The sequence below is a fragment of the Amphiprion ocellaris genome, chromosome 13 (genome assembly GCF_022539595.1).
Source record: "Amphiprion ocellaris isolate individual 3 ecotype Okinawa chromosome 13, ASM2253959v1, whole genome shotgun sequence".
In the NCBI taxonomy this organism is placed as follows: domain Eukaryota; kingdom Metazoa; phylum Chordata; class Actinopteri; family Pomacentridae; genus Amphiprion; species Amphiprion ocellaris.
This window is the reverse complement of record NC_072778.1, coordinates 7,989,280-8,275,264: the sequence shown is the minus strand read 5'-3', so window position 1 is coordinate 8,275,264 and position 285,985 is coordinate 7,989,280. Positions and strand designations below refer to the sequence as shown.

General features: G+C 38.8%; 1 protein-coding gene across 2 annotated transcripts; it reads right to left on the bottom strand.

Annotated features, from left to right (window-relative positions):
- Positions 1 to 93,513: 93,513 nt before the first annotated feature.
- On the bottom strand, positions 93,514 to 277,055 carry fstl5 (follistatin-like 5). Of its 2 annotated transcripts, XM_035947209.2 has the most exons (17): positions 276,496 to 277,055; positions 246,335 to 246,476; positions 237,396 to 237,426; positions 231,477 to 231,515; positions 213,385 to 213,633; positions 181,399 to 181,595; positions 175,179 to 175,299; positions 159,855 to 160,021; positions 151,443 to 151,563; positions 134,490 to 134,651; positions 133,184 to 133,318; positions 115,349 to 115,375; positions 115,010 to 115,128; positions 109,067 to 109,216; positions 103,941 to 104,048; positions 102,253 to 102,377; positions 93,514 to 95,970 (listed from the first exon to the last, which is right to left on the bottom strand). In XM_035947209.2, exons 1-17 carry the CDS (start codon positions 276,516 to 276,518, stop codon positions 95,268 to 95,270), a joined length of 2,619 nt encoding a protein of 872 aa, XP_035803102.2. In that variant the 5' UTR covers positions 276,519 to 277,055; the 3' UTR covers positions 93,514 to 95,267. The 2 variants fall into 2 exon arrangements, with proteins under 2 accessions (XP_035803102.2, XP_023124989.2); XM_023269221.3 differs by lacking the exon at positions 231,477 to 231,515 and having other exon boundaries at positions 276,496 to 277,054.
- Between the last annotated feature and the right edge of the window lie 8,930 nt (positions 277,056 to 285,985).

Below are 285,985 nucleotides of genomic sequence, written 5' to 3'. Positions count from 1 at the left end.
TGCACACTTAACAGACTAAGAGACAGCAAATATGTGATTCTCCAACTTGTCTCAGATAGGGATGCAGAATATTGAATGTATGACGATAGTTTCTCACACACTTTGGCCAATTGCCAATCTTGATAAATGCACATATTTTTTGACCTAAGTGCTGAGAGACATCGAGTCTCTTCTGTAATAGAATTAACATATTATTGTGCCTGCCCATTATCGTGATCGCCCACTGTCATGTGTAGGCATAAAATACAATATTTTTCAAATATACATGTTCACTAAGCAATAAAGAATACTACTTCAACTTATATGTAAAACATTAGAATTAATTTAATGTAGCATTTGTGTTTCAGCATCTGTCTGTCAGTGTTAGTTTTGGTCTGACTGTGATATTTTATTTTAAAGCCTCTGTCTGCTAATAATGTGCTAATATCAAACTCAGTCTCAGCTTCAGTGCAAAACTTATAATTAATGACTGACATCAGGTCAGTTATGTATTTGAAGAAATGACAATTATGCTTTAATGTTGTTCTACACAGTTTTAGACCTTACTGTATGTATTGCACAGATACATGTCATTCAGCTTTACTGACTACTACAATACCAAATTTTAACGTTATACATACATATTAGTAACTTAATTTAATACCAAGGCTATCTTAATAATTTACTGCGCTACTTAATTCTTATTGCACCTCCATATCTGTGATGAGATAAGCACTCACTAATTGGCTGTTTCTGCTTGCCCAGATAAATGCCACAGATCAGCAGCCACTGCTGGTTCCACTGAAAATAATGAGCTAATAAAGATAAGGATCATGGGAAAATTGCAGATTGGGGACCACTCATATTCCGTGTGACACATAATATGTTCTATTGTGAAGTATTGATAGACAATTTCTTTCAATGCGAGTTGTCTCAAAATGAAAGCTATGGCATCATTTGAGAGCCTTGAGGTCCATAATATGATGTGTGGAGACCTTGACTGCTGAGACCTTGAGTGCTGCATGAAAAGTCATTGTTGAAAGTCGGTTTAATTCTCAGGCTTCAGTTCATTTCAAGGCTGAAAGGCGGAACGGCAAGTAGTTTGGTAGCAAATTTTTTTCTCAATGTGTTTTCAATTTTATTTGCATAATAAGATGTCTCTTGCACATACTTGCACATGAACTTAGACATGTTTCATAAGCCTCAGGTTAGGCTTTTTTCCTCTTTTTTTGCATTTTACTGACCTATTAGATCCATTAGAAGTCTACTGTATCACAGACTTGCATACTGTAACACAGGACTCCAGACTGTGACCAAAATGGTGGCATATGCAACCTTTCTGTTAGAGTGTGTGAGTTAAAATTTCAAGCGGATTACTCAATCCGTGTGATGAATGATGATCATTTAGCTGTTTTGTTGTTGTTTTAATCAGCATAGGCAGCCATAGGGGTAGAATGTATAGATTTGGTTTCTTTAAAGTTGTTTTTTGGCCTTTCTAGATAGGTTAGTCAGGAAGCAGACAGGAAAGTAAGTAGAAGACCTACAGCAAAGGGCCGTGAGCTGGAATCGAACCCAGGCTGCTGTGTTGGGGACTACAGCCCGTTTATGGGTCCGCGATAAAGCAGTTGAGCTACCTGGACGCCCATAGCTTTGATTTCTTCCATGGCTTTGTCAGTTTGTTCCTGCCTGACACATAAAGCAAGCTATTTAGCTGTTGTATGCTTTTTAACTAAAACTGAGGAAAGAGGAGGCAGAGAGGGAGAGGTCCGAGTCAGACACACCTGATGGTCAGAGTGTAGATGCAGGCAGGAAGATACTGAACCGTTGAACAGGTACAAAGGCTAGCGCAGTAGCAGGGTTGCGCAATCACAATCATGATTTAAGCCTCTAACCACTATATGAAAATGATTGACAGCAGTCTTTACATTTAAAAATGTGCTCCGCTCATAAAAGGCGGTTTTCTTTGCACATAAAGAACCAGTGTCTGTGGATAATCATGTTGGACAATCTGAGAATAGAACACTTTGTCTCACTCTTTTTAAACCTAATGTTTGCTCACAACTGTCTAAGCACACTGCAACCACCAAGCAGCATATACTATAACCTACACTGTGAGGCGTTTAGGGAACATCGGTAAATGTAGTGAACGTTGTCTGTTGATAAGCAAATGTTATAGGTGGGAGGTGCGACTAGTGAAAAAGTTAGTCTGGATAAGTAGCATGTATTGAACGAAGTTGTATCATATAGTGGCAGCATCAGTCAAAGTGCTGCTTTTCCTGTGTGTTGCAGGGATTTGCTTTTGATTGTGATATAGGAAAGTTAAATCAACATATGTTAAATAAAACTTAAATACCTCTCAAGTGACCACCAAGCACTACCTGAGAGCTGGACAAACAAAACTAAAGGTTCTTTTTGTGTATTTCAGTAAAACATGTACTTCCTTAGAGAGCATGGATTCATTTTTAAAAACAATAACATGTAAAACATCAAAATCACATAAAAAAGCATAGACTTCAAATCTATGTGGTTTCATGATTTCAAAATTGCAGAGTAAGATTTCTGCATCACTTCCCTTTACTTTAAGGTGTTTCTGCTGGTTGTATTCTATAGTCTGTCTGTGATACGAACATATCAAATATCACATTTTTGTATACTGCTAAACGGTAAACATGTCATTCTTGAAATGTGTGTCCTTGCTGTTGGCCATAAGCAATGTACTTAGTTTTCGTTATTTTACTGAAATCTAGAGGGAATAGGAAAAACGTCATCACAGAAGGTCATTTAAGGTCTCATATGCATTTCTTGAGTTTTCAAGTAATGCAGTTGCAACCTGCAGATTGTCTGTCGTGCTCCTATTCTTCTCTGTCTTTTCTGTCAAGTCAACATTCACCCTGTGATCACACAGAGTAATAATAGTCATAGACTTTCTTGGTGCAAAGTGATTCAATAGACCCGACAGCGCAACACACATATCAGCAAGCGCTCGATTGGCAGGCAACTCCAATTGAGAACAGATGAATAGCTAACAATTGCCTCCCTTCAAGTAAAGAGAAACCCACGAGTTAAATTGTCTTTCTCTGTAGTGAGCAATGCAGGAAACACCGCAGGAATTTGGAATTAGGAGATATGGGTAAGTGCTAAAGTTTCCACAGAGCTCATCAGTGCTAGTACATGACCTGATGTAGTCCCAGTCTGCTGCCGTTCAGCCAGTCTGGGGCTCAGTTAAGTTACTTCTTCAAAGTTTTCAGGGCAATTGCTCCTATTTAGTGTATCTCCTTTGCAGCGCTTAGATACAGTCCTCTTTAACCTGGCTAATGTTGAAGACATGGGATTCAGAGAGGATAAATAATATAGAGTGTGGTTCTAAAAGAGCAGAGCAGGATTACAGAACAGAGAAGCAGAAGAGCCTCAAGAGTTGTCCTCATAGTGCCTCTTTTGTTTATCCAACAGTCTAAAACTCAAAAATATTCAGTTTCAATAATATAAAACTAAGAATAGCAGCGATCCTCCTTCTCAAAAGCTGGAACCAGCTTACGCTTGGCATCTTTGCTCTCTAAACGATTTGAAACATTAATTATCAAAATGTGTCCACAAATGAATTGATAAATGACTAATTTGGCATGGTGAAACTTTTATTTTTGTGTGTTTGCTCTTTACCCCAGCGCATCGATTTTGAGATTACACATCAACTTTGAATTCAAAGGGCTAATTTTCAGCTGGATTATGATCCATATGAAGGGACAAGTGCAGAAATGAACATCCACCAAAAGCCAAAAGTCAGCACTTTAACTTGATTCATTGTTTCATTTAAAATGCAGTGTGCTAGAGTTTTGCACGAAAGCATTGGAAATGGTGTCGCCATTGAAATTGTAGCCCAGACTATTGTGGATATAATTAGTTAGACTTGACCTGTAGGCTGTAATGAGACTCCTTGAGCAGGCAACATGTGTGTTTGTGTTATGACTGATGCTAAAACTCAGAGTCCAGATTCTACAACAAACGCCTTCTAGCAATGTCATCATTTAAGGTTTTTGTACACACGATATGAGCAAATGTGCACTTGGATGATCGATGAGCGAAAGCCCATACTTAGTATATATGGTTAGTTGACTAGTCAACACAAAACTGGTATATTATTTTATATATATGCTTATATTATAAGCCGAGGAGCTTTTTGAAAACAAGGTTAAGAAGCTAAATGTTAAGATAAACACTGAACACAAATTTGTGTTTTTATCAGCTGTTCAGTCGAGAGATTAGTCAACTGGATTATTCACTTGTCAGAAATTAATTGCCAGTTAATTATTAAATGCATGTTTTTAACCTTCTTTATCATTAGTTTCAATCATATTTACATCATATTGAGCCTTAAACACAGTGAAACATATAATCCAGCAGCCTTCAGACGTATCAAAATACATCAAGCTTAAGCCCCGTGTGCTGCCTGGAGGGGTTCATCACTTGATATCATCTCAAATTATGTTCTGACATCTCATCAGCCTGAATTTTTTAAATGATTTATTATTTAGTGTTTCATTTCTAATTTAGTCCATCTAATCAACTTCATATCCACTCTGCAGAATACAGAAGATATTTAAATTATTATTTTAAAAAGAAAAACTGAAAAAAATACATATTTTACAATTTATTTTTGTTACTTTGCATTAGCCTGTACCTACTAATCCAAATGTTGCATGACTAATCATGTTTTTGATTTTTATGTTGCACCCAACTATAAATGGGTATCTGGTTACATCAAGGGCTGGGCACTAGACGTGACAGTTTAACCTAAAATGTCTTCATTTTAAACTGCTACAAGAAAACTAAAGTGGCTTTACACAATGACAAAACTACTTGCAATTACTTTTAAGAGAAATTAAAATAACTCATGATTACTTAAGCTATGGATAAATGTGGTCTCATTGTAGCAAATGCTGTAAACAGTGGAAATTGCTCTTCACATTTTCTAAGATCCTAAGATGGTAGATCAGTTTTTAGTTTATATTAAAAAAAAAAAAAAAAAAACAAACTTAGAGATGCAGTGTGATGTCATATTTGACAAAGTGGAACAACAAATCCTCACATTTGAGCAGCTGGAAGAAGCAAATTCTTACCATTTTTGCTTGGCAAAAGCCAAAAAAAAAAAAATGATTGCAGAGTCATTTTTTAAAAATTAGCCACATAATGGTTTCACTGTTTATGGTATTTTGTCTGCTAAGCATGCATAAATGTGATGATAAAACTATTTCTCTGCTCATAATAGATGCCAAAGAAAGTCCTAAAGTCACCAAGAATTAGTTTGCTTATTACATGTAGTGTGTGGGGCCATTTAAAGGCTATTTAGTGAAGTTGAAAGTTAAGTGTCAGGTTTTGCTGTAGCAGAATTTCACCTCATGACATTATTCAAAGGTCTGGCTTTATTCCACAGTCATAATTGGCTGGTTAAATGCTTAAAATTGCTGAGGAAATTAGGAATCTCCCAGCCACTATGAGCTGTGAACAAAAAAGTTAAGCTTGCTCCCCTGCAAACACTCTAAACCCCATTAAGAGCCAAAGCCACAATGTGTCTTCTGTTGCAATTTTGTCCTTTATAGCTTCCCCTGTCCTTTTTAAAACTTGCCACATTTCAAAGCAGATGGGTTACATCCCAAGGATTGGCCTGCTGCTATTCATTCTCATTCTCTTTTTTAGCACTTCTTTCCACTCTGGTTGTTCCTACATTGGGGTAATTACCATTCAGCACTCTCCTGAAGGCTCCAACTGTAAAATTCAATCAGCAACCAAGCAAGATTTAACTCCCAAACCCCCATATGTTGAAGCAGTAAAGCCCTGTCCATTGATTTAGCAGTAACATCCTCTTTCTCTTTTGGCTGTGTTCAAACTGCTCTGGCACTGGCTTTTTATATGTGATTCCAAATAATATTGGAAATAGATGGACTTTTTTAAAGGAGGACTGTGGGGAGAGCTAAAGTATAAGGCTCTCTAAACACAGCTTATTGCAGATGATATTTGGGTTTTTAATTTTAAGCTGAAATGCATTAAGCAAAAGATGAGGCTATTTCATAGTAATTTGCTATTAAACTTACCTAACATTGCGGGCATGGTGTGAATTTATCAAACACTTACTTACTAACAGCAGCATTAGAGTAATTTGAAGACGAGAAAAATCAACACAGCACTCCAAATAGCCACGAGTTTAATTTCCAGAGCTTCTGTAAGGGCTAATGGGTATTCTATTGTCTTCACACACCATGTTTTGTTGCTTGAATTAAAATTCCAGCACTGCATTGTTTATGTCAACTCTTTTCACTTTTTCTCCTGTCTCTCTCAACATAAGCCTATTACCCAGGGCCATTTGTGACACACCGAGTCTATTAGAAGTGAGCAGTTAGTATGCTGAAGAGGCTGCTAACAGATATAAACTTATTTCCATTTGTTTTTCTTCTATAGTCGGTTCTCTGTTCTTCACTTCTCTAATTCTGACTTCTACGATAATTCTTTCAAGGCAAACAGCATGGACTTTTGCATAAATGCACTTCTCTTATTTTTTTTCTTGAAAAGTTTTGGGGGAGGAAATGTCATTGTGCCTCTTGCAATATTAGATGTAGTCTTTCATAGCCAGACATTTCTCCACAGTGCTGACTGCACCCATTATCTGGCTATAGGAATAAAAAAACATTCTGGCTTATTTGTATTGCATTTAACCAATCCCACTCGTCTTGGCCATTGTTTTGGTAAACAATGGCCAGTCAGTCAGTTTCAATTGACTCTTTTCTGAAGCCAACTTCAAATGGTCATTTGAGGAACTGCACCTCTACAGTGGCTTAATTTTACTGCTTTGTGATAATATAAATAAAATATCAGCAGATGACAAAAATGGGAAATTTTGACAGCCAACATTCCTGGTTTGAAAACAACTTTATTTATGGTGTTAATTTTATATTTAATATTTCCCTGAAATGGACTTCTGGGTTTCCTGCTTTTGTAGACAGATGTTTGATGCTTACATCCAATTACTTTTCTCACAGATGGACCGTCTGGCTTCTCAAACGCAGGTGTAACCATTAACGTTTTAGGTGGCTGCATTCCATTTCATACGTGTGCCAACACTGAGGCCCTGCCGTTGTGTGCGCTCGCTACCAGCATGCTTCCTAAATGGACCACAGCCATCATTAAGGCTTATTAGTTAACACCTGTGTCAAAGTGTCTGATGTGGAAAAGGACTGGGTTTGAACCACGACTCAGTTTGACAGTGATGCATAATTTTCTCTTCAGTCTCCACCAGTGTCACACAGTCTGTATGTCACATTTTAGATCCCACTAATAGGGTTTTGTTATTGTCTCAGTATTGTTGGAACCATCTTCAGTGCTTAAAATGAGCACATGGGATCAGGCTGGCAAACTGTATTTTTAAACTATAATAATGTTAAGCACCATAATTAGTCTCTTCAAAGGCAATGACTCCTGCTTTGAACTGTGTCCCACTCTAACAAACATTCACTTAACCCAGTGGAGGATTTCAGGTCAGCAGACATTAACAGCTCTATAGAGCACAAACCATGGATTTTAATTGAGTAATTTTTCTTTGTCAAAACATGCATGCAAGGAAAGGCGTTCCCAGGGTGCACAGAGTTGGAGTCAGACAGCATAATCACTTGAGCAGAAGTTGCACCAGATACAGTGTTTGGACGAATGTAGGACGCTTCGGTGCCGCAGATTAGTGGGTGGATTTGTTAAACTGGAGATCCAGCCAGTATCTCATACAGAAGCTTCAGCACTTCAAACGTTTTTAGAAAGATCATATCCTCTTGTAAATGCAGTGAGAAAGTACAATCATCTCTTCCTTAAAGTCCCCTCCAACCTCCCCCCAAAAACGTACCTTACTTTAAAAAGCGCTTTGGAAATAATATCAGATGATGCAAGTAAAGCTCAGTGCAATGAAATTATCCATTACATTACTCATTTCAACCTCATCCAGAAACCTGAAAATAGTTCATGATGAGATCTCTTTGATCTTTAATTAGCAGATCTGATCTGGACAGTGCTATGAATGTTAATTCTCAACCTTTCTACCCCTCCCACAGCAGATACCCTGGCACACCTTTACTTATTAAAAAAAAAAAACTCAATCTGTTCGCTTCTGCTCTCTATTTCACTTCACACAAGGAATTATTAGCAATCTAAGCCAGTTAGAAGATGTTTTTACTGATATAAATGTCAGCAATAACGGATGTATTGCCACAAGAAATGTGTCAAAATAATGAAGAGGCAAGATAAACAGATAAAACAATAATATTTAGCATTCACTTGGAGCTTCTCCTGCCGCACACTGAGCAGCGTTTCCCTCCCTGACTCATTTTAATGAAGAGAACTCCCAGAAGTCATCCTTAGTTACAAGGTAAAATATGTACATCACCTCTGCTAATAGCTGTCAAAATTCAGGCCCTCATGCATAAAATCTGTATATAGAGTGACTGCGTGTAAGAGACAATGACAGAATTCATTAAGAAGGAGATTTTATAATAATTGCTTTTTCTCTTTGACAGATGAGAATGAAAAAAAATGTTTAAATGTGGCAATTTATTTTGATTAATACTTCTTAAACAACTTTTGCCCACAGCTTTGAATCAAATTAGCACCGATGATTTGAAGTAATTAAATGCGATATGATATATATTTTTAATCACATCATATCACAAGCCAAAACTTTTCTGTATTAGCTTGCATGGAATTACCAAAGAGGTTGACTGCAGTGGATTTTTACAGCTAAAACTTAATCAATTAGTAAAAGGGTAGCAAGTTAGATTTTCTTGTGTGGTCTATAGCAGAAAACAACAACAATAATACAACTTCAAGCACTAATAAGGCCAGTTGATCAATACTATTGAACTCATATCTTGACCCATTTAAATGCTTTTTCCACCCATTATAGACTTTCCCTTGGTTAAAAGCCCTTCAAGACAAACCTACATATAGACAAATGCATTGATATTTTTAAAGGAACATTCTTTGATTCAACTTTTTTTTCCTGCTCCCTATTTCTTCTGTGACAGTACGCAGACTGTAATGGACTTTAATGAAAGCTGGCCTTGCTTTCTTTGCACCTGTTTTTAGAAAACACTTTCAGACTCATCTACTTTTGAGAGTTTTTCAGAGATACCTTCTTTTGTCCAAGGATAAGATAGTTTTACCCTTTTTTGCCTTCACCGTCTGATGTAAAAGTAGAGCATGAAGTACTTCTATGAAAGCGGAAAAAAGATCCTGCAGCTCGCTCAGCTTATCAGTCACATACTCACACACTCGTGTCAGGTTATAATTTTCTTTGGCAGTTATCATTTTTCAGACTGTATGTCTTGAAAGTTTTCATGACGTTCTATGACACTGGTAATTCTTGACGAGAAGACTATCAGCTTTTATAGAATTACACTTCTGCAAGCAGCCCTGTCCTCCCAAAACTGTCTTCCGACACAACTAAATTGCTCATCTACATTCTTGAAAGAAACGTATTTTCTCATCAAAAGGTAAATCTGCAATGTTGTGATGTTAATTTGAAACTCATTTCTGATATGTCAAATGAATGTAATCTGGCAGAAAAAGCATTTTCTCCCAAAATGTAACAGAGAATACAGCTCAGTTGTATAGAAATGTAATTTTTGGGAGTCAGGGCTGCTCCCAGCTGCATAGAAGTGAACATGTAGCATTGTTTTTCAGAGTTTCTTTTAAACTTACAGAGTATAAAACGTTTTTAATACTATCACATTTGTGTATAGTGTATCAACAGGAGGGAAATAAATGTCACTGTAGTACTCCTGTAAACAAACCGCAAAAGAACTTCAAGCATTTTATCAGCTTAAATTGATGGAAGAATCACAAAATGGGTAACAATATTCTCTGAACTGAAGAAAATAAATTTCCCATGCCTGGTAAGAGGACTACCTTTCACAGTGCTGTGCTTAGGACTACCTATTGGAAAACTTCCCAGCACAGTGTTGAATTTGACTTTGCATTGAGATTTGGGAGGTGTGCCTATCAATGTTGTGAGTTTGATCTTCGGTTACCCATAACACCCATTCATGTTTTTGTTTATGTCTACGCAGCCAGAATTCTAACTTTAGCCTTCAAGCAACCTAATGCAACCCTCTCTGGAGACTTTGTTATATCGGTGTCTCCATTCAAAGAGAATATGGTGTCATGAATATTGAAAATTTTCTTGTCCTGTCATTTAATGTGACTCACATTCTTTTCAACCTTAAATTCTCTCCAATAAAAAAAAATTATACCAGATGGGAATAAATGTGATGTACACTGGAATAGAGGTAGACTTTAACCATTTTATGTTTTATTCAACTTTGGTAAATGGCTCAGTGATATTGAAAATCTTTCATTGGAGTCCGGACCAAGACAGGCAGCAGGACCAATTAACAGGTTACAGGACATAAAATCATTTAAATAAGGTTTACATGCAAATTAATAATGCAATACAGAATCATAAGATCTCTAAAAACATGTCACAAATCATTAAGGATCAATCACAGGGCTGGTGTGATTCGGTCATAAATGCTTATCCGAATGCGTGTGCCTCCAGGCTGCATAAAGTTGCTTTGAATTAATTTCGTGAAATCAGCTCTTTACGGAGCCCCGGAAGGGACATGGAGGAAAAAAAAAAAACAGAAAGTTTCTTGGGTTCCCGAGAAAGTTTCTCGGGATCAGTTCGGTAAAGTTGGAAAGATATTCACAGATTCGGACTTCCGGCATCAATCACTCTGTTTCAAATCGTTGTAAGCTAGACAATTTGCTACAAGGCCAGTTTTATCAAAAGTCACTGTCTTTCAAGGTGCAGAAATTACATTAGTGTCTATGAGCAGCCGGCTGTGTAACGAGTGAACAGGGACCGTCTGCAAATTGCAAAACCGCTGCAACAGCGAAGAGACACACTAAATAAATATTCATTAACTTAACTTTTATGCACTGTAGTGCCACCAAAATCACTGCAGCCATCAGTTGTCTCCTGCTGGTCATACTACAACTCTTGGTTTGATATTAAATATGTTTTTTCATAATTTTAAGGAATTTTATTGTTTTGTTATAATTCTATTAGTAATAAAATTCAATAACTTCACTCTTATGCATTGCAGTGTCACCGAAATCACTGGAGCCATCAATTGTCTCCTGCTGGTCATACTACAACCCTTGGTTTGATATTAAATACAAAATCTGAATTTTAAGGACTTTTTATTAGTAATGAAATTCAGTAACTTCACTCTTATACACTGTAGTGTCACCAAAATCACTGGAGCCTTCAATTGTCGTCTGCTGGTCATACTACAACTCTTGGTTTGATATTAAGTAAAAAATTTGAATCGCAAAAGTTATTGCGAGATCCTGAGAAAGTTTCTCGAGATCCTGAGAAAGTTTCTTGGGATCCCGAGAAAGTTTCTTGGGATTCTTGCTGTTTTCCTTTTTTCTCCATGTCCCTTCCGGGGCGCCGTAGCTCTTTAAGATTCATGCAATATTTTATTTCTTGTCAGCTGGAGTTCTTAAGAAAAGGTTTGATACTGTATGTGCTGCAAGTTAAGAGTAATTACACTTATTATCTGTTTCACATCTTAATCTGTTATGGTGAATTATAGAGATTTGTGTCGCTTTTCACATGCATAATCATTCAGTGAGGGCGAAAACAAGAAGTTTAAAAGCCTCTAAGAATGAAAACAAACACTGATTCTCTCCAGGTATGGAGCAGAATGTTTCACAGAAGGAAGCTTTTAATTTCAGTTTCATATATCATCAGTAAACAGAGTGAAAATGCCTGACATTTCCACCTTTTGTTTAAATTACGGTGTGCTACAGTAAATATATTCAGTACATCTGGTGAACATTTAGCACCAAATATGCACATATTACATAAGTATTCTACTTTTAAAAATATGTATTCCATTTGATTTAAATATTCAACAAATATTCAGTAAGCACTGTTTCATTTAGTGAGTCTTGCAGAATCAGCATTCACACAGTTGCACACTGCATCTGTTCCTGCTAGAATAAAACTGGGCTATAACCCAAAATGATGTTATATATGATATATACTGGCAGTGTTGTAAAATGCCATTAGCAATCCATACTGTACAATCATTTTGCACACATAGCGCGGTTTTAGATTGAAGCTGATTGCTGCATAATTTCCCTCTCCCCAGATCCAAATTAGCCAGTGTGCATTAGCAGGTAATTGTCGGTTCAGCGGGATGTTGCCTTCACAGGCTGAAGACCTCATAAAAATCTGGAAGCAGCAGTGCCAGGAACGAGATATTAGTCCCCTGCTAGCTGCAATAGGGTACAAATGCTCCTCAACAAAAAAAAGGCTGAATGTGGCCAGGTCTCCCTTAGAGGTAAAGATTTCCCAGGGTAAACTTGACACTCGGTGCAAGCTGTTAATGATCTCTGCTTGTGACCTTATTGTGTCTCTTAGATTTATGTCCCGCTCAAGGAGAAGCGTGAAACCTCATATCTGTTGTGGGAAGTCAACAAATAAACTGTAACTCTGCCCTCTTCACAAGGCCAATGTCGTTTATTGGTACTGCTTCAAAAAAGTGGCATTCAACCAAGAGTGTCTTCAAAAAGAAATATATTTATGAGGCAACGGCACTGAATAAGTTTCGAGGATCCTGCACAAGCTGTAAGAATATTTATTAGTATTTTCCATGTTTGAAGATTACAGGGGGAATGCAAATCCTGAATGCTTTGCCTAAGGTCGTAAGATAGAATTCTTTAGGCTGGGAGCATTGTGTATATATAAAGTTAATGGAGCATGGAGAGGAGGAAAACAGGAAGTGAATTTGCTTTTCTAATGGCTTAAAAGAAAACGTGTGCCCTCTAGTTTTGCAACTGAACGTTAAGCTTAAATAAAGCTGAAGCCAACGGCAACAATCTTCTGCTCCACGAGTAGTCCCAGAAGAGTTGTATGCAGGATGAGGAGCTGTATAAAATGTAAAAAGTGGAGGCTTTTTTACAGTCACAGAGGACAACTACAGTCACTACCTTCGCATAAAGTGTAGTGAAGGATGACAAAAGTGTAACATCAGATCCGAGCGCAAATTAACTCCAGTTTCTGGTCAGTTTCAGCTTGAAGGTTATGCTGTGTCTGTAATGTATCCTGGTACTTTTTTTAGATAACAGTAGCAGTCGATCATAGAAATATTACATGGGCATAATTATGAGCTGATAAAATTGACACAGAAACCTCAAAGATAGTGATATAGTGCAGAAAAGAGACACACTGTGGCTTTAGCACAGACAAGTTCATCAGCTGTAATTTGTCCTATGAGCTAAATATGTGAGTTACAGTTTGAACCAATTCAATGGATCCATATCATAAAATTGTATAAAAAAAACATCCCATGATCTCTTAAACCAAACCATAAACGTTCTCAAACCTTAATAGTAGTAATTTCAGATCAGGAAGTGGTGATATTAGTATTTTTCTGATGATTGTTTAGGGTTTTGGAAACCATTGAAAATTTCCACTTTTTGGAAACATTGTCCCGACAAAGTGAGCATCGGATCAGAAACTTACTACTCAGACTTTGTAGGAGGGCAAAGATCTTCACTTTTTTGTTGTTGTTTAGTTCGGAGGACATGTTGAACCATCCCAAAATTACATTTGTAGTCGAGAAAAATGCAGCCTTATTTACATTTTAGGTAAAATGTATTTCCTGCCGGATGTTTACAATGTGTCACCAATATGTTTCAGATCAACACATCCTTTAAATTTTATTTTGCTGCTTCACTGCCAGCATATAGATTTTCAGCCATCCAATCATATATTAGATGGGGTAAGGCTAATAACCCAGAGTTACGCAGGAATTGAAGGAGGACCTTCAAACGTGTTGTTAAAGGGTCGTATTTTAACTCAAACCGTGATATTCTGCGATACCTAATCATATAGTTCTGGTGCCTAAACTTGATCCAGCTTCTAACCGGTATTTGTCATTTATCAAGTCCCTACCCAAGTGTCATATTTTCTTAAATCGAACCACTTTGTTTTGGTGCCTAAACCCAATCAAATAGCAAGTGAAGATGGAAAGTAAACAAGTGAAAGTGAAATAGAAACAATAATAATGGTCCCACACCGAACACAAGCTTCAAATTTCTGTTGCTGATGATCCCTCTTGCCTCCTCCCGTGGACATTGTGTTGCTTTCCAATTGGACACCTCTTCTCCTATGTCACAGTGTTACTTTTAGTCATGATAATATGTGTGCTTCAAAATAAAATTGTTCCCTTCCAGAAATGAGAATGCAGTTCAGTTGTGTAGGAATGTCATTTTTGGCAAATTATTGTAGACTGTTAATGTTTTTTGTAAAGCTATACTCTGCATTGGATTGTTATCATTATATTACTACTACTAATAATAATACTATTAGATATTATAATGATGTTATTTTATCTAAATGCTATAACACAATATAATTATCCTATACCATTATGACTTGATCTTTTTGACATGATGCAATACATGATAATGTAGTATTTTAACACAAAATGAACTTGTAGACGGTTATGGGACACATTTTAACATTGTCTGGAGTGAAACATGGGTATTAATTATTACAGAGATGAGGTCAAGTTCTGACATGCAAGCTATTGTGTACAGTTTAATATTTGCAGTTTCTGTTTTGGAAACCTTTAAAAAAAAATAAGAAAAAGGGCAAAAAACTACCCATGTGAGTCTTATATTTTCTCCATGCAGGTGCCACCTTGCCGTAATGATCAAGTTATTTGTACAGACCCTTGGTTTCACCCCATACCACAGCCCTCTATGACTGTAAGCTATTGTAATCTTCCCGCTATTCATTAAAATATGAGGGCAGGAAGCCGTGCACGGAAATGGCCATTTGACAGATTTAATGAGGCTGGCTGCGAACAATGAGCCGTTGGGGTCTATAGCAGGCCGATTCACACTTACTCAATTTAATGGGAAATTAAATTCAACTGACAGGCAAAGGTATTAGTGAGAGTTTGTCACTCCCTCCTCCCTTCACACACCGATAAAATTCTGTAAATTAAGTTAGGAGAAAGATTGAAGTAGAACAAAGAAAACAACTTCCTTACAGAGTTGTGTGGAAAGGCTGCAGTGTATGGAACAATGTCAACTGGTTATACTGATGCTATTGTGTCACAGTCCTAAGGTACAGCTGGATATTGTGCTGGAGGAGGAGCACGAAGTTGAAGTGTCATAATTGCATTTCATTATGAAGACAGGCTTCACAGATTAACGTTTTTATTAAATGTTAATTGGTTGTCACACATCTGTTCTTGCTTATGTGAAAAAATATTTAATTTAACAAAAGTGATTGATTGAAAATGGAGCCATATATACGTGAACTTCATTTCCTCTGCTGATCTTCACTTTTTCATATTTCTTAGTAACTGAACAAATTATGCTTTCATTAAAATGTTATCGTGACAGTCAGCAGGGATGAGGCTGAGTGGTTTTATTCCCTCTGATCACCTTGTATTTTGACTGCAGACCCCTTGTGTAGACACCATCAGGATGGAGTAAACTCAGTTATTGGGCATTTGGGCTGTCTGTTACAAGTAAAAGATCAGTTTATTCAACATTTTATATGAAATACATAAGCAATAGACTGCACAGGAGTGTTTAACATGTAGTTGTGTATGACAATAAGGGTTTGAAGGCATTAGGGCTACCATAATTAGTCGGCATGATTGTTGACGTGGGAGCTGAAACTGTGTCAGCATTAATATTTTTAAACATTGTGGGATTTTATTTATTTCAAGTCATAGTAACAAGTTTTTTTGCTCAGTATTACCATGTATTTGTTGCATTATGCTCTTTTTGACTCCAGTCATCGGCCAGCTGCAGTCATCGCTGCAGTTTTAGACAATGGCGGCCACGCTTTGGCATTGTAAAAGATCCCAAAGTTTTCAAAATAAGGGAGCAGTTTAGACGATCATGGTACAAAAAGCTGGTTTGTACACTTTGCAAAGTTTCACTGGCAGACCAAAGCAGCACAGCATAATTCACAAAGAGAAACCACACAGGTGTGTTTTTTTTTTTTTTGTTTTTGCTGTGGTGGTTCTTTCCATCCGTTTGCTTCTCTCCTGCTTTCTATCCTTGCATATACTGTATTGTAATACAGCCAAATTCCCAATGAAGCTGTTCTCATTTTTGTTTTTTTCTGCTTCCAGACAGCTGAATGAGTATCAAATAGAGCCTGAAACACAGCTCATTAAAACTATATGATGACCAGCAATCTGCTGCTCTGTACTTCTAAGATCCTAAATTCACAACTGCAAAGTCGTCCAAAAAACTCATCATCAACAGGAGTTAAAGACGATGGAATGGCTGTTGAGCTGTATTTTCAATTTCAGGCATCAACCAAAATCATAGAACAATTGCACAATGAGTGGAAAAGAAGTTGCTTTAGCCTCTCTGTGCTTGTGAAATAACTTCTGAGCACTTTTTCTATTTTTATCATGTTGGAGTTGCCAGTTTATCTCCACAGTTTTGCAGTTTTGTTCAGATTCTCAATGTCCCGCATTATAGAACGAAATACAGTTTGTGAAAGTTAAATGAGCTTATTCATTGATAAATCGATAGGAAAATAGTCATTAGAGGCCCTAGAGTGTCTTATTAGTTAAATCTAAAACAACCCAGATTAACCCGATGCTTTCAAAAAAACAAACAGCTGGCAGCTTAATCTACAGAAGTGACTCCCAGTAGTCAAGGACAGGACTTTAGCTGACAAATACCGGGAGTCCGTACAGGTGGCAGGATTGGGGATGGAGGAGGGGTAGAGATGGATTTCAGAGGTAATTAGAGATGACATTCTCCAAAGACTGTAGTCAGCATCAAAGTCCCTCTCTCCAAAGGCACCGCTAGTTTCCTGGGAAAAGGTTAGGAAGGACCCCTGAAGGTTTCAGGCGCTATTTCCCTCTTGCCTGTTCTTTAGCGAAGCAGACGGCTGACAACTTGCTGAAACTGTAAATTTTAATTTTGGATCCTTCACTGAGGGAAACATGAAAGTGTCTGACTGATGGAGGTGTGAATGGTGGGTGGAAGAATGAAGGGAAAATCTGAAAGTTTGTCTCTTTTCCAAGAGGTTTATGCTGAAGAAATCATTAATTTGAAACCTGTTGTTCAAGGTTTTTAGAAAATACTCACTGCCACACATGATAACAAGCATTTAAAATGGCAGTAATCATAGAAAGGGTACGTGTTAGGACACAGCATCTGTAGTAATGAAGTTATAGTTTGACTATCTGGTTAGACTGTTTAAACTGTCCAGACTAGTGGTTTGCTCATGATTTGGGTTTACATAAATGAGATGATGTAAATTTCATTAAATATCTTTGTATTTAGAACAAAAACTCCAAGTTCTCTGACACTCTCAAAGTAAAATGACAATTAAATGAATAACTTCCCCACAGAAAACACATCAGCAGTCTCTTGATATATCTTTAGCTGCTTTTTAGTTTTAATTATTCTTCCTTCCACTGAGCCTTTTTTCTTTTCTTTTTTTTTTTTGCTTTAGCTTGCAGAGTCCACATCAACACACAGAAAAATATCTATCCACTTAGCAGAGTTTACAGAGGCATTGCCAATTATCTGTTCCCGTCCACAGAACCATATCAAAGGTTTGTGCTCACTGAGGAGAAAAGGCAAGAAAATGTGTTTGGATGACTCGTCCATATTAATAACAGATAAGACACGGCCGCAGAAGGATCATCCATGGCCACGTTAAGTGTTTGATAAATTCACATTAAATATCAAAGGCTGTGAAGAATTTGACATTTGGGGGGGGGGGGGGGGGGGGGATCTCTGCAACCACTCATTCACCTGCAACTAACAGCAATTTCTTGTCCATTTGAAGACCGAGCTCCTTGACTAACCAATGTTTGATGCATTATTAGAGAAGATACGAGAGTTGAAGCTGGCCCACGCTGAAAAAAATATACTTTATACAGCTTCTTTAAATTACATTCCAAGGATAAGGTCAGTGATCCTTTTGTTGTTGTCAACAAATCCCATGAAAAGGTTGAAAGCCTACAATACGTTTGTGCATTTCTTTGTGCCTTCTGACTTTAGCCCTGAGTTTGTAAATGGTTTCCAACCGACGTCATCAGCGAGATTCACACGCAGGCAGGGGGAAGAAAACCAACAAAAATGGCAGCGAGCTAGTGAGGGGATCAATGCGGAAAGTTGTTTTCGTTCCTAAAACTGTACAAACTGCGAAAGTAATGAGTGTAAACTATCCCAAGAAGGAAACCTGCCCGTTTGCTCAGAGCTTATAATTAGGTGTTAGCTCCAGCAGTCTGGTCAGAGTCGTGAAATTTTTAGAAAGTTGTGGGTATTTTTGCACTGAAAATGCACAAATGAATGCCAGTGTAAAGGTAAAGACTGCTCACACTGTTACTGTGGCCATGGCATTGTGACATTGTCTGTGTTGGGGAGGGTGACAGCTGATAGTGAAGCAAACTGATGGATATGGTTGGAAAATAAATCATATTCTTATGGCTATAATTTTCCAGAAAAAAAACCCATTGTGGCTGATCAATGTTATTGCAATCCTGTACTGAATCATTTGTCAGGATTGAAAATCAGCCTTACAGTATTTGGAATATTTTAATGAAAGAGCAGCTTTTCAATATATGCTAATATGACAAATATAACTAGACTAAGTTCTGACTGTGCCACATTGTATTGTAAGTTGATGCTTTTGAACACACTTAGGTCATTTCTCTCTACGTTTGGAGCTAAGTTTGTGTAGTCTGTGTTAGGGCTTTACAGTATATTGTTTGAGCATTAGTGCAATATAAAGTAAGGCATAAACCTCAACACATCACGCTTTTTTTGCTGCTTGATGCAAAAAGAAAACTTACATGGTTCTTATTTTTTCATGACTCATCCACAGAAGAGATCTGTCCAACATTACACAATTTACTCCAGTTTTCTGAGGTTGTTGACACCACAGTTTGTTTAAACTTTATTTACAAGACACAGTTTGTTGACAGTCTCCACAAGTGCAAAGCAAATTGTGGGAGAAACGGGAGATAATGATTGAAGATTTGGTTGTAAAAAGAGTTTATGGAACTATTTCTGTTACAGAAACGTTGATGTTGACGAAAAACAGGTACTCTGCAGTTGTTGCCGTGTTTGACCATTTAGATTTGTGTCACAAAGCTCTGTAGGGTGAGTACTGCACGAGATTTTAGCGTCATTCAAGAAACTCTCACATCACATGAGAAAATTTCCAAACAGCTTATTTCAGCTTTTTAAAAAAAAAAAACAAAACAATTAAGTTTCAATGCATATGCACTCCCCTAAAAAAAAAAATCACCAGAATCATTTTGCAGTGATTAATTTTAATTATTACAAAATAGAGTTAAGTTATCTGATGAAAATTCTTGTTTTTTTTCATATTGCCATACCTGTTGCAGAAAAATGAAGTTGAGTTAGCTTTTTCCAGCATTGTGTAATTCAAGATGAGTTTTTATTTATCACATGCTCACACAGTATGTGCAGTGAAATGCAAAATGACCCTTCTCAAGGCTGTGCAATAGCAAGAGAAATTATGAAGGACAAATCTTTAAGTCTGTGTTTGCATTATCTTTGCTTTTAGCGATATTTTCTAAAGCGTGTCATGTTCACTAGTTGAGATGATGTGAAAACTCTACAAAATATTGATGTGTGGTTAGAGTTAGAATGAACACATATTTTATTTTTGTGTCTGGTCCTTGACATGATCCATCTCTCGTGGGGTAAGTCAGACACAACTGCTAATGACAACACAGGCATTCTGACATGTCAACCACCATCATCTATACTAACAACACTCCAGGAATTATTTCACACTGAAAATATAACAAATATACCGACACAGCCTCTGAGACACGAGACATAATACCAAAATCCAAACAAGACAAATACTACATCTGCACCCATTATGGCCAAACATCTTTTTTTCATCCAGTTTGTATCCCACAGTCAAGAATCCATATAGAATAGAGTCTGAAAAGTATATACGTTTATGTTTATTAATAAATTAAACTGACTTGACTGTTGGTATCATGGGGCTAATCAAGAACCAGACAAATATAGAATATCATCTTTTTTTCAGGTATTTATCCCATAAAATGTGCTACAGCACATTCTTCAATGGCACATTAAAAGGCAATTTGGTGGGTTATGGATCTGTTGGCCATCACTAAATGAATAGATAATATCAGACATCAAAAAAGATTAAAATTTTTTCCACAAGTTTTCCTGGTTTTCCTTTTGGACTTTCTGTGATTAAGTTAACACTGTGCCTTTGGTATCTACAGGTGTAAAGTCAGGCCTCTCCTTGTAGTCCATGGGCCAGACTAGATATTGGTACCACCTCAGGTGACCAAACCTAAGTGGTACTAAAATGTACATGGGGTTAATGTAAGTACATGAAGATGAATCCCATGGACTATTGTATTTCTCGGTTAACTGGGGCAGTACTACAATTTCCTCCTCAGTATTCCCCTGTATAGGTGCTATTTAAAACAGCTACTCACTTTTTTTTTTTTTTTGCTGAATCTGCTAAAATTATTAAGAATTCCTCGGAAACTTTTAATTATTCCTTTACAAGCTGAGATATTTTAATATCATTTACATGCTCTAATATTTTACAGGATAATATTCAGCAGTTACAATTTGGATTCAGTTTTATTACAAGTTTGGATATTTGCAAAAGTACATTTTGACATGACGGGGCTCGGGAGGGGGCTTTTTAATTGAAGTGCATATTTCCTGCCTGGTATTTACACAATCAGTGAACCGCCTGAGGCACCTTGCCACTGTTTCTCAGTGACATGTCTGCCACTTAGTTTTTTGTTAGTGTGCGTCTTCTTGCAGTATGTGCGGGGACAAGGAGGTGATGATTAAGTAGGCGATGCCGTTTTTTGGAAGCGCATTTAAACTTAGCAGCTGATCAAAGTCTTCCTCTTCCTGATTTATCTTCAAGAAGAAACGGTTAACACAGATTTTCTTGTAACCACACTTGTTTTAGGTGAGATGTACAACTGCAATTACTACATCATGTTGCCCTCTAATTTTTAAGAATGCACACATACATAAAAGCATTCATAATAATCCTGTGGTCCCTACACTCGGTTGCCTCCCTACTCTCATTTTAACGATTTTTTTTCAATGCAAATCATTAAATAATGAAATCGGTGTATTGTGTTCCAGCGAATGATTAATGTCTTATCCTGGACGATGCACATCTTGGAACAACTGTTTTAGAATTACACACTCCATTAAAAGAGAGAAAGAAAAGTGAAGGTGGAAAAGTAAAGGCAGAAAAGCTCTGGCAGAAAGTACTCTTCGCTGTCTATCGGAGTATTCTCAGTGCAGCTCAACAAATACACACTTTGGCACAGCGCAGTCTGAAGAATGGTGATTCAATAGTATTAGGAGACCACTGCATCCCCCAGTTAAATGATACAAAGGCAATAAATACATTTAGTTCTCAGAGTGCTTTCTATCAATTCTTCTAAATTATTGGATTTCTTCATCTTTGCTGTCTGATGGGGAAAAGCATCCCGGCATCAGGAGTCATTTTGTCTTCTATCCCACTGAATATATTGACTCATCATTATATAATGCCATCGATTTTTAGGAACTGCTGACAGAAAAGAACACACAAGCCACAGACGGGTTGTGCGAGTCTCTGTGGTTTCAACTCACTAACTCAATTTGTGACCCAGCAGAGCAACGTGGATATAAATTGTGCTTCTCTGTGTACTCCCTGTTTTGTTTTGTTTTGATGGGTTTTTCTTAGGCTGCTTGATGCTCATATTGAAGTCGCTCTTTTGGGCGCAATGCTGCAACATACTTCTCTCTCATGCCTTTGAAGCTCGGCTCCAGACACCTCTGTGCCAGCCAGGACCCTCAAATGTACCAGCAGACCCCCAGACAAGACCAGAGGGGCTTTCATTTACGGATGTGTCAGTGCTCCATTTTCATTTTCTCGACGAGCCTTTCGCATTTTCTTGTTCCTTACATCACTCCCTCAGAGCTTCACGGTCCACTGGTCTGCTCCTTCTCTGCACTGTGTTTGAATTTAGTAAGGACTCTGACTCAGCCGTGGAGTGTTGGAGTGGATCAGAGGATTTTTGAGAATTACTGCTTAAAGTTACTACCTCGACTGCACACTGTGGTAATGTGTGGCCAGTAGGGCTGGGCAGCATGTTGGAAATCAGTGTCTTCAAAATGAGAATAGGTTTATTGTATCAACAAATACAGTTTATACTAATAAAGTGTATGCTCAGTACAGTGGACAGTGTTCTGCTGTTACAAGTCGATACAACTCATTAGTTAGCTCGTTGTTAGACACCACTGACAGTAAGTGATCATATGTCACAGTTGAGTCAACAATCAATAATATGAATGATGATAAATGATGAGTTTTACAGGAGGGGTGTCTTGTATTTACCCATATCAGAGAGGTAAATGATTATTTCTTTAATAATATTCATGTGTGGTCATAACATTCTTGTTCCTCTAAGGAAACCCAACTTGTAACGCTAGTCTACGTTTAGTCATTTGACTCATTAGTTACCTTTCTGTCTGATAGTTTGCATTGTTTGTGGAAGCATGACAGCAGTGGAGTGATGTGCACGAGCGATTCACAGGAAATTTTGCATGCATTTACTGGACAAATCAGTTTTATCAGGAGCAAGTAAATGGGCTCATAGCATGTAAGTTGTACGTGCAATACAGCTACAAACTAGATCAGTTTTTTTCAGTTGATCTTATTTTCCTTTCGGTTTTGCCCTCTAGACTGGGTTTCCTTTACCATAATAAGGCCTCCTTTACATACTCTGCCAAAAACACTCTTGTGAAGATGACCATCCTCCCCATGTTTGACTACGGCGATGCCATCTATAAAATGGTCCCTAAGTGTGCCCTTAACAGGCTTGATGTTCTCCATCACTCAGCCATCCGTCTTGCCACGGGTGCTCCTTTCTCCACCCACCATTGCAGCCTCTACAAACTGGTGGGTTGACCCTCCCTTAACACCAGGCGACTCCAACACTGGCTCTCACTCATTTACAAGACCCTATCAGGGAAGACACTTCAATACCTCTCCAACCTCCTACATCCCTCCCCTAACAACTACCACCTGAGGTCCAGTGATTTCATAACACTTTCTGTCCCCAAGGTTCGCACTGTCTTTGGCCGGAATTCCTTTCGATTTGCTGCAGCGATTGAATGGAATTCCCTCCAAAAATCTCTGAAACTGCCATTACTTCCATTATCATACATTTTTAAGCAGAAGCTGCAGCAGCCCCTTGTTGACCACTGCACATGCTGAATGTTTTTCATTGGATTTCTAGCATTAATTTAGGGTGTTTTTAATCTCTGTTTAAACACGTGTGTAATTTTTTATATATGTACTTGTTTATTTGTTATCTTTCTTCCTGCTGGGGCCTCTTGCCAGGTCATCATTGTAAATGAGAAATTGTTCTCAATTGATCTTACCTAGTAAAATGAAGAATTAAAAAAAAAAAAAAAAAAAAGGGTCGCCACAGCGGATCATCTGCTTTCATCTAACCCTGTCCTCTCCACCATCTTCTCTCACACCAACTAACTTCATGTCCTCTTTCACTACATCCATAAACCTCCTGTTTGGTCTTCCTCTAAGCCTCCTGCCTGGCAGTTCAAAACTCAGCATCCTTCTACTGATACCTTCACTATCCCTCCTCTGTACATGTGCAACCCATCTCAGTCTGGCCCCTCTGGCTTTATCTCCAAAACATCTAACATTTGCTGTCCCTCTGATGTACTCATTCCTGATCCTATCCATCTTGGTCACTCCAAAACAGAACTTCAACATTTTAATCTCTGTTACCTCCAGCTCTGCCTTCTGGCTTTTCCTCGGTGTCTGTCTTTAAAACATAAATAATCCCCACTGTTTTCTACACCTTTCCTTTCATTCTTGCTGATACTGTTTTATCACACCTGACACTTCTCTTCACCCATTCCAACCTGCTTGCACAAGTTGTCATCTGTAGATACTGATAATTATTGCACCTATTTTTAATAAAGAACACCAAAATTATATATATTCGAACCAACTTATTTAGGATTTTTAAGCACTTTAACCTATTTATCACGGTATACAAGTAATGTTTTTCATTTTAACTAGTGTTGGGCAACGATTAAAATTTTTGATCACGATTGTTACGCGGAAAATTAAATAATGCATAAAAAAGTAGTGTATTCTGCTCTTTTATTTTAAAAGTACTGCTTTAAGAACAAAAAATGCAATCACATTTGTTTTGCAAACACTTTAAACAAATAAATTGCTTTTTAACAGCAGTATTCCCTTTACACAACAGCAGTTAAAGTATTTCTTATAAATTTCAACCTAAACATTAATGTAATCAGATCAAATAAAACCAAAGCTATTTGCCACTGCCAGGGCATTAACGTTTAATCTAGTTTGTTATAGAAAAACAAGTTACCCTCAGAGTCCAGAGCAACTATTATAACATCATAACAAGAACCTTCCCAGCAACAGCAAGTTAACATTTAGAAATCTGTATTCTTATTTTTCTCTGAACACGCACCGGCAGAAACATTTTTCTTTTATCAGGGAGCAGCAGAAACAGTCTATGTTCAGTAACAGGTGTCCCTCTTAGAGAGAGGTGAAGTGGTCGAACACAAAAAAGCACACAGCTGGGACTGACTGTAAGGAAGACTTTTTAATCTGTCCATGTCTTTTTAGATATTCATATATAGGACAGTGGAGAGTGACAGGATTTGTGGGGAGAACAGCAAACGACCGTGGGTCCGACTCGAACCCATGACCACTGCGTCAAGGTCTATAGTATATAGATATATTGTCTCACACACACACACACACACACACACACACACACACACACACACACACACACACACACACACAAAAAAAAAAAACCCTTCCACAGACTGATATCTTCCACGATAGTAATCTGAATGCAGTCTATAGCTAACTGCTTCGCTGTGGCATTTGTTAGCTTGTCTTGTTTTTGTTTATCTGAACTTCTACACGCTGCATCCTACATCGTCTGCCGAAGCCTCCCTCCACTGTTACTTTGGATGAGATGTGATGATGCCTATCCCAAGTACTGATGAGCATCCAGCCCATCCTGTGACCCATAGTTTGTCTGTATGCGTATTCAGAGCTAGTGAGCGACGGACTTTCAGAATAAGGCCCCTATAATAATATAAAACTGCCTTAACGCGTGATAAAATAATTGTTGCCGTGAATTAATTATTGCGTTGACTTGCCCAGCCCTAACTTTAACACAACAATGAAAACACATAAGAAGAAACTTAGACATAAAAACATAGAAATAAAGATAAAGGCGTGGTCTCATCATGATACACAGTCAATTTAAAAGTAGTTAAATGCAGAGGCGCATGGAGGGTGACCAGGGTGAAGCTGTTGTCGACATTGAGGTTAAATTTCCAATTGCTGCTCTATGCTTGGTATCATCAGACAGTGAACCTACACCAGCCTACAAGCACAGCCTCATGTCAAATCTGTCAGCCCTTGGAGCAGGCTGCTGCTGGGAGTGCATCGCTTGTGGAGCTGGAGGTGTTGGGGAAGACTTGGGTTGTGGGTGTTTTTTAGACCGCAAAGCCCGGTACCCACGAGCTGCAGCTTGAACCGTGGGAAGTCTGTGGGTGCAGACAGGTGTAAGGAGAGGAACATCCAGCCACAGACTAGTGCACCTCAGGAGCTCTGCATGGAAGCCAGAAAAGAGCGATGTATGGCATTATCAAGGGAAATGATGAGCTGTTACTAGACAGAAGAGGAGCACACTTGGGATTTGTTCAACTGAACATTTTTGTTATTTTTGGCTCTTATTGCTGTTGCTGGAGTGTCTATTGTACATGTCACTTTTTTGTTTAATCACTCAATCCTAGTATGTAAATTGGGCACATGTGAAAGGGTCACCGGATGATGTGTAGGAGACATGGTTTGGGCTTCACCACTGGAAGGTTGTTGAGTTATTTCTAATGTTTTGTTCATTTTAATTTTCCTCTCTCTTTCTGTAAATCTCCTTAGCTTTAAGGCAAGAATATGATTGAAGAATTTGTTGGGTTGTAACATAAAAACTGGGCTGAATCACCACATTTTCTTGAGCTGCCCTAAGATGGAAATATTTTGGGAACACATTTGGAGAAATATGCAGCATATCCTTGGTCAACAGATCCCAATGACATGCATGTCACTTTATATGGGTGATCTACCTGAAGGAATAACAGGAAACGATAAAAACCTCCCAAAAAAATTAATTGTAGCAGCAAAAAAAGCGATCACTCGTAAATGGTTACAAACCAGCCTACTGACAGTACATAATTGATAGGAAATTATTAAGGAGATTCATGAGATGGAAAGACTGGCCTTCCTTCTGAGACTGAGAAGAGATGTATACATTGAAAGATGGACAAATGGATAAAACACTTGTCAGGATAGGGTTTAAAACTTCTTCGTTTGTATGTTTCAAATGTCATTTACCTTCCCCCTGTGACGTACTTTAACAGTCTTGCAGAATTAGACGCATATTTTGAAGTGATTGTATAAATTTGCCCCTCTACACATTTACCAATTTAAACCAGGACTGAAATTTGTGGATCCTATAGTGTCTGGCAACTTTGTTTGTTGTACTGTATGTTAGTGTTGTTTGTTTTTTGTTTAGCTGTTGTTCTTTCATGCGAGAAAATACTAATAAAATCTATATGGAGTGAGCAGCCATAGAAAGCACTTGTACATACTGTATCTAGCAGCAAGCACAGCATAGTTTGTCCTTTGATTCAGCACTTTGAGCCCTTGCTGACTCTTGCACTCAAACATTAATGCTGAGCATGTAGGTGACAATAATTAAAGTCAGTGAAGGTCACACAGATTGAGATTGGGTTCTCCACTGTCTCTGTCCAAGTTGACCTGTGGTTTGCAAAGTTCCACATCTGGCAGGGACTGACAGGGAACGTGACAGATGTGTCACAGTGAGTATACAGACGAGGAGACAAACACTGTGTTCAGCAGACCTTTGACAACAGTTTGATTTCACGCAGGTCCAAGTTCATTTCTGGTATATTACTGCCTTCATACTGAGCTGAGTTGTCCCTCTTATCTGAAGTGTCTTTTTATTTCCCCCTTCTGAATTTTTTCGCATTTCTTAATCTGTTTCACCCTCTTCAAGTCGTGGAAAATGTTATCAGACAGTCTCTAAGAAATATGAAATCATTCTTCAGTTAGTCACCTAAAATCATTGGTAATAATGCTAACCCATTATCTTACAATAAATGTGGAATACGTTGCATGTGCTTGTTGGATTTCTTCACTCATCATCTTGTTAGAAACTGGTAATACAAGTGTATTTAACGGTAACTTCCTTATTTAAAAGTCATAAATGGGTCACATTATTGGGTCGAATGTACTGTAATTTTAGGTTTGGTGGTCCTCATTCTAAATATAGATTGGGAAAGATTGGAGCTGGAAGGACAGCGCTGCTCTAATTAGCGAACTGACTTAAAGCCAATTCATGGTTTCCGCATCCCTGTTCTTGTCCTTCTAATAGAGACTTTGTGAAAAGTGGACTGTGGGTGTGCATGCGATTACATCTACATGAAGGTACATGTTTTCAACGCTTGCTTTACGCCTCATTTCGAAACATAAAACACCTGGGGATGTTGTGGATGTTTCTGAATAGTTGACTGCAGTTTTTACAGGATATAGCAGCTAGTTACACATTGAGCTGTAGTAACATGTGAATGTGATTACTCCTGAGGTGTGCTGGGCTGTAGCACGAGATTTCTGGAAAATGTAGAAATTGCTGGCGCACCATTGATGGAAGGTACACTACAAATCAAAGCACCCCTAAAATCTGGCAGCCACCACTGCTTTATAGTTCCTATCAATAATCAATAATAATATCATAATCTCCTCACATAGCCTGTCTTCAAACAAAGATGATTTTCGCACCATTTGTTTCCCAGCAGTTGCAGTTGGTGCGCTTTGTGCATAGATTTTGGCCTACACACAGGTGACTTGGTCAGATGACGTAGTTTTTGTCATGCTGGAGTTACGGCAAATGTGGAAAGCATGAATTGGCCTGTACATTTACATATTTACTTGCAAACTAGCTGGCATACTAGACAGTGGTCATGTTTTTTTATAATGTTAAAATGCATTTTACTAACTTGCAATGGGCAATTTCAGACATATTTGCAAGCCTTTTCTTTTGTGACAGTTTGTTTTTATTGTCTGACTCTCAACTCATTGACCCAATATGGCTAATTTTCTGCTGTCAATGTCTTGTTTTCAACATATGAGGATCCACAGTGTATAGAATACCTGACAATGTGATTACTGCTTTCAGGCTCTACCTCACATTCTTCGTTCACATTATTAAATATTGACTGGCAGCACAGAGGCAGATGTGGACATAAAGTACAGAAGAGACCGGTGATTTGTCTCCTGACGTAAACCAGCATGTACCCTGATGTCTGACCACTAAATCAAACGCACTCTTATATGGCTGATCTCTAGACAACACTGGAAGATGAAATTTCATCCTTGACCTTGGAAAAAGTTGTTTACAGTTGAAAGCTGAAATACTAGTGGGCCTGGAGCTAAGACTTTTCTTCTGAGTCTAAAAAAAAATTGATACATCGATATTCTGAGCAAAGAAAATGCACAAGTCTTAAACATTTAGCTCTTTAGACTCCAAAGACTCCCTGCTGTACTTGTATTTGTGTTCATTGAACACAAATACATGTAGATTTAAAAATATTAGCAAAGACAAGTTGCAACATTATCATGAAAGAAAAAAAGAACTTTTGAAATTCAATACCACCACACTATAAATATCTTTCTTAGCAAATAGAACTTAGTATGTGTAGGCTGTTCAACCTATCAAAGGTAAAATTGAATGCAAGAAAACTGGGAAGCATTTGACATAAAGAAGAATTTTCAGATTACATCTGAAAGTTTGTCATGCTTTGAAGACACGCTCGGAGCAAAACAAAGTATACAAATAAAAATAGCATGTATTTAAGTAGGGATAGGTATACATTTTTCATTTTAATCACCCTGCTAACAATGACATCAAAATAAGTAAAACTGCTTCACTTTGAGCTCTGGGACTTTGTTTAATCCTTGCAGTGCTCTGTCCATCTGTTCAGATATCTGCTGCAACATACTGAGCGATCTGTGCAGCGGAACTCGATACTCGTCTTTGAATTCACATAATACATTACTAATCATTATGGTTTTCCTTCCTGTGTGCACCTTAAAACAATTGTGACGGTAGCAATTGGAAAATAATATTGCATGTGGCAGACAGATGGCTTTAAACCGGGGTCATAATCAAATTCGCCACAGTGTAAGATTACTTTGTTTTGATCTCAAAGCACTACCCTGAATAAGGTCACATTCCTGTTGACACGTTGTTAATGAGAACGCTGGATGAAATTGTTGCTTACTGCCCACCTGTGGCTTACAAACCAATCATCTGTCTCTTATGATTATTGAGAAAAGGGCCGTGGTTTCATAATGATGCTCATTCCTTTGTTAAATACAAACACTGGCATAGAGCACTATTGGTCAGAAGGTCCTCCATGTGTTTATTTCTTCACTGTCTGTAAAATTACTCCCCGGAAAAGCTGAACAACAACAAATACATCACAAATTGAAGACAGTGAGGGCCACAATGGAGACATGCTTGTAGATTTTTTTTGGTCAACTAACCCCCATAATTACATTATCACAACTCTGCACTTAGTGATGCCACTAAATAATAAATTGTAATGGTCTGAAAGCTTCATTTTCTGCTTGTATTTTGCAATTCATTGCTGCTCAATTTAAATGAAAATATAAAATTCCATTTTCACTATTTGAATTAGATTTTTTTTTTTTTTTTAGTAACACTCTGATTCCTTAATATTTTTCTACAAGTTCAAGTCTTTACATTTACTTTAGTTGCCAGTATTGAGAACTGATATGAGGACATTTCATTATAGCTCTAACAATGAGGCGTTGTATTATCAAATGCACCCTCCATGACTTTTCTAGTGTGTGAACCCCGAAACTGCTTTGCATGTAGATCGACTTTCCGCAGTGAAACCCTCATTAATCCACTGTGCAGTTAAACTGTCGAGACGTCGGGCTGACGCTGATTGTCCAAATATCTGTGGTGCAGCTGAAGGCCAAAATTCTGCAACAGATGTGCCTTTTCGTTTAGTCTTGCAGCTCTGGGTGATGACGGCTGTGAATCTCATTCTTGGGTTACAATAGGATGAGAAAATGACAAAATTATCTTGAGAAACAATGGCTGATTATTGTTTACAGACCACGAGTTTGAGTCTTTGAGCTTTTTCTTTCACATCTCCAGTGTTTGCTGCAAAGCTGATGCTGTTTCCTCCTTGAACTAGGCTGAGATGGTTCTTCAGATGTAACATCAAATTACCTACATAGGAGCTACTTTTCACACTTGTTCTTGATTGCTTAGCAGAACATATTTTGCAGTCTACTTTGCATTTATCATTGCTTTTCTTAAATATTTCAAAACCGCTGACATTGCTTCTTACCAATCTATATGCTCAACTTACAAGGGATAAGTGGTTTTGGGTGCAGTTGAACTGGAGTGTCAGGCAGATAATTGTATCAATATCCCTACTATACGTTTTCACAAACAGACCCATCTTCAAAGTGTCGTGTGGGTGCCGGGGAATGGCCTGCCTGCACCTCATTATAATTCGTCTATAGTCGGGGGGGGGGATGCTCTGACTTGTTTGCATTTCTTTAAGCCAGTGTTTCTCAAAGTGTGGGTGCGCAGACACATGACAGAGGGGGGCGCGAACAACTGCAGAACTAATTAGCAGAACTATTGTCTTAACATTGGCCTGTTTTTCGCAGCGCACAGCAATACTCTAACTGTGCTGGCCATTTCTCAATACCAAATGCACAAGTCCGTACTTGTCAAGTACGGACGCAAGTCATCTGAAGTACAGACTCCTGAGAACACGAGAACGCATTGTTAATGTGCAATTGGAACACCAGTGTCCTTGATGACGTCACCACTTCAGCTCATGTACTCTGATTATTTTTACCAGGGTTGTCAAACATATGAAACAAAACCGACTCACCAGGTGGTCCATTTCGGCCTGCGGGGTGACTTTACAATATGTAAGAATTTCAGAGAAGACATTAACTGTAGATTGTAAATTTTTAAAACTGTAAATTTAAAATAATTTCTAGACCTAGACAAGTTGTTTTGATCATAAAGTAAAATACTACATTGTTCAGTTCCAGATACCTGTGACTCAAGGTTTTGTACCTTTGTATATCAACTGTGATCTGTCAGTAGCAATACACATATGTAAATAATAAACTGATAAATAAACAACAAATAAACATGATATTGTTGTAATTGAACTTATTTTTCTTAAGAAATTTCAGGATGAAGATAATATTTTGGAAAAAGATAGTTCATTAAATGTGATCATAGTTCATTAAATGTGATCATTCTCAGAATGTACTTTTTTGAGCTAAAAAAAAGGAAAAAAATTGGATTTGTGGTATTTATAGGTCATTATGCTCTGATTTTACTGTACTGTACTATATATATATATATATATATATATATATATATATATATATATATATATATATATATATATATATATATATATATATATATATATATACATACATACATACATACATACATATATATAAACGTTGTATATATACAAAGTTATTGCGGGGGAGCTGAAGATTTTGGCCGTCCGAAGAGAGGCCTGCCCGAAAAAGTCTGAGTACCACTGCTCTAAGCCAGTCACTGTGGTCTTGGGCAGTGCTAAGCCCAGGATGATGCAACAGAGTGATAACGGAGATAATTTTGTTTTAAGCACTATCATTAAAATAGTTTATTGCACAATCCCTTCTTAAAAATGTGCCATTTTCAGGTTGTTGTGTTGTATCTGCTCTCAGATGTACATCACTTTGGATAAAAGCATCTGCTAAATGAATTGTGGAATTGTTTCTTGTACTGAAGGAGATTTTGAAAACCATCAGCGGAAAGGGAGAAGAAAGTTGGAATTGGCAGACTTCTACCCAAAGTATGCCTGCAATAAAGTAGACTTCCCTAGAAGTAATTAGTTTTCACTTATCTGTAAATCTTTTCAAAGCGTTTTTTGTTTTATCACCACAGTCTTCCATGAGCTCCAGTGTAGATCCTATCTGCACTATGTTTACACCTCTGTTCCAGAGGCACAGATGCAGTCAGAAATTGCAGGACCTTATGAATTCTGTCATATACATAATCACACTCTTTTGTATGTGTCCTGTTGTTTATGTGGTTCTTGCTCGAACGCATATGTAATAAGGAAAGAGACACAAACTGTGACTCAACCCTGGTGGTTCTCTTTGATGAATGCAACTCGTGTGTTTGAGCCAGAATGCATAACAGGTGCAAAGCCTCCGTAAATCTCATTCTGTGTGTTTAGGGAAACCGTGACTGGGTGAAGGGAGGTGTGATTAAGACACAGCAAAATTGTAATGGTCTTTTGGAATCCACCCAACAGATTTTAGCTGTATGAATACTTGAAAAACTCCATGCTGGTCAAATAAAAGACGAACCATTTGGTGCATAAAAATCATTCTTATATATTTAAAACATGTAACATTTACAAGATACTGATACAACAGGCATTTAAAGCTAACTTTTCTCAGAAGTGACTTCAGGCTTTTGTACTTTCTCTCTGCCCTATGAGCAGGTTAGTAACCTTGAGCATTACAGCATCATTATCACCAAGCTGCACTCTCATCTCGTCAAGATGCAGAAATCTCATTTACATGGCACATCTCTGGGAGAAGAATTCCACACTGCAATATTGCATCGCAGGACTAAATGGATTTCCAAGTGCCTTCACACATATTACCACATATTTATGTGTTTTATGTAGACGGCAATATTACTGCAGTGGATAGAGTTGTGTGTTATCTATAGGTACTTCAATCAGTTTACTGGTAATGAAGTCGCCAGTGGTTGAGTAATTTATTGGTATGTTTCTCATGCTAATGGTGTTTCGCCTCATTAAGCCACATAGTGGAGGCAGATATTTTGTCTCAGGAGTTTGTTGTACAGGTTTTACTTTGGATGCAGGTAGTAATTTGCCCCTTGTTTTGTTTTTTTGTTTTGTTTTTTTTTAATCTGACATATCAGCATCAGTTACATATGGTTATGGAGCTCATAATTTGTTTTATAATTCATGTTTATTTTATCTGCTCATTGGTAATAACTTACCACAACAATAATGCAAGCCCGTTGTGCCTCATGTCATCGCCGTTGCTGCAGCATTCATATATCAGGATTATATAGTACTCCGCACACAAAAAGCAGGGGGAGTCGATAGTGTAAAAATTCATTACCCTGACAGTCTTTTCCTTCATCTGTAAACAATACCTTTAACCGAATTCTCTGTGAGGAGTCGTGGTCATTAAATCATGAAGCAGCTCTACAGAGGTCATTACTTTTCATGGCTACATTGATGAATGATGGTGTTGTGGCTGGTTGATGAGGTCAGAGAAGGATCTGAATGTGAAAAGACCCCTGAAGTCCTCACAAGGAACAACTTATGTGGAACCTTGTATGCTTAAATGTGTCTTTTTTTTCTTTCGTTATCAAAAGCACAGCTGGTGTTGCCATATACACTAATGACCACTGTAATCTCTCTGCAGAAGAAAATGGTCTTGGCAGGCTTGCATGAACTAAAGGTAATTGCCAGGAAACCAAAGAACACCACTGGATTTATGCTCTGCAGTGTGTTCATGCTCGCTAGCCAAATGAATACTTTGCAACCACCAGTGTGCAACCATCTGCAATTAGTCTGAATTATTACACATATTTAGCAATGCGGAAATCTTCTTGTTCCCACAACCTCATTCCTGCTTCTTTTGTGGTTGTTTATTTTCTCTTTTTAATTGTTTTCACCACTACTGGGGTTTTCCCTTTGTTACCATTTACACTTTCATCTGCACAACACCACTGTGTTGAAAAGAGAAAACAAACTAACAAATAACTAACATTCAACAAAAAGGCTCAAATCCGTGCACTGTATAAGTGATTCAGGTGTTTTCTGACAAGGTTTCTAAGTTCTTTTCCTTTCCGCTGCTGAAAACTGAAACATATTTTTGTGTAGGTGGAACTTCAGGAACTTATGCGAGTCGCTCAGATCAAGGTTCGTCAATAACCCATAAAAGCGTGGTGCAGCGCATTGACTTGTCGTTGTCGTGACAACGTTAACTGTTGGTGAGAATGTCGTGTGTTGCTGCGGTGAGTTTGTGCATTAAAAATACTCCTGAGAGTTTGCCAACAGCACCTAAATGACAGGTAAAGAATGTGTTGAGTTTGTAAATGTAAAAAAAAGGCTCGTATATAAAAGAAAAAACACTCATCTGAGCTCTTCCTTTGTGTTGGTTGTGTTGGCTATATTATAACTGACTTTAAGATATGAAGCCATAGAATTTGAGTGAACAGTGTATGGATTCTGCTATATTTGTCCTGTCTGGGTATCCATTGCTCCCTAGCAACTGTCCTCTGATGTCTTTGTCTGGGCTAAACGTGATAAATAATATGGACTTACGTAACTGAAGTATTTTGTATTGTCAGTTCATGTATAGCTTTATGGAATCATATTTCTTTGAAAAAATATGTACTGATGACACTCAAGGCATTGACATCTTTTGTAATTCATGCTCATGCTTGGACTCAAAATGAGAGATAAAGAATATTACTGTGTCCAAGAAAAACAAAAATCTTAAGTCCCCGGTGTAATAATCCATAGATATTTTATAAGTGGCACTTTTTACACTTTTGTAAATAAGAACATTGTGTTTGTCACTGTTGAATGAAGGAGAAATCTCCTCCAGTCATTTCTGAGAAATGATTTGATTTGATCTGATTCTTAAAAGTTTATTTTGAGCATTTCAACAACAAGAAAAACGGAAAACAACATCAAAAGTCGAATAATTTCCTCAAAAAGGAGTGGGGAGAAGTCGAAACTTACCCAATCCCACCCCTTCTCCTCACACAAATGATTGCAAATCTATTCTTCCTGCTTCTTCAAAATACTCTTTTAATATATATATATATATATATATATATATAATGCAGTATTGATGTAAATCTAAACTTACCGAGACAACAAGAATGGAACTGATTAGAATCAAATCAAAATTAATTCATCCTGCACTTCTTGTGCATCTATATCCAACCCCGATTATTACCATCATTCATAGATGGCTGTCCAGCTGATATCAACTGATACCAATGTGTTGGATACCAAGTGTTAATTTGGTCGACAAATATCCACAATATTTCAAAAATGCACTTTGGCAAAGATCTTTTTGTCCTGATAACATGCAGGGGTGATAAATAGACAAATAAAGTAATTACTGTTGTAATGTAAACTCTTACTCATTGACCTACAGCACCTGTGGAATCGCACATTGCAGCTCCTAATTAAGAAGCTTCTTTTACCGTCCAAAATATCTTTTAAATTGACCTTGTTATAGACACAAATAATGCCTGTATCCCTGGCAACTGTACACGAAGATTGTGACAGCTGTGGTCCGAAAATGGTTAGAAGATAAAAAAATTAGGTCTAAACTGACTCCTGCACACCGTCCAACCTGTAAAAATTGTGATTCATCGATTTAATCGAAAGCTGTTTTGGAGCACAGTTATGATTGCTGCTCTAGTCAGCAGTTAGTTGTTAGTTGTGTTAGGTTCACATTTCTAAGTTTCTGTGCATTATTGAACATTGTTGTATAGTTCCTGTATCATGTGGAGAATGTCAACTGGTTGTGGACAAACAGCCACTTCAGGTGAATAAGGTTGAACTTTTTAGTTGATAGCAACATTTAACTTCCCTAAATGATTACTCCCAATACAACAATTATTTTTTCTATAACAAGTCTTCCAGAGTTTTTTTGATTAAATCAGCACGTGTGATTACTATTATTATAAATCCAAAATGCCCTCTTTTGCGTACATTTTCAGAACAGAAATCTTAACGGCTTCAACCAGCTTCATTTTATTTGTTTTATTCGGTGGATATATGTGAGCCAAAGGTTTTAAAAAAGCTAATTTTAAATATCTCTTTTTTGTATTTTTTCAGAAAACAGAGGATACAGTCAGCATCAAGGAAAAATCTCTCTTTACCGTGTTTTTAGTAATGTCCTAAAAATCAGGCTGTGAATGATATATGAACAAACCCACGTGTAGAAACCTTTAAAATATAAATAGAAATAAAACATTTAATCTATGAAAGAGCTGCTAAAGGGAAAATGTCTGACTCAGAATACGATAAAACCAAATTCTGAGAAAAATAGCATTAGAAGATAAGCATTGTCAAATCCCATATATTATATTAAACACTTCTACTTTAACTGATAGACGTAACGATGAAACTTCTCCACCTGATTGCTTACAATAAGACAATCATTTTTATATTTCAGGCTTTTTAAAATGTATTGTGTAAATATGCAAATTATGTATCTTATGTTAACATTTGCATAACTGCACAATAGATAAAGTACATTAAAATAAACAACCACATGTGCATTGGGGTGTTTTCTCTCCACTAATCTGTAAGACAAGATCTTATGGAAGCTCAGATTGACAAAATTTTTTTGACTGAAACCACCAAAATCTAAATTATTGATATTTGACTGATACACAATTTCATCCAAAGACTAAAAACAAAATCAATACTTGCTGTTATTAACTCTGCTTTGACCATAATTATCTCACACTGTTTAGTGTGTAGTGAACAAAAGAAGTTGAAGAAGAAATATTCATATAGTCAGAAAAAATAAATGAGTCACCAAACAATCTAAATAAAAGCAGCAAGGACAGAAGTGTTTGGTTCTTTAGAGCTGCTCAGTCTGTCTCTCATCAGGGCCAACTGAGAAATTCAGATCCTGTGAAGTAAGCAAGGTCTGTGTCATTGGCTGATGCATTTAACCAAACTAAAAATACCATTGTAGAACTTTTGGAGTGTGTTATGAGTTTAACAAACATTAACGTTTAAGTTTGAATTCTTGAAGGAATGTATTGACTTTGTGAGGTGTCGTTTCTAACCTTGTGGGTAGATGAAAGTTGCATGATTGCATAACTGCCTGAACTCTGAGCTGCAGATTTCCATTTTTATAAATGCCAGTGCCAGAGTTATGCACATTAATCAGCCTCATCAAACTATTTTTGGTTAAAGCAGACAGTCAGACCACATAGCTTATAAAAAGCAGAGCCCTCTCTCATGTTAAGACCAGATGACCTGCGCTGTGTTGTGGTTGTAGTGTGATGGAAAAACATACAAAAAAAAAAAAAACAAACCGCAACACAAGCTTTTTGGTTTGTTTAGCGATAAATACCAACATCTCAGAAAGCCCAATCATTATGTGCATTTAGAAGTAGCGATCATATATCTAAGGGATTTCAGAATAAAGGAAATGTTCCAGTTGAGTATCAGCAAACATTGAATGAGGAAGTTTCATATTCATATTATGCTCATACTGGATTTCTTACATGTTCAATCATCTATTAATTTACTCAGTCAAGAATACTGTTTTTTTTTTTTAACAATCTTTAACTGCATTCGATTCAACAATTTACTGTGATCTTACAGATTTTGCCTGTTTTGTAAAATTACAGATAATATTGAGTAAAATTACAGAAAACGGTATTGAAATACTAAACAGTATTTTTAAAAATAACACAAAAAACCCCAAGTCAAAGCTGTAAATAATGTCCATATCAGGAATCTGTATGTTTAGAAGTGCTTGGCCATAAAATTGCACTTTTTTTTTTTTAATTAAATCACAGATAAAACCAGTAAAAACAGCTAAAACTGAACATAATGTCGACATCAATAATTTATATTTTTGTCTGACTGTGACATTGCCCTGTGTTTAAGTCAGCTACAAATATCATTATTTTACAGATACTTCGTGTTATTGTCTACTTTTATAATTTTTGAACATTATAGTATTTCACAGTTTTTATTGTTTTTGTATTTGGCTCCCTTGCTGTCAGATTTTTACTTTTTTATTTTTACAGAACTTTTTTGCTAGTGTGAAAATGCTAAACAAAGAGCCTTAGGCTGTTGATCAGTCAAAACAAGTAGTTTCAAGAGGTCACTTTGTGCTGTGGCAAATTATGATGGTATTCCTTAACGTCTGATATCTTTATGGATTCGGCAATAAGCTATAAAGTTAGCTACAGATTCGTAGCAGCAATGATTAGTTGATTAATCAACTATTATATATATTGTATTTTTCAGGCAACAATGGCAAACATTCATTGGTTTCAAGTTTTGACTTACATCTATTAACACTGTATTGCAAAAACTTTGTTCCAGCACAAATAACCTCCATTCTTAGCAGAAATTACGTTTCTATTAAAGCAAAATTGCATCCAGTGTGGAACCATTATTCCTACACTTAAGTTTTTTGTCACTCATTTACTTAGTTTAGTTTTCATTCACTGTTGGGTTCAGTTTAGGCACCAAAACTATGTGGTGAGATTTGAAAAATATCATGTTCTGGGGTAAAATATGACCGCTTCACAACCATGTTTGAAGCTTCTCGTCTGTTTGAAAAAGATCTGTTGTCTAGGCACATATTTATAATATGTCACAAACAAAAGCAGCATAGAAAATATGTTTCCTCCAAACATTTTGAAAATAAGGAAATTAAGGACATTATAATGATCGCACTTTGAGCTCCAAATTATATCTTTATGCACTACTTCTCACTTTAACATATTTACATTTTTTATGTTCACCAGAGCTTAGATTTAGATTTTTTATATTTGTCGGAACTGTAGATCTAGGTTGTTATTGTTATTAGGACTTTAGATTTAGAATTTATATCTATTACTTACGAACTCTGTTTCTATCTTGTTGTCAAACTAACTTTTTGTGAACACTGTAATGGAGAGTATGTGAATCTGCAAATCGGATAATGTTCTAAAAACTAAATACCCCCTAGGCATCTAACTGCTTTATACCCTAAATGTATTGTAAATCACACTAATTCTTCTCCCATAAGAAAATAAAACGGGTGCTCTTACTTCAACATTTCTATTTTGCATAAACTAGTCACAGTTCTTTTAAAAAAAAAAAAAAAAAGTACTTCTTAGAATGCATATCAGGGCAATAATTATGTCAACTTGAAGAATAAAGCTGCCTGATACCGTGTTCAGAAATTACCTCTCTGGCGCAGCTTGCAGGATCTGTGGAACTTCAAAATAACTGCCAAGAAAAACAATAATCAGCCAAAACAGTTAAATACAGTTTCCATTAAAAATGTGTCAAAGATGAGATAGTGTTGTTGTGTGCAGAGGGAGACTAACAGCAGCCAATTTATGAGACTGTTCGACACATTGTTGTTCTGCCTCCATTTAACTGACTCACGGTAAAAGACGGTCCAAATCATTCAATGAGTGCAAAAGGCAAAATCCAGAACCTGAGTAACCTTACTGGCACTTACCGAGAACGGTGGCTGACCTTTATTGATTTATCCATCAGAGGGAAATTTCCTGATATTTGGTGCTTTGAGTCCTGCATTAACAAACCTATTTGTCAGATTATTCAGAGAAGATTGCACAAATTACTCCAGGGATAATTATTTCTGTTGGTTGAAATCCATCTGCTTAGTCAAATATAGAGACTGGAGGTGACAGGCTCATGCAGTGTTATGCTAAGCATTTTCTGGGATGCTCAATCAGCGTGTGCTAGGTTCTTTTAAAATAGTTTAATCCAAATTAAACCTTAACTAGATACGATCGATAGCCAGGGTGCTCTGCGCATGCAAAACGTACAAAACAAGAGTAGTAAAAATGGTTTAACGAGACAAATGGCTGTCGATGGAAGTATCGGCTGCTGATGGGATTAAACGCGTCTTTCTAATTACAGCACAGTATCTTTAAACCACAAGGGCACCTCGTTGCCATTCCACCGGGGAAATCAAACTGTGAGAGAGGCTTTTCCTCTGGTGTGTGACAGGGATGCTTCGTATCATATTTTATGTTTTTGTCCTTGTCCTTCACTGTGTCTCCCGACTTTTTGCTACATCTCATCCTGCTTACTGAGATGTTTCAATACTTCCATCTTTGGGTATTCCATGTCCTCTGGAGCTCAGTGGGCAGAGCACTGCACTAACACTGCCGGGATTAAGGGTTTTATTACACATGTGGTTCGATAGATAGGGCATCGACCTGACACTGCCAAGGTTAGGGGTCCGCTGCACAGTGACAACTCATCATAAACATCAGGCTGTATAGATGTTTGGATTTAAGTTGTGCCACAGAAAAAGCTGACATAGGTTCATCTTTCCAAACTCTATATATAATGTAGGTATGCACATAGCTGCCAGGTTACTATGACAACGACTTAATCATATTGTATGGTGGTAAAAGTAACTTAAAATTCCTGTGGTCATTTGCATTGTATTCTATGGAAAGCAGAAGAGATTTCGGAGGCCTGATCAATGTGGAGGAAACGAGAAGTAGAGCAGCCAAACTGTGATTAACCCAGTAAACTATTTAACAGGGAGAAAAAAAAAATCACAGCACCTCTTTTTTCCCTCCAACAATAGTCATCCAGACCTCTGGGTGAGTGGTGCTCTTCCAGTTATCACAACTAAAAATTATATATTTTTTAAATCAATTAACTGTTATATTAATAAATAAACTGATAAAAGACTTACAGTCTGAAGAGATACCTTGTTTTCTCTTTCCAACAGTCCCCATGATATTCAGGTTATTAACATGTGTGACCAACAACAATCATGGAACCCTCACTTGTCAAAAACTGGAACCAACCACCAAATATTTGGTTTAATGGCTAAAATTATTATCCACTCATCAGAAAAACTGCATTTTCTCTTTCTGTTGAACTGGAAACTGTTGTAGCTACAGCATATGTAACATTTAAGACAAAAAAAGAAATTGGTCTTGAAACATTTGTGCATTTAAACACACACACATGCATTTAGCTGGAGATTTCATTAGGCCAGGGATATTTAGTTTTCTAATTAAACATTAGGCATTTCTAGCTAAAATTGCAAGATTAATATATCTAATTTTTGTGAGATACTATTCTAATATTGGGCTGCACAGTGGCTTGGTGGTTAGCACTTTCGCCTTGCAGCTCCTTGGTTCGTGTCCCGGCCTTCCCTGGATCTTTCTGCATGGAGTTTGCATGTTCTCCCTGTGCATGCGTGGGTTTTCTCCAGGTGCTCCGGCTTCCTCCCACAGTCCAAAAACCATAATGAAGATTAAGCGGTGTATAGATAATGGATAAATGAATATTCTAATATCAAACTAAAGAAGTAGAGACAATAAATTCAAGTTTGTAATATCGTCATGTGATAAAAAAATTCTGTTCAATTAAAACTGTAGGTTTGACATGTTTGGACAAGCAAACATTTGGTCCTCTTTCAAACGGTGCCTATAAATAAAGGTGGTATAGTCAAACAACACCACCTGTCTGTGGTCTGCGCCAACCATGTCTACAGTTACTGTGGCCAGACTATTCCATCGCTGATTCATCTGCCCAGAGCACAATTTTCCAAAGAGCCGGGTCTTTGCCGATATGGTACTTGGCAAACTGGTTTTGCTCTAATGTTCTTTTTGGACAGCAAAGACTTTTTCCTGGCACACTTCCCATGCAGGTCAAATTTGTGCAGTCTCTTTCTGATTGTAGACATTATGCACTTTGATACCAGCAGCTGTAAGAGTGCCTGCAGATCCTATGATTAAATTTTGGGGTTTGAAATTGTTCATATGAAATCTATATCGCTTGTAGATGATTTTCCAGTGGACTGATTTATTTCAACTCTTTTGTACATTTTCAAAATCCTTTGCCAGACTCAGACGCATCAACAGACCTTTTTACTAAAGGCCATAAATACCTCTTTGGGTCTTGGCATGAAGACGCAACACACTTTAAGAGCAAAGAAAACATCAGACCCTAGCTGTCAGAGATTTAAACTCCCGAAGGAAATTCTAATCATTGAATCATGACCTGGAATCTGTGACTACAATTTTAGTGACTTTATGATAATTGTAAAAAAAAAAAAAAAAAAAAACTAAAAACGTGTATTTTATGTCTCATTAGTAGTATACCACCTTACCTTATAGCTTTTATTTCAAAGAAAATCAAAGATTTACTCATTCATACATGAAAAGGTCAATGAAGGTCTTTTCTTTTTCTTTTTTACAGTGCTAATAAAAATTAAGTTTCACTTAAGCATGAATTCATGTTGATAGTGAATAAAAGTACACAAAAATGTAGTTGTAAAAAACTGTCCCAAATTGATTCAGCACCCCACTGAAGTGCATAACAAGATCTGTCTTTTGCTTTGTACAATCTGTGTCCAATGTGCAGCAGGAAGAGGGAGACAGAAACGTTGCTTAGTTGTACACTTTCACCCAAGAGCACAGTAGTAAAATGTGTGTGATCTTCCAGTTTTACAGTTAATTTAACAGAAACTTGTGCAGTATCACTGCCAATTCAGTTCATTTTGGGAAAAAAAGGTACAGCAGTCCTTTAATGTATTATAGATTTCTATTTCTTAGCTTGTTTATAAACCTCGGTGCTAAACTGAGTCCTGGATGAATGCATGCCGCTTCAAAATATATTTTTTTGTGCCTCCATGCTGTCAACAGCTGTGGCCGGAGGCATTCTGTTTTTCTATCTGTCCATACTTACGCTCGATGCTCATAAATGTAATATATCAGAAATGCCAGAGGGGAAGTTCATCACATCTTTCACTAATGCCACTTCAATTCAAGGATAAAATACTTTGAATTTTGTGGTCAAAGGTAAAAGTCAGACTTCACTACATGTATACATCGATCAGCAACAACATTAAAACCACCTACCTAATATTTTGTTGGTGCCAAAAAACCCTGACTCCTCCAGGTAAGAATTCTTCCAGACCTTTGAAGGTGTGCTGTGGTATCGCTCACCAAGACGTTAGCAGCAGATCTTTGAAATCTTCTAAGATACACGGTGGGGCCTCTGTGGATTGGAGTTGTTTTTCCATCCCGTCCCACTGATGCCCGATCGAATAGAAACTTGGGGAATTGGAATCCAAGTCAACACCTTAAAGTCAAACCAGTCCTGAACAGTTTGTGCATTGTGGCAGAGAGCATTATTCTGCTGAAAGAGGCCACAGCCACCAGGGAGTCCAGTTGACTGTGTTATATATGGTCCGCAGCAATGTCTAGGTGGGCGTCAAAGTAATATCCACATGAATGCCGACAGCCAAGATTTTATTTCCCGACATAATATTGCCTCGGCTTCACATTGTCTCTGGCGTCTTGCCTTCGTCTGACCTCCTGTCCTCTCTTCCCCATATGCACCAGTTAGACTTGAGGGACCATAGTCATGTCGTGGGTTCTCCTCATGTTCTTACTTTTACCATTTTTGGTAGGTACCATCCCCTGGGTTCTGGATACACCCCATAAGACCTGCTGTGTTAGACATGTTCTTACCTAGTCCTCGACCAGTCACAGTTGATGAAGTTGCTCACATTCTTACGCTTGCCCAGATTTCGTCTTTCCAGTAGATCATCTTCAAGAGTTGACTGTGAACTTGTCGCTTCACATATCCCCTGTTTAATAGGTGCCATGCAGCAAGATAATCAATATTATTCACTTCACCTGTCAGTGGTTTTAATGTTGTGGATGATAAGTATGATTTGAGTTTGGAAGTTCTTCTTCTTTAACACGTTGAATAATGCGTGCATGTTTTTTTTCCCCTGGAGACAGTCTTATCCTGTTTCTTGCACCATCAGTCGCCACAGAGCCATTGGCAATTGGCCGTTTTCTCAAGGCTAACTATGTATTTAATGACCAGTCAATCATGCATCAAAGAGCTAGGTAGCAGCAGTTTTTCCACGCGCTAAAGGTTTCTCCCCGTGGGATGAAATAATGATATAGCGCACCGAAAGCATAAAAGAAAAACATGATAATGAAAGGAAGATGACAAGTCCACCAAGTTACTGTCACAGATTCACTGTTAAGTTTTCTTACATTTTTCATTTCTTATTTTTCCACATATGGCAATAGTCTATGCAAAATTCAATTCACTTCTGTTTGAGTTGTAACATTTATAGTGTGTTATTTTATTAACTGATTAATCATGTCAGTCCTTTTCTAAACAGAAATGGCAAACATTCTTTGGGTTCACTTCTTTATTGTGAAAAGCTGCTGCTTTCTTTGCCGCAAATGATTGGATGCTTCCCAGGTGTTACTTTTGAACTGCCGGTTGAATAGAAAAAGCAATTTCAAGAGATCAGCCTGGACTCTGAGCTGTTGCTGGCATGGAGGCATCCTGTTTCTGTATTGTCCATCCATCTGTCTGCCCCATTTATGAACATTATCTTTTGAACGCCTTGAGGGAATTTCTTTAAATTTGGCACAAACTCTCATTCGGACTGAAGGATGAATTGATTCGATTCTGGCGCTCAAATGTCACAGTGACCTCACAAAACACATTTTTTTTTTGGCCATAACTAAACTAAAGAATTCCCACACTATATATGCATGACAAAAATTCACAAATGGCTGTGGGTTTGGGACCAACCCACAGCCATTTGCTGCATGTCTTTCTCCCACTTTTCTCCCCACATTTCCTGTCTCTCTCTCCACTGTCAACTATAATGAAGGCTAAAAAAACAACCAAAAAAAAAGAACCCAGAACACTTTTCTGCCATTATTCAGTGCCATAGCTCAGGAATGGACTGGGGTCATAGTCAGAATTGGTGGATCTTCACCTTGAAACTGTGGCGTTTGTATAAATCTTCTGTGCTGCCAGGTGGAAGATTAGTGAAGCAGTCAAGTTTTAGAATTTGTAGCTTCTTTGGAGCAACATCCATATTCGAAGCATCGTCTGCTGTCATGACTGCAACTTTGTGTTCTGTCAGAATCAGCGATATCAGTCAAACATCAGTTTTTTTTTTTTTTTTAGTGCTTTCAGTGAACTTAGACACTTTAAAGTCTTCACTATATGTGTTACAATCCATCTCACTAAGGGAAGCAGAAATAACAAAGAAAAAGCCAAATGAAAGTTGCTTAACCAAACTTGATATTGCTTTTTATTACAAATCAGGTTTATAACACAAATTCAATGACAGAGATTATACAAGAGGAGAAAATGAAAGTGGAACCAAAGAAGTTAATACGACAAAAGGAGGACTTTTACCAGAACTTGTTTACCTACATTTACAAAAAAAAAAAAATTTTTCTAAATGAAACCCTGCTTTATCTTTCCTACATTATCCAGAACAAAAAGTACAAAATGAAGTTGCGCCCTTGTGTACTGTTTAACACATTTGACCCAAGACACAGTCCCTAAACTTGCCCCAAGCTCCCCAAATTCAAACAGTTCTCACCACAAACAGGGAGACACATGGCTGAGCTGCACACCACTTTTAAAGCAGCTGAAGAGGTTTGAGTGGAGGTCAAATTGAGTGTTGGTCCAATCAGAAGAGCTGGTAGAGGAGGAGGAAGAGGTGGAACGACGCAGGCAGCAATCCATGGCAGGGACTTGTACAGACATATTTGAACCCACCCCAAAAAAAAAAATAAAAAATAAAAAAAGTCAGTCCCACAAAAAGGACAAGGAGCTCAACAGCCCAGGGCTATAACAGTACATATTTAATGAGCTTGGACAGGCATTGACATAAACATGACCACTTGGTGAGCGTATGCAACCATGAGGCAATACTTCAAGTTTTTTTCTTTCTTTTTTTTTTTTTTTTTTTTTACATTATAATACCATTATATCGTTTTATCAACAAATAGCGCTAATTGGGAAATTTATCCTGAAATGTTTGACAAATGTTTGCTGAATAGCTGCACAGGCCAGCTTTTCTTACTGAAGTACTGTGCCTTGATAAAATGATCCTCAATACTTCTGATGTGCTTTTAAAGACTTACATTTTCAGTTAGCTCAGGACTGAGTGCTGCAAAACAGCAGGAAAGTCATAAAGTACCGGCACTATTGTCCAGCATTTTCTTTTGGACTTTTCAGTGAATTACCGACCATTAGAGAAATACAACATCAAATCACCCTTATTCTTTAACTTGTCACAGGCAGGTTTGCTGAGACACTGACAAGACTTAACACATTATGTGTATTGGTGTTTCAGGGAAGATGTGTGTTTTCCTGACAGTTCATTATTGTAGTGATGTAGGCAACGAAATGTTCACGCTTCCACATGCACATACTTAGGAGAACAAATGCTTTTTGCTATATTTCTCTCTCTTCCTTCCTCACTCTCTAGCTCTTTATGTGTACCTTTTTTCTCAGGCGCATTTCTCACTCAGGGAAGTTATTGATTGAGATTACTCGATCCTCAGTACTTTCATGTTTCCGCACGCTGCGGTGTCCTACAGGACATCTTTGTTTCCTCCACACAAAGACATCCTCATCAGCTCTTCTGTGTTTAGAGATTATCTTTCAGCAGATTTCCCTTTTCGTCTTATCACACAGACAAATCGCTTCCCGAGCAAAGCAATGCGTGAAACGTTGGTTCAAAAATAAAACCCATGATGTTCGGAGGCCACTTATGCTTTCTGGCGTTTCACACTATATAAACAGTACCATCAGTCTCAGCAAACTTTAATTATGATATTAAATACAAAGGGAATATCCCAAAGAGATTGTTCGTGCCAAAAGTCATTAAGTGAAAAGACATCTTAATTAGAATCACTGACATGGTGCAAATTAAAAAGCAACCAAAGAAAAGTCTAAAATTAAGATGGACAGATAAATTCATTTACTGAAGCAGTGACCACAAAATTGCTTTCTAAAGTTTCTGATTAATTATCCAAAATCATATGGGAAAAGGATTTTAACAATCTGTTTGTTTAAAACAATAATAATAAAAAAAAGCAATTTCAGAAAATGATAGCGTCCTTAAAGTCAATCCAAACATGCCTTAACCATTCAGTAACCCGTTATATGCTCTCAATTTAAACCTTGCTGGAGGTAAACATTAAGGTTGAATTTAAAGGTCAGTGTCTATGAGTAAATCAAAGGTAAGTACGATCATAGTTGGAAATCTTCTCGGCTGCCTTGGTTTTGATGGTAGTGGTGTCAGCCCTAGTTGTTTTATGACGAGGCCTAGATTGGGTTTGTGTTGGTGAGTCCTGATTACAACTGCAGCACTGCTCATTTCACAAATGAACAGCTCAGCAGGCACCACACCCTGTTGTCTTACAGATGACACACTAAGACTGCTCCAGCTGCCTAAAGGTCCCACTGTGTGCAGCAGCACCAGCTGGTCTATACATCTTCTGTGCATTAGGGTGTTGTTGAATCAAAGGTATATTGTGTCAGAAAAGTATTATGCCAACAGGATGTGGCAATTTTTAAACATTTTTTTGTATTATAACTGTTTTGGTATTCAGCATTTACATCCAGCAGCAGGTCCCTTTTTAGGGGCAATTCTCATCCAGAAATTTCAACATTTTGCCTCAGGAGTCCTGTATTTCATTGGTACAATAGCTGTTGGACATGTCACCTGCTGCCTATGTTTATTTGCTTCAGTCTAAATGGTATGAGCAGCCTGTTATGAGCTCCCACATCTAATCCACTGCTGGAGTTATTTATACTGCTGTATTGTCACTGTGGATCCATTCTCACCAGGAGTCTGAGCACCAAAAGAGTTGTCATTGTCACATGTCATTATCAGTCCAGCCCTACATGCTGTGTCTTGGCACATTTTACACCAGTAGAAAAGCTTTATTGTTCCCTATCACGTATGCTTCGACGTATGAAAAATGCTGCATCTTTAAAAGCATCATAAAGACAAATCTGATGTGGATTCGACCTTTCAACCTGGCTTCAAGGTGGCCAGCGATGCAGAGCACGAGATAAAGGGAACTGGTTGGAGCTGGGCAGCACTGCATAAGCAGGCGAGTTGGATTCAGAGAGGATGTCTGGGGAATACAAGTCTCCGTTTGTTTCATTAGTCTCCTCCCTTGGCACATCCCATTCCTTCAGGGAATTAGCCTGTTGATAAGAAACCCGCATCAAACCTGCTGCAAAGGATAGAATCCATTTAACCAGCCTTTTGTTTCCGACATTTTTCAGCTGCCATCTGGAAAATGTCATGGCAACCTTATCACAAAAGTCACATGCTGTAGCGCCGACTGTCGGCATCTGACAGAGAGAAGAGTGTTGGAAATAATGTGACATGTCAGTTCATATATGGTCCAATCAGGCTTTTGCCATTTTGCTGAGTTGGTCCTGTAACAGGCTGTGAGTGCTAATGCACTGTTGTTTTTTTCAGGGCCGATACTGATTGCAATGAGACTGTTTAGTGATATTTGGAACAGGCATTAACTGTAAAAACACAAACTGTACACCAAAACACTGTTTTAATCTTTTTTTTAATCTCATCTTTTTTGTGTTCAATTAAAAATTTACTCTTCACATTTATGTTTGTAAGCTATTTCAAGGGACATTAAACTAATCAGATAATGCTGTGGGCGGGACATTGCTTGTGACTACAAGGTGGCAGATAAGGAGAAGCAGCTGCATCAGAGCTAAAATAGCACATTTTTAAATTAATATATTTATTTGGGAATCAGTTAAAAATACCGATAATCATAGAAATGCTTAATATCTTGTCCAGCAAACATCCAGGATAACGATTGATTGAGGAAGACCTCCTTAAGTGGTCCTTGAGTTAAGACGTCTTTGTCCAGATGTCCATGATGGTGGCAGAGGTAGTAAATAATACTCACTGAAATACTAGTGAAGAGGTCATGGTAGGGTTAGGAGTTGAATGAACACCAGTGAAGGTAGTAGTAATTGCTTTATTTGCTGGTATAAAAATGTCAGTAATGGAAGCAGCAACAGGATCGCTAGTTATCATTTAGATGTATTCATCGTGGTGATTTTAGCAACAGCGATAGTAGTAATAATTAAAGGTATAGTAATAGCACTGATAGTTTAATCAGCAATAGAAGTGTTAGTATTAATGTTCTGAAGCTGTATGAGAAGTAAAAGTAGTTACAGTGGGAATGCTATAGGTGGAAACAGAAGTAGTAGTATTTTCATTTTTGTAGTGATATTATAGATGTAGGTTCTTGTAACAATTTGGCATTTAACAATACCATGAGTACTATAATAATAGCAATATCAGCAGTAGGAATAGAAAATGTAGTAGTCTTTCATACTGTGTGCCGTTTGTTTCTCTGTTCAGTGTAGTAGCAGCAGCTTTTAAAAATGCTGTTTTCCTATTTACGATAGCCACAGTGCAACTAAGGGCAATATTAGTAGTAGTGATGGCAGTAGTGGTATTTGTGGTTGTACTGTATTTCACGCTGTCTGGATTTGTTTCTGTCTTTTCTATTATTCACCACACTCTAGTGTGGCGGTGCTATATGTTCTTTCAGCATTTCGCAGGTATGTTGAAAAAAACCAATGCGCACCACAGCCCATGATATCTCTATCTCTGGACATCTCTATTTCAAACAAGTAGCTCTTGAAGACAGCAGCCCTTTATTTTTAGAGTGAGACCTCCTTTCAGCAATTGCAGCATGCCACAGTGCAGCAGACAAGCAATTAGTCCACAAAGGCCAGACAGTTACAGAGATTGCAGCAAGACTTCAAAGAGACCAGGGCATAAATCCTTAAGGGCACAGTATGCATCCCCTCACACATCCCTCGCTGGTTGGCAGTTTGTTATTTTGTCTGCAGCAAGTGCAGAGAACCAGTTGGAATATGTCAGTCTTAGCGTCCGCTGAGGCTCAGACGAGATAAAGTGGCAGAATCGTCCTGCAAACAGAGAGAGAGAGACCTGTCAGTAATTTTGGAGGGAGCCTGCCTCCTCCATGCATTTAGCATTTTCTTTCCTGCAGCAGTGCTGCTGTGAATAGTTAGCCTGTGCCAGGTCTGACCTCCACTGATGTTTTACTCTGAATAGACATTTGCATCTGACTCTGCTGTACACAACAGTTTGTTGGATGGAAATTAAGTCAGCAATAAAATCGTCAGTGAAGTGTTGGCTGGATGGCTTAATGCTGCCTTGGGCTGCCATTGCCTGGAAGGTCATTGACTCACTCATCAGTTGCTGACATGCTTTGTCCAATTGTTGTTCAAATGTTCTGTGAAGAAAGTAAAAATGCAGATGCGAAGGCAACGGGGGAAAAAAAACCCCATCATTTTTGTTTTCTGATTATTCTAAAAACATTCAGTGTCATCTTGCATGAAATCATTAAAGTGTTGGTGTTGTTTGTCGTTTACTTTGAGAAAAAAAAAGAGAACCAGAAGAACTGCCAATGATGAGAAGCTGCTGTGCTCAGCTTCTTGCCAATTGCTTGATTACACTGTTGTTGATTGGAGGAAAAACACTATCATTAGATCAAATTATAATGATTTGTTAAAATTGCAGTCTGATGCATTTTCAAGTGTGTGAGGTGAATTATGTGGCATAAATGTGGCAAATGGGGGGAAAAAATAACTGTATATTTAAACAAAGATGTCTCCAAAAACAAGTGTGGATGACCAAACAACATATTTGTACCACAGACGCAGTGTAATTTAAACCATCTGTGTCTTACACAATACAAAACTGGTCCTGAGTTAGTTTACGTTTATTCCTTGACCGTAAAAAAATGTTTAGATTCATACAATGTTCTTCCTCATGTGAAACAAGTTAGCTTAGCCCCCTTTATCTGTGTTAAATCTTGGCTGAAAAGCAACACAATACTTTAAGTTATCAGAGAATTTAGCAGTTTAGAAAGACATCAATGCAAGAGACCTCAATGAAAATCAATTTCATCAACTTAAACAAATAATATCTGTTTCTACATAATACCCAACATCCTGATCAGAAACAACCAGTTTTAAGAGTTCACTTTTATGTCCCACTGCTGTCATCTTAGCTTTACCTGCTACAGTTTGTACTTTGTTTAAATTTTACCCCCTAACTTTTATTTAAAAAATAATACTTTGTGTCACTTAAAATTTTCCAAAGCATTCCTATTTTCCACATAAACATGGATTGTCTCAATGGTACAGTAGTAGGACTTCATTCTACAACTGCTGTTTTGTATATATATATATATATATATATATATATATTTATTTAGCTGTTATCACAATTAAAACTGCTTTAATCTGAGATAGATGTAAACTGCACTGGGACAACACATAATAATTCCCCATAAGAGCCATACTTGGATGAAGCTTGATGTCTCTGTAGAGAAAGTTACTGTTGCTAATTTCTTTTACATTCATTAAGGATGGATTTTTATCTACTTAGATACACGTTAAATTTGCAATATCCAGTCACACTTTGTCAGACAGTTCTGGTCCGGTAAGATTTTGTCATTAAATCAACCAAACATGACTAGAAGCCTTTGTTAAACACAGCTTTCTAGTGTGTTCCTTATGTGAAATAGGTGAGAACTGTGAAAAGAAACACTGTAGAAAAGAAGCAAATCAATGTATTAAACTTACGTTTTGTATTTTTCACACAGCTCTGGAAAGGCAGTTTAAGGAAAAAATAGATAGGTGATGATAATACATATTTTGTGTCAAGCCAGACCATGTTTTTGAAGAGCTCTCTGGTAACTCTGCTGGTTGGTATCATGTCTTTTGTGAGGTGAAAAGTTGTCACAGCAGTGCTTTTTTTGTTTGGAACCTTTCTCATGTGGTCATGTGGTGGGAGACTAACAAAGACTTTTTTTCCCCCAGTTTTAACTTCACACAGGTTTTAATTTCTTTGGCAGCTGTTGTAAATATTGTGAAAAACATACTTTATTTTTCATAAAGACCATTGACAGAAATGCTGAATTAATCATTGAATTGAAGAACACATGGCCTTGTATATAAGGTCATACTCTCTCTATTCCTGGTATATACACAGTGCACTTCAGTGATGTGTAATCTGTTTGCAGTACTTTGACATAGTATTGTTAAATCGATTAGCAGTCGTAGTGGCAGCAGCAGTGCAGTATTGAGAGAGAAAATGTCTGAGTAAAGGCCGAGGCTTTGCAGATAGCAGAGGTAATATAGTGCTATTATATGAAAAGAAGAAAAAATGAACAGTAATGTCAGAGTGGTCGCCTCAGAACTGAGTGAAAAGTGGTTGCTCTTCATTAGGATGTTGAAAATTTAATCTGTAAAATGTAATTACCCTAAAGTCTGAACCGACCTGTTTAAGATTCTGACAGAATTAAGTCTTTATTTCTTTATATATATATGTAATGTTTTTTCTTTTTTTCTGTACTTTTAGATAAAAATGTGCACCACATTTCACGAGCAAATTTAGACCCAGCTTCTGTTGTTCTTTTGTTCTCCTCCAACTGTCTGATTATCACAGTAAAATTGCCATCATGTGAAGGAGCTACATCCCAGAACGAAAGCATTCAGCACAAAGTGTTGTATTAGAAATTACTACAATTAATTCAGCTCCCCGGGGGCTGATAACTTGCCAGGAAATGGAGCCACTCTAGAATAGAAATCCCATCCGTCACTCTGGGGAGACTTAATGTTGGCGTTTGGGTGGTCCCATTATTTTGACCTTACCTTGAATGTAATTCATCATAAAAAGCACCTGCTGATCAGATAAGCTGTCTGTTTTAGCTCTGAAACATATATATCAAAGCGCTTTTCTGAAGCCACCGGAGCGCAAAATTACAGTTCCAGTTACCTGACACAGCTCTATCAAGTTTGTGATTAGGTGTCCAACCGAGATGTGAACCAATATCCAGCCACGATTGTTCTCGCGGTCACCAGACGGCCCTTGGTTGTTGATGTGCCTCCTTGAAATATAGATGAGTCATGTGTGTCACTAATCATCTGCAACATTTCCGTCGGACTCAGAGCTGATTCAAGGGGCAAGGCGAATGGAAACAAGCCAGTAGCATGCTTTGAATATTTAAAAGGCACATCCTTTTATCCTGTGCTACTATGCAAGTAATTTCTATAACAAAGCTTGAATTTGAAATGTGTTGACCTGATTTTATGGAGGTATTTGTTTGTCCCTTGCGCTTTTCAAATTAGCACAAATCTCTTTTCTCTGAGGTTAACATCTTTTTCCATTACCAAGATGCAGCTATTATGTTGACACCTCATACAAAAATGACCATAGAAGCAGAAAAGGAGAGACTGCTTCCTGACTTACTCCCGCTGAAGCGAATGGTCTTACAGCCGAGCACGGTGTTCCGCTTGACTGGATTTGTCTGCCAGCTTGCCTTTGTCGAAGCCCAGCAGAAACCAGTGGAGAGAATGAAAGAAATATGGAAAGGGAAACCTGGAAAGCTTAGCTCCGCCAGATGCTCACTTGCCACCGAGAAGAGACAAAAGAAAGAGCCAGAGGGTTCAGGGCAGCCAGATCGCCCCTCCTTTCTCTTCACCTCATCTTTCTTCACTATCCTGCTCACCTGCATGAGAGATATACTTTATCGTCAAGAGCTTTAAAGTTGTGGAATCTGAACTTAGTGTGGCTTCCAGAACCCCAGGTTCCCCAGAGGACAGCTAAATGGACAAAATCCTAAAAAATACCATTTGTTCAAAAGAACGAAGACCAAGAAAATACACAGGCAACCAATCATTTGCTAGAAGGAGGTGTTGCACTTTGTAAGTGGTGGTTTTATTTTGTAATTAAACACTGATCACCACATGGACAGACTTTTGAAAAAGGAAGCTTTCATTTATTTAGTGAGGGCAGCATCTGTATTAATTAACTGAAAGCTGTAGTGTCAACAAAGCATTGCGCAGGATGGTGAAGGAGGACTAATAATTAGTTTTCCCTTTGCTTTCTAATAGCTTTTGCTGAAAATTAAAGGAACACCCATATATAAAACGAGCTCAAATTAGTTAATTTAAAAAGTACAACGGCCATTTCTTTGTTCTTCGTCTGACCAACAAAGCTGGGTCTTGCCAGCTAAAATCAAAACGTAAGTGTTCAGTGAGCCAATGCTTTACCAAGTGAAAAGGGATGAGTTCAGAGGACAGGATAGGTAATTAAAGTTTAAAAAAAAAAAAAAACAGGATAGTGAAAGAAAAACAAATTAATTTTGCTAGAAGTCAGAAAAAGTGAGAAAAACAAAAGGAAAAGGGTTCACTGATCAGGTACCCTGAGTTAATGTCAGCCTTAGGAACAGTTATTCTCTTTGTCCATGAAAATGCTTAATTATTTTCATGACTTTTTAGGTAATTGTGGAATGTGAAATGTACCCATCACATTTCTGTTTATAAACTAATCGTTCCAGCAATAATCAGCACTGACCGTCCTCTAGAAGCAAACTCATGTACTGGCGATGATGTGGCCACTGATTGTATACAAATATGGATGTCACTCACACACTTCCTGAAGAAGTCTTTTTAAGCTCAGTGTGGTGCTTTTTGGCTTTGCCTTGTTCCTCCTAACCCCTAACTAATCCAACAATGAGCAAAGAAGTGGAGCTGAGGCACTCACTGCAAAAAAACCTTGGACTGTCGTATGATGACGCCCATTTGTCACTCAAATGTCCATAACTATCCATGATTTTAAGCTTTAGTACAATTAAAATGGTTGAGTTAGACGAAAATCGATTTTCCATACAGTTGTCATGTAGAAAGAAATGAGCTATAGGGACTAAACAAGTTTTTCTACAAGGGTGTGAGCAAGTTTGTTTCTGATGTGAAGCTGGGCATTTTAACATTAGGATCTGTTGACATTGACTCACTTTCTAGTCTCAAGTGGCCATGTGAGAAACTGCAGTTTTTACTCTTATGCATTGACTTCATTTTCAGCCCTGGAGTCTGCTGCTTGGATGTGACCAATTAAATTAAACACACTGCAGAAGAAACAAATAGGTTTTTGATAATCTTCATTTTAAAACTCACTGTTTCCATCTGCTACATTAATTCAGTGATCATGATGTGCTGCCAGCAAATTTCACACAATCCATCTATTGTCTCACTCTGTAAAAGTTATTCACATTAGTTGCACAAACTGAGCTTTAAAATTGGGATAAGGGATCATTGGATCAGACTAGAGTCTTTATCAGATGAAACTCTGATTTGAGGTATTGCAAGAAAAATGTTCAACTGGTGCATCCCCAAAGGAAGGACGTGACTAGGGATGAAGACTAAAAAAGAGAGAAGGAGATGTAATAAAGGGGTAGAAAGTGAAGAGGGGGTGAGAGTAAAGGATGGTAGTGAGGGGAGGGGAGGAGGCACTACAGTGAAGACTCAGAGATCTTGGATGTCTGCCCTGCTATTGCAATGCTGCCAAACCCCCTCTTGGACTTGGGAGCTGCTCAGGCAGCTGAGACAACTGTGGGAGGTTCTGGGATGCTGAGATTCATCTCAACTGAGGGCAAGGATGCTTCTACAGCAATGATGAAGAGGCAGGTTATTGTTTTTTATCTGGATATTATTAGATTATTGTACAAGTGATGCATTTTAAACAGCACATATCTCAACTTTTAGTCAGCTTTCTTTACACAGGAATGAAATTAAAACAATCTGAAGAGATTTAGTTAAGATTTCAGCCTCTCAGTGCAACTGTCAAGTCGGCATTTCTTTATGACTGCAGCATCACTGAGAAGTGCATGATAAACGCTTAAAATGGCAACTAATGATGAATTGTTGCAGTGCTGTTTGCCAAATGTAGTCGCCCAACAAACACACCAGCGTGAAATTCATTTCCAATTCTAGCCAGTGCTAAACGCGCACTAGCTACATGGTGCGATTCAAAAGTTAGTGGACTGTTCGTTGTGCATGTGCACTGAGCGTGTCATGATTACATACATCAGAGTGTGATCACATGTTCACAACATGTGCGAGCAGTATCCATCACTGTTATGGCCATTGGTGATTGTGTACTATCTTGCTTCTGTGGTGGATTCTTTTTGGGCCTTTGCTATAAGTACTTTTTTTTCAGGTTTTTAAGGAAACGCAAAAAACTGAACCACACCACATTGAACCTTGATCTAGCCTATTATACTACAGCAGTAGAACTGTGTGATCTGTTCAACTGAGGATGTAGTTGATTTTACCAGAGGTAGATGATTTAGGCAAAAAAAAAAATGACTTCGACGACAATATAGTGTATTATCAGGTGCATTAAAGACACAGTTCAACCCTCTATGATCTGGATTACAGTTGTGACTAAAACATTTCAAGGTTTTTCCACAACAGTATTTCTTTTGACCACTAACAAATATATTAAACTGCAGTAGATACAGTAAAATAGTCACCCAGAGTCCAGCCAGTTGATTTTTATTTAAATCAATTTAATCTGTGGCTAATTTTGCTGTCACAAATGCTGTGATGTGTATGTAATGACAAAACAAATACCACAAAGCAAATGTTTCTTGTTTCCCACTGAAGTGGTTTATTCAGTTTTTTTCAGTCCTTGTTCACTGGCAACAAACAGCTGCTAAATGTAACAGTATAGATTCAAGTTTTAACTTGGTGTAGAGGGGTTTTACTCTGAAATTGTAAATAGTTTATTCATTTTATTGTGTTGCAGATCGGTTACTTAGATTTTTTTTTTCTACAATATTGGCTCAACAAAGCACTAAAGTGTTTAACTGGAGTCCCATCAAGCCTCAACATTCTTGTCATACATGTTGCACCCAGTCTGATAAGCTTACATTTACACCAGATGAATATACAGAGTGAAAACCTGAAACGCATTCGAATGAAACAACCTAAAAGTAGACAGTCACTCTTCACAGATGCACTCCCTCTGATAAGGGTTTGGAAGTACACATTGCTTTATGTGAGGGGTCACAGGGAATAAATATTGAATAAGTACACCATTATTGGCATGAGAAAAGTTAAGTTTCTAGAAACATTTTGTGCTTTTACACCATTTACATCCTTGTCACTTTTGTGTTCATTTCAATGAGAACAATAGTTGAAAATACAAGTGTACTGCAGCCTTTTACACTATTATAACCCAAATTTAATGTCTCTCACATCCTGTCAGCAGTGACAGTGAGATTCTTTTCTAAAAACCGTTCATTGAAGTTTTTTGAACCAAACATGGCACGTGCATAGAGAATCTTTTTTTTTTTCCCCCAGAAATTATCACTTGTACAGGGCACAGATCCTTTGACAGTTTCTTTTAATAAAGGACAAGGTCACAGACACTGATGTTTCATGAATATCACAGTATCATTACGCATTAATGTAAAGTCCCTCAGACAAATGAATTTTTTAATTGAATATGCTTGCAGAATAGATGGACTCGGCAGAGGTTTATCAGTCACCGTCTCCTCCACTCTGTGTAATGAGTTTCAGTGATAGAGTGGTTTCCAGATCGGCCGATTGAAAAACAGATGTGCGGCCATCAGATTTACTCATTTTTAGCTAGCCCATCTGTCCAGAAAATGTGATCAGATGTCTAACATGCATGTAGTATAACTTTAAATAAGGACATACAGACTAAAAACGCAGCTGCAATTAGATGCCATCACAGAACGTCACACCCAACACTGACGATATTCTCATTAGCTGCAGACACATAAAAGTTTACAGAACTCAAAGTGTACAGGAATTGTCTTGGGAAAAGGAAAGTGAAGTTCAGTTTTTGTTTTTGTTGTTACTTCTCATAATGAGTAATGCACTTTTACAGAGAAATGACTTCTGTTTCTGCTGGTCTATTTTGAGTAGATGATGATAAAACACAAACACACCTATCCTCCAGTACTACTACCACAAAATGGCACTGCTTGTTATAGAATATGCTGGAAAATATTTGAATCTTATTAATTATAGCTTGTTTTTTTGCTATATAGTTCAATAAATGTGTTCTTCTCACTTTATTCACTGTGGGCTTTAAATTGTAATGAAAGAGTAAAGCTATGATTTAGGCAAAGTTATTCTGAATGCATACCGGGCAAAAGGAGAAAGGTACTTTTCTGTGACAACAAAATATTGATGATGAAAACGTTTTGTTGTGCAAGTTGTAATATACTGCAGTTTGTAGTCCCTGGGAACTAAAGTAACATGGCACTGAGAATCAATCATTTATGTTTTAAGCAAAACAACAAGCGAAAATGATACCAGCTCATTTCCAAGTTTAAATCATAATTTACTCAACGTAGAATTTGCCTAACAGCCAGTGTTCTGTCTTTCTCAGAAGCTGCTCTGTTGACAGTTGATTAGAACAGTGAATAGTATGTGCAATTAGACCTTACCAGCACAGACTGCACATATGCTTTAAGTAATTACTTTTGTTTGTGGGCTCACTAAACTGAAATTTTATTGATCTGAGGTAAAGTTGTGATTATGATGAAGTTTCCTGATATCCACAGCGACTACATTTGGTACACAGACAGCCCATTATTTTTTATTGCCCTCTTTATTTTCGGAAACTTCACTTATTCCGCTACTGTGAAAATTGTGTTTGATCTTATTGCAAACTAACCAGAGTGATACGTAACTGCTTTGTGGTGTGACAAAGAGTTTTGGTTGGAAGACTCAATTTACTGAGAATCCAGTTACTAGGTGAAATTTGCAATCAATAAAACATGCTACTTCAAATAGTTTTCCAAAAGAATACTGTCTTGGCAAGCAGTACAAGTTAGGATTTTGTTGACCTGACCATCCACCCCAACCACCTCCCTCCGACATTTTGGAGTGGTGGTATAAAAGAAGTCAAGTTATAAGTGTAGCACAATTTAACCCAAATTCCTAGAAAATCATCAAAAGAAAATGCATGTTTTCATCCGCTACTGTTTGATACACTGAGATAAACAACTGCTGACACTAATCCTCCAGTCTCATGCCATTACAACATTCAGGATGTTGCAGGTAGAATTAAGTTCTAACAAGCAAAACAGTGTAGAAGAGGCGAAATATGCCCTTTCTGTTCGGGCCATTAAAGTCTCCTCATTACTCCAGACAGACCCAATGTTTTTGTCTCTCCAGTTGAACCTTGAATGGCGCTTATGGTCTCTATGTTGTGATGCTGCAACAACCAGCACAAGTAGCACTCCAACTGTATCACAATAACTCTATAAACAGTCTAATTAAACACTCCCCAGCCAGTAGATGCAGATGATAATAATGCTGATGTGGTGAAGGCAGTAATGTCAGTAGTTCAGTCTGCAGTCTTTATTAATTATGGGTGATTCTTACATTATCTGTGATCTGCAGCTGCTTTATACTAGAGGAAAAAAAGCTTCTACTTCACTTCATTAAAACCCTGCAGCCATCCGATGGCAGAATTCAGAATTCACAGTGCCACTGCACGCAGTTTTCCACTGCGCTTAGCTTCCTTAAATCATGTCTGAACGACATCATGCTGCTCCAAAGTAGCCCTCTGCACCTTTACCATATCAGACGTTTTGCATTGTGTTTATGCAAAAGATGTGGGATTACAGCATCTTCATAATCCTGTGCATCATGGGCTCCTTTGCAACTTCAAAATTGGCAGTTCATGTTTTATTCTTAAGAGGTGTTATGAAGCAAATGCTGTCTGTGATCAAAAACTGCATCACCAGGCTATTTTATTATTACTTATTTGTGATATCTTACTAACAGTTGGAACTCTGCACCATCTGCATCTGGCTGCAGGTGTGCAACGTCCAAACAGTATGATTTCTTGGAGAAGTGTCTTGGCCTTTTCTGAGCTGTCGTCACCATGTGCCACTGTAATTTGCAAAGCTAGGAAGCCAGTGATGTGACTGCCTCTGTTAATTATGTCAATTATCCACCACAACCCCTCATTTGCACTGAACTTCAGCAAACCCTTTGCATTTTGTGCTGCTGTATCTGCATGCAGCAAAATAGCAGTCGCACAAAAACAGGTTTCCATATGACACATAATGCCACTTCAGCACCTTTGTTATTTAGAGACCACGCTAATTACTGACATTGCAGCAAAAAAGGTCACCTGTCAAAGGAAAAAGAAAGTGTGATCATGTGTTCTTTTAAGCATGTAAGGCTGCCTTTTTTAAGGTGATCACCAGTTAGTGTGGTATAAGATGAGGTTTCAGTAATTGTTCAACTTATCTTCTGCATTGCAGTTGTGAAAATGCATCAGTCTGTAATTACATGATTTCCTGCCTGATTTAGGATAATTTTTATACTTTCTGTGACAGCATCCATATGGTCAGCTGTGTGAGGGGTTTTATGGTGATGTCTTAGCCAAAGAAAGCACCAAGCAAACACCTACTGAGCCTGGTGAATCCACAATAACAAAAGGTGTCATAAAAACATTTGGAATTACTTGTATGCAGTGAAATGTTTACAATGTGGAGAAAAAGTTTAGAATTCATTGTGTGTGTGTGTGTGTGTGTGTGTGTGTGTGTGTGTGTGTGTGTGTGTGTGTGTGTGTGTGTGTGTGTGTCCGTGTGTTCCTACATCTCAGCATATCTCTGTATTTACATACAATTTAGTATATTGTTAGTGTTAGTATGAGTTGGTGCGGTTCTGTTAATGAATAAGGTCTACCATCCTCTTCTGCCTTTTTTGCCTCCTTGGAAATCCATTTTATCTGCAGTCAGATCCACTTGCTTTAATATACAGAGACATGATCAGGCGCTGCGGTCAGAAATTAGGAAGTTAAAGAAAAAGATGAAAATGGATTTCACGCCCAAGTTGTCAAGTGAATTGAGGATTATAATTTACATGGCTCCTCTTTAATTCATAAACCTCAAATTCAATTAATTCTGCAAATACCATTCAGTAAATGCAATGTAATATTCTCCCGACTCATTAATACGGTTGCAACTGTTCTTGTGAGACGAGAAAGTGTGCTTTTTTCTTTCTTTTTCTTTTCTTTTTTTAAAACGATGCAGGCATGATTACCAATCCACCTTTGTTCTTTGACAAGATTTTAGAAAAAAAGAATCAGCAACTGAAGGCTAAGCGATCAGTGATGGTTGCAGCTTCTTTGTAGCTCATTTTGTATTCTTCAATCGTGCATAGTTCTCATGCCTTATTCATCTCTCTGGCATTCGTACTAGCCAATCTCACATATGAATAGGTACTGTATGAAGTAGGGCTATTAATGTCCCACTGAGTAAAAGATTCACTTTTCTCTTTCCTTTTCAGAAGAGCAGAGTGAGTTGGGAGGAAGGTGTTATACAAATTCATTGTAACCGACGACAGAATAATTTCTGGTGTTTTCAAAGGCTACACACAAAGGAAAGTAATACCTAAAATTGTTGGTATTATTTATCTTTCTAAAGCATGGTTTTAAGTGGCGAGAACAAATTGATAAATGCTGAAAAGGGTGTGCAGTGACCTTCCTGTTTTCTGCATTTTTGAAAACTTGAACTATCTCTCGAAGACAAAATAACATTTCTGCATCAGTCATTAGACATTTTCTAGTCAGCTCAGTGTGTGATTTAACATCACTCCACATCTTACAAAACAAAGCACCAATTAGGGTAACTGCAATGTCTTTTTTAGTGTTTTTGCAAAAACAATGTCATTTTCACATTTTGATACATAGCTTCCTGCTTGCTTCTTTCTTATTCAAGTCATCGTGCTCTTTCTCGGGATTTTAAGCTACAGTCATTTTAGCTAAAAGGATGAAATGTTATTATGGCATACTAAAACTGCAGGCCTGTTGACTAGTTGCAAACAGGATTAGATGGAAACATTGTATCAGTCTGATCTTACATTTTTCCTTATCATGCTTAAAATAAGAGGATTAGCGCAGAGCAATGCTTTCCCTTTATTTCCATGTTCTCTAAATGGATCGACAGTCCCTAAGGATGATGACTTTTTCCTTGTTATATGTATCTTCCTCTTAGCACAACAATCTGCTTGTAGCTATCTGTTAAAAAGCTCTTATACGGGATTGTTTTTTCTATGGCCCTGTCTCCCAATAATTACATTTCCATACAGCTAAGCTGCATTCTCATTTATTTTTTGAAAGTAACAAAATTTCAATTTGACACAAGCATATTTTCTTTCCAAAAGGTAACAAAATACGTGTAAGGACTATGAAGGCATAAGCCAGCAACAGGATTTTTGGTCAGGAGACTAGTTTTGCATCCACTGTGGCAAAGTTCAGGAAAATGTCACACTTTGGTTGACTCTTTCACAACAATAAGACCATGTTCGGAAGTTGGTTAAGTTTAGGCACCAAAATTACTTCATTAGGATTAAAAAATACCATGGTTCGAATACAACCTTTCACACCATGTTTGAAGCCTCTGCTCTATTTTTTTGAGGTTACAATGGGGGGGACAAGTCTAGCACCATCAAATATTTGATAATTGGCTGGAAAGGAGCGACTGTAAAGCAACAAAATAAACAACAAAGATATATTTTCGAATACAGTTTAGTTGCAGAGGAATGTAAATTTAATGGAGACAGGGTTGGTTTTAAAATGAGTAGGCAGAAAACACTAAAAAGTCAGCCAAAAATGGTATTTTCAACAAACTGACGGTGCTAATATTAGCTTGGTAGCTATAGCTGATGAACCTGGGATCAGCCTGGGATGTTTCAGTCGACCTTCAACCTTCAGAAATAAGAAGCTTGATGTTATCCACCTCTTTTACCAAGAATTCCAAGTGCTGATTCTTCCACTTATTTTTGCAATTAGCGAACTGCATATGTGCTGTGCATGGATGAAAAACTTGACATGTGTAGAAAGAGTAACAAAAGGGCATGGGGTTTGATAAGTGATCATTTTTGATTATCAGAATTATGCCATGAAGTTTTCATATTGGCATGATGCTCACATTTTCAGCTGCTTTATTAGTCCAGAGGTTTAATTCAGAGACAGATGTCATCCAAAGCATGTGCGCTATACTACATGACAAGTACAGATATGCACTGTTTTTATGCAGATTCCCTGACACAGTGAAGGGCTGAAATTGGCTGAGGAAATTGGAAGAGCCAAAGCAGCAGCAGAATCTCACGCCTCAGTACACTGCAAAGGTGTCAAGAGACTGAGTTGGCAAAGTCCCGCTTTACATTCAAGGCTGAGTAGGGCCATTTCAACCAAAGGTTATACACTTCATATTAGTTCAATGAAGTGAACAAGTCTAGATAAATGCCTAAAAAAGTTAAGAAAACCACCAAGACAAGTTTTTATTTGAAGTCACTACATACTGCCAGGAGTTTTGCAGCCTTCTGATATTGATTCAGCTGGTGTCTACACCAACTGGAAGGAAGCAACAGCCTGACTTCACTGAGATTTTGTAAGTGATTATAATGAGTTGTCAATACTAGGGCACTTCTGCAAGATCTCAAGGTTAAGTGTCTCCCATAGCCTTGTGGTGAAAAGAAAAATTCATTCAAACTTATCCAGTTTCTCAAGGTTCTTGGCGGGTCAGTTGTTCCCAGCATGTTGGAGAACTTTCTGCAGTTCTTCTGATTATTGAGGCAGTCCTATGTGCTTCTGTGTCCTTGTGTAGTTATACAACGATCACAACTAACATAACGAGACTAAAATAACTATCCCTCTATTGTTCTAATTCCTACATGCTTATAGAACCAGAGTTGTCGCCAATAACTACTATAAGTTATTGTTTTTGCAATGCAGTTTGATTCTACTAATGCAATGGGTGCCTGAAAGGGTCATTTCACATCACCTCGTGCCTACCCCGAGTTCCTGCAGTGGAAAGCTGCCCGGTGTTGGACATTTAGGACCCAAAGGTGTACGTAAAAGGGATAAACTCTCTGTAGAATTCCTAGAACAAGTGAAATAATGCACTGAAGGCCTGCAAAATCTATAGAATACAGTGTGAGTTAACAACCACTACACAAAGAAAAATTAATCACAAAAGAATATTATAAAGTGCTTCTTGGGTGAGACAAAGCAAACAACAAGTTTTGCATAAACTGTGAAGTTATATATTGTTGTTTCAAAAAGGTGATAGGCAATGTCTGTGGAATAATGAAACGGGACAAAGAGAGGAACAGGCAAATGCAAGAGCAACCTTGATAGTTGCTCTCACATTATTCCTTTCTATTTATTCTTGCTGTCAACAGTCACAGCAGTAAAAGCGTTTACAGCGCTGTGGAGTGTTTGGGTAGCAGCAGAATGATGTAGCCATTATTAACATTCCACACATATTTATTACCACCTGAGTATATTTTGTCTCTGCATGAATCGGGCCTCATCTATTGGTAACTAGTTGATATGGACACACTTTAATTCTGTGGTAAAAGTTTGTGAACAACCATATCTGCTGTGTGCATCACAGAAAAGGTGACTGAAGCAAGGTTTTACAATACATACCCGTGTCACGCAGCTAAAGCAAGGAGAGGAGAAGAGGAAATGTTCGGGCTACCAGTGTTGCTTTCATATTTATTAGATTATTCCAAAGCCACACTGCATACAGCAAAACAATTTGTTCCAGCTTCCAGACTGTAATTTGTACCATGTCACTGTCATGGTTAGTTGAATATTGTGCTGCCACTGATTGTAAAATGATATCTGAAGGTGTACATCTACTTTAAGGATGTGTTTTTTTTTTCCTTCATCCAGCAAGATATTTCAAGGAATACAGCCTGAAAGAGAAATTAATGTTGGCCAGATGTCTTTATATGCCCTCTTTATTCTGCATCTTCACCCTACATTGACAAATTAAAACCTCTATTGCCGAAGTCATGAATGATATGTGACTGCTGAAATTTTATCTCATTTTAAGGAGACCATATGGAGGGAAAACAAATGTGTGTGTAGTGCAGGATTTGTTTTTCTTGTATATAGTGTTTAACTGTGTAATGGGGAGTTTTGCTTGCTTTTGGTCTCCCTCTCATTATCTCCGTAAATGGGCTCCCTGTGTGATAATTAAATGCAATTCTGCAGTGGAAAAAATGCAAATGAATGGGACAAACAGAGCAACAAGTCTCGGTACTTCCCCATGGATATGCCAAGTCAGGAAGTGATTCAGAGGCAACAAAAGAAACGGCCCCCATTGTGATAGCAGAAGAGCATTTCATTTTTTCACTCGGTGGAACACAATGAATTACTTCACTTGTTTTGTACAGTGCAAGCCTTCGACATCCCTGCACTTGTTAAGAACAAAATTAAGCAAAGTTGTTCTACTGACAGACTGCAAATGTGAATCTGAATGTGCTATTTCGTGAATGCTGTATATTTTGCACAGTCTCTCACGACTGACTATTTTGACTGACTGCTTTTAATCAGACCCAGTTCTGGCAAGCTACTTTGCACACTGGACACAGTAATGCAGGCAAATGCTGCACCAAATTATTTTTCATATTTCCATAACAATCAAGGTCAGAGTAATAAAATAAAAACACAGACAGCACAGTGTGCATACAAATAATGGCAATCCATCACAGCAAACATGTTCTGCTTTACACAGTCCTCCTTAAGGGCTGCACAGCCTAAAAAAATCACTCTGACAGCTCAGCATGTGAAGAATAAGATGGACAGATTTTGATGTGAAGCTCATCAAGCTGACATGTCAGTTAAAGCAAAGAAAATATGACAGAGCTTATCTTGCTCATGGGTTTGCTGTCTGTCTTGGTTTGGGTCTGAAAAGGTTTGGGCATCGTCTGACACAGGGACTCGTGTAGTGATGAAAGAAACCACGCTGTTCTTACTGTTAACCATATTTCAGTAGATTACAGGCTTGTGAAATGAGAGAGTGCTTCCTCTGAGCTCTCTGGAGTCTTTTAGCATATTTTAATGCATTGTTTTGGTTTTTCAGACTGCAACTTAGCTTTTTTTGTTACAGTCTCACTGCCGTAGCAACAGCATCTTCTGTAGAGGAAGAGGGTTTGCCTCATGCCGAACAGCAGATTTGCAAAGTTAGTAAGCAACAGGTGAGTATCGCAGAGCACTTAGCAGCTGAAAAGACAGATTTCCCTTGTGAGCTGGTGGAGACAGGAAACACTAAGAACAACATTAAATATTGTGTACAGTCATTTCCATTTTTTTTTTAAAGATTCATAAACAGCAAGAATTGAACATAACAATGCTCACATGAAAACGTGTCCCAGAGATTAGCAGCACCCACTGAGAAAATTGCCTCTATTATTGTGCCGATATCTCAGATATTCCAGGAGCATCTGGTAGGTCGATCTCTAACTGCCCTACCTGGGGTATGACGGTGCAACAGCTCTGCTAACTAAGGTCACACCAACCCATTTAGAAACTTAAAAGTAAAATCTTAAAATGACATGGACAGGAAGCCAGTGGAGGTACACTACCAATCAAAAGTTTGGACACACCTTTTCATTTTATGATTTTTCTTTACTTTCGTGACTATCTACATTGTAGAGTCTCACTGAAGGCACCAAAACTACGACTGACCACATATGGAATTATGTAGTAAATTTATTCAAAATAGCCACCCTTTGCTTTGGTTACTGCTTTGCACACTCCTAGCATTCTCTGGATGAGCTTCATGAGGTAGTCACCTGAAATGGTTTTCCAGCAGTCTTGAAGGAGATTCCAGAGATGCTGAGCACTTGTTGGCCCTTTTGCTTTCACTCTGTGGTCCATCTCATCCCAAACCATCTCGATTGGGTTTAGGTCAGGTGGCTGTGGAGGCCATGTCATCTGACGCAGCCCTCCATCACTTTCCTTCTGGGTCAGATAGCCCTTCCACAGCCTGGAGGTGTGTTTGGGGTCATTGTCCTGTTGAAAAATAAATGATGGTCCAACTAAGCACGAACCGGATGACATAGCATGTCGCTGTAGTCTGCCGTGGTAGCCATGCTGGTTCACTGTGCCTTCAGTTTTGAATAAATCCCCAACAGTGTCACCAGCAAAAAACCATCACACCTCCTCCTCCATGCTTCACGGTAGGAACCATGCATGTAGAGACCATCCGTTCACCTTTTCTGAGTCACACAAAGACACGGTGGGTGGAACTGAACATCTCAGATTTGGACTCAGCAGACCAAAGCACAGATTTCCACTGGTCTAATGTCCATTCCTTGTGTTTCTTGGCCCAAACAAATCTCTTCTGCTTGTTGCTTTTTCTTAGTAGTGGTTTCTTAGCAGCTGTTTGACTGTAAAGGCCTGATTGGTGCAGACTCCTCTGAACAGTTGATGTAGAGATGTGTGCCACTAGAACTCTGTGTGGCATTTATCTGGGCTCTAATCTGAGGTGCTGTGAACTTGAGATTTCTGAGGCTGGTGACTTTGATGAACTTATCCTCAGCAGCAGAGGTGACTCTTGCCTTCCTTTCCTGGGGCGGTCCTCATGTGAGCCAGTTTCGTGGTAGTGCCTGATGTTTTTTGCAACTGTTCTTGGGGTTACATTCAAAGTTTATACAATTTTCTGGACTGACTGACCTTCGGTTCTTAAAGTAATGATGGGACTGTCGTTTCTTTTTACTTAGCTGATTGGTTGATGCCATAATATGGATTCTAACGGTTGCCAAATAGGGTTAGAGTTAGGAATAGAGTTCTGCACAATGCAACTGATGGTCCCAACTCCATTATAAAGGCAAGAATTTCCACCAGTTCACCTTGACAAGGCACACCTGTCTAGTGAAAACCGTTTAAGGTAACTGCCTCATGAAGATCATCCAGATAATGCCAAGAATGTGCAAGGCAGTAATCAAAGCAAAAGGTGGCTATTTTGAAGAATCTAAACTATTAAACATGTTTTATATAATTCTATATGTGTTTATTCACAATTTTGATGCCTTCAGTGAGAATCTACAATGTAAATAACCATGAAAATAAAGAAAAACCATTAAATGAGAAGGTGCGTCCAAACCTTGGACTGGTAGTGTAGGCCAACACTAGTGTTGTGTGGTTATACTTTTCAGCTGCAGATGCCAAAGAGACAACTGCTTTATGTCCACATTTACAGAATTACGTGAACCACATGGTAATAAAGGCATGAATAACTCTTTCAAAGCCTTTGAGAGAGAGAAAGAGGGAGAGTTCTTTAACATGTCTAACAGATTGGGCTTTAAAAAATCCAGTTTTGACCTCTGAGCTTATCTGTCTTTCAAATTTGAAGGAGCTTTCAGAGGTCACTCCAAGGTTGTTCGCAGAAAATCGATTGGATGAAGCCGAAGGACCAAGAGTGCTGTCAGGGTCATCCAGAATTTCAGCTCAGCCAAACATATAAATTTCTGTTGTGTTTTCATTGAGACTGAAAAAGTAAAAAGAAATAAAATAAATAAATGCAGATTTAAAGCTACATTCATTTATTTTCTGATAGTACTTTTGCAACCTTAATTTTAAAAACAACCGATTGTGTTTCCTGTCCCCTGAATGGATCTTCACATATTACATAGTAAAGAAAAATACATGTACCCATAAGAATGGCATTCTTTGTTTTTGATCTGTAAAACACACTCCCACAGCTCAGCATTACAGAGCAGCTGTATAAAATTGCAAGGACCTTTAGAGCAGCGCCAGATAATTTCCTGAGGTCTGAACAGACCTGAAGGACTTTTCAGTAATAAATGATGAACGTGCAGCCATCTGAAAGGTACTTCTGTGTTCAATATATTCCCAAGAAAAACTTTAAAATCCCAAGTGAGGGCCCTGTTGTAGGTCGCATACTGCTGAGAAATGCTGCCAGTATTGGCTGGCTCTATATTATTTTGGGAAATATAAGCCTGCGTGCTCCATTGCATTTGAATTGCCTCCAACTCACCTGCGCATTGCGTTCTCCTGGAGGGAATAACTGTTTACTTGTGCCATATGTGGTGTTTTTTCCCTAGTCATAACAAAAACAAATTTATATTAAGCACCATATAAAGTTGTTGTATATTCTCTTTCTAGTTTAAGAACTATTACTTTGGTTGGGGATGTGTGAGAAAGAAGATTAAAACCTTGTTATAGTGTCAAACACCAGTGAAACATCTGACAGCTTTGTGGCTGAAAATGTAAATCAAATGTCCCCACAGATATGAATGCCAGACACACTCAATTTCACCACTTTATCGCATAATGGATTGTAGTTCTGTTCCCAATGCCTGCGCCAGTGCTAGTCCTTCACTTTATGAGAGTAAAGAAACATCAGCCCACCATAAGCATGATATCTAAAGCCTCCACTTGCAGCTGAGATGTGTGTACCAGAGAAATTTGATTTTAAACTCACTTTAGACGTTATTATAGTGGTGCACAGTAATCAGCTATTGACTATTCTTGTACTACATGTACTCTGTCAAACTGAAACAAATTAAACATGTACCTGTAAATTTAGGAAAGTGTACAGAAACAGATGTGATGAGGAGCGATGTTTCTCAGTAAATCATTACCAGAAATTCTCAAGGATTGTAACTCAATAAGAGAGAAATGAGGGATTTTATTTGGAACAGCTTTGTATTAGAAATTCACCCTGTTCTTGTCATTGTGTCAAATTCACCATCATTTATGAAGAACTAATTCCATCAGTTAAACAAGCGAATCATGTTGACTTAGCAGTCTGCTGCTCTCTGTTTCTGTTCTGTAACAGAAAACAATTTTCATTATTAATTAATCCTAGCCACTTTGTCATTTTGAGAGTTGATAGTAGGGAATGTAAACACGAGCGAGTAGTGGGGATGACATGCAGTAAAGGTCTGCAGCCAGAACTGGGAGTATTTAAAGAGATACTATGTGCCTCAGAGTTAACTGATGTGTTGAAATTTTACTTTGTTGTTGAGATTTCATACTCATTTTTGAAATGTAGTTGGGAGAAAAAAAAGAATTTCGGATCCAGAATCAGTGTTGTCATTTTTGTAAAGCTGAAACATGTATTTCACTCTGTCTGGAACTTGAATATATGGCAAGAGAAGGTCAGACAGTGATATGCTCCTCAAGATGTGACTTTATAACAACACTGACAAAGAAACTGAAATGGTCAAGACTGGCCAATACTGTGTGCTCTAATGATCATACTAGCTTACAGATCTCATTGCCAGATATGTTTTGCTCTGTAGTCATGGGGTTGATTAGTTGGTGTCATGTGATCAAAGTATGGGATTCGTGTATGTCTAGGGGCACCATCAGCAGTAATGTAAGCATGTTCATGGAGTGATGAGAAGAAAGCCAAACCAGAAGGTGCAGCTCTTGATGTACCAGTTAGTCTATCTGACAACCCTCAGCTACAGTTTGTAGCTTCAGGTATTGTCGAAAGACTGTAATTGTGAATCCGAGCAGCTAAAATGAGTCTCCACAGTGAGGCGGCTCTGCTCAGAGATGGGGTGAGGAGCTTGGGCATCTGAAAGGAGTTTAGAGGAGAGTTGCTGCTCCTTTATGCTGGAAGGACACGGGTGAGGTGGTTGACGTCTGGTTAGGATGCCTCTTGGGTGACTTCCTTTGGAGGTTTTCCGGGCACGTTCACCTAGGTAGTCATGTATGGATATAAAAATCATTGGAGGGATTGCATTTGTCACATGGCTTGGGATCACCTTGGAAGGAGGAGCTGGATGGCGGTGCTAGGGAGAGGGATGTCTGGAATACCCCGCTCAGCCTGCTGCCACCACGACTCCAACCGATAAGCAGGAAAAAATGGATGGATGTGTATGTATAGAGGACTCTAGCCATTGCCTTGTTTTACGGACAAGATCTGGCGTTGGATTGAATAAACCTTTTTCCCATGTGCAGAGGAATGGTGCTGGGTAGTGCTCATTCACTGACTGAGAAAACCATTTCTTTTCAATACATAGTCATTGGAACATCTGAACATCATGAATACCACAACATGCTTTGTTTTATGTTTGTGTTTGAGCCTCGCAGCTGTGGTTCAGAGTTTTGATTGCACATGCTCTACCAGCTTTACTCAGAATAGCACTAATGTATGTGCTATATGGGTCCAAAATTGTTGAAGCTTTTTTTGCTGATTGTGCCACTGACCACTGCACCACTTAATTTGAATGAATGAGGAACCGTATTATTAACATATGTTGTCTTTGACCCTTCCCCACATAGTGGCCAGACACTTAATGCTGTAATTTCTGCTATTCAAGTCTTTGGTCCTTTGTGGGTTTAAAAAGACGGATGTGGAAGTTCTCAACAGTGGTCAAATGTGATGTACACACAACTCCTGTCCTTTAGTTATACTATCAGACAAGCAATCAGGTGTTAAAATAGTTTTTAATTTACTTGCCTTGTCTTTTAATACTTTAGAAACTAATATTTAGAATCTGGTATCAGTTGTTGCCTGGAAACAGTTGCTGTAAGAATGACACATCAAGTGCTGGGAGGACTGAGATGGGAAGGTATTTTTAAAGTAATGGATTCATAGCAGTCATAAGAAATCCTATTTTTGAAAAGTGGAGTTACTCTCATTATTTGAACTACCGTCAAAGAAAATTGACGGTATCACAGTGAGATACAGCTCCAGTCCAGATTAGTCAGCGCTGCCCACAGCGGTCACCAAGACGAGAAATCTGCAAGTTTTGTAAAACCACAGAGAAACCAATCCACTGTCTATTCATATCGGATACATGCGAGTTTAGATCTCTCTATATATTTTTAACTTAACCAAAAAAATTTTTTGAATTTATTGTAACCAGATGCAAAACAGTCTTCTGCTAAACCTGAGGTAAAGTTGAAGTTGATTATTTGTTAGGAGTAACCTTTCTATCCCTGATCACTAAATTACTGTCTTTTTGCTTGAGAACACAATCACAATGAGGCCCATTTAGTAGCTATTCTGGAGCCCTTTTATCATATCACATCAACCTCTTCAGGCGATAGAGATTCCCCAGTAGATATGTCATTTTTACTTTTTAAATTTATTTTATTTTATTTTAAAATAACTCAGCTATCCACGTGATTCATCAGACCAGTCCACCTTCTTCCATTGCTCCATGGTCCAGTTCTGACGCTCAAATGAACATTGTAGCTGCTGTTAGTGGTGGACAAGGGTCAGTGCAGCCATTCTGCCTGGTTTGCAGCCATTCACCCTCATACACAGCAAGCTGCAGTGTACTGTGTGTTCTGAAGCCTTTCTATCACAGCCAGCATTAGGGATTTCTTACAAAGGTAGGTGATAAAAGATATGGAGGCTGGTTGAAAGTTAACCTCTGCCATGTTTGTTCTTCTTCAGTGAACTAAAATGGAGAAGTGAAGAACATGAAATTTCTCAGCAAAGCAGAAATATTATCATTGCAAAGTGAAGCATCAGGATTTATGAAATGGGAAAATGTAATCAGAAACACTGCAGTTCACATGAGCAAGAGATTCCTAATTGCACTCATCACAGTCTCATCCATGTATGATAATTACACCAAAATAGGACAATTAAAAATGATAATGGTTTATGTTTGAAATGCAGCACAGAGTTGATTCAACAAGGTGGTTTGTAAAATGTGATTAAATCAGGACAGGGCTGGAAAGGCACTAAGAGGGAACTGTAGACATGACTGATAGTTTAAGGAGTCGGGTGTCACACAAAATGTATTTTACTTATTTATCATTTCTCAAGCAAGTGACATGCATTAACATGTCATTGTCATGTATATTTATATGTGAGGCAATGAAATGGATTTCACACTGCAACATATGTAGCAACATTCATATACCTGGAAGGCAGACAGAGGCAAGCCTTGTATGTCCAAGCTTGATGCCAAATTATAACTTTCAGTTTTAGTTACAACATCACAGTGTCAGGCTAACATTTTCTCATTTTGTTAATATCGGTGAGACATCTATAATCTGCATATTATTCCATCAGCTGTCGCCAGCAAGAACATTGTGATTGGCAGCCTGCAGGAGGACGTACATTTGTCACAGGGCTTGCATGTTAGATCTCACAATAAAACAGAAGTTTAAGAGTATGAGTGTTCTTCTGTTCCACATTGTGTCTGCAAATTCCTGTCATTGTGAAGTATTAAGATGGTGTCTAGCGTGGGCGTGAAGTGGGTGCCCTGAACCACGTAGACATAATTTAATAGAACAAACACAATTTGTTCTAAAGACAGAAGCCATGTTGTTATTTGCTAAGTAAGAAGATCCAAGAATCTACAGCCATGCCAGCGACATTTAAAGGTCTGATATGGTAAAAATCCATTTTTATTGTGTTTTGCATGTCCTAAAAACTTGGAGCTATAAAATATAAACTGTAAAAATAAGAAGAAGCTTACTGCTGTCATTTCTCCAGCTGTCTTTTAACTACATAGCCTGCCGGCTTTACAAGCCAGTCAGAATTTTGGAATTTAATTGAATTTGTATGTAGAAACCAATAGGTCTCATGATAAAATGTTATGTATTCCTTCCCCCTCACTGGCTGCTGGTTCTGAGGTAAGCCATGCAGTCCACCAGTTTATTTACATTCTACAGCTGCTTCTGCTCACTTTAAAACATGTCAGCCATAAGCAAAACACATCTAATATCCTGCTGTTGGCTGCAAGAGTGAACTTAAGTGTCTTTATGCACTCCCAGCATTTCAGGAACTAAAGACCCATTGGATTAGTTTATTTATTTATTTATTTGGTTATGCCTCACATAGGGGTGGCAGAAACATAACGCAAACGAGACCCATCTTCCTCATGTGCCAAGCAGCCATAGAAGCAAATTGTGCAGTGATATTTCTTTACAAGATTCAGAGCATTATGTAGTCAAGTTTTCAGCACAGAATGGGCAAATGCTGTAATAACAGCTGAACAAATAAATATGTCTAACAAAAAGTAGATAGCCTAATCAAATAAACAAACCAAAATACAGGATTATTCAAAAAGAATGAACCGATTTCATTACGCAATATTTTAATAAGGAAAAGCAACAGAAAATTCCAGCTAAGTTGCAAGTTTTCTACTCACAATCAACTTTTATTTGATGTTTAAGGTTATCAAATGACATCGAATAACAACAGCGATCAACTCAGTGAATGGTGACATGCTGATACGCGTCTGGGAGGAATTCTCTTATCACTTTGATATTGCCCGTGCTGCAGGTGGTGGCCACATGGAACACTTGTAAGACAGGAAATAAAAGTTGATTGTGAGTAGAATACTTGTGACTTGGTTGGAGTTTTATATTGCTTTTCCTTATTAAAATATTGCGTCATGACATTGGTTCATTCTTTTTGAATAACCCTGTACAATAGCCTTCTTTCCTATCTAATTTAAAAAGCAACACAAATGGCTATCAAGCCCTACCATGCCATTAGATCACCAAAGTCCACCATATGTCTGTCTGCTACAAGTACAGAGCCTGGACGGTAGTGTGGCCGTTTGGGAGGTGAGGTAGCTGAGTCATTTTCTCTGTGCTGACACATCACCATGTTGGCTCCTTTTGTTGTCAGCCATCATCGGTCCTGAGCTGATTCACCAATCAGGAACTGGCACTTGCACACTCAATTTGCATATTAAACTGCACACACATACACACACCCGCCATACATCAGCTGTTAAATGCAGAGAGAACACAGAATGAGGGTAGCGGACGCCACCAGACTGAACAAACTGGTCCGTAAGACCAGTGACATTGTGGCGGTGGAGCTGGACTCTCTGACGGCGGTGTCTGGGAGGAAGATGCTGTCTAAGTTACAAGTCATCTTGGACAATGTCTCCCACCCACTCCACGACATGCCGGTCAACCACAGGAACTCATTCAGTAATGCACTCATCCCACCACGATGCACAACAGAGCGCCACAGGAAATTATTCCTGCCTGTGGATATCAAGCAGTACAACTCCTCACTCAGAGGGTCAGACTCTCTGAGCAAATAGTCAGACTGGACTCAATATTTTGTAAACACAAGCAGTTAACTAATTATTCACTTCTTGAGTTAACACAACATATCTCTGCAATAACACACTATTACACTGTATACAATTTATTGTCTTAGTAAATGCACATTTTTACATGTATTCTTATACTGTTTCTACTTATGTTTATATTTTAGGACATTTTTTCTCCCTATGTTTATCTATTTATTTCGGACTTTTTTATGTTTTTAGGACTTTGTCCAGCAGCAACTGCAATGCAAGCAATTTCCATCCAACTATCTCCGATTTTAAATGATCAAACAGAACACAGTCATAGTCGTAACATATTTTTAATGGTATATGTCACCACAACAATAGAAAATTCTTAGTGCCAACACATTGTACAACTATTACTGCTAATTTTACCATTAGCATTGCTCGTATGCCCACAGGTCAGAGGTCTGTTTAAAATGTATTTTCTGATGGCCTTTAAAAAAATTATGGAAACTTTGACAACTCTCTGAACCCATAAACAAAGACTGGGTGTGTTACTGTCTTTTTTGTTTCCTCATGTGCTTCATTGCAATTTAAATTCAACCTCTGTTTTCAACCGTTTGCTTTTCTCCTTCATGTATATTGCACTTTAATCTGACTAATTTCCCATATGAAGCTGTTCCCACTTATATATTCACTTCTATATTTTTCTGTTGTGAAACAGTGATATAACTGGCAGTCACCTTAGGGACGTGTCCATGCTTCCATTCTGTACTGCGAAATTACTGATTTCATAGAATGATTACTCAGAGGAAGTAGAAAGCAATAGAAAGTCCAGGTGTCACACATCACGTGCACTTGTGCCAGCTGCTGTTTGGTCAACTATTATGTTCTGTGCTGTCAATCACAGACCATCTTCTTCCTGAAAGGTGCATTTAAAGCTTCAGACACTGAAACATCCTGTTTACAACAGGGATAAGACCCAGTTCTACAGGTATGCAGTCATGGGAAAATGAAACAGCTGCAGTATTGTGAGCTAAAAAGAGGACATGCACTTTTTAATGAATTTGCTGAAATGATTTGAGCTTAATTTGAATGCCAGCATGCAAAGCTGGGAAAATTCTATTATTGTTTTGTATGCTAACATTTCATAATTGCACTGAACACCCAGCTGTGGCTGATTGGGATAGTTCCAGTTTTGCAGATATTTGGTCATAAACTGATTATGGTGCTAGTTGAAGTTTGCTTCATAATCTTGGATTTGTGAATGTCTGTACCAAATTTCATGTCAATTTATCCAGTCGTTCAATCATTTCATTGTGGGCCAAAGTGGTGAACCAAAAGAACACATAGATATGCATCCCCAGAGTCTTTGTTAGTGTAGCTAAAAGGTTTTATCTTGTGCAAGTGGCCATTTTGTACATCTCACACTCAACATGTTAGAATCAACTGTACATTGCTACATTTGGCTCAGTCTAAGCTGTAGTTTTGTTTACTCGATGCACAGTTGTTCTTACCTCTGTGCTAACATCGGGTGGGTGTAACTCAGGTGGTAGAGTGGGTTTTCCACTAATTGCAAGGTTAACAATTCATTCCCGAGTGTCCTTGAGAAAGACACTGAACCACAAGTTTCTCCTGAAGTCAGGCAAGCATCTTACAAGAAAGCTCTTCCTGAGCTGGTGTGTTAGTGTGTGTCTGAATGGGTGAAGGAGTAAAACATTGTAAGTACATACCTGTGGACCTTTTAACATTAACCTTTACAGCACTGATTCAGTCCCATATATCAGTGTGCTAACATGATAATGTCATTGTGGTCTTTCTTTTTAATATTAGCACCTCTGGAGACTTTTGATGCTGTTGCAAATTTTATGAGAACAGATAAATAAGATATGATTTCCTGTCTCATTAACTTTGCGCAACCTGCATACGGAGATTTGTCCCCCTATGAAGGCATGTTTCTCCAGTAACTTTTTTCCTGTATGAAAAAAAGACATTGAAATGTAGTCATATTGGTACATATGTTTGAGAAGTGTTAAGAAAATCACAGCATTGATGATCCTAAATTACTGCATTGAGAACGGTGAATTTTCACTTTTTTTCTTTCAATAAGACTGCAAGGATGAATCCTATAGTTTAACAACTAACCAGTAATTATCAGACTGATATTTTTGTTTTTTTTATTTTGTTTGTTTTTGTTTTTGCATCAATGAGGTGTACTTAAACCCAAATAAAGATGTACATCTTGGCAACTGAAAAGCGACCAGGGACACAGTAAATTGTGCACTTGTTAGGACCTTCTGTTATTAATCTGGCACCCTGGGGTCGTTTTAGAATATGGAATGACACAACAACAAAAGGAGAATATTAGCCTGAAGTTGTTTCAACAGTATATTCAATTGCACAAGCATATGGCTTGATTTTCAACTGTGTTTAAAAAAAAAAGGCTGACATTATCTTGCTTGAGTCAGCAGAAACAGCTATTACAATGAGCCTTGAGCTCAAAAAGCCAGAAATGAATTCTTCCAGAGGTGAAAACTATGTTGTGGTGGACGTTTTCTCATCATAAAATTTTTATGCAATATGCAAAGCATTTGTAGATCATATAAAACGCATATTTAGTGGCTGTTAGGCTGTTGTAATTGTGTATATGCTGTAGGCTTCAGTCAACACTTCTGCCTACAGTAAACAAACTGTCTTGACAACTTTGAACTAACGTCTGATCCAGAAAATGCTACGTTCCCCAAAGTTGCTCTTTTACCTCCTTGCTGTTTAGCATTCTGTCTCCACATTACAGCATTGGCATTTATGATTTATTAAAGCTGTATGTTTTAAAACTTGGATAATTTTTTAAAAGCACTTCGGTGTCAGTGAGAAAATATGTGTTCTTTTCTTCGTTAGGTCCATGAAAAATCTCCCTTTCGCTGCAGCACAGTTTTTGCCCAGTAACACTGATATATCCTTGTTGGCTGCAAGCCCAGAATACGAAGATGTCTACATCCAATCGTGCCATTTTCTAATAAAACCACACTGTCTGAATCTTCAGATGTTGTTGATGACTAGTTTTATTAGAAAATATAAATGGAAGTACTCTCTGCCTCAACAGGTTAAATAAAGTCTATATTGTCCATCAGTGAGAGGATACTAACCAATTTCTTTACTGGTTTAAGATCCATAAATGAAATAATGGCAGGAATGTGGCGGAATTGAGAATATAACAACATTGCTGAGCCTAGACTGCAGCGGTGAGACTGGTTCATTTTCACATAATTTATTTTGTTTTCCTCATAAAATGAAAGTTTAGGAACTTTGTATGCACAAAACTTTGCTTTTATTGATCTTGATTTACTTCTAGTTGACAGTCTGTGCCTTTCTCACATTACCCCATGTCTGCTGATCATAGATGATTACAGCATAACAGTCTGTTGCCTCTTCTCCTGCAATGACATTAGAATGTGCTAACAATACCTTTGTGTCAGTTCACTGAGGTGTTGCTGTCAATTGAACTGAAACGGAATAAACTCACCTGTGAACTTCAACACCTTCCATTTAGTATTTATCTCATCAAGTTGCTGTTAAAATGCAATATTCTAAAGTGTACAGACAGCAAAAGTAAGAGTGGAAAAGATTGTTTTGATTTTTTTAACTTTTGTGTAATTTAGTGGTAGTTTTATTTGTGCCCTTCAGTATATTGGAAAGGTGTTTCTTTTTATGTTCTTTAAATGCCCAAAAAGCCCTCTAAGTAGTAATAGTGTTCATAATAAATGTGGTTTATATAGCATCTCTCAGCAAAATGCTGCTCAAAGTGTTACATTTCAAAAAAACAAAACATACAGACATTTAATTAACAGCTGAAATATGAATATTAACTCTTAAAGTAGAGGGAAAACCTGATCTTTTTCTATAAAAGTGAGATATTGAGTGTAAAATAATGTTCAGCTTGTTATTAGCAAAAATATATCTGGAAGCTTTATGTCTTATTTCCAGTCTTATGCTTGTCTGGCTTCATCTCTGTAGCTTCGGTTTGCTCAGCAGGAGCAAGACTGGTGATAATGTGCAGACAGAGAGTTGGATGGTGCAGTACAGTAAACATTACAGATACAGTCGATGCAGCAAAAGCAAACATTCCTGTGAACGTCCTGGTCTTGCTCTTCACCCGAGACTTTTACATAGTGGAGTCGTCCCTCTTGGACCAAAAACCACAGGACTTCTTCTCCTCCGCACACTCAGACTTCCTCTCTTAACAGCTGGCACTTTGGCTGAGAGCCGTCAAGCTGGAGAGAGCTGTATGATGTCTCCACCTGGCAGTGACAGAGCTGCTCTCCAGAATGGTGTCCCTTGGTGCAGGATGCGTCTCGCTGTGTTTGGCAACCCAGGAGACGGGCATCACATCTGGTCCTGTGCTCGGCAACAACAGGCAATGAAAAGTAAACTCTCTTAATGACGACCGGCTGGCCAGCAGCCCGACCCACTAGGGCTTGGGTGTAATGCTGGCCTCCTGCTCTAGTAGAGGGAGTAATCCTAAGATTGGGACCGTTTTATGATTAGCGAAATGGTGAACACATTTCAGGGGTTTTCACGCGGCGCATGAATGAAAACGAGGAAGGCCGCAAACAAAACGTTTTGCAGCATGTTGCACTCTGCTGGTTGTTTTCTCCCAAGGTCGTACTCTTTGGTCTGAAAGCTGTTGTGTCCAGATGGACAGTCGGCTGGGTAGATGATAGATAGTAAATGTTCATATTGGATTTCATTAATGATTGATACGAGACAACGGGGATGCTGCTCAGGGCCAGTTCATACATATATCTGCTGTTTCTAAATGAAATTAAAGTTGAGTCTTTTTTAAAAAATTAAAAGAATAGTTTTTCTTTTTGCATTTTTCTTTTATTAGATACAGCAGTAGAGATAGACAGGAAATGTGGGTGAACAGAACAGGGAAATGAAATGCAGTAAGGCTGGGAATAGAACCAGGAACTCACTGTTAATGACATTTGTGCCTGTGTGTTGTGCCCCTAACCTCTTTGCTTAACCCTTGTGTTGTCCTGCGGGTCAAAATTGACCCATTTTAAAGTTTAAAAGTGTGGAGAAAAAATATATATTTTCACAGTGAAACTTCTGATGTCCACATTTTCAACATTTCAAGCAAATCTCTGAACATTTTTTGGTGGAAAAAAAGAAATGTTAAAAGTGTTTCTTTAAGAACATCCACCAAAAAAATCAACCAAAATTCTGTGAATTTTGCTGGGTTTTGGTTGATTTTCATGTGACTGTTCTTAAAGTAAATATTAGAAGTTTTACTGATATGTATGTAATCACTTTAGATATTTTTAGGGTTTTTTTGAAGATTTTTAATCATTTTTTGAAAATATTTACAAGAATTTTCTTGCCAAATTTGGGGGATTTTTTTTTTTTTTTTAAAAACAAAACTTTAAAGGGAAACTTTTAAGAAAGCATTGGAATTTTCTTCCTGAAGGTTTTGCAAATTTTGAGAAATTTGCGGGATTTTTTTGCTGAATTTTTGGATTTTTTTTCAGACAAGGAAGCAATATTTTTTGGTGCCCGTAAATGAAGACAACAGGAAGGCTTTTTTTTTTTTTTTTTAAAGTATTTATTTATTTATTTATTTTTTGGCCTTTTTCAGCTTTTATTGATAGGTGCAGTTGAAGAGGCAGACAGTAAATAGGGAGATGAGTGGGGGGGAGACATGCAGCAAAGGGCCACGAGCGGGAATCGAACCTGGGCCGCTGCGTCAGGGACCAGCCCCTGTACATGGTTCGCCCGATTAACCCTTTGAGCTATATGGGCACCCACTACAGGAGGGTTACTGTCTTTTCTTATTTATGAGTGTATTAATTGAAAATAGTTGTAACATGACAGTACACACTGCATTAGTGTTCTCCTTAGGGTGTTAGTCTGAGTTGACAGACCAAGCAGAGTCTGGTCATTTGATTAGTCCATTTGTGTGGTCATTAAAAATACACATTAATCATATCTCTTTCATTCCAACAATGGCCTTCCAGACAGGCAACCAGCCGTAGACCAAAGCTGTTAGTTGCTGCTAAGTGACATCTCTAATTTAAGCAGGGAAATGTACATAATGATAATTATTTGTATGAATACAGTATGTTTTATTTCACAATTTCTTTGCATTTTGCAATTATGTAGCATATCAGTGTTGCATACATAGTGCATCTTGTCTTTGCTGGTTAATTGGATGAGCACCCAGAGGAGCAGCTTGGATGTGACTCCATGTTAACACAAAGTCTTAATGGGCTACATCTTAGTTAATGTTTCATACTCATTCCGTTGTCTGCTAACAGAAACAGAACAACGTGTAAGTGAGAACAGCTTTATTGGGATTTGGCTATATGAAATTGCTTTTATTGCTTTTTAAAAATCTGTAGCAGGCAGCCTTAAAAAACTGAGTGACTGTGCAAAAATGAGATTAGTGAATGAGCCCACCAAGACACCCAAGACTTTTCTGAAGGAGTTACAAGCTTCAGTGGCTCAGATGAGAGAGACTGTGCACACAACTACCGTTACCTGGTTTCTTCAGCAGTCAAAGAGAAAGCCAGTAATAAAAAAAGCTCATATTATATCTTGACTGGAGTTAGACAGAAGAGATATGAGAGACTCTGGGGTCAACTAGGAGAAGATTCTTTGGTCTGGCAAGACCTGAATTAACCTTTTTGGCCATCAGATCAGATGTTAAATTGGGTGGATACCAAACACTGCACATCAACACAAACACGTCATCCTTACTGTGAAGCATGGTGGTGGCAGCATCATGGTGTTGGGATGCTTCTCAACAGTAGGCCCTGGGAATTTTGTGAAGGTAAAAGATAGAATGAATGGAGCGAAGTGTAGGGAAATCCTGGAGGACAACCCGGTGCAATCCACAAGAGAGCAGTGACTTGGGAGAAGATTTGTTTTCCAGGAAGACAATAACCCAAACCACACAGCCAAAGATACACAGAAATGGTTTAAAAACAACAAGGTGAATGCTTTAAAGTGGCCGAGTCAGAGGCCAGACCTCTGTTTATTGAGAACTTGTAGCTGGACTTGAAAAAGGGGATGTTCACTCACAGTCCCTGTGCAACGTGACAGTTGTGCAAAGAAGAATGGGGTAAAACTGCAGTGTCCAAAAGTGAACAGCTGATACCTATCCACACAGGGTATGAATGTTGACATTGCAGCCAAAGGTGCATTTACTAAATACTGACTTGTAGAGGTTCGATACTTATTGTGCATTTTATATTTTGAACCAATTAGAATTACTGTTAAGAAATTAGGTTTCACTTTGACATAAACTAGTCTTTTTTGTAAATTCTTAAAAAAAAAAAAAAAAAAAATAGACAAATGAAATTGAACAGGATCCAGTGTTGAAAAGCAATGAAAGGGAAAACAAAAAAAAAAGTGAATACCTTTTATATTTGAGGCTAGACAGACACTGGCTGATACTAGGCAGAATTTGACAGTTCAGAAACTATATACAGGGTGGGCCACAAGTTTCCATACATAGGAAAAATAAACATTTTATGTTGGACAACCGTTTTTATTTATATAATGAGCTCTATATGATTACCATTGTTTCAAAAACACATATATTACTCTGTGTTTTCCACTGTTGATGAACTTGCATTAGCACAGTTGAAGTTATGCTTGTAATGGCGTTGGTGATACGTTCCTTGAGATGATTTATGTTTCATATCTTCACCTGATATACCGTGGCCTTTAAATGCCCCCAAAGATAGCATCAAACGCATCTTCTAGGGTATTTGAAACATTAAAAAAATAAACATTATGCATTTTCCTATGTATGGAAACTTATGGCCCACCTGGTCGATATTGTATGTGTAAGTCCTATAAGGACTTTGAAAATGATGGCGTCATGTCATAAATATGCTAATTAGTGCATGCTGTCATTTAAGCATTTAGCAACTTTTTGAGCTTGCTTTAGCCACTGAAGCTCTGGCTATGTTAGCTTAAACAAGCTAAGTTACCCTATGTGATTGCTTTTTTATGGAGCATTACTAGAGCAGATGCAGTTCTTGCACATCACGAAAGGTAATAACTTTTCAGGATACAAACAGTTTAATGGCCCTTTAGTATAAAATTAAACCAGCTGAAACTCACTAATTTTGAAATGCTGTGTGACGCCATTTGCGTTCTTGCATTTGGTTATCAGTACCTTGTCCATTATCATCTGACTCCGACGAGGTAAGATTTTATAAATTGCACCATTAGTTGAATATTTTCAAGGAAAAAAGTCTAGCATTCCTGCATTCCAGGTGTAATTAATAGCAGTTTTTTCTTATCTCTAAACTTCATAAACCAATTAACTAAATATGTCTGACTTTTGGACCAAAAGAGAAATATTTTGTGAGTTCTTGATTCCTCTTACCCTTAGTTATCAGTACTGTGGATCTTTTGAAGGTGTTGGGTGTCAGATATGTCTCTTTGCATTGAGAATTAGTAAGATTTTGGACATTGTCATGCTGTATGCATTTTCTGTGGCAAAGCTGAATTAATCGGGTAAATAAAATTATACTCAAACTTGCCCAGAGCAAGGAGTGAGTGTTGTGTTATATTTATTGAGTAAACACTGTTCATTTTGATTATGGTGATTGCGTAATTACTTTTCTACAGACTGTTGCATTATGGGTTGTCTGTAGCCTAATGCTACACTCAGACTACAAGATCTCATTTACCCTTGATTCACCCCTACTGACAATCAGAGCAGGAGTCTGTTCTGGGATCTTGGTCTGACCCGATGCTCAACCCAGATTATTTGATAATGTGAGGGGTTTACAGATGTAGTTGTAAATCTTCCCAACTGCTCACTGACTCACCGGAGCTGCCAGATAATATCAAACATCATTGATATTTAGGAATGAAAATCTGGATCAAATCAAGCACTGCTGAACCCTTGAGGCTAACGTTAGCTACCGATGTTAAAACTGAAAAATTTTACCTAAAGTTCTCACTGATAGACAAATCGTGTTGACCACATCTTCCCAGCTATTTCTCATCTCGACTCATTTAGCCTTTTGCTTTAGGTTTCTTATTTTCACTACAAAGTATTTTTACATTACAGCAAGCTGTTTCACCACAGTTTCCATTTTTTTCCATATGTTTTCCCATTAGATCAAGTGAGGTGATGCTCCCTGATCGCTCCTTTTGGCACAATAATCTTAAAAATATCACATATTGTATGGAGTGTTTCCATGTCTCAAATTAGATAGAGAAATATCTGTGAAGTTTCACCTGAAGTGGGTGGTGCAATCCGATTTCAGAATAGGATTTTAACACTCTTGTGGTCAAAGCCTTTTAATGTTGCTAAGCTAGCAAATACTCTCAAGTCCATTTGTAGTGATTCTTTGAGACTCATTGAGCCCTTATGGTGTCTGATTTCTCCAGTTTAATTTCAAGGAGTTTCTAAAGGCTCCTCTAATGTGCTTTGCTGCCACTAAGGAAATACATTTATGAGACTGAAAACGAAGTCATAGCTTCTCCCGATGTGTTCACTGCAGAAGTGAACCAGACAGAAAATACAAATGCATCAAACAGCTGTCACAGATGATGAGCTCAATAAGACAAAACCGACCCGAGAAAACGGTGCCGAAGGAGATGATTCAGAAATGAATCTGCTCACTGCAGTAACTCAGTGGCTACACCCACTGAGAATCTGACCTCAAGATGTCCCACTGAGCTGAAATTTTAGTAAGCAACCAGATGCTGTTACACTGTCAAATGGCTGAGAGGGCAAGAAAAGGTTTAAGTCAAACAAAATTAAGTTTCTGGAGGAGTAAGGACCCCTAAACACCTCCGGCGCATTCACACATCATCACAGAGCCGAGAGAAAAACACGTTTTTATCAAAACATGCATTTTATTTCACAAAAAATGAATAAATTCTAATGTAAGAGGGTTTGTATTGTGATAACTCAAAGTAATCATTAAAGACTTTGGTCTAAATAGAGTTTAGAATCGAATTTATTTAATCAGTGAATTACCTGATCAAAGAGCAGAAGCTGCACACTTCACAGTGCGGACACATAGTGGAAAAGTACCAGCCCCGCAGCAGATCATATCTAGTAAAAGCTGTGCGTGGATCTTTTCAAAAATGTGCTTTTAAGCATTCTGCTTCACATCTGACCTAGAATATACAGACGTGCAGCGAATGTGATCAGCCAGTTGAATTTTCTCCGTGAACCTCTTACATCCTGACAAGAAGTTCAATTTTTACGAGATAATAATACTAATAACAGACAATAGTAACAAGATTTAAAAGGCTGATGTGTGCTGAAGTCCATAAAAAATGCTGGACTGACAACTAACTTTAGTACCACAACAGACAGACTGTGACATTTCTGAGCTGCTACTACTTAATCTTTCAAGCGTTATCTTTTGAGATAATGATACAATTATAGGCTGCTGTCCTACATTTATGTGTGTCATGTATATCTGTTTCTGGCCTGGTGGCATTGATATTATACGTGGACATCACACGCTAGGAAAGGTGTAAAAAAATCTTGAGGGAAACCTTTGAGTTTGACTTTTGGGCCTTTTGTCTCCTTTTTTTTTTTCCCCCGTTACGGGTCATCCTCGAGGAGCTCTTCCTCTGCTGCCTTTTCGCAGCACAGTGAGCAGCAAAAGAACAGACAAGGTGCATGTTAAGTGGAGGTGGTGGCTCCTGTCATGGTCGACCTGGGCGCTATCAGGCGGGATCAGTCGGCTGTGTCTGGATGACAGGACTCTGCCTGCGTCTCCGTCACTGCTGAGTGTCCAGAGGCGTCCTTCGCCCTCGGTGTCATGACAGCCAGCTCAGCATGACAATAGGACAACTAAAGGGGATGAGCCGTCTGCTGTCAGCCGTTTAAACCACATCCCGCTCTGCTGCCGTCGCCATATGTCCAAAATTTTAAATGTGAAAAGCAAATCTCACTCACACATGAATGTATTTTTCAAAAAAATCTCCAGTCAGACTTGTCCATTCGGTAATGATTCAAAAAATGACCTTTAGGAAGTTCTGTTATTTGCGGACACTGGTGTGCAGGTCTTGGAACTCCCTGAAAGAAACACTGGCTTAACAAGCGAAAAGCCGATCTGTTAAAGAGAGAGGAGGACAAGATGCCAGGAGTTTTAAATTTATACTCAACACTAATGAAGCCATTTTGTAAAAGAACATGATGAAATTATTAACTGGTGGATCAACATAAAGATGTTTGACTGACAAAGAGCTGATTTTCATCTACAAGGACTGCAGTGGGGCTGAAAGAATGAATTAATTGTCCTGTCTTGAGCAGAAAACCATAAAGATTTGCAGTGTCTCTTGGGGAAAAATTGGCTGGCATTTTATAGACTAAACAATTAATCAATTAATTGGGCAAATAATTGGCAAATTAATCTTTAATGGGGACGATCGTTAACAGAACATTAATCAGAAAATTCATCACAAACAGAAACAGAAAGATTGTCTGCGTTTTGATGTTTATATCATCATAAATATGATCTGAAGACACCGCCGTGGGCCCTGGGGTTTTTCTCATGCAACATGGCCACAAGACTGGTGATCTGTCACTACACCACTCTGGTCGAGACCGAAATGTCTCTGCAGCTATTTGTTGGATTTGAAGTTTGGTTGAGACATTCACAGTCCCAATCTCCACCCTCAGGCCTAAACACTAAACCCTCACAGACTTAACTGATGTCACAGCTTTAGTGCTTGAGCGTGTGATTTGTGAGGGCTCGAACTGGTGCACACACTGTTGTGACAGCACATGCTGCTTGGAAACAACATGTCGCCGTTGGACTTATGTTTCATTTGCAGTTTGATCAGCTGCTCAGCTACACATTTTGGCGAACCACTAAAAGTCGGTACAGCCGTGAACATCTGTAAATCCAATGCAGCTGTTTCACTGAACATACAAAGAAACCCACAAATGTGCAAAAAATAGCGACAACAGCAAGCGTACATACAAGCTTCCTCGCAGATTTCTTCCCTGCACCAGCTACACTTTCCTTGTGGACATTTTGTGGGACAACTACAGCCCCTAAAGAATGTCTACAGATACGAGGACTCACAAAAAGGGTGCCTAATGTCACTGAAAAGCCCACATCAGAGCCCTCTCATGCACTTGACAATTTGACGGCGGCACAGCCAGAAGCCCTCGCACACTTAGCAAGAACGCGCCTCAGCGTCCATGAGTCCGAGAGCGTGGAGACTGGGATTTAGCCAAAGTCCCCAGAGCGTAAATTTTGTTGACTTTGATGAAAACAGTTTCTTGACTTTTGCTGTAGCACTGCTGTGAGTTTTGGTGGTTTTGGGTGAAATGTCTTGGCAATTATTGAATGCATTGCCATGAAATTTGGTTCAGACAGTCATGGTCCTTTTTATTTATTTATTTTTGCTAAACCCTTAACTTGTTTTGAGCATTTTTTGTGGTTTTATTGAAAGCCCAATAGTGGAAAAAGACAGGAAATATGGGTGTTGAGAGTTGGGGAACGATATGCAGCAAATCGTGCAGTTGGTTCAGGACATTATGGACCTCCCACCCATGTGCCAGGCCCATCCTGATCCTTTGTTGTAGTCCCATTAGCATCAACTTTGTGTTTAGCTAACTAACAGGCTGCACAAAAATAGTGAACTTGTTGAACTTTTTGGTTGGCTCAAGACAGTGTGGACATCACACCCGTGTAGTATGGGCCCTAACCATTTGGCTGTCAGGCTGTCCTGATCCCTTATCACAGTCCCGTTGGCATCAACTTTGTGTTTAGCTAACTAACAGGCTGCACAAAAATAGTGAACTTGTTGAACTTTTTGGTTGGCTCAAGACGGTGTGGACATCATACCCGTGTAGTATGGGCCCTAACCATTTGGCTGTCAGGCTGTCCTGATCCCTTATCACAGTCCCGTTGGCATCAACTTTGTATTTTGCTAACTAACAGGCTACACAAAGATGGTGAACTTGTTGGACTCTTCGTCTTCCACTGTATATTCCTGTAAATTAAATAGCTTAATTTGGTTTTTCACTGTTGGTTAAAAGCAGTTTGAAGACATCTTGGCCTCTGGCAAGTTGCTGCACTCTTTGTGTGCCATTTATAAACTTAAAAAAAATATTTGTCAGGTTGATCGATAATGAAAATAATCACCTCACAGAAAAGCAAAGTGTAGGCATCCTGCAATTAATTCAAAGTGCATGTTTGTTAGTGTAATGAAACCCAGATCTATATATTTACATTTTGCTTACTGCACCAGCGCCATCAGTCCATTTTGTAGCTCGGGCTGAGGGCTTCTTCTAGTGAGAGAAAATCCATTTCCTAACTGCACGCTTCCACCGCCACACAGAAGTACACTGATTATTCTGGAGGCAGAGAGCACGAGAGCAGGTAGGAGAATGCGGGATGAGGACCTACAACTGCCACAAGGTGCAGCACCAGCAGTGGCCTCAATCAGTCATCAGGTGCTTCGCCATGGATGGAGCAGAGAGGTTGTGCTGCTGGCAGGCCCCGGCGGCATGATTAAGGAGCGAGCGGCATGATTATGCCGCTCGCCTTATGAATGGAGTAATAGAGGGAGGCAGGGTCTGGTGCTAAATTCTCCTGATGGAGGTGAGACATGAGTGTGTGGTGGGGAGGAGTCCGAGCCGAGGCCCTCCCATGTGACCGCGAGAAGATAAAGGACTGACAATAGATAATTAAGGAACTGCCAGGACCTCTTCTCTATTCACACGGCTGTTTTATTAAAGGGGATTCAGTAAGGAAGAATATTAATATAAACTACAGCCTGTGTGACTCAGAGATGAATATAAATTGGGACCAGTGAGGGGAGGAATGCATTAGAGAGTGTTTATCAGGAGCGCAGGGGAGCTAGGTGATCATGAGAGTGGGCTCCACACTTTTGCACCGAAGCTCTGCTGTTCTCTGGTGAATACACAAACGCGTGTCATCAGCAACAACGGTGTTCTGAAAGGCTTGCATGTTCACGTATTTATACTGGTGCTGCAGAAAAATCACACAGCTGCAGTGTTTGCACATTAGTCTCCTGGCCGTTGACGCACCAATGCATTTCAGGATTTTTTTAAAGCTTTTAAAACTCTATTATGAGTCTTGTAGTTGATTTTTTAGGTTTTTTTTTATTTCTTTGGGGTGCTATACAACTTCACTGTTAAATGTTGGAGGTTTTGCTTTATTAATAATGGAAATAGTCATATCAACTTATATTTTTATAGTTGCAAATGAAAAATAGGCTTCTATCCTCTCTGCTGAATGCTCGGTCTCTTTGAACTTGCCAGCCAAATACTGCACATTAATTTTACATTTTGGTCAATGCAGTCTTTCTATTTTTAGTGCTGCAATGAATCAATATTTTTGGAGCTGAAATGTAAGGAAAAAATCATTTTAATATATTCTGCAACTGATTGATTATTGGCATCAGACTTACATTTGCTGGTTCCTGCTTCTAAAATATGATAATTTACTGATTTCCTCAGTCTCATATCATACTCTGCCAAGGAACACAGTGGCGTTATGTGACAATCGGCTAACATCTGTCCGTCTGTCAGTCAGTCTGTCTGTTAGCAACATTCCTCAAAAACGAAAAAAAACTGATTTGGATGAAATTTTTAGGGAAGGTCAGAAATGACACAAGGACCAGGTGATTCAATTTTGACAGTAATGCGGCTTATAGTCTAGACCCACGGATTTGTTAAAGATTTCTGTATCACTATGAGATAGTGGTACGGCGTCACTGTAACTATGACAACAACATTGACAATGACATTTGACAAGTTTGAAGACTTTTTCTATTGACTAAACTTTACTCCAAATGGCATCAGAAGTTTCATTATATTCTTTTCACATACCATAATCTTATAAATGTTGGGTTAGTTGTTTGGTCTACACAAAGTCAGAAAATGGTTAAAAAAAAACAAAACAAAAACAGATGTTGATCAATGATATCCAAAGCCCAAGATAACATCTGCAAATGAATGCAAACCAGAAAATATTGTCATAAATCAGAAAATTCAGTTTTTTTCTTACTGAACTTCTTAATTCCATTAGCTGATGGTCAAAGCAGATTAATTATATAACAAATTGATTAATAAATTGCTTATTGCAACTCAGTTTTATAAACAATTTTACCAGTTATCCTGAAAACTTGATAAACTGAAAATGAAAATCAGAATAACTTTATATTCAGTAACATTAGGTTCATTATTTATGACACCGGGCAGCACATTATGTCCCTGAACTATAAATGATCATTAGTGTGTCTCTGAACTGATAATAGATTAACGATAGTAACGATAAATTACTTCTTGCGCTGCAATACTCAGTGAAGATTCAACAGAAAAGTAGTTGTTGACAATTTTTATGAGTCACTTTTTACTTTTTAAAAAAAATGTCCTGCTTTAAAGCGTAAACTAAATTGAAATTATCGACCAATTTTACAGCTTTTCAATGTCTCAAATTATGGTCCAAAAGCAATTTGCAGATGTCATTCAGCAGTGGGAAATAGTGAAGAGTACTAATGACTATTTTTTGACATTTTATACACTCGGTATGTCATCTATTTTATCAGAAAACTAGCTTTTATTGCACAGATTAGTTGCAGACCTTTTCATCATATTTGAAGTGACTTCATTGTGAGAACACAGTAGACTTCGTGGATTATTTGCCAAAATTAAAATGCCAAAAATTTACTGAGTTCTTCTGTAACTTTCCTTATTAGATAGTTTAGAATCAGGGCCCAGAGTAGATTATTTTCATTTACAAATTCATTTTGCAAAGAACAATTGTTTTATCTATATTTTGTGAACAGTTTATTGATCAGTTTCCAATTTTTCACTTTAAAGGACATAATCATTCCCTGCTGTAGTCATTTAGTGTTTGGCGTCATGGTATAAAACATTCTGTTTGTGTTTTAACTTTTTTTCTTTAGACTAAACAAGCCCCTTGAATTCACAACTAATCCAAAAATCTGCAAAATGTTCTGACAGGATAGAAATATTATACCATCAGTGAATGAGCCAGTACATAAAGTCCAGACACTGACAAGTAGAGACTCCACTCTCCTTTGTCATAGACGTGGCTGCATGTGGTGGGTTTTCATATTATCGGTGGAAGAGGCTTATCTGATGTCGGGGTTGTTCAGATGGAAGTACCTCTCCACATGGATTTCAAAGATAAGTGTACAGCCTTATGCAATTTGGAGGATCCTTTTATCCAAAACGCCTGACAGAACCTGCAGCCTTACACATTTTAAAGATAAATAAGCATAGAGAGGAAAATGGGACACATTCCCAGGAAGCGTTACCTGTGGTGAAATACGAACATGCGAGATATAGTTGTTGTTGTTGATTCTGAACACAGATCACTGGAAAGAAAATATTTCACTGATGAGTCACTAAAAGGGCTTCTCTTTCAAGGGTAGGACTTGGATGGAAACTCAGTAAATACAACTGGCTTTAAAGGAAACAGGTCCGACAGTGTGTTCGATCTGACTTTCTTTTCCAGACACTGGCTGACGATGCTGCACCTAAACGTAATTATTGCTTTATTATATTTATTGTTATTCATTTTCCCCATCATCCTAATATTTGTGTTTTTCTGCACAATTTCCTAAAGACTGACTTCTAAAAAATTACTTGTTTGTATATTTAACAGCCAAAAACCCAATGATACTCCAATATTATCAGATTGCAGAATCTGGAATTACTGACCTGTTCCTTTAAAAAAGACCTAAACGAATAACTATTCAATATTGTAGTTTTTGGTTAAACTATTTTCATCAGTAAAACTTAACAGGTCACAGAAAATTGTTCTTTTGATGTAATAGATCACATTTAACAAACAGCCAGTTTAACTTCTGTACTTCCCTTTAAATTTACAACTTAGAATAATTAATAAAACCCATCTCCTCTCGTCTAGAGTCAAAAGTGGCATCTTCACATTTCTGGTTTCTCCCGTTCAACAGCACAAGCCTTAAAGATTTTCAGTTTACGTTCAAAGGACCAACACAAAGAAGGCACATATGAGAAGCTGAAACCAGTGAAGGGAATTGAGATATTATAGCCAAACATATAACAGAGGAGAAGCTCTTCAGCTTCTGCCCTGCTTGTCATTTTCATGCAACACCACCAGGCTGTATATCACAGCCTGCAGGAGAATAGTATGCCTCATCAGTGGTGAAGTACATTTAGTCAATCTTGAGGTACTGTACTTGGAAATTTCCATTTTATGCTTCTTTATTTTTCTGCTGCCAGCAGTACATTTTAGATAGAAACTTTATATTTTACCTGACAGATGCAGTTATTTCACAGGTTTAAGAATTTTCAACCACAGCAAATGCTTATAGAATATGATCTGTTGTTATAAACTAAACTATTTAACACAATATAAAGCTGAAGCAACTGAAATGACCCGCACTTTGATGAAGTGGAAAATTTTGCCTACATGCATATTAATAAATATCCAGTTCTGAAAATACATCAGTCTGAATAATGCATACTTTTCAATAGTTGAAGCATTTTTTTCTTTTTTTAAATCATTTTTTTATCTGCATTCAAATTTTTATGTCAGTAAAGCTGTTACACATTAAGTATCTGAGTATTTTCGAGTGCCTTGGATTATAGTGAGCAAATTTTTTTGCATCATTCATGACCAGATTTCTTAAGCTATCTTATTTTATGGTACCCTACACTTTCAAAGCTTCTTTGTAGGGCTGTCACAAATAACATTTTTAAACTTCAGTGCTTCAGTAGCAGTCGACACTGTTGGGGGAGTTGAAATTGGGTCAGAGACTGGGCGTGTAAAATACTGAAATATTTGGAGATGGTGTAGTTATACTGTATCGTGTTCATTGTTTTCCGAAACCTTGGTGAACTCGTGTCTCATATTGTGTTGATGAACTCTTTTCTCGATCTGTCCAGGTTTTTTGGACCACAGGGTCGACTGTGTAGCTTTGGCTGTGGTCAAACAATAAATGGCTACTTGCATTCTGCTGAGTTTACCTGCAGAATATTTTGCACACTGCCTTTGTCTTGTCATTGCGCAACTTAAAATATTCCCACGCAGGTGGAGTCTTCAGCATATTGTCTTCCTTTTTACCTGCCATGGTGAACTGCAGCATAATATTTACTGCTAATGAGAGTCAGGCGTTCAAGCTGAGATGTGTATCCACATTTTACCAGCACAGTTAAAAAGTGGAAGTACAGTACATGAATGGGCTGACAAAATCTTTTTAGCATGTTTGTCTTTCATGATAAACAGCATTTAGCTTTATAGAAAATTCCAAAAATGCTGTAATGGACCCAAATTCATTGTGGTTCAAATATGTCGAATTTTATTTTCTAAGTAAACGGTACGCCGTAATGATGGTAAGGAGCACAGAGAGAGAAACAAGTGGAAAAAAAGTAGAGATAAACAGGAGAGTAAGGTGTAACAAGGAATTTAGCTCCAGGTGAAACAGTAATTAGTACAGTAATTATATATTCTCAAGTTTATAGTTAAAATGAAATACTGTGTGACTTTTGAAGCAAGCTAATGTGACATTTCTGCAATGTTTTTTTAAAAACAAAAGGTTATACGATGCTCGCACCCATAGAGCGTTTATTTGGGTTTGCATATTTCCTGCCGTAAACCTTTAAGTATTAGAGCTGTATTTTCTTTCTTTGCTTCTTATAGTCATCTTATAAGTCATACTACATTCATGGCTGCAGGATAAATGTACCCGAAGGGATAACAGAGTCTGCGACCTTGTTCTTGTTGCATCTCTTGTAGAATAATAATTGGCAATTCAGCTCCTGAAGGAAAGTTTTTGCTGCGTGATTGTCTGTGCACCAGCAGCTATTGAAGGTAAATTTAATAAGAAAAGGAGTCAATAATACACTTGTGTATCATGATATAGTTTTTTATTGTTGGGTAAAATGACAAGCGTGTTTTCTCTATATAAATAACAATCACATGAAGGAACATACAAGACATGGCTATATGAGGTGAAAGCGGTGTTTGTGATCACAATGTGCTTGCGTACAAGCTGTAGATAATGACAGCTGTGTGTTAGTTTTCATTCTTAAAAAGGAGTGTGCTGATTACTTGCTCTGAGATGATGAACAGAACCTGCATGAGTCTGTACACTCATGAAAAACTAATGGAATCACAGTCAGCCACTATGTACAGGACACAGAGAGAAAAGTCATCATCAGCAGTACAGTCGGGTTTAAAGGATCAACGAAAAGGCTCAAATTAAATTAAAACCAAAATATATACGAGTAAGTCTCAACAGGAAAGACAGAATGACTTTATATAATCTGTACACATCAAAAGTTCATACTAAATTTGAGATACAGTTGCCCATTGTGATTCAGAGTCATAGAGTGCTAGGGTGAAAATGCATAGAAATGTGTCCAGCTTGGAAACGGTTTCATTGACTTGCCAGCTACAAATCTACTGCAAGAGCATTTAGAAAGAGCTGTTTCTCACATTAGAAGCTTATCCTTAAAGACCCTCTACATAATACAACCACAACTACCACACTCCCCAGTGTGCTACCTCATCATCACTTCACATTAAAACATCCACTTAAAACACGCTGTCAAACAGAGCAGACAATGCGTGTTTTCCATTTTTAACTCTACTCTAAGATGCTTCTCTGTTCTTTTGTTTTGGTCCAGGGATATTGAAGTTATGATAGAATTTCTTCACACACGAGTGCTCTATTGACTCTTTGCTAAGGAACATTTTGAAATACTTAAAATTTCACAATGTGTAGTGTATAAAGCTGGTACAATTTAACTAACATCACCACTGACTTTCAGTTTTCTGCTTTGGACTATAAAGGAAAGAGAATAAACTGTATCATTCAAAATCTTCCAAAGCTGGTTATAATTTCAGATCAAAGGTTATAGAGCGCACAACCATAATGAACCACTCAGTCTCCACTTCAAACAGGATGGGATCACAGCAAGGGCTCATTTTAATTAGATTGAGTTGGCTGCGTTTAACGGACAGATACAAGAGAGCGGTAGATTTGTGAGGAACCACACTCACCATAAATGAAGGGGTCAAAGAAAGAGGCGTAGTCTGCATTCACACTGGGAATAATTACGCTAATTCCTCTGATGGAGGGGAATTTTCCTTGAAGGCACAGGGAAAAGTTGGGGATGGGTAAACTAAAATTGAAAGGGTTAATCTGGACTTATACTACATACATGTAATTATATATGTATGTATGCTGATTTACTTCAATTTGTTTTCAGAGTTTATCTACAGCATTCCCACACATTGAATACAACCAAATCATAATGCAAAGTTGTACACATTTACAGAGTCATACCAATTTTCCTGAAAAAATGTTACTAGCGAGCAACTTTGTTGACAGAGAGGCAAACCATCAGGTGAAATTTTAAAAAAATGACTTGGCTCTAAGACAGTATCGATCAATTATGCCCTCAGGGTTGTTGTTTTTTTTTTTTTTCTTTTGTGGATGACAGTCCCTCATCCAATGGACTTACAAATCAATTTGGTTTCTGAATTTGTGGTTTTCACAATTGCGCTCCCACAAAATGAAAGAATCTGCAACAGAATTCAGTGCAACAGTACCTTTGAAGGAAAACAAAGCTCACTGGTTCTTTACGTCACAACTTAAGACTCCCCAACCCACACCACCACGTTGCCTTTCAGGACATCAGTGATCTCGCAGTTGAGCTTGTTGAGGCGTCCATCTAGGATGAAGAGGGACTCTCTGGACGGTGTCATGAGGTACTGTCCAAACAATCCACTGCCTGCCATGACCCTGTTCCTACTGCTCCATGGCCACTCGAATGACTTGGTGGCCTCTTTCAAGCTCTTGATCATCTTGACTTTCCCGGTGCTCAGCTCCACGAACAGAGCGTCAGTTTGACGGCCAGAGCTGCCGAACACGTTGTACTGGTGGACCTCCGTAAAGGAGCGTTGGAAGGCCAGGTCAGACAGATGCAGGTTGGTGTGGATGTCGAAGGGCTCCTGGATCTCTCCCCGCTCTGAGACCGTCTGGATCCTCATCAGGCCATCGCCATCATCGACAGTGACCAAGTAGTGGCCGTCTGGAGACACGTAGGGAGTGCCGGTGACGTCGCGGTTTTGACCAGTAATGCTATCCGTCACACTGTCTAAGATAAGCTGGGGCTGCGTGGTACCGGTGGAGTCTGGCCTGCAGTTAACAAAGTAGTGGCCACCAAGATGGGTGTAGGCTACAGACTTAGGGATGCAATTATACTCCCGTAAACTGATGTTTTTCACGTACGATGTAGTCTCCAAGTCGATCTTGTGGAGGACAGGCTCATTTCGATGAAGGATGAGACCAAATCTGTTGAGAATGAAAAGAGAAAAAAAAACAAAGAAAAATTCAATAACACATTTTTCGCTTGTAAACCTCAAATTAGGATATATTTCTATAGAAATGGCAATGCCTATTGACCGGTCCACCACTTCTTCAAAAACGAATGGCAGTACGTCCATTAGTTGTGATATGTTGGACATTCATTCTCCCCTACTGGTGACTTTGATGATGAACGTACTCTTTAGACCCACAATGTCAATATTAGTGGTATATCACAACAAATACTGAACAGATTGTCAAGAAATTTGAAGCACTAAATCATGGTTTCCAGAGGATTCCTTACTTTTATATAGCCGCACCATCATGTCAAACTTTTTCATGTTATCCACTGAAGTAACTCTTCACCAACTGGTTGGATTGGCACAAACATTCATGCCTCCCAGATGTTGACTACAGACCTATGGCCTTTGTTGATCCCATGAATTTCCCTCTTGCGCCAGCATGGTTAGTTTAAAATGAAATATTGAACTTTAAGCACCCTTAAGGAGACTTGCGATAAACTTAGTGATACCTTATTTTTTCATCCTGTGCTGTTATCAGATCACATTTTTAAATAGTCCAACCTAGTTGTTCTGGACCAACTACAGCATTTTAGTTCTAGTTTTGCATACAGAGAAATAACCAAATAAACATAGTAAACTGCTAGTATTTATACTTTTTTTGCCTCTCAGAACCACCTTCCCAGCTGTTTTGCGTGATTAGGAAAGTAGGACGACTCGTAGGTTCATAGTAAGAGAAATTTTAAAAGAAAATTTAATCATGATTAAGATGACGTCAACGTGAAATAAGAAATGCTGAATGATTTATACTGGCTAATTCTAAAAACTGTTGGACTGGCACATTTTTAAAGGAGTAAAAGTTAAATGTTGCTGAGAGGTCCATTTAAACACTTCAACAGCCAAATTTTAGCCCCGGACAATCTTCATATTTCCCTTATAATTGAGTTATAGCAGTGGTGTGCTGTATGTGGGCATGGATCAGTGGAAATGCTGCTCATTAGAAAAGCCCAAAGAATCTCCTAATGGCACATGGCATTATAGCAGCTGAACAGGGTAGAGGGGAATATGCAAGAAGCAGACGGGCCTCAATTAAATGTGAATGCCAGCTGATCGATGCTGACAGGCACTTCAATCTTGCTGTCATTCATCATCTTTTATGCCTTTTGAACACCAGGCTGTCTGTACCTGTGGACAGAAAAATGGCTGTTTGAAAGCCACGGAGCACATTATCATCACTGTGAAGGGAATCATTGATTCAGAGGTTGTTCTGTCCACTGGGTTCAGGTAGGAGACTGCACTGCATCATAAAGATACCAAATTCTTGTTTGTTTGTTTGTTTCTGCTATTTTTCAGCAGTATTTGTACACAAATTGACCTAAAACGTTCAACAATCCTGAAACAATCCTTACCATACCAAAGGTTTAGCTTTTGTTTTGTCTACTAGGTTCAGGTAGGAGACTGCATTGGATCATAAAGATAACAAAATTAATATTTTTTTTGTTTGTTTCTACTATTTTTAAGCAGTATTTGTGCATAAATTGGCATAGGACATTGAACGATCTTTAGCATACCAAAGGTTTAGCTTTAGGTCTGATTTCTGCAGGAGTTGTTCATGGATGTTTGGCAGTTGTTTATGATCAGATAGCTTTCTGGCGGAGAAGAAATGTGTAAATCTGTGGTTAGCTTATTAGTGGAGTAGTATTTCAAATTAGGGGCTACTGTAGTTTTGCCTGAGACTGTGTTGAGATAAAACCACTGTGCTACAAAGAACTTGTCCACATCTTTCCAGAAATCGATGATCAAAACATAATTACACTTTTTTTTCTCTTTGTGGCTGATGTTTTCTTCTCTTTGTTTTTACTGGAATTTTTTATTGGGTATATCAAAGGATAAATCCAACATGAGCAGTTGTCTCATTTGTATACTGAGCGTTGGTGTCTTATATCTTTGCCATACATAAAGGCAGCTAAAACATGCAGTGTAAGTTATTGCAACTTACATATTTATTAAAAATCATAGTGTGCCCAGTTCAAGAGGTGCCCAAAGAATACCCAGTGTTGTTTTACTGAAGAAAAAAACACACTGATTTATGTAGCTACCTCTGTCCACTGAAGTAGTCACTGCAACCTGTAACTTCGATTCCTATCTGAACATGTGTCAGTGCTTCTGCAGGAAAATCTGAATACTTAGAGTTGAGGACACTTACATGTAAAAGAGTTGCTTTTATAACTGGGGGCTGTGGGGTTCTTTTGACTGGAGATAATCTGTTAAGATGGAGACATGGTAGGATTTGTGCCTCATTTAAATTAAATGTTAACAGTGCAATTTATGGTTAAGCCATCCATTATCCTAATCAGTCCTGCCACTCAGCTATTGTGATTCACTTAATATGGCCATCATTTTGTGTTATTTAGGGTAACACTGATCTTGCAGCAGCTCTTGAGAATTTTCCATTTCATTAAATCATTTTAAAACTAATAATATAAAAACAACTTTTCAGACTATTGTGTCTTTCAATATTGCTTTAAACTCGGCAGAAGAAATAACTCATATTAAGACTCTTGAAGTTGGATTTGTAATTCAACAGTGAGAAGACCGGAGGTGTTTTACTTTCTTGTTAAACTAACCAAATGGGTTTTATGTGACTTAGAAAGCTGCACTTGTTAGATTAAATTCAATGGGAGCCCTCTGTCACGAAACAGGTCGGCTCTTGATCCAACTGTGTCCTTCATGTATTAAAAAATGAGCTCTAAAATGGGCCAGGTGAGAATGTAGAAGAAAATCATTTAAAAATGCATTGTGCAGTTTAAAAGTGAAAACCCTTTTTCATCCGGTGGCAGACACAGCGGATGATTTACAGATCAATATTACAACTCTGCCTGTCAAACAACGCTGAAATTGTTTTGCTATGGATTGTTTTCAATATTGTTGCTGTTGTGACAGATCAATGGCCAGCGCACACATGCCGTGATATATTGATAACATGCTTGGAAGCTAAAGGTCAGCGGTGCATTTTTCTCGCAATGAAATCATTGTTTTTTTACAACAGTGCATTTGTTGTCATGTGTGATAAATTAATAATCAGACATTGTTTGGCCTCACTCTGATGTGAACACAGCTGGGTTGCTTCGTTGGCAGACCCAGATTGTTCACTGCCAAACTGACAGCTGCTGTTTGTCATTTGGACCAGTGATTAATGCATTAAAGATTCTCCCCGCTTCTGCACAACAGGGTTGTGCTCATCTGAAGCTACGTCGCATGTTATCATCTCATCTTCATGTCAGTATTTTCAGTCTGGAAATGGCTGAGTCTGAACACTTAACCCCGAAGTAGCGTCTGCTCTGCAGTTCAGTTAAAGATCCTGAGGGTAGAACTCATGAACAGAGAGCATAACAATGAATGCTGTGCAGTAAAATATATCTATAACACAGCAATTCTTGTTCACCCGTCCTCCAGTGCGAAAACATCGAATCAACATCTCGCTCGACTTGTTTGGCCAGGAGGCAGTCTGTGCAGTGATTAGAAATTTGTGAAAAAGTGATGTGGGCAACCTGAGCTGCAGGGTACTGTAGATGTGGGCATAAATAAGAAATAACAGCTTTTTTTCCCTTTTTTTTTTTTTTTTTTTGCTGACATGTAGAGTTGCCTGACTGTATGTCGATGGTTTTAATGAATGTCAGTCTTCAGACGTTCCTGTTCTCTTTGTAGTTGCCGCTGAGGGAATCCCCAGTCCTTAAATAATTCCCGGAAGTTGTTAATATATGTTGGCTGTTCTCACACTGCTCATGCTGCTAAATCGACTAATCGATGCATTCCTGCCTACAGATGAATGGCTGTATGGCTGCTTGATGTAAAAATAATAAAAATCTAAGCCACAAGGCAGGAGGTAATTTAGGCTTCCTTAATGGTTGCAATGAAGTGTATAGATTCAAAGCTTTTTCTATGCTTGACATATAAAATCATATATTTTCTTGTTAAATATACAGGAGACTGCTTCTGTCTGACTCTGTGCTCTGTGTCCAGCAGTTTTGTGCTAATTGCAGTGTATCATATAATGATTTTGTCTAAAAACAATCAGCGACTAAGCAGTGCATGAAGAAGACAATAGAAATATTGTATAGAAAAGCGCTATGCAGTATAATACAACACTGCTCTAAACTAAATGTAAAAATCTCTCTGTACATTTCAGTTCAGCTTGGGCTACATGACTGGTATGTTCAGCAAATAAATCTGTCAACTTCCAGTGACTTTTGCATATTTTTTGTCAGATTTGAGCTATTTTTTAAATGTCTTTCTTGTAATAATTCATGTATCTACTTTCTTGCCATTTTTTTCATTGGTTTGTACATTCTTGTGCTGAAGTATAGCGATTTATCAAGTATTTTATGGATTAGATTCACCAAAACCAAATCTAAAATTCCAAACCTCTTTCTCATGTATCTTTAGAAATGTCAGGACTGAGTGCTTACCTTTGTCTTATATGATAGTAAACATCAGTAGTGACAGACATTTTCCACTATTGTCTGACATTTCATACACTAAATTACACATAATGTATACCGAGAGAGGACTTTATCCACATTGCACTCTCCTAATATCAGTTATAGCTAGCAGCTTGTGCACAGGATTGCAGCTCTGCCGTAAGAAAGCAATTTAATTTTAATGGTTATACAGCATGCCATTACCAGTAAGCCATTTTAATTAATTAAAAATGCATTAGTTTGTGCTCAGGTATTGTGGTTTAGCTTTTCGCCACGTGAACAACCTTTATAATAAGACGACGTGGCAGCAGCATACAGTGAGCTTATTTTTAAAAGCAGCAAAAACGATGAGCAACCAGCTGTTAAAAGCAGCAGTTTTGAAACACAACATTGCAAAAGTGTGGTCACACTTTGCTGCAATCTTTCTCGCTGGTCTCGGTGGATCTAATTACAGCTGTGCCAGCAACCCCACCCACACCACATCCACACTGGACGGCTTACTCCTCCACTCCAGGAGACCGTTAACATCCTGAAATCCTCCAGACCTCCTGCTTGTTCCTGGCCTCTGCGTGACATTAGCCAAGCGTTTGGGAGCAGCTTCTCTGTATCCATGTTAAGCCCCGGTGTGACAGCTGCTCGTGACATGTAAAAACCGCTGCAGCATTTTGATACGCGCTGCAATTAGCATATCTGTGCTTTATTGTTGATGAACTAAAGCAATAAGGAGCAGGTGAGGTCCCTAATGCCCCCTTTCCCTGGCGACTGTTCTTTTTCAAGTATGTTTTTGCTGTTTTATCTGGATGAGAACAAAGAACTAAAGACTTATGTGAGTGGTGTTAACTTGAGAATGAGACTGCTGCCTGGTTTGAGGAGGCAGTTGTGTTTGGATTGTTTTCTTTCTGATTTGTCTCAGACGCTGCTGAAGCAAAAATGCCAGCAGCAATAAACATTTGAGCTGATTCAGTTTTTAAAATAATTTCCCTTTTTTGAAAGAACAAAGGTTACCTACCTGCATAGCATTTGAAATGAGGTGAAGCTCAGTTGTGGCTGCTGGGGCCAGATGATGGTGATCAGAATTCTGGAGGCTTTACATTTAAAGTTTATTGCAACTGTTGAGCTGCAGCTTTTTGTCGTGACTGAAGGTTTCCTCAGCTCTGCTAATGTTGCCAAGATATTTAAACAGTGCATTAATATTTCTAATTTCCTCTTCTTTTAAATCATATTGTTTACTGCAGCTTTCTCGTAGATGCTCAATCTATTTTGTTATCTTTTAATGCACTTCTATAATCTTAATGTCTACTTTCTGAATATATTTCCTTGCCAATGTCAGGCAACTTGAATTACCTTGTGCAGGAATTGTGCTATACAAATAAACTTTCCTTGCCCTGTCTTACTGGGGATATGTTTATATATTTTACAATACTCCTAGAATTACAAGAATTACAAGACTAAACTGTCAGTGACTGAAAAATTCTCAATGTTTGTTAACAGTTTTTTTTTTAAATTAATATGAGGCAGAATAGCTAATGGAGCATCTGGTTTTTACAGTTATTTTAGGTGATGGATCTGTCTCGTGTGCTTCACAGACGACCACAGGGCCTTTGTCCAATAACACTCTCGCTCTCACACCGTGCAAAACAATGCTCATCCACATTACTGTTGTTGCATTGAGTCCTGAAGAGATTTTAAGTGAATAAAATGCCAATGGGGTGAATTTAATTTGCGAATCAATTTGCATTAGGAGTCCTGTTGCATCACCCTGGATGTACCTGATGTGGTTAATGATGAGGCTGGAGGCGGGAATGAAGAAATCGTCCACCCTGTCGAAGCGCCTGCCGACCGGTTGCGTGTGAACAGTGTGGTGGGAGACTCTTCCACTGGCCTGATTGATCACCTGGTGAATACGACAGAGAAGCAGGTGGGTGTTTAACATGAGCTTGATGAATAGTGCTGTGGATTTCTCCTCATTTAAGTCTTTAATTCATACTCATTTGGAGCTCACGTCCAAGTAGGAAAAACACTTGCACAACTGGTATGTTTTGCTTTTCGTTTTTGCGGAAAAATCTTATCAGCTTTTCCTCTTATTGCTGAGATGTTGGAGCTTCTCAGTGGGAAGTGATGCGTACTGTTGTCCTTGGTGTATAAATAATAATTGTGCATGCATGGGCACATGCAGACATGCGGTTGTGTGTAGGCAGGGTTTGCTTTGATTGTGCCACAATGCACAAAGCAAATTGCCACAGACCAAACTCCACGTTCTGAATTTCTGTGCAAGCGATGACAAGTAAAACCACTAAACACTGAAGCTGTATCAAGACGACTCTTAGAAAAAAACAAATGAAAAATGGTCTCCGCTGCATATTCGTTGATTCTATCTTTGGCACCATCGTCAAGCTTGTGTCATAGTAACATCTAGCACAGTGACACGTTTTTGCTGTTGTATAAAAAAACACATGATGCATCTAGTTGCTGTGTGTCAAAAAGAAATGGTTTTATACACAATAATGATAATCAAAACATTGATCAGTTGATATGTTATCAGACTATAGATGTTTTATTTAAAATCCTGTGTGCTGTTCACAACACAAAGTGCTGAAAATGCGTCACAGTCCAAATACTTAACACACTGTACTCTAAGTGACTATTAATTAGGCCAGCAAGACAAACAAATCAGAAACTGAAGATCCCAGAGAGACTGAGTGACTAATGCATCCATGTCATACTGGAAAATGGAGACCGTGATGCGTTGGAGAAATTCACATTTAATAAGGTGGTTCTTTACAAAACGCACTATGGGAGTTGCTCTGAAAAATTATCTTTTATACCTGTCAAATATCAAAATGCAGCAAGAGGTGCTGAATTCATTGTAGGCTGGAGGAAGTCGGTGTGGTTTATATCACCTTCAATTTCCTGGATTGGCTTTGTGGACAATATCATGCAAATTTTGAATCCCTGTTGCTGATATTATGAAAACATTTCCATGCGGTATTAATTATAATCAACCAGGAGAAGGCGTGAAATTCCTCCATCAGCTCGCTTTATTTACACCAATCTGATCTATAACTAAAAGGAGCCGTTGATTCATAGAAGAATAATCTATGTTTGTAACCAATTAGCGACACTTCAAGTAAAAATGTCAAGCATCTTCAAGTACGAGCTTCTTAACCGTGAGAATTATCTGTTTCATCTCAGAAATTGAATTTTGCACCTTTGATAGAACAAGTATATGTAGGCATCACCTCAGACTGTTGGAAATTTTGATCAGCATTATTTGCAGTGCTGTGACACTTCATTAATCAAGGATGTAATTGGTGTTTTGACCAGACATTTAAAGGACACACAAACAAACCTGACACTGCTTTGACCGTCTGTGTCGCTGCCATTTCACTAAGAACAAAACTCTGCAGCGGAATAAATAATGTTGTGGAATTATAGCCTGTGAATTGTGGGATTTTACCTGCAGAGTGGGGAAGTTCTTCTCCATGTCTCCCCAGCTGAGCAGCCACACCTGGTCGTGAGATTTGTCATAGTGGAGCTTCACAGGATACGGGTCGGTGCTGACCGTCTGAAAGGGGACACACAGCCGAAACCAAACCCAACTGAGCCTTTAGAGACAGCAGGGTCACAGAATAACAATTCAAGGCAATCTAGACTTTGCTTTTGAAGAGATCTGCTCTTTGATGTGCAGTGGTAATGCTTTTGAAAAGTTTTTCCTGCAGACTAATGCATTGTGGGTTGACAGGAGCAAGTCTTCTTTTAACAAGGCAGACTGGAGGTGTGCTTTTTTATGTATAAGGTGTGTTTGGTGTTGAGCTGCATTTCAAATCAAGTGGTGACAGACACAATTGCTTTACCACACTGAAGTAATTGCTTTCAGTCTTTATCCGTTCCTTGACACGCGGCGGCAATATTCCAAGTCAGAACAATAGATGAGTCGCATGTGACAGAGAAGCGCTCCTCATGCATTATGTCCACCTGAGTGCAGATAGACAGCCAGCTCAAAGGGAATAGGGAAAGCGCGGGGAAGAAGAATTTGTGTGGTAGCTTCACTCTCAGCGACAGCATGAAAAAGCAATCATCTTTTTTCAAGAGAATTATTGCAACCCTGTATTCCCACAGCCCCTTTTGACAGCAGCTTACTTTCTACAATATTTGTTTTGCTATGGAGTTCTAATAGTATTGTTTACCTAGGCAAAATATATACTGCATCACTGAGACACTAAACCGCTCCTAAGAGAATTATTGCAAATAAGAAGAGAATATCTGCTGAATTCTAACTAATCTCAGAGCATGTAGTCATCAGAGAAAACAGGTGTTCACGTTGTTCTTCTTCTCTTGACTAACAACTTCTTTCTGGCTGAGGAAGATTATCAAGATCCTCAGCCAATATGCTCTGCTAACTTGAGCACAGACTGCGCATCTGTCAGAGCTGAAGCACGTAGAGCATTACAGCTACTTCAAACATGTATCCGTGCGCACTTTGCAAGTAATTAGTTATAACACGCCAAATACAACTCACTCATTGAAAACTGTTCTCTGGGAATTGAATTATTTACAAATTCCAAAGTGCAGCTTGCTTGTTATTATTACGTGACACGCAACAATCATATTCGTATTTCAATGAGAAAATGGAAAGAAGAGAAACCGAAACCAGAACCCATGTCTCTGTTCCCATTTGAGACGGGTGAGAGCTTCAGGTGGTTAATTAGCAACTGGTAATATAATGCAATGAAGCTAAACCTCCAGGCAGCTGAATAATGAGCTTGTGACAGACTCTGGGACACCAACCTGCTTACTGGCAGGTCCTGAGAGGCTCCAAGCTGTAAACAGCCATCACAGTGTCAGGAACATCTGCAGGGATCTGAGCAACCCCGAATTGTCCTGACACACCCAAAAGCCCACTGACACTGATGATTTAACTCAACACTGCTCACTATAGATGTGTTGAATATTGTCTGTGCCATCTCCTGAGCAAACCTCACACAAATGAAATTTTCTCAGGAAAATAAATGGTGCTGCAAGATGGCAGAGTGTTAGGGAGGGACTGATTCTTATGTCGTCTGTGTGGAAAACTGCAGAGGTTGCCATGTTACAATATCTATGAAAGGTTGCCGAGTGACAGTATCCGGGAAAAGGTGGGTCTAAGGGCTCACTTGGTCACTACATCAGTCTGAAGGTTAAGTGTAAGTCTTGACAGCTGTAGTTTTCTGAAACACGTCAGGTCAGGGGTTAGCAGTCAAACAAAAGGCGACACAGCTGATCTTAAAGCTGAAAAAGGAGCACTTTATATCATTGGTTCAAGTGGAACAGAGCTGTGTTGATGCACTGCCAAGCTTTCAGACAAGAAAGAAACCTAAAAGACTTTGTCCTGTTGAAAAATCAGACATGTGGACAGAGATGAGAAAAGCTCGTAATCTGTTGTCATAACGAGATTTGGTCTTTGGTTCCATTTTATTGAACCTGAAGACTCTTGGATCCTTTCATCCAATCGTATGATTTTGAGTTCATGCAAGTGACCAAAATAATCTAAAGATTCATTGAGGTCTTTAATCTGCACAAAATTGAGTTGAGAAGTCAAAGATATGAAATGTAAACTGAATGTACACTACTGTTCAAAAGTTTGTGGTCACTTAGGAATATCCTTATTTTTGCAAGAAAATCAGTTTTCTTCAATGAAGATAACATTAAATTAATCAGAAATCCAGTCTAGACATTATTAATGTGGTAAATGACTATTCTAGCTAGAAACGGCTGATTTTTAATGGAATATCTCCATAGGGGTACAGAGGAACATTTCCAGCAACCATCACTCCTGTGTTCTAATGCTACATTGTGTTAGCTAATGGTGTTGAAAGGCTCATTGATGATTAGAAAACTCTTGTGCAATTATGTTAGCGCATGAATAAAAGTGTGAGTTTTTATGGAAAGCATGAAATTGTCTGGGTGACCCCAAACTTTTGAACGGTAATGTATATATAGTATTCTATGCTGAGAGACCTGATTTAGAACTGTTGAACTTGATAACCCACCCCGTTGGTCAAGTCCAACAAAAAACAAAGGTCACAGTCCATTCCCACTTTTAAAGTTCAGATACCAGTCAACTTTTGTTTTACAGTTCCAAAATGAAGCTGAATTAACTAAAGCTAATCTCTTACCACTGAAGCTTGTCATTTTATTAACAGCTAAGTAACAGATATTGCTGTTTTTTATTATTGTTTTGTGAGCTATAAACCCAGAAAAAATAAGTCCCTAACAAACGAATGTTTGGCTTTTGCCCCCTCCTTGTTGTGCTGTTACTGTATGTATTAGAGGCACAAACTGGGGCCACAGCACACCACTATTTGTACTTGGCTTCACAGTCAAACTACCTAACAAAGCAAATGGAGTTTTGCTTGTATCGATACTCTTGGAGAGAAAGCTTTTTTAAATTTTTGTTTTGTGTCTACAACCTGTATTTTGTAGGAAAAATCTCCCAACAATCACCTGTAATAATGTGCACAGCACAAATAACATAATTTTGTGTATATTTCTCATTAAAGGATAATTTCAGTTTATTGACCTGACGGAAAGTCCGATTGAAAGTAAAAACAGAAATTAGCTGCCTGGAAGAGCTGTTTTGGTAACTGGGTCAGGGTTTTGACTGGTTTGTATACATGTGCGATCCCGTTTTGTGCAACTCCACATTTCCCCGAATCTCCACAACAGTGTTGGAGAGTGCCATGTTAGCACAACCCGTAAGAAATGTGTCAAACTGAAAAAAAAAACCCAGAATCATCCTTTAAATAGGACCCTGCATCACAGTCGGCTGGCAGAATGCCATATTATACACCTGTTGCCAAGCAACTAAGTGACCGACTCTAAGCACCTCCTTCAGTTGGATGCTGTTGGAGTACCAGCATCTGCAACCCCTGCCTTTTCCTCTCACACTCTCACATGTAATCTACAACAAGTGAGGTCATGTCCACCTGAACCAGCAGAAAATAATCCAGCCACAACCATTTGTCTATTCTAGCAGTGTAACAAACATTGAATGGCTTGAACAAGGACAGAGTTATCTTCACTTCACCAGTGTCTCCAGTCTAGTCTGTGTGGTGAAACAGACACACATGGACTGGAGCAGAAGAAATATCGTGAAGTGAAAGAAAGGAGAGGGGAGCAGAAAAACAGCAGTAGAGCTGAACTGGAATGAGTGCAAAAATAATTACATACATAACATGAACAAAACTTGTTTTTTGTACTAATTGTTTGGTTTGCACTGCACTGTCCTTCCATTTATCAATTTGGGAAGGGTCGGTAGTTTAAAGGGAGGTACTCACACACAGTAACATGTATATGCAGCTTGGATTACAACTAAGGCAAGGTGTGTGACTTCAGTCTGGGCTGGAGGTGTCATTACTTTACTATATATTTATATATCTAACAGCTGTTTGCTTTTATATTAATGCTATATTCATTTTAAAATCGGTCTTTCAGGCTGCTACGTCACAATCAAAAATGTGTGAAGTCCACAATTTAGCCACTAACTGTCAGTAACTCTGATGAATGCTAGCTAACTCTGGATACTTGAGCAGAAATGTGACTTTTACCATCACCTTTGAACAGATGCAGCTTCTTGGTGATGCTGAGCTGACTGCATACATCTTTCTCGCAGCCTAATACAACCTTGACATTTAACTGGATTTATTTACAGCTTTAGAAATAGAAACCCAGTGCACACAATCGGGATACCAAATGTTGCTGTTCTGTATCCCCAAGGGACATCTATTAACCATGGCCTGAGGGTCTGTGTAATTTGAAGCTAATAACTTTAACAGTAACAAAACAAGAAGATTACCAAGGTCGTCCAAGTTAATACTTGTTCAGGAGCAAAACTTAAGCTCAGCCCACTGCTGGCTGTAACAAGGTCTAAGGTCTGTGATCATCTGAAGATAGTGGGTACTGAAACAGATTTAAAGTTTGCATTACTGGGTCAGCAAGCAGTCAGATGTGTTGTAATTTTTATGACTTCTCGCCCAAAACTCACCAGCACCAGTATCAGCACATCATAGCATTGACTCATGTGTATTAGGATCCTACTAAATTATTACTTAAGGAGAATATTTTAGGTTTGAGCATATATATAAGTTGTTTCCAAAAAGTCTGGATAAAGTTCACATTAGGTTTGGTTAACAGTAAGAGCATACGGTTCAATGCTTTTCGAATAATTGCGTTTCTTGATGGAGGATGGTGCTTTGTGTCAAAATGAATTCTTAGGTTATGATTTGATGAAAAAAATGTCCTTCGTTCCTCAAAATCATTCACAGAAACCACCCATATGGAGTAATGATGTATCGAAGGCTGTTGTGAAATATGCTGCTTTCAATCAATGTGGGAACACTGAGGGGGGTGGGGCAGCAACCTTGAGATTTGTTGGCACAGATGGAGGTAGATTTCTGTAAGAAAGAACTTTTCACTTTTACAAAGGCACAAACAAGGAAAGATTGCCTAATTATTTCCCCTTGTCCCTGTAAAATTGTCAAAGCCTCTCAGTGTTGCTGGCAAAACTGACATGAACCTGCTTTTCCAATTTAGCCAGAAAATTACCTGGACAGCCTTCTGAGACTGGATGTCAACTATGAGCACTCGATCCAAGGTTGGCTGTGTCACATAAATAAACTTGTCCTTGACGTTGACCGCTGATGACCACACACACCTCTGAACCGCCTCTCCTGGTGAGGTTGGGCACACCTCCTCCTGCAGAAACAAAGATATACACATGCATTGTGAGCTAATTGTTTTTCATATTGCAAGGAAATACCTTCTCATTAAAAAACAATTACCTCCAAGTAGTCGTTACTCTGTCGCCTGCTACTTGCAGTCTTATCACCTATGCTGATGTGAGTCGCGTTATCTTGGCAACTTAGATAAATGAGCTTTGCGAGGTCCTGCAAAATCTCTGTAATCGCTCCCATTTGTCCACACATAATCCACAGAACAAAGCCTGCAGATGATCTGCGGCTGTTCAGCTCCCGGTTTTGGCAGCTCTCGCCTTCCTGGCCAACAGGAACCTTAACCAGCCTTCTGTCTCTGGAGCTTCCCTCCCCTTCAGTCGCTCCCCAGCCCCCCAAGCCTCCAGGCTGTGCCCAGTCGTCTGTTCCATACTCAGTGGGACAATTTAGGGAGCTGCTGGCCAGCAAGGATGAATGAAGGGCTCCAGCATGGTGGAATGAACTCTTTCTCTCGTATTTACAACCGCAGAGGCAGTTCCTGACAGGTGCCTTCCCACAGGCCAACTCCTCTCAGTTAGAAGGGCATTAGGTAATGAATGAACTTAAATGAACTTCATATCAAGGATGAGGCAGCATTAGTCTAATCTCTACTGCAGACCCCCAGTCATCATGTGTCCTTTATTTTCTCTGCAGAAGCAGGTTAATTTGGATAGACATAAAACAAAAACATCCACCTCGGAGGTTATTTCAGTGTGCAAAAGACTAAAGCATTGGCAGTGCTTTGACTTTTTCTTGGCTCCATAACAAGGTCTTTTAATTCTTTCTAATTACAGTGTCTTTATAGGTTGCGATGTCCAGGTGTAGCACCATCTGTCAGTGTGTTTGATTCAGAAAAGGGTTGGAGAAGTCAGTTATCAAAGCAAGAAATCCCAGCACCTGCTGAAGTAATTGTTGAGTCATTGGTATTGAACCCTGTGACACCCCTGCAGACCTACACTGTGGTCATTTTGTGCTATGAGGCTGTAAATATCTAACTTATTGCACCTTTAAGAGGTGAGAAATCGAACATCTGATGCCCAGCTGAGGGTGTGAATGGAGGCGGCTGTAATCCTCCCTGTGTTTATGTGTGTTGCATATGTCAGTATGTGTGTGGGTGCAGTCCATGGGTGCAATCTATGTAGCTTAGAGCTTCTAAAGAATGCAGATATATGCGGTTCCTTTTGTTATTAAAAATGCCTACACTGTTCAGATACAGCACTGTATATATTTTTTCATGGATCCACTAAAATCCTGCATATGACATTAGGCAGCACTGGAACCATGCCAGGAACTATACAGTGTTTATCCCTCAAACATATACTGTAATAAATGCGACTGTGAAATTATATTGTAAGGATTTCTGCTGTCTATACTCGACATGTAACTTTGAGAAATACGAGCATTCTGATCGCCCCCTGTTAAGCCACTGGATGATTTGTGAGCACCAGTACATTTGCGACACATGAGGTGTTTGTGGAGAGGAAAACTGAGGAAAACAGTGAAGCAGTGACATCAGAGTCAAAAAGAAAAATGTTATGGTGAAGTAGCCGCACAATCTTCATGTATGCTGTCAAGGTGTTTGTCTCCAAACTGCTGTACTCCGCTGAGTGTGGGTCTATGACATCACATGGTTTTGTCCATCCTCTGCATGCCTTCACACCAGGAGTCTTGATTTTTGTGCTTCTCCATGGTTTAATAGACTGAGTAGGTAAATGATTTCTATTTTGTTTAAATGTTTTTTCCTACTTTGTTGAACTGTAGCCTAAGAAAATGAGGTTTAAGTCCCAGTATGAACAACCTGTGGTTATGTTTTAGTCGTTAAACAATACATTTGTAGGGAACACATGGCACCAGGATGCACTATGGGGAGAAGGCAAGCCGTCAGAGGCAGTGTGATGTTTTGGGCAATGTTCTGCTGGGAAACCTTGGATCCTGCCATCCATGTACACCCTTTTCATGCAAACAGTATTCCCTGATGGCTGTGGCCTCTTTCAGCAGGATAGTGCACCGTACCATAAAGCAAAAATGGTTCAGGAATGGTTTGAGAAACGCAACAATGAGTTTCAGGTGTTGACTTAGCCTCCAAATTCCCCAGATCTCAATCCAATCAAGCATCTGTAGGATGTGCTGGACAAGCAAGTCCAATCCATAGAGGCTTCACTTCCAGGACTTAAAGGATCTGCTGCTAACATGTTGGTGCCAGATACCACAGCACACCTTCAGGGGTCTAGTGGAGTCCGTACGTCAGGGACCAACACAGTGTTAGGCAGGTGGTCATAATGTTATGCCTGATCGGTGTATGTAGCACATTGACATTACAGGCGCATAATCCCTCTGCTCATTTGTCAGCCATGAAAGAACAACATTCAACAGCACCGCGGTTCTCAACACGAGAGCAAAATGCTAACTTCTCAGATTGTCCTCTGCTGCAGAGGAAAGCTGAATAAAGATACTTAGCAGACTGACTTTACTACAATTGGACTTTGCAGTGTATTCCTGTATATCACATTTGATCACTATATGCTACGATAGTGTAATGGATTGGCTGTGAGATTACCATAAACAGATCAATCAATGCTCCTCTGTGATGGAGAAAACGTGATCTCCATGCTGGGAACAGCCTCATGTGTTCTTACCGCAATCCACCAAGACAGCACCTGAGCTGGCATTACAGCACCTGCCGTGATTGATATCCTAATACAAACACACCTCTCGGAGGAATGCTTGGCTGATTGTTGTGCATTCATGGCATGCTTTATGTATAACAGCCATCCAATCAGCATAGGGCTCCTGGATGAAAGGCAGCTCAGAGGAAGGCGCCTATTTGGGAACACATGTAAATCTAACGGGTATCTATCAGCTAGCTGCTTTGACTATTTTGCTGCTTGAAAGCTTTAGTGATAAACGGTGATTCGCAGAGGGAGGCCGGGTGTAAAATGTCCACTGAGAGGTGAAACCCCCCTCTGACTGCCTGGGGTCTGTCAATGAATTAATTGCAGAAGAGACTGTGTCCACTGGGTTTTGTTTTCTGCAGAAAGCATTACCGAACAGAAAAATAAGTGACTATCAATAAGTGCTTTAAAGTTGAACCAATCAATGTTTTTATATTAACAAAGGAAACAAATGACTGGTTAATATGAAAAGTGTCTCTAATAGTGTTAAATCCACTGGGAATTATCATCTGACTGCAGTCCCCTATAGCTCAGTGAGGGATTTTAGCCTTTTTCAGGTCATAGTGTCTCATTTTAACTGAGCACATGATTACTCTTTTACTCCCTTCAGTGGAAAAATATCCAAATACTCAGAGTAAACTATCATAAAACAAGGGACAGACAAAGTTAGGATCTAGCTGCTGAACATGGTGGAGAATTTAGATCCAATTTAGAGTTAATACTGGAACATGATCCTAAACAAACGCAAATTTTGTTGTTTGCATGTCTGCTGGATGCTTGTCAACATGTTTGTCAAGTTAACCTCATGAGGTAATATCTAAAATTAAACACAATTTATACTATGTTTTAACATGCTGTGTTGCCTTTCTATACACCTTGGTTACTGTTGTTTTCCTTAATGTTCAATGACATAATGTTTAACTCTTTAATAGTTTAATTCTTTACCTTGTTGGGCTTCTCTAATCTGGTCTGAACTCTCATCTCTTTAGGAATTCACCAAAAAACTTGCCATATTACCTGCACTCCAAGTGAGTCACACATCCATTAATTTGAAAACCAGGAGCGAAATAAAAGCACTACATTTCCCTTTGGACCTGTCACAGACGGAGCAAGACAATGACATCGCTATTTATCATGCAGGCGCTTGAGGACATATAGATCTACATTCACATCATATCTCCGTGCACTCATAACTATATTGATGGTGCGGTGGTTGGAGGCACTGAAATGTACAGCTGCAAACTCTTGAACAATGAACCTTTACCTGCTCAGCTGCATTTAAATAGGAATCTCAGCTAAATCCCATTGACTGCTCACGTCCGATATCACAACAGGATGCTTGTTGTTTCCTTTTAAAAACATCAACAATTATATTTGTCAAGCATTTTCACCGATCATGCACAACAAAAAAAAAACACCTGGCTAACACGGTGTTCCTGAACAATGTTTGCAGTGTGACAGGGCTTATTATCCTGCTGAAAGAAGCCACCGCCTCTATGGTACATGTCAAACTAACATCCAGATGAATGCCGGGATTCAACATTTCCCAGCAGATCGTTGCTCAGAGCATCATGCTACCTCGCCATCTCTTCACCAAGAAAATAATGCACTCCATCCACATAATGTAGAAGAAAATATGACTCACCAGGTCATACCACCTTTTTCCATTGTTCCATGGCCCAGTTATGACGTTCATGTGCCCGTTGTAGGCGCTTTAAGTGGTGAACAGGGGTCAGCATGGGCACTCTGACTGGTCTGTAAATACGCAGCCCCCATATGCAGCAAGCTGCATGCACTGTGTGCTTCTGATACAATTTTATAATAGCCTGCAGTAAGGCCTTTAGCTGTTTGTGCAACAGTAGCTCTTCTGTGGGATTTGACCACAGCAGCCAGGCTTTTCCCCCCACGCATGTTAGTGAGCCTTAGGTACCTGACTGTCAGCAGTTCACCTTTTGTCGTTCTTTTGGTAGGTACTAAACTCTGCACAGCAGGAACACTGCTGCTCTTTAGTTTTGGAGATACTTTACACCAATGGTCTCTCCATCACAGTTTAGTCCTTGTCAGAGTTGGTCAGATTCTTACACTTGCCCCTTTTTCCTGCTTCCAACGCATCAATGTCAAGAACTGACTGCTCACTTGCTGCCTAATATATCCACCCCTCGACAGGTGTCACGTTAACAGGATAATCAGCATAATTCACTTCACCTGTCAGTGGTTTTAATGTTGTGGCTAATCAGTGTTCATCATACACGCTTTTGTATTTTTTATTTTATGTTGGAAAATGTACAGTTTTTGATTTATGCCTGCCAAGGGCTCACAGCACCGTTCAACACTCTCTTTTATGTTTCTATTTTATTGCTTTATCTGGTTCTTTGACGAGATTTTTTAATGTAATAAAATATCCATTTTACAGGGAGCATTCAACAGTGTTCTGACTCTGGCAGGCGTAAATCATTACAGTTTGTTGGACTCCTGGACAAGAATGTGTTTGGCACACTGATTGTTTGGAGAGGAAAGAGCTTAGATTAGGTCAGAATAATTAAAATGACATATTGAATTAATGCGAAACATTATACTTAAATTAATTGTAAACTACAGCGAGTTACATTAATTTTCTACACTGGAGGTCTGAGGCTTTAATCATACAAAGGTCAAGGTTAAACACACTGTAAACTGCACCATATGACGTTTCATTGCAGACATGTCAGCACGCAGATATTGGTGGTTCTCAGTGATGTGTGTTTTCTAAATTTTTTAGACATCAGTAGTGCTCTGTAGCACAGAGGAAGAAGCAAAATCAGGCTTTGGATACACAGATAACATCTGTTACACAATACAATAATTGTGTTTTTTTTTTATGGGATTTGTCATAAAAAATAAGAATATAGAAAATTGCTGAAAGAAAACCTTTAAATAGATGTTTACAATGGGGAAAACTCCTCACAACCAGCAGCTGCTTTTACTTAATAGCCCCAGAAGCACATAGTAAAGGATGATCTGTTCCAACAGTAAGGCCCAGTCATTCCTCCTCCCCCTCATAGGCTTCAGCTCACACATATGAGTCATTGTTAAAAGAAGCCGAATGTTTCTTTTGTCTGACCACTCACCTGCAGAGCCAGCAGCTTCTCGCTGGGCTTAATGTGTCGCTGTATCTCACAGGCCACCGGCTGAATGACTTTAATACCGTCCTCATAGAACACATAGAACATGTTGCCAATGCCGAGACCTGCAGAGAAGCAACAAGAGCCCTGTTACATACCTGGAAATAGCTTATGAGGCTGCACAGTGTGAACATTTGGAGAGAAATAAGCCTACAACACTGTTATCAACTTTTGAAGCATCGAATCATTTAATCCTTCTCATCACAGTTCAGTAACCCTATTACAGAAATTCAATTAAGTCTGTTTAATGAATGCTTTAGAGGAGCAGAAGCAGTCTAGACGTACCTTCTTCTCGCCACAAAATGTTTGCCACTGTGAGGGAGAAAAAGAGGAAAGCACGGTTGAAAATAAATGCAAGAATCAATTGGGTCCTTTTGTGAGAGCTAACACACAAACACTAACTCCTGTTGAGGCAAAGAGGAAAGCAGACGACATGAAAGTTTTATGGAAACTGTCTCGCTGACACCCAGTGCAGCAAACAATCGATGGAGCTCTCTTCTTGGAAATAATTTGATACCAAACATTGGAAAATAGAGTGCAGTCAACAACAAGCACTGTAAAACAGGCTATGATTTTTTGGATTGTGCAAGCTTAGGCCGAGAGACGTAAAATTTATATATATATATATATATATATATATTTATATATATATATATATATATATATATATATATATATATATATATATATATATATATATATATATATATATATATATATATATATATATATATATATATATATATATATATATATGAATAAAATCTTTGACATCAGATCAGCATCCATCAATGCGAGCTTTATGGGTAAGCTGCCTTAGACACCCATGAGTAGTCCACAGGTTTCCGGCTCAGATGATTATCATAAGTCATTAGGAGGGATTAATGTGCTCCTTCTTCAGCAGCAAACCCTGTTTTGGCTTCTATAGCAGGTAATTTCTCATTAAATTCACTTAGAGGTGACTAATGACACAAAATGTGGGATGAAAGCCACATAACACCCTGAGTGCTTTAATGGGCAACCTGAAACACGGACCGGCAGCTGGCTTTCAAAGCAGCCGCTGGATAGTCTGAGAGATACTCTGCCATTGTAAGACTAAATAGCTGATGTGGTGAGAATAAAATGTATGTAGTTTCTTTGCATTCAAATATGAGAGCAAATTGTGCTGCTCAATCAGTCTTATCCTCTGACACACCAGCGGCACTACTATCCTCTCGCCCCGGCTTTTTAACTGTGACCTTCTCCCATCGTTCATCTGTCCCCCAGTCTTCCCTCTGCTTCCATTCCATCTTCCATTTTCAGTCTACAAACCAATCTCCAGCCCAATTCACATCCGATTCTAATCTTGCCTCTATTGCAATGCTCATTCCCGCAGCCTCTTGCTCGGGTGGACAGATGCAGAGGAAGAAAAGGGGGAGAAGAGACAAAGCCAACTAGACACCACTGTGCCGTTAGTCAGCCGTAATCTTTCCAAAGTGCTTTGTCAAGTGTTTCCTGTGCACTCTTGCATACCCTTTAGCTCATTAAAAGTTGCACAAAAGGAGCAGACTCTATAGATAGAGGAACAAGGAAGGGAAGGCAAGGATAAAACAAAAAGAAAAACAATACAATTTATTTGAGATCTGCCAAAAGTGGAAAATGGAGAAAATGGAAAAGAAGAGTTGAGATGAGATCTTGCGCGCCCTGGTCTTTTCCAATAGCCCACAGTATTGATGCTATTCATCACTTGGCAGAAAGACTGTGGCTGTTCTGCGCATACAATGGGCCCATACATCAACTTCATCATCCATATAACAAAACAAGCTGGCTGCCACTGTAGGCGGTGAGTTCACTCTTTCTGCCCGTAATAACTATGTTTCCACTGGGCTCCAAACATCAGGGACGCCACGCTCACCAGCCAGTCTGGACTCTGCAGTTCCTTCCCGTCAGCAAGGTTACATAAATTCAATTTGTTTACAAGAGCACGGCGCTACGACAATGGGCCAAACAGCCCGTGGTGTTCATCACGGCGGCATGGCAGCAGACAGCAAATGCATAATACAGGTAAAGTAATAGTAGATGCAAATGCAACGTTGAAAACTCAGGATGACTGCCTTGGGTCTGCAGGTTTCGCTGCTCTTTCCAGAGATTATCCCAGAAGTTTCTTGGAAAAACCAAGCCCTAAGTTATGCTTTAATTATAAGCACCAAGCAAACACTTTTTTGTTGACAGACCACAGTGCAAAGCCTGCTCGCTGCTGTAGCCGCTTATAATGAGGAAGTGAAACAGTAATGCTGCAGAAAAGGGGGGAAATTCTTGCACTCTTGTTCTCTTTTTCTTTCATTCTGTCTTCGTCTTCGCTGATACAAAAAGTCCTTTGAGAGCAGCGAGTGCTAACATGCAGAGCAGATACCACATATATCCAAGCTATGCCAAAAAAGATTTCAGATGCACCTGCCAACTCCCACTTACAGTACATGGAAGCCTGGATCAAGATGCCCCAGGACCCCCTCCTTTGGGTTTTAGTCAGAGCTTGTAAATCTGAATATCAGCAGAAATAAGTCTGTATCAGCGCCATCTAATACTGCTCTCTCCAGTGTTCCTTCTTTAATATATTTTCCTTTTCTTCACCACTAACTCCCAATTCTACAACCTCAAATGTTCTCCTTTTTAATTTTCTTTGCATTGATTTTCTATAAAGAATGTGTGTGACGGTTTCACCTTTTTGTTTTGTTTGTCCGGTTGACTGAGGTTAGCTCCTCTAAAAACACACATATGTAGAAATACATATGATAACATACACGTTCTTAATTTTCTTCACACAATAAGCAATAGTGTGTACATGACCAAACAGTATTTTTAGCAAATTGTAAAGAGAACCTGGTTATTTCGCATAAGAAAGATCTGTATTTTGTGTTTTGTCACTTGATTGAAGTGTTCATGGATGTCATTATCATCAATGCACTAAGGACAGCAGAACTAAGAGAATAGCAGTTACCCTGTTTGCTTATACTACCCATCTGCTGTCAACTGAATGAGAAGACAAGTTTTCAGAGACTTTAAAACTTTTGTAAGATCAGACATTTTATATACTGATATAATTGCTGATACAGCACGGCTGTTGTCATTAACATTTATTAATGCAAAGGTTGTCAGACGATGCTGTGACCATGAAATTATGATTGAGGCAGCTGTCTCAGTCCTTATAGATTTTGGCTGTGATGCAGAGTTTTGCTGCTTACCAGCTGGAAAGAGGGAGAACAAGAGGAGACTTAACGGTTTTTGTGCCGTGTTTGACTGTAAACTGAAGTCTGTACAAAAACAACAAAGACCTTGTCCAGATGTCTATATAGTTTTTTTCTAGACTGATGTCATCCCCCACAGTTAAAAAAAACAAACAAAAAAAATACTATAATAAGCATCCTAAAGCAGCAACAGCCTGAATTATGCATAACGTTAAACCTTAGTACAATTTAAACAGGTGAGAAATATAAAAATTCAATCATTGTACAGTTGGCATAACTGGGGAAACAAGCATCGAGACCAAAACAGTTTCTTGTACCAAGCTGTAAACATATTTTTTTTTTCTTCTGTAAAGCTTTAAACTTTAATATGAAGATCTATAGGGATTGGTCCATTTTTTGGAGCCAGCTTCAAGTTGCCATTTGAAGAACTGCAAGTTTTGAAAAATTCTGTCTTGGGTTCAGTTTTTTAAACTCAGAGTTTACCCCTTGGTGTGAAAAAAAAAAGGGGAAACAGGTTTTGCCCTGAGCCCATTCATCCCTTCTCAAGATGTACTATTTATTTAATTTTTTTAAACAACAAATGTATAGTTTCAATTTTATGAAAGATTCAGTAATATGGCGATTGCAGTTAGTAGATTGTGCATTTTGTTTGGGAATGACTTTTATATCATGAGGCTTATACTGGAAAACTTAGCATCAGGTTCTATGAATTCAGAATTATAAAGCCCTGTGACACCTTTGTGAATTTTAGAGGGCCACAGAGAAGGTCATGAAAATGTAACTCTCTGAAAGTAGGTGGAATGACTCAGTATCTTTTACTTGCATGATTTGCAGATTGAAAAAAAATGATGTTTTTTACGTTTGAGGAAAAGTCATCAAGGGTCATTTTAAAGGCTGAGATATTTCATGTCTAATTCAAAGCGGCCACCAACTGATGGTGACTTGAGTCTGTCTGGTGTTAAAGTGAATACTGATGAAAAAAAATATCATTTTCAGGCCTTTGTGCTTCTCACTCGGCTTCTTCTCTCTGCACTACAAACAGTTCTCAGTCACCTAGTGATCAAGTCCCACTTCAGACGGAGCAAGAAGTCTTTCAGCTTTTATTTTTAACCCATCCACTCTTCAGTCACCAAATTCTTTAGATTTTTTAACAGCTTTTTTTTCATTTCTTTTTGCAGCTGTGTGCTGCATATATTTGCGTTTGAAGATTGAGGGCTAACTTCAACAGCAAGTCCCTGCCAGTACTATTTAAAAGTCAGATAGAGTGAGCAAGCTTTCAAAATAACAGGTCTGACTGCACTAGAATTAGAGCTGGGAGCCTGTGGAGGACTGAGGGCTGTATCATCTCTTTAGTAAGAAAAGTATTCAAAAGACTTAATCCTTGGAGAAAAATCCCTGAGCGTTTCAAAAAAATACAAGCTACTGGAAAGAACTTGAAACATCAAACTTGAAAAACTTACACTCACAAGTATTTGTGACACATCACAAACAAAGACAGCAATCGGAGACATGGAGAAGAAAATACAGAGCAATGTAAGCAATGTGAAACACCTAAGTTGATGAAACATGCCTGTTTTTTTACGATATAATTAAATTAATGGTTACTTTTTGAAACTCTCAGATTAATAATAATTGAGGCTGCACACTTACAGTGTCTTAATTTTTTTTGTTATTTCACTTCAAAATACTTGGTTTGACCATATTTAAAATACATGGATATAACCAATTAATTTTGTTCTTGCTTTGTCCTCTGCTCTTCATGTTTCGCTTTGATTATGTATTTAGAAAGATCAGTATTCTTATCATTAGCATTATTATTGCATTAGTCTTCTACATAATCGTCAGAAATATTCATAAGTTGTCGTGTTGTAACAAGGGCTTAAAAGCGTTTTTAAACTTTCCACTGGATTTACAATATTCATTCCACAAAGCCTTCAGCATGAAACTCTGTCGACAGGCAGTAGGCTGCTGACACCGTGGATAGCGTCACTGCCTGGTTCGAGCTCCTTGCTGCTGACAGCGTGTCCAACGCTCTGTGAAAGCCTGCTGTGATGGAGAGGGACACTACTGATGGAAACATGGACGCTATTTTGGCACGATCTGATCTTCTCTGTTCAGGGGATGTGGAGCAGACAGCATGGAGGACGGCGCAGAATAAAACAGCTTTGTGAAGACTTTGGTGCGGAGTCATGGTTTTCGTCCATGTGGCATCGAGGCCCAGGAGATTGCAGGGCTTTGTTCCAACCAATCACTTCACCAGCGGACTTCACTGATTAGATCTTCCCTCAGCCTGAATCTGTGAAATCAAGCAACGCTGTGTTTGATTGGGACAAAGGCCTACCAACTGTTAGTCGTCCAAAAATGGCCGAGGAAAACACTGTCAGAATACGGAATAAAGACGGCAGAGCGTGTAGAAGACAGCATCGGGAAAAATATGGAATAAGGGCAAAGAATAAAGTTTGGCGCAAAGACAGCAGTCTATAAACGGTTGATTAAAGGGGCAATAAAGAGCCTATTAGAATGAAATGTCCTTGATTTATATAAAAGGGAGGTGTGAGGGTCACTGATACTTTAACCATCATTCCAAATTTGAAACCACTTTCGAAACCTTGAAGATCCATTTGCCATCATGCTTTCCACCCATTTTTTTGTAACTATCTCCAGTGAAATACCACATATTGTGCCGAATGTACAATGAAAACAGAACGCACAATGTGGTTTCATTTTTTTCATGTTGTATTTCTACCTTTCTGAAATCGTCCAAATTATTTCACATTTCATTTAGTCTACTTTGAAAAAATACTTCTGACAGTGCAGGGAGGAGATATGAATTTGTGAGGTATTACTGGAATTGGTGCAGTCGGTCTCTTGGAGGACCAGCAAGAACAGACTGTCATGAGAAATTTATTAATGAAAAGAGAAGTTTTAAATGATCTGCGACTGTTAACCCTCGTGTCGCCTTGCGGGTCGAAATTGACCCGTTTTAAAGTTTGAAAATGTGGAGAGAAAAAAAATATTTTCACAGTGAAACTTCTGATGTCCACATTTTTAACATTTTTGGGAAATCTTTGAACATTTTTTGGTGGGAAAAAAAGAAATGTTAAAAATATTTCTTAAGAACATTCACAAAAAAATCAACCGGATTTTGGTTGATTTTTTTTGTGAATGTTCTCAAGAAAATATAAGTTTTACTGATTTATATGTAATCACTTTAGATATTTTTAGGATTTTTGGAAGATTTTTACTCATTTTTTGAAAATGTTTACAAGAATTTTCTTGCCAAATTTGAGGAATTAAAAAAAAAAATACCTTCAAGGAAAACTTTTAAGGAATCATTGGAGTTTTCTTCCTGAAGGTTTTGCAAATTTTCAGAAATTTGGAGAATTTTTTTGCAGATTTTTTGGGACTTTTTTTCAGACAAGGAAACAATATTTTTTGGTGCCTGTAAATGAGGACAACAGGAGGGTTAATAGAACTGTGTGACCTCTTATGACATGTCAGAATCCAACAAGCCTGTTGACATGCAGTAGAATCATTCATCAAAACAAGTGTGCCGTGCACATAAGCAGGGACGTATCTGCATTTATTTTTGCAACAGTCTGCTTGCCTGATGCAAATAATTTAACTAGCATCTCTGCGGTGCTAATTGTGGTTTGACAGGGTGCAACATCAGTCTTGTTAGAAACTGCAGATGGAACCTTCTGCCTTCATACAACTGTGAAGTGAGTCATCAAAGTGAATGAAGTGAAGCCTATTAACTGCTGTAGATTACAGAAGTGGTGAGAATCACTCATTAATCTTTATTCTGTACGTCTGACACCACGTCTGTTTTCAGAATGTTTTTAGCTAGCTGGAAAACATACAGTAGTACTCAAAAGATGAACCAAACAAGAATAAAGGGGGTTGTGTATTTAGATGGAGGTGTGTTACCAAATAAAGTCACCAAAATGTATGATTATGTTCACTGCTGCACAGCTTCAGCCTCACAGCGTCTCCTTCCACTGTGGCACAGCAGCACGGTTGAGGAAATAATTGTTAAATACATCCAGTCTGACACAGTGGATTTTGCACCCTTCACCGACTCGAAAACAAAGTCCTAAATATCTTGACAAGACAGAACAAGTAGATCGAGACTTACAATCAAGAAAATGACACTTTAGAAATCCCCGAACAGTTTGCCAGATGAATTCATCTCTCTGAGTGGGGATGTTTTTGCAGTGCAACAGTGTGACTCACTTTCCTGCCCACTCATGTTTTAAGACTCCTTGTTCCTGCTGAAGTATTAAAAGGTCATACATTAATTAATGAAGCTTTACAGTGAGTTATGAAGTATGAAGTAGAGGAAAGGGATTATAAAGCAGAGACCACTAGAAATAACAGTAGAGTCGATGTGAAGTGCTGTTTGTACTCCTGGTCATGTTGCTGCCGCTGTACTGTAAATAGAGTTGCACAGATTTAACTATGTACTTTACACTAACAAAGAAGTAATTGGAAAATGCATTTCACAAATATTATTTACCCTTTTTATTTGCAATCTAGGCTTCATTGTAAAATGAAAATTGACTTCACAGTACATAATAACATGCTTAGTTCCTACAGATTGACACTCAGAATAATTTTTGAAGTTAAAAAGTGTTTCCACCTTTTGAACTGCTGTTTCCTTGAAATCAATTTCATACAAACAAGCTCTTAATCAGCAGCCTCCCTCAGCTTTTTGTTTATCTACCTTTGTCAAGTCCTTTAGTGTAGTCAACAAAAAACCTTTCAGTAAAGTAAATGAACATCAGCACAAGAGGAAGCACTGGGCTGATTACAGTAAGCATATGTGAGCACTAAATGCCAGGTAAAGTAATGTGATGTAGTCATTAATTAACAGTATAAGCACTGAAACTTGAGCTTTTACCGCAGCCATTTGAAGGGGGAGCAGTATATGCATGCCTTTGTATTAAATTATTTATTTTTCAAATCAGTCTAGGCTCTTTAATATCATTATTCGTGTTACATTTACAGTAGCCTTTACATCAAGGGAAGACATTGAGTTGTGGGTTTTTTGTGGTTTTAAATGTATCTCAGCATAAAATAATGGAGATATATATTTTCATACATGTGGAGGGGAGATTTGCTGGAATACTGCAATATCAAAGCCACGACGGTGGGACACTGTGACGGGAATAAATGTAATTATTTTATTCCCTGAAGTGTTACACATGCATTTGCCTATTTGCAGTGGTACACCTCGCTGCAATAAATACTCCAAGAGCAATTCAATCAGTAAGGAGGAATGGATCTGAAGTGCATCTGTCAGGCTCGAAGGCTTGAAGACCCCCTCTCATAAAAATTACATTTTTTTTTTTTGTATCTAGTTGACATGTCCATATGGTGCTTTTTTTTTTTTTTTTTTTTACATGCTAGGAGACATAACATGAGTGAAATAAGGAATGAGCGCCATGAGTATTTCCACCTTGACAGTGAGGTGTTCTAATAGCTGTCTCAAAAACAGATATTCTGACATCCATGGTTTTGTGCACAACAAACCTAAAGAAACAATCCTGTCAACTTCCAGGCTGGGACTTTCTGTATCATTATACTTCTTCAGAATCTGTTTCCGTGTAGTGTAGAGTAGTTTGAGTAGAGCCTTAGGTGAGCTGGTGTGCTTAATATGCAAGTAGTGGAGGGTTCAGTGGTGCGACAAGCAGAGTTTTCAAAGATTTATTCATTCTAGAGCAGTGGTCTCCAGCCACTGAGCTGTGGACCAAAGGAATAAAAACGTTTTGTTTTTTATTTTGTTTTCGACAGTCTGCAGGGTGTTTTATTTTGAAAAATGACTAGATTGTCTTCCCGTCACTTGTGTCTATGCTTGTTTCATGCACTTGACTTACCCGGCCATTAAATAAAGCCGTCAATCTAACCCCTGCCAAAATGAATAAAGATCAAACATCTCTGGAGAGCTTCTTTGAGAGGGAGAGACTCGATGCTAACGATGACCATAGAAAATCCTCTTGCTTGAAACCAGTCCATGGTGCAAGAAAGATTAGATACTGCATGCTAGAGGAAGCAGCGGTGTAGAATTAGAGTGAAGCCATTTTGAAGCATGAGTGTAATATTTTCATGGTAAAACTTTCTAAATATGTAACTTTGATGAACCGAGTGAGAGATGAGGTTCAGTTGATGACCAGAGCGGGACTTTAATGGGTTCAAGGATATCTGTTTCAGCACAACGACCACAAACAAAATGCCACCATGTTCTGTCCTCCATGCTAATTATCTCTAATGAGAACCAATTAAGAACAAAATGGCCAAACGGTAAACGCTCACTCTCGGGCATCATATAAACAAATCTTAACTGCTGTGCAGATCGCCTACCTAATCATGATTAACAAGTTTTACTGAAATCATTCGTGCACAGAGAATGGAGTAAGGTTGGAAATTTTTCCTTAACTCAATAAATATGTGACTCAGTGGATGTAGTCGCCCCTTCAACTGGAACATGGCAGACTTCCTTTCACACTAATAATCCTATTAGTAACCATGCGATTTAAAGTTCTTTAATGAGTTCACCAGGGCACTCCAGCCAAAGAGGGCAAAGGAGCTGCAGTTCGTGCCCCTGTCCAGGACTATACAGGTCACCGATACGAGTCAAAGTGCAGCATAATGCCAAGGCATAGCAAAGTGAAGAGACGAAAGCAACAAACGCTTGCTTTGAGCCCCGCAGATCCTCTGACACTGCAGAAATAATTGGCACATTGTGAAGGGCAGATATTTATGCCAGTTTAGCAGCAGACTGTCAGAGATGGATGGCGCTCTGCCTGCCGGTGACAGCCTCCGTTAAAGAGATCCCACAATAGTGACTGCTCAGGTTTTCCCAAACAGCGAAGTAGTTGGATAAATTTAAGAGAAAAACAATTCAGTGACGTGCCTGCGAAGAGAAGGTTTTGACCTTCAAGCTCCTCTGTGGTGAATTCATCTGAAGAAGATCACTCATGCCTCTCTCATCAAATCAAGTTTTTCACTTCATCTCCAGCCTAATATCTTATTCGGCCCCTTGACAACTGGCTTAGTTAGTTATTCAGCTCTCCCTCTCTTATTGAAGTGTTGAGAATGAGAAGCTTAGGGCGGGTCATAAACAATGCTTTCACAGAATGAGATCATTACTTTTCACAAAGTCAGATTTCTAAAACGTTTCCAAGTATGATCACAATGTGTCATTTGAGTCTCTGTCTGGTTCAGATCAGTGCTATTAGATCAAGGGTAGTCTGGTGCCAGAACATGCCCAACAGCATCTCATCTTCTGTGGGATCAGAGTATCGAGCTCCTGGTTGAAAGCATCCTTGATTCTGCTACTTAAAGGCGAATGCCACTCCTTTTAATAATGTGCACATCTCATCCCTGAGCAGAAACACAATTAAGTGAAGACTTGTGAACATCAAATACTTACTGCAGAAGATAGACAACCAAGGACTAATGCTTGAATGTGTGCAGAGACAAAGCTTCTTTTCTTAATATAAGATGTCTGAATATTATATATGCAAATGCTTTTCAGTTTTAGTTGTTGGTGGTGCAAGTTTTGCTTAGTGAAGCGAGTTTTTAAAGATTAAATGTTTACAAAATAGTCTCACCACAAGGTTCGTTTAGAAGTTTTTAAACAGTGAAATGGATTTTATTTTTAGACCAGAGTTTTACTTTAGATTTGGGAATGGTTGTGTGAAAAATTAGAGAATCTCTCCCTGAATCCAGGATGTGAAGCCAGTTGCTGCTTTATGGATCGGTTCTAACTGGGCCAACGACTTTAGGGAGCTTTCTGGCCACAGCATGATGTCATATGGAGCTAATCTGGACTCACACTCTAGGTGTACTCGAGCATGTGGATTTAAATGAGGACTCTGACGCCACTGTGACACAAGTGGGGTACACAGATGTTCAATATGTGACTCTAATGAAATTTTTGCAATCTTGTTTGGTCAAAAGCTTCCATTTTAATAAATGAGACTTGGCACAGAGATAAGTGTGCATATATTTGCTTCTTTATGGAGTTCATGTTTGTTGAAAGTACTCACTTATGGGTGCACAGTTAGAATTTATAAGGAGAACACATCTAACAGTATTCAGTGGATTATTCTTTTCCTTGTTAACACATCCATGTGGTGTTTTTTAGATGCTAGAAGTTATAGAATGAGATAAACAAGCTGTCAGTGCCATTGCTAAACATTTCCACCTTGAAAGTGCAGTCCAATGAAAACCATTAAAAAAAATACAAATTCCAACTTAAATGGTTTTATACATAACAAACCTAAGGATCCTTTCCTGTCAACTTGCCAAGTAGGGCTTTTTGAATCGTTACTATTATTCTTTAGAATACCTTTCCAGTTCAAACTTGACTGATTTTCTGACTTGACTGAACCTTACAACTTGCCATTGTGTAGTGCAGAGTAGTTTTACAGTGTTTGAACAGAGAGCTGGTGTGCTGAGCTGCAGTGAGTGAAGAGTGGTGGGCGGACAGAGAGCTAGAAGTTTTTAGATCTGCACATTCTAGAGGAAGCAACGATGCAGGGTTTTGCCTTTTTTGGGCAATAAGGGATTATTTTCAAAGAAAACCTCTGAATACGTAGTGTTCATGCACAGATTGAAGTTTTTAGGGATTTAATCAGTGAACATGAGATTTTAACAGAGTTATCTTTGGCATTTATCATTGTGGCAACAAAGCTGATTAATGTTTTTTTTGACAGTTGACTCAAGTGTGTCTTACATATATGAACAGAATGAAAACTGTAAAGTGCTCAAAATTGGCATCTAATATTACTAATTAACATTTTTTTAATGTATATGAAGGCTAAACCACAAATCCACAACAAAAAACCCCTCGTTCTCTCAGATTGTCAGCTATTCGAGTCCTTAGAAATAAATACTACGTGCATGACTGCAAAAAATCCCATTAAGCATATAAACCTCAGAGTTTGTATCTTAGGCAAAACTCAAGAGCAAATTCTCAGCAAACAGAAGCAATTACAATGTTTGGAAAGAAATGAAAAGACATAGCTGTTGTTGTAGAGATCTAAGCATAAAAACCAATTAAAAGTTAAAATTAGAAAATGTTAATCAAGATATTCCTTGAGAGTGTGTCTTTGTGGATTCTCAGTCATTGTAACTTTAAGTGCTTTAGTAGAAAACAGTAGTAGCCATCTCCAAAAAGATGGATGAGAACCTTCCCCCAGCAGCTTCACAATCATTTTACAACTTAAGTCATAGAGACTCGGGCCATTAACATCATTAACATGTGATTTTGGGGTGAGAATAAATACCTGGAACTCCCCACCAGTCATTTAGAACAAAGGAAGCCTCTTAGCTCACAACCAAAAAAAACCCCATTAAGTTGCTTTCGCCTGAATCACTACAAATACTCCTTAAGAATTGACCAAAGATATTTTGCCCTTTATCTGCTGCATGGTGGAGGTTTTTTAATCTGCAGATACACTCACAGAATGCAGGTATATTTGCAGTAACAACAATGCTGCTGAGTCTGCAGCTGCATGTCTACACATGCAGGTTTGTAAAAAGCAAGGCTGTCATGAGCCCTGTTATATTATTAGGGTTTTTGATATATTTCATCAGATAATTTTTCTCTGAATAAGCTAAAATTATCTGCTGCCCACGTGAAACACAGAGCAACACACTGAGAAATCATTGGTTTGTTTCCTTTAAACTACTATGTTTAGATATTTTTTGAAAAGTATATCAGTTTTGACACTGAAATCAACTACAGGGTTGGCATGAAAATTTGTAGCTGACCGTAGCACTAGTCATCATTCATGTGAACGCTGCTTGTGATAGGTTTCCTTATCTGGACCTGGCTGAAGACGTGGCTGAACTGTGCTACGTATGTGACTCACACTCGCTCTCGCTGCCATTTTCCAGTTATTGCAAGGAGAGGGAGGGAGTTCACATCGGCTGCCCAGCTGGTGAGATGCTCTCAGATGAAAGTTAGTGCCAGATTTCATGTACTAGTGAGACTGGCAGGGTGTTGATGAAGATGAAGGTCAGCGAGAGGCCACCAGCCACTGAGGCTCAGATAGGAGACAGTGAGACAAAGTAAAAGATGTTCGGGAACAAGACAGAAGGTCGATGTGCAGAACAGGTGTCTGGGTGTCAAGTCTAGCCAGCTTGTCTAAGCGCTAATGTTGCTCGGCTGGTGAAAATAATGTGAAAATCAACAGACTGTGTTGCTGAAGGTTGACAGCACTTTACTTAAAAAGAAAATATAAGCATGCATAGAGATTGTTCACGGCTGTGAGACAGTGTTTGTAGAACAGAAGTGGAAATTAAATAAACAGAGGGAGCTAGAACAAAATCTTTACTCTGGTTAGCTGCATAAGAAATACGCCTAGCGAATAATATTAGTTGGTATTCCATGAATTGATGAATACATAATTGAATAAAAGGTTATGATATCTGGGAACCACTTTCTGGAAATATAGAAACATAAACTGGACTTGTCGTGTATTATGTTCATTCTGTTTTTTCATTATTTCCTTCGATTTAATGTCGAATTTATTTGTAATTCGAAAACATGATATGTTGTCTGCTTTTCTCTTTGGCTTAAGGGTCATGGTTGATTGTATGTGATTCTGTTTGTTACATGTTGAAAAAGGCCACGATAAAAAAAGATACATGCTTTTCTTTATTCAAGCTCATATAAAAAAAACAGATGTGGATTAGTGAATCATCTTTTTAAATGAATCATGATTCTAAATTTTTTACCACTGCTTTCTGTTTTTTGTTGTTGCTCTGCATGATGCCTATAAATGATCTCAACTCTTTTAATCTGTTTTTAGGTTGACTTTGTAAGAACTGCCCAGAAACTACAGATAAAAAAATAGTTTCTTGGCCAACTCTGGTTTATTAATGTGCACTCTTGTGGACTCAACTAATAAACTATTAAAGTAACTGTGTTAACTAATGGCTACACAGATTTCTATAAAAGTTTTATCATGCAGAACTGATATGTTCAAAATTGTGGTGGAATAAGATGCTAGGGTTGGGGAGAAAATGTACACAGACATTCAACAGCTTTAAAAGCCGTGCATGCTCTGAACATTCATCCCCGAGATTCATCAGTTTGCGTAATGAATCCAGTGCAAATCCTTGGCAATATCTTTGTATTAACAGCTGCTTGTTAAACATTTTAATACCCGCTAAGACAACCGCTCAGGTAAAAGCAGCTGCGGAGCAAACTGACGCTTATTGTGCCTGATTAAGTTTGTTGTGTGAACGCTGAGCACGACAATGCACACGAGGAGCTCAGACTCTCCCAGTCGCTCCGTTCTGGCCTTAAACGCTGATGTATTGACAACAGCTGGCAGCTTTCCGAGAAAATATCACGGGCCACCTCCTTATTAGAGAGCCCAATAGGAAAATCTGTCCATCTGTAGTGGATCATCAAATACCAAGATAATGCAAATGACAAGAGAGGGTCAAAACTCAAACCCACAGCCCTCTCGCAGACTTAATGAGTTTTCTGTTTGTTTGTGTCACTTTCTTATATTAGCAGCTGCTCAGCCACAAGCAGGCCTGAACTTGGGTAAAATGAGCTGTTATCTGGCATAAGAAATACTAACCTAATAGCTCAAGTTGATTTGATCAGTTATTAGTGAATAAATGTGGAGCTTTATAACACATAAATAAGAATAGATGTTTAAATATTTGACATTTGTGAGCATTTTCTCTGCAAGCTGGAAAGCCAGCACACTCTGAGTGGACACAATTAGTTTAATAGTTTACCATCTACTTTCTGTGTCATATGCACACAGTTGTTAGCCGTAAAGTACTTTGTGATGGAACCGTGTTAAAAGCACTTTCGGAATACGTTTGACTTGACGTGACCTTCTGTGACCATTAAACTAATTACACTTGTAAAGCTGAACAATCCGATAGTCCTCTTTCTGTCTCGCTCTTGTCCCAGACCTTTTGTGATTTCAGTGCGAAACAGACGAGGATGTTGCCATAAAAAGTTTCTGGTTTTGATTGCACCGTATTAACAAGTTCAGTGTTTGCTAGAGTGAAACTGTATCCATGATGTTCTACAAATGCAGGCAAGTAAAACTTCTGTCTGAATTCTGAAGTAACTAAAACAAAGGTGTTTGTACCTTTGTGCAGCAGCAGTGGTGAGTTATATTAAAGTTGACACCAATTAGCGAAATTTTTCGGCTGTAAAAGAAGCCTGAGCGTCAACTCTTTGATATGAAAATTTCAAAGCAACATGAGACAACTCAAGCAAATCCCCAGAGAAACGAAATCACCCGTGATCAAAACTGGAGGTGTGTCATTCCTCCCCAAAAAAGCAAGAAAAATATTTCAAATGTTAAGTTTAGAAAATCATGATCCGCAAAGTAAATTACAGTAACAAAAGGGATGAATGTAACAAACAAAATTATGATGGATCCACGGAGAACATGATCATCAACCATATCCGAAGTATTCATCAACTACTTACGTTAGGTTGACCTGTTTAGATGTGTGGCTTGAAATTTAGCAACCATTCTAATTACATTTGTAAATCTGAACAATACAGTAGTCTCATGTCTGTCTTTAAAGGATTGAAGATCCTTTTTGTTTGGTTAGTTTTTATGATTTAAGGTCACACATCACAAAATACTGCTGTTTCCATAAAGGTGCAGGACTTCATATTACAATGAAAAATGTTGGTTAAAACACCGGAATTTGCATTGATTTGATTCTACAAACAATAGCTGTCAATGCTTATGAAGACAATAGTTTATACCACTGAATTATAGCCATTTATTGTCATTTATTGCATAGTTATTTATTTTAATTTCCACAAGATCACTGTAACAAAACCTAAAACTAATGTGCACAGTATTGCTGCTGTAAATACGAACTACATTGCACATCTGTTTCTACATTGCAATAAAAATGGACTGAGCTGGTTTTAGACCTCGAAAGATTAGTGGTTTCATTGACACTGAAAATACAGAGTCATGCCAGCCTCATCCTTGAAGAGTTTTTTTGGGACATAGTGGCAACATTTAGACAAAATCACAAACGCCAAGATAGGATGATAAATTCAGCACACCTTAACTGTCAACTGGAAACGAGCTACAAATGTGTAAATTCCACAACAACGTAGATTCTAAGGCTCCCTGCTGAGCTAAATGTCACGGCGTATATTTTTAGGAGCAGAGGTGAGGGGCTTAGCGGTGGAGGGCTGCAGGCGTTGTGAGCTGACACCCCACATTAGCCTCAGGCTCACAGAGGCAGCCAATTCAGAGAAAATAGATAGTCAGCTTCCATTTGCTCACTTAACCAGTTCTGAATAAAGGGGGCAATCTCACAGGAAAATAACAAGCATGCAGTCTGCCGGATGTTCAGGACAGACAACAGCATGTGTAGAAAAGTCTGGAGTTTTTTTTGCTCTCTTTCTCTTTCGTAATGTAGCGGTGCAACCATGTCTGGCTGTCGGCTGACATTCCTTTGAACTCCTGTCCTTTAGGGTCGCTCACGCCAAAAAGGCTCTTCCATATCTAACTCCGAGCACCGTTTTGGCCCGAGGTAGACCTTCAAAAGCTTCAAAGCAGCGGAGCGACTTCTGACCCGGCCGAGGATGATCTTCTGATGCGTGACAGGCTGGGCGGAGGAAGTGTCGTACCGCAGGGATCACATCTAAGCGCGTCGAGTCTGGCAGAGGTGTGGGACAGTGGACACGTGATGTGTGTGACCCGACTGCAAAGTTGGAGCGTGTACTGTTTGCAAGCCTAATTACCCACAGGAAGATACAACACGCTAACAACTGGTCGCAGACCCCAAAGACAGATTCTGACATTTCTGAGAAGGTCAAAGTTAATTACCGAGTGCGACTCTACTCACGAGGAGGGAACAAGAGGAGGCCGTTTGTGTCGAGAAATGCCTCCAAATATGAATAGGAAGGTTGCAGACCTGATGCCACCGGGTTACATGCCGACACATGACGATTAATCCCAGTACATCACCTGCATGAGTGAATACTGGTGGTAAAAATCACTGATGTGGAGCATGACATCGACGGTGGTGCAGTTTATTAGTCAATTAGTCGAATAACGGGAACGGTAATTTCCAACAGTTCAGATAATCAATTGCATTTCTAAGCAAGCAGAGCAAACATTCATGAATTTCACCTCATCACATCTGAGAATTTGTGGTTTTTCTCTAAGTGTATATAAATGTAAATTTTTTATAAACAACAAAAAAGAGTTTTTAAGACATCTGCTTAGGCAAATTTATTCCTCTTTTCAAATTTTTTTTGAATTTTATAGACTCAGACACGATTGAATTAATTGAAAATCAATAACACATTCATTCATGATAGAAAATGACATCTACCTTTCATTATTGCGTTTATAATCAATTCATCTGTAAAATACTTTTTAGATTAATCAAGTATTTGTGATGCCAAGTGTAAAAAAAAAAAAAAAATAAATAAATAAATTATGGAATTCTTTCTCAACCCAAGGAGACATCATCAAATGTCTTCTTTTGTTCGACGAGATCACAAAAGATATTAAATTCATGATGATATGAAACAGGTTAACTCCAAGAAACAGTAAGTGTTTGTAATTTTTTAGCACGAATGAACACTATTCTGGGTATAGCAAAGACAGATTAAATATGAGAGACAAAAATGGCCTCAGAGTGGACTGAAGGAAACACAATCAACTGTTCCTGCTTCCAAAACAGGAGATGGAGAGTAAAGATAGTATCACTATTCCGTCCCCTTCAGACCCTCTATCACTGAATCACAGGATATAAACTATTAAGAACTGACAGGATAAATTATTGAGAGCTCCATTTGCATGGCTCCATTTTCCCTTTGAATAAAGAAACAGACGCTGACATCATGACTTATACATACGAGTTTTGCGCGCAGAGTCCTCCACAAATAGCGAAGAGATGTCCTCGTCCACGCCGGCCTCATTTCTGGCGATGCAGGTGTAGGCGCCGGTGTCTTCAAAGTGCACGTTGCTGATGTGCACCTCGCTTCCATTAGCTTTGAGGAACAAGACAGGGAAACGACAAAAAAAAAAGACAGTTTGCCTTCCAGAAAGAGATAAAAGTGACTTCTATTCTGCCATCTTTTTCCACCATTACATAATAGTTCTCTAATAAGTTAGGAGGAAGGGTGAAAGGTTTGTTTCAGGTAGGATTCAAAAAGGTAGGAGTTCAAAGAAAGAACATGCTACACGCTGTGTTTCTGTGAGCAGTGGGACAGGCTTCTGGTTTAGAGTTTTTGTAGACAACCTGAAAGGGAATGCATTTGTTTTCACTGTTTATTATAAGAAACTTGAAAACTTTGCTTCTGAGTGTATGATGCCGAGGTTGAACAAAACACTCGGTGTTTCACAATATTGACATTGTGAGTCTGTTGATGCCTTAATTTGCAGTCACATCTCAGTTTCAAGAGAGCATCAAAATAGTTTCAAACAACCCAAACAATGGCATCTACCCAAGTCTAACCAGCCAATCAGCTAACAGGCCTGTAGTGCATATTAAATAACCAAGATATCAGAATGTAAGAAATACATGCATTAATGTACATGTGATCATTTACACGCCTATTTTATACATAAAAAATCAATTATTTTGAGCAGTTGCATTATTAGTAAGAGTGACAGGAGTCATGGTCGCACATTGGCAGAAAAGTGACACTTATTTAGTGTTAGTAGTAGCAATTGTAAGAGCAAGTGTAACAGTAAAAATAATAATAAAATTATATCAGAAGTAGTGATCGACCATTTATCAGCTTATTCAGTTATTGAATCAGTCATTTAATGTGTAATGTTTCAGATTATCAGTATGAATGTTTTAGTAAGCAGTTGCCCCTTTTCATCTGTAGTCACTTCACTGCCATCCACAGCACAATCTGATCCGTTACCCAAAAAGCTTTCTGTTAATAAATGTGTAAAACTAATTTAAAAAGGTATTTCCACAAAATTCTATGTTGGAGTTTGTGTTATTGTAGGTCTGAACAAGATTTTCATTTTTGCATCAGTAAAAATGAAAATCAAATGAGCATTGGTTCCACATATTAGTTACTAGTTAAGACTGACCTTGGGGAAAAAAAAACTAACAAAAAAAACATGGCAAAATGTCAGTAATAGTGGCAATACAAATACAGAACTGTGCATGCAGTAATCAGTGAGCTCAGGTCTCCTCTCTACCTTGCAGGGTGAGCTGTTTGGACAGCTTGGTGGTGATGTCCATGCCGTTCTTCAGCCAGGCCAGCTGTGGACTGGGGATGCCCTCAGCATGGCAGCGCAGGCTGGCGGTGACACCTGGCTCTCTGGCTTGGCTCTCTGGGTAAACTCGGATGACTGGAGGAACTGGAAGTTGGTGAAAAAGAAGAGATGTTGACAGGTAAGAGGGAGAAATAAATAAAAGCTGCTCCGTCCCACGCGGTTGTTTACACTAGTATCATTTGAAGTGTGAGGAAAACTTATTGAACCAGAAGTTTTAAGCAAAGCTGCCAAGTCCTGAACTTAAGGGTTTATATTAGCATACACTATCAATAGGATCAAGTGTATTTGGAGCATTGTCTTTAGATAAGGTTAATGTGCTCCATGAAACCAAACAAATCAGATAGATAAATAAAGGAGAGAACCTCTGTTCGGACACTATTGATTTCGCTTGGTAGCCATTGATTTTCTGTAACCTTTTGTCAAGGAGGAGATGAGGGGATGGAAGCAGAGAAAGCGAAATATGTGAGGAAAGAAAAAAACACAAAATAAATGTCACTTTCGTCCTCAAAGTGTTCCAGAAGCTGACTTTACACATTTCTGTACAATGTGCCATTGTGTCCTGCTGCAGATTCACTTGTTTATTCTACCCTGGAGCAAAACACAAACAGCAATAAGTATCCTAAACATCGTACTTCCAAGAACCATACATTAGCATAACTCAATTAAACATACAAATACATTCATAATATCCATTCGTGCACTAACTTGTTAAGAGTCTTACTGCACATAATATCAAAAGAATGAATTTGAATAGTCCTTTAAAGGAGAAAGTCTTCTCTGAATAGCACAACAATAACAAAATCATCTCTCCGGAGACTCTCCCACTGAAACGATGAGTAAAATTTGGACTCCGACAATGAACTGTTTACAGAGCGACCGTAAAAAAGACGCGTGAATCATTCCACAACAACCTGTCACATATAAGGATGACAACCTGGCAGCGGTTTAAGTGGGGACATCAAATTTCTCTATCTCACCATCTTGTTTTGAGCAATCCCTTCTGAGCCTCTGTGGCCCAAATCAGTGTCCTCTTTTTTTTTTATTTCTCCCCTCTCTCTTTTCTGAAACAGACTTCATAGACACAAGCTGAGGATGGAAGCGAGAGTCTTGGCAGAAGCAGAGAAGGCAGACGTGCTGTAGAGACCATTTCCTGTGGGCACTGGGTTAGAGGAAGTCTTTACTCAGCCAGGTGAGTGAAAGGACTGAAGATTGCTGCCACGGCCATCTGGTAACCACAACACTCCCGGGCTTTAGAGCTCACGTCAACCTCACTGCCAACACACTGTCCACAGTGGGCCACAAGGGTTCTTATGGCACTCGGGTTACTTTACCAATCACAGCCACACAGACACTCCGGTTATGCCGATGACTCTCTGCAATAACGAAGCTGAATGAATAGAGCCCACGGAGACAATTATCTTGGACAATGTTTTGCGTGAAGATTATTACTCTCACAAACTTGCATAGAGACATTCAAAAGCTCTGTCCCCATTCCTTGGCACGTTTTACCATCTTGTTTTTCTCCTTTTGTGTTGTGTATTTACTGCAAATCACTTTGTGAGTGCCTCGTTTGTTGAAATTGCTCCGTACACGCATGCCGCTAAAAATGGAGGCTTGATTCCGAAGCTGCAGCTGTATATCAATCTGCCTGAGAGCACAAACAATAAAGCCAGCGCTGTAAGTAGGCACAAAGCTTTCGAGCCGTGTGCACATGAAGTGATGTGTGTTGCAACTTAAGCTAAGTTACCATCCTAGAAAAAACAGGGTTTGTGAAGTAAACAGAATCTCCTGTCTTGTTTACGAGCACACTAGTACCCTGGTGACTATTGACTTTTTGAAATGTTATGATGTTTCGCATCATACCTGATCAGAAACGTGGATAAGCTTGGCCCATAAGACAAACATATGATGAGAATTTAGCAGATTTTGAAATTGGGTTGCATCCCCCATATAAGGAGAAACCTCACAGATATTCTTGTATCTAATCTCAGACACTACAAGAGTTGAAAAATAATGGTTCCTCACACACCACAGGCTATTATTAAGATTATAATGCCAGAGGGACCAATCGGAGAGTCATTTTAATATCTGGATGTGTATGTTAGCCCTAAAGGCTAACATGTTTACTATTGCTCGGCAACAGCGGCTGCAGCTCCAGGCGGTAGCGTGATAATCATGAGCATCCAGACGTGTAAATATCAAACATGCCTGACATTATCATGGCTGCCGTGATCAGTCGGCGAGCAGATTGGTTTAAGACTGGATCTGTAAACATATATACCAAATAATGTAGATCCAACATAAGTTCAGACTAAATCCCGGATCAGATTTCTCTTCTGATTGACGGCAGGATGGTAAATTGTACGCTGGGCTGTCTTGAACTGAGACTGGTAATACAGAATGTTTGCGTTGACTCAATAGAGAAAAAAAATCAGCAGCAACTATTTGATTCTTTTTTTTCTGGCAATAATTCCAAACAGCGGCTGAACGTCGTGTTTCTCAATGTGCAGATTTGCTCATGAATTTCTTCTGGGTTTGGACTTTTGGTTCGACAGAGATAATGCAGTGGCTTAAACTGCATGAAACATTTTTCATTCTTTTCTATCATTTTATAGGCGGAACAAAAAACTCATGACTGCTAAAGTTATCCACACATCAAATGATAATAAAGTTCTGCGGAAGACAAACTGTATCGTTCTCCTCTTCCATTACTGATTAGATGGAGAAGCTGAATCCACACAGCCTGATTGATCATCAGCTGTTAGAGTAAATTGGTCAGGAAAGTAATGACAGAATATCTGAATGTCTGAGGCTTAAAACCTGCACTGAAGCAGACAAAAGGAAAATGTGGATAATTAGAATCAAGACAGGAATATGAATAACCAGATTTCTTTATGCTCAGTGTAAATGTCATATCCCAAATGTGAACAAAAGTTGGATATTACAGAACACCTAACTGGAGTTGTTAAGGAGTTAGAAATAACAATCAGTTTGGAAAAAACGGAATCGAGCCTTGTATTGTAAATTTATAGAGAGCTCCTTTATCCGCAGTGTAATAAATAGCAGCAAATACATCAAACAGATAAACACTGGTGATGTTGAAGATTTAAGATATGAACTGTAGAACTGGTTCACAGATGTATTTACTTATCAGTGGCTGAGTGGCAGGATGTGTGTGTGAGTGTGTGTGTGTGTGTGTGTGTGTGTGTGTCCATGTGAAGTGAAGATTTCAGGGTCACGACAAACACGACACGTACCTTTGTTTCTGGCACACAACAACAACAACCCATTAATCAACAGCCGTATAGCACGAGCATGGATCAACCAGGTTCCCTCGAGCATCCCATTAATAAAAACCTCTCAGGCAATCTCACAAAGTTGGGTTAATTAGTGTGTTGGAATTGAAACAAAACAGATCCTCGGGCCTTTTTTTTTTTAATTTAAGAAAAATCTCAATCAGAAGACCTTTATTAATCGTTCCAGAGATTTTTTTTCCCCCTCAAGAATCACATCTAATCACACAGCGGTCAGGTAGAGTTAAATTCAGGTTAGTGCAGGAAATCTTTTCTCTTAAGCAATCATCACTTCATCACTAGTGCTATATGAAAGTACACAAAAGGATGAATGTGAATGAAGTTTTTTTCTGGCTCTACATTTGTATAAAGTTAGGTCGCTGCATTTTCACGAGTGTAGTTCATAAATGTTTCGCCACCTGCTGCTTCCAGATCACTGATGATTGTTTAACCAAACAATCCGCTGATTATTACTGTCAGATATGCTTTAATTACATCACAGATAGATTCAAATATAATGAGTTACAAAGCTGTATTCCTGTCTTAGTCACTACAACCTATTTAAACTCCAGTTTATCTAGACTGCTGCAGCAAGACCGCTCTCTAAATCCAAGAAAAGAGTCCACATAACAACACATTTTAACACTCCTACACTGGTTACCTGTATGTTGTAGTATGGAAATTTTATGATTTATTTTATTATACACCTCTGAAATGCAAATCCCTTTTGGGACTGTACGCAGCGCAAGATCCTCCGGCAAAGATTTCTTATAAGATCTGTAATTCCTTTGACCTTTGAGACTGAACCTTTTGAGTCAGACTCTTGGATTTAAGCAGACTCGCTGTTTCTTCTTCTCTTTAAATCTCAGTTAAAAAGTCATTTTCTTCAGACTGACATCCTTTTTGCTTAGTGTTTTAGTGCAGTTATAATTTTGCTGCACTTCCCAACATTTTGACATCATTTCTTCTATAATTTAGTCTACTATAATACTCTTTAGGTGGCGAAATAGAATTACATTGAATTGGTGTGTAAAAACATTACAATTTGCGTGCATGGATTTATTTTTGCATGTATACATGTGATTTCAAAGATGTCAAACATCTTTCTGCTTTTTAAACCTTCAAAGTGTGTCTAACAGGTGCTGAAAAGGAGGGCAGGTGGTGATCTTTTCTTATGGCCAATACAGTGTATAGAAATATCCTCTGATGCTCTTCAGGCTGATAGAAAATAGATGGCATGAGATTGAGCTCACATCTCATCTCATGCGGTTTTTGGGTAAATTGCCTGTGTGATTTCAGACGGTGGAGCTGGTTGGTGCTGTCTTTTAAAGGTCTCTGAGCCATGATACAATCGGAGCCGCTAACACCACTACAGGAGTCAGACAGGCGACTGTAAAAGTGCATGCGCGGCGTGTAGGGGTGTAATTACAGAGCAGGTAAGAGCAGAGCTAATCACTGCTCTGGATGGCAGCGGCTGGCTCAGGCAGAGCAGAAGCTGCATTTCAGTCCTCTGTAGGCTTCCTGGACCCAGTTCAACCAAACATCTGTGATGGGAGGGGCCCACTGGCTGCCAAAGCTTTAGTAACCCAGCCTAGTTTCCTGAAACTGGTTTCTGTGCAGGTATTCACCCTAGATCAGCACAACGTTAATACACAATTAACTATTTTAGGGAAAAATCATCATGATGTTTTCATGAAAAGTGGGAATAATTGGAAAGCAGAGTGGATTTTTCCAGCGATTCTAAGTAATCAAAGGGTTAATACAAAGTAATATTGTGGACTGTATTAAAATTACACCCCAAGGGAACAAATTTAAATGTGTTAATTCGTTTAGGATTCAAATCAATTATACACAGGCATATAGAAAACCTCTGTAGGGTGTTTTTCAGCTTAATAAACCTAAAAGATTCTATTAAGAAGATGACAGGAATATCATCTTTAAGCAAACACTTTTCTGCCATATCCCAAAAAACAAAGTTCATTACTGGCCAATAGGAAATGTATTTGTTATTTCTGGAAAAGAAATGTAGTTCAGAAGCTCAATAAACCAACTGGAAACTTCCAGGATCCCTTCAAATGTGCTTGCAACAAAGATCGCAGTACAGAAAATGCAGTAGTTACAGTTGTGCATGTTATTTCCAAACATTTCCAGAAACCTTAGAACACATGGCAGGACCCTTTTCCTGGACTTCTCATTAGCATTTAATACAGTACTGTGCAGTGTGCAATAATACACATTATTCTCCGAACAAACGTAGGAGCGCCTCAAGGCCGCATTAGTTCACCTTTGTTATTTACTTTGTTCAGCGCTGATTGCAGCACCAGTAGGCCCAATCAGTTTGTCTTAAAACACTCTGATGATTCCACCTCTCTGTCCCAGCTGACTGTTGTGGATGACCCCAGTCTGCAGCAGGGTAAAACTAAGTGGTTAATGGTGTGACAAAAATGCCCTTGTTATTAATGCAAAAAAGAGAGAGGAAATTATTTCCAGTCCCTCCGATTATGTGTTAGCTATAGTGACAATTCAGAATGCAGAAATAAAACAAGTCGGCACTCATAAGGATTACAGTGTTGTTGTGATAGATGTATGGACTGTATATGTAAGAAGATAAGTATTTCTGTTCTTCTTACAATTTTGAAGCTAGAAAGCCTGATTTGTCGTTTTTAAATTCTGGATTCAAAGTGTTGTTCTGTGTTGCAGTACAGCTGGTTCGCCATCCCATCATTGAAACTTTAAACCGAACTGTATCGTCACATTTGTATTTGTACAAGCTGCATTTGGCCAAACTTTTGAACACTCACAAAGAGCATCGCTTTTTTTCTCACACGTCTTAAACCAAGAGTATCAACTTCTGCTTTAAGCTTAAAATCTCTTCGTTAGACTTATTAGGCTCTTTTATACATCAGTCCATTCTGCTGCTTAACCAGGATCAGTGTGTTGTCAGAGGAGAGTTGAGAATATGTTGCGTTTGTAAGTCCGTAAAGCCTTTCTTTGTATGAACTGTTCGTAATTATGTGTCTACCTCTTTAACAAAGGCGGCCTTAAGGATGCAAAATGGATTTCAGTGTAAACTGACAGTAAAAGTGTAGCGAATTGTATCATGTGCCCAGAAATCTGATGCCAGATGTTCAAATTTCCTTTATTCAGAGCATTATTATGAAAACCTCTTGTCCATGCAGGCTTAAAGGGTGTGTCCGGTGTAAAAAACATGTCCATATGGAATTTGCTTTTCATGCTAGAAGACGGTCAACTGACCATTTTCACTTTAAAACTGCAACAGCAAAAGCATGGATTCAGACTTCTGGAACTGTGTTGGATTTAAACCATTTATGGAAGGCATTATTTTAACAAAAGAAAAAAGTGTCGAATTTTGATACAGAGATAAATGTTTACAGATTTAACCAAAGAGAGACTTTAACAACTGATATTTAACATTCATTCTTGGCTTTTGAAGTCTTGACCTTGTGTTGACTGCTTTGTCTACTGTTAAAAGGATTTTTGAATTTATAAAAGTGCATTTGCTGAGACGTCTGGTATTTAAAGGGTTTTAATGTTGTATGTGACCTCACATTGTGGTGTTTGAACTCTCATGGCATCTTTGTGATGAAAGGAGAATATCAGTGAGAATAAACGCTTGATTTCTTCCTTTCATAACGACTGCTTAGCGAAGGAGCACTTCACATCTCACCTCATTCCTGAGATAATATCCAGCAAGCAGTGTAGACACAACCTTGTACTCTTACAGGTTTTTCACACAAATATCCACTTTCTCTACCGTGACTGTTGTCTGTCACGTGACTGCTACTCGGTAAGTTACAATTAAAGGATGGAGGGCTGAAACTCGTGTAGGAAGAGCTAAGTTCTATCAGTGTTGCTGTGATTCCCACTGGCTCCCCACAGAGCTCCATAAAGGTCATTCCTTAGTTAAAGGCCCATTATTTGAGAAAAGGCTCGTGTCACTGCTTTCCTTCTGTGAGTGTAAATGCAGGAGAGAAAGTCCATCCTGCTGTAGACATCTGTTAATGCTATTGGAGTTCAAACTGATAGAGATCGATAAAGTGCCATAAATTATTTAACTTCCCTCTAAGGCAGAATCAAAGAATTAAAACTTGGAAAGCCAGTAGTGCAAGTCTATTTAATTAGGAAAAAAAGAGAAAGGTCTGCAAGGCTTTGAATGAGTGCAAATTAAAATGTGGAGTTGAGGCATTAAAATAATGCTTAACGTATGTAACTGCTTACATGCATTGATGTATGTATTTGCATTTCAAACAAATGTAGCTGACACTATCAAGAGAATTGGGATAATTGTTGTTAGTTTAGGAAAAGCAATATTTACAACTAACAGCAATTAACTGCAGATTAATATTTTTTAATATATGAGCTACATTAATGGGTGAAACTATTTAACAAAAATGAATGTAATCATTGAATGACTGCAAATGAAACCACATATGCTCACAGTTTTTTCTCTGGCCAGGAAACTATTGTTATGCGCTGTACCTCATTATCTGTGTATATTGTCTATCTCGACACTGATTGTTAAATAAATACAAACTGCAATACATAAACTCAAAAAAGATTATTGAAACCAGGAGATAGAAAACGGGCATAAGCAGGTTTAAGCTTCTGGCTTTTAAATGAGCATTAAAGGCAGGTGGACGTGCCTCCAAATCAACAGTTTTCATAATATCTGTTGTGTGAGATGTTTGAATTTGTTAAAGGATAAAATTAAATGTGTACTGAAACAGACGTCACCACATCACCATCTTCCATAATGTGACACATTTCAGAATACAACAGAATTGGTACAATGTGTGTAGCTACAAGAGTTTAGTTATTCTTGGATAAAAATTGTTGTTGCTTCATTGTTATGGAGCGATAATGAGCAGTGGAGTCGCTGACCTCCACTCACATCTCCCTCATACCTGGCTGTTAGATCAGGAAAATGGAATTAATTACAGGGCTCTAAATGTATTTTGTATTGGGCCAACACCAAGAGATGCCTGAATATTTAACACAAGGACACAGGTTTAGGACATGCATTATTATTTTTTCATATGATGTTTTAATATTCTGTGGTGTTTAGGTAGTTTTTAAGCTTCAAGAAATTAAAGTTGTTTACACGATGTTGACAGCATTGGGTGTTGCTGTGTGCTGATAGTCAGTCTTATAAGTGACACAACTTGTTGTTTGAGGAAAAGGCAAAACATTAAAAAGACATTAAGTTAGAAAAGCCACCTGTCACCTGTCGGAGCTTGTCTCTTGTGGAAGCCATCTTGTTCTGCTGCTCAAAGATGGAGCACAAATCAAAGCAACTCTTGTTTTGTGGTAAACAGTTAGGGGGAGATAAACACTGCAGAAAAGGACAAATATTTCACTTCCTTTTGAATGATCAGTCTTGATGACCTATTGTGGAGCCAAGAATTTTAAGAAAATCATCTGTATTTGCAGTTACTTCATCGTCAACAACATTTAAGAGTTATTACTGGCAGGAATCTGACGCCTCATATATTCTTAGATGCATCAACAGTGTTACTTAACTGTTAGTAGTACAGAGGATAAGGATCAGGGTTTTTGTTTTTTTTTTTTTAAATTTCGATTTTACTCCAGAGATATTTAATATTTAGTATGTGCCGATACCTGATACCATTATGCTAGTGGACACAGTACACACTACACATACTGTAGATTGGATGTAGTACCTGGTTCAGACTCTTACAGCTGCGCTGTCACAGTGAGCGCTACAGGTGCACATTCATACCATACTCTATACAGCTGTACAATAACTCCCCAGTCTGTGATAGATAACCCACTCATTTATGTCGATACTCGTGTGTAAACTGGCACTGCATTATAGCTACCTGTTCCATATTGTAAATTCCCAATATTATTCCTTAATTCTTCTATTTTGTAATGTGTATATCCTACTATTGTATAATTCTATTGCTGTTCTGGTCTATTTAAGATTACCGTTCTGAGCTACTGTGACAACAAAATTTCCCTTGTGGATGAATAAAGTCTGTCTAAGTCTAAGTAGTACGACCATGTTGACCAACAGAGAACATTGTGGAAGTTGAGCTGGTAAAGGAGCACCATGATAAAGACTTCTATAAGGCTTACTGACTCCATCTCACTGACAAATGTTAATTTAAGCTGGGAAAAACTAGAACAACATTACGTAATCCCAGGGACTATCTGACAAATTGGGCAAGGGTTGATGCAGATTTTGATCAATTAGAAATTCTCCAGTGGGCTTGGGACATCCCTACTTAGGAGTAACTCAAAAACTTTCGCCCATTTGTTTTTAATTTTTCCATTTGGAGGCGGCTGCTTTTTTGGAATCAAAAAATAACTGGCGTCTTATCATGTCTAGCTTGTTTTTCATCCTTATAAAAGGTTTAAAATGAATGCATTGATTAACCTACTATCTACTATATTGCCTCAAAACATTAATAAAAAGTCTGTCTTCTCTTTCGGTGAAGATCGACATGTTCCACCAGGTCCCCGCAGCATCTCAGCAGGAAAAATGCCAACTGTTCCTTTTGAAAATACCTCGCTTGCACAGTCCATTATTGTGCACATGTACACTTGATTCCTGCGTGCAAATCACTGTTTCCTCTGCCCAGGCAGTCATGAAAAACGAAAGCAGCAAGCCGGGCAGTGGGATTTTTCCACTCACAACTCGATTCAGACAAGATGTGAGAGAAGTTGCATTCTGATGGGTTTCTGAGAGTGTCAGGAGAGCCACTGCCAGGAGAATGTGACACAGCAGGACTGACAGCTCCATCATAAAGCTCCCCAGCCAGTCGTCAATCACTCAGCAAGGCTCTATGCTCTAGAAGACGAGCAGGCGTGCAGACACACACATACATGCAAGAGCACAGATCACACAAATACCATGGCAGCAGACCACTTCACCATCACACGACTTGGAGATTTCCAACTAAGCCTGCCAGACTTGTTACAGCTCTTCAATCAAATCAAACGCGCGGTCGTTGCTTAAAAAAAAAAAAAAAAGAAGCAGACCGGTCATAGCCATTGTATTGGGAGGACTGGCCAGGTGCTGTGAACAACACAAACTCAAAGGGGGGGACACACATGATCCTGTGCACATCTGCTCACAACACACACACAGGTTTATTTATTTTTTTCTGCATAGAGGAATATTTGTTGGCCCCCTAAAAAGGTTGCAGCCAATATCAAAGGAAAACAACCAAGTGAGAATTAAAGAGATATATATCAGCTAGTTTTGTTAATTTGGATCTTGTTTGCTCAAGAATGTAGGACATTTAGGTTTATCAAACAACCAGAAATAACAGGAAGATGCGTACATTTGAACACAGATTTCGTAGGAGCTTCAGTAGAAATCAGTTGGACTTCTCTTGTCGGTTCTTGAAGACGTTTTACCTCTCATCTAGGAGGCTTCTTCAGTTCTGCCTCTGCTTCTAGAGGTGAAACATCTCCAAGAACCTACAAGAGCAAGAGAAGTGCAGTTGATTTCTAGTAAAGTTCCTACAATTACCATGACTTGGATGACTGAGAATCTGCACAGACATACTAAAACAGATTTATTACCCATCCTGTACGCAAACTGACCATGCCATTTGTGTGTAGTCACCCCCTGTAGCCCCGTTCTGAACCAGAAAAACCCAGACGCACTTAATGAAATACTGTCTGCACACACTGACATCCACAAACACACACCGTGATTTTTGCTTTGTCTCTTTCTTGCGATTTTTCTCCCACCTGAGCTTCGTGCCTCCCGTGGAGATGAGGGTGGAATCCTGCTCAGACAACAGTTTTGTCCAAAGCCTGAATCCAGTGTGTCACACGTACATCACACAGCCAGTGAAAAAGTACTTTTCAAGGGTAAAACAAAAGTAAAAAAAACGTAAAACTGCCCGAGGTGTTGTAAAAAAGATCTGGGACAGGAATTAAGGAGCATAATGGATCTACGGGGAATTCTGCCGCGTCGTGTTTGTACGCGCTTTCATTTCTTCCTCGAAAACAGTAAAGTTGCCTGTGTGTTAGTGCATGCACAGGATCTGGTCCTGATAACTGTTTTTTTAATGCTAGAAGACGTGACAAGCGAAATAAGCAGCCATGGCATTTTCATCTGTGAACTTTGACACATGAAGATGAGTGTTTAAGAGTTTATGACTAACGAGGGAATTTAAAACGAATATGTGTAAAAGGAAGGAATACACTGTGTTCCAAATTATTGTGCAAGTAGGATTTCGGTTAAATATTAGTTTTTTTTTTGTTTTTCAATGAAACATTTCACTTGTGTTGTTTCTCCTGCCTGTTAAAAACACTGACATCGATTTCATACAGGTTTGATAATTAATTTGGCAGGTGAGCCTAATTAAAAGGAAACTACATAAGGAGGTTGTTCCACATTGTTAATCAAGTCACGGGTTTCTTGCAATTTGGGCAGAAAGAAAGACCTTTCTGCAGATGAAAAGTGTGAAATATTGCAACGCCTTCCTCAAGGTGTGAAAACACTGGAAATTTCACATAAACTTAAGAGAGGTCATCGTACTGTGAAAAGATGTGTGTGATTCAGAGTGCAGACAGGTTCATTCAGATAAAGGTGCACTGAGGAAGATTTCTGTCAAGCAAATACATCGGATTAAGCGAGCAGTATCAATGCAGGATCCTTCAGAGGCTTGCACTTGTGCATAACGCTGTATTTTGGCCACCACTAACTAATGCTCACAAGGAGAAACATTTACAGTGGTCTCAAAAATACATGACGACCCAATTTTCAATCATAGCATGTAATTTACATAATTTTTGTACTAAAACCATTCAGTGACCCCTTGTGTCCTATGGATTGAGGCATTGTCACTCTGGATGAGAATACTCCCATTAAGACAGAAATGTTTCATTATCGGATAAAGGTGATCACTCACTGTTGGGGTGAAGCATTCAGGGTTTTCCTTTAATCTGTCATCCTTCTGTATGTACGTTTTAAATTGTGAGCATTTGAAGGCTCTTCTCTAACTGTCTGACACACATGACTGCAGGTCAGGTTATCAGTAAAACAAACTGCTTAATTCCTAATCTCATTCATTAAAATCAGCTTATGCAGAGTACAAATAACTCCACTCATCACTCTCTCCCAGTTTCATTGCGGTTACTTGTGTCCCTTTAACACAGATATGATTTCCGCAGGTGACACCCTTCCCACGACCCCCTACAGACACTTCAAATCCACAAGTCTGTGCACTCTGTGTGAACTGATCTTCAGCACTGACACACAGCGAAACACAAGACACTTTACCTCCACAAAACCCAGTAACACGGGAAACCATCTGGTTCTCAGGTAAAAACTACAACACAGCAGCTTTCCAGCCAGGGGCTTGTGAGTGTTCACACATACATCCAGCAAGTGTGGAGAAAAGGCAGTTTGGTTCTAATCAAGAATTCTGCTTACAACAGGGCTGCTGCAGTGTTTTGAAGTGGGTTCTTGTTGGTATGGCTCCACCTCTAGCTCTTCCCCTCTCCCACAAGAAATATGACATTCCAGGCCCCAAGGGTCCATTTTGAAGCAAAGGATCAGCACACCTGGGCCTGTACCTCTGCCTCCCACAGCTAAACTCTAGGCTCATAACAAGGCCCCATGGGTATAGGCTCGCCTACTAGCTCTTTGAATCCGTCTTACTCTGCTCGCCTCACTTAGCACACCCTACCAGGAACAGTTAACCCCCACCAATATGACTTCCAGGGTCACAGTGCACATAGCTCCCACCCGCATAAATGGGAAGGGTATAATCAAATCAGTTTTGCATGCAGAGAAAGGGCAATAATGAAACAGTGGTGCATGCACACTGCTTCTATTCTATCACAAATAACTGCAAACAGCTAAAGCGAACCTTTGAAAGATAACGCTGCCTGACACAAGAAGACAACTTTAGGTGTGTTGCATACATCACAAATACTTAAATTTCTAATGGTGTTTTCAAATTGAATGCAGCTTCCCAGGTTGGTCAATTGAATGCGTTTTTGCAGCAGCAGAACTGGTTGGTGTATTAGACAACTCAACCAAGACTTTCAGTAATTCATCCCAAACAACGATTTGTTTTCTGCTCAAGTGGCTGGGAGTGTGGACAAACTTTGTAGCTACGGTACAAATTAGATGCAACTTCATTGATTCCTGTGGGTATAGTGGTTTCACTGCAACAACAACAAAAAAAGAAAGAACAAAGCTCTGACACTCTAGAATGAGAATAACAAATAATCACAACAAAATGGACATCTTGAGGATAATACTGTACACTGAAGATAGCATCGCAGTGTCTTCATTAAGATGAGGTGGACATTACAAGGAGGCAGGCTGTCAATAAAAGCATGCAGCCAATACACGAAGTGCTTGTGCAAAATCCAAGAGGGACATTTTGATGAGTCAGTTTGTGTGGGTAAGTGGGTAAAGTAAGGATCAAAACCAAACCTCCCTAATGATCCTCCACAAACTGCACATAACTCACAATACGGAAGCCTCTCTGCTCTCAGCCTGCTTCACAGGGAAATCAAAAAGTTCCTCTAAATGCACTTCCAGTCGAAATTTCATCAGTTGTTCAGAATAAAACTCCAAATGCATATCTCTTCATTCTCTTGTGGCTTCAGAGTGATGGACAGCGTTCCGAATATACTTCCCCTGGATTACCCTGTTTCAGCTGTTTCTTAATTGAGTTTTAGAAAATCTCAGTCGTCATGGCCGGGTGATAGCAGGTCCTCTGAGGCTTCACCCAGGCTGAGAATGTGAAACTCATAGTCTTCGGCAAAAAGGTCATCTGGAAGTTACAGTATTAATTACAAGCAAAAGTCATCGGTCCCCTGGGATTCACCCTGTTTCCATATACACAGCACTGGCTATAATAAGACCTGTACATCACTGCAATTAACCTCAGAGTAATCTTTTAGAAGAATGATAATGAACCAACTGTCTGTCAAATGTAATGAAGATCTGGGGCTTTCTACACTGGCTACCCATTGTGATTTATTTACATTCAGCTCATTAGAAAACGGGTGGAAGAAAACAGTGCCATCCACGCAATCTCGACCCCCATCACCTTTGCCCTCTCCACGGTCTTTCTGTTTCTGCATTACCACAGTTTGTTCACCATACTGATTATCCCCAACCAATTAGCAAAGAGCAGAACTTATCAAAGTTTAACTGGTATTGTTGCTAAATTAGGTTGGGCTTTCACTTGCCATCACACAAACAAACGTGGAACACTGCATCAAAAAAGGGGCGTGATAATTAAATATCAAGCAAACTAAGAAAGACTTGCAGGGCTGCCAGAGAAACTGTCTCCACCAAATTATCTTTCTGTACAGCTAAACTGCCTTCTCATTTATATTCTGAAAGAAGCGTAATTTAATTTTGAAACAAATGGCACAGGACCTTTCTCCAGTAGACCTTTTTGGTTAACACCTTCACATCAATAACTACACATGAGAAGCCTGGTTAAATTTAAACTCCAAAATTACCCAACCAGTTGACGAGTTTCCCCCTATTTAATATACGACTGATTGGAAAAGGAGGAACAGTAAAGTGTTAAACTAAATGGCAAATATGTGATAATTGTGATAACATGCCTGAGATATATTGCAAACAAACACAATCTGGCAGAGAATACATTTCCCCCACACGGTAATTTAGAATTGCAGTTTAGTTATATAGGTTTATAATTCTGTGGAGGCGAGGTTGACTAGAGACAAACAGAAATCTCACTAGAGCAGAAAATGAACTATTGAAATCATCAGTCTATTGGCCTTTAACTGAACTGAAAGTGAGACAATGAAAAACAAAAATAACTTATTTGTGTGGCCACTTGGGAGTTGCGGGAAGACATTCTGAGCACAACACTGGCATATCATGACACTTTAACTGAGCAAAGCAGTCGCTAATTTACATATATTGCTTATTATCATCTATAGAGCAGCAACGTCATTCATTTGGAGTCATGTGTTTGATCACCTGGTGAATCAAAGTCCACTATTCGCTCTCCTCCTCGCTCCCTTTTTGGTCTGTAGCAGCTCCTGAGGGAAACATCTGAATTCTTTAGGTGGTAAATGCTGCACCACATAGTTGCTAACAGCTTTTTAGTGCTGAACAGAGAGTGTACACTGGGTTTACTCAGAAAATAGCTGCAGCAACCAAAACACTGAGTGCAGTGGATGTGAAACCAGAAAAGTAAAGTTGTGGACGCTTAACAATCAGCGCAAACTGACAGTAAAGCTCCGTAAAGAAAACATTAGATGCCGATTCGAGTAATAATTGTTTTCACATAGATGCAGCTGCCTTGACAGAGACACTTTCACAATACTTCCCTACCTCTGCTTTAAAATATTCAGTACTTGTAATAAGATATACATTGTTAGTGGCAGCAGTGGCTGTTTTTTTGCAGTAGGTATTATAATTTTTTTTCCTGAGAGCAGCATGGTGTAACTCAGCTTCCCCATTTATTTGCAGTGAGTCTCCATTAATAAGGAGTGCCCTCCACAATCATTCACTGAGCCACTCTCTTTTGAAGTGCTGCTGGAGAGGGATCCTTTTGGAAAGGACCATTGCATCCCAGGAATAAATACTTAAGGTAAAGCCCTTTACAGGCGTGGTAACATTTCTGGATTCATAGGTTTGTTAAAGTGACCACATTCTGTCCTTCAGACATAAGTCACTTTTATGTTGATGTTCTTCTTGGCTTCATTCAGACGTATCCACAACCGTGACAGAGAGCCACTTTACACCTCTGATGCTTGTCAGTGATGCAAGATTGGACAATATATCAAGTAAAATAATGCATTATAAACCACTACCAAACAAATCTGAATCCACTCTGTAACATATTATTCAACTGTAGCTTTTAAATGGTGACTGTGTGACAGCTCACCTGTCACAGGCAAAGTAAAGAAAAGTACACAGAGTGACCTGCTGTTGGATCCTTATCGATCCTGCTTCCATGTTGGGGATAATTTACAATTATAGCAATTATTGAATTTATTCCTGTTGTTTGATGCTGCAGTTGTTTAATAAAATCAGAGGAAAGACTCCCTACAAACAGGTGGAAAGTTCAGATTACATTCATTATTGGTGATTCTCATTATTCTGTTAGAGTCTGTAAATCCTCATACTTGGTCCAATTTATACAAGAAACCAAAACATTCAGATGCCATCAAATTTACCAAAAGGAATGCATGTCTTAAAGGGGTTTAATGGTGACTTTCTGCTTCTCTTGCTTTGCATTGTTTATTTAAAAAAAAAACAATTACTGGCTCTACCTCTGTCAGATATTTTAAAAACGCTATATCATAGCAGTAATAACAGAAATCGCATGCAGTCACTTTGACAGCATAACAAAACACTGAATCTTAAGAATAGATGCAAATCTGTCTTTAAGTCGGTGAGACTATAAATCTTCCTCCTGCCCACCATAACAGCAGATGAATTTTTAAAGTACACCAGCAGTTCTCTCACTTAATACAACTTTAGTGGTAGAAAGCAATTTGTGGATCCAGCAGAGTGGCTAATGTACAGCAGATGTAGGACAAAATTAATTAAATAAGAAGTGCTTACCGTTCACTTGAAGAGTGTGGGTCTGAAACAGTTTTTCGTATCCGTCAGCATGACAGGTGTAGTTGCCCATGTGAGTAGTGGTCACCTTGGTGATGTACAAGGACCCGTCATCCCCGAAATCCTGTCAGACATACAGGAAAGGGAGCTTTAATCGCTTAGCGAAGCAATTTGCAATCTAGGAGCAGCAGGTATGGTTGACGGCGTTTAGAGCTGGAAATGAACGGTTTCAATGGAAATGCAACAAGCCTGCAGTGTGCAGATGAGAATCTTTTTCAGACGAGGAAATGAAAACTATCACGTCATCCGAAAATGCACAGTGTGGAGTAAATGTCCATCAATCTATGTCAAAAGTTGAAGCCATTTAGCACCACAGAAAACAACTGCAGAAAATAACTGTCAAAGGCACAGTTAAGAAAAATTGCCTTCTTGTCCGTGTCATTTTTCCAATCAGAGGAAAGTGATCTGATGGAATGGGACTGAGGCTACAATTGATTAGTGTAGAAATTACAAAGTGTTAGTTGCTTTCAAAACAAAAACGGGGAGACAAAGTGCTGCAGACACAATCAGAAAAACTTCTGCTGCTCATTTAAAGTGTCATTTTCCCAGAACAAGGCGGAATGTGAGTGTTCACTGTGTGGTTAGCATGCACATCCCACAAATGCGGTTCTCATGTGGCTTATTTAAAGCAAAACAAAATCAGTAATGAAACTAAAACCTAGCCATGACCGTGTAGAGATAACTGAAACATGATTAGTTCATGCTGTGTTGTGGTTATTCACACACACACACACACACACACACACACACAAAAATGGTGCTGTAGAAGTAAAAAGAGCAAACAGAAGAATAAACTGTTCAAGCTGTAGCACAGAAAGAAGCCCCCAAAGCTCATCAGCCCATTGATGGTGTGCTGGTGTGATGAATCGTCTGCTAAAGAGTGGATGTCTGTCACCTCGTTAAAGCCACACTGCAATAAAAAGTCATCTTCACAGGACATTGTAATGAGTTTTTCTATTATGTAGATCCTCAGAGCAATATCATATTCTTAAAAAGTATGTCAGCTCTCAGAAAGAAGGAGGTAATTGCTTCAATAAAGAGCTTATTGGTTTCCAATGAAAATCAACTTCTTTTCCTGCTTTGTGTTTTCACAGTAATAAGAATGAAATTTGGTGAAGAAATCCTTCACTTTTTCACTTAATGGTAAACTTTAGAGTAACGGCCTGTTTGGACTGCAAGCATCATGAAAAGTTAGACAAATAACGTGTCTTATTTTGCTCTAACACTCCCAAACTACAGTACCATGTGTAGTATGTAGAATAGAATCCATATTGTGCGTTTAGATTCAGTGTGAGATCGATGACTTCAAGCTTGAATCCTAGATTTTGACATTCTGACATTACCAGTTCCACATGTCCAATAAGAATAGCCTCACTGCCTGCAGTTATTTGCCTGCAGTTATATGTGGCCAACAATGTTTGCCATTGAAACGGAATTTTACAAATTTACAATGTTTTTATGGCCTAAAAATACTAGTAATAACTATACAGGAGATTTTACAGTTAAAAAATAGCCCTTGTTTTAGGATACTACAATATAGCACTGGTTGTGATATATAGTTAGTTATAAACAATATATAAAAATAAAGTATTACAGTTTTCAGAATCAGGTAGTGCTGTTTTTACATGCATCGTCCGTGCGCTGTCAGCTTTCTCTTATATATCTTGTTGACTTGCAGCAGGAAACTCTTCTGCTTGAGTTTGTTGTTCGTTCTTTTTCCAGCATAGCCATCCAACTTTCTATTATTCAATCCTTGTTTGTAGATTCTTATATTATACTTACTCTACCGTTCAAAAGTTTGGGGTCACTTAGAAATGCCCTTATTTTGAAAGAGCATTTTTTTTTCAATGAAGATAACATTAAATGAATCAGAAATACAGTCTAGACATTGTTAATGTGGTAAATGACTATTCTAGCTGGAAACGGCTGATTTTTAATGGAATATCTCCATAGAGATACAGAGGAACATTTCCAGCAACCATCACTCCTGTGTTCTAATACTACATTGTGTTAGCTAATGGTGTTGAAATGTTAACTGAGGATTAGAAAACCCTTGTGCAATTATGTTAGCACATGAATAAAAGTGTGAGTTTTCATGGAGAACATGAAATTGTCTGGGTGACCCCAAACTTTTGAGCGGTAGTGTGTATTGGATCATCGTTAATTTGACACATCAGTTGCTACAGGAGATCAAAGATTTCACACAAAGACATTTAAAAAACCATACAATGTTACTAAACTAATACTGCAAGTGTATTTTTTTCTGTATGATTTTACTACAATTACAGCACATATGATATTTAATTTACATTCTTTCTAGGTTTGATCCCACACTTCACTGTAAGAAGACAAGAAGTGTTTTCACTTTTATTAAAGACGTATTTTTTGTTTTACTTTAATCCTGAATCTGACATTATCATGTCTTTCCTGATTTGAGGAAAATTTAATCTGTATTAAACTAAATTACAATAGTTATTTTAGCACATTAGCTTGATCATGTGAAAGTGTTGTAAATCTTTAGAGACCATTTAGATCTAACAGAACTGCTTTTTCTCAAGATAATAGGTTTCACCACTTGGCCATGCACAGCGGTTTTTCAGAAAAGAACGTGCTCTGGCACTCAGCCTTCATTAGAGCATTCATCAGTACCACCTAACTAGATGAAGGCCAAGTGCCAAAACGTGTTCATTCCTGATTGCTGCCATGCATTAAAAAATCATTCAGATATCTTTTAACAGTGTGAACTTTTGCTCTCAAGAACGTCCATGAGTCCACCTGCGTGCTCCATGTTTCTTAGAACTGAACGCATCATTCTTTTGTTCGGCCCTAATTACAAAGTCCTCTTTCAGAAGAGTTCATAACAAGAAAAGTGGTTTCCTCATTAAATGGCTTTTAACATTTTGTTCACATCTTTGCAGGCTTTACATCTCGGCATTCAGCTCACCTTTAAACGTCTGCAGACAAGCAAGGAGAGTCAGCCGTCGTGTTTACAGGCATACAGTGTGTTTATCGGTTCGTCCCGGTGTGCTCCGATCTAACTTACGAGCTCGCTAACGGCTCAGGCTGAGTGAAGCATCAGAGCTTCACAATATGAGGGGAAATCGATGGTGCGTTTTGGCCCCTTGGGCTGAGAGCATATTGTGTCACCCTCTTAAATGAAAAATGAATGGGGGGAGAAATGAAACTCAGAGGGGTGGAACGAGCCACGGCGGAGGCTGTCGACATGATTCCTCCACCTCACCTCACCACCCTCACTTCAGCTATCAGCAGCACCCAGCACCCAGCTCTCTGCAGACAAAGCAGACATGGCTGGGACTACTGAGAGGGAAGGGAGACAAGGGCAGGTAGAGGTGGATTTACAAATAGGCCGTAGCCCTCAAGAAACTATAATTAATAAAGCTGTCACTAACGGGTCACCTCTGAAAGGACACCAAAGAGCCACCTCACTGGATGGCTAACCTCCGGTAGTGACGAGGCATTTCAGAAAATGGTCTTTGAGAAAGTTTCAGCCCCTCCTCATGAAACTTTGCCAGAGGAAGACAGTATACAATATGTATATGAGAAAAAATACCCTCTAGTGTATCCAGGGAGTGGCATTGTTTTCCGAGAATGAATAGCTATTATTAAGGAAATACACCTTAAAATGGTGTTTTTTTGACGTTAAAGGAACATTTTATTACTTAACTTTAGCTGCTTCTTGCAATTAGTTTCAGTTCTATGTGCCTCTGTATGTGAGATATGAGATTTCTGCTGCTGTAATTTATGGAAGAGAATAACCTTGAGAAAAACACCAACACCTTTCTTTCTTTCTTTACATATGTCTTTCTTTTTTCTTTCTTTCGTTCTTTATATATGTCTTTCTGGCATTTTAAACTCATTACATTGTGTGTTGGTGTGTAGGTGAGTTATCTGGATATGATTTGTTTGCAGGCCCGCTACCTCAAAGGCCCCTTTGGGAATGATAAAAATATTTTTAATTGAAGTGAATTAATGATTTCACAGTACTCCCTGCCCGGCATTCGAGAAAGAGATGTTGGTGTTGAAGTTAATTTGTTCTGATGCTGAGCACATCAGAAACGAAATTCCCATCACCTCTCTCATATGGGTCGAGGTGTAAATCTGTGTGACAGGTGTCTTAAAATCTTCACATACAAAACCAAAATTATCTGCATGGCTGGTTACCACCATCTGGTACAGGGTGAAAAAATGTGTCTTTGCTGTGTTTTGGTGGAATAGCCCCTTCAAATACTGAAAAGTTAAGTGTTCTTTCAGCTCTAATTTGTGCCACTTATGCCACTAAATATTTTGTAGGTTTAACATTTAGAAATGTAAACCTTTATTTTTACCAGTTATTTTCTTTAGACTAAGCTGTCTCGAAGGCTTCACATGACCATAAGACAATTCCTGCAGAATCCATTTCAAGTGAAAGAGCATAATGTTGATGTCTACAGTCCCTTATTTGAAAGTAAAAGTTTGATTTGGATTCTAACAACATGCATCTATTGCAGGCACTTTGCTAGCTTTGTGGGCTTTTTGTGAATGGAATGAAAAAGAGTGATGCAATGCGTGTTTGTTGAGACCAAAAACAACACCCTACCTGTGATGGGATCTGTCGGGGAAGAAACACAAGTCAAACATTTAGATGTTCAGTTCTCAAGGCATTAGAAATGGGCTGTAAAGCAACCAGGTGAAGCAATCAGTCAAGCTCCCAACATATTTACATTCATAAAAATGCAGAGAAGTCACTGCTCAGGTTAAAAAATGGGAAGATTTGCATATTTTCTTATCTTGAATCAGGCTAAACTACACAGTGCACCCCACCTCCCTGTAGTCAATGCATCCACCCTGGGTGCCAAATCTGAAAATTCTGACTCAGGGACTCCAGTTGGACAAAACAAAACCTTTTGATGATATAAACTGATGAATATTTCACTGATTTCTGATGTTTTGTAAAGCAAACAGCTGCACATGAAGATAATCAGCAGATAAACATTTTATTTTAGAAAATAATAGTGTGCTGCAGCCCCATTGAAGTTAGTCCAGTACATAGCTTACTGTCAAGCACAGCAGTGAGATTCTGGCCTCCCCGACCATATAATTAATTCAGCAAAAAACCCATCTTGATAGAAGTTGGAAACATAATAAAACCAGCCACTGCATTTCAGTAAGATCTGTGTGTTATCTGCAGTATGTTGTTGCACAGCTTGATTTAATCGTCCACCGGAAACAGCATGGGAGGAATACAAATAGCGGTCCATGCTGATCAAAGCTGGATACAGATATAAATAATCACATACATTTAATGTCTCCACTATGTAGAAATAATGTGAACACTGCACTGAGCATTATGGTAGAGAACAACACCTGTTCCAATGGACAAGATAAGGAGAAGAAAGATTCCACTCGGATTTTATCTTTTGCTGTGTTTTATCTGCTCCTCTTGAAGCTGCCGTGTCTATCTTCAAAACAGATGCTCTGTTTTTTAACAAATTCATGTTTTTCCGTGATTCAATTCACAGATTTCGCTAAATCAGATATATTTTTTATTGTTAAGTTCACTTGTCCAACTAGGATGTATGACTCTTAAAAAGTTGATAAATAAACTTCTACATTTCCCCTCAACGTACACTTTCACATAGATGGATTTTCAAATATCAGATGCATTTTTCATTGCTGGAACCCCAGAGTCACCATCCCCAGACGCAAGCATGAATGTATACACACAAACACCCAGAGGCATACACAGTACACGACTGTGTCTTTGGCTCGGCCACTCAGGGAGGATTGAAATACTGACAGCCTTGGATGATGATGCAATAGCCAGCAACTGTCAACTTCATGGAATTACAGTAAGCTGCTTTGTCAAAATTTAGAGAGGCTCTATTGAACTCCAGGATACAAGCGCCCCACTGGGATTAATGTGCGATTCACTAAGTCTGGATGTCGACAAAAAATTCTAAAATAGCCACCTTCTAAACCGGGAAGGCCTGCGAGATTAGACTGCATAAACCTCCTATGTGTACTCACAGGAATATGACTCTCATTAAGGCTGGCACTGGATGCTCACAAATATTAACAGCCAGCAATTATACAGAAATTGTCTGCAAGGCAATTTAGAATGGGTCTGTGGATGCCAGGTGCAGACAAAATCCATCCTCCTCTCTGGAAAGAACAACAATGATTGACTGGAAGTCTGAGAGCCAAAAATAAATCTGGATTAAGCCGCTCGTGTTCCATTGGTAGTTCCCCTTGCTGCTGCGTGATTTGCACACAGTTTTCTGTTGAATTGCAGGAGGCCGTTAGCACTCATGCTGATTCACTTGCTGGTGGTGTTCTGCGTTGGTGCAGCCGCTCTGGAGGTAATCTGTGCACCAGCAGAAGTCGTGCGCTCAGACTTTGTTCGGTACCAACTACAAAAATATCAGATCTGACAAATGCATACCTAGAGGGTCAAAGCACATCAAGCTCTCTCAGTCTGGAGAGAGAAAGATTGGTCCCTGTAGTAGTTTAACTCGGTCTCACTTCATGAAGCTGTCGTGGCATCAACCCAATACATGTACCATGGAGACATAACAAGAGTAATTTATGCATCAACATTAAATAGAAGGAATATAAAGACTCAGGGGGGACCAGAGTAGTTCAGGGTTAATTAAAATGTAAACTGTTGTCTTTTTTTGAGCTCTGTTTTCTCTGTGATGTACAACTCAGACTGTGAGTTCTGTGGACTGGCATTAAATTTTGATGCTTTCTCCAAGAGTGTGATGGTTGCAAACCACAGAAGGCCAAGCTTTGATTGATTACAAACAAACCCTGCTCCTCTCCACTCTATCAATAATGAGACCAAAAAAAAGAAGACTGTATGATTCCAAAAGCTGACCAAAGAATTTTTGTGTCTGTGTGTTATTTTTTTTTTTAAATCACAGCAATGTCCACCAATTTTAAGGTCATGTTACGTCTCTATTCCAGTAATCGATGGACTTCAGACAAAGCTTTTTTGCTTAAATGGATATAATGAACATCATTTGACGGCGCTAGCTTTCATCCCTGAGCTAACATTTGAATGGAAAGTACACCTGAGCAAGATCTGATACTAGTCACGGGGGGAAACAGACAACTGTGTGCAAAGTGCAGACAAAGACCACCCTCGGTCGGGACACCAAAATCTGCTGTGTGTCTTCAGGCAAAATCAGGAGATGAAACTAAAAACTAGTTCTATTGAAACTGCAAAAAAATAAGAGAGCAGTAAAACAGCTCTTGGAAAAAATATATGAAAGATAGATCAAAGTCGGTGCTGACCTTACTAGACCTTGCGTCTCACTTTTTTCCTCTCCCATAAATCCTCCCAAAGATATTCAGAGCGTTTTCAAGAAATAATCCGACTTGACATTTCTCTTTTGTTATGCCGAGCGCTTGCATACATCTGTTGGCCGTGAATTGCTTAAAAGCAGAAATAATACATTATAGAAAATGACTGAATAAGGCAAATGGCGGATAAGCGATTTCTCTCATATACGCGGCTTTGGCTCTGCTCTTTATGGGAATCACACATCACCAACAACCAGAACCAGCGTGCTAGTTTAGAGCCAGTTGATGGTGCCAAGGATGACTGGCGACAGCTGGGTGCCTCTTACTCATTTTAAGGGTCATCAACATTTAATGTTACATTAGTGGCTTCGCTGGGTTTCCCTTTATCTACTGCGACAGTGTTGACTTAATTATGCACAGCAGTATCACACTCATCTTGGTCAGTCTTGACACACAGAGAGGAAAAGGGTAAGGAAAAAGAGGTCTGCTTCTGTGCCGCTTTCTGTACCTCGCCACATAAGTATCTTTGCTCCTTTTGATGTGGATGAAAGTGACACAGGGGAGGCCGTCTGGGGTAGTGCATACAGATTAACACACTCAAACACAGCCATTCACCGAGTTGTAAAAGTAGGTCCTTCCTCCAGGGCTGAACCCCTTTGGTATCCCCCTTCATCTTCTTTCTTTGTCTGCAATCCCTGTCCCTCCCAGCTGTCTCCAAACACAGACACCAAGAACGCAACCTGACATCATGGATTACTGTCAGGCCTATAACACAAAGCCAGTGCCAACAGTCAAATAAAATGTGCTGACAATCCAAGCGACTGCCAAGAAAATAGAGTTGAAATAAAATGAGAAAAAAATCTAGGATTAGCAATCTGGAATTTACCGTCTTGTAAGGAAGGTGGCAGCACTTGAACTGCAAAAGACGGCACATTGGTGTCATTTTGCAGTAATTAGAGCTCATCGCTGCACATGTTGGAGACATGCAATCATAGATCTGATTGCACATCTATCTACATATCTGTGTTAGCAGTAATGACAGCCACTTACATTGATGTCTTCCAGGTTCAAGGAGTTCAGATACTGATGGTTTCTCTTCCACAGTATGGGAGGCCTGCGCTCCCCTGTGATGGCACAAGTCAACACGGCACTCTGGCCGACAGTGACTGTTGTGACGATGACTTTCTGGTCATCTGGAAGGTTGAGCTGGTACACATCTGTTGACAAGAAGGGGAAAAAAAAAAGCCAACATAATGTTTGACACATTGTCTCAGGGAGATTGGCAGAACAGAAGTTATTTTTTTTTTAAAAATGTCAGGTAAAAGTGGCAACAATTACAGCTCTCTGCAAAACTTTTAATTTGAATAACTTGGCATAAGAACTAACAAAGTGGAAACCGGCATTTAAGTCTGTCTGCCTACTCTTTATATCTGAAATTTGATGGACTTCTGTTTCTTGTAACAGCTCATAATTCAGAGGAATAAACCCATGGGGAATTTATGAATTCATGATTTTCTCAGTTTGCTCTTAATGAAGCCTGAAAACAAGAATACACAGTACAAAAGTGTTTCAATTAGCCGCTGTTGAGCTACAGAAGCAGATGTTTTTTTTGTTAAATATGCACTGAGGCAGCACAATTATTGCAATTTGCAAAGTAATGGGGTGGAATTAAATTTAATGCTCTCTAAATACTTTGCATAATTTATGTGATGATACTATAATAGGAGTTCTACTTTCTCTTTCGGTCTCTCTGAGGACCCTGTGTCCACCACCATGTACCTCTTTCTTAGCTAAAAGAACAAACCTGACACTTTTGGGAGGCATGACTACTGCTCTTCTGCTGACTGCTGAAATTTCATGTGAAGCACGCTGCTTTGTGCCTTGGAAGTTGAAATATTTTTAACATGCTCAGTGTTCTGAGAGTTTAAAACAAGGCAGACTCTCCACGCTGTTGTAAAAGCCCAAGAGTGCTTCCTTTCTGATAAAAGTAACATGGAAAGAAAAAAAAAAGACTCTGGCAGAGAGGCTCCCCATGGACACGCAACCCCTCACCTCAACGACAGTGAGTGCTTTGTTCACTTCAGTATTTCTAGAATATTCGTAAGTTTTTAAAACCTCTTTCTGATGACGATGAGAAATACATTTTTCTCCAACACTGACAGCAAATATGGTAACAAACTAAGCCTGGATGGGTTGTGAGAGGTCAGCCGTGGCTATGGTTGGTTAACGCCTTTTGTGTGTCCAGTATTTTGAGGGGACAATGAGCACAATGTACACTCATCCGGTCTTTGGTGGTATTATGTAATGCGGCCTGTGAGAGAATGCTTTTTAATCTTTCTCTTGGGTAATGAGCAATGGAGCAAAAGGAAACAGAGACTCAATTTGTTCTGCTCCTAAGGGCATGAAATACAAAACCTAATGAAAGAGCAGGTCCAGCAGACAGTGTTCGCTTGCCCCGGCCTAGAAAGTAGGGATGAGAGCACCTTCAATTACAGCATGACTCCAGTGGCCCTTGTACCAATGGCTTCTGAATGCTTTTTTTAACCTTCTCACTCGTTTGCCGTGTTCAGTCCACTTGTTGTGTCTCTGAACTGTGAACTTGGCGAGCCCTGTTAGTTCCAGACCAATCAGACTGGAGCCGTGAGACAACTCACACTTGTTTTCAGTGGGAAGCTCTGACTTAAGACTTCTAATCCCACATTTGGCCCAGTGAAACCCTGCTTAAGCTCCGGCGAATCACTCCCAGGGTTACATCAAAATTAGAGGATTATTAGCAGCCATTTCTTATGAAGGGAGAATAACTCTAAATTTAAATGATTATGCTATTAGTGGGAAGTTCTTTCTATTGCGTGTTGTATTATTTCACTGGTGAAAAACCATCAGCTGGGTTAAGCCAACTGCTCTGTGAAAGAATTGACAGAAAGTGAGCATTATCAGCTCAGTGAAGCCAGTATGTATTGCCGGTTTATTGCATTAGATTGCACTATTTATTACAGGTGTCATTGCAATGTCCACCTCATGTATATTTCAATATTCGGTATTTATGAATAATGTATATGTGTGTGACCTTTATATTTTATACTCATAAATACTCTGCTGATACACTTTTTTGTCTGAACTTAATTGTTTTTTGTTGTTTTTTTTTAACATTCTGGAAGACTTGTTTTTACACATACACAGGAAAAAATGAGACACCAGACATAAAAGAAACGAGCAGCCCCTCATTTCCAAAAAGCAAGCATGAGTTATGCAGTCATTAGTCAGTCTCTTTCATTGGATGATGCTAAAATATTTTGTCATGGCCTGCAAAAGAGGGAAATTTGTCTTGTCGTTAGCACAACCCATCACTCGTTCTGATCTAGAAAAGCCAGGGTTTAAATGGTACATGAAAAGCAATACCCAGCTTCATAAAGCGACTGGAACATCTCCCTGGTGGACATCATAATGTGACAGAAGTCATTAGATGGGACACATTTGATCAGTTAAGAGCTGTTTGTATTTAATGAAGACGTGACAACAGCAGTCAGCGGGGGTGATATGAGAGCCATCATGGGCAGAAATAAATAGTAATGATTGCGAGGAAATGAAGAATGTTAAAGAACGGAAACTTGCGAGTTTTACGGGGTCTCATTAAATGTGTATTTTATCCAGCGTGGCTACAGAGATGCAACTTTAGTTCAAAGAAGGAATAACAGCGCAATGATTGTTTCCAGCCTTACAGACATCCTGCTGTCATTAGCGGTGATTTCAAAGCAATAACACACTCTTTGTTTACATTTCAACGAAGTGGAGGATAGCATATAATATGAACTCAGACTGTAGACTCAATTTCCTTATTAAATATTAATTTCTGGTAGGATGAAACATGTTGAAACTTCAGAGCTAAAGTACAATATGTCCAGAACTAACATGATTAGGTACTTCTTCCAGAGAAAGCTGAAGTAAACAGCATCAGACCTCTTCACTCTACTGTTTCTGTGGTATAACACCACAAGAACACTGAAAGGACAAGTATGAGCAGACACTTTCCTACACTTGGGTTCTATTTTTATAGCTCAGTTCAATCGGTTAAGATTGTACTCGAAGTGAAAAGCGTAAATGGATGCAGTATGGGTGCAAAAGGAAATGCACCCATAGTGCTGCTAATAACCAAGAAAACCAAGTGCACACAACTGCAGCAAGTACAGTATAACCCTCTCTCGAGATGGTATATGTAACGTTGCTGCTTCATTAATCTGGTAAAGTGATGACATTTTGTCATTCAGAAATGGGATACTTAAATGTTAATGTTCCTCGTGGCTTCAGTGAAACATACCTCTGGCATATTTGTCGTATACGCAAAATCGGATAGTAAATTTGCTGTGTAAGAAATGATTAAACTGCATCTGATGAACTCTGACAGCTCACCTGTCTGATGTGAAGAAAAGGACACAGTATGACTTCCCGTTAGGTCCTGATTGATCTTATCTCATTGTTGGGGAAACTTTCTAATTTTAACTAATGAAGTCGGTTATTGTTACAAGTGTGTAAATGTGCACAACTCTCTCTTTGGAGATGCTCGTGGTGCTGTCTGATGCTGCAGGTATTTGATAAACTGAGAGGAGAGACTCCTACAAACAGCAGGAAGCAACAAACTAAGCTTCAGTCCTTCAAACCTTTCTTCCATTTATTATTGAGTCTCATTACAGCCTCTGGTTAAAGTTTTATTTACGTTTCAGTTTGTAAAATATGTAAATTGTGGGGCAGAGTGAATGAGAACTGTATCTTTGGCGCTCTGTGTGGTGTTTTTGGACCAATATTGGTGCTTAAATATGGAAAAAGTCCTCCCTAAATGGCTTCACATTACTCAAAGTATGTTGCTTGTACATGTCTGTGTTGAAAGATTTACAGAAATGTTACTGGGTCCAACCTAGTAAAACTGTAATCACAACTTTTCTGTGAACGTGAACAGGGTGCTCATTCAGACATTACGCTGACATGTTCAGTTGTCGTCAGATTAACAAAAAGAAGTGTATTTCTGAAAATGGGCTTTTATTGTTGCGCGTAAACTGCAATGAGAGTTTTCAATTTTACTGTTCACCTTTGTTATTTCATTCAAATAGATTTCACAGATGAGAGGTTTGAGTCTGACCACTCGTGTTTGCTGGTTCTGGTTTGTCTGTTTTTGAAATTCAAACTGTCACATCTCACAATAACATGAAAATTTAGTGAAGTTCCGTGCCGATTTCCTGGCTCTTACATTTAAACTAAAGCCATTATTAACAGCCAAATGCTGTAAGGAAATGCTGGGCTATGTTTAAATATGGGTTTGTCAAATGACAGTCAGTTCAAACAAACCAATCAAAATGTCAGGCAAACAGAAATGTCTGACAGCAAATGAAAAACACATGATGGCCAGAAGATGCCCGTAAATGGAAGAATGAGAACGAGGAAAGCAAGTGAAATGAAACACATTAAAACAGGCCCGATGTGAAGAGTAAAGAATAAGAAAAATGGATCTTCCATCAGTCACGCGTGGCTAATTCATGATCCTCCTTCTCCCCTGACACTGATAACAATATAGCCAGCAGATCAACACACCATGCAGCCACTTGGCACTCTCCGTGGAGCTGAGGTGGTGGTGGGTGGATACGCTGACAAAAATCTCCTTCAATAATGTCCTCCCTAACCATTCAATTACAGCCCCCTTGTATCTTAATGCTTTTGGAATACGCTGCAAGCAACAAACTCGATTTGCCACTGATCCCTCGAGGGATAGAAATGTGTGAAGTTACAGGGAGAATTTAAAGAAGAAAGTGGGCAGACACACGGCCAGGTAGGCTCCATCATAGCTTTAGCTGCTGGATGGAGGAAAGAGGGGAGGGAAGAAAGAAGCGAGGGCTGCTATCCGACCTGAATGAGAAACTCCTCAGAGAGATGGGAGTCTGGGCTGCTGGAGCCGACTCAAACACTCTGAGTCCGGCACCTCCTCTGCGAGAGATTTATCAGAGGAGGAAGTGGCATTGGCTCCTCTTTTTGGTCTGATTTGAGGCCTGAGGGACTCAGCCCCCCGGGAAGGATCAACCTTCACCGTCCAACCTGTAATTAGTGATTAACGGTGAAGTCCAGACTTTTGATTTACTCTGCTCTGCTCCCCGAAAGGGATGTTGGTCAGTGCCACGGCGAGAGGTAAATCACCTATTGCACTGGAGGCAACAAGCTTGTCAGGGAAAATAGCCTGGGCCTAGAGGACGCTGCGAGGGGCCGGCTGCATGAAGACAAATTGCACCAAGGTTGCTTAGCCAACCCTCTTACTCCATCCTCTATCATGCTCTGTCACCCTCTTTCTCAAACACATGCTCACTCGTGCTGTCTCTCTTCACCAAGCCTTTCATTCCTCTCTAACACACTCCCTTTCTCTCCCTGAATGACATTCAACATTACTAAAGCTGAACGGTTGTGTAGCTCCAATCGCTTTTGAGTTTGACGTTTTGAAGCAAAGATAAAAGTATTTTTCCCTGATGCTGAGTATTCATAGCCCATACACAGAAACTCAAAGGTAAAAAAGAAAAAACACACACACACCAAAAGCAGAGTAGATATTCATGTGAATATTCTCTGATCTCGGATGGCTGAGTTGATTTGTGCAGACTCACTCCCAAACCAAGAAGAATGGAGTCTGTGTTTGATACTGCAGATGAGTGGCTCGGTGGACTTGGATGTTTGACAGAGACAGAAAATATTTTGAATGCTAAAACACACATGTTCCCTTTGTTTTCCCACAGAAAATACGTAGTTTTGCTTTTCATGTTGGACTGCTCCCGCCAGTTGAACTACTGAACAAAATGGATCCTTGTACAATAAGAAAATCCCTGTCAACATACATGTCCAGAGCACGCCTTTACTTAGATTTCCTCTCAGCTCTTAATGCAGATACAACGCGAGCTTGAAGAGCATAAAGTGACAGTACCAGTGAGTGAGAAAACTTGGGGAGAGAACACCAAAGGTTGCTATCTACCGTCTTTGATGGAAGCAAACCTCTGTAAATGCTTGTTGTGTTTGTCTGTTTTTAGATTTGCTCTGTTTTCTACATTAAAGAGTCCATATTATGCTTTTTTGTGGCTTTTACACGTTCCTTCAGAGCTTTATAGATTTTTTTCATGCATGTAAAAGGTCTGCAAAGCTCCAAATTCAGTTATTCTCGCCCACAGAAAACGCTTTTTTTCCTACATGCCTGAAATGCATTATATTAACATCTGGACATTTCCTCCATCGCTTACTTACATCATCATGTAACACATTTGCATAACTACTAGTCACTAATCTGGCCCCTGCTTGTTCGTCTTTTCGTCATCTTTGTTTCCTTGATAAAGCCACCTCTACTAGAATCACATTCCTGTAGCCACAGATCTCAGAATTGTGGTATTCTGGCCATGCTTCAGTTTGTTGGGCCAGCTGACCAATCAGAGCAGTTTGTGCCTTAAAGAAACAGTAGCAAAGACTTACACATACATAAGCTTGTTTTAGCAGACCTCCAAAATATCATTATACACCATAAGTGAGCATAGTAGAGGCTCTTTAACAATTAGCACTGAAACTTGAGATTGATAGCAATTAACTTTATTCGATAAATAGCAGTATTTTAAAGTTAAATAACAAAACACAACAGAGAGAAAGGGTAAAACAGCCAGAATGATCTATGTTTTTGTATTGACCGTCTTATGACATTCCTTCATAATAGTTGTATATCATGTTTTGTAATTTGCTGTGAAAAAAACAAACAAACAGAAGCTCTGTCAATAAATTCATGTTTGTTTAAATGGAAGATTCTGCAGTTCAACTTTAGGTCAAAGAACTTTCGAGGGTGGAACTACCTTTGATGTTGAATCTGAGCTTTTCCACTTAAATGAGATTATTTTCATAATACTCTGAACAGTCCAGACTCAAAAGAAAATACCACAGGCACGGCTACAACGACCAGTCTGTCGATATTTACCTGCGTCTCCACTCTCATTCTTTTGCATCTGGCGAACCAAAGGAAATAATTATGTTTTTGTAGCATTATTCAGAAGAAAAAGCTCAATGGTGCAAAAATTACAGGTATTAGGTAAAGGGTGAGCGGATGATTATTAGCCACTTCCTCTCTCCTCCCACGGACATTATAAACATCAAGATGGCTGTAAAACATGAACAAATGGCCTTGGTGAGTGCGTTACCTCTGCCTGATCAGCCTCAAGTCTGTTTCCAAAGCAGCTGTTGGGAGAGATCCTGGGGGATGGCCCGCATTAGTATGCAACGGAGCTTAAGAGGAGCTCTAATTGGACTCATTTTATCACAGCTACCTTGTGGAAAACAACTAATGAAAAAATCCTCTATCTTTCTGCTATATAAGTAAATCACGGAGCACTTAAGCTATAGCATAAGAGAGGCTGTGATTTAACGGCTCCATCATATTTCTTACATAAGCCCATGAGGCTTTAGACCAGATCAGGCTGTCGCTTTTTAATTTATTCCAGCTTTAGTGTTGAGTGACCCCAGTTCCTTCTCTATTCTGAATAGCATCAGACACCTGATTGTGTGTTTGTGTGTGTGATAGGAAGGCAGTATATTTAGCAACTGTATAAAACAGCTTTTCCTGCCATACTGTAAATTAAAGCCTTACAGTAAGCCTTCACTCAAGTGGCCATGCCTTCTGCTAGTGGTACACCAGCCAAGTTAAATAGCTGCAAAACTCCAAATAATGCATGCCAACACCTTTAAATGGATGACAGGAGATGTTTAGTGTTGAGAGAAGAGGATGAACGCAGCTCTCTGCTTAGCCTGAACTGCTGAACAGTCCTGACAGCCAGAAAAGCACATTGAACTTGCCTCAGTCTGAGGGCTCTGAAATATTTTCTGAGAGGTTTCTCCTCGCTGGGAATTTAAACCGGACCTGTCAGTGCCACATGAACCCTACTGAAGAATTCATTCATTGAATCCACACAGTCTCTGCCCTCTAAAAGCGTCACTGTCCACAAAACCAGCGGCCTTGTCAGCTCAGAAACTCAATGGATAAAAATATTTCAGAACCAAGTTAAGGTGCAGTGCTCACCTACGTTTAGACCTTGACAATAGTTTCACAATTTTCATCAGTTAATCTTTTTCATACAGAACAACACATAAAAAGCTGTACACATTTTTAAAAAATACTCTCAATATTTGTCAAAATTATACAGTGCTTCCTGTTTATCATCAAGTTAATGAAAATCAAACCTTTGAGGGGAGTTGTTGAAAATCCTCATCCTTGTACTCCAGTTACGGATCACTTAAAGTTATAAAGTAGCTCAAGTTCTTTTAAATCTCTCTAATACATTCTGAAGATATAAAAGGCACATGTTGGAAAATGAACCATGAATTATGAAACCGCTTTAACACTACTTCTTGCCGCCGGTGAATGGAATACTCAGCAGGGGTTTTGACAAGTAAAAGCCTGAGTATCCATTAACTGTCGCTATGCCATGGGTGCTGAATAACAGCAAACTTGACTTAATGAAAGCAGCCATCCCTGGAGAAGGCCTGGCTGTTGGTTTGGATGTCTAATTATAATCTTCACAGAAGTAAAGAGAGTAAGTCAACTCATTTTCAAGCTCGGCAAACTTTCTGTAAATGTATGTGTTAGCCGAGACTTTGAAACACACAAGATGAGAGCTGTCTTGCATTGGAATGAAAGAGAATGAGCAGGAAGATAAAACTAACTAAATAAAATGAAACAGAAACTACAAAATGGCATGCAGGGAAAAAAAACGGAGGAAAATAACAATAATACAGCCACAATCGAGGTTTCACAGAATGAATCCATTAAAAACAAATCAATTTGATAAGACTAATATTTACCACGGCTACTAAATAGGAATGTTCCTCAACTGAATTAAATAGTTCAAATTGACTAAATTTGGGTCTTCTTTGTAATACACTGGCAAACAACCTGGATTTTTATTTTTTTTTTAAGTCCGAAAACTTTATCAATGCCTTGGTGTGAGGAGCACAACAGAATTACAATATGATGGATCACATTACCGCCCATCTGAGTTTCCCACCAGTCCCTGTGGAATCCAGGGGCCTCTAGTCTCAGCAGAAATCGAAGAATTCTATCTCCTGGCTATGTGTTCTTTCAAGAGGTGTCAGAGTTCAGATCAATATCTTGGCACCCAAGAAAGGTGAGATACGTCCCACGGCGTAGCACTAACAGCATGACCAGTCTACTAGATAGAAATGTACAATTAAGGTCATTACTATGAATCAGCTAAGATGTTGTACACCCATCAGCCAAAACATTAAAACCACCTGTGAAATGTTATGGAGGTCATGTGCAGCCTCTTGTACTGTGACGTCTGGTAACGTTTGGATTCTGTGGGTTGTCGGTATTCATAGATCAAGTTCTTTCCAATGCATCTCACAAATGTTCGATCAGACTGGAAATATGTGGAGTTTGGATGTCAAATAAACACGTTGTGCTCTTTGTTGTGTTCGTTTAGTCGTTCCTGAACAGTTTGTGCGGTGCTGCTGATATCCAGGTGTGCCATTGAGGGGGTGTGCTTGATCTGCAACAATGTTTATGTAGGTTGGATGTGTCAAAGTGACATCCACATGAATGCCAGGGCCCAAGGTTTCCCACTGCATTCTAACAAGATGTTCAGTCCCTTTCATTTCACTTTTCAGTGGTTTTAATGTTGTGGCTGATCAGCGTGTGCCAAATAGGTGAATATAATATCCAACACAATTTGCATAGAGACACTTTGGAGACAAGCTGAAATGAGGTTTTTCTTCTACAGTCAGAAGAGCATAAAATAGGACAACTATTATTTAAATGTACCCACAATAAGCGGTGCAGCCTTTTCGAATGTGAAGAATGTGCATGGTTTTGTTGGGGATGACTTTCAAGCCAAAACGCTAGCCTGAGGGAGCATTCAGACAGAGAATTCTCTCCAAACACTTGCAAATTCCTTTTCACTGTTGTTTGTGAAGCTGCACGTCTAGACGTATGAAGAATGCATTCAGTAGGTGTACCCAAACTAATGCCATTTAAACTGTGAGGTGCTCACGCAGTGCACCCTGTGATTGTTCAGCCAACTTCCAAGAGCTTAAGAACCGCGCTCACACCACGCTGCAGTCACTGTGCGCCTTGCGCGTATCAGCTTTTAAAAGCCTCTGTCGGAATGCCACCCAACTTAGCAAATGTTAAACGAGGTTTTAGAAACCGTCTGTTCCTTCAGCATCTGAATTTGGTAGCAGAAATATACTTGCAAGTAACCTGAAATTCAGAGGTCTTTTTTTTTTTGTTGAATGCATCAGCTTAGACATGACTTGTGTCAAACTATTAGCATGACCTTTTCCGAAGTTTATTTGGCGGTGATCACAGATGTTGACGCGTCTGCTGCAGATGTCAGACTTCCTCCTATTACTGACTGCACAAAAGTGGCTTCAACTATCTTGTTTTGACATCTCCAGAGACAAGAATCACATGTAAAAACATGGAAAATGTGTTGATGAGACGACCTGTGACGTAATGCATTTTCCTACGTGCCTTTTGTACTAAACCTACACTTTCTATTCAATCCTTGAAAGGTGCAGTTTGTTAGCTTTGCAGCTTTAAGAGAATGCAATTAAGTACATCTTATATTGTGCTTTGGTGTGTCTATTCAGGACAGCATGCAGGTTTGGTGTGATTATGGAATGTAGCTATACGTTGAGTGGAAGTAGGGATTTATTTCAAGATATCCAATAAATATTTACTGGTGCTGTGACATTGAGGAAAGTATTGGATGCAGCATTAATGCAGAATGGATGCAGATTACTCTACAAAGTCACAGCCACAATATATCTGTCACATACAGCACAGTCTCGCCTCTACTTGTTGGATCTGTGATTGTAGTGCTGCTATAATGACTAACTGGGGCACAGTAGAAAAAGCAATCGCTGTGTGTTTTTGGTAGCTTTGGTGTATTTTGTCTTTTGTGCTTTGTCATAAATCATTTGAAAAATAAAAGTTTATTTCTTTGATTAATCATTGTACTAAAACAATGGTACCTCTACATATTATAAATATATTACTTCTTGTTGCACACTACTCTGCACACCAACACTGGAGAGATATTTCACAGACAACATACTCCTCTGTATACAGTCTTTGAGGCATGCTGCAATTATTATACTGAAGTTCTATTTCGCTCTCAGTCAATCAGTCAGTTTCTGCTCTGTCTAAGCACAGCCTGCAGTTCACACAGATTCATTTTTGTCATGGTGCTACTGGTTGCAGCTGAGTCACTCCTGGCTTCTTGGCTGCACTGAATAGGGCACATTTTTTGTGTTTTTTTTTTTTTTTTTTTTTTAACAGAATCCGGTTACCACAAATGGTTTATTTTAGCAAACCTTTAAATTGATTTTGAAAGCATTTTACATGGGAGTAGTTCAAGGACCATCGTAAAGTTGAAAACAATTCTCTCTGATTTTACAGCTTCAGTTTTAATTTTTTTTTCAAGATAACATGCATTCAAACCTGCCCACAGCATTTAGTGTTTAGTTTCGTAGAACGGTTTGTTAAGCCCCGGCTGATCTGCAGGAAGATGTGAAGACTCCTGTAATGTGTTTTACTGTCATGGAGGAAATAAATCCAAAACAAACTGTCACAGATAACAAGTTCAGTTCCTGTGTTAAACTGTTGTACTATAGGTTTCCTCATATACGTTGTGCTACAAAACAGTGGCACTGCTTCTTTTATCTGTCTTGATGCTGCATGTCGTTGATTTTAATGTCAGACAGCCAATACTCCCATGTGTTCTGTCACTCTCACACCAAAAGTTAATGACACTTCATGATAGATGGCACCTTATCTGTTTACCCATGATGCACTGAGCCATCATTCAACAAATTATTCAGCGATGACATGGTGCTCGCTATCAGCGGCGTGGCAGACATCACTCATATCTGTAACATCATCTAATTAAAAGACATCACTTCTGCCAGACAGTTTCCTTACAGCCAGCTGAAGCAAATTGATTCTCAACCCCCTTCCAGTCTATGCAAAGGAGCAATGAATAATGCATGGACATTAAAGTCTTATCTTCTGTCCTGACAAACAATGTTGCCATGCTTTGAATATTCCAGAAAGGTGTGCAAAGGGTCCTTATTAGCAGAGCAGTCAGACAGGTGCCGTTTTCATGGGGAGTCATTCTGCATTTACTGCTGTTCGGTTCTAAGCTCCTCCATAATTCTGGACGCACTGGATCAACGGATTTACTTTATGATGGCGCTCAGTTTACAACAACGCTTAAGGAATTTGCATATATTTTTATAGCTGCCACTCAGAGATTATGTCAGCAATGAACTGAAAAACTATAACGTTGCAGTATCTTTTTGCCTCAGGCAGTGTGACTGTGATCTGTAAGGCCACAGGTCACACCTGCAGCCTATATATGACATACATATTCATTGCTGAGACCTAATTACTGGAGGTGTCTTTTACTGCATTACATCAGCAGCTGGGCACCCATTCGGATTAAAAACCTGCTCAGTATGTTACATTATATAGCTGTTTTATACCTGTATATGGAAGAACACCAAGAGTAATAAAATAGATTAGCCATGCTCAGTAAATCTGATTGACTGCCTTTTTTTTTTGTCAATCCAATAACACAATAAAAAGTAATGCTTTTCCAATTAGCGTATATTTCCTGATGTGAATCTTATAGATAATGTCAGATGATTACAGGCGTCAGGGCTGGACACTGTATACACGGCTGTGATCCTGTAGAGATGGATACAAATTGTTTTGGATAAAATTAGGTAAATTTCAAATGCTTCAAAAATATTGTACAGTCGTGAATTTAAACCACATCTAAACTTAAAATTGGGCTACATGTCTCGTTTAAAAATTCACCAAAAATAGACTATTTGCATTAACTAGATTCTTAAAGAAAAAAAAAGGGGGGGAAATGTACTTTTTGCCACAACTAGGAAGCCAATTAATGACTCAGCTGCAACACTCATGAAAATATTCAGGAACTATTCGGCTGAGCTGGGTTGAACAACATAGACGGGAGACAAGCATGGAACAAATTCAAAAAAATAAAATATATATCGTATATAAAGACACTTTTTTTTTCCAGTATAAGTAACACCTGTGGGCACTGTGGGGAAAATGTTGTGCAAGATGATCCTATTTTTTCAATTTTTGTGAAGTAAATTATGAAAGGATTTCAACTTTCGCTTTTTCTTTCCTGTATTCCTTTATTGTAATGCACAAAACACTTTATTGAATTCTCGCTACCTCTAGCCATGTCTCTCCAGTTTCCATAGAGAACTTTATATTGCAGTGAAAAATGAGCCCACAGTGAACAAAAATGTGACAGGAGAAAAACCACCCAGAAGCTGCTCCGGGGTTCTGAGGGTTAAAATGTTCCCTGCAGTGTGAAAGTCCTACACGTAATGGATTGACACTTTTGTCTGCAGCTCTGTGCAGCATTCAGATGCTTTTTGATAATTTTTGTGGTTAACCTCTGTGACCCAGATTTACTCTCTACCCTTTTTTTATTTTTATTTTTTTCATTATTATACTAAGGGTGATGATGTTCAAAAGAAACATCAGTACAGTTTTTAATGATTCTGTTTCTTTGAACCATGAATGTAATCTTCCTTTCTTAGATGAAGACATTTCTATTGAATTTAAATAAACAAAAAAATGTGATCTTGAGAAGGTGGCCTTGTTTTGACCCTTCTTTTCTCAGCAGCCCCAAAGACACGCTGAGAGCCGGTCTTTGAAGAGCTGAAGCATTTGGCAGAGTGAAGTACGTTTAGCGATGAATAAAGTGAAGACACCAGCTTAGAACTACAATGACCTCCAAGTATGTAAAACACTCATCTAAATTCAGTGTTTGGTGAACGGAGGTGGAATGGCTTTAAATGCTCCAGTAGTGCACATGAAAATCCCGAGTCAAGCCGAGTTGTTGACACTCCTTCAGTTGTACAAAGCACATTATTGTTGATTGCTGCCGCCAATATTAACCTGAATATAAAAGCAATTCCCAGCTATGAGTTTTAATTAAATGGCCGAGGCAGTGATTAATCCATACAGTCAGGCAATTTTCTATTGTTGCTAGATGACAACATTAAGTGGCGCATAAGGATAAAGAGTAAAAAAAATGGGTCAAAGAGAGGAGTGAGGCAGGTTGAAAGCAGCTCCGTCACTGAGGGGGAGATTTACTCACATTAAATATCCCATTTCCTTGTGAGCAGTTAAGCTGGAAAAAAAAAAAAGATCTGAAAACTGGAAAGGAAGTAGTCGGAGTTAGAGCAACTCAACTCTTCAAGGAAATCTCTCTCCAGATTGGCTCATGTTCATTTCTCTTTTGTGACTTGCCAGAAGGGGTTTGCTCCCACTCATTCTCGTATGATGTGGAAAACAGTAGACCAGATGAGACTCTTCCACTTTGCTCTCGTGACTTCTTTTCATCTGCACTAAGAAATGATTTATATACAAAGAACTGATGAGATAAAGGTTGATTATGAATTCTCTCCCACTGTTAAATGTGTCACGCCAGCCAAATGTCAGAGGATATTCTGTCAGAGGATATCGAGCTGACTGAAAATGTCAGACGGGGAGGAACCATGAGCGAGAACAAGGGGAGGAAACAAAAGCAGAAAACTGGCACACATGTGTTTGTGTGACTCAGATATGGCAGAGCACCTGTCATCATTATCTAACCTAATGATGCGGCTTTGAGCTGTTGTTTCTCTGCAGTTGTGACCTGCTTTCTTTTGGAAACAATTCAATTGTATCACCAACATGGCTTTATAATGGTCATGGAAATCAGAAATTTCAAATTTTAGGTTAGTTACACAAAACATAATTAGACTTTATTTCTCCTTATATGGAGTCTGCAAGGTTTATACACAAATGAAAAATATTGTATGCCGTGAAAAGATTTTTTTTTTTTTAAAGCAGGAGAAAAGCATGAGCATCAACAAAATTTCAACTGTAAACGAATGGAAATTATTGGTGTCATAAGATCTAACAGACTCCTGGATTTTTCTTTGGTTTCAAATTGGTGTTTCTGTTGCAACTTGATCAATAATTATTACATGACAGCCCAAATAACTGATACTTGATGGGTAAGAAATGATGCAAACGCCTTTGTCATAATGTTTAGATACCAGGACGATTTGAAAAAATACTTCAATACAAGTAATTAAACGCATCATGAGTTAATAAAAAGTGTTGTCTGAGACGCAGTGAATGATAAACCTACTTCTGTCACATCTAAACTGTGTTTTTTTAAATGACGTAATTGGTTGCTTTGAGCATAGAAGTCTCACAGTTTCAGATCTTGAAATGTAAAATGTTTTGAGACCAAAACTCACCAAAGGCAGTGTAAAACTCCTCTCTGGTCAGGTGCTCGTCGTCATTGACGTCGTTGTATTTCAGCAGGTCGAACAGAGTGCACTCAGAGATGTCCTTGGACAGACCTTCTTGCTTGATCACCTAAATGAAAAAGCATTGATGTTTGGTTAAAGAAGGTGGACAGTAGTTTGAACACTGTCTCCCAAAAATTTCATGACACAACAAAATGTGTTTTTAAATTTCCTGTTAGGGCAAAAAGTCTCACAAACCAGCAAAACACTACTTGACAACATATTTCATTTGTTTTTCACCCAAATATTTGATCTTGTGATATTATATCTGCAAGTTACAGAGCCCAACCAATGTATCAGTCAGTTGACATTATTGGCCAATCATAGGTAGATCAGTATCAACACAATTGTTGTCTGATATACACCAGTATTAGGGGTATTATTTATTATATCGTAATCAATCAATTAAGATAAACGACATGAATGTCAGAAAATGTTTTGTGTACCAGCTGTAATGAAGTGACTAGAAGAGGTGATCACTTCTGTTTAGGCAAACAGAGAGCATTGTGGGAGTTTAGCCTGTAACTTGCCACCATGAGAAAGAAGTCTGTTATGGTTAATGCCTGCCAAACAAGTTAATTTGTTTATTTTTCAGTGCAAGCTAAAGAGTGCTAGAACAATATTACTATAGGATATGTGACTGCATTCAAAGAAGAACAGTGCTCTGAGACACAGTTAGTTTGTGAAATATTAGTCTAACATCCTAGATTTTATACGGAAAAAGAATGATCGATCTATCTTATCTGGTTTCAAATGTACCACCAATCAAAAATGAATTTGCAATCGTAGTGTTGGTGCTGCACTGGGCTCTATAGGGTTAATATATTGTTTGAATACCTTGTTGCTGTGGACATTGTTGCCTAGTTGATGAGTTTATTTAAAAACAAAACAAAAAGTGCATAGAACCACTTAGCGTTGAAGGGCACTGTTTCTCTGATTCTCTCTGCTTTCCTTTTGTCCCTCCTCTTCATCCTCACCCCAACTGGTCAAGGCAGATGGCCGCCCTTCCTGTTTTCACTCTATCAGCAGAGTAATATAATAATGTGAGGGCTCAACCTTAGTATGTGAAGTACCCTGTGGTGAATTACATCACGAATGGCCCTATATAAATAAAACCAATGTGAATAGTTTTGTGTTATTTCATGATACCACTTCATGTTCATCCACACAGTGTGTATACACGTATAAACTATTGATGCTAACAAAACAATTAACATTGATCATCAGTATTGCATCAGTATTAAGGAAAATAATCCAGATCTGTAGTCAGTTGCTAACAAACTGGGCAAATTTGCAGATAAATATGAACTTCTTTCTCTCCTTTCATTAGAAATACTCATCTGATGTTATCAGTTATTAGGATTTTAATGTAGAGCAATAAATTTGGGATAAAACTAGTGCTAGATTAGTTTTCTTTTTCATTGTAGCTAAACTGAAATCTCAAGTTTCATCACAAAGGATGGTAAAAAGGCACCAAACACTGCATTTTTTATTTTTATTTTTTTATCATCATTCTGCTCAAACATAATCCTATTCAACACCTTCTGCATGGCCCCGGCAGTAAAACATCCATCATACTAGATCAGCTGTCAAACAGCTGATCACATGGGACAGCTTTATACATCACGCACTGTCCATCGGATCAGTGCACTTCCCTACCCAGATGACTCGCCCAAAATTTAGGAGGCTCCTGTAATGGCATATCCTTAGTGTATCCTGGAAACACTACAGGTAAACTACTGTTGTGGGAACAATAATAGAGCTGCTACATCTGCTCTCATTTCAAACTAAAGAATAACTGAGCTAACAAACGTAGAAGTGATTGTTCAAAATGCTAAGTACACTTGACAGGAAAGAGAATGTTAAAAATAGTCTTTGTGGTCCTTTCTTTTCTTCCTTCAACCTTCCTTCGACCTTCAACAGTGTTGAAGCTGGAATTTTTAATACCTAAACTTTTTGTCTGACACGGCCTTCCTCCCCAAACACAGACTTTGATTCCTGCTGTTTTTCAGATTGTTCCGCTTCTCTGTAAAGGACTATTTGAACACAGTGAATGAGCACTCGGGACATGCTCAGTAGCTTTCAGCAGACCTTGTAGACTCAATGATCTGAGGCACATCATTGATAGAATAACCAGATGTAACGTTTATTGAGATTGCAGCTTCTGCCTGTTTCAAATCGAACCCTAATTTACAAAGCCGATGGAACATTGGCTGGTTAGTCACACAGAACACCTATCTGACAATTGGCTGTTACACTAAGCTATTACTGCTTCATGTCAATATAGACTCGATTCCAGTAATTACACACAGCCCGTTGTGGTCGTACAGACAGTATGCAGCACAGCTATATGTGAACATACACATTTAAAAATGCAGGATGGAGCACTGGCCGACTTTCAGAGGCCTTGGGCAAGGTCACATCTGTGCACTGCTGCCCTCAACCAGCAGAACACCACTATTCCTGCACAAAGCCACACGACTCTGATCAGGTAATGTTACTAAGTTAGTTTATTTCTTCTGTTCAACCTTCAACACTTTTTAAAAAAAAATTCACAGACAGGCTTATGCCACTTTCACTCAGTGCTCTTCCCTCCGAACCACAGCAATTTACACATTTACTCTATTAATTCAAAATTCAAGCTTTGTCTGCCTCATCCTCCAACTTCATCGACTGTTCCTGCAAACAATCAAAAAAATACTATATTATACTGGTGTACAGAGGGCAACCTTCAAACCTCTGTGTATGGATTTGCAACAATCTGACTCTTTGTGGAATTGTGAAGATTAGACACCTTCTGTGTCAACATGTTTAGTACTGTTCCTGTTACACAAGATGCTAGAGTATTTCACAAGATTTGTACTTTCTTTACACATATTCTGCCCTGTAAAACACTGTGACAAAAGGTTATCTGGTCTCAAATATTTTTTTTATACTTCAATTAGATCTTCAATCTTCAGTTAAAACTGCATACCTGACTTCAGTGTCTGTGGAGGGTTAAGAAGAGCGATTTTGCAAAATCTATGACCTTGAAATGTGTTTTTGTGTTAATATAATAATACAACTTTTAAAGGAAGTCTCTTCTTGCCTCAAGATAACAACATATGCTTTGCCAGCCGAGTTACATCTTTATCATTTCTGTGTGTCTGTTGTATTCACAGCAGTCAGGGCAGACAGGGTTGGATCAGGGTCAGTGGTAGACAAGGCAGCCTTCTCATCTCTTTTCTGGAAAAAAGGTAAAAATTTCAGGCGGGACTGTCTTTAGTCAAATGATAGATACAGACAGTGAATGAAGAAAAAACAAGTTTTGATTTGCCATTTTAAAAGGGCACTGCAGACTAAAAGGGCAGGAACAATTGCTCCCTGTGCCTTTTCATGTGTACACTCTGGCACGTCAGCTAAGCGGGGTGAAGGATTTCCATCCCAGAGCTTCAAATGAGATCACGGGCTGCTTCAACTCTAAAAGGCACTTTAGGGCACAAGGACAGCAGCCATAGTGTTGTACTTCTAAATTCTGTTGAGTGTGTGATTTGCTTGTGCAGTGCTCTTTTTCAGGGCTTGTTCACGCCCAAATTTAATTTGCATTAACCTTTTTGTCTTCTTTCAAATTCATCCTTTGTTAATACGGCAAAACTCTCCTCAAGTAGCAGAAGCTAGGAAAACAATCACGTTGCCATGGCAATGCAGTCAAAGAGAAGCTGAGCCTTTATTGACTGTGTGTGATGTTTTAAATTTGCATCTTTCAGAGAGAAATTAAAGTTGGGCTATAAATTACTCTGAAATTACATTCTGATGGAACGTTTAATACACAAGCATAAAAACTCATTAAAGCCCCAATCCATAATTACATTCAGGCGCTCTTATGTTGAGGCACTGTCAGCCCACAACTGTGTTTGTTTATTACATGATTTATCAGACTGATGAAGCTATTTCGCTTTGATATTTATCATGTGATCATTATGCAGTCGTTTTGATGTGCAGCAAAAACATGCAGAAAGTTTTCTCTTTATTCCAATGCTTTAAAGGTGTATAAATATTTGTAAAGTTTACAGTCACTGCAGTAGAACAGACTTGTGGTTTGGACTGCAGTGACAAAAAAATATTATTTTTATATTGTTATGTTCTCCAGGCTAAAAGTGTGCTTTGTGTAGCCCAAAGTCATGGAGGGCCATGCATGTAAATATCTATATATGAAAACAAACCTTTGAATTCAGTTGGAATCATCATAAAGACCACCTGCGTTCCACAGATATTTTTTTAATTATTATTCTGTACGTGCTCTCGTCTCATCTTTTCTCTGAGAATGATTCTTGTGATGCTAGCCAAAGTTGTCATATGTGTAAAGGGTAAAAGGGCAGGATTGCTAAAAGTGATCCTTGAGGAATCCCTGAAAAGCATTTCTCCCTCTGAATATTAATTAGTATTCGCTTGTGTCACTCAAACACCCAGGGGAGGTCGTGTGATAAAATCTGGCAAATGTGACAGAGGTTTGAGGATCTGTCAAAGTAATATTCAGTGGGTTGAAAGGTCTTATTCATATTCACACTCAGAGAAGACTGAAAATATTATTTCATAAAACACAGCACAGCATGGTTTGCTGACTATGAATTTTACTTACTAAGCATCGATTTCTCTATTATTGGCATAGGGCAACATTTAATGTAAATATATGTAAATGATATGAAAATATGGTACCCAAAAAATCACTATTTTTGAGGTGGTATTTAGATGAAAACTCAAAATCCTAGAAAATATTCATATTAGTCTGATCAGTCCTCCTCCATCAAGGGAAACTGACAAAGCTAACAAAGGTGACCTCTGTACAGCTGGGATACCCTGCTGGATCGCTGGGAAGATAGCCTAAGAAAAGGAACTGCTGTTATCATATTTCTGAAAACCACTGCAGGTTGCTTACCCCTTCAATTATTCAAATATGTTCTGTATGAAATCAGTCCTCAGGTACTGGGAGACTTTATTTGTTATGCACAGAACAGCTTCCTTCCTCACAGCTTCCACAAAAAGCTCTTTTCACAACATCCCCCTTGGTAGTTCTGGTCAAAGGCTGTAGCCTCCCATGAGCACATGGCTCCTTTGACCCACATTGCTTTTCAAAAGATTTACCTGGAGCCACGCACCACATCTACCACAGGGAAGGGTAAGAGGAGGAAAATGAGCACGATTATGGCACACATGAAAGCGACTGGCTTGAACACCTGAGCACACAGATGGTTTATTCATTTGTCGTCTCCTTTTGATTAGATATTTAAATGAAAACAAATGCAGTTTTGGCACAAGAGATAGTGTGATATATCTTTACAAAATGGCAAACGCCATTACGTTTCTGGACGTAGATACAGCTTTTAAAAAATCTCAGAAGATCAGCTTTAGCTTGAGTCAAGGTCAAGTTGCATCTCACCATTATGCTGATAACTGACTGACTGAAGTATGCATTGTTTTCAATACTCTGAACCCCCCAAAAGTTCTAGCATTTTCTGTTCTTTTCACATTTTTACTCACTGTGGGCTCATTTTTAAATGTAATATAAAGTTCTGCACTTCTGCACAGCCGTGGTTCCAAACAGAGATAGCTCAAACATTAAAATGACGTTTCGTTGATTATTCATTTAGCAAAAATTCAAAAACCTGAATTCAACATGTACAACATTTTTCCAAGTGCCGACACGTCTTACCAACAGTGGGGAAAAAATGGTCACTACACACTATACGTATATTACTACTTATATTTGTAATTTGCTTGCTCTGTGTAAACACAGCCTGCAGTCCATGAATTTTGGTCATGTGACTAGTAATTGTGACAAGGATGTGGAATTTTACTTACTGTTATCTCATTTTTCAGAATCCGGTTAAAGTAAATTATTTATTTTCGGTAAATTTTAAAATGAGATAGTAAAAAAGAAAGTGATTTTGACAAAATATCTTGGTTTTTATCAAAGATTTGGTTGTTTTTCTCAATGTAATCTCCAGAAACGTATGATTAGTTCAAGGACTGTCGGAAAGTTGAAACTCCAGTGATTCTTCCGGTTTTTTTTGTCGGTGTAGTGTTTTATTTTTTAAAGTTTTTTTAAATAACACGCCTTCACCTGGATTTGGGGTTCAGAGGTTTAAAATCGTATCTCTTGGAATATTTCAGCCCATCGTTCGGTCCTTACCTGTGAGAGTTCACTGGCATCTATTTGACCATTGTTGTCTGCATCAAAGCGTTTGAACATCAAATCAACCAGCTGCTTCTTGGCCACCATGTTGTCTCTGTGGGTCCCATGGATGGTTGACCCCATGTATCGTTTGTCATACAAATCCAGCACCTTGGTTTTCAGTCGGCGGTAGTCGCTCAATCTGCAGTTATCATCTGGGAAATACAGAGAACAAAGAGAAGCGACATGATTAGGAGAGAAAGACAATATTTATCACAAACGTAGAACAATTACTGAGAAGAAGGGATGTTTTTACCTTGTTTGGATTAATAAAAACAGAATTTAAATGTTAATAAGATGTCTGAAAACAGGTATTACATAAATACACAAAATGACACCAAGGTGCCGAAAAAAGCACATGATTAAACACTGAACTTGTGATTCATAACACTGGATGCGACATTTTATATCTCAGCCAATTAGCGCCTGTTCAAACTAGAATCCCCCAGAAGATTCACATTATTAAACAGTAAGCTCCTGTTTATATTCAGTAAAACCCAAATCTGAGCATGTCTATGATTGTCTGCATCACAATAACAAATGCTAAGGATTATTTTCCCAAGGGAAGCACAAGCAGTGACAGACACGCGGCATTTCACTGCCTCAAACTAAGAAAGCAGCAGCCTCGTCAACAAAAAGAAACTGACGAACAAATCCATCACACAGGTGTCAAGAGCTAACCGTGACAGCAACAGAAAACATGATGGTGTTGTATTTACAATCCACCATCAAAGGCTCTAGATCAAAGAATTCCACTACATGAAAGGTTCAGTGGAGTAGAGTGGAGCCAAAGAGAAAATAATGACTAGAACTGGAGGCTGACGTATGTCACATCAAGTTCTCATTGTTAGATCTGGAAGTGTTTCTCCCTAATAACGGTTATATTAACTGATGTCAACCAGCTAACAAGAAAAAACTTTGTGTTCGCCGGGATGCTTTTCAAATCTCCTGGGAGGACGCTGACATCTCTGCCACATATGGTGTGATCACCAACTCAGGAAAAACATGTAATAAAAGCTTCTACACGAAGTATTCTGTGAGGAAAAATGAACTTTGTTGCAGATGATCGGGCAAGAATGAGTGTGGTAATGAGATCTCCCCTCGGTAGAACTGGATGTTCACTGAGATCTAATGACTAGTTAAGCACAATCCAATGACACATCATGATGACAAGGATGGGATCTCATTTTTGTCTCCCAGCATTCCTTTTGCAGAACAACTTGAGCAATCAGTGCGCATTTAAATGCGATTCTTGATGTAATCCTGACACCAACCATCATCTCGGTATGAAAGGCCGGAAGAAGTTCGACTAACACTTTGCCAGGGAAATCAGGGAGCTTTGCTCAGACGTTATGAAGTCATTTTCATTTTCATCTCAGTCCTGTGTGACCTTGGAACATCCCCAAGGTGTATAAACTTTATTTCTGGCATTTATGCAATATTTAGTATTGTGACAGAGAAAACAGTTATGAGCCTCTTTTTGGTTTGAATTCAAAGAATACTGGAGGCAATATAATATTCATTTCCCAAGGGACAGTGCAAACAGTACAATTCACTGTAAATTTAAATGATTACAGACACATTTCCTGAGCTTTAAGGTTTATGTAAAGCTATTTTTCTTGGAGGGGAAAAAACTTAAATGGTCCCAAATGCTGTCAGCTTCAAATGGATGATAACTCAAGTAAAAAAAAAAAACTTTAAAATTGCTGATTCTTTCATGCATTCTTTCATAGAGAACTTTTTCTGTCAAAATACTGATTACGGTACCTTAAACTCAAGGCAACTGCCATTAATATTTTCCCATATTTCTAATCTGCCAGTCCGTCTTGCATGGCGATAAAGAAATGGTTAATAAGGTTAGTATTTGTAAATTCCTATTCCACACAGGTCACAAGGGCCAAGTGAATGATTTGATGAGTAAGAACAGAATGTATGCTGTCCTGTTAACTTTGCAGTCTCCGAATGCCTAACTTTGGGAGATTATAGACCAACATCTAAGAGATTGTGATCTCCACTGCAAATATCAAAACGTTAAATGATGGATTATCTTTTGTACGGATGCTGGTCTTCCAGTAGAGTTCAGAGATTGTAGAATGCCAACAAGAAACCAAAATCTTCTCAAAACTAAGTAAAAATGTTTGTTTGTTTTTCTTTAAATCTGTCACCCAACTCTATATGTGCTATTTTAAAGGGGTTTAAATTGTTTCTGGGCTGTAGAAATGTGATCTAAAAATGAAAAAGACTCTTGCAGTGCTTTGTTTTCTACTAACTTGGAGCCCCAGATAACGGAGAGCTTGTATAGCCAGGTGGAGAGAATTAAACATGAGCAAGAGGCTCTGGAACAATGCTTCAGTTTGTTTTAGCAGGTACACCTGTCAGTGAGGCACAAACTGAGATGTTGACAGATGTTGGAGCTACACGCTCAGTCTGAGGCTTCATGCAACTAGCAGGGTGTGAACAGGAACGGCGGTGGCTCGTAAGGACTTTTCTACCAGCCACAGCAGGTAACAAACCAAGTGGAGAATCCATTGAATTACAAAATTTGCTTTGCCTGTCAAAACAGTGAGAGTGGGTGGTGATTTCTCAAAACAGCAAGAGTCAAAACAGCAAGTTCAATACTTGCCCTGGAAACTGCCTCAGCTGTTCGGGCACAGACTGCAGCCAGCTGCATATCTCGGAACAGGGTCTGTTTTGACAAGCGCCAGTGCCAGAGAAGCTGCCTTGGTCACAAATGGCAAAATGAATAAAAGATAACTGGCTGCTGGCTTACCCTAGGGATATGAAGGTCACCTGCGTCAAAGGAGCATGCATTAGCACATGTATGCACACATATGTGCATACACAGATGTGCATGCACAAAATACTATGCTCACACATGCATGTACACATCCCCAAGTATTCAAACAGTACATGTCTACACAGAGGAGTATTGGCAACAAGTAGGCAACAGCCAGTATCATTTGTTAAAATGACTAAGCCAACAATGCTTACTTGAGGGAACAAGGAATAACTGAACAAAAATGTGTGTTTTTCAGTCAAATCCAGACAAATTCTCAGTCTGGTAAAAGTTTTCTGTGAGTGTCTCAACCGCCTAAATTGCTTTTGAGCTAAATGGGACATATCAGAATGCAAAATATCTGCTTACTCTATGTAAGCGGTAGGATAATCGCTCAGCTAGCAAAAACTAATTTAGTCATTTTATCCATCATCCTTTCCTTTTACAAACCCGGGCTTGCCTATAAACTTTGAGGATTCAAATCATCAATTACCAGTTGAGAAGCTCCCAGTTCCAACCCTGGACTGTCAGTTGAATCATCGGCCTTTTTCTGTCACTGTGCTACTGTACAGTGAGACACAGAAAAACAGGACGGCAGCTATGAGATTTTACAAACCGCCCCTAGTCTCAGTATTACCGAACTGTAATAGAAATACAAGGGAAGAACAGACGGATGCTTGTGCTTTTTCCTGCTGAATACCAGTAAAAGGTGTTCTTTCTTTGACTGTGTGCATCTCTGATATCTTTACATGACAGATCATGATCAGGTCAGATGCCACTGAAGGCCTGCAAACCGCAGTCTTACACACCAAACACAAGATGCCCTTTGTAGTTTCTGACCACCATGGAGAAAAGTGTCGTGGATCCCTGTTTTGTTTGTACCACACACACATTACATATTCATGCACACAGATCACACAAAGCAAACATGGACAGTGTTCAAGCAAGAGGTCAACGTGGCACAGAGTTTCCCTGCCAGCTTCAAGCTATTCTTGTGATCAACAGTTGGTGGTGTTAACAGCGGGGGGAACCTTACAACTGCGCCAGCAAAAGTGGGGAAGAAAAAGATGGCAAGCAAATATAGAAGTAAACAAAGCAGTGTTATATAAACTGGTGTAAGAATGAAAGACCTCGAGGATGCACACAATATGTTTCAGTGACAAAGCATAGTGAAAACAGGACACTCACAATGGCACCTTTAAGACTGAACTTAATTAAGCTGGTGTTGGAGTTTAGTGCGGGAGGCCCAGCTATATACAGATAAGCCAAAATAGAATGTAATTTGCATTTCTCATAGTCTTAGGTAAGCAATGTCGATGTTATTGATGCTAAAAATGTTCAGTATTAAAAATATACACAGCAAGAAACGGCACTTTGTGTACTTTACGATATTAAATCAGCAGCGGTTCCTCATCTTAGCTTCTTCTACCTGATGACACGTGAAATGACTTATGGGACATGGACTCTGCACAGACAACGGAATAGTGTGATTTTCACAAGAATATTAAAAAAAAAAAAACATTTAGATGCAAGTGTTTTCTGCACCTGTTAGTTTTCACACACAGTCAACACTACAGTGTGACCTTCATATAAGCTGCTCTAAAAGAAGACCTTCTGCAGGCTGTTACAACCTCAAGAGGAACGGCCGAAATTTAAATTTATGTTAGAAAGAGGAGTTACATGCAGCAACGCAGTTTATTTTTTAATTGCTTGAAATTGTTACTGCTTGATGACAAATTGTGACCCAATCCTCCCTTTTCCGTCACTGCAATCTTAAAATTCTTTCTTTTAGTATCATCTGAAGTCTGTTTTTTATTAACACATACTAGCAACACTGTCATTATTTTGCGGCATCCCATTACAAGCTGAGTAAACACTGTTGAATTAGAGGTAACTGTGTTGAAATAGAACGCTTTACTAGGATGCTGCTTTCGTCAATATTATTCATGGATGAAACAAATGACATTCTCCACGGACAGACGGTTCTGTAGGAAGCAGCTGACATTACTAATTTGGGTCATGAGGAGTCAGGCTATTAAAGTTTCTCATCTAGTCACGGGAGCTTTTATGCTCAATATGACACTATTCCTTTCATTATTTCGTGAAAAAAAAAATGATTAGTATCTTTTTAGAGCAACTGTTAATCTGCAGCTATTGTTTAATGAGTGGCTTTTAGTGACAATGTGGCGGTAGTTTCATGGAAGCCAGTGTTGAATCTTCACACTTGGTCCTGGCAGCAGCAGATGAAGGACATGACCTGTCATGGTTTGCTTTACTGTGTGACTGCTCAGTAACCCTGCATGCGACAAATGTCTCATGTCTCTCATGGTCATATTGGCTCCATATGGGGCATGAGGCTGTCCACATTCAGCCATGAAAAGCTGCTGCCTCTTATTAATTGCCTTAAACTGTTCACATGATGTGGGGGATAAAATCTTCACTTGGTGGAAATGCACACCAAAGTGAAAACTACTCAGATGCTCTTTATTGATTGGGACCAAATGATTTGTTTAAATTAAATATGATTATTAGAATTAAATGTATTTCATTTATTATAATAAATTCATCATTAATATTACTCCGCCAAAGAATGGGGTGGAATTATGTGGTGATCAGCATACGTTTGTCCGTCTGTTAGTCTGTGTGCAACATTCCTCAAAAACAGAATAACAGATCTGGATGAAATTTTCAGGGAAGGTCAGAAATGATGGTGCAGTTTATAGTCTGGATCCACGGATTTCTTAAAGATTTCTGTATTATTGCAAGATAGCGTCACGGCGTCACTGTAACTATGACAACAAGTGAATGCTACATCAGCTGCCTGCTGATAATCACATGATTGCGATCCTACCACAAATCCACTGCTGCAGACTTATCGGGACGGTTGTATGACTTTGCTCTTTTGTGAGTGTAGAGTTTTGTTATTCTAATGCAAAAGCACAACTTTTGCAGCTACAGATGCCATCAAATCTTACATTAATGGTAAACTTCTTCAATTACTATAGCACTTTAACTTAGAAGATTCAGTTTTTTTTTGTTTTTCAGTGTAGCTTTTTTTTTTTTACAATTATACAAATTTAAAAAAAAAACTGTGTGGAATTAGAAGTGAGTTTGCTTGACTATTTGAGTTTGCTCCTCACAACTAACTGCTAAGCAGCCACCACTGGCCTCACACATCCAAATCTCCAACTGAACCATCAGCGGTCGTGTTGTATTTGGACAAATGCTGGTGCTGTTTAGACTATCCGTCATGAATATAACAGTGCAATGCTTAATGAATCTGAGAACTTGAGTGCCAATGAAAGAGTCTATTTTCTGTGCCAGATCTAGTTCAAGCAGTGACATGGCAGTATGTATTTTCTTGACCTTGATATTCTTTGTCCCCATTCATCTGGTATTTTTGTTGGAGGAGAGGCACAAACAGAAGGGGCTTTGATTGAAGTGACACAGTGAGAAGAACTGTTAGGTCTTGACGGAAGCTCGATTTTTCTGGCTGTTTACATCAGACTCATTTCAGTATTTTTTTCACTCATAGTAGTTAATGCTTTGGGGAAATGTTCAGCAAATATGTGCATGTTAATAAACAACTTGATGTAGAAGGATGTGGCATGAATAACCAATGGCCTATTAGACATTTACGACCATGATCTACCTTCACCTTGCATATGACCTTCATACATTCTTCTTCCTATATTCAGTAAACACACCATGTATATAATAATATGTAATATAAATGCAGTGCTTTTTTTTCTGTCCCGCCTGTCGTACAATATACGTACAGCATGATGTTATATAATAGTACAGTAAAACAGCGTCATGCCAAAGAAACTGAATGTTCACTCAAAAATGTAGCAATATATTTTACATAATGTAAAATCCTTTAGACTATAGACTTTAATTCATTTGCTTTTTTCTTTAGATTAAAGATTAATATCACTGCTACACCTTTGTTTTTTATTTGTAGTCTGTGATAGAAGGATTACTATTCTATCGCGAATTCACCAGTCTGGCTGTGTAGCGCTTAAATGACAGTGGAAAACCAAAAGAGGAGCAACAAAACTCTGCATTCACACAAGAACATAATGACACTCTCCTGGGTATGACGGCACCCATCAGAATTGAAATGCTGGTACACTCGAGATGAGCAAACTTGATGAAGCATGAAGCCTAAAAGCAATGTTTGCTTCAAAGTAACTGTTTCACACATCTTTTTCAGATGTGTGAGTATTGAAACGGTGCCATCAATGCCATCAGCATATAGGGAAATATCTTGAGAACTGTACAGAGGATAAACTCTGCTCTCTAAGCACGTGAGTCGAGCTCCTCTGTGCACCAGGAGTCTAGAGCCATTCGTGCACACTGTGCCTAACAGCATGGAGGAACAGCTGCTGCATGAGCTATCACTATAAATCCAGGTGGCACTCATGAAAAGTTACTTTTCGACGACCGAAAATGCTCAGAAAGAAACAGTTCTTCGACATGCTAATGTCTGCTCATGTTATTTCACTGTCCTGGTCTGTTTCTGGTTTAATACAGAGCTGCAAATACACGGTAAATCTTCCTAGATTTCACAGTAGAATCAAGGAGAAAAAAAGAAACTCTCCACCCTGTCCACTGAGGCCATAACTGTGAGTGAAGCCCCCACCCCCTGCTGCCTACACAGCCCCTTTAAAAGCACTACTGTTTTATTTATATAAAGAAAAAGGTGGCTCAGCGGAATAGCTAGAGTCAACTCTGCTGAAGCTGCCCCGTCTCTGCCAAGCTGAACCTGTCCCCCCACCATCTCTCCCGGCTTTTCCATCTCCGTCTCCAGGGTCCTGGGTAGTGCCACAGCTCACAATACATCAAGACAGCACAGCGTGACAACTGGGTTACCCAAATCAGAGGTCACTGATTGCAATCTTTAAGAGCAACTAGAGGTGTCACTGCCGCAACACCTGACTGAATCTGAAATGGATATCTGGGCAGTGGAGTCGCAACCTCTTCGCAGCTTCTCTGCCCAGGATGATACGAATGTAAAACACTCACAGCGGACCCCAGGCACAGAGAGGAGACTTCAACGAATATTGAAAACAGAATCTGACCACAAGTTGCGTTTATTAGCCGTTCTTGATCTTCCAATCGTAATCTTTCGAGTAGATGTCATAAAGCTGCAATTTGTTTTCTGTTATGCCGGCCTGTCTGACGTGCTGCTGACATTGTGTACTGAGCGTTTTTCATGTTGTACCCAAAAATAAATTCCACCAACTCTTGCGGTGAAAGTGAAGTCAAGTTTTTGGAACCTAGCCAAACCAATTTCTACAGGGAATGGGTCTTTAAATGATGGTTAGTCTCATTTCAAAGTGGCTGCTGGACGTGATAAATGGATTTGCAGTATTTGGCCACTGGCTGAGTATTTGAAACAGTGGCTAACAATATCTGGACAAATAATAATAATAACAATAAGTCAACTGAATATTTCTTTTGAGATCGTCAATGTGAAGATTGTGAATGTTTTTAATTATGCCTACAAACAAGCGGGTGAGTGTCTGTGTCCAGGCAGCAACAAAATGATTCATAATAAGCGTTTTTCTTTCCTCTTTGCTGCCTCTTTGTGTTAATATTTTTTGTTAAGTTCCAGCAACAAATATATCATTAGATTACGAACATATTCTGATCGTAGCTTAAAGAAACAAATGATGAATGAAGTCGATAGGAGATCTAATAAACTCACTTAATGCTGTAATGTTTCTGTTGAGGACACTCTCTTTACAAGGGTTTCTTTGAGAATCTGACTTGGTTTCTGTGCCACTTGTTAACTTTCTGTGTCTGTGCTGCAGCTCAAGACAGATTCCCTCCCTTCATTCAGTCTCTGTCACCACTGTTTCCTCCCTGCATGCAGGTGTAATTCTGCCCCCCTCATCTTTCACGGGGACTGCTGATCTTCCTCATGTCTTAATCTCTGATGTATTGCCACCCCTGCCCTCCTCCCTTACCTTGAATGGAGTCATTAACATCCAGGAGACTTTACTCAAACTTTACTCCGTTCACCCGGCTCGCCCTTCCCACTTTCCTCTCCTTCACTTGGCTTACAGAAACCTAAGGAGGTGCTCAGGGCTTCAAAATCTCCTCGTTAAAGGCTCTCTGCCTCTTTGCCATCTGCTGCTATATACTACACTACCCCCAAAACTGGAGAACTCCCAGTTTACTGAGCTTTTGATCTAACACTGTTAGATCTGTAGCTGTTTGGCACATTCTGATGGATCATATTCATTTTTAATAACAGCGAATGTGAAACACAAGACTTATCTTGACATCTGCATTGTCTAAGGCATGGCAAACTGGAGCTCCTGTTAAATCACATGAGAACCAGTTTCTAAACTTATTTTTAAAGTATCACTGTTTTTGTTTTTTTAGTCATTTTAAGAGAAAATGGACGGATTTGTTCCTAAAGATCTAGGATGCTGTTCCAACACATTTAATGCCAACACACACCCAAAGACAGCGAGATGCAGGTAGACTGACACACAAGTCGGACAGAGAGAAAAGAGAAGAAGGGCAGATAGTGAAAATAAGGAGGCTTTGTTGTCCTTTCCAATCTGATCCCAGTAGAGTTGATTACATAGAGCTTACTTCCTTCAGTGGCAGGTCTTGTTGATGACATGATAGAGGACAGTGACCTGGGGGCTGAACACACCTAGGCCGAGACATAAAATCAACACCGCTGCAGGTCTATATTTGGCCTACAGCAGACAGACGGGGGAATATGCTGTTGTCATGGTGGGGCCGAACTCTGATGAGGGGCTTTACAGCAGGCATGGAAACGTTTCTCAGATCTAGAGAAGGGATGTCTGCAAATAACTGACTAAATGATTGTTTCCCTTGCTAGTCGCCACCTGAGATACTAGTCGGGTAAATGAAATATTTTCATTTTGATGATGTGCAATAAGGCCAGCTAGATGCTGCAGGTCTAGCAGACAACAGCCCACATTAATGCCTGCAAAGTAGTTTAAATGTAGTAAATTAACTTCTATTTAGTAGGTTGTCGTCATATTCCTTCAGATAGTGTAAGGGCATTAAGCATATGATTTGGTTATTGTGGAATGTGATGAATGTTTTCAAATACATATTTTTTTTAGACAACATTGATTAAATTGTGCACAATATATAGCATTTCTTTACTTGAAGACTAACCAACACAAGCCTAAATATGAACTATATGATATTGTACTCATTAAAGGGAAGTTACTTGTTAAGAACATCCCTCAAGTAGAGTTAAATCTCTAGTTGATTTTAAGACTTTATGTTAGATGGGGCTCGGTGGTTAACACTTTCTCCTTGCAGCTAGAAGATCCCTGGTTCGTGTCCCCGCCTTCCTGGGATCTTTCTGCATGGGGTTAGCATGTTCTCCCTGTGCATGTGTGGGTTTTCTCCGGGTACTCCGGCTTCCTCCCACAGTCCAAAAACATGCTGAAGTTAATTGGTAACTCGTAATTGACCGTAGGTGTGAATGCGAGTGTGCTTGTTTGTCTCTCTGTAAGCAAATTAGTGAGATAAACCTAGTTATTATTACTTGTTTGAACTAGTCAGAGTACCTTTCAGTGCCGGCAGGTTAGTAAACTAGCTGAGTCATGGATGATTACTGCTAGAAGAATTGTCTCATTTCCTGACTTCCCATTCTCCTTCACTATTCTCTTCATTTTACTTACTCTTACCATAATTCAATGGGATAAACACAAGAAAAAATGCTATAAAATTGATGGTCAGTTATTTTTCCCAATAATAACAGTCAGTTTTTGCTTCCAATGTGTGAAACTGAGCATAGTACAGTTTCGGCTGATTCCAAAAACGAGGTGAAATATGGTCACTCAGCTGACCTTGAGTTGAGAGTATTTTGCCAACTGTGAGTAATAATTTTCTCATTATGTGCTGTTTTGGCACAGCGTGTTTGAACGTAGAGTACTAGAGAGCTGATCTGCTGACAACAGCAGACTAATGACACTGACATTTTACCCACTAAGAGTAATTGCACTCAGAAAATGTTTGCTTCTTTAACTCAGCATATTAGTGTATACCTCTGCCAGCGGGTTCATTTCATTCCTCAGTGAAGCTCGGCTCCCGAGAAATGTTTCATGAATAGTGCGCCATAAGTCTGTTTTGTGCTCTAAAGATGTACATGGCTCTATTCAGCTTTGTGTAGTGGCTAGTATTATATTACAGACATTAATGGAAGCAAACACACACCCACCATCTGCTACTCCTACTCAGAGTGTATAGCAGATCCTTATACTGACTGGCGGGAACACTCTGATTGTAACAGTGCCTCTAGAGTCCTGCTTTTCATCCCATAGTGGGGTCAGCATTAGGTTAAAGGACTCTATTATCATCTATCTAGTCACTCGACTCATAGCTGGGAACTATAAAGAGTTGAATTCCAATAGATCTGCTGCCCTAGATATGGCATACTCTGCAGCCTCTATTGATTGGGTCATAAAACATTCAGGTTCTCAAGCAGGAATGGAAACAAGACTGTTTTGTCACAGCGTTCACCTGCTCACACACATCTTTTCTGAGTGCCATGACATCTGCAAATGTTGTCTGGTTTTGTTCCAGTGCCATTGAACTCCAGCCAAATATTAAGCCGCATTTTGCTGTCATGGCTGAAATTAACTTCCTAATCTATTACAAAGTGTGCTCCCAAGAAAACAGCCTTGCGAGACCTACAATTTAATGTGCAAGAAGTATATGCCATTACTTTGGTACATTTCCATCAATCTTTGCTTCATTTTTTCATGACACGGTGCTCACTTTGACCATCAGTAGGGAGGAGCAAATGGATCCAGGTCAGCTGAATGGTAACGCATTTCATCTGTGTCCCCAACATGCATTTTTCTTGCTGAAGGTTTGTCAGGAACCCAAATGTTTTCTGATGTATGGTGTAAACTGCCATATTGGCTGTGAGCTCAGTCATTGCTGCTTTTGACAGACCCTCCTTCAAACTGAAAGAGCTGTGAGTAAAAAAAAAAAGGATAAATAAAAAATCCCACACTAAAATCAACAGCCTTGATGTGAACTGCACTATATGTGCCGAGCAGTTAACTGATTTAACTGCAGCATTCAACCACTCCAGTTTCCCAATAAAGAGACGAAAACGCTCTAAATTATTACACTAAGCTAGCGGATGAGTTTTAAAGCTCCATCAATAATATGTAATAATATCTTCTTGGCCACCAAAATATGGCATCATTTAGCTGATGCAATGAATCCTTTTTTCTCATTAAACATTTGGTTATGTCATGATGAGTTTTTGGAGATTATTTCACTGCTTATGAGACAGTCTAAAGCTCGTTTCTATGAGGATATACACTCTATAGTCATTTTGGACTACAGTTTTTCATATAATTAACAATTCCCACTCAGTGCCCACTTACTCTGGAGCTGGACCAGCAAATGCAGTTTGCTCAGAATAATGGTCATTTTGAACATTTATAGTTCCTTGACAGCTGAGCAAATTTGCTGACGGAGATCATATTAGACACCATTTAGCCGCAACCTGAAAACCCCCTGCTTAATATTTGGCAGGTTTTAACTGCAGGAACTGATGGTAATTCAAAGGTTCACTGGAACAACCCCTTCATTTTCCCATTTAGCCTTTCTCTTTCTATTCCACTGTAAGATGTGACAAATTTGACTGCAGCTTTAACTCCAAATGCGCCATAAAACTACAAATCATAAGTACTGGACTTAACTCCAGTTCTTTAAGCACATAGGAAACAGAGCAAAGCAAGATTTGTTATGTTATCCTATATGTGAATTTTACATTAAAGATGGTGGTGTTTAAGTGGAGAAGACTTCTGATTCTTTGATGAAATATGGTCCTCTAAAACTGGTGCTGAATGAGGTTCTACAGGCATAGTTTTTGCAGTCGGTGTAAAGGTAGTGCAATCTAGTCTCACTTTGTCAGCCCAGAACACAATAGTCGAGCTGCACCACACTATCATGTTGCTATAGGGTAAAAAACACGCCTTCTTTAAACTGAAGTCATTATGGGCCATGGCTAAACGAAGGACGAGGCTTCGTAGTTCACTCAAAAAAATGACAGAATTGTTTGGTGGAACATTTGCATGCAGAGAGGTGAGAAATGTGACTAAAATGACTAATCCACTGAAAAAAATAACAGAGCTGCCTTAATGTGCAAAAAACTTGAAATTTTCAGAGTGGTAGGTTGCTGTTTACAGGTTGTTGTTGTTTCCTGTGCCGAAGAAAACAGCAACGCTTAGGTAGCGGAAGGAAAGTGCAAAGCCATTGCAAGTGAGTGACCAATTTCAGGCTTAGTCAAACTAGTTCAACCCAATAACAGCCCATAAGTTCCTGTAATGAGTAAAATATCTCATTTTTTAGATCCCCCGAACAGTTGTAGGCCATGAGGACATTGACAGAGAGCCTCTAAAGGTGTCCTGTCGTGTCTGGCTGGGGTTGTCGGCGGTGTCTCCTTTAAGCTATGTGGGTTGTGTGTGTTTGTGGATTGGTCTCCAGTGCATCCCTTGAAGGCTCAATAAGATTGGGATTCAGGTAGTAGGGAGACGAGGTCAACACATGAAGCTCTTGGTCATGATCCTCGAGCCGTTCCTGATGTGTGGTAGGATGCGGTGTCTTACTGGGGGAGGACGCTGTCATGGGGTCGGTGCTACGTTTTGAAGTAACGTTTGCATTAATGTCGGGACTGAAGGTTTCCCAGCAGAGTTTACATCATCCTGAGATAATCATTGGCATCCATTTCACCTGTCAGTAGTTTTAATGCTGTAGCGTATTGTTGTGTATGGTCAGACTCCTTCTGTCATCTGCTCTTTCAGTGGTAAAAAATAAATGAACTGCCAGGTTTAGTTCTTCAGCTGTTTCAAAAATCTCATTGTGAAGGTACAGAGAATCAGTCTTCCAAATCAAGTTTGATGTCAAAGAAAAAATACTCCCATTAATTATGTCTCTAATAACAGCCATCCAGCTAGTTTGCAATGGATTGCTTGGCAAAAAACAAACAACTCACATTACATTTTCCAACCTAAAGCACAGAGATAACATAGTTTGTTAATGACAGCATTCTGTTGCTTATGTGGATGCTAATTGTTTGGAGCAGATTTCCTTCCTGAGGCCAATGAGAAAAGATGGCCGTCAGCTTGTATTAAACAGCAATGTTTCTCTTTTCTTCTTCTACACCGATACCTTGCTCCTTTTATATTGTCCAGCACCTGAATATCCAACACATTTGTCATGTCACTGGGTCAGATGAGTTGCACTAAACATAGAACGAAGTCACTGCTTTGATATTAGAAGACACCCACAACACTGCAACCCAGTCAACCCTCTCCCATCCACACACTCTCCTTCTCTGTATCTATGACTTACTCACAGCACATTGCTTCAAGCGATGTTGGCAGCTATTGTTCACTTTTATTTCGCCAAATTGTTCAAAGGCTTCATATCCACGACGGACAAAGTAGGTGGAAACAAAGGAGGAACAAAATGCAGGGAGCAATAATAAGATGAAAACTTTTCAGGATAATGGCCTGTGCAGGAAAAGGGCTTTCAACCAATACTTTAATGGAAAGCCATCTTGTGCAGACTGGAGTCCAATCACTTAAAGTCAACAAACCTGCAACAGGATTCAATTGGCCTATTTATCAACAGCCTAAAGAGTTTTTAAGGAGTTATATAAAAATTGCAGACCTATTGGAAGGTTTTAGAGGACGCAAGGAAAACAGTGAGGTCAAAACAAATGTGAATTAAATGTACTTTAATTCACACCCTATATTTAATTTAAAAAAAAAATTAAGACAGAAACAGTAATAAAAACCTGCTGTGGATCTCAGATGTTGGGTCCTTAAATTTCCCATCCTTTTAATAAATTGCATTTAGTAATTGTAGATGCGACTAATGCTATCTTTTTGAGAAACTCCTCTTGTGAACATTAGTGAAATTATTCTGCATGGTCAACCTCTTAGTCAGCACTACAGGGGGGAGAAACATCAAACATGTTTAATTGGCTAATTTGTCATATGATTGTTTGGGATCCATGGCCCAGTCCTCTGCACACGCCTTTGATGGAATAATTGGCCATTTTAGGCACATTATGAACATGCAAATGAATATAGGTTGCTTTGAAGCTGAGCAAGCTATAAATAAATCCATCGATCAAAGACACCAGTTCCTTGTCTTGAGGTGCACAAACCTGCAGGGGTTCTGATGTTGTACACATGGAACTGGACTCTACAGAAACAGCATTAAACAGTATTAATTAGTGCTGCGTATAAATAGATACGCTTCTGTAGTCATACGGTAGGGGTGCAATGAGTCCGAAAAATAATGACAGATATTATTTTAGACTCTGGCAGTGTGAGGCACTGTAGTTAAAACATTTCTTTCAAACATAACCAGGGTATGTTTTAGTGTGAAAACCCAACTTCTTGTTTTGCCAAATCAATGCCGCTCAAAGTTTTTATGTAATATTTATGATTTGTTGTTGCCGTTATCTCTTCACTGCCGAGTTTTGCCAAAAAAATAAAGAATATGAATAAATATCTATTTTCACTGTAATGAATAATGATTAATGAAATGAAAAATCCAGCTAGTTCAATAAAAAAAAAGGCATCTCTACACCAACACGTTTGTATTTTAGTTTTTTTGTCTTTCATACTCAGCTTCTCGCCAAAATCCATGTTTATGTTCAGTTTACAGTTCGAGCCCACACGGACGTCCCTCTTCGGGTTAGACCTCGAACTGTCCTCAGACTGTTTATTTATAGATCCTGTGTGGGCTTTTCTTTTTGTTTTTTGTTCATTTTTGTATTGAATGACCCTTTCTCCGGTAATAGATACACATTTAGACAATCCACTGTTGTTAAATATGTTTTTCTTTGATTTCGAGTTAGATATGGTAATTTCTTTCACAGTGCCTCTGAGACATGCTTATAATGAAGCCCTGTAAACAAACACAGTCAACACACTATATCACAAACCACCACGGTCTAGTCTTAATCTTAGTCCTCTGATGCAGTGCAAAGCAGATGAATTGTGTTCGAAGAACGTACAGATAGTTTAAAAAAAGGAAGTGAAAAGTGAAATGCACGCTAAATAAAAAAAAGTCTTTTTGTGGAAAAAAATCACAAATGTTCTTTACTAAAAAACAGCCCTAATACATATTTATTATAGATATAGGCAGAGAGATCATGGAACTGGTACAAACTGAATCAAAACTGTATAATTTTGAGAACATGGTCTGTATTCAGCCCCAGCCACCTCAATTTTTTATGGATCAATGAGCCAAATGTAAACAGCTGCTTTTTAAAAAGTGTGTTTTGTTTTCCAGTACACTATATACGTGGCTGCTGTACACACAAACAGAGCTACATGAGGTGATTTAATCAATGCTGTAATATTGACAGACAGGAGGGAGAGACAGAACGCACGCTGCACATATTAAATAAAGAGATGCATAGAGTTCAATATACCACAGAACTTCCAGTTATTGTTGCATAATATATAATATCGATAATGTAGATAAGGTGAGCAGCTTATAGCAAAGTAAACTCGCTGTCATTCAATCATCATGGTTGTTGTTAACTGAGTAGAAACTATGACAGCCTATGCAGGTGTTATTGCTCTGTAATTACATCAGCACTCCCCCTATAAGACCACCACCAAAGAAGAAAACAACTGCATCCAAACATAAGGGAAAAATTTATGAGCACAATATATGGTCACTGAAAACAACAGATCAAGGAAAGGAGCATTTATGCCATATGAGATTAAAACCACATTAGAAAAACGACTGGCAGTAAAGCCCATCATGTTTACTGGAGTCAAGGGCACACTGACAATTATGGATCAAATTAAAGTATGGGATGACATTGCTAATGTCCAGTGTCCTGCACATCTCTTCATCACAGTTCTTCATGATGACTCTGCTGCAGATTACTGCTGGACGGCTGATGGAGACTCTGCATAACCGAGAGGAGGAAGTTGGATGACATGGAAACAGCCCAGTGCAAAACAGGTCAGCAAGGTTTTCCAAGCAAAATAATTTCCTCAGTTACTTTTAATAGCTGTATTTACTTAGACTCAAGTGTGCAGTGCTGTTCTATGTACTTTTATGTTTGAAAACTTACAAATAATCCAAATAACTACTTCATGAAGTATCACATATATTTACATTTGTCACAATCCCATTCACATAATGCAGGCTTCTGGTTATTAGCCTGCCATTTCCATTGCACATTTCATTTGCCATTCTCATTTCTTTCTGCTATCTGTATGCTGCTGTTTTCAAAATTTGCTCTGGTAAACAACAACATCTACACAGCGACCTGCATGCTGAAAATGACAAGCTTTGCTGACACTTTGGGTTGCTGAGGGAGGCCCACATGTTTTTTTCTTCTTCAGTGTATTAGTCATTTTAGTAACAGTGCTTACTTCCATGCATGCAAATGTCACTGTTTTGCAGTGGCAATAGGCGTGGCACAGACTGTGATTAGTTTAACCCTCCTGTTGTCCTCATTTACGGGCACCAAAACATATTGTTTCCTTGTCTTAAAAAAAATCCAAAAATTCAGCAAAAAAATTCCCCAAATTTCGGAAAATTTTCAAAACCTTCAGGAAGAAAATTCCAATAATTCCTTAAAAGTTTCCCTTAAAAATTTTATTTTTAGAAAAAAAAATCCCCAAAATTTGGCAACAAAATTCTTGTAATTATTTTCAAAAAATGAGTAAAAATCTTCCAAAAAAATCCTAAAAATTTCTAAAGTGATTACATATATATCAGTAAAACTTCTAATATTTTCTTTAAGAACATTCACAAAAAAATCAACCAAAATCCAGTGGAATGTTCTTAAGAAACATTTTTTTTAACATTTCTTTTTTTCCACTAGAAAATGTTCAAAGATTTTCCAAAAATGTTGAAAATGTGGACATCAGAAGTTTCACTATGAAAATATTTTTTTTTTCCCACATTTTCAAATTTTAAAACGGGTCAATTTTGACCCGCAGGACAACACAAGGGTTAAAGAAATACAAACACACCAGGATTTTTGTCCCCCATAGCAGAATGATAATGAGGTGCAGGCAGATCCTTCTCCAGAGCTGACACAGCGTTATGGACACAGGTCTCACTATCTGAGACTGCAAACATCTAAACTGCATGTTGTTTGGTTTGTAGGGGGAAAAAAACGTACACAAACATGAATTTTATACATTACAAGCTCTACAAGACTCTAGCTGGGCCCATATTCCAGGTCCTTCTTGCTGTGAGGTGAAAGTTCTATCCGTTGAACCCAGCATTAAATGACCTGCCAGTCACTTTTTTTTAGTGACATTGGGACTAATTGGTCACATTTGGATCATGGACTTTTCGCTTTCAGTTGCTTTTGGGAAATAGACCTTCGACATAAAGAATATGAGCAACTCAGAAATGAGTGATTTACTGCTGATACTGACTGTATGAGCTTGTGATGAAACCTATTTATGGCAGGAGCTGCCATATAGACCTATAACCAATGACTTAGCAGCTAATTTAGCTGGTAAGTCTCGAGGTTCAGTGTTTTGTCACTTTGACAGGAGTCAGGGCTGTGAATAAACTAGCTGAACCCGCCGCCTTTAAAATTAGACTACTGTAGCTGCTCATCCTTGTCAAACAGCACAAGGGAAAGCTGCTCCAGGCCCCGGCCTTCAGTAAATATTAGCTCACCATCTCCAGTGACTTCTTACCCTCGTTTTCACATTTTTCAATTCCTACAGTATCATACATACCGATATGTTTTGTACAACTCAGTCCAAAATTGCAGGTGTTAGTAATGCTGCCTTCTGATCTACAATACATCTGAGTCCCGCTGGTGACTGTGGCAGAAAACTGATCACATTTTATCACACAGCACAAATTAAGTGTGAAATATACAGTAAATGCCTTTAATCAGAGAACAATGAGATCACAGATTCACCTTGACATAACATTTCATCCTCGCTGCATTTTTCACTTGTGGACCTAATTTCATGAGTATTAATGTTTGCTACACTCTTTCTGTCTCCAGTGCATCTTTCTTACTGCTGCCTGTGAAGAGCTATTCCTGCAAACCAAGACACGGAGTCATGAGACTGTTGTGCTCTGATACTTCCCTTACCAAAAAAGCTTTCAACAAATGGGCCAGTGCTAGTCCCTACAGCTATGCAATGCTTCTGCACTGTTTTTCCACTGCATCTGTCTTCATTCAGTAATAACGGAGGCCAGTGGTGTCATGTATTCAGTGATATGACTGTCATTAGCAGATGTCCGTGTCAGAGGAAAAAGCTAAAAAAATCAATGGAGAAAAAAAAAAGCGACATCTTTGTTTCATTTTAATGCTTCGACGCCGATTTAGCACGGCTGTGTTCTGTTTCTCAAAGTCTTTCGATGACCAAATTTTGTGAAACATTGATTTGTCCACTAGAAAGGGACGCGTGAATATGCAGTGTCATTGCTCCAGATAATAGACCTTTTAAACAGCTCCTATTAATATGTGGCGAAGGGAGCCATGGATGCAGCATTTGCTCCTGTTCCAAAAAGTAATTTCAGTGCATTCTTTCAAATATGAAGTCACAAACCTGGCCTTGTATTTCTCCATTCTCTGTATTGTGCCAAACATTAATTCTCTTACTGACCATTTAAAATGGAAAATGACAACTGGGATTGAGCGGCGGGTTTGCAAGGCAGAGGATATGTTGCTCTTTTAGTATCTTTATCTTTTAGGTAATGGCTTGTTTGCCCTTATTTTGTCACTTCCTTGACTGTGATAAGGCTTTTGTAATAAATATCCATTTTCAGAGTAACAAATGCACAAAAATGTGATAGCATGTAAGCTTGTCTCTTTGTGGTATATGTTTACTCACACCAAAGATAGTCGACAGCCTCTGTAGTACCTCTGTGTGTGTGTGGCTGTTCTTAGTTACAAAAAACCCAATCTGATCCTGCATCAACTGATCTGATACACAGCAGATGAGCACATAATCTGGATAGATTGAACTGGAACATTAATCTCCTCTGCCCTGAGTACTGCAGAATTCAACATTTAGTTGCTGTAGCCTTGACACGGCATGTCCAATACTCAGAATAATGCTTCAGAAAATTTATTTCAAGGATATTTTTCAACATCTACAAAACAAAAGAGTATAGAGCCTACTCTTACCTGTAATTAAATACCCGACATTTTTTTTCTACAGGAAGACTTTTACATATGTGCTTTTTAAGTTGGTCTCAAAGACATCTGCCTCATTTTAGATCACAACCTTTCATCAATAAAGCGCATCATGATGTAACTTCAGAGATGACTGGCACCAAGACCCTGCAGCTGACAATGGTTTGGACGTCCTTGGAAACTTAATGGTTCACAGGTCTAGATTTTAATGAGGAGCTTGTTCTTTGGCACGGCTGCCAATGACAGTGCCAGGTCTCATGCAGAGGTCGCTGCATTGATGGCGCCACAGAGTCATTAAAAGAAAGCAGGAACACACAGGAGGTTCTGAAGCCCTTTACTGTACACAAGCTGATCTCCTTGGAGTGGTTCTCCAGTGGGAGAGACGCAGACACATCGTTAAGGTAGAAGGTCTCTGGAGGCCGGAAGCTATGATGCTTCATGAGCATGTTTTTCTTGGCAGAGCCCAGGGGAGTCGTCCACAAAGAGTTTGTTCTACTGAGAATGACAGGGAAGCAGCTAACAACAAAAGCACTGTACTTCAGCAAGCCCCACTTTTATAAACAGCCTAATTACAGCCTAGAAGCTTAGTTTGGTGCAAAGTTGAAGATGGAACCGTGCGGTTCAGTAGTAACTGAGCAACAGCAAGGTGTGTTTGTGTTTTGAAAGGAACATGTTCAAAATGGAAACGATGCACACATTACATTACATACACCCGTCTGTTTGTTGATGCATATCCACAACATTTCACCATTAACTGATGGCGCTAAATTAATATAAGAGATGAATAAAATAAATCTTGATTTTTTAAAAATTTCTACAGCACTTGAAAAAAAAAGTTACTGGAAAGACAACTGATATATTGAAGACTGTAATACTTTGTGTGCCTGCATAAGGGCTTAAGCGATCCATCTGTGATTTGTTTGGGAAGTAGAGGTCGTAATTGATTTTTGAATATAAGCTAAGCCCCTGAAAAATTAGCGCTGCACTAAATGCTTGTAAACATTCGTCATCCTCTGTAGTGCGAATGTAGGACACAATGGATGGCTGCATAGCTGGACACTAATCAGCCAATGACTGAGTAATGTAAGTGATACCTGGAATAATATAAATGCTGACTTCATAACCCAAATGACATCCAACCCCTGAACCACATTTCTTCTGTGTGACAGCCAAGTTAGACAGGAGATACACGAGAGACTGTGATTCTGCTTTCACATTCTAAATAAATAACTCGAGCAGCTAATAAATCTCACACACAGACAGAGGTTCACTGGTGAGGAACAAGCCCTCATTAATGTCAAATGTGAATTAAGTTTTCTCTCCGAATTATTATTTAAAATCATAAGTATTTTCTCATTCACAAAGGATTTTCTGACCCTTTCTGTCTTTCTTTCTCTCCATTAGATTGTATTTCAGCAACCTGCCAGTCATTGTAAGTTTCACATCCCTCATGATTTCTCTGCAAAACTCAGGATGTACATACTAATGTACACCACACAGAGTAATTACTAATATTGTAAATGCAAACATTTGTTAAAAACAGCACTATCATCACGAGCATAACTTCAGATGTCAGACCTTCTATATGTAATTTTATTTCAGTTTGTACATGTTGTGTACAGTTGTTTTTTTGTACAATGTATGGAAAATATAGCAAAGTAGTTTAGCTTAAGCCCTTCTTTGTTCATAATACCGTTGCCAAAAGCCAATGAATCCAAACTAAAAGTATTAATTCATTAACTGACAAGTCAAACTAATCAAATCAATCAGTTGACTTGAGAACATAAATTAAAAATATACATATATATATGATTTTAGCCTTTCACATCTGAAAATGTGCATTTCTATTTGAACATATTTACCTTTTGGTTTTTTGCAGTTTGTTGGCTTGTCATAGAAATGGAAATGGTCATTTTGCTTTTTTTTTTTCTGATAAATTACAGGGCAAGTGATATTATGATTAAATGCTAATCAGCAGAATACCTGATAATAAAGATAATCGGTAACTGTATCCTTACAGAGAGTAGTGATCTAACTTAACAGACGCAGGCCGAAGGCACAGAGACATTAGCAGTACAGACCATTAAAACATTCTAGGTGATCAAGCAGCTGCACTGGTATTGTAATTATGTAAAGTATTTATTTTGTAGTGGAATGGCCGCAGGAACAAAGCTTTTCTGTACTGTTTTGTTTTCCACATAAGGGTCACAAATTGACACCCGTAGCAAAGAAGCTGCAACAGTCTTTAAGAATAGATCTCACCTCACCCTGCAGCACTGAGAGGTGAAGACCTGACAATTTGATTCAGACAATTTTTGCTTTCCAGAGACTGATTACCAAAACCATGACACAAGGGACAAAGACAAGATAGATACACAAAGGCCAAATAAAAGATGGTTTTATCTGTGAGAAAACTGGACAGTTTTCTGAGACAAAGCAAACACTGACGTCCCTTTTATCCACTGCCTCAAAATTCTTCTCAAAGGCAAAGTAAGAGCCTTTGACTATCCCCTGATACATGTAGCTTCCTACAGCCATCTTTAAGGATCGCAATCTCATCGATTGAACCACAAGTTCTTAATCCTATGATCACATTGCTTGTTTACATGTTTAGCTCCAAGAAAGATTCTTCACATCCACCAGGTCACAAATTCATCACTGGCTGATCCATGGCTGGACTCAATGTCATGTAGCAGACACACAATTACCGAGACATATGCAAATTTCAGTATGTTTTAGTCATCTTTGACACATATTTGTGCACGGAATATATCAAGTAAAAGTGAGAGAACGCAGCCCCGGAATGCACCAGAAGGAGAAGGTAATGAATCTAATCAAATGCCATTTTCTCTCACCCTTTGTACGTCTGTTCGTGAAAAAAATTCAAAAGTCAACCCACCAGAGTGTGAGTCAACTCAAAATGCTCCATCAGCCTAATTGCTGAAATGTGGTGTTGGGTCGTGCTGGAGCTGAGAGAAAAAAACAGCAAATATCAATCTAGCATGGATTTTATTCCTGTCTAGGTGTTTGAAGAAAAGGCTAAGTAGTGTGATTGTAGCATCCTCAGTTCCTCTGTGTGACGTGACCTATAGGCAAACTGCATAAGCTCTAATGCACGCTTAGCTTCTCCAACATGCTCTGTCTTCACAAGCTTTTCAGAGGTTTTTATGTGAAATGAAAGTGAGAATGACAGGCGTGTAGTCATTAAAAGTTTTGGACCTTCTGTCCTTAGGAACAGAGAGGTGATCAGCTCCCATAGGTTTGGTACATGTTGAAAATATCACAGAAGACAGAGTTTAATTGTCTTCCACAAAACTTCAGCAATTTGCCAGTGATATTGTCCAGATCATAAGGGCTCTTATTTTTCTCTAGAGTGAGGGAGGCCCTTTCAGCTTACTCTCGAAAGATTTTAGCCTTTCACATTTGAAAAATTGCTGCTTTTCTCTGGTTTCTATGCAAGCATATTTTGCCTCTGATTTGGCAATTTGTTAGCTTGCTCTTGTGGAAATGGAAATGACCATTTTACTTTTTTTTCTGGTAATTTATAGGGCAAATGCATGAGCTCTAGTGCTGGTTATCATGGATTTTACAGGCAAAGTCTGCCACTTTATCACTAAAGTGAAACTGATGAAACCTCGAGTAGACTCTATTAACGGAGTTGGAAAATTCCCTATCTAACCTAAAGTCATCCATAGTAATGTTAGTTCGGTTCTTGCTTTGCTGTAAGCCTGCAACTGTTTTCACACCAGACCAAGCTTTATACTTCTGTCTACCTCTTTTAAATTTTCAGTTTCACCTCCCTTTTGGCTGCATTATTTCAGAAGCTGCGCCTTAATAGATAAACCTCTTCTTCTTCTTCTTCTGTAGAGTAAATTTAACTGCCTTACACATCCGAGGTTTGTTACAGGCGTGAACCTTAAAGTTCTAAGTTGGAACAATCATATTCTCACAAAAAAGGTAGAACAGATTACATCAGTGAGTCCATCGATGTCCTTGCAAGAGTCTTTGAACATCTCCCAGTCTCAAAGCGGCACTGAATTTTTACCTCTTTGGTCTGATTTTCCTCTTTTACGGAGCATTCAGTTGTGGTCAGAAGAACCTAAGGGAGTTCAGGGGGATTGGGCTTGGATCTCTGTTATCTTTATACAGTTAAGGGAGCATATAACATCTTATCCTGACTGGATGGACAAGTTGCATATTAGTAAAAGTTTGTCAAATACTGTGTTAGGGAGACACGGTTAAAATCTTCAAGTATTAGGTTCAGTGCTTTGGGTGAAATGCACCAGCTGTTGCACTACACAGAATATAGTAGAATGGTTCACAGTAGTATTACTGCCCCTCATCACGCATGTAGAATGAGATTATTCTGCTGAAAACAGAGGAGTAACTTTACACGGGTTCCATTTTTAAGATTTATCTGTCTAATTACACTAGAAAATTAGAGAAAAGAAAAAAATTCAGTGAAGATAACATTAAATTAATCAGAAATGCAGTCTAGACATTGTTAATGTGGTAAATGACTATTCTAGCTGGAAACGGCTGATTTTTAATGGAATATCTCCATAGGGGTACAGAGGAACATTTCCAGCAACCATCACTCCTGTGTTCTAATGGTACATTGTGTTAGGTAATGGTGTTGAAAGGCTAATTGATGGTTAGAAAACCTTTGTGCAATTATGTTAGCAGATGAATAAAAGTGTGAGTTTTTATGCAAAACATGAAATTGCCTGGGTGACCCCAAACTTTTGACCAGTAGTTTATGTGTTGAGTAAGATCTGGAAACTCTGACTCATGAAGCTTGTTTTTCAAAGCACATTTGACTGTATTTTTACATTCACTGTGATCCAACGTCCTTTGAAACAGCCAAAAAATTACCTGATTTCACCAGATGATCTTGCACACAAACACGGGAATCGCAGCAGCGTTTATTTCTACTTGGGGCTGCATCTTTAGTTTTTTTATTTGATAGTGTTGGAGGACAAATGTCCCCTGAGATGTTCCAGCCGGTGTTTTATGCAACCATCCAAATCCTGCAGCAGACCATTTCACTTCATTCAGGTATGATGTAATGCAATAACCTTAGCTCATCACCGTGTTTAAACAAAGACGAGTCAAACTTTGATCCATCTTACGGCATGGTGCAATAGCAAAGTTAATGATGCAATGCAATGATACAGTAAGTAGTAAATACAAAATTGAGACGCTCTGGCATGGAGGTATTATTCGGAGCCAAATGTCTGAAGGTTTTCTAAATGCATGATCTCCCACATAATTGGATGTGGTGAATGCACTGAAACCACTCGCTTTATGTGGTGCAACCTTAGCCCTAATTGCCTCCGCTTGTGGCAGTTGCTTGCTGCAGACATTGCTCGCCTTCATGCGCACATTGCCCTCCGCAGATTGGACAGGCTTTTGTGCACCACTTAATTTTCAATCAGATCCGATCCTGGTTAAGTTGCCATGCAGCGCATGGGGAAAATGGGGGTCATATGCTCTCCCCGGTGCTAATGAGAAGCTTCAGTCAACACATGGCTGTCATTTTTTATCCTGTCTTCCATAGTAGATAAGAGGCACAGTGAAGGTCTGGTTGACAAGGCCTGTCCATTTCCAGCATAGACCCATCCAGCTGGGACCAGAACCAATAGTGACTCAACCTCTTTGCATATGGATGTCACTTCAAAAGCAATCGTTTCCAATAGCTCCAAGTTTAAATTTGCCCAGGGGACTAATTGTCTGTCTATCAAATTATTATGAAGCAGAATCTCTTCAGTGATCAAGAGACACCCTGAGCTTGTCTTCTCATGATATGCGGTCTCCTTAAGACACCACTGTGGTATTTGAGTACAGTAAATAATAGTACAATCTCACAGCTTCTATTAGTGAATGAATGAAAGATACAGCATGATCGCTTTCTGCTGCGGTACTACAGTATTTTGGAAAACAGCATGCTAAAGGCAAACAGATTCTAACTTTGCAGCAGTTTCATACAGTGCCTGAGCAAAATCTGAATATGTGAATAACTGTACTAATACAAATGTGTATTGGCATCCTTTTAAAAAATAGTTTTCTCAGTGTGTGCACTAGAGAATGTTCTATTTTTGATCAGCAGCAGTGCAAAAGAAGACTGGAGGGTTTTGCTTCGATTTTACATCTGCTGAATGTGTGAATAAAAACTTGGTTTGCACTGATTGTTCAGAGTCACCAAATATAAGCAGCTGATAAATGATGGAAATAGATCATCGGTGACCGACTGATGGCCATTTTATTAGCTTCTGTATATCTAGCAGCAAGGAAGGTGTGACCCAGTCTGTGGCAGTCAGCAGAGCATTAGTGGAGCCGGTATGTCATCCATCTGCCACTGACAGTTCATTTATGGCATTGTGTTTTGAATTTAACAGCTTATGGTCATTGAACACAACTAGTTTAAAGACCCTTTGGGTGAAAATCAAGTTGTTGTTTTTTTTACCTTGATGGCATGTTTGTGATGTTTTTCGTATCAAGTAGACGACCTGTCATGAGCAAAATAAGCTGCAAATGAGATGGCAATTTATGAAAGTACAGTGTAGCAGTCCTGTCACCTCGTAAAAAGGGGTTTTCTGTGTCATACTTCTTCAAAATAGGTTCAGTATTATAAGTTGCCATTGTGTCACATGGAGTAGCTTTACAGTGTCTGGGAAGAGCTGTTGAAGAGGTAGTGTGCTCAAGCTGCTGTTAGTGGGGAGGAATGAGTGGAGAGAGAGGCAGGGAATAAGTAGATCTATGCATTCTAGAGCAAGGGTGTCAAACATATGGCCCGTGGGCCAAAACTGGCCGGCCAGAGGGTCCGATCTGGCCTGTGGGACAACTTTGCAAAGTGTAAAAATGACAGAGAAGACATTACCTGCAAGATGTAAATTTGTAAAGCTGTAAATTCAAATAATTTCTAGACCTACTATATCGTTCAGTTCCAGATACCTGTGACTAAATGATTTGTGCATTTGTAGATAAACTATGATCTTTAAGTTGTAATGTGTAAATGATAAACTGAGGCATAATATTGTTGAAATTGAACTTATTTTTCTTAAGAAATTTCAGGTTGTTCATAACGTTTTGTAGAAAGATAATTCATTAAATGTGAACATTTTCAGAATTGTACTTTTTTGCGCTAAAACAAAGGGGGGAAACTGGATTTGTGATTGTTTTTAGGTGATTATGCTATGATTTTACTGGTCTGGCTCATTTGAGATCAAATTGGGCTGTATGTGGTCCTCGAACTAAAATGAGTTTGACACCCCTGTTCTAGAGGAAGCAATGATGTAGAGTTACATGCAAGTTATTTAAGGCAGGAGTGAATTATTTTAGAGGAAAAAAAACTTTAAAATGTGTAGCTCTGATTCACAGTAATGAGTTTTAAGGGTTTAAATCAATGACAGAAGGAGGGCCTTATGTTACTGTTATGACAAACTTGCTGCATAGAAGCAGATTCCAACTACTGCATGAGCAACTCAGTCCTCAAGGACACACTAACATGTAATTACATCGCCAGAATAATACTGATTTACTTACTCCTCTGATTTACATCCAGAGGAGACAGACAACTGTATCACTTAAAAGGGGTCACTGTGAATATTACTGAGAAATGGTTTATTCAGTGAGCAACAGGTCACATACGCCATTAAAAAATTGGCAGTATGAACCCATTAAAATCTGCTTGAATGCATTGTGTTTAGTGCTATTAATTGGATCAGGGAACTACATAAATTACACATTTTTTTCCATTCTCTTTACAATGACAGACTCGGCTTAAAAAAATAACATGAAACCGCTGAGAGCACCAAGTTATGATGTGGAGGGGGTTGGGGGGGAGGCTTGATGGACGTTTAACTAGGTAATGTCACGATTCATGATTAACAGCTGCTCTTTAAATGCAAACCAACGCAGGCTTCACCCCCCTGCAACCGTTCAAACACTGGCGGCACCTGATTGGACGAATGCTTGCAAACGTGGATGGCTAGTGAGATGCCTCATTCCTTGAAATGCATCACATTACTACCAGAATGCATTGCATGGCTACTTACATTAACAATGAATGGGAAGTGTACCTAGAAGCAACACATCCAAGTATAAGTATATTAGCAGCACTGCGGGGCTGAACTCACATGCTACATGTTAGCATCAGCATGCTAACATGCTCACAGTGACAATGATGCTGATGTTTTGCAGCTTTTATTAGTTTAGCATGTTAGCATACTGACATTTGCTAACTGGCCCTGGACAGTCACAGCAGATGAGAGAAACATTAGTTTTTTTGGTATCTGGTTGTGCAATTTTGGACAAATTCCAATTTACAATTCATCATGAGGGTCACCAGCTTCATCCCTCTAAGACAAGGACTCTCTCTAGTTTCATGGAAATTTATTCATCTCTCATAACTGTGTGCCAAATTTAAATGAAAGCTGCTAGATAGATATCAAAGTCTCTAAGATATTCCGAGCAATAACTGGGACCCAAAAAATAAGCTTTTGAGGTAACTAATACTGAAAGAAGTGAAGAAAATGTTTTACTGTGCTACCATAAGAACTATATATCTCCTTTATGCTGCATAAATTGCACCCATTACCTGGAGGACAAAAATTAAGTGATATATTTAACATGCCATTTCAGGCACATTCCATTCTACCCACTTATAACCTCTGAATCATAATTACATCTAGATTTGGTTGTAAGCTCTATTACATTTGCTCAATTATTAATTTCCTCTGACTGCTGTGGTGCATTTTGCACAGTAGCTGCAAGAAAGAACAAATTCCCCGCAGCTTCATAATATTTAGGCAGTAAGTCAGTTTTTTTTCCTATGCAAAGCTTATAACTGTAAACAACTGCTTTATAATTTATGGTTTGGCTTTTAAATATTTGAAAATATTGAGGCGAAAACAATGCCTATAGCAGAGATTACTAATCGCTCCAGCAGGCTTTTGTGTCCTCTCCGTGGAGCTCTCGTCCAATGAGAAATTGATTACACATCAGTCACAGCCAAAAGAAAAACCACCTGGACTGAGCAGGGGATGCGATGGGAAAAAAGAGGGCTTGTGTTTTTTTTTTTTTTTTATTCCTTCTTTTGGCTCCTGTTGATCTGCTATTGATTGCCTGACATTGGTCAAATATCCCACTCTGCATTTGGAATAGATGCTTATTGGGTGCAAGGGAGGTGGGAGGGGGGTGGTCTGACAGGATGAGGCACATGAAAAAGGCTGATTAGAACTGTCACTCACCGGGGCGTCATTGATCTGAATGCCTTTTTCTGTGATTGGGATGAAACAGATGCTGTGATTGTTAACACGGGCTCACCTGCGATGTTTTTTGCCTTCTTAATGTTTGCCAAGTCAGGAAAATGCAGTTTTAAGACGGTTTTGTGTGCTTGTATTGCATGGGGAATTGTCGAAAAAAAAAAGCTTGTACATGTTTCCCTACCTGCAGTGAGGCTTTGTTCGTCCCAAAATTGAACGTTCCACTTCTGGAGGAACATGTACTTGGAGCGGAGGACGTGTGTTTGATTTGTTTATTTTGGTTTTACAATCCACACATGTTGGCCCCAAAACTCTCTGCAAGGGGGACTGCAGAGAGTTTCATGTGCAACAGTAGAGATCCAAGAACCATTCCCAGTCTCCTATGAAGTTACTTTTCAAAGTTAACAAGACGCAGAGAATGCTTGTCGAATCAATGCAGAGGCAATCGCTTATGAATATTATGCATATGCTGTCTGTGAGCATTTCGCACGTATTCCCTTGCCCTGAATGGAACAAAGGTGTAGGGTGTCAGGAGCTCTTACTTCACCACCGTCTGGCATTACAGAAGGGAGAAGAGCCTTGTTTCCAGAGACTAAGAATAATTGGTGTGTTTATACAATCAATGGTAGAGAGCAGTCCCCCTTCTCTGGGGAAATATGAGCGCTACAGCACTAGCACCTGCTCCTGCCTCCAAAGCAGACTCAAAGCGCTGTATGACTGGTTTCACATCATGTCCTTTGTTCTTTATGTTGCATTGACTGTGCGGCGTTAATAGACTACTGTATTTGCCAATAAATAATGTCATTGCCGTCTGCATGTTCTTCTTAGCAGCAGTCGTATGTTTTTGTATTTTGGTTGCCTGATTTACTGTATGTGCTTGGCATTAAGTATCTAGATGTGCAGTTAAAAAATGCAGCTACCTCGGGATGGTAATTGTTTTGCTGACATTGCTGGAGATACCCTCCTAATTACGGTGCTGCTTTTCATGTTTTACCTTGTACAATACTCCCAGATGGATTCACCAAACATCATTATTTTCTCTGTGACAGGATGAAAATGCAGATGGTACAGTAAATTCCCTCTTACTATGTACAGTTTTTTCTGACAAGAGATGTGTATTGTTGAACACATGCAATTTGGAATGGGAACATTACATGTCAAATCAAGCATGGGTTCCAACCCTATGCTGTTTTTTTTTTAAATTTTTTTTATCTAATCTAATTACAGCCACATTTGCAGAAAAAGGTGGCATGGAGGTGCACATAATGCTACTGAGAAATGCTGTATATCTCCATCATTTTGCTAAGGGGGACAGACATGTACTTTGTGTACAAGCTTCTGCCAGATTTGACACGATTCTGGGGGATTTGTGTCAAGTACAGCTACTCAAAGCTAGCAAAAACACAATGTAACAGTTTTTTTGGTTGTTTTTTTTTTTTTTTTTAACACATCCACTGCTCATAAAGTGTTAAAAACTGCCCAAGCAATATTGATTTGCTGATTTGACAGCTAACTTTACAGGGTATCTGTGAGGTTTTAAAGTTATGTGTATTTTAATGATTGGACAGTGAGTTGACAACATTGAGCGGGAGTCTGACAAATCTGTCTTGTGTTTACGTTATTGCTGGTAGGTAAATCAACTTTAGCTGTCAGTGTGTTTCTTGTTGTTGTCAGAATCTGAAGACTTCTGTACTTGAATCTGCACTTTTCCTGCCTTCATCTCAGTGAGCATCATAGTGAGTTACGTTAAATGCCAGTGACCTGGTGTCAGACCCACTCAGCAGACTTTTTGCTGCGATGCTAAAACATTGACGTCATGGTTTTGTCGAAGGCTAATCATTTCAACAATAAATACACTGCTCAGAATTATTTTTTAAAGCTTTCTAGTCTGCCTCTTAGCTGACCCCCTCATTATTTTCTCAGTCTTTCTCCATTTTGGAAACCATGCCAAACGCAGCGAAGCTATATTTAGTTACAACACAGCACAAAGATTTTCAGTAATCACATTTTTGGGTGCCTGTATGTGACAAAAGTCCCAATAAATCGTTGGAGCTTCAGTAGAAATCCACTTGACTTCTCTTGTAGGTTCAAGAACCTACAGAAGAAGTCAAGCTGGTTTCTACTGAAGCTCCTATGATTACCATGACCTGGATGACTGAGAATCTACACAGACATAAAACCCCAATGCAATGTGCCAAAGCAGTGTACCTTGTAGATAAAGTGCACATACATTTCAAATAGCAAAATGATAGGTGTACAACATTTCAAGTAGCCTTTTTGAACTCTGACGTTTGTTCTACCATTAGGAAATATTGGAAATTTGGCCAAGGGGCTGAGCTTTCATATCTGCTCAGGGAATCTTGAAGGCAAGCAGGTCATTTTCTCTTACTCCTATACAAACACACCACTTGCACATTTTCAAGTGGTGTGTTTGCAAGCCCACAGTCCATGTCCACAAAATACAGTCATTGTTTATGCTGAAAATAAAGAAAGAAACTACTTTAAATTTGCACACTGTGAGTGCATCGAATAATATACCCCTATTTTTAGTGCCTGTCACAGCAGGAATTGCACTCAATTAAATGAAATCCCATTAGTAACATGGCCACCAGGACCTTACATACATTACAACGGGTCTGATGGAAGTCATACAATATGGACAGCACCACACACATCCATCATCAGAGAAAGGTCACGTGAGTTCTCACCTTTGTAGAAGCATTCCTCGCTGTGCATGATGGTAATCCTGTGTCCTCGGAGACAGGACGCCCGGTGGAGCTCGCAGTGGTTCTGGTACAGCTTCCCATCTGAACCGCACACCGGTTTGTAGTGCGGTTTACAGTGATCCAAACACTTACACTCCCCTTGATCGATCTCATAGTTGACCACACAATGGCGTCCCAGGCCACAGTACTTGTGCTCACACGGACCTGGATAGCCATTGTGCCCCATAAAACCTGGAGAGAACACAAAGGAGAGAAACAGTGTTACACTTTTGTCAACTTCAGCCTTCGATTTATATGTGTTTCTCCTAAAACAGATGGAAAGCCGGGATTTAAGCTCCTGTTTCAAGCTGGATCTAATTTAGGCTTTTTCATTTCCTTTGGCCTCCAGGGAATCCTCATTGATACTGGAGGGTGTTTTTCTCAGCTCGCCAAGTGTCAGTCAGATCCGTAAATTATGCAAGTCAAGTTCACCACAAAGCTTTCACAGTAGGAGTGAGCGAAGAAATCCATTTTGTTTTATCATTTAATAACTGCATGCACAAAGTGAAGACCGCAAAGAAGTCACATAAAAGCAGAGTGTATACATATTTTAATCAAAATGCTTTACATTAAGAGGAAAATATGCTTTTTATGCAGGCATATATAACTATAATATCTCATGTGAAGATCAAAGGTTGGCTGAATTCAGGCTAAATCCCCCTCCAGCCCGTAAATCATCGCATATTTATCCCATCTCTGGCTCATCTCATTCAGTTAGTGGTGAACATAAGTGCGCTATTTAACCTTCTGACACTGAGTCAGAAGAGCACATCTTAGTGAAACATCAGAAAGTTTTAAAATTCTGTTACTGCTTTTTCAAATACTGCCTCGCCATATTTCCATTTTTCGATCTTTAGACAATGGATTTTGGTTTCATGCAATCAAAAGGTAATATATAAATTGAAGCTTCAACTAAAGATCGGTTTCGTTATTGATTGATCTGCCAAATATTTTCTCAATCAGTCAAGCAATCAAATCTCAATAAAACATCAAAGTGTAGAAAAATGCAAATTACAATATTCTGCTTGATAGATTTCTTAAATTAAGAATCACTTATGCAGAAATTGTAGAATTGTAGAACTCAGCTAATCTGAAAATAAACTATATATATCAGAAATTACATGTGTAGACATATCTACACATTCTGGAAAAGAAGTCCTGCAACATAAAAAAAAATTATTTTTTCAAATTTTCTTTCTTTCTTGTGTAAATGTTGGAGTGCAGTTTAAGAAAGTCTTCAGTTCATAGCTGAACTCAGTGCTGGCAGCTAATCTACCTCAACTAGCTACTGCTTTACTTTAAAGAGTTATTACATAAAAAGAATCCAAACACCTAGAAAATGTTCGTAGCTGTTTACATATCCATCGGTACCCTCCACCTCGCTGTAAGCGTGACTTCATGTGAATTAGCACTTCACAGTGATTGACTAGATGAGAAGTGGCGGGTTTTGATTTGCATTTGTCAAGACTTTTACAAACAAAGTGACCCTTAAAATGCCGAAGAATACAATGTCCCTGAGAATTCATTTAATTCAAGTGTTGAGGAGCTGAGGGTTTGAAATAAACAGAAAAGCAAAATCAAACATGTGGAAATCGTCCTTGAGCAAGACTCTTTTTTCTGTGTGGCTGTAGGCGTGCCGTTCTGCAGCAAACACTGTAGTCTGACCATTACATAAAGGAGGGGGAAAAAAGCAGAAAAGGAAGTAATAAAAGAGTCAAACATTGTAGCTCGGATGTTGATTAAGCTGCAGTTGAGAGAAGAAATGTGTAAAAAAAAAAAAAAAATCATAAACCTGCAGGATGTGTGAGGATGACTTCATTTACAAAAGGTTTTACGAGAGCAAGATTTTCTTTTGAGCAATAATTAGTGTGATCTTCTCTGAGGATGGGATTCTGTTGTGGTCTGCCTTTTCAACCTGCATAAACACTAACAAGTCTTGACAAGCCACAGATCAGTCCGTACAGTAACCCATGAACCACATCAAATATATTGGCTTTCTAATAGCAGCATGCTCACTCTTAGATTGCTCTTTGGAATGGTCCTCGAGGAGTGGAGGGGTATGTTGAGCACAGAAAAAAGAAAAAAAAATGGTTTAATCATCAGGGCAAATGCCTCTCAAGGCTGCGCAGTAAGATTATGAATGTAAGAGGAGACTGGCAGTAACTACAGAGACAATGATTATAGCTTTGTCCACCACTTACTCCATTTGTGAAAAGGTCACTGTATTCCTGAGTGTTGGTGTACGGTCATTGTAAAATCTGCCAAAGTAACAAGATTACAATAAAAATCTGTCTCAGCATTCCTTTTTGCTCACATGACAAGTACAGCATTTTACATTCAGAGCAGCAGCCGGTGTTGATGAAAGAAAACTGTGGCATCAGACTCTGCAGCACCACAGGAAACAGCCTCATGAAAGAGTATCATGAATTCCTTTTTAATGAACACAATATAAATCAAATAACTTCTCCCATGCATATTAAGCAAGTGGCCTTTGTTTCATCACTAGGAAAGAACAATGCATTGGAGACATGCACAGACACTGGTTTGTGCTCCCGATACAGACGTTATCATCACAGATCATCCCATTCACGGCCCAGTCGGAAGTTCTCCACCTTCTAGTAGTAGTACTATCATTTATTCCATTCACTGATAAACAAAGTAGCAGACGTGTGAGTAAGAGCATGAAAGATGTCCAGTGGAATCGGCATCGAACGGCACACAAAATGGAGCTTTATCACGTGGTAAACGTAGCAACAGGGTGTATTATAGCAAAAACTATCATACTTTTCTATACAAAGTTGTTCTGGTGCCTCATCTTAACCAATCACCAACTGAAAATGCAAGTAAACAAAATGAGATGGAAGTGAAGAAGCCTTCCTTTTACCTCGCATGTGCAAAATTGCAGCTCTACTGCTGTTAAATGAGGTAAAAATGCGCCTACTGACCCGACCAGACGGTGGAGGAGGTTCTTAGTGGCCCGTATGAATGGGAATGATCAGCAGTGGTAGCAGACATTTACTGGGCTGATAACATCTAAAACAGGTGCATTTGTGCAGACCAGGATTTTAGAAATTTGACTGAACTTAGCTCGAACTCTTTATACCAGAAAACATGTTGTGTGTCTGCAAATTACATCGCCATTTTCTGCCAGTTTTTAAACCGCAGCTTCCTTAGGGAGGTTGTAAAGTGCAGATATATATTTTTTATGTTTCAAGTAGAACTAGGATGATAACTCGATTAATAGTTCAGCAGAAAATTAACAGGCAAATACTTTGATAATGATTTAAGGCATTTTTAAAAATGTCACTTTCTACTTTCAAATGTGAAGATTTAGTGTTTGTCTTGGTGTTGTGTCATGGTTAAATTGAGCTTCTGTTGCTGTCTCTGCTTTGGCTTGTTCCATTTATGAGTTGAGATATATATATATATATATATATATATATATATATATATATATATATATATATATATATATATATATATACATATATATATATATATATATATATATATATACATATATATATATATATATATATATATATATATATATATATATATATATATATATACATATATATATATATATATATATATATATATATATATATATATATATATACTCTGTGTTTTTTAATTACTGGTATAAACATTTCTCACTAAAATAAATAAGAAAATGCATTACTTTGACTTTAATACATCTACACTATAAAATATGTATTTTTAAATATCTAAAAAAATATATAGATCTGTCAGCAACAAAAAAATATGTTAAAGATTGTAGAATAATGTTCAAAAACTGGAAAATGACAGCAAATAAACATGTTTTTAGCTAATTTAAAGACAGTAAAACTGTGATTTCATAGTCACATGTAAAAAAACTAATTTCCAATTGGAAAAATACAATTTTTGATGAAGACATGCCTGTTTTTTTTAACTATTCTTATTGTTTTCTCCCAGTAACATATAAATTATTACTATTTTCTGTGATTTTACACATTAATATCTGTTATTTAACCACAAAAGAGGAAGTTTTGTGAAGTAACAGTAAATTATTCCAAAAAATTTAGTTCAGAACAGTTAAAAGATGCTTCTTTTTTTACAGTGCACCTCTGTCTGTAATGTAAAGCTCACCAGTAATAGCCTACGAACACTGAAGGATAAATGTTGAAACACTTCTTTTAATAGAACACATGTAAAACATGAGGAACAAAGACATTTCAGTAAAGTGTCATGTTTTTATGTTCTAAATTTTGTTGCCATGTTTTTCTTTTTACTGCAGATGGAGTACTTGATTACCAATATGTGGAAACATAGAGCCGCCTAGATTACTGTTTCATAAAGAAAAATAAAATGTAATATATCTGCCTAGGGTCATATGCTAATATAAAGTACTGATAATGAAAATCTACAAGTGGTCAACATCAGTGCATCCTTGTTTTCCTCCCTAATGTCTACTCCTTGAACTTAACACTGTGTGCTTAGGTGACTCAGAGCACTCGATTAGAGCTAACTGACACCTTCACTGACTCCACTGACATAATGTAAGCAAACATATTAACCATAGCAGAGCAGTTTCAGTGCGATCATAATGGATCACTGAGTTGCACTGTCTATACTGTAAACAAGAATGCCCGACTGAACTGTAAAACTGTCATAGAAAATAGAAAGATATCTTCATTAAGGTGTGGGCAGGCTGGCAAGCAGGAACTTTACTCACACTTCACGCAGTCTCTTTCACTACTAAATATTGACTAAAGAGTGGCGGTTTACTACGTTAATTACAATCCATGATGCATTTAACTTTGAGCTGGATGGCCTCCTAATCTATAAATTCACGCAGAGCAAGATGAACATCCAGCGTTCACAGACAGCATAAGCAGACATTTATAGTAAAGCATTAAAGAAATGCTGTTGCTTCTTTGATCAGACACATTACACATTGTGTAGTTAGCATCAGTGTCTGTCTTCCATCCCATTATTAAGCAATTCTTACGTTTGAAGTGTTTCTAGAGACCCTTTTATCCTGTTGCCAGCTAAAAGCCTCATAATTGCAGGGTTTTGTTTTTCGAGTGAAAGTATTTCAACACCATGGGACATGCTGCATAATTTCAAACCTTCCTGGGCACCAGTGGAAAACCAGGTAATAAAACCCGCAATTTCACTTTTGAGAAATATTTAACTCTGTATAAAATGTGTTCATAAATATCTTAACCGAGTTTCAGCAGTCGGAGTAAACAAACCGACTTAAAGTGTTAAGCCTCATTCACATCCCGAACATCTCACCACACATAGTCCAACATCATCCTCTGGACGTCACAGAGGATTTAGATGAGATACACTGTGACCTGATTGGAGCCAGTCAATTTGCTAGTTTATTAATTCCCGGCGGTGCCCCGGCATAATGATTATTCAGTGAATTTGTGTCCCACAGCCAGGCATCCTCTGCCACCAGCAGGGTCAGCGAAGGGCGCAGTCATTTGTTATCAGTATGCACATCCAACTGTCTGATCATCAGCTGACATCAGAGACAAATGGGGAGTCGTGCACAGCTCTTCACTTATTGATGACCCACTGTATTACTTTTCAAAGCATGGGCAGAAATCTATAACGCCTGGTGTTCAATGTGACTCTCTCTGAGCTGCGACTGCACTTGTAAACACCTACAAAGAGCACAGATTATGGTCAATAAAATACTTCAGCACTGCAGATGCTGTTACGTTTCAGTTACATTAGTTAGTTTTGATGTTTTCAGTGATCATAGAAAACAGACTGAGATACAATAAGGTTGCAAAACTTGTAACTTATGTAAGTTTTTTTTTTTGAATGGGGATAGAGCCATAACTGCAATTTCAGTGATCATTGACATAAAAACTGCATGTTTGTTGACATTGCCCCAAAGTAAATTTAAAGAAACAGTATTTCCCACAGGGGATACTTCTGCTATAAATTTAAAGCATTTTATGGAGTTTAACAGAGTTGCATTTATGTCAGTGCAACAACACGACACATGACAATAGAAAGTATTAGCAGATTTTCAGTTTCTTTGACTTATTTATCTGTGATGGACCATTCTCTATGAAAAATGAACTGAATTGAAACTTAGAATTTTAATATTTCATAAAAATTACATCGTTCTACGTGTCTCATTTTAAAATGTGCCAAAAATTAGATTTTACAGATTAAGATCCAGAAAACTTTATTTGTCCCCAGGGGCCAATTAAAAAGGCATGTAGAGCAGCCAGTGCAACAATGACGTAAGAGACTGAGTAGAAAAAAAAAGAAATTAAACATTAAAATGAAACAAATAGCAATATATATATATATATATATATATATATATATATATATATATATATATATATATGATGAGATAAGATTTTCCCTGTTTTGGTAAAATACAGGTAATATTTATTAAAACCCCAGAAATAAAGTATTAATTCACACATTAAATAGAATCAGAGTCAGAAGTGAGTTCGCACACACAAGGAATTTGACGTGGTAATTAATATTCCTTTACAAAGGAATATTTATTTTTATTTATTTACTTTATTTACTTTTTTACAGTGCACACATACATTTATGTGCTTTTGTAATAAACAACAAAACATTCAGCTAAATCAATAGATTCACATGATTTGCCATTTTAAATTATTGTCGTCATAGCCTTACTTTGGAAATAATTCCATTTAAAACCAATACAGGAGATAAGATATGCAGTTAATAACATACTCTCCCTGAAAGCAAACTTGTATTTTATTTTCACTCACTGAATACCAGTGCTTTTATTCTTGCTTGTCAAACAACCGTCACTGTGGCATGTTTTGATAAACCTTAAAGGTCTCAGTAAATGAATAATAAATAAAGTGTAATGAATTTTTAATTGCTAATGTTCAGAGTAGTCAGGAATAAGCATAGTGGCAAATATTAATGGATATTTACAGACTTTATGGGCTCAAATACAATAATTCACTGCATGTTTACAATTGAGTAGACAAACTCATTACAATATGCAATAATTAAGGTCTGCGTATGTGGTGGAATAGTTGCATTAGAACATGCCAGAGCCACTAATTTGGGTCATTTATGGCCAATATTATTCTCTGGGAGTTCTGGCTACTTTTCTCCCACTGGTTAGGTCATCTGTGTCCTAAAGTTCTGCATTTTGAAAACAGTGAAAACTCAGTGAGGACAGTGACTTTAGATGCCGTGGAAAATGGCTTTGGGTGCAAAGACAATAAGTCGGAATTATCTCATTAAAAGCATAAAGAAAATATGCCCTATACACGTAAAATGTTGACCTTTCCGTCAGGGCGTGTACGAAACACCAAGGTCCTGACAGATGTGACTCCAGTGTGCGTTATTTGAAGGGCATCATCCCAGCTCGTCATGCATGCATAATGAGCTGAGTACTGTGCAAAGGGATAACAGACATACTTGGACATGGCCAACATAATCAGATTGTCTTTGCAGATGGATCAGAGCCGCACTATCACAGCAAAAAACCGGCTTTAAAAAAAGGAGAGAGAAAAATAAACATTGTAAAGGAAATCTACATCAGAAATGTATAACAAACTGCTCCCTTTGCAAAGCCGTCCGAGCTGCTTCCTCATCTCAGGCGGAATCTAAATGCTCACATCCACTTAAGCAACATGCCTCAGTGTTTTGAAACAGATTTACTCTTGGACATGCACCTCCATATTGCGTTTTCCATTTCTGCCGTGGCCTTTTTCCTTTCATCCTAAACTATGAGAGTTGGTCCGGTACCTATCTGATGTTTTCCATTACATCAGCTTAGAGTCCTGAGGGAGAGAGCAGATTGTTGTAAACAACAGTCAGAGGCTCTGAGCTCCCTCAGTGCACCACGTTAAGTCAGCCCACAAGGTCCATGAATGAGAACAAGGGGATGCAAATCAGAGTAAACCACGACGAGACTGATGTTAAAACTTTACATGGCACATAAACTATGTCACTTTCGCTCAAACCGGCTGACATTTTGCTCGATTAAGTTCTTTGAAAGTCTCAGCAGACATTGAGCAGGCATATAAGACTGTGTGGAGAGCTGCAGATGCTGGAAGACAAGCATTTACTGTAGCAGTTAAGTGTATTTTTAGTCAACCTGTTGTCATACAAAAAAAAAGGGTTTAATGTATTCATGGTTAAAGGTCTGACGTCATTCAGTCGGCCATCACTCAAGATTTTCCACCCACAATAAGTGAATTAAACTGTGACCATTAGTGGCAAGTCAGGAACAGGAACCTCCTCAATGTCACCAATTTGTTGACAATGAACTGTCTGTGACATATTCATGGAGAAAGAAATGAAAAACATTATTTTCAGCCACCTTGAGCCATAGGCAAAATCTTGCAGATTTCATTTTAGACCTGTTTTTAGGGGATAAGTAGTGGATTATTTCTGCCTACGGACACCTCAACAAACCTTTAACTATTTGCACAGCATATGTGCCCCCAAAAAACACAGCAGATTCTATAATTTGAAGTTAGCAATTTGAGTTGGGCCCAAACAAGTGCTCTATAATGAGGAATATTTAGCTTGAAGCTGTTTTTCTGGGAGTTTATTCCAACATGTTTAAACCTCAGCTCTGGTGTCTAATGGAAAGTTTGTACAGCTTAACTTTCTTCCGTGTATAAAAGTGTAAGTGTGCATAATTTTCATCTTTTCACGGTAAACTGTCACTGTCCTGTGTGTTGAAATATGGAGATATATGCAGCAACTTTACTGGGAGTATACTTGGCAAAGATCAAGACCCTCATTTGCGTAAGAAATGCTGTCTGGTGGCGAGAGTTGTTGGAAAAGCATCCAGTTATAGTGTTGTTATCTCCAACTTTACCTATGTCTAGTCAAACACCCGTTCCTTTCTGCCCCCAAGGTGCAGATCTGCTGAAAGGCCTGCATCCACCAGCACGGTTACACAGGTGTTGTGTTATCACCTGCTGAAATGCACTTCTTTTCCACCAACGTATGCTAATTGCAGCACCGCGACAACAGTTTTACTCCTGGTGGCATAAACAACTCTTGAACATTTTATGAGAATCTATTTGAGGCATAAGAGCTTTTCCAACCCTTTGGAGCACAGTAACACACTATGTTTAAAACATTGATGGCTTTCTTTCCACCTCAATGAGTCTATTCCATAGTGCTTCCACTAAAATGCAAAGAACAAGTCCTTTAAAAAAGCCGTGATGTTGCTTCTTATTCTTCCATTTTTAGGCAATCATGGCTCATCCTGTGACTGCAGCTACTCAGTTCGGACCATTAAAGGGCTGCAATTATTGCTGTTTGTTCCCATACGTACGGCCCATTAGGAATCTCCTCTACCTTCAAGTAGGTGTATTTTAACCCAAAGCATAATGCTCAGTAGTTTTGGTGCCTAAACTTAACCAACCACTGACTGCAAATGCAATTAAAATGAAGGTAAAATTCAAAACAAGATTTAAGTGATTAGAGTGTTCACCATCCACTCCAACCTCCAAATGTTTTATTTTGTTTGTCAATGTAGATGCAGAGTTGTGTCCCCACTAATAAATGTGGTGATAACATGGCTACTGGGTGTAATAGAAGGTGGAGGTGGTCCGGTCAGCCCATATGTATCGATAGGGTCAGCAATGATAATGGCCATTTAAGGGGTTGAAAGCCACAGAAATGATCAAAATATGAAATTAGATTTCATACTGTTTTATGGTTAGAATGTACATTTTAATTTAATCATTTGCTGTTTTTGTTGTGCTTACTGATATCAATCTAGTCTATCTCTTAGTGAACAGAGGATGAGTCCTTGGCATCATTAATAAAGTGGAAATCCTGTTCTATTTTAATGAAAGCTGAGGTCTGCAACTCGCTGATCGTAAACCATGACAGCCGCTGTGTCTCTAACCACTTTATATAAAGATATAATATTCATGGTCAAGAGGAGGCGTTTTAGACATTTAACTCTTATATGAGACGACTGAGCAGTGAAATGCAATTTTCTCTTTAACAGTCAAAGTAGCCAGAATAAAAAGTGTAAGGGTCAAAGCCGCTACATGCTGACAGAGGAAGCAGTAAGAAATACGCCTGCATGCCTTCTGAAACTTGTTAGATAAAGAAATACAGCAAGACAGGAACATTTTCAGGGCACGTATAGCAGACAGGTATGAGGTAGGGGCTGTTTACTACTGAACATCCATCTTGTAGCTCTCTGCAAACACATCTGACAGCCCATGAATAGACGGCGGTTGGTGTCTGCGAAATCTAACAGAACAGCCCAATCAAGTCACATCCAATTTATTGATAAAATGTTGTCTGACACATTCATCACAAACCACTTTGCAGTACAAAGGGTACAGTGTAAATACAAATTAACAGTGTATAAATAAACTGCATGTTAAAGCTTTTTTGGCTGGTCACTGGTTCAGAAGGATAGCAAGAGTTGTCCTGCACAGTGGCTAATAAAACTATCCCCCTAACAATGGAATGGTTAATGCTTTACAACTTTGAATCACAGTGAATTAATCAGCCAACTTTGGCACGGATCTACAGCGAAAAAGAGACTCTTTAATGTGTGGAAGCATCCCTTTAAAAATGAAAACATCAAATCCTTTTTTCCCCACAAGGTTTTCAATGTATTCAGAAGATAAGGTTTGTTCTTTCTGGAAACATGTTTGTTCTATTTCAGAAATTACATCCGTTTTAATTGTGATTTCTGATGCTCTCTGATGTTGTTTTTCTATTCATACTAATTGCACATGTCACTGAAACATGGTGACAGATTTGTGGAGATTACTGTACACAACAAAGACTTCTTTTGTTGTCCACATAAGAATCTCTCAATCTCTCCCTGACTGAATTGTCTTCACATTGAGCTAAAAAAAAGGCTACAGCATAAATTACTATGACAAGAGCAAATCATGACACTATAGAATGTGGCCATTTAATATAGATGAAGCCACAAACAAAATGACATTGCGCTGAGCACAGGCATGTGTTATGCATGTGTACGATATGTACAGATACCAAATCACATGACCTAAATATGTAGCGGGCAGCAGGAATTGATGGGACTCAGAAACACCCCAACAATTTAATCAATTGTGCCTCGTATCATTTCCGACGACCTTATAAGTCCCGATAAGGTTTTAAGATTGATAAGGTCGATTTGTAGTAGGATAACCATCATGTGATCATCAGCAGTCAGCTGACAAAGTGTTTACATGTTGTCATAGTTACAGTGACACCGTGCCGCTATCTCGCAATGATACAGAAATCTATAACAAATCCGTGGATCCAGACTATAAGCCGCATCACTGCCAGAATCTAGTGACTTGGGTTTTTGCAGAAAAGCATATTCAGCCTTTTCTAGTAAAACTGTTTTAGCAGGGGGTACCTAGATAGCTGAACTGGTTGAGCGGGCAACCCATAAATGGCTAGATTCCCCAATGCAGTGGCCTCGGTTCAATTCCAGCTTGTTCTTCTCCCCTACTTTTCCTGTCTGCCTTTCAAAAATGGCCAACAAAAATATTTTAGAAGATGGAATTTCCATGTTGAACTTTTACAGTAACCATGTTAAAGTTATTATTGTCATAGTATTGAGGACTGGACTTTAAATCTAAGGTCTACCAAATATTAGCGGATAATGCAATTTTGGCTTTTGATTAAGTAATGCTGTTCATCCATTTTCACAGTTTGTACTTTCTAGCCTTTATGCTTTAGAAGACATAAGGGCACAGAGAAATCAATCTACACTGAAAATCTATCTTTGCAATCTGCACCTGCTCTTACTGTGTTACTATCCTCCTAACTTTCCCCTTTTAGGCTGCACAATAGACTGTTACACAGATGGTGAAGTCGACGCTCATGTGCAATTTTCCCATTTACTCCATTTTTGCAAATGCCTCCATAGACATTATGTAACTTACTGTGTAATGGATGTGATGTAAAATGCAGGCATGTAAAATACTGGACAGTTTAAAAAAAAAAAAAGGAAACGTAAAAATATCCCATTTCAGGAACAAGACCAGGAGAAATGTGTTACTTCCAGCCTCTTACAGTAAGTGTGTGTGTGTGTGTGTGTGTGTGTGTGTGTGTGTGTGTGTGTGTGTGTGTGTGTGTGTGTGTGTGTGTGTGTGTGTGTGTGTGTGTGTGTGTGTGTGTGTGTGTGTGTGCTGCTTCCTGGCTGAGTGCACGTGTGAGAGTGGATGAGAGCACCTGGCAGCCACTTGGCAGCTTTCCGTCCCATTTCATTCCCTCGCCTAATGACTGAACGTGGGCTCGGCTCCTCTCTCATTCTGTCCACATCAGGATGCAGCACTGAGAGCGTTTCTACCAACAACCTCATTTATCAGAGATTGCTGACTAATTGTAAGCACCCCACGCTACTCCCATTGCTGCTTCGCATCACAGTGGGCCGGTTGGTGGGCAAACCGCAGAAAGTGGCTTCTCTTTCCTCGTCTGATATTTTGCTTACTCCTGTTGTGACGGTTGTTTTCAGATCATAGCATGAATCTGTGTTTCTGTATCGCTAAAGGTTTTTAGAATGAAAAGTTGAGATGCAAAGATGAAAATAAGGAAGGCTACTAGTTCAACACCAAAGTTAAAACAGTGGACAGATGATATAATGTTGGGTGAGCATTTCCTTTTCCTTCTGAATGCTGTTTGGATACATTCAACGGAAATCAAAACCGGCCCCATTTAATCATAAGTTTCATCCGACCACTCAGAATAATCGTGATATTCAATTCACAATGCTCCCGTTCGGAGCATTAGGGGCTCTCTCCAGATTCAAGGTAACACTGCAGTGCCTGTGTTGTGAGGAGATTAACAGTTTGCTTCATATGAAGAGAAAAATAGAGAGAAAAATTAAAAGAGAAGTTTCTACAGTTCTGCAGTTCCATTTAGCAGACACTTCAAAGTGACATACATCTGAGAGTAGGATCTAGTCAGGAGAAAACAACCTGGATAAATGAGATGAACCAAATCACTCAAAATGACTATTTGAACTAAAAGAGATTTTTTTTTTTTTCACAAAGAAACTTCTCAATCAGAAACTAAACTCATTTTGGAGGCTAATGAAAAGCTTTTGTTGCCCCCGTTTCAATATCAAAGCTTTTAGGTCTTAATCTTAATCCATTTAAACTCAATAGAGGATTTTTCTTTTAAAAGGCAAAACATTTTTACCAAAAATAAGACATGAACTGAACAGTAAAAACACTACAGCACAAACTCTTTCTTGTCTGACAAAGAAAGAAAAAACAATTTTTCATGATGAATCGCACAAAAAAAGACTAAGGTTTGAAGTTAGGAATGAACAGAAGGAAAACACAATTGTAGCTGTATTTTTTTGTAAACTGCTGCCATAAGCTAAACCCCCTGCTGAGAACAAGAACATGCAACAAGACAAGAGTCTGCTGTCACTCAAACAGACGCTTTATCTCTTTCTACACGCAAACAGTGACACTAACAGGGTAATAAGAAAAAGGAGCTTTGAAACATAATCTGGAATCTGAGTGTGGTAGAAACACTAAGACCTTTGTTGGTTTCGCTCATTTGGTCGATTCATGCTTCTGAATTTTACCCCAAATGCCGTCTTAGATGTTAAAGCTGTTGTCACTGCTGTGAGGTGATTACTGTTAGACTCCTGAGGAAAAGTTGGATAAAGACATCTAAGAAATCCTGTTTCTTAGAAGTGAAATGTGCTCTTGTTGGACGCTCCACAGAAGCCAAAGAAGTCACATTCATTTTGGCCATTACACACAATAGAATACAATGTAATGTGAATGAGCCCCAGTGGATCTGTTATGGAGTTATTTCATGTTTGGACACTGACGCGGTCCTGCCATTCAGATAGAAAGGACATTAAAGTTAATCTTGGCTGAAAGCAGGAGCCGACCTTCAAGATAATGTTCCTTCCTATGATTACTGTGTTGACCTTCACGTGGAAAAAGAAGCACCGCTATTGCCAAGCCTTCATCATTATCCACTGTAAGTAGCACGGGTTCATGCATATCACTAAGAATTATTGATGAATCTCAATTAGATTTGTCTCGCTCCATTTAATTCTACATATTCGGGATATGGTTTGCCAAAAATAATGGGTATCAACATCCTGGGAGTCATTTATACACTGAAGATGAGTGTTGATGGTAATATTGTTGATCTTGCTAAGTGTGCAGCACGTTATGCTTCCTTTGGCAGAGCTGATGATCGCCATGACACCCATCACTCTCTTTTTACCCTTGTGCGTGTTATTATTTTCAAATAAGCAGTTCAACGTTCTTTGAAAGTTCATTAACAATTCAAAGACTTGAAAATAAATTGTCTGTCACAACGGTGTACTACGATATGGCTCATAAATGTTGTTCTCATGGTCCAGGACATTAAGTCAGTTCACATCTTTGAGCATTAATACTTGAAGCAAACAGCCAGACAACTATGATTTGAACTGTTTGTATAAACAGGGTTCAAAATCTGGAGGAGGAAAAGTCAAATAAATAAAAAGAAATGATGATGAAAGTAGCTTGTAAAGCAGCCAGATAATTCTGTTTCCTACATAGCAGTGCATTACCTACTGCATCAGAAGTGATAAGTGACGAGTATGAAGCTCACTTGGTTTTCAAAGAAATCAAATCTCCCATTAATTTTCAAAAAAGCAATTCCAAGCTACTGAGACAGATGTAAATAGATTTTGCCACTGAAAAATATGTTTTAACTTCAAACCAGAGAGCAAAGTCAGTCAAACAGCTAACTTGCCACTAAAACTGTGCGTCCGGTGAAGGGAGGAGTGGAGCGATTGAATTTATTCGCCAGTTAAAGAAGTGCAATTTGAACCATCAATTCTCTCAAGAAGTAGCTCATTCTGTCTGTGTCCAGGCAGGAAACATGTGAGTGTTTCAAATTATGCTTCACACAACCCTCAGTCCTGCTAGTCATCTAATTAGGGACTGACTTCCACTTGCAACACAAGTTGAGCCCAATCAACACACAGGCTGGATGGAATACCATTGCAGGCTGCATTGAATCATTCAAAAATCAAGATTATTCAGTATAAATCTATTTATAGCTCTGAAAAGACTTGGAAAAAATGGTTAAATTTCATCTTATACATCATTTGTAATCATTTTGCTCCACTAGAGATGTTCAAGTATCCCCCACCACTGAACCATTTAATCACGATGGTCTTTGCACCGGCAGAAATACATGCAGTTTTAACCAGATGTTTTTGTATCACTCACCGTAAAGGAAGGACTGTCGGGGCAGGTGCTCGGTATAAATACCACATACATTTTCTGATTAACTGTGAATTTTATTCAGTTGATTCAATATTGTTTCTTAAACACCCCCTCCAGTGAAAATCAATTTGTTTTTAACTGGTTTGCAGTTCCATGCCGTGTTTTTTATATGCTGGAGGACACATTGTGAGCAAAATAAGCAGTCAATGCCATGGCTGAGCATTTCTTTACCTAGGGTTGAATTGTACTCCCTTGAAGATGCAGTGTGTCGATATCAAGATTCAGGCTTGAGTGGCTTCATACGCAACAAACCTAATGAAGCAGTATAGGATTATTATAATGAAAATTAAGTAACTTTAATTCATGGAGTAGAGATTATTGGCGTATAATCGTTAAATCTGTGTGAAATGTTATGTGCATGCTGCGACTACTAGTTGTAAGAGGTGTGGTTAGAGCTACATGATATGTAAAATCTATACTGCTATTAAAATGTGTATATTTATTACTTCACAAAGGAAAAGTCCCTTTAACTGTGATGTGAGCATTTACAGTCACTGTGGAAAAGCAGTTTAGGGGGACAGCTGTGAAGCGGGACGGTTACCAGACACTGGCTACCAAACAGCTGATCAAGAGGTTACATTTGCAAGAGGGATGGACTGAAAAAACTCCGATCTGATCTCTGCTAATGAGAAGGTGCCACTCGCTACAAGAAATAGTGCAGTGGAAGTCGAGTCAACAGTGTGCGGACTGTTTTTTAATATCCCCCTGCCACTTGGCTAATGGTGGCTAGCCAGCTGTCTGCCAATATCACAGCTGATGTCAACAAGAACAACGCTCGTGTACTATATCAGTGGACAACTTTCAGTTTCTCTCCTGTCTCAGCTCCAAGTGATTATTAATTCCCTGAACCTCAAGCAGTGGCTGGGCATTTTTTTGCTCCTCTCAATTTTTTGTTAACTGCGGGCTCATTTTTCACTGCAGTATAAAGTCCTGCACCTCCATGTAAGCAGTAGAGAGAAATAAAAATGTTCTTTGTACAGTATCATACTGTCATCAATCATAAGAACATGACAGAATTTTGCTGATTTCTTCTTTTTTTTTACAAAATTGAAAGAACTTTGATCAAAAAGCACATACAGATGTTATTAATACTAGGGAAAACACATTTTGTCACTCTATATACGATATTTTATTATATATCTAAGTTTTATGCTCTGTCTAAACACGGCCTGCAGTTCATCCTAGTTTAGCTGAGAAGTCCCTACATTTTTGTCACATCACTGTTGGCTGCAGCTTCGGCACAAATGACTTTACAGTTGCACCAAGAAGCAGTGAATTTTTAGTAGAATGTGGTTGGTGTAAATGGCTTATTATTGGCTTTTAATTTAAATACGATTTGTAGCATAAAGTGATCTTTATATGACATATCGCAATTTAAGCTGAGATTTGGTTTCCTGACTGAACAGCACATCAAAATCCAACAATTCTTTGTGTTTTTTTTAATAGTTTCTGACTCTGATAAATGGTGCAATTTGTGGGATTTTGTAAAGATAACATGCTTTTAAACTCACTGGTGTTCAGGTGGTTAATGTGAACATCTGTATTGATGTTCAGAATCTGATACTGAAAGTCCACATAAGAAAGCATTTGTTTCTAAAGAAATATCTATCATCATGTATTTTGTATTTACAGATGAAAGAAAAATCCTTGCTTGACAGTTTTATAACTAGGAAATGTGTATACACCTGAACAAACAATGTGCACTTTTATATTCAGTGAAAACAGCGTTGTTCACTTATTGAATGTAGAAGAACTTAAAATTTCCATGCAAAAAGAAAAATCCTAACTTTCCACTGGTGGTATCTAGCAGTTCAGACAATTTTATCTCAGTTTTTCTATTTGTTTTTTTTAATAAGATGGGTAAAGTATTAAAGAGTTGCCCTGAATCGACTTGTGTAGCAGCTTCAGACATACTTCTTAGCTTCCCGTGGCATCTTCCTCTTTAAGGGTCAGACCAGCAGCATCATTGTGATAAAAAAAATGCCTCCTTCACGTTCATTTTTGTTACAACCTCTACACTGGGACAGTAGAAGTCTTGACCCGAAGTACTCGAGGGAGCCCAGCAAAATATTTCATATGACTTTAGCAGCACTGGCCAATCAAAAAGGAGAACTCATGTACGTACGTGGTGTAAAATACTTTAAAACACACCATTTAGTTTCTGCTATTTACTAATAGGATAACTTTCTGTATTTACAAAGTCCTAGTTAGTATAAACTTGTCTGATAAGCCTTTAAAATATGTATGATATCACACAAACTGGATTTTGTGTATTTTATCATCAGCAACACGTGAGGAAGGACCATCAAAAAGAACCATCAAAGTCTTTCCTGTGTATTGTGTTACGGTTGTATATTAATTTAATAGATGCTTTACATCAAGATCAAAGAGGCAAGGGTACTTTTAATGAACATTAAAGGCAAATAACTGATGATTTTTAAGAATCTAGAAATGATTACATGTTAATGTATTAAGCTCTAGTCTATAGTGAAACTCATTTTCTCCATCTTTAACATCTTTAACAGTTCTTTCACTGTAGAAGTCAAATAAATTCTGCATAAATTTAGGGATATGTGAGGATTAAAAATCAATCACAAGTTTCCTCCTATACTTTACTCAACTCGTTAGCATTCTAAACACACATTCATCATCCGTATCACTATGTAGTATCCGAGGATACATAATAAAATGGTGAATAAATTACAGTACAGTTTGACATTTTAGACAAAAACTGAGTCCATGTACACTGACCTGAACTGGAAGGCTTTTTCCAAGCCAGTGGATGATTAGCTGAAGAGGAGAAATGGAGAATAGACGACAAATGTAAAATTATGTTAATCTCTTTGTTAGGCTTTTTTTTTCTTTTTTTTTTTTTTTTACTGCTGTCAGGTCATACTGCTATCAGATAACTTATATCCAAGGATTTGGACATTAATATAGAAAAAATAAGATCTGGGCAGTGATTTAAACTTGAGCATGAAGACCTGCAGTGCCAACACAGCCTAATGCTTTTGGAAGAGCAGTGTGACCATGAAAGGTATAACCGGCTTTTTCCCTTGAGGAGGTGTCAGAGTTGTTTCGTAGAGTATTTAGGCCAAACGTAACTGTCGTCTTATGGCTTAGTGGGTCAAGGAGCATAAGTGGCCTGTAAAGCTAGCCAGGAATTCCTGTGGGGATTCAAAAGGCAAATTCTGCAGGCCTTTTTTTTTTTTTTTTTTTTTAACTCGTCTAAGTCTGACATTGGTGCTCAAAAGCAGATGGTGCAGTGCAGTCCAGCAGCCTCGCTATTAAAGAACCACTTCCTTCCCTGCCCAGAAAAAGGCTGCACTCTGTGAATCTACAATAACTTGATTAAGGCTTACTGTATGAAAGTCACTCCAAATTAAATTGTGGCAAAACAGTGAAGCTGGATGGAACAACAGGGAGTCCTCCTATAATTCCGTCTGAGCAGAATGCAAGGCGACGCAGCGTTCACTGCTCCTCAGTACAGCTGTGACGAGTTATTAAAAGTGTAACGCAGTCCCAGGGGGTGGTGTGTAATTTTAGAATTAATATACAATTTAGAGCTTGGTGTTTGCAGCTTCTGAATTATTCAAATGTACTCCTGCTATGGGCTCGGGTCTGGTGTGGGTAAGGCAGTTACTATGCATACAAATTAATATTTAATGTCAGTGTATGAGAGAGTGGGAGACGACGTAGATTAGGGGAGCATAACATTTGTGCCAGGCAACAAAACAAGATGTTTGCTCTTGTGCAGAGTTCAACTCTGAAAGGCTGTAACATGCTGATGGGAACAGTCCAGAATGTTCAATTATTATTTACGGCTGATATTACAGTTTGTCTGTGTGGAAATCTTTCTCTGTGGTCATATTTACTTGTCTGCACTTTAGCTAGTAAGTAGAATACAATTTATGCAGGTATGGGTTAGATTAATATGCCTGCTTTCTCTATTATTAAATCATTAAGTGTTACTGTCAGAAAAAATGCAGTATTACCTCATTATATGTGCTGGGGTTTAACACTTGCAGGTGTCACAACAGGAAGAGGAACATGATTACACCACATAATCACCTCATCAACAGCAGGAAGAAAACTGTTTAACTGAAGTTCTGTATGTTATAATTTTTTTTCTTAACATTAAAACTATTTCCTGTTAACCTTGATAGATAGTCCAAAGTGGTTAAATTCAAATTAAACCTTTTTCTCCTGCTCCCTAATAAAAATTAATTATTCAAATTCTAAAAATTATCAGTATCGACTAAAATTAAACGAATTTTTCAGCTGCATCACCCAGCCTTAGTCCACACTATTATTATGCAATTCATGCAAAAACACACTTAAAAAAAACAAGTCTATTTTAATTTTAGAACCAGCAAAGAAGTGAACAGCACACTGGTTGCTACAAAACCACTGAAGTAGAGTTAAGATGAATTACAAAAGATAAATTCAATTGAAAAGATGTTCAAAAATAGAGAATTACAGTTTCACTTCAGATTTATAATGAAATAAAGTTTAGTTTTTTAATGACCACAGTATTTATGCAAATCTACAAAATTAAAATTAAAAAAGGAAATAATAAATGTGAAAGAAGTTTATATTTTTCCATGTTTGAGAAGTGTTACACCTCTAATTACTAGGAACCCTGTGCAAAACAACTTTTAAAACCAGATAGCAGCAGATACGAGATGATAATTGAAATAAAAGGGTTTCTGAATGTGTTCTATTAACGCCAGCGATAGTTTCACTGTCCCTCATTTGCACATCATACCAGAACTCATCATTCCTCTTAACAGTGCGGCTACCAATTCCTTTAAAAAAAAAAAAAAAAACATGTAATGGGTATGGTTAGATTATCTTAAAAAATTTCCATCAGGTTTTTCACACGGCTTAATCAGTGTGTAGTATTTCTTCTATAAAATTGCATTTCGCTGGCAGCCCAAGGTCTTGCTACAGTCCGCATAACAAGCTCAGTTAGTGTGGCACATGCTCATTCTGGGACTCCAATTACAGAGCTTCCTGGAAAACGGCTGGCATTTGTCCGTCTTTGTCTCCTCCGCGCTGACATTCAGTTAGTTTATAGGGCACTGCATTGTCTCCATCTGTAATTATTATTATTTTTTTTGTTTTCTTATCTGCGCTAAACGTAGGAATGTAATTTCCATCCTGACAAACTTCTCAGCTTGTTCAAGGCTGCAGAATACATTGGGTGATAATCTGGGTCGGGACACCCTGGACAGGCCGCCAGTCCATCATAAGTGAAGGAATATAACAAGCTCAGACATATTCAAGTATGTATGAATGAACACAAGACTTAGAGGGCATCCACCAAAATACAATACAACAGACTAATAACTGCTCTTTTTGTATTTATTTTCAGGGATAAACAATTTTAAAAAGCTCAGAAAGGCAAATCATTTTAAATTAAATGTGGCTTGTGGTATTGCTTTAGGTTATGGAGAAAGCTGAGAGCCATATTGAATGTATTCTGCGAGTAAAACACAGAGCGAATCCTCACTTATTCTCCACCAGGAATTAGACTGCACCTCGTTGTGCTCCCTCAAGCTGCTTCTGTGTCGCCTCTCATATCGACTCGGTAGACGTCCCTTCAAAATGTAGATGGTGACGTAGCTTGTAAAATTGGAGTTTTAATGCTAAATTGACCTCAGTTGCGCTATAATGAGAAGCCCGAAATGTGCGTGTTGATGCCTGAATTATTTATGATTTTCTCCTCAGTTCGCTTGCCTTCTCGTTATCGGGGCTGGAAATGAGTTTGCTGAAAACTGGCCAAAGTGAGATCTCCCCTCTCGGCTTACAGAACATGGCGCATTAAAGTGAATCACAGCAGACAGCTGGGGCCGCCCTTTATGGTAATGCACCCTCTACAATTACTGCTTCGACCTTCCCCGGTGAAGAAAAATGGGGAGATGTCCATTTAGCGGCCCGTTCAAACACTTAGTGGCAGACATGTTGGGCAGCAGGATCACCTTTTGCCTGGCATTGACTCTTGTTTAGAGGAGACACAGAAGACATTAGAAAGGTGACAGGTTGACAGATGAGATGCATCTGTCAGCCAACAAGAATGCCACGAGGCTTTAACGCATCCAAATGTCCAGTACCACAATGGTAGTTGGAGATAACGATGTCAACTACAGCTGAAACTAATGGTGTCCCTCACTATTTCCATCAAGTAATCAACCAGCAGTTTAGAAAATGACTAAAAATAGAGAAAATTCACAATTTGCCACTGCCCAGGTTGACATTCTGACATTTTTTGGTTGTTAAGCACAGTCAAAAACTTAAAATGTTCAGTTTTATAATATACAACGATGAAAAGATTCCTCATATTGTTGAATCTGGAAACAGGTGCTTGAAAAATAGTGCAAATTTAACTATTATAAATGTCAATTAGAGCTGAAATTGTTGATTTTTGACTGAGGGAAAGTTGTTTTTGTTGTCTTCTATAATATTCAACTGACTGTTGAGGTTTTGTAGAAAATACAGACTAAAAAGTACATTATTGTTGCTATAAATGGTTAATATGCTGTGTCCTGACTATATTTTTAAAAAGATTTGGGTAAAAGTAATGTTCTTTAGCTCTTTTGATACCTGATCTTCACCATAGGAGTTTTTCTTGGTGCTAAGAGTAGAACTTCTAGTGGTGTATTAGGGCCATTTCAGGCAAAATAAATCCAAATAAATAAACTTACAGCGCCGTGGAAGGGGCAATATGATTAAAAATAAATCTGAACTTCTGACATTGTAATCGTAAAATTATTTATGATAGTGTTTTCTCACTTCCTCAGTCCCTGTTTTAATTGGGTTTTTCATTTATAACGGGGGATATGGGGAGGCAGAGACCTTTCTTTTGGTTCTGTGAAGCGCTTTGTGTTACATTCTATTTGTATGAATAGGGCTCTACAAATAGAGTCTTAAAGATTGGAGGCTGAGTGGTGTGATTTTTGTGACTCTTGTGAAGTGTTGTGATACTTTCACCTCAACCCAAAGCGCTTTTTTCCACACTTTCCTCGTGTAAATGTGAAACTTTAATCTTAGAAATTCTTTTCTGTTTCTCAGAATATTACCCTCTTCATGTCTCCATAGTTCCTATTTAGTTTTTCTTTTTTTTTTTATCCATAGTGGCGTTGATGAGCCTCTCTCTTTGGCATTAAAAATAAATGTATGTAAAAACTCGACACTAGTTTTGACTTTCCAACTTGCTGCCGAAATATAATTATTTTTTCTTTTCATCTGTTGAAGACATCCAGAACAACTTCACTCATTCCAGAGATAGTGAAACATGAAAACATTAAATCAATGACCGTCTCCCACTTCTGGTGCTGAATAAACAGCTCATTTTGTGTACGTCTGCCATCACTTAAAAACCTTTCTTACAAATATATCCAAGGTAACAATCACAAATACAAAGGACAAATGTTGTGGCAAGAGAAGATGGACATATAGCAACATGAAAAGCGTGTTTAAATGCCAAGATGTGATGCAGCTTCAAGGTTTTTCAACATATGAACAAGTTCAATCATGAGTCAGATGTGTTAAACCCACTCCAACCTACTGTTTTTACATTAAACTGTTTCCATTTGTCCACATGCATCAGCAGGTGACAAACTTTATTTATGCTTCTTCTATCTGTGGCTTTAACACACCTGGGTAACTGAAAAATAGAACAGACCACTACAGCGAATGTCTGGACTTGAGTGTGTCTGGCGGAGAGGCGAGATCAGGTGAAATCTCACTGTTCATCCAGAGAAACTGGTTGAAAGAGGAGACAGTAAAGCACTGTGCTCTTATTAAGTTTCTTAGTGCTCACACTGTCTGGTGTCTTTAATAAAAATTAAACACATAAATCCTTTAAACCGTAGGTAGTCCGAAAGATCCGATGAGCTTAACCCTCTGAACCCTGAATGGGTTTGAAAGGCGTGTTGTCTTGGAGAAATTGTTGCACCATTTATCAGAGCCAGAAACTGTAAATACAGGATGAAATGTCAACTTGCCAGTGGTCCCTAAACTAGCGCAGTTCAGTTACTTTATTGTAAATGTCTCCTTTTAAAAAACTCACTAAAAATAAACCGTTTGGTTTAACCAGACTGTCTCCGCAGCAGCCTGAACCGTGTTTTACTGAAGGCTGTGTTTATACACAGTAGACAGACAGTAAATCTGACAAAAAAAATTTAAAATGTACGTACTAACATAACTGTAATGTGCAGAGTCACCGTATTTTGATTTATTTATTTACTTACTCATTTATTTATTTATGTAGTATTGGCTACACATGTGGTCAAAATGGTGATTCCACTTTTTTTTCCCATTTTGTAAAGTAAATAATTAAGGAATTTCAACTTTCCTCCCTTTTTATGATTTGGAATTCTAATTTTTGTTACACTGCACAGAAGACATTATTGAGGTCTCTCTACTTCTAGTCATGCCTGTGCTGTTTCCATAGAGGTGCAAGACCTATAAATATTGCAGTGAGAAATGAGCCCACAGTGAGTGAAAATACAACAGCAGCAAATAAACACCCAGAAACTGCTCCGGGTTCAGAGGGTTAAACCCATACTGCTGCCTCTATTAGACAACCACCCTCCACCTAACCTGTGTGAAGTACAGGGATGGTTGTACATTGCATGTCATTAGAGAGGAAGGAAGGAAACTCACCTTTTATTCTCAAGCTCTCCGGGATCCCATCCTGCCGGGAAAAAAAGACAAAGGAGAAGAGATCACAGTTATAATAAACTGTGAGATGACAGCATCATCAACACGACACAAACTTATTACCACTTGAGCTGAATGAGTAAAATCCTTGGTTCTTCTTTCACAGAAATGATTTCATTGACCCTCCAGGACATTAACCAATTCACTCTGCAAGCAGCATCATGTCCCATTGAGTTCACATGTCAATACAGGCATGACATACAGGTCGGAGTATTTCTTTCACTCTGACACGATGTGTTGTTGTTTGTTTGAATGGCAATTAATGCTGCGATATGAAGTCAGACTGTTCTGTGCCTTTATTTTATGTGGTTATTTGCCTCACTCATATTCACAGTGAAAAACTTTGGATTGGTTACCATAGTCACTTCACCTAGTACTATTCTGAGCAAAACGGATATTTTAATTATTTCATTTCATCACATTTCTCCTGACCTCACTCTTTCTGTGCTGTTTTCAGTCATTGGATTTGTTGAATTTATTTCTCGGTTTATTAACTCTATTGAGAGTGACTGAAATCTAGAGGGATAGATCTCTTTGTTGTTCAACTATTCACAAATTTCTTCCTGTTTTTCTTCCTTTTTCTTGCTTTTTCAGTTAGGATGAGAATTTGTATGCGCATTCTGTCTTTAATCACTCGCCCGTATTAGCAGCTCAAATTTTCCTCGTCACACACAGCAAAGCAAAACATTACTGAAGTGCATCTGACAGAAAAAGATGTGGTGGAGTGTGTTAAAAAAAAATCATAGCGTAGAGACGCATAAAGAAGAGCAAATCACTGTGACCCTCTGAGTAGCTGCACTTTAAAATCAGCTGCATTTAGAGCATGCATAGTGATCGCGGTTGCAGAAAACGCCACCATCAGAACCACTACTCTAAGTAGCTGCTCTCCACAAACCATGAATGCCAAAGAAAGAGGCATAAATATTTGATTTCTGCACAGTGAAATCTGCATAGCTCATCCTTCTCGCGCTCGTACGGAAAAATAAGACTCACTTTCTATGAGCTCAAGCAGGCTGGTGTTACGGACAAGATGCATTATGCAACAGGTTCTACAGTCAATAACCAAGAGTCATCCCTGACTGCCAACTGAAAACAGCAGATTGCCCAGTTTCTGGGTTTGTGCAGAAAATCTACATACTGTATTTTTGTATGTAACATATGCTCAATTGATTTTAAGTTAATTAATAGTGGATGTAATACATTTAAAGCATTTTACACAGACTGCATGTAAATGATTATGTCACTGGTTAAACATTTATTTGGACTACAACAGCAATGCAGCTCACCTCTTTTTCTGCCTTCCTATTTATAGTGTATGGTGCTGTATTTAGTCTGTACATATTTAAAACTGCAGTAGCTAATGAAAAGCTAATCGGAGGAAAGAGCGCCCATATGAGCTATTATGTTTGCTTAAACAAGTCTTCAGGTGAGTGTGAAGACTCTGTGGCAACCAGGCTGCTGTTAAATGCAACTGTTAGCGTTTATGAACTGCAATCGAAACCTCAGAAGGAAATATCAATGACACCTGCTGTTCATCATCGCAAACAAGTTGCACTCTCTGAAGAAATAAATCCCAGGAAAACACTTTTTTAGGAAACAATATTAACGATTTTGGTAATGCTGTATTGTTGCAATTAAGGATTAGTTTAATTACTGATTTATTTAGATTTGTTTAATCAGTCAATCCAAACAACAGTCCAAAACTCAAAGATATTTCATTAAAAACCAAAGAAAAAACACTGGAAGTAACAAATATACTGAATTTGTGATTCAGAGACAACTTTACCCTTGGAGCCCTTGTCTTTAAATAGATACATAAATCCTAATATAAGTGTTACCAAAAACTTGTGGATTTTCCACTTTCCAACAGTCCTTCTCTACTCATCTGTGACGTGGTTCTCTTTGAAAAATTAACCAAATCCAGTCCTAAAATGTGGATATTTAATCACAATAACTTTATTCTAAACAAAGTTTAATTGAAAAAATTCAGAAATAAACTATGCTTTTACCAGATACTGACAAAAATAAAATAAAGTTAAAAATAAATTCAATTGAATTAAATTAAATTCTGTGACACTAGTTTTGCCCCAGTATCAGTCCTGACCCTGCTGATTTTAATTATTTTTTATTTTTTCAAAATAAATGAATTATGTTTTTTTTAAATGATTTATGGAATTGTAATATTCTAACTGTATTATACTACTGTTTACACAGAGGTGCAGGACTTTACATTGCAGTAGAATTGGAAAATAAGTCCACAGTAAGTAAAAAACACCCAGAAACTGCGTGGGTTCAGAGGTTTAACTGATCATTGTTTCAAACTAAATCGTCTGATAAATATGTAAATGAGTCTGTTAAAGTTATGAAATGTAAACACAGTATTGAACAAATATAAGTTTTGACTTTTATTGAGGCATTAGAAAAAAAAGTCAGAGAATCACAAAAGTTCACAAGATCACAAATGCAGAAAGTTGCATACAAATTATACCATCAAGCTCCTGGTGAAGTTAGGGGACCACCAAAGTTCATCATATTCATCCTGTAAGAACCATAAAAGTCTGTACAACTGTTTGTGACAATCCACCCGCCTACCTCCACGCAAAGGATCAACATTAGACAAGTTAAATACCACAATCTGAATGTTTCACAAACATTGCTGACCGACCACCAGCTCGGCACAAATCACAGAAAACACCTGTGGCTGTCTGACATTCTTTGTCTGCCCCCACCGCCCGACTCTCGAGGAGGTGACATTTGGAGTTGCACTGCAGGTAGGAAGATATCAAATGGGACCTATTTGCATATGGCAGACAGTGTTCACACTTCATTTGTTTGAAGAGAGTGATTTCCCTTGGGCCGCTGGCAGGCCTGTCTCTTCTGCCCTGAGAGTCTGGGGACGGTGAAGCACCCAGCTGTACAACTCGTGCTTCATCTGCCCCTGTCACAGCTAGCTGGCTGACCGCCCACATCTATCTGCCTCTCTCCCTCTATCTTTGTCTCTCGCCGTCTCTCAGCCGTCCTCGCTCCACCAGCACCACCCTCCTCCTTGTCCTCTCTCTCTGCTGCTGCTTCAGATCTTGTGATCCTCACCTCTCCACATCACCAACTTCCAAGTACACTTAAACTTGCATCATATGACTGCAAATTGCAGCATATCTCTGTGAAAAGTGAGCAGAATACAGTATAGCGCACCATCAGCAAGGCTGGGTCTGTCGGCCGGGCCTCTTTCACACACAGTTCTGTCATTCACCTGAACGTGACCGCTGTTCACGAACAGCTGGTGCACTTGCTGATGTAGAGGGCTCTATAAAAAGGCAGGACACCCAGTGAAAAAGCTGAATCTGGCTCTGCTTTTGCCAGGGCTGATGTAAGGTCATCCAACAACCATGTGCATTGGCAGACCAGATACAGAGAAGTGCATATTCCCAGGAGATCACCTGCATCAATTGCATCAATTTAAAAAAAAAAAGAGGGTTAATGTGCAAAAAACCTTTCTTTTTCCTTTGTTGGCAGTTTTTTTTCTTTTTGTTCTGCACCTCATTAGGGTTATACACACTAGTTTGTTTACCTTCAGCAATATGCCCATACCAGTGCAGACCCTCGTATGTTTGGCTACATAGTCAGGAACATCATGGGAATGCTAAATGCAGCTGTGCCTTTATGCATCATCACTTTTCTATAGAGTGTATTGTGTGCTTGTCTATTCATAATTTTCATATGACTATGTTAGAAGCTCCCATATGGTGAAAATCCATTTTTAATATGTTTGGTTGCTGTTATAAACTTGAAGGTGTACGGTAAAAGCTGTTAAGGTTTGAAGACATTTATCTCTGTCGTTCTTCAGGCTGAACAGAAGATTTGCTTTTGATGATGACATTTCCACAACAATAAAAAAAATCGTAGTGTTCATGCATTGTGACTAATGTTACCATTAGCTTTGATTGTATGGAACTTTAGGAGCAATTTTCAATTAAATAACCAGGGACTGGTTGCTTTACTGTGTTTTAATGTTGACTGTTGTGCTTCAGTTAAGCCGAAACTCAGCTGGTGTTTGCATCTGTTAGCTTCCCGACTGTTTTCTGTGCTCACTTATACCATATTTTAATACACATGAATTCATAGTAAAGTTCTTATTGACATATTTTCATATTTTTGTTACTAGACAATGAAACAGCTTTAAAATAATGACTGAAAAACAACCAGTTAAGACTATAAGTTAACTGGCAGTCACTTTTAGAGCCATTTCCAAGCTGCAACTCTGCACTATTAAATTACAAAGTTTACAACCACAAGATTGTCTCATAAACTTGCCATACAAATGAATTCAAACCAACCGTACAACATTTGTCCGGGTCAAATTATCACTCAGAGAGAAACAATGTGTCTACCACCATGCAGTCAACTGACACAGAGAGAGTCTTCTTACTGAAGGAGGCGTGGACAGCAAGGGTCAGTTGTATTTAAAGCTGCATTTACAACATGACTAAAAGCAGGGTTATACTGTCAGGGTAAAATAAATCATCCTTGCAGTATTTTTAGCTGACAGATTTAAAAGACACTTTCTGGTGAGACTTTCATGATTTTGCTGAAAAGGGGCACAATGTGTGACCTTTACGTGTCCTGTGGTTAGTTGTGTTGCAGCTGTTTATGACGGAGGATGTGGTAGCTGCCGCACTGCTAAAAGTCGTAACAAGCAACGACTAAAGAAAATGAGCCAAAGAACAGCACATATAACCATGCAGCAGAATCCAGCATGGATGTCAACCCCTTGTTATTGCTATAGCTGACTGGCTCCGTACAGTATCTGCTTCTTTAGCCCCCGTGGAGACGATACAGAAGGTGGTTACCTCACCCCGAGGCTGGTTGCCATTTGAAAGTAGACAGCTCATCAGGATGAGTGACAGGGGTTGGGGCTAAAACTGACCGGCTGAAAAGGAGGAGGAGGGTGGATAATATACTGACAGTAGTCACATTTAAGCCCAGCATTGACTGTTGCAGCTTTAACCGACGCTGCTGTACATCAAAAGGGTTTTCTTTTTTAAATTTTGTACTTCATTTCTGTTGTTTCTCCCATTTCCTGCCTCTTTATCTCAGTCTAATTTGCCTACCGCTCCCTCTTTGTCTGTCTTTCTCCCTCCCTCCCTCCCTCCCTCTCTCTCCCTGCTTATCCTCTGTTAATCTAGATTTGCCATGTGGCCAAGCCAGTGCTGGATGGATGGGGCTTTGCACACAGTCGTCCTTGCCTCCATTTTGTTTGTCCTGACATAACAGCTTGATGTCAAAGCGACAAACTCACAGAAATTGCTTTTGTCCCTCGTGTCGGGTAAGTCTGGTCGCTTTTTCCACGAATTTCACAAATTACACATGAACCCACTCCATCACGCTTACAGTTAAACTCCTCATGTTAGACCTTGAGGGAAGTACAAGTGTTTACCAAAGGAGGCCTGAGAACGGCAACCGTCACTTTGAGCAGTATATACACGTTAAAACCCATTACAATTAGTGCAGAATTCTGCTGGATGGGACCCGTGTCCCATACCTGACCCCATGCAGAGGATTTCACAGTGAATTTCTGAAACAATACCATGGGAATTACAAGCAGAACATGTGACCAGCTGTTTATGGCTGAGTGCCTCCTGGTGATTGAAGTCTTTGTGAGGAAAGCTTATAAGGTCGTGTCCGATCCTGTTACCCTTGTCAAACACTGTCCTTCAGTGCACAGGGAAAGGCATATCATTACGCTGCCAGCTCGAAGCAAAGCACATTTCTCAAAATGTGTAGATGAGAACTCTAATGCAATTATGCATTTAGAAGTAATATTTCGCACCATCATGTTGTTTTTATAAATGATTTATGTGAAAAGGCTGTAATTAAAATACTGTGCAAACTAGAATTTATGGATATTTTGCTACCACTTGATTTTCACTAGTTACTATGCTCTGAAAAAGTTCCAACACTGAGCTGTCAGCCATGTTCTAAAACTTGGTATTGCTTGTCTACAACATCTCATTTTGAAACAACTGTTAGCGCTGCTCACTCAGCTGTATTGACAAGTGATGACCCGAGCCTCTCTGCAGTCTCGCCAGCTGCGGAGAAAATTCTCCAAGCAACAAAAAGGCCCATGACATAAGCTGAAAAAGGTCTTACAGTGTGGCTTTTTTTCTTTTCTTTCCACGAAAAGGCTGTAAATTTCCACAGGCTCATTTGACAGGCAGATAGATGAGCGGAGTTTACCTCTGTCCTCTCACAAGACGAACTGTAATGGTATGCAGATGCTGTAATGACATTCCTCTGCGATGTAATCACAGCGCCTGGCACATTAACTTCATTGGAGTGGAAAAGCACATACATCATTTTTGTTGCTTCTCGTCAAGTCCCCGCTACACGTGGACATACATTACGTTAATTATTAAAGTCACTGTGGTTCCAAATCAGGGCAGTAAAAAGAGACAAAGTCAAAAGCAGTAACTGTCCAACAGAGATAATTGATATAAAGGAGAGACAAGTGCAGTGTCACTTCAAAATGCACTGTTGATTGAATTAAAACTTCTTTAAAAAAAGATATTTCTTCTTTATTCCTGTGGCATAGCAATAAAAAAATAGCATGCAGTTCAGCCAAGAATAATGGAAAAGCAACAGTACAAAGGATTGTATTGGAGGAGGGAGATTAAAGCTCAACCAGGGAAGGTATTAAATAAAAAAAAAGATAGAAAGAAAAAAGAAAAATGGCAATGCAAAGTTAGAGAAACAAATCGTAGCTCTTCTTGTGTCAGCTTTAGTGTTGTTGGGTTGTTTTTTTTTGTTTGTTTGTTTTTTTACTACATCTGGAACTCTGAAGCTACTAATTTTAATAATAAACTAAGAAAAGGATTTATTTCACAAGGAGCTTTTAGTCATGATCACAGCCAGTTAGTTTGACAGTATGTAAAACTATAGTCCAATTTAAAGTAGACAGTTCAGCCAAACAATGAAAAAAACTGTTTCCTATATACAGATCGCAGTTTGGTTAAGTCAGACAATTAATGTTGGTTAGAATTATTGGCAGAGATGTTGTATTCACTTGCAATAAACTCTATCTAATAAAGTGTATTTTTGTTCCTCAAAATACTTTTAAAAGTGCATTTTGAAAACTAAACAGCAGAATGCTTTTCTAAATACAAAGTGAAGGTACCTCAGGATAAATCACAGACCTATAAAGTACAATAAGAGCGGATATTTTTGCTTTTTTTGGTGATATGGACAAGCTTACCTAAATCATTTCATTGTGAAATTATGGCCTTTTACTGCAAAATGATCCTACACTTCAAATTTTGTTCCATCTTTTATAATTTAAGGAAAATTTCATTTCAACTGAGGGCGCCCAGTCTTTCCTAAAGCAGATCCTGTAGATTGTTACATCGAGCCGCTTGTCTCTCTAGATCATTTACACTTACTGATAGACAAAGGCTCTGTCTCTGAAATCCTACACCTAAAAGTGTGAACACAGGCTAAGGAAAGACATTTTATCCTCCACAGGCTTCAAAGAATTCTCATTACATGATGAAACACTGGAATCTTGGAGGCTATTTTTTTCTTACTTCAACACAGCCCGGAATGTGAGGGATCTGGGAAGGTACAAAGCGCGCAAAACACAACCAAAATGAGTTTTAAAAAATGTGTGCTGGTCTTTCAGGGCTGAAATCCAACACAGTCCTGGCAGAGGTGGATGATGGATCATTTGCCTCTTGTCCCTTTGGTATAGAGCAGCACAGCCTGGCAGAGGTGCTATCTCTGCAGGTTATTGACATCATATTGCAGGTTTTTTTGTGTACTTGAAGTTTAAATCTCTTTACTTCTTTATCCCACTCAATTCTCAGAGTAGCTGTTGCTAGAAAAGAAGTAGACTTTTTGGATAGCTGCTATCTGCAGTCTACATGTTTAGAGAGCATCTCTCTGAATAAATCTTGTTGAAAAGGTCAGAATGTGTTTGACCATTGTGTCGATTCAACAGCTTTTCATCACTTTCAGCTTCTTGCTCAACTCTGATACAGTCCAGTGACGGTCCTGCCATCTGTTCCTTCTGACTCCCTCTCTTTCTGACTACCTCTCACCCTTTAATACCACCGTCTTTGCCTTTCACTCCATGGTGACGTGACTAAAGCTGAGTTAAATAAATGTTAAACGCAACATTTATTCCGGAGATGACAAATTCCCTTAAAGTATAAGCAAATACACAACCATTTGTTACCGTAGATTGAGAGAAGTGTTTACTATTGAACTGAAATGCAAGAGGGGCTTATGGGAAATGTGTACTGAAGGATCACAATCTGACTAATGTCTCTTGACAAACCACTTTGTTTCCCTCAACTTTCCATCTGTCAAAACAATCAATTTTTTGCCCAGTCTGGCTCTAACTGATCCACGTCTCCTACTCTCATGCCAAGAAACCAAATCAGAGAAAAAACTGATTATGCGACTTGTTTGGAAGATGAAAATATTTAACTTGTTCTTCGAGATGCAACGAGACAGGATAATAAAAGTGGCAGATTCTGCTCACGGGGCCTGCCCTGTATCACTCACTCAGTAAGCATTCAATTAGATCTTTTCCTTAAATTGTTCCGCTAAAATGCCATGCCAACATCTTCACTTCATTCGGAGCTCGTCCTCATCTTTGCTCAGCTGTGCCTCACATTAATCTGATGTTGCCTTTGAAATGACAGTCTCCTGGCACAGAGGGAGGGATAATGATTCATCAAGTATTTTTCAGTGGGCAGAAAAACAACAACCACAGGAGAGTCATCTGATGCAGGAAGAAAGCCCCACAGTAATTAGTTTCATACTTGGCAAAAGCACACAGTCCCTCTTGTTATGGACAGCAAATGAAAAAAGAAGGCAATCAATACCTTGTGTCGGAATCTCACGACTGGTCGATAGGGCGGTGACCCGAATCCCTCCTTGTTGGGTCTCCCGTTGGCGCCAAGCGCAGCGAGCCCCAACAGTAAAACTGCAGCCGACCACCATCTGGCTGTCTTCATTGGTCTTTTCCTGTCAAAAACCAAACAAGAATTGTGAGTACTCTCCACCAACACTCTGGAGGTTCAGTACCGGTTGGCCAAGACAATACATCAAGTCCCCTGTAATTAGTGTAGACAATGGGAACCGCAAAACTGTCGCTGGTTTAAACTAAAGCTATCAATACGTGCCCCACGCTCAGTGTGGAGATTAGATCTCCTTTTGAATCAATTATGGGCAAATAGACGTCATGAGAAAATCAAGATAAAGAAGACAAAGAGCCAATATATTAAGGCAATTAAAGTGAGGGCTTTGGATTAATTAGGCTGAGTGTCTAAGTAAAGCAACTGCGATGTAGCGGAGAGATTACATCTTACACAGCTTCCTCGCAGCCTTGCAGAGATGCAGCCCAAATATATTTATTGAAAGGAGGGAGAATATTCATTTAAATTATTTATTATGCTGTGTAAAAACAAGTTTGACCTTTGCATGACATGAATTAAACAAAACAGAGTTTGTGAAGGAAAAGAACATGCCCTGTGAAAATGCCTGTGTCACAGAAATAGCAATGTTCAAGTAAGGACGAGGGAAACAGAGAAGAGGATGTGTGTTCGCCAGGACTCTTATTTTGGCAAACACAAGGTTTAACACACACACAAATACACAAACACGCACAAGAGTTTTATGTTCCGACCCGCAATGTGTTCGCTGCTTCTTATTTTTATCCTTTGTCTTTATCGGCATTTGTGCCCTCAGTTCTTTGGTGCATCTCACCACAAAAATCCCCTTTGTCAGAAGCACTTTACAAATTTGACTCGCCTTGACTTGTTGATTTTCGCAGGCAAACACTGAGCTGTACTTTCTAAGCCGTCACAAGCCACCAGCGCCTGCTCATCATCCTCCAGCGGAGCGAGATGACTGACAGCAGGATGGTGACCCGGCTTCCTTGTTCTTAGGAGTGACACTGAGTCAGACAACAGAGGAGCTGTTGTGGCAGCTCTGTGGGCCCACACACACTATTCACCAGAGGTCAGGAGGTCGAGCCAGCAGAGCGGCATGTCACTGTGATGTGCTGGACGATGAGGGAACGCTGAAACTTTATTTTTATGACTTTACGTGACTTCTGTTGCGTTCCTGAGCTGCCTGACGCCTGCAGATTTTCTACACATCCTTTCCGTTGTAACAGCTTTCCTTTACTTTAAACCTGCAGTATAGCTGTCTCTTGATTCAACAGTATTTTAAACTGTGTATTTACCATTCAGAGGCATTTTTAAAAGCTATCTCCTTTATCACACTTTGAGACAACCTTGATAGAATCTCTTCCTACACAAAATAGGCCCATCATCAGCACACCTACAAACCCATTAAGCTCCTCACAATGAATTTATAAAAACGCTGTTCTTCACAACTGAGACAAACAAACCAGCTAAACTAAGGAGACATACACAAAGAAAGTAATGTACAAGTAGTAGGCAACATTTTTGCATAATCTTGTTTGTTAAAGCCTCAGTATTGCGCCTGATTGAAAACAAAGCCTTAGCATTTGTAGACGATAAGTCTTGTTGCGTTCCCTTTTTTTCTGTTCTTGTCAGTGGAATTGGGAAGAAGCCTTGATAATCTAGTGGTCAGCAAGTTTTTGTTTCAAGGAATGAGTCTAGAAATTCAAAAGATCTCTGAAACTGGAAAAATAGTTATTAAAAAGCTGGAAATGATCAACAGCTATACCAACCCCCAGCAGACACATTATGGTTGTTTTGGGCCGTGGGGCATTCAAAGTCTCACTTGGAACCTCTTTAATGTGATCATATTCATTCTCTATGCATTTCTAAGCTCTCCAGATCCAGGTAGGAACCATGCCTGCAGCTGCTGCTGCTCCACTTCTCTGCTAACACAGTCTTTTAGCCACACTGGGTGGATTACCATATCTGCTAGCACAATCAATCAACTTCTTTGCAGCGTCCCAGTGTTAAATGGGTTATTAATGGACTAACTTTTGCAGGAAGCCGTGTCAGAGGCAGAGACATATGCACAGTTTTAAGAAGTTTAACTGCGTCATACAACATAGTTCCTCAGAGGCATTTAGCTCATTATGATCAGTCACAACTGCAACATAAACAAGTAACTTTCTAGTTCATTTTCTGCTGACTATTGAATGATAAATAATCCCTATATGTGCTCTGAACGGCTTTCTAACTGTCATCAGAGCTATACTGCATTTCATTAGAAGAGCCTAATCGAAGAAACTTGGCACGATGAATAACTAAAGAGAGCATTTGGAGAAAATATGTCGTGGTGCTGCCGAACTGAGAAGTGTCTGCAATGTTTTGTATCAGTGACGATAAATAGTAAACAGATTGCATTTAGATAATACTATACTACCTGAAAGGGATAAAATTCTTAACAATGTTTTTCTCTTATTCACCTGTTAACATTAAACAACAATGGCTGCCATGTAAGTCACTGGCCTGCTCAACTACAAGAAGGACCCTTGGCAAAGTAAACATTAGAGACAACAGTCAATACAACAACACAAACATTAACATCCAAAATGTTTAAAATATTGTATGAACATATTTCTTAAACTGAGAAAATAAAACAATGAGATGACTAAAATTTGATTCACAAACAACAAATTGAGCCAAATGTCAAATAAGCAGTGCCTTTATATTTGAAAATGTGGATGTTTATATAACTGTACAATGAATATCTTTGAACAGTTAGTTGAACAAAGCAAGACCATTAATCAATTAAATAGAAAATACTCAGTCGAGCCACTGATGATGAAAACAGTCATTAGTAGAAGCCCTAAACATTACAAACCTGAACACTATAAGGTAGGAGTTAATGCAGAACTGTTCTCTGCGACTAAAATAGTTTTAGGTTGGTCATTAGAGTTAGGGTTTCCTTTCCACAGAATATAAGGCTGACTGGAATGCCTTGAAGTGTCTGCCATGCCATGATAATTGGCAAATCAGGGTTGGAATAATGTGTTATTATTTTTATTAGTAGTATTGCTGTACAAAACTCCCAAATATCCTGTGAAATAAGTAATCGCAATCCAACATTATTCATTATTCCTCAGCTTTAATTAATTGTCATTCTCTGACAAGTACATTTAATCGCAGTGACAATTCTGTGCTTCTCGGGTCTTATCTAACATTAACAGTGCTGATACTGAGGTGACCAGATGAGAATCTCACGAGTTATAACTATGTTAACAACATGCTGGAATGATGAAATACTTGGAAACACCAGATTTGCCATAACAAATCTGCCAGTTTGGCAAATCATCTGAAAAGTGTGAAGTAACACCTTAGCCATTCCTCCAACCTTGGAAATTTTACTTTTTCTGTTCTGATGTTAGTGCATGCAAACAAAGTATAATGTTAGATTAACTGTCTCTACTTGTCACTTTGCTGTAGGTGCATCGACTGGATTCTGATGTTTTAACCATCAGCCTCTCACAATAAGCACTAGACTCCTTGCAGAGAACAAAAAGTGAGTCATATTAGGCTGCGATGTATTTAGTGAGTTACTGCCATCAAAGAAAGCCTGGTCTTGTTACTCTGCCAAGGAGACAGAGCCTCTGCGGAGTTATGTGATGATCACCGTTGGTTTGTCTGTTTGTTCGCAACATGACTCAAAAACGGACAAACGGATTTGAATGAAATTTTCAGACAAGGTCAGAAATGACACAAGGACTAACTGATTAGATTTTGTCAGTGATGCGACTTATAGTTTGGATCCACGGATTTGTTAGAGATTTTTGTATTGCAAGATAGCAGCATGGCGTCACTGTATCTATGACAACAAGTGAACACTACGTCAGCTGACTACTGACAACAAATCGACTGCTGCAGACTAAGCGGAACTTATCCATCGGAAATGATTCAAGGAACAATTGATGACATTGTGGGAGTGTTTCTGAGTCCCATCAATTCCCACCAGCCGCTACATATTTAGGTCATGTGATTATGTATCCATACATAACATACACATATCCATGCATAACACATGCCTGTGCTCAGCGTAACGTCATTTTGCTTGTGGGTACATCTATATTAAATGGTCACATTCTATGGTGCGATGATTTCTGCCATGACTGTTTTTCAAGATTTCAGTCTTCGGAAATGATACAACTGAGGAGCCTTGGCAGAGTACTGCGCTCTCTGAGTGCTTTTCTTCTATTTCATTTGTTGCCGTAAACTGCAGTCTGTTTATTTAACTTGATTTTAGACCTGCATACTCACATGATAAACAAAAGTATACATGATGTCATAAACTCTGAAATGTTATTTGATAGTGGAAGCAAAATGCTGTTTTATATTGAAAATAATTTGACTTCATGTGATAGCTTCGGTCTTAATTTTGGCTGACACCAACTCCTGTGTGAGCATGTGTATATGACTGTATAAGAAGTCCTTGAATGTGACAGAAAATGTGCACGACTGAGTAAACGCTGCATGTTTTGAGTCTTATACTATCTGTCTCGGAAGCACAGGAGACAGGAACAGTCCGGAAGTTTTTCTTGGACCCCCCTAGGGAGTGCCATCATAACTTTGGCGTGTCGTTTTAAATCCCACAGAGCACGTCTAAGCTTTGTCATTGACTTTCAAATGAAGACTACCTATTTCCCACTATGTACACAATGAATCATGTCTTGACAAGCTCTCAGCCGCTCTCCCCCACCTCCCTCATCTATCTCATTCAGCAGATTTTTGCCATTCAATGCACAGGGCGAGCTAACAACAGAAATGTCCGTACAGCCCCTCGTATAGATGCCATGAGTGTGTATCCAGACAGATGACAAACCAAAGGAAAAACCAGCATAGTATCTCAGTATAGCGTTTCCCACCATGTGCCACAAGAAACACTTCTTTGTGGCTTTTGTGCATTTATTCTACAAGTCTCCAGAAACCTGCTGGATGGAAGAACATCATTTTCTAAAAGACATTCCCACTTTAGGTGCTTTGATGGAGAGAATATATAGGTCGAAAACCTCCCATAGATGTTCAACTGGATTGAGATCTGGTGACTGTAAAGGACATAGCATTTGATTCATGGCATTTTCATCAGATCATTCAGCACCATATGGATTAGGTACGGTCTTCCTGGAATAGGCCACACTCTTCAAGATAGAAAACACTTCATCAAACAATAAAGGTAATCAATCAGAACAAATGTGTACTGGTTTGCAGTGACCTTTCCCTCTAAGGAGACAGGTGGACTCAAGCCATGCCAGCTAAATGCCCCCCCCCCCCCCCACTGCATAACAGATCCCCTTACTGTAGGGGTCGAACACTCTGGCCTGAACTGTTCTCTTAGTGTACGCCTCACTTGCACTAATCCACTTACAGGGTAAAAGGTGACTCATCTGACCTGATTGCATTTTCCCACCTCTTTGTAAACCAGAGCTGGGAGGGTTTTCACAGAGCTCAACTGTGCATTCACCTTTGTATAAAGGGCTTTATGTACTGCAGATCTACTATAATATCCCTCTATATGCAACATGGTGAAAGGACCTTATATGTATTGATCTTTCTGACACAATCTGATCATCGGGTTTTCTCACATCACACTAATAAACAAGCCTCACAGTCATCAAACGCACATTATTGACAGCAATTCCTGATGTTATTTACTCATGTCTTTCCCATGCAGCTCAATGCAGATGTCACTGTTCCTGTTGAAACACTAGCTAAATAAGCAATATTTGCGACTGAAGCTCTTGCCAGCTGTGCCTCAACAATGGACCCTATTTCAAAGTTTCTTAGATCATTTCCTCTTTTTATCAACCATGCAGTGCACCTATGTTGAAGCGTCTGCATTCCCTTTGTTTTCTGACTTATTTATTCATGTTTTTTCTTTAATTTGTCGTCCATTGTTATATATGCATCACACTGGCTTCATCACACTAGGCATTAGCTCATTTGAATTAATGCATGCATTGTAATTTACTATCGGCTGTCATGCATGTTTGGTAAGTCATAACTCTGGAAAAGAAAGGAATACATAATTAAAACATGCCATAGATTTTCTTGACACTATGCATGATTTTCCTCCAAAAGACCCTCATTCAGAAACACATGACTACTATAAGTCATCTTCGACTAATTCTGACTTATTGCTGATAACGCTTCAGTTTACAACTTTCTAATTACAGTCAGCTTGTCTCCAATTTAATTAAACAAATCCCTTGAGAAATGAGAAATTCTGAATATGGATGACAGTCCACTGGGACCATCCCTGAGTGTCTTCTCTCACTGTTTCTTCGTAGATAGTACGAAATGAATTACAGTATCATTCATGACTTAAAAAAATAAAACTAGACAGAGAATGTGTAGTTTTAGCAATTAAGACAACATATGGCACAAGTTAAGACATGTAAACCTTTTGCTAAAGGACACTGAACCCTCTAGCAGATTATTTAGAATACTAAAAAAAGTCACAGCCAAGGCTTTCCTCCAGCATCTGTTTTGCAGTGCTAGCTACTATTTCTTCTCTAAAATTTCTCCGAACGACTAAGGGGTTTGTCTTGCTTCTCAGCTAGCTGGGAAGAAAAAGACCTGGAGCAGAAAATGCAACATCATTGAGTAACATAGGTATAGGAGGAAGATTACAGTTCAAAATCCCTGAGCTAGTACACAATTTCAGTTTTACACTCACTGATAATTTTACTCATTATAACCTTTACAACCTAACACCTCTATCATTAATTAAACCTTTACATAGTTTAGAATAGTTATTGCTGCTGTCAGAAGTTTGTCAGTTTAATCGTATGTTTATTATTGAGGTAAAAGTTAAAGGAGGTGTCATACTGAATAATGAAAAAAAATGTTCTTTTATTTTGAAAAATGTACATCTTCAACAGAAGATGGGTCATAATTCTGACTGTAACAGTTAATGCCATCAAGATGACACATTGTCAATCTGAAAAAATAAAGAACTCAAATGCCATTATTGCCCCAGCGTAAGATTCTAACTACTACTTACAAGTATATTTAACATTTGTCAACTATTTTCACAATTGAATTAATAGTTGAAGTCAGCAGTGCAATTTTACCTTCAGAAATATTCAAAATAGTCTTGCTTTTCGCTGTTTTTTGACACCAAGAACACAGTCAAGAAAATCTGGTGGAACTGTCAGTGGACAAAACCAAATTAGAGGAACTCGTGCTGAATTTTCACGGAATTGTCAGGGAATGCAAGTACTAGACATACATAGACTACTCTTACACTATTTGTCTCTATCACAGAAGACACATCTGATACCAAACTAAATACCTCGTACCTAACGTGTATCATTACACCCCTACCACTCTGTTTTTTGTGTCAAAAAGCATCAAAATCATCAGAGTAAGTGACCTTATGGCAGAATAGTTGACTTGGACTGTTTTGATTGTACGGTTCTACATATTAAAGAGGCCACTGGGTGTAGAAAACACTCCAAACACACTCCACACCCTTACAAAATACTATTATTAGCACATTTTTTATGTAATGAACACCTGTTGAGTCAAAGTCACAGTGCGGTACAGCAAAACAAGAAGAAAACATTGCTTCCAAACAAACAGAAGCCTAACAAATTCACCTTATCTTGTCTGCACACAGTTTCTCATCACTGCATTTGTATTTTGTTGTAAGCAGCTAAAGTGAGATAATTTTTTTTCACCATTTTATTTGAATAATATAAAACAAGTAACAATTTGTCAAAAATTAAAAAAAAATAATAGACATGTCTGATATGAGTATAAACTTGTGCTGAAGAAATGCCTTTTTTTTCTGCCCTGCTATTGTCTGTTTTGCAACCCCAAAGATTTATCTTCAGAGCCCTTGTTGGCTTGCTGGCCTCCAGGCAGGGAACTGTTGTCTTAAACAACAGCCGGATACAGAGAACTCAGACGAAGCTGAACTCACTGATGTTTGACAGCGTTCGTTCCTCTTAGTGTTGAAATTTGAACTTGCTGTTTGCAACTTCTAAAGGTTTATCTACTCTCTGCTATTCGAAGCTGACAACGTGCACAGTTTCAGTGTTTAACACCTTTAAACTCCCTTAAGATCTCACTGAGTTCTCCGACTGGAAACAGGAAACCGCTGTGGTTGTCCTGAACAGCTCCCAAGTGTGGGTGGAGTAAATGTCTATGAATAAGGAACAGGGCAATGCTGAGAGAAACATGCACATTCAGTCAATGGACCGTGGCCAAGCAACCAATAAAACACTCAATATGAGGGTTAAGACCAGTTCAAGGTCACTGTGCTGGTTGGATTTCTCACATCACATCTAAACACAAGGGAAGCACACTGGCCTCCGACATTTTAACACTAAATATACAACAGTTTTGCCCAGCATGACACGTGGTAATTCAACAATTGAACTGCTGCAACTAGTCAATGGGTTAAAAGTTAAACCAACACAACATGCTTTGGAAGCTGTTAAGCTTCATGGATGCCATGTCACATCTTTTAGATATCCAGTTTATGAAATACAGATAAGATCATACTCCTGCTACATTAGCTTATTTTTATCCTCATAAGACCCGAAACAAGAATGATGACAGACACAACAGAAGGAAACTGCAGAAAATGCTATGAGCTTGCCTTGAAGATAATTTAAAAATCAAACTCTGTTCTGCTGCACTGACAATTTTCTTTACACGAACATTATTCTGAATAGTTTCTGTGAATGCCACTTTTGCAAACTGTGTTTGGATCCTGTCAAGTGTTGAAATGACATTTGAAGCTTCATTCATCATTTTCCTGTGGCAGCAACTTCTCAGCATTTTGGCAGGTGTATCCTATTTTTCTTCGGAGTCCAAGGAGGGAAAATAACCCCTTTTTCATTAATTCACTGTTATTTACCCAGTTTGCTGAGCAGGCACGAGTTTCTTTTTCTGCAATTACTCTGTTTCAAAGTCAGCAAGTCATGCAAATTTAAACCAGAAACAGGTCCAGCAAATCAGAGCTGAGCTGCTTGTCAAAGCTGTAGTGCTTTGCTCAACAATTGGAGAAGAGGATGCTTTTAAGTAGTTTTTGCTGCCTTTAAATTACTTAAAATGTGATTTTTATGGTGTATTTTAGGCAAGGAGTGGATTGTCGATTGTTTCGTATTCACTAGATATCAGCATATTAAAAATGTTAATAGAAAAAAATTGAAATATTGGACAGTTTACAAGAGTGACACCACACATTTGACCTTATGAGTCTTAGATTAAAACTGGGGCCAATTAGCCTCAATGAAAAAGCAAGAGACTTCCACCTTCCAGAAAGTGCCTAATAAACTTAATCAACTGCAGCTTTCCTGAGCCGTCACTAAGAACAGGAAAAGCACATTAATGATGGCTCTGTGTCATTGAGGTGAGCCAGTTCCAGGGTTGGTATTGTACATCCCACCTCATTTAGACGCTGATTTGAGCAGAGCCATGGTTCATGTTAGCCGCTCCACCTGAGCTATGACAAGACAAAAGTCTGTCTGCTGTGAGAAAAGTCGAAACTTCTCCACACCGTGTTTGAACAGAGCAAATGCCGCAAATCAAACTCTTATTGAGCTGTTGATATTACTGTGACTAAACACATAAGTACTCATGAATAAATTTTAAAAAATACTCTTTAAAATGTGAATATTAACTTTAATGCTTTGGGAGATGGAGCAAAATATGTGATCTGAGTGCTATTGAGTGTCCTTGGACGGTTAGTGTTATCCACGAAAACGATAAATTATAGAGCATTGGCCTTGTGCTAACAGTTCATTGAGTATTGCTCACAGGATCTTGCTGCAGGTCTAGCTGAGGGGCATATTACGAAGTCAGTTCATCATAGCCAGGCTTGTTTTGTGCTAGCTGGCTCGACAGGACCTCAATCAGAGATAACAGGACAGAGGCTACCAATTTTCTTTTTTTTAAGTTATTTTTTGGGGGCTTTTCTTTGAGCCTTTATTATAGTTGTAAGTAGAGAGAGACAGTGGGGAGAAGAGAGTGGGGGAAGGACATGCAGCAAGTGGTCATGGGTGGGATTCAAAGCCATGGCTGCCGCATTGGGGACTATAGCCCCTGTTCATGAGTTGTCCACTCAACCAGTTGAGCTACTGGTGGGGCCCACCACTTTTCTTTGTTAGCCCAGGTTTTCTCATCAAGCTCCCATAAAAAGGGACATTTGACATGTCATTTAATCTCACCTGGTGAGATCCAGTTGCCACAATGATGTGTCAGTGCTGGAGAATGATCTGACTACACTTCATTATCATTCTGCTGTACGAGAGAAATAAAAGCTCTGGCTTTGTTTGTATTCCTTTAAATCCATTATGTTTGTTTTGAGCAGGACTAAACATCAGATGTGTCGGCCTACATGTCATTTCACTCTTCTTCTGAAGAAAATGTCAAACTATCCTCGGAGTCTCTACCTTCCAATTTAGTGGAAGCAACTGAGGAACAGAACAATTTAAAACCTGCTCAGCTCCATGTAATAATTCTGTTTCTGCAGTGAGGGAGGACGGTGTTTCAGAACCGCATTTCTAGAGCCCTTGTTTTTCACAGCGGTGCCACATATAGATTGTATGGCAGCTTAAATGCTCGGCTTATGGTTTTAAAGCTTTATTGCACACAAAATACTACCGTATATATAAATAATCACTAATATATGGTGCTCCCTTAGTTATCCAGACACTGTCACAAAAAAAAATAAATAAAGCAACCGTTCTAGAAATGTGGACCTAGAGCTGCAGCCCCCTTTACTGCAGAAACAAGCAGCTTGCCAATGTGTCTCTTGTTATGGGTTTGATGTATAGCTTTCCTGATAACCCTGTTGTATTAGTGTGAAGGTACCTGTTTAACTACTGCTCACACACTAAACCTGATCTACACACACTCAGCATTCAATTTGTTTAGCAACATTAGGAGCAGGAGTGCTGTTCTACTCTCCGCTGGGTTTTGAATAAGGTCCAGGGGTGAGGTTTTAGTTTCATTTTTGTTTTCTTTTCAGCAAGATGTTGAAGCTTTGAAAAGTCCTCTTCTGGTTTTATTTGTGTCTTTGATTTAACAGCACCCAAAAGCTCTTTTCATCTTGAACTTTGCTTCAGTCAGTTTTGTTTTACCAACTGCCTAAGCTCTTTTTTTTAAATATAAATGACATTATTTTACCATAAACACCTGGTTTAAAGTTGAATCCATTTCCCTTAGAAGCGAGGTTATAAAACCTTTCAATTTTTCAGTCACAGATATTGCCTATATTTTAAGCAGGGGATTAAATCTCTGTTTTTCCTTTCTTTTACACTGGATAATATTGCAATTAGTTTGGAATATGAAATGTTTGTCAATAACATGAAGGATGGCTTACAGCCAGCTCCTCAAAACTTACAAGGTTATTGAGCACTCTGTTAATATTCTCAAAATATCATCTCGTGTTTTCAAGTTTAATTCCACATTTTCAAGTTTTATTCAATATTCTTAACTTTCCTGCTTAAATATGCATCCAGTAGATGCTTCTAGGGCTGCAACTAATGATAATTTCCATAATCTGTTGAATATTTTTCTTCATTAGTTGTTTGGTTTATAATACACCAGAAAAATAGTGGAAAATGTCCATCAGTGGTTGATGTCCAGTTTATGTCACAGAGGAAAGCAACCAAAAGGTGTTCACATTTTAGAAACTTCTTTAAAAAGCTACTAAAGCCTACTGACTATCAGAATATTTGACAATCAGCATGTTACCTTTAATTAGTCAGTGCAACTCTGTCGCCTGTACGTAAAACTGCAAAGAGGTGTATTCTTCTTTTTTTTAAAGAATATAAAACTTCGGGGAGTGAAATTTTGAAGGGGAATTGTTTTCTTATATTTTTTTAAACTTTAAATATTTTCTTCCTTGTTGTCAGCTTGATGTCACATCCAAACTTTTCTGCAAATCCCTAGTGCCATATAAACAACTGTTCTCACTCTGTTCTCTTTTAGAAATGTTCACTGCTGCTGAAAAAGTACTTCCAAGAGCTTTACTTTGTTGTAAATACACATTAATGCCGTTGAACTAATGGAATTTGCTCAGGATGTGGCTTGATATTGACTTCAGAAGTTATAAATCTGCACAGTGTGGACTATCACACATTATTAGAGTCAGACTCAGTACATGGACTTGTCTGGCCTTACTGGCATTCTAAGCTTTTATGGTTGGTCCTCTGAATCAAAAATTACTATCTTCACCAGGACAATTTCCAGGCAAAATGAAGCCCCCCTGTACAGCTGAGAAATTGGATTGCAGCAGGAGCACGTGGGCCTGTTTCAGCTCGCTGCTGAATGTGCTGGTCGCTCCCAGTTTGCTGCGTAAACCAACGATTTCCTAGAGAGGCTTGTTTGAAATTATTCAAATTGTCAGTGAGGTCACTGGAGGGGAACTTCAGTCAGCAGATAAACTGCTCAGCCCCTCTCACCCCCCACCATATGCTTCAGCTGACGCATCCCTGACCCCCTGTGGGCAGATCTCTTTAAGCATGCTCAGCTGTATTTCTATGTACAGATCAATTTCGGCTGGAGTACTACAGTTTGTCTCTGCGATATCTGGAGAACACTGGAGCATCTGCTGTGTGTTTGCTGCCCAAGCACCCTGCCGTAGCATGTCTTATTTGGCAGACTTATCGAAGCACTTCTCATACAGTCTACGCTCACACGCATACATCACCAGCAGCACTGTATACCGATAAAGGACTCCTTCAAGTTCAAAGCACGTCCAAAACCACAAGCAACACTCTTCCCCCTAGGGTAGTGCCTCCGTTTGGTCCTTCTTCCTTCTTACAAATGTTGGAAATACTGTGCCAGTCTCTCAGAGGGAGCAGTTCCTTACAACAAAAGAACAGAGGGATGATTCTGAATGGCTTACGTGCCTAAACGAGCTTCTCATATAGTATTCATGTAATGCCTCTGCATGATGTCTGTATGAATCGGTTTTGAGAGAATTTCTTGCATACCGTGACTGCTTTGTTAATATTGCGCCGCATCAAAGAAACGTTTGCAGCCTCTGTGGTCTGTGCGTTTAGGATGCGCATGAAAATGAAACAGTTGAGGTCTGAAAGTTTTGCACAGGACACCCAAAAAAAGGCATTTTATTACTGTTTTCTGGTGGTTCTAGAGGAGTAAAAATCTCTAACAACTCAAACAGACCGTACTACATTTCTCTCTGCAAGACTTGCAGTCAGTGAGTCAGTTAATAAACGGCAAAGTGGGTTCATAAAAAGGTGGCAGCACTTGCCTAGAGGTTAGAGGAGCCGGCTGGTGAATGTTAGGTTGTACGCTTATATTCTCATACCAGCTGAAAGAAACAGGATGTTTGAGGGGGCAAAAATCTTCAGAAAATACTGCACAGATTCCCCCTGGGCAAAGCGCTCAACCCCAAATCTCTACTGTGAAACTACAAACTGGTCAACAGCCGAAGCACCAGAGAGAGCGGTCCCTTCAGAAAAGACGACAGTTTAATATTTGACCTGCACTTTATAGGCACAGGGTAGAGATTTGTGCTCATATAATCGCACATTTCATTTCACAAGTCTCATATTTCCAAACACAGGCCTCATAACTGTATGCTATTAACTGTGCGGGTTGTAAACCATTCATTAAAACAGAGATATATATCTGTTGTAAAGCTCCAGAATCTGATTTTTCTTTATTAATAGAAAGCTTTAAAACATTCCTCAGCTCATTTGTCCCAAAAATCTTCTTTGCACTCCCAGATGGTACAAATCAAAGCTGTTAATTACCGAACCGATAACAAGCCTGTGCCGGTAATTCATTCATGGTGTAGGATAAATGTGGGACCGTTAAGAGTGAATTTCCAGTTGTTTAGTGTTTTTTCCTGATATTAAAAGAGAGTAATTGTTTTTAAAGCTCTATGAATGAATTAAAGTTTACAGTAACATAATGGCATTGATTCATTACATTTCATGCAGAGGATTCAGTCTTTAAGAGTCTCATCATTAGGTATGCCAAGACAGTAACATAACATTTTATTTCTCCATTCTCAGTTGTCAGATGTCACTAAGAGAACGTCTGAAATCTTTTAAAATTATTCATAATTAGAATCATCGTTTATTAAACTTTTATCACTGCATTTTACATCTGAGAACTGTTTCGTGAGTCATGATTCAAAAATAAAAATTGATCATTTTCAGTCCCGTCACATGACCTTCATCAGTTACTAGAGTTTCCTCAGTCATCATGGAGACAGACAATCATCCATATTGATTTTCAGGCTTAATAGATGTTTCCTCCACAGCACTTACAGGACATGTTGTTCAGGCAGGACTTCTTTTATATGCCACGAATGACAAAAACAATGTCTGATATGGCTGAAAGCTCTAGCGAAAGCAAATAAGCGGATATCACGTTGGAATTGTTTTGCCAAACTGCTATTTCCGAGATCAATAATTAATTTAATGTGTAAAAATACATTGCTTTTGTAGTAATAAGCTAAAGCATTTCAAATATAGCTGGTGTTGTGCTACTTTGCAGCGCTGCTCCCTGTAGTTTATCACAGTGTTTTATCACTGTGCAGTAAAGCATAAGTACAGCTGCTTTGTTTTTTGGCAGCAACCAGGGAGCTACATTACCGCTGTTGTAGAATTTGGCTCTGCATGAACCGAGATCACTTGTCCACCAAACTTTCTGGCCCAGACGATCACATTTTTTTCTCCTTTGATGTTCTGTTGATGAACTTGGAGGTTTCTGTGCTTTTGTGCTGTTTTATCTGTTCTGACATTGTGGCTGTCGCTGCTCATGATAACTGCCCAGTCCTTCTGTTTATTGCAAGCTGTTGCAGCAGCTGGAAACATAAAACACATTACTTCCTGTGTGCCAGAGAATTTTTCCAAGAGGAAAACTACTATAAACAAGGTGCTTAGAACTGCAAATGTGAAAACTGTCATGAATGTGATATTCTTTGAATCACAATCCTGTTATATCAACAGGGAGCACAGAGTAAAACAATTTCCCTTTTCAGCAGGAACCTTTCCATGAACCCATGAAAGCTGTTAAATAGTCAAGATTTTTTTCCTGTGTAATGTGTGCAGGAATGTTTGATTGCCTGCAGTTGGAACTGACCCCTAGAAATGTTTATGTTCCCAAGGTAGTGCCTTGTGTTGGTTCGGGACCTAGCAGGTGGAGCTAGTAGGACTAAAGGTCAGAAGTAACCAAATACAAGACAAGTCTAGAGGCAGCTACAAGTTGCACACAGTGTTTATTCAGACATCAAGCAAACACTGTATGTCTGTGCAGGGAATTCACTTTGTTGTTGAAATGACAGCGCTGCAAATTAAATTAAGCTATTAATTCACACATTGTTTCAAAAGCAGATAAAACATGTAGAGAAATACGTTTTCACTTTGCAACTAGAATCTTCTCATTTCTTCTGTATATCTAATTTGTTTCAACAGTCTTGAGATGCTCAGAAAAACTAACTTTTTCTGTAGAAATGTTTAGTCCTTGAGCTACTCCATGTTCTCTTTTGAACCTGAAGTCCTGAAATTATTTGGTCATAATTTCAGTACGGAATGAAAACACAGCTAATTTTTTTTTTTTTTTTATTGATTTCAAATTCTGACGTGACATCTCATCTGTGCAGCCTTGTCTCAGAAGAATGCGTCGACATGAGCAGCCTTGTCATCTATCCAGAAATTAGGTGGTTAGATGCCACCTTCTGACAAAACCATCATTGTGTAATCACCGGCCATTCATCTAAAATGACATGGTGACAGATGTTTTGGTGAGAGGATGTACGCCGTCTTTTTGCAGTGAGAGCGCTTCCTCTGCAGATTCCCAGCTGTGCTGGCAGCTGTATGTGCTGACAGCGAACACGGTTTCTGCTTTGTGTGCAGCCTCTAATTTTCCTGTGATTTCCATATTTGCATCCAATATATTTAGCTGATGTTTCTACACAGACCAGCTCACATGCGACCTTTGGTTGTGCTGCAGTAGTCTCACAATTTTTACCTGACTCTGGCTGGAACAGTGAAAAATAGGTGTAATCAGTTCAGTTTGATTTGCTTCAGAACTTCATGGTAGATTAACCAACGTACCTCTAACAGCAGATTACTGTTCTAATGTGTAAAATGCCAATGGACTTCATTAATTTTACCTTGGGTTGTGTTATTCACAGCACAACAATGAGCAGAAGTAGTGACTATAATACCTAAAAGTGTGAAAACCAAAGCAACTGGACTTGCTTGAGTGTCTTAAAGGTATTTCACCCCTCATCCAAAGGTTTCTTCAGTTCTAACTGACTGGTGGGCAGTCGCAGGCCTTTAACCTCTTGTAGGTTAGTTTTACTTAGATATACCACGACCTGGATGACGGTGAACCCTCACAGACTTGGTGGCCACAGTTTAACACAAGAGTAGAAAAGAGTAAGTTTCTTTCTCTCTTTTCATCTGAGGGCTGATTTGTTTGCGGAGCTTAAAATGAGCCAGTATAGTTGAGGCAAATCTAGAAAAAGCTGAAGCCCAAACCTGGCATGGCCTCCATCATTTACCAATTTTGTTAAGACAGTGTTCAAAAATGAGGAATTTATCTCCCACTATCCCCAGGATGATATTAAAATGTCCAGCTATGCTAATAGTACAATTCATTACGCTCAATTAATGCACTAATTTGTATATGTTCCACCTCAGCGTTATAGTTTTCTTATGATGTGTGGGTGTTAGGATCAGCTCTGGGAGGCAGTAAGGAATTTCACCAATTTGAAGAAAATATGTTTTTCCACATTAATATGCAAATGCATTCACTTATGTGTCCAAAAATCTAATCATTCATCTAATAATCTGTAGGAGTATGAAGCATGACAGACGGACGGCAGCATGATTATGCAGCATGTGTTGGCAGGAGGTCAAAACACCCTGATGAGGAGGAAGTGTAACATCGTCCTAAAAGTGCAGAGTGAAGAAGTGGGAGTCCTTGAAGTGAGATGGGTCATCTGTGCTGCATCAAATAATTAACAACACCTACTGGAACTTTACATAAAGCTTTTATTTTCAAGCATTTGACTTGTATACTTTAGTCAGTGCTGGGTCTGGTAGGAACTTGTTTGCTTTCATTTGAAACAGGTTCAGTATTTTTATTCGTACGTTGTATCTTCCCCATACATCCACATGTATTTTACACAGTCTAAGATGTGTAGACGATACTAAAACCATTTTCCTATAAGGATCATCTGTCCTTTCTTGACTAATACTATACATCCTGCAAGGAGCTGTTGAACAAGCAGAATTAACTGACATGGGAGACGAGAGCAGAAAACAAAACCCTGCCTTAGTTCTGGCAGTCAGAAACAGTGGTTAACTCCCACTAATACGGTTAAGCAACATGGATCTTTTCACTGATGCAGACTTCTCTCTGGATTTGTTTGTGATCGTGGGAGACAACAGCGATAACTGACTGATGTAAACACTATTCTCTGGCTTATGAAGGCATTAGAAAGTGTTCTCACCTTTAACTATCCGTGCGATCGTCTTCTGTGAATGCAACAATGAACTTTATTTCATTTTTACACACAATCCCACCTGGAAGCTATCCATTACAATCACAGTCTTCCGTGGGCCACTGAGCAGCACCAAACAAATAACTGGCAGTTATACTCATTCAAGCACATCGTAAAGCTGCTGTGTCACTGAAAATAAATATATTTCATGAATAAACTTTAAAAACAACTTGCTAAATACCTAAAAAAATCAGTCATCACAGTAAACCTTTTTATTTTTGTCAAACTTACACTATATGGTAATACGATTGAAATTTAAACATTATTTTGCCTCTTATGCCTATTATGTTTTAGCATTTAACAGTAGAACCACAAAGACAAACAAAACAACCACAAAAAGACACAAAACAACCACAAAGACACACAAAACAACCAAAAAACACACAAAACAACCACAAAGACACACAAAATAACCACAAAGATGCACAAAACAACCACAGACACACAAAATAATCACAAAGACACACAAAATAACCACAAATAGACACAAAACAACCACAAAGACAAACAAAACAACCACAAAAAGACACAAAACAACCACAAAGACACACAAAACACACAAAATAACCACAAAGACACAAAACAACCACAAAGAGACACAAAACAACCACAAACGCACACAAAATAACAAGATTGTCAGATACTGTCAGTAATAAACAAATATGATTTAACAAATGAGGTCAAAATTGGAAAGCTTCCAGAAATAGTAAAAGATAAATGTAAAAGGGATTAGGTTAGCGACTTGCTGCCTCCTTATTACCCATCACTGAGGTGCACTTAGCTTCCATTTGCTCCAGTTGGGCTGCTCAGCAAGAAGTCGATAAAACTGTGCTTGTTCAGGGCAGCTCTCAGGTGTGACTGTGTGTTATGAAGCATGCCGTTGATTTCATGCTCAATGAACTTAGCTTTAAAAAGTTTACTACAAGGCTCTGATAAATTATCAAATTGGAAAACAGTGTTTACCTATTGTGTGCCTTGCTGCTTGAAATTTCAGATAACTTGAATCAAGATTGGGACAGTGGGGTAGCAAAGGTGGAAAAGCTCTGACCACTAAGTATTTATGAGCAACAATTAAAATGAACATCTGAAATGCCCCAAACTACTACTAAGTGGACCTTTAGCTGAGACTTTTCAGCTGTCAAACTACACTGACTTGTAAAAATCCGAATCAATAGCTCGACTAATTAGCGGTGTGCTAAGTTTATTGTCTAATAATTATCATGCTTGAAAAGATATTGCTCAAAGTCGCTACAGAACATTTTAGCGTCTTTCTTTTGGACTTACTCTCCACAACTTTCCTCTTTTGGCTCAGTTTCACTGTTGTAATCAGTGTTGTTTCCAGCAGCAGCAGGTGACTGTTCCCAACAAACTCAGCATCTACTCCCTCCTCAGCACCAAACAGCAGACGGACAAAGATAGTAACTAGCTGTAGAACACAGTGGAACATTTATCTGTGCAGCTATTTGTGTGGGAGGTGGTGGAGACCAAAACTGAGCGAAAAGGAAAGGCATTAAAAGGCATTAAATTATTCCCTTTATTTATGATGATTTATTAAATACAAATTGACATATTTAGCAAAATGGATTTGACTTATCTTTCAAATTTGATGACAAATGGTTGAAACATGATTGTTGTTTTTTATCTGTTAGTTGTAGTCAGCTGTTGTTGTTTGTAGTGCAAATCTTCCTCTGAGGAAGTTGTCCGCTTGCGGAGCTACTGCTGGGGAAGCTCCACAGTAAAGTAGGACAGAAAATGTGGTAGAGAGCTGATGGGAAAGGAAGTACTTTGCCCTGGGGTGCCTTTCTGAGAGTACTCAGGGAGAGCAGATCTCCAATAAGGCATGAAAGTCGTGAGTTGGACTCACGTCAGGCTTCTCTCCTGCGTAAGAACTTTGATCTTTGACAGATTGTGACTTTTGGTCTTTGGTGTGTGTGAGGGTTAACTGATCTAAAAGTAAGTGCGAGTTTTTGTGGGATTTAGAAGCCGCTACTCTCTACTCATTTCTGTGCATGTTTGGATGTGTGAGCAGGATTTCTAATGTTGAGGGTTCTGTGTGTTAGATACATCCCAGGTGATGTGATGAGAACAGCCTGAGGGGTGAGTGTGGAAACAAAGAAGGAGTTAGAAGGATGTGTGGTCTAAAATAGACATATTCAAAGGAGAGAGACTTTGTTCTAAGATTTAATTGCTAGTATGTACATAATGTTTGGTTGAGTAGCCAGATCTGAAACATGATTGCAATGCCTATCCAACTTTGTGTCATGAAAGTTTGTTTTATATAGCTTTAGCTGAAGTTGAATAAAAACAATCTGAATTTTCTCAACATGGGATGAAATTCCTACAGCTTTAGTTGCTGAAATACTGGTACAGGTTATTGTACGATGCTGTTTTGTGATCAGGTGATAGAATTTTACTCCACATGGCCACAGAGTGACTCTTTCGAGGAATCTTACAAAACCCTCCTGTACGATTTAATAGAGTTATTTGTTTGGAGTGTGTCTGTGGTTGGTGTGCCATTGGAGTGTAAATGTAAACAAAATAAAATAAATTTCGACTCGCTCCACTGTCTGAGTAGGAGACGCTTCCCAGAGTGAGGAGCAGAATCCCTTGGTGCCTCCACCACTAAAACATCTCCTACAGGAGGTTGAAGAATGAATGAAAATGTTCACGTTTCCAGCTAAGTCGGTCTCGTTTCCAGATGCTGATGTTAGATTAGTTTGTGTGTTGACTTGGCAGCAGGACAAAAAGTTAATTGTAAATGAGGAAAAAGGATTCATCTTTTCCGCTACACATTTATTGCTCACAGAAGAGTTTGGCAAATCCACAGTATGCTACTCATAAATATGAGGTTGGCCAGAATATAGATGCTGCTCCGTTGTTATTGGGTCCGCATTTCGATTTCCAGCTGTATATTTATTAACTTTATCTGCTTTCTATCTGCATTGTAATTGCTTTTATCAGCAGGTACTTTGATTTAACTATTGTACACACTGTACTATGAGTATTCATTTTGGAGTCTTTATTAGCCTTGTGGCCAACTCGAATACATTTATATTTATTTCAGTGTTGATTATTGAACATCGTCCCTTTTCAATAACATAGATAGATAGATAGATAGATAGATAGATAGATAGATAGATAGATAGATAGATAGATAGATAGATAGATAGATAGATAGATAGATAGATAGATAGATAGATAGATAGATCATAAGCTTAAAAACATCATAAAAACATATAAGCAAGCTAGCTAGCTAAAAGCAGATTATTGCACAGGTAATGAGAGAAGGAATTTCAATGTTCCATCAAAATATCAATGAGATTTGATGGATTTTTCAATAGAGGCAATAGAGAGTTGCCTTGACTGTATATAATAATGGATGAGCCATATAAGCCATAGGTTCTGAAATTAGTGTAGGGCTCCAGATGTTGGTCATGCTTGATGCTGTCTATGTTCCAGATAATCCAAAAATGAAGTTGAGTGAGAGTGGAGCTGTCTGGGCCGTGGGTTGTACTGTCACTCAAAACATCCTGAGCTATGCATGTCTTTCAACCTTAATACAATATAAATGGGTGAGTTATGTCAAATTTTACCTCCTGCACACATGCTGTGAATGGGGAAATTAGCTATAGACACCAAAACCATTTTTTGTAACGGCCTGTTAATATGTTTTTTTCTGCTGTAAAGTTGGCCATTTTAACATGGGGGTCTATAGGGATTGACTCTCTGTAGTCAGCCTCAAGTGGCCATGTAAGGAACTGCAGCTGCTTGTTGGTTGCAGCTTGGGTGCCAATAACTTTACTATTAGCCTGTTTGACCTTGGGGTGCACCATCATAACGCTTCGTTGAGGTAAAAAAAAAAAAAAACGAAATCAAATTGAACTCTTGGTCTTTTTGATTCCACTTGATTCAATTTTGGATGAATAGATTAAGGTGTTTGAAAGCACAATCTGGTAAGAAAGATAAGAAAAAGCATGACATGGACAGAAATCCATGTGCGTCTTCGTGCCCAATAAGCAAAAGAAGTGTGTTTGTTTTTAATAACACAGAGTTCTTTCTAATATGTATTTACTTTTAAGTAATTAAGTCTGTTAGTCATTTCAATATATTCAACTTAGAAATATATTTTTTTGGACAAATGTGGAATAAATCAAGTATTAGTTAATGTTTCTTGTACAAATGTATGTAATTATTTTGAGCTGCATTTAATTTTTTTTTAATGACGCCATTCGGTAGTTTTAGAGGTTTTTTCTGTCCATCCGTTTCAGTTGATTTAAATATTGTGGTTATCATATGAATTAATGATCACAGGAGGGAATATTTCAAGAGCTTCTGCAGTTTTTTTTCAGAACCCTTTAGGATACCACTGCTCCAATATCTCCGACTCATTAGACAGGCTGATGGCTCCAAATGCCAAGTGGATAACAGCAGTGCATCCCTGTGCCACCAGATGACGGATAAAGAAGGCGATAGGCCCCTGTGTAAATTTGTTGGCTGCATGTTGTGATGACATAATTCATTATCCCCCATCCATTTTATAAGGCTGTTATCTATTTCATTCAGATATTATCCATACGCATAAAATGTGATAACACCGAGCTTTGAACTGACGCTGGCGTATTGTGCCTCCCCACTAAATCCCCTGAGCACCACGGTTACATTTTACCACTGAAGGAGAGACGTCACAGATGCTTCTGTGCTTACCGAGCAGTGTGTGTGTGATTGGATAATGCCTATATAGAGCTCTGTCTCCTCTATATTTATGCCTACACGGCTGTCAATTATCTGTTCTCACACCCAAACCACTAATTAACTTTTGACACTCTCAGTCTACCACGATTAGGGGCACACAAACAGAACCCATTTTGCTTTTTTAAGGGGGGGGTATTCAGTGAACGTGGGAATATATGAGCCAGTAAGGATGGAAATAGAGGAGGAGAAAGAGTTATTTTTCTGCCCTGGTAGCGACTGCAGAGCCTGGGAGCTAAATCACTTTCAAAGTTAATCTGCTATAAATCCTGGCAGGCAGTCCAAATCTGGGCAGAGAAACTTTTGAAATCAAACGTGGAATTTCAATGATCCTTGCACTCAGAAAGTAGGTGCTTTGCTGGAATTCAACGACAACAGCGGAAACAAAACAAGCTGGGTATTTCCCTTCTCGGGAAACATCAGCATCTCATTTAAGTCTGACTTGAGTCTTGCACTGAACGTGGTGTATGAAAGGATTTCTGTTGGAATCACAGTGATATAAGGCAGGTACATAGGAGAAAGGATTTAGAGGAGACTAAACATACAGAGAGTGGTGAGGGTAACCAGAGTTCAGCCAGCCAATCACTCCAACATTAATGAGCCTCTGATGTCTTTCTAACTTTGCAGCTTGCTTTGTTCTCAGCAGGATTGTAGATGTTTGGCGTTGTGAACTTTGCGAACGGGATGTGTAATATTTCTGTCTAGACAAAGGTGAAAACATTTTTAGAGAGAAGATATGTTTTGCATGCTAAATAGACCAGATTCATCCCCTCTCGTCCCCTGTGCAAAATCGCTGGACGTGAATGATTTAAGGATTTTACTGAGCTAATTAATTACTTTGTTAAAATTATGACATTGGTTTGACTGTCAGGAGAGAACCTTCAGTCTGCATCCTTGCACTAGTGTGGCTCTGGCAGACGCTTGAATTTATTGTTCACACGAGAGTCGATCTTCTCAACTCTAGGCAAGAAATAAATAAGCAAACTAAAAACATCCCCCAAATGTCAAAACTATTCCCTCAAAATGCTCATATGGATTTTAAAAAATTAACATCTGTGACTTCATAACAACTTTACCTGCTGAGGAAGACGATAAAGTTTTTGTTCTTGAGAATTAGAGTCAGAATGAAAGTTAGCGTGATCAGAAACGCACTTGAAGTTTTTAAAGGTTCATTCCGATTAGAAAATGAGTGTAAACTAGAGTAGCTTTATCTCATAGCAGGAGTATTCTCGGCTTTGTAAAGAGGCTCGAGGTTTTCTCACAGTGTATCGTGTGTCTTTGATCCACCCAAGCAGTCTGAGAAATGCCAGATAGCACACTGTGACCATTTCCATGCTGCCAGCTTGTACTGTATGAAAATTTGAACTAATTCATCCCTGGAGTGTGTGTGCACAGTGTGTGTGTCATCACAGCTCTGAAAAACTAGCCAATGAGAAAATAAAGTGATTCTAATACATCTTTTGTCATGCACGGGATTTCCGTCGACTTCAGCATCCGAGAATTATAAACAGCCGACTGTGCACTTTCACCTTTACCTTCAAATTCATCCAAAAAAAAATGACATTATTACCAATTAAGAGCATGAGTGAGCACCGCAAAATACTTCCAAGAGAACCTTCATGTGCACCGACTCCAGAGTGCACCTGTAAGTTCTGTGTGACAAACGTGTGACAGAAACTTGGACGTTATATGGTTCACATTACAATCATTTATGATCGCAGGAGTCTCTCCATACGAGGCAGACGCGGGAAAGACCTTGACTTTTCTATTATAGGCTTTTAATTTATGGACCATCTCAGAAGTGGAGACGTACAGACTGTCGCTACAACACTGCAGAGAAAAGCCTGGCAAAGGCACACGGCTCTGCCATTGTTAACAATCATTACATAATCACCCTGATCTGATCAACTGCACTGTGCCCGGAACAATGCCGTCACACTTGGCCACGGCAGCGGTGAACAGTGAACTGCGACCTGCCATATCATTAAAATGCAACGCATGGTCAGACCACCCTGACACCCGCCTCCCAAAGTGTCATACGCTTCCAACAAACAGCAACAACAGCATTATTATCTTAGAGACAGTCTGTTATGTCTCCTACCTGCTTCTGGCTGATGCCTCCAACACCCAGACCCACTCAAACATATTTCACATCGCCTCAAACCACATTGGCCATCATCGTGCTCAACAGAAGCCCATACCGCTAATGTTTGTGCTTCTACTCTGGTCTAACCAGCTGCCAAGGAGCAGTGTCAATATTTCACCCGGCTACAGCTTTAAAAGAAGCCACAAAAGCCTTGTTCAGCTGCACTGTATGAAATGGGTGATGACAATAACAATTTAACAATCCACTTGGAGTTCAATCAAGACATGGATTGGAGGAGGTCATGCTTCAGAAATCTAGAGCTGTTTGAGACAGAGGCTCATACTGTTATCTGACACCTGAGCCGTGAAGCAAAGAAAAAGAAATATGATCCGGTGGAAATGTTACCAGTTTGATGTCACTGTACACAGACTGCACATTCCTGCGCATGACAGCAAGTTGTGCTAATAATCTAAATTGCATAGTAAGTGTTCCCATCCATAACTGCCACATGTTAAAAAAATAGACCACATTGATAAAAAGAGGTTTTCCATTTGTGTACATCTTTTCAAGCAACAGTGAAGTCCTATAAAAGGAAAATGCAATGTGCACAATAGAGGGGGAGAAAAAATGTTTTTCACATCATCAAACACACCTCTGCTTGCCAGGAGAAAAGAGTGTCAGGAGGTAGTGTCTCCTAAACGTGGCAGCAGAATAACATATCTCAGTGTGTGTGGGTCTACTGCACAATAAAGATTCCACGTATTGAAGAGTACAACAACAAAGACAGACACAGAGACGTACAGATGGGAGTTGGCAGCAGTTAAAGCTCAGCTCGGAGTGGGAAGAAGGGAGATGAAAAAGGGGAAAGCAATGTTACAAGTGTCATTTTTGAGGTGGGTTGTGCTATTGAGGGATGAAACATGAAAGCAAACACTTGGCGTATCATAAGACATTTGAAATTTAGATTTTCATTGGGTTACCTTTTATTTTCAGTGTACTCAAAGAGCTTAATGTTGTTTTTTTAAGACCGTTTCAATGTTAAGTGTATATATACAGTAGATTTCTTATTTTATGTGTAACTCCTGTTGTGGAAAATGGCCTCAGTGTGATGGCCAGAAAGGTGGACAGCAGCATTTCATACCATGACCAACCAAGCAAAATACTTGGAGAGATTTCAAGGTGTAAACACTCTACAAACAACACTGGGACCATTATACAAGCGCTTTACTCTCTAAATTGCTCCAGTGGAGTCACCGTGGCTGTAATGGGCAACTCTCAGGTGTGAATAGAACTGTGACTAAAACCAGGCATCACTTCGTAAGAGCTGAGAAAGTACTCAGGATAAAATTCACAGTCAGCACCGGTGGGTTCCCTCAACAAAAACAGAATTCAAATTGAAAAAATTGTTGCATATTTGGAGGCTTATTTTCTGCTTATTTTCTTGTCAAGTATGAAATGAGAGGATTGATGCCACGACTAAGTCTGTATGATAAATATTGTGTTGAGGCTGCAGCAGCTGGTCCTTTTAAAAAGTTCAAAACTACGTCTGTTAGCAACTCTATAGCTCACAAATGAACATTGTACAACCACAGCCATGTAAAAAATTAAAAGCAAAACCACTTTTTGATACTGGTAATGTACAGTTTGTGGTTCCTAGAGTTTTGTTGTCACTATTTGTTTGCCAGGCCAACAGTAAAGATGCTGCACTGAAGACAAAATGTTGCTTGTTAAATTACATCTCAAACCACAAATGACAAACAAACGAGATACAACCTGATAATTAGCGAGCTTTAAAGGTGTCGACAGAAACTTTGGACAATGCGTGGCTAGCTGTTTCTTTCTTCTATCAGTCTTTTCTGCTAAATTAACCAGCCCTGGGTTCATACAGAGGCTATTTCTTCTACTTGCAAAAGAAGATGTAGCTTGAGCGGTTTGGTTTTGTTTGTCCGAGTCTCAAGATGTTCATCTTTGAAATTACTTTCACTTCACAATACAAAAGAGGGGAATTGAAGTCACTCTGTAAAGCTCACAGAGCTGAAGAGTTAAAATCAACAGCGATGTGTCTTTGAAGGAACAAATCCTGCACTTTAGACGAACCTTCCACAAAAGAGATAGTCCCTATTAAGGCTTTTACTACTGCAAACAAAATTTTTTTTATGTTCATTTTAATGCGATGGAGGCACAAATTAGACTCGTTTTTTATATCACTCAACTATTTCACTATAAGAATCCATTACCACACATGCAACACTATACTCCCAGTGGGACATCTCTCTGTTACCTTGAAGAGAAATGACAATTTATATATCTATATAATGTTCGACAACCATCAGTGTAGGATTCATTTAAACACTGGTGTGGATAAATTAAGTGGAGTGTCTGGGGACCTCCCCCAGGGCATTTTGAGTGTCAAACACTTCATTTCCTGCATTCTGGTTGAATTTTTATGCACCAATTAGTGCCTTTCTTTCCTCAAACTATGGTGAAAAAGTCTTTATTTATGTAAAAGGAGCTGGGGACAACTCAATAAATAACAGAATATAATACAGTAAGGCTCTCAGGCATCCCATATTGTGCTCAAGTATGTATTCTTCTGTACATCAGCTTTTCTCATTCAATATTATCTCTGCTTTTTCAGCACACATATAGGCGTAATTTACTCTGGGGTCCTCTTTTGTGTGTTTTGTTTGGGGAAGTAACCTCTTTAAATGTGCATGTGGCGTCAGTGAGGAATTTCCATTAACACATAAATTTGTGGACTTCAAAAAGGAATGCGTGTTTCAGCAACATTTCTGTTCACTTCCAAAACCTACTGCCCATTTAGAACTTATCCCAGTCTTGATAGGTGTTTTGGGATGTTTTTTAGGAATCACATGCATTACAAGCCCTCAGTATTTATAGACATACAGCTGTGCAGTGTTTATCTCATTGTGTTGGCTTGCAAATCCATGTAAATTTGGTCTAATTTATGTCTGTCGTCCAATTGTTAGTCAATGCTGTCATGCTAAGTAATGTGTTAATTTGAAAATCTATTTTAACAAAACTTCTGTACTGCAATAATATAGCATCTTGTCAATATGTAGTTCAGTTGGGGCATACAGGGATAGCTCAGACACATACATAATGGGTTTTGGAAGTGTATTCTTTAAATGGAAGCTGTCAGGGTTGTAGTTCATCCACTACATTTGTTCAGTGTCCCTGTTGCAAAACGTAGCTGCTATAATAGGCAGCAGAGTGGTCATAAGAGGTCAGTACTGAATATTAGTGATGGAACAGAAAAACCTTTTGATCCTTGGCATCGAGAAGTGTGCCGCAGCCTTTGTGGTTGCATCTGTACAGAAATCCACACGAGTAATATGGAGAGAATATACTTTTTCAAATGAGTTTGCTCTCTAAAACAGACCATAAAGACATCTCAGAGGGTAATTGGTAAAGATTTCTGAGCCCGCTGTGATGTCAGGACACCTGAGATCACTGTGATGACTCTGAAATGCTGCTATTTTCAGCGGCAGGGCAATTTCCACCTCCCCACAACATGCGGCTTTACTGTCATATCATCCAAATCTGCCCCCCACGACCTGCTGCCGTTACTCGGGTACCCACACCCTTGAGTGTTTCTCTTCTCAAATCCGAAATGCTTTGATCGGTTTCCTAGCATTTTTTTCCCTTTCCCTTCCTTCCAGTGAAAAGCATTATTGACTCAAAAGTATTTGCCTCCCCGTGGTGCTGAAAGAAAGCCATTGTAATAAAAAGCAGAGCAGATCCATTAACGCCATACTTGCTCAGCTGGCAAATACCTCCTACCTGTTGTTAAATGGCTTAATTGGATTTTAAAAAAAAAACAAACTAATAACTGGAAAGACTTTTTCTATTCTTGGTATACAGGAGCAAAATGTTTGTGGAGGTTTTCTGAACACTGCTGCTTGGCTTTGTCTGCCTTTTCGTGGGTTTGAAACTGACTGTGAACTGAGAATGGTATCATTCCAGAGTCAATGTGAAAATGAACAGTCATATATCAGTACTTCTACCAAGGCTCTTATTTGTTAAAACTAGCACGTTTATCAAGAATGTCCCCTTTGCTCTGTACAATATATATTCAATATATAGCTCATATCAACTATATGTTACTTAGTCCCTAGTTCGTATTCAAGTGGAGAATCAATTAGTGAGTGCTGCCTTGAAAACCAGATCCACAGATCTATCTAATGCACCATTGGAAATAGAATCTATCGTGTGGTTTCAAAGGGCTTTGAAAGATAAAGTGAATGCATTGCAGGAATAAAGGGATTGAAGTTGGATCGTAGAGGCCTACAGATGGCTGATCGTTCAAACTGCATGCTTTCTGTAGCGTTCAAACTTCCTTCTCAACAGGAATTTTAATTACTCTTTCAATTAGTTAAGAAATGTGCTGGGTCTGCTAGTGTCTGTGAGCCTCATGAGTTACAAGGAATCCCAAAATTGTGCAAGAAGTAAAATACACAGTCCGCTAAACACTTCAAGTATGCATCAGAACACGTTCTTTCACTTGGCCCTTTTATCTTTTTTGCAATTTTGCCACACTGTAAAAGCAGCACTGAAAATGTGTGAAAATGTGAAAAGCATTGTCAACTAATGCTTTGGGTTGAAAGAAATAGTAGTCAATGCACAGTTACACCACTATTCTACATTATAATATATAATCATTAATCATGATGCATACATTTTTAATGGTTTTACTTCAAAGTAAATCTAACCAATGCTATTTTCCTCCCTGATACTCCAGAAAAGTAGGCTATATCGTATTTGCATTATAGTAATGAGGAGAATGGAGCTACAGTCCACTACAGGTATTATCATGTGGCTGGTATTTATTATTAGGTAGTATATCTATTTTATTATATTTGTTGGAACTTGCTGATTCAGTTCTATAGGTGTTATATTTCTAGAAATAAAGATTTAGCTACTGTATCCCACAACATCAACCTCGTGTCAAAGGGTTTAAGATGCAAATCTAAGGCGTATATCGATAACAGAATTTAATCTGGTTTTGTGGTCCCTTTAACTCCATCTGCTGCACCGTCGGGGAGATTAAAAGCCAAATAGTAACAATCATAACGACACAAATGACCCCAAGTTTCTTTCCCAAACCAGCAAACAACGCAGTTAATGGCCATGGCCAGCCTACAACATACAGCCAAATGAGTCAGGGCGCAAAGCTGAGGATGAAAAACAAAAGTATAATCCCTCTGCTGCTAACGGTGTCACTCAAGGATTAGTGTGCCAAGGAAAAAAATAACACACTAAGTACTACGCGGATAAATTAAAAGCTCTGGGCAATGTGGCGTGCCTCCAATCGTTTCAAAATAAAACACTGATTGTGTTACAGTGGGGAGCGTTTGCGCCTCAGTGTGAGCGACCTGACAGAATAACTGTAATCTCAACTTCAGATGTGCTGATATCAGTTGATGTGAGCCTCCGGGAACCTGGCGCCCGCTAAATTGAAATGGTAAAAGCTTAAGGCAGTAGATTAGGAGATATTCTCCGAGGACAGTGACCTGCTGGATTATTGGGAAAAGAGTTGTGGCGCCGAACCCACGATAACATTCGGTGTCTGATAGCGCAGGGGGTGGAAAAAAGAAAAGAAAACGGGGGGGTGGGCACTTCTCTGCTCGAATTGGGGGGGGGGTTAACATTTACTCCACAAACAGCAAACAAAACACACACCAGGATGCCTACCTGTGTGTCCAAATGTAAACCATCCAGGTGGACAATCCAAACAGGAGGAGTCGATTGAAGAAACACTTCTCAACAAAGTGTAATTAATGATAATCTCCGGTCAGATCCACGGCGGGTGTAGAGTATTTCCCGATGTGGGGGGGAGAAAAAGAAAGAGAGAGATAGACAGAGAGATCTGTCCTCGGGAGAAGTTTGCACCTACAAGCAGCCGAACGGGGAGGTTGTTAATCCGTTTCCCAGAATAACGCAGAGCAGAGTTCAGCACCACGGACACAGTGGACAGCTCCGACCGCGCAGCGATCTCACCTCGGCCGCTCTCGGGTCTCGTGTGCGCCACCGAGGTAGGAGCCACCAGCCCCAACCTCACCTACTGGCTCAGTCCCGACCGGATTTACATACAATCACAGATGGGGGAGGAGGGAGGACAGGACAGGAGAGGAGAGGAGAGGAAGGGGGAGCCAATCAGAAATATCCCGTATAGTAAGGCAGCGCAGGCAACAACAAAAAAACGGGACAGACTGACAGACGAGCCACGGTCCCAGCGTGCCAAAGCGAAACTGTCCTTGACTAAGACGGGAGGAAAAGGGAAGCGAGAGAGAGGGGGAGAGAGAAAGAGAGGGAGGGAGTTGGGTTTCTTTATGGCTACCCTGCTCTCTCTCTCACACACACACACACACACATACACACACACACACACACGCACACACACACACACACACACACACACACACACACACACGCACACTCACACACACCAACTCGTGCGTACTCCAGTGATGGAGTGGTGAATAAAAAGGTGTTGCATCCTCCATTTATTCAGCCCTACATCCTCACATCTTACTGATACTGTATGACCTCCAGCTGATTTTAACGGAGGGAGCATGATTGCATATTTTCGGAGAGAAAGATTTATTCCTTTTCTTTTCTGACATACCTCACTGGTCACTGTATGGAAGGAAAAGCAGCCCCAGGTAAGAAAAGGAATCAGTTGTGTAAGCACCATTTTTAGAGGACATAATTCATTATTATTATTATTATTGGTTAGTGGAGGACAGTGGCTTTCCTTAAGTATTGCACTTAAGTGTATGTTCAAGGTACACACACTTTCCTTGAATATTTTCATTTTATGCTTCTATGTCCTTCAACTCCATTACACTTCACTACTGGAAATGGAGATCTTTTAGTAAATTACTTTTTTTTAACATCTTAAACATATACAGTATATATTCACTTCATAAAATATTATGTACTGGTGAGATTCAACTAAGCAACTGTTAATTTAAGTTGTGAAAATCTGCTCCACCTCTGTCATGTACAGCACTGAAACGCTGCTCGCTCTCCATTCATCAACAACTATAATAATAATAATAATTCCACATAATGAGCACTTTTGCATTTTGCTGATGTTATTTCTGTACTTAAAGGTAAACAAAAAATAATGTACTTCCTCTACTACCTAAAATTTCCCTCTGAGTAGTCATTAAACTTGCTATTATTGTTATTACTATTATTATATATTATTATAGCAGTAGTTAGTAGATGCACACAAATGTCTGGCTTTCATGACCTTTTAGTTACAATTTAAATCCAGCAATCCAGAATTGTACTATTAAGTTTTACAAAAAGGATTTTTTTTCACAGCACATAATTATAATTAAATGTTATATTACAATTTCTATTATTACTCATGCATTTCCATGTAAGCAGCATGTTGATGTCATATCTGATGAATGCTTAGCTGTACAATTGGATATTTTAACCTAGATATGTTATCATATCCTACAGCTTTTCAATGAATAATTATCATCTATAATGTAAATAAGTACAGCAGCAAGATAAATGTAGTGGAGTGAAAATTACAATACCTCCCTCTGGAAGGTAGTAAATCAGAAAGCTCCTAAATATTGCAGTATGAGTGTGTTGATTGTGCTGTGTGACATCCTCCTTGTGCTTTAAATGCTGGCTAAATGTAACTCATTTTCATGTAACGTTACATTACAAAACACAGAACCTTCTTATAAACAAAATCAGCTGGAAAAATTGCACCATTTGCCTAAAACAACACAAGTGTTTTATAATCATCCAAACAGCAGAAGCGTGGAGTGATAAATTACATTTACCTCAAAATAGAGCCCATAAATCATCATATAATGAGCAATAGAACATAAAATGGACTTTAGTCCTACGCATTGCAAACGAAACCTTTCCTCTATGTGGCAAGACCATTAAATCCCATCATGGCTGCTGAGACTGTAATTGAACAAACAGCAATTGAGCACACAGAGCTCTTTGACTATGACTTGTAGTAGTGTTTCCCTTACATCCATACTCTGTGAGGCATGAACATGTGCCACATTTATTTGTATTTGTCTTATATGCAAATGCAGTTTTTTATGTATTTTACCATTATTTATTCATGCATGTATTCCTGTTTGGTCTATTGTTTAACCTACTTTCTATTTATTTCAAATTTCTCTTTTTCTATTTACACTTCAAGACATCACAGTCTTATATTATGCACCATCCTGCATACTGCTCTTGGTATATTATAATTCTATTATGCCACTACACTATTTATATATGTACTTCTGTTCTTTTTTTTATAGTAGATCGACTTTTCTTGCTGCACCGTAACTCATTGTGCAAGATGTTCGATGTGCAGTATCCCCCTGCAAAAGAACGGCTGTAAGTACTAATTTATGCCATTTTTATAGATACTGTAATTTTCTCACTTGCAGGCAAGTATAACACAACAGCAGTTTAATCTAAAAGCAGTTAATAAAATCCCCCCACATTTGTTTATTCAAACATCTGGTGCTTGCTCGGTTTTTCGCACACAAAAGAAGTGAAGCAGGCCGCCGCCGTCGTAGCAGCGAGAACAGACAGAGGAGGAAGTGTGCAGCAGCATTCTGGCATTAGTCACCATCACAGAAGAGACAAAGAAGGAAACAGCACCAGTAGAAACCTTGGCTGTGTCTCAAACCAGTCTCTGCTTCAGCACATTACATATTAGCCAGGGAATAAGACGTTTTCTGTGTTGTCCTGGTGCAAAATCTGTTTGAGGGCAAGAGAAGTTTGGCTCAGGAGGAAACAAACAAACAAACAAATAAAAATAAAACTGCCTGGAATGACGACACTTCTACTTCACTAGACTTTGTATTAGGAAGCAAAGCAGGGAGGATGACTGCACTTAATTAACAAACCACGGTTTCAGCATTTCCATCAGTCAATAAAGCTGAATCTCTATTTTTACAATATGCTTATGAAAGGTCACTGCTTTCTCTCCTCTGCATCTCTGGCTTTTATTTTTCGCAAGTAAACATTTGTGATACGTTGACGTTATTATGAGAATCGTGCACGGCGTTGAGTCACCAGCATTCCAGTCGTCAGTGAATCAGAAACCGAACAGTAGTGACTTCCCACTGAACTGAGGACTGACTTTGAATCTATGGATGTGATACTGTAAAACGTAGAAGAGGAGGAGTCCACACTTGCTGGTTTATTGATTCCAGTGACATCTGCTCACCCAGCATGCACACAAAAAGTTTCTCCCTCTTCCTCCTCAGGTGCCAGAAACACACCAATAGTGTCTCTCTGTGGCCACGTCTGGTAAACTAAACCTACACACAAATGGCACATTAACAGCATGGTATAATTGTACGTGGCTTTTAAATAATTCAAAGACAAAAGAACTAAAAGATTCACTACTGAATGGCTTTGATGCTGCAGAAATGTTCATCAGGTCTTTCTTTTGTAGTAAATGTTCATTGAACGATGTGTTTCTGGGTTGAGAGCATCACGCAGCAGGTATTTAAATGTGGCCATTAAATCAAATCTTGTGTTTAGAAGCAAAGCCTTGCATCAAGCACTTTGACACTCAGCCACTAAGCTTTTTCACGCACATGGATGGATTATTCAACAGACCTGCTTGGCACAGGCCAGACGCTTATCTTCACCTTCAAACTGTATCAGAAAGAGATAGCAAACAACTGAAATTAGATGCAATAAAACAACAAAAGAACGCAAAATACCATTACAACAGATGCGGAAAGTTCAAAATGTGACTCAAGAAAGACCAAAATCAAGCGCTAACCTCCAGAGCTGAACAATGAAGCCAAGTCTTACCTCAGAGAATCATTATTACGGCTCACCAAGGTCAAACAGGCTGCTCCCATGTTGGCAATCAATGTTAAAGTTACTGGCACCCCAGCTGCAACCTCCAAACAGCTGCAGCCCTTCGATGGCCATTTGAGCCTGGATCCAAAAGTGAATCAGTCCCCATTGACCACCATGTTAAAATGCTCAGCTTTAAAGCAGAAGTAAACATGTTTCCAGCCTGGTGCAAAAACGGTTTCAGTCTCTATAGCTAAGTTCATGACAAATGTGGGTTAATGTTTATATAACTCACCCGTTTTAATTGTAATAAGGCTTATATGTATGCAGCTTCAAATGCGCTGCTCAAAAAAAACCTATGTGCTCATACATCTTTGTATACAATCAGTGACCAAAATGAGATGTGAGGCGTCCACAAGGAAGTGCAAAATGATCACCAAAAGATGCAAAACACCCAAAAACAAAAGCAAATGTCTACAAGCGGGTGTGTCTCAGGTGGTTGTCCACTGATTGCAAGGTTGGCAGTTCGATCCCTGGCACCTCTGCATGCCAGTGTCCTTGGGCAAGACACTGAACCCTAAGTTGCTCCCAATGGTAAACCTTGTACAGCAGCTCAGTCACTGTTAGTGTGTGAATGGGTGAATGACACACATTGTAAAGCACTTTGAGTACCACAAAGGAGAAAGGTGCTTTATAAGTGCAGACCATTTACCATTTACAGACAGAGACAAAACAGCAGCAAAGACATGACAAGGTGTTGCGAGTCTGCTACAAAGAAATGCAAAATAAGCACAGGTGGACACGAACAACTACAAAGAGTCAGAAAACAACAACAAAGAGACGTCTGGCATGATGCAACATTCACTGTTCGAGTGAAGTCTTCACCGAGGGATCTGTCCATGTTAGCAGCTCTGCATGAAAGTTCAGTTTTGATCTTGGCAAACAGTAGCGAGACATAAAGTCAAATCAACATTTATATATATTTTTAACAGACAATCTCATGGTTCCGAATGGAGAGTTCAGATTCAACAGTGACTGCTGTGGAGTCTCCAAAGTCAAATTCGGCCTCTTTGTATTCAGAACTACCTCCTTCCTGAGATTTTTTGTTGTGACATTATCACAACGTCACCATCCTTCCACTCTTGCTGGTGGCAGAGGTCAGTCACTCTTTGCCACAAAAGGTCACCTGTCAGGAAAATGTAAACAACGGGCCGTTTGAAGCATTTGTCTTCCCACCTTCCTGTTTATTCGTCCTCAATCAAGCTAAGCTGACGACCTCTCCTGCAAATATTAACCACCCTGCGCGCATCCTCGGCATCAACTGTACGTTGTTTAACCTTAAACTGCATGTTGAAACTAAATGCGTGCCACATATGATCATGCAAGGTGTCCACAATCTCTGGCACACACTTCAAAGAGAAATCCTCAAAATGAAAACAATAATATTCACTACTTAAAAGCTGGTCACAAGCTTCATGTGTAAATATGGCTCCAGAGTCTCATCATTATAATCAAACACGATGTACGTGCTGACACGCACTCAGCACATATGCCAAACGCGGAGATGCTTCGGCAAAACGAAGTTATAGCATGATTCATTATGGCAAATAAGAAGCGGCTCCCCCTTGACATTCTCCCTGCGAATCCAGAGATTATGTTTCCACATCTGTGCGTATAAAGAACCCGCGTGTATATGTCACATGGGCGCTGCTGAGATGGCTGCAATTTATCAAGCAGACAATTAATGCCCTGCATGTTAAATACGAAAGAGGAGGAAGGATTTGTCTCCACGGGTGAAATATAGTATGTCATAGTGTTCAAGCTGGGGATTCGTTTTGTGTGTGTGGTGACAGTGCAGTAGTTTGTGGGTATGCTGTGTGTGTGTGTGTGTGTGTGTGTGTGTGTGTGTGTGTGTGTGTGTGTGTGTGTGTGTGTGTGTGTGTGTGTGTGTGTGTGTGTGTGTGTGTGTGTGTGTGTGTGTGTGTGTGTGTGTGTGTGTGTGTGTGTGTGTGTGTGTGTGTGGTTTTCAAGCAGCCCACATACACACATTGGACTGATAGAAACCCCACTTCTGTATCTGCGTGTGTGTGCGAGCAAGCTGTCTTGTATGTACACAAAAGAATGGCAGTGAGAATAATCAGAGTGTGTGTTGGTGTATGGTGGAGACTGTAATAGCTTGTGACACCTTGTATGGGGAGCGTCGGCAGGAGTGCGCTCACACAGATGTGATATGTGACCAGTTTCGCATCCCATTATCCGTTAAACTGCGCCGTGTCGTGCACAACTCCAGATTGTGGTGTCAACTCGATGTACATTCACTGCGGCTGCTGCATTAGGACAAAGCGTATGGCTCCAGCTCGCCGCTCACCGGGCCTCTGCTCGAACAGGCTGACATTAGTTTGGATCCGTCTTGCTGAGCAGAGGCTTTCCATTTGACCTCTGTGAATAAATGCAGTAGTTGTGCTGAAGAATCCACCCTGCATGCACTCTGAGAAACCTATAAAACAGGAGCTCTGCTTTTAGATTCCCTATATTTGGAATGCGATGCCTGTTGGTACAGACTAATTATAACAAGCAGCGACGAGTAGAGATTTCTCCAATACAAAAGAACAGCAGATCCTGCAGTTGAAACGAAATGCAGTTTATATTAGTACTGAAATGATTTGTCATTGACTAAAAGTTAACCCACACTCATTTTACTAACTAATTAATTGCAAAAATGCCAACTGACAACCACAAATTACATGTTTCACCAGTTCATGTATGTCATATTTACAGGCTATGTTTGGACTTCCATTCATCATGGAAGTGTAGCCTCCTCATTCATTCCCAGGATATCTCTGCTTTGACACAGTGACACTCACAACAAAGGAAGAAAAACATACATATTTGCAAAAGCATAATGATGGAATGTGTATTTCTTTGATAAATCTTGCACTCTTCCAGAAGTCAGCTGTACTGTGAACCATTGCCCTCTGATAAACATTTCCACACCAACACAGCCCATTGAATTCTGAAGATGCACACATGTTTGATGTGAATCTCCACTAAAGAATCAATTGAATATTTCATTTGCACTTTTTTTTTCAAAAGAGCTGCTAGAAAATTCACTCATTCATATTGGTTTAATGCAAGCACAGTTACTAGGACACTCCGTTTTAGTTAATCACAATATAATGTAGAGGAATGTGTCCTGGTGAGAACTTTATATATTGAAGAAACACTTGACAGTATTGCACACCGTTACATAAGTGACAAGATGGTTTGATAGACTGGCATCTCTGTGTTTTGTGGAATGGGCAGGTGATGTGTTTTGGTTGCTCCTGAAAGCTTTCAGCAGGCCTCGCTCGAAACTCTTCAGCTCGATTCAATTCGGAGTGATACTTTGGAAATGAGTGGACAACTTTGCTGAGTCATTCCTAATGGAATACTCTCTCTGCTGCTGCTACATTCATAATGCACCAGTCCTGGCACTTTGCATGAAAGCTTTTGTCTACAGCTGGAGGTCAGAGCCCAAACATCGTTCTAATATCAGAGATGATAAACCCAAGCAGCCTTCCAAGAAGGACGGGCCACCATGCTGCTTCCAGGCCATCTCCACTTTTATTTGTGGCCAGCGTTTGTTACACTCAGACTGCTACATCTTGCCAAGTTTTCTGTCCAGAATTCATGCAAGACTGTATTCAAATGACTGGATATTGAGCCTTTAATATAATTATAAAGATAGTACTATAAAAGGAAAACAGTTTGCATGCTGATTGGTAATTAAGATGATTATTTGACCATATTTTATTACTTTTGGGCCTCCTTATGACTGAAAAACACTTAAAAGCTGTTCCTAAATCCTTCTACTGTAGCCAAGCGTTTTACCCAGCGGATGCAGACCAAACGGTGGATCACCAGTGATCAAAACCTTCTCCACATACTACAACCGAGTGTTGTAGCTTTTTGAAGTGCCTCTCAGCTAAGCATTGTTTCCCAAAGGAGGTGGTACAGAATCTGACTCAGCAAGGCAAAAAAAATATAAAACGCTTCTTAGTAATAAAGAGACAGCCCAGATTTAAAACAGAAAACTTTCAGGAAAGCTCTGATCATCATTTTTCAGTACAGTTTTATTTGCTGGCAGCGTGATTTTACTGAGATTACATCTTCAAATTCAATTCTGGAAGTGGTCAGACTTGTCCATTGTGACTGGGCACACATTGTGAATAAATGAAGATACAATCGAATAAATAAAAGCACCCATAAAGGTATGAGACACAACAGTCATTTTCAGACTGCGATACAATTTCATAGACCCCTTTAACATTTTACTAAATAATGTGCCAGTTTGTGGAGTGTAGACTGTATATAAAGAGGATACAACCATAAAATTCACAAGTAAATGCCCCCAGGATGCCATGCAATCAACCTCAGAGAGCCATCATAATATATTACGACGTTGGGCCACATTAACAGCAAAGCAGAGCTGCAACAGCGGTGAGAAACCAACAGCAGAAAATATTTAAAAAATAAATGTGAATCCTGAATTATGCAGAGTGAACAGGTGACATGCTGTCAGATTGATTGAAGATGGTGAAAGAAAGCAAGCTGTTAAATTTAGTGAAGGCAAGAGAGCATTTATTTCACACTGAAATTTTAATGTTAGGTGTAAATATTATCCAGCAAAATCGCATCAAAAGGCAGCAGTAGGTGATCTATTCATGTACCAAAGCAATGCAAAAACCCTCCAAGTAACAGTGCAGAAGTGCTCTCAGCAAAAAGCATCCATCAATAGAAAGAGTGCTCATTTTAATTGAGTAAAAGATGTATTATTATTATCATATTTGTTAGACTGTTTGTGTTGATGCTTTTATGTTTAAGCAGCATTTTACTGCTGGAGCTGGCTGATGTGGAGTTACTTGTGGTACTAAGTGGTTCCCAACCTGCAGTCCTCCAAAGTAAATGTGAGGGATTGCAAAATAGTAAGAGGAAGAAGAAAGAAAGAAAAAAACACACTGCCACATGAATTTGTTTTATTTTTTTCCCCTAATATTCTTTTTTTTTTTTTTTTTTAATGAAACTCTGGAGGTTTTTTACGTTTTTGAATGACAAACTGTTGTCTGTAATCACTGATTAAAGCCTAATCAAGCCTTAAAATGTTCTAGATATATTTACACCGATGCTTTTGCTGGAATGCATAGATCTATGATATTCCTGCCTGTTTCTTTTTTCATGCCTCCCCATTCGTGGCAGCTCGAGCACACCAGCTCGCCTATGATCCTTTACAATGACAAGTTGTAGTATTGGACTAATTCAACCATAACGCTTCAGAAAAGAATTCTGAACAGGAATAATTACACAGAAAGCCCCACCTAGCAGATTGACAGAATAAGTT

What these genes read in the sequence shown, in the direction of transcription:
- fstl5 (XM_035947209.2), bottom strand. Translation starts at nt 276,518, where the DNA reads ATGGTTTACATTTGGACACACAG. An exon ending in ATGCCAGTGAACTCTCACAG is followed by an intron (nt 175,300 to 181,398) that starts GTAAGGACCGAA and finishes TTTTTCATTTAG; the next exon opens with GTGATCAAGCAAGAAGGTCT. An exon ending in CTCATCATTAACCACATCAG is followed by an intron (nt 95,971 to 102,252) that starts GTACATCCAGGG and finishes CATTCTCAACAG; the next exon opens with ATTTGGTCTCATCCTTCATC.